General features: G+C 31.4%; 6 protein-coding genes, 133 non-coding genes and 1 pseudogene across 140 annotated transcripts; 47 read left to right on the top strand and 93 right to left on the bottom strand.

Moving 5' to 3' along the window:
- Positions 1-1,186: 1,186 nt before the first annotated feature.
- On the bottom strand, positions 1,187-1,259 carry Trnak-cuu (transfer RNA lysine (anticodon CUU)). The gene has a single exon. It is a non-coding gene; the product is annotated as a tRNA-Lys (tRNA).
- A 352-nt stretch (positions 1,260-1,611) lies between these two features.
- Trnal-caa (transfer RNA leucine (anticodon CAA)) lies at positions 1,612-1,728 on the top strand. Its single transcript has 2 exons — positions 1,612-1,649; positions 1,683-1,728. It is a non-coding gene; the product is annotated as a tRNA-Leu (tRNA).
- Positions 1,729-4,454: 2,726 nt separating this feature from the next.
- Positions 4,455-4,527, bottom strand: Trnak-cuu (transfer RNA lysine (anticodon CUU)). Its single transcript has one exon. It is a non-coding gene; the product is annotated as a tRNA-Lys (tRNA).
- A 1,279-nt stretch (positions 4,528-5,806) lies between these two features.
- On the top strand, positions 5,807-5,922 carry Trnal-caa (transfer RNA leucine (anticodon CAA)). The gene is made up of 2 exons: positions 5,807-5,844; positions 5,877-5,922. It is a non-coding gene; the product is annotated as a tRNA-Leu (tRNA).
- A 4,951-nt stretch (positions 5,923-10,873) lies between these two features.
- Trnav-cac (transfer RNA valine (anticodon CAC)) lies at positions 10,874-10,946 on the top strand. The gene has a single exon. It is a non-coding gene; the product is annotated as a tRNA-Val (tRNA).
- Positions 10,947-11,641: 695 nt separating this feature from the next.
- Positions 11,642-11,713, top strand: Trnae-cuc (transfer RNA glutamic acid (anticodon CUC)). Its single transcript has one exon. It is a non-coding gene; the product is annotated as a tRNA-Glu (tRNA).
- Positions 11,714-12,060: 347 nt separating this feature from the next.
- Trnae-cuc (transfer RNA glutamic acid (anticodon CUC)) lies at positions 12,061-12,132 on the bottom strand. The gene has a single exon. It is a non-coding gene; the product is annotated as a tRNA-Glu (tRNA).
- Positions 12,133-53,167: 41,035 nt separating this feature from the next.
- Positions 53,168-53,238, top strand: Trnag-gcc (transfer RNA glycine (anticodon GCC)). Its single transcript has one exon. It is a non-coding gene; the product is annotated as a tRNA-Gly (tRNA).
- Positions 53,239-53,469: 231 nt separating this feature from the next.
- Trnai-aau (transfer RNA isoleucine (anticodon AAU)) lies at positions 53,470-53,543 on the top strand. The gene has a single exon. It is a non-coding gene; the product is annotated as a tRNA-Ile (tRNA).
- A 490-nt stretch (positions 53,544-54,033) lies between these two features.
- Positions 54,034-54,106, bottom strand: Trnav-aac (transfer RNA valine (anticodon AAC)). The gene has a single exon. It is a non-coding gene; the product is annotated as a tRNA-Val (tRNA).
- Positions 54,107-55,483: 1,377 nt separating this feature from the next.
- Positions 55,484-55,556, bottom strand: Trnak-cuu (transfer RNA lysine (anticodon CUU)). The gene has a single exon. It is a non-coding gene; the product is annotated as a tRNA-Lys (tRNA).
- Positions 55,557-55,907: 351 nt separating this feature from the next.
- Positions 55,908-56,023, top strand: Trnal-caa (transfer RNA leucine (anticodon CAA)). Its single transcript has 2 exons — positions 55,908-55,945; positions 55,978-56,023. It is a non-coding gene; the product is annotated as a tRNA-Leu (tRNA).
- A 1,406-nt stretch (positions 56,024-57,429) lies between these two features.
- On the bottom strand, positions 57,430-57,545 carry Trnal-caa (transfer RNA leucine (anticodon CAA)). The gene is made up of 2 exons: positions 57,508-57,545; positions 57,430-57,475 (listed from the first exon to the last, which is right to left on the bottom strand). It is a non-coding gene; the product is annotated as a tRNA-Leu (tRNA).
- A 348-nt stretch (positions 57,546-57,893) lies between these two features.
- Positions 57,894-57,966, top strand: Trnak-cuu (transfer RNA lysine (anticodon CUU)). The gene has a single exon. It is a non-coding gene; the product is annotated as a tRNA-Lys (tRNA).
- Positions 57,967-58,371: 405 nt separating this feature from the next.
- Positions 58,372-58,444, top strand: Trnav-aac (transfer RNA valine (anticodon AAC)). Its single transcript has one exon. It is a non-coding gene; the product is annotated as a tRNA-Val (tRNA).
- Positions 58,445-58,908: 464 nt separating this feature from the next.
- On the bottom strand, positions 58,909-58,982 carry Trnai-aau (transfer RNA isoleucine (anticodon AAU)). Its single transcript has one exon. It is a non-coding gene; the product is annotated as a tRNA-Ile (tRNA).
- A 231-nt stretch (positions 58,983-59,213) lies between these two features.
- Positions 59,214-59,284, bottom strand: Trnag-gcc (transfer RNA glycine (anticodon GCC)). Its single transcript has one exon. It is a non-coding gene; the product is annotated as a tRNA-Gly (tRNA).
- A 17,757-nt stretch (positions 59,285-77,041) lies between these two features.
- Positions 77,042-80,749, top strand: LOC129987705 (uncharacterized). The gene has a single exon (XM_056095654.1). It carries the CDS (start codon positions 77,042-77,044, stop codon positions 80,747-80,749), a length of 3,708 nt encoding a protein of 1,235 aa, XP_055951629.1.
- A 1,039-nt stretch (positions 80,750-81,788) lies between these two features.
- On the top strand, positions 81,789-88,840 carry LOC129989472 (gastrula zinc finger protein XlCGF7.1-like). The gene is made up of 4 exons (XM_056098035.1): positions 81,789-81,874; positions 83,848-83,958; positions 87,066-87,210; positions 87,395-88,840. The coding sequence occupies exon 4, from the start codon at positions 87,421-87,423 to the stop codon at positions 88,414-88,416; it is 996 nt and encodes a 331-aa protein (XP_055954010.1). The 5' UTR covers positions 81,789-81,874; positions 83,848-83,958; positions 87,066-87,210; positions 87,395-87,420; the 3' UTR covers positions 88,417-88,840.
- Positions 88,841-95,318: 6,478 nt separating this feature from the next.
- Trnal-caa (transfer RNA leucine (anticodon CAA)) lies at positions 95,319-95,434 on the bottom strand. Its single transcript has 2 exons — positions 95,397-95,434; positions 95,319-95,364 (listed from the first exon to the last, which is right to left on the bottom strand). It is a non-coding gene; the product is annotated as a tRNA-Leu (tRNA).
- A 782-nt stretch (positions 95,435-96,216) lies between these two features.
- Positions 96,217-96,289, top strand: Trnav-aac (transfer RNA valine (anticodon AAC)). Its single transcript has one exon. It is a non-coding gene; the product is annotated as a tRNA-Val (tRNA).
- An 812-nt stretch (positions 96,290-97,101) lies between these two features.
- Trnag-gcc (transfer RNA glycine (anticodon GCC)) lies at positions 97,102-97,172 on the bottom strand. Its single transcript has one exon. It is a non-coding gene; the product is annotated as a tRNA-Gly (tRNA).
- A 1,040-nt stretch (positions 97,173-98,212) lies between these two features.
- On the bottom strand, positions 98,213-98,328 carry Trnal-caa (transfer RNA leucine (anticodon CAA)). Its single transcript has 2 exons — positions 98,291-98,328; positions 98,213-98,258 (listed from the first exon to the last, which is right to left on the bottom strand). It is a non-coding gene; the product is annotated as a tRNA-Leu (tRNA).
- Positions 98,329-99,110: 782 nt separating this feature from the next.
- On the top strand, positions 99,111-99,183 carry Trnav-aac (transfer RNA valine (anticodon AAC)). The gene has a single exon. It is a non-coding gene; the product is annotated as a tRNA-Val (tRNA).
- An 812-nt stretch (positions 99,184-99,995) lies between these two features.
- On the bottom strand, positions 99,996-100,066 carry Trnag-gcc (transfer RNA glycine (anticodon GCC)). Its single transcript has one exon. It is a non-coding gene; the product is annotated as a tRNA-Gly (tRNA).
- Positions 100,067-101,106: 1,040 nt separating this feature from the next.
- On the bottom strand, positions 101,107-101,222 carry Trnal-caa (transfer RNA leucine (anticodon CAA)). Its single transcript has 2 exons — positions 101,185-101,222; positions 101,107-101,152 (listed from the first exon to the last, which is right to left on the bottom strand). It is a non-coding gene; the product is annotated as a tRNA-Leu (tRNA).
- A 782-nt stretch (positions 101,223-102,004) lies between these two features.
- Trnav-aac (transfer RNA valine (anticodon AAC)) lies at positions 102,005-102,077 on the top strand. Its single transcript has one exon. It is a non-coding gene; the product is annotated as a tRNA-Val (tRNA).
- An 812-nt stretch (positions 102,078-102,889) lies between these two features.
- Positions 102,890-102,960, bottom strand: Trnag-gcc (transfer RNA glycine (anticodon GCC)). Its single transcript has one exon. It is a non-coding gene; the product is annotated as a tRNA-Gly (tRNA).
- A 1,040-nt stretch (positions 102,961-104,000) lies between these two features.
- On the bottom strand, positions 104,001-104,116 carry Trnal-caa (transfer RNA leucine (anticodon CAA)). Its single transcript has 2 exons — positions 104,079-104,116; positions 104,001-104,046 (listed from the first exon to the last, which is right to left on the bottom strand). It is a non-coding gene; the product is annotated as a tRNA-Leu (tRNA).
- A 782-nt stretch (positions 104,117-104,898) lies between these two features.
- On the top strand, positions 104,899-104,971 carry Trnav-aac (transfer RNA valine (anticodon AAC)). The gene has a single exon. It is a non-coding gene; the product is annotated as a tRNA-Val (tRNA).
- Positions 104,972-105,783: 812 nt separating this feature from the next.
- On the bottom strand, positions 105,784-105,854 carry Trnag-gcc (transfer RNA glycine (anticodon GCC)). Its single transcript has one exon. It is a non-coding gene; the product is annotated as a tRNA-Gly (tRNA).
- Positions 105,855-106,894: 1,040 nt separating this feature from the next.
- On the bottom strand, positions 106,895-107,010 carry Trnal-caa (transfer RNA leucine (anticodon CAA)). The gene is made up of 2 exons: positions 106,973-107,010; positions 106,895-106,940 (listed from the first exon to the last, which is right to left on the bottom strand). It is a non-coding gene; the product is annotated as a tRNA-Leu (tRNA).
- Positions 107,011-107,790: 780 nt separating this feature from the next.
- On the top strand, positions 107,791-107,863 carry Trnav-aac (transfer RNA valine (anticodon AAC)). The gene has a single exon. It is a non-coding gene; the product is annotated as a tRNA-Val (tRNA).
- An 812-nt stretch (positions 107,864-108,675) lies between these two features.
- Positions 108,676-108,746, bottom strand: Trnag-gcc (transfer RNA glycine (anticodon GCC)). Its single transcript has one exon. It is a non-coding gene; the product is annotated as a tRNA-Gly (tRNA).
- Positions 108,747-109,786: 1,040 nt separating this feature from the next.
- Trnal-caa (transfer RNA leucine (anticodon CAA)) lies at positions 109,787-109,902 on the bottom strand. The gene is made up of 2 exons: positions 109,865-109,902; positions 109,787-109,832 (listed from the first exon to the last, which is right to left on the bottom strand). It is a non-coding gene; the product is annotated as a tRNA-Leu (tRNA).
- Positions 109,903-110,683: 781 nt separating this feature from the next.
- Trnav-aac (transfer RNA valine (anticodon AAC)) lies at positions 110,684-110,756 on the top strand. The gene has a single exon. It is a non-coding gene; the product is annotated as a tRNA-Val (tRNA).
- Positions 110,757-111,568: 812 nt separating this feature from the next.
- Trnag-gcc (transfer RNA glycine (anticodon GCC)) lies at positions 111,569-111,639 on the bottom strand. Its single transcript has one exon. It is a non-coding gene; the product is annotated as a tRNA-Gly (tRNA).
- Positions 111,640-112,679: 1,040 nt separating this feature from the next.
- Positions 112,680-112,795, bottom strand: Trnal-caa (transfer RNA leucine (anticodon CAA)). The gene is made up of 2 exons: positions 112,758-112,795; positions 112,680-112,725 (listed from the first exon to the last, which is right to left on the bottom strand). It is a non-coding gene; the product is annotated as a tRNA-Leu (tRNA).
- Positions 112,796-113,575: 780 nt separating this feature from the next.
- Trnav-aac (transfer RNA valine (anticodon AAC)) lies at positions 113,576-113,648 on the top strand. Its single transcript has one exon. It is a non-coding gene; the product is annotated as a tRNA-Val (tRNA).
- Positions 113,649-114,462: 814 nt separating this feature from the next.
- Trnag-gcc (transfer RNA glycine (anticodon GCC)) lies at positions 114,463-114,533 on the bottom strand. Its single transcript has one exon. It is a non-coding gene; the product is annotated as a tRNA-Gly (tRNA).
- A 1,040-nt stretch (positions 114,534-115,573) lies between these two features.
- Trnal-caa (transfer RNA leucine (anticodon CAA)) lies at positions 115,574-115,689 on the bottom strand. Its single transcript has 2 exons — positions 115,652-115,689; positions 115,574-115,619 (listed from the first exon to the last, which is right to left on the bottom strand). It is a non-coding gene; the product is annotated as a tRNA-Leu (tRNA).
- Positions 115,690-116,468: 779 nt separating this feature from the next.
- Trnav-aac (transfer RNA valine (anticodon AAC)) lies at positions 116,469-116,541 on the top strand. The gene has a single exon. It is a non-coding gene; the product is annotated as a tRNA-Val (tRNA).
- Positions 116,542-117,355: 814 nt separating this feature from the next.
- Positions 117,356-117,426, bottom strand: Trnag-gcc (transfer RNA glycine (anticodon GCC)). The gene has a single exon. It is a non-coding gene; the product is annotated as a tRNA-Gly (tRNA).
- A 1,040-nt stretch (positions 117,427-118,466) lies between these two features.
- On the bottom strand, positions 118,467-118,582 carry Trnal-caa (transfer RNA leucine (anticodon CAA)). The gene is made up of 2 exons: positions 118,545-118,582; positions 118,467-118,512 (listed from the first exon to the last, which is right to left on the bottom strand). It is a non-coding gene; the product is annotated as a tRNA-Leu (tRNA).
- A 779-nt stretch (positions 118,583-119,361) lies between these two features.
- Positions 119,362-119,434, top strand: Trnav-aac (transfer RNA valine (anticodon AAC)). Its single transcript has one exon. It is a non-coding gene; the product is annotated as a tRNA-Val (tRNA).
- Positions 119,435-120,248: 814 nt separating this feature from the next.
- Positions 120,249-120,319, bottom strand: Trnag-gcc (transfer RNA glycine (anticodon GCC)). Its single transcript has one exon. It is a non-coding gene; the product is annotated as a tRNA-Gly (tRNA).
- A 1,040-nt stretch (positions 120,320-121,359) lies between these two features.
- On the bottom strand, positions 121,360-121,475 carry Trnal-caa (transfer RNA leucine (anticodon CAA)). Its single transcript has 2 exons — positions 121,438-121,475; positions 121,360-121,405 (listed from the first exon to the last, which is right to left on the bottom strand). It is a non-coding gene; the product is annotated as a tRNA-Leu (tRNA).
- A 781-nt stretch (positions 121,476-122,256) lies between these two features.
- Positions 122,257-122,329, top strand: Trnav-aac (transfer RNA valine (anticodon AAC)). The gene has a single exon. It is a non-coding gene; the product is annotated as a tRNA-Val (tRNA).
- Positions 122,330-123,142: 813 nt separating this feature from the next.
- Trnag-gcc (transfer RNA glycine (anticodon GCC)) lies at positions 123,143-123,213 on the bottom strand. Its single transcript has one exon. It is a non-coding gene; the product is annotated as a tRNA-Gly (tRNA).
- A 1,040-nt stretch (positions 123,214-124,253) lies between these two features.
- Trnal-caa (transfer RNA leucine (anticodon CAA)) lies at positions 124,254-124,369 on the bottom strand. The gene is made up of 2 exons: positions 124,332-124,369; positions 124,254-124,299 (listed from the first exon to the last, which is right to left on the bottom strand). It is a non-coding gene; the product is annotated as a tRNA-Leu (tRNA).
- Positions 124,370-126,039: 1,670 nt separating this feature from the next.
- On the bottom strand, positions 126,040-126,110 carry Trnag-gcc (transfer RNA glycine (anticodon GCC)). The gene has a single exon. It is a non-coding gene; the product is annotated as a tRNA-Gly (tRNA).
- A 1,040-nt stretch (positions 126,111-127,150) lies between these two features.
- Positions 127,151-127,266, bottom strand: Trnal-caa (transfer RNA leucine (anticodon CAA)). Its single transcript has 2 exons — positions 127,229-127,266; positions 127,151-127,196 (listed from the first exon to the last, which is right to left on the bottom strand). It is a non-coding gene; the product is annotated as a tRNA-Leu (tRNA).
- A 1,670-nt stretch (positions 127,267-128,936) lies between these two features.
- Trnag-gcc (transfer RNA glycine (anticodon GCC)) lies at positions 128,937-129,007 on the bottom strand. The gene has a single exon. It is a non-coding gene; the product is annotated as a tRNA-Gly (tRNA).
- Positions 129,008-130,047: 1,040 nt separating this feature from the next.
- Trnal-caa (transfer RNA leucine (anticodon CAA)) lies at positions 130,048-130,163 on the bottom strand. The gene is made up of 2 exons: positions 130,126-130,163; positions 130,048-130,093 (listed from the first exon to the last, which is right to left on the bottom strand). It is a non-coding gene; the product is annotated as a tRNA-Leu (tRNA).
- A 1,670-nt stretch (positions 130,164-131,833) lies between these two features.
- Trnag-gcc (transfer RNA glycine (anticodon GCC)) lies at positions 131,834-131,904 on the bottom strand. Its single transcript has one exon. It is a non-coding gene; the product is annotated as a tRNA-Gly (tRNA).
- A 1,040-nt stretch (positions 131,905-132,944) lies between these two features.
- Positions 132,945-133,060, bottom strand: Trnal-caa (transfer RNA leucine (anticodon CAA)). The gene is made up of 2 exons: positions 133,023-133,060; positions 132,945-132,990 (listed from the first exon to the last, which is right to left on the bottom strand). It is a non-coding gene; the product is annotated as a tRNA-Leu (tRNA).
- A 1,670-nt stretch (positions 133,061-134,730) lies between these two features.
- Positions 134,731-134,801, bottom strand: Trnag-gcc (transfer RNA glycine (anticodon GCC)). Its single transcript has one exon. It is a non-coding gene; the product is annotated as a tRNA-Gly (tRNA).
- Positions 134,802-135,841: 1,040 nt separating this feature from the next.
- Trnal-caa (transfer RNA leucine (anticodon CAA)) lies at positions 135,842-135,957 on the bottom strand. Its single transcript has 2 exons — positions 135,920-135,957; positions 135,842-135,887 (listed from the first exon to the last, which is right to left on the bottom strand). It is a non-coding gene; the product is annotated as a tRNA-Leu (tRNA).
- Positions 135,958-137,627: 1,670 nt separating this feature from the next.
- Trnag-gcc (transfer RNA glycine (anticodon GCC)) lies at positions 137,628-137,698 on the bottom strand. The gene has a single exon. It is a non-coding gene; the product is annotated as a tRNA-Gly (tRNA).
- A 1,040-nt stretch (positions 137,699-138,738) lies between these two features.
- Positions 138,739-138,854, bottom strand: Trnal-caa (transfer RNA leucine (anticodon CAA)). Its single transcript has 2 exons — positions 138,817-138,854; positions 138,739-138,784 (listed from the first exon to the last, which is right to left on the bottom strand). It is a non-coding gene; the product is annotated as a tRNA-Leu (tRNA).
- Positions 138,855-139,635: 781 nt separating this feature from the next.
- On the top strand, positions 139,636-139,708 carry Trnav-aac (transfer RNA valine (anticodon AAC)). The gene has a single exon. It is a non-coding gene; the product is annotated as a tRNA-Val (tRNA).
- An 812-nt stretch (positions 139,709-140,520) lies between these two features.
- Positions 140,521-140,591, bottom strand: Trnag-gcc (transfer RNA glycine (anticodon GCC)). Its single transcript has one exon. It is a non-coding gene; the product is annotated as a tRNA-Gly (tRNA).
- A 1,040-nt stretch (positions 140,592-141,631) lies between these two features.
- Trnal-caa (transfer RNA leucine (anticodon CAA)) lies at positions 141,632-141,747 on the bottom strand. Its single transcript has 2 exons — positions 141,710-141,747; positions 141,632-141,677 (listed from the first exon to the last, which is right to left on the bottom strand). It is a non-coding gene; the product is annotated as a tRNA-Leu (tRNA).
- Positions 141,748-142,530: 783 nt separating this feature from the next.
- On the top strand, positions 142,531-142,603 carry Trnav-aac (transfer RNA valine (anticodon AAC)). Its single transcript has one exon. It is a non-coding gene; the product is annotated as a tRNA-Val (tRNA).
- A 787-nt stretch (positions 142,604-143,390) lies between these two features.
- Positions 143,391-143,461, bottom strand: Trnag-gcc (transfer RNA glycine (anticodon GCC)). The gene has a single exon. It is a non-coding gene; the product is annotated as a tRNA-Gly (tRNA).
- A 1,040-nt stretch (positions 143,462-144,501) lies between these two features.
- Positions 144,502-144,617, bottom strand: Trnal-caa (transfer RNA leucine (anticodon CAA)). The gene is made up of 2 exons: positions 144,580-144,617; positions 144,502-144,547 (listed from the first exon to the last, which is right to left on the bottom strand). It is a non-coding gene; the product is annotated as a tRNA-Leu (tRNA).
- Positions 144,618-145,400: 783 nt separating this feature from the next.
- Positions 145,401-145,473, top strand: Trnav-aac (transfer RNA valine (anticodon AAC)). Its single transcript has one exon. It is a non-coding gene; the product is annotated as a tRNA-Val (tRNA).
- An 812-nt stretch (positions 145,474-146,285) lies between these two features.
- Trnag-gcc (transfer RNA glycine (anticodon GCC)) lies at positions 146,286-146,356 on the bottom strand. The gene has a single exon. It is a non-coding gene; the product is annotated as a tRNA-Gly (tRNA).
- Positions 146,357-147,396: 1,040 nt separating this feature from the next.
- On the bottom strand, positions 147,397-147,512 carry Trnal-caa (transfer RNA leucine (anticodon CAA)). The gene is made up of 2 exons: positions 147,475-147,512; positions 147,397-147,442 (listed from the first exon to the last, which is right to left on the bottom strand). It is a non-coding gene; the product is annotated as a tRNA-Leu (tRNA).
- Positions 147,513-148,296: 784 nt separating this feature from the next.
- Trnav-aac (transfer RNA valine (anticodon AAC)) lies at positions 148,297-148,369 on the top strand. Its single transcript has one exon. It is a non-coding gene; the product is annotated as a tRNA-Val (tRNA).
- A 787-nt stretch (positions 148,370-149,156) lies between these two features.
- On the bottom strand, positions 149,157-149,227 carry Trnag-gcc (transfer RNA glycine (anticodon GCC)). The gene has a single exon. It is a non-coding gene; the product is annotated as a tRNA-Gly (tRNA).
- A 1,040-nt stretch (positions 149,228-150,267) lies between these two features.
- On the bottom strand, positions 150,268-150,383 carry Trnal-caa (transfer RNA leucine (anticodon CAA)). Its single transcript has 2 exons — positions 150,346-150,383; positions 150,268-150,313 (listed from the first exon to the last, which is right to left on the bottom strand). It is a non-coding gene; the product is annotated as a tRNA-Leu (tRNA).
- Positions 150,384-151,166: 783 nt separating this feature from the next.
- Trnav-aac (transfer RNA valine (anticodon AAC)) lies at positions 151,167-151,239 on the top strand. The gene has a single exon. It is a non-coding gene; the product is annotated as a tRNA-Val (tRNA).
- A 787-nt stretch (positions 151,240-152,026) lies between these two features.
- Trnag-gcc (transfer RNA glycine (anticodon GCC)) lies at positions 152,027-152,097 on the bottom strand. Its single transcript has one exon. It is a non-coding gene; the product is annotated as a tRNA-Gly (tRNA).
- A 1,040-nt stretch (positions 152,098-153,137) lies between these two features.
- Positions 153,138-153,253, bottom strand: Trnal-caa (transfer RNA leucine (anticodon CAA)). Its single transcript has 2 exons — positions 153,216-153,253; positions 153,138-153,183 (listed from the first exon to the last, which is right to left on the bottom strand). It is a non-coding gene; the product is annotated as a tRNA-Leu (tRNA).
- Positions 153,254-154,036: 783 nt separating this feature from the next.
- Positions 154,037-154,109, top strand: Trnav-aac (transfer RNA valine (anticodon AAC)). Its single transcript has one exon. It is a non-coding gene; the product is annotated as a tRNA-Val (tRNA).
- A 787-nt stretch (positions 154,110-154,896) lies between these two features.
- Positions 154,897-154,967, bottom strand: Trnag-gcc (transfer RNA glycine (anticodon GCC)). Its single transcript has one exon. It is a non-coding gene; the product is annotated as a tRNA-Gly (tRNA).
- Positions 154,968-156,007: 1,040 nt separating this feature from the next.
- On the bottom strand, positions 156,008-156,123 carry Trnal-caa (transfer RNA leucine (anticodon CAA)). The gene is made up of 2 exons: positions 156,086-156,123; positions 156,008-156,053 (listed from the first exon to the last, which is right to left on the bottom strand). It is a non-coding gene; the product is annotated as a tRNA-Leu (tRNA).
- Positions 156,124-156,905: 782 nt separating this feature from the next.
- On the top strand, positions 156,906-156,978 carry Trnav-aac (transfer RNA valine (anticodon AAC)). Its single transcript has one exon. It is a non-coding gene; the product is annotated as a tRNA-Val (tRNA).
- Positions 156,979-157,765: 787 nt separating this feature from the next.
- Positions 157,766-157,836, bottom strand: Trnag-gcc (transfer RNA glycine (anticodon GCC)). The gene has a single exon. It is a non-coding gene; the product is annotated as a tRNA-Gly (tRNA).
- A 1,040-nt stretch (positions 157,837-158,876) lies between these two features.
- Positions 158,877-158,992, bottom strand: Trnal-caa (transfer RNA leucine (anticodon CAA)). The gene is made up of 2 exons: positions 158,955-158,992; positions 158,877-158,922 (listed from the first exon to the last, which is right to left on the bottom strand). It is a non-coding gene; the product is annotated as a tRNA-Leu (tRNA).
- Positions 158,993-159,772: 780 nt separating this feature from the next.
- On the top strand, positions 159,773-159,845 carry Trnav-aac (transfer RNA valine (anticodon AAC)). The gene has a single exon. It is a non-coding gene; the product is annotated as a tRNA-Val (tRNA).
- A 787-nt stretch (positions 159,846-160,632) lies between these two features.
- On the bottom strand, positions 160,633-160,703 carry Trnag-gcc (transfer RNA glycine (anticodon GCC)). Its single transcript has one exon. It is a non-coding gene; the product is annotated as a tRNA-Gly (tRNA).
- A 1,039-nt stretch (positions 160,704-161,742) lies between these two features.
- Trnal-caa (transfer RNA leucine (anticodon CAA)) lies at positions 161,743-161,858 on the bottom strand. The gene is made up of 2 exons: positions 161,821-161,858; positions 161,743-161,788 (listed from the first exon to the last, which is right to left on the bottom strand). It is a non-coding gene; the product is annotated as a tRNA-Leu (tRNA).
- Positions 161,859-162,640: 782 nt separating this feature from the next.
- On the top strand, positions 162,641-162,713 carry Trnav-aac (transfer RNA valine (anticodon AAC)). Its single transcript has one exon. It is a non-coding gene; the product is annotated as a tRNA-Val (tRNA).
- An 812-nt stretch (positions 162,714-163,525) lies between these two features.
- On the bottom strand, positions 163,526-163,596 carry Trnag-gcc (transfer RNA glycine (anticodon GCC)). The gene has a single exon. It is a non-coding gene; the product is annotated as a tRNA-Gly (tRNA).
- A 1,040-nt stretch (positions 163,597-164,636) lies between these two features.
- Trnal-caa (transfer RNA leucine (anticodon CAA)) lies at positions 164,637-164,752 on the bottom strand. Its single transcript has 2 exons — positions 164,715-164,752; positions 164,637-164,682 (listed from the first exon to the last, which is right to left on the bottom strand). It is a non-coding gene; the product is annotated as a tRNA-Leu (tRNA).
- Positions 164,753-165,531: 779 nt separating this feature from the next.
- On the top strand, positions 165,532-165,604 carry Trnav-aac (transfer RNA valine (anticodon AAC)). The gene has a single exon. It is a non-coding gene; the product is annotated as a tRNA-Val (tRNA).
- Positions 165,605-166,391: 787 nt separating this feature from the next.
- On the bottom strand, positions 166,392-166,462 carry Trnag-gcc (transfer RNA glycine (anticodon GCC)). The gene has a single exon. It is a non-coding gene; the product is annotated as a tRNA-Gly (tRNA).
- A 1,040-nt stretch (positions 166,463-167,502) lies between these two features.
- Positions 167,503-167,618, bottom strand: Trnal-caa (transfer RNA leucine (anticodon CAA)). The gene is made up of 2 exons: positions 167,581-167,618; positions 167,503-167,548 (listed from the first exon to the last, which is right to left on the bottom strand). It is a non-coding gene; the product is annotated as a tRNA-Leu (tRNA).
- A 782-nt stretch (positions 167,619-168,400) lies between these two features.
- On the top strand, positions 168,401-168,473 carry Trnav-aac (transfer RNA valine (anticodon AAC)). Its single transcript has one exon. It is a non-coding gene; the product is annotated as a tRNA-Val (tRNA).
- An 812-nt stretch (positions 168,474-169,285) lies between these two features.
- Positions 169,286-169,356, bottom strand: Trnag-gcc (transfer RNA glycine (anticodon GCC)). The gene has a single exon. It is a non-coding gene; the product is annotated as a tRNA-Gly (tRNA).
- Positions 169,357-170,396: 1,040 nt separating this feature from the next.
- Positions 170,397-170,512, bottom strand: Trnal-caa (transfer RNA leucine (anticodon CAA)). The gene is made up of 2 exons: positions 170,475-170,512; positions 170,397-170,442 (listed from the first exon to the last, which is right to left on the bottom strand). It is a non-coding gene; the product is annotated as a tRNA-Leu (tRNA).
- A 770-nt stretch (positions 170,513-171,282) lies between these two features.
- On the top strand, positions 171,283-171,355 carry Trnav-aac (transfer RNA valine (anticodon AAC)). The gene has a single exon. It is a non-coding gene; the product is annotated as a tRNA-Val (tRNA).
- Positions 171,356-172,167: 812 nt separating this feature from the next.
- Trnag-gcc (transfer RNA glycine (anticodon GCC)) lies at positions 172,168-172,238 on the bottom strand. The gene has a single exon. It is a non-coding gene; the product is annotated as a tRNA-Gly (tRNA).
- A 1,040-nt stretch (positions 172,239-173,278) lies between these two features.
- Trnal-caa (transfer RNA leucine (anticodon CAA)) lies at positions 173,279-173,394 on the bottom strand. The gene is made up of 2 exons: positions 173,357-173,394; positions 173,279-173,324 (listed from the first exon to the last, which is right to left on the bottom strand). It is a non-coding gene; the product is annotated as a tRNA-Leu (tRNA).
- A 770-nt stretch (positions 173,395-174,164) lies between these two features.
- Trnav-aac (transfer RNA valine (anticodon AAC)) lies at positions 174,165-174,237 on the top strand. Its single transcript has one exon. It is a non-coding gene; the product is annotated as a tRNA-Val (tRNA).
- Positions 174,238-175,049: 812 nt separating this feature from the next.
- On the bottom strand, positions 175,050-175,120 carry Trnag-gcc (transfer RNA glycine (anticodon GCC)). Its single transcript has one exon. It is a non-coding gene; the product is annotated as a tRNA-Gly (tRNA).
- Positions 175,121-176,160: 1,040 nt separating this feature from the next.
- Trnal-caa (transfer RNA leucine (anticodon CAA)) lies at positions 176,161-176,276 on the bottom strand. Its single transcript has 2 exons — positions 176,239-176,276; positions 176,161-176,206 (listed from the first exon to the last, which is right to left on the bottom strand). It is a non-coding gene; the product is annotated as a tRNA-Leu (tRNA).
- Positions 176,277-177,046: 770 nt separating this feature from the next.
- Positions 177,047-177,119, top strand: Trnav-aac (transfer RNA valine (anticodon AAC)). The gene has a single exon. It is a non-coding gene; the product is annotated as a tRNA-Val (tRNA).
- An 812-nt stretch (positions 177,120-177,931) lies between these two features.
- On the bottom strand, positions 177,932-178,002 carry Trnag-gcc (transfer RNA glycine (anticodon GCC)). The gene has a single exon. It is a non-coding gene; the product is annotated as a tRNA-Gly (tRNA).
- Positions 178,003-179,042: 1,040 nt separating this feature from the next.
- On the bottom strand, positions 179,043-179,158 carry Trnal-caa (transfer RNA leucine (anticodon CAA)). The gene is made up of 2 exons: positions 179,121-179,158; positions 179,043-179,088 (listed from the first exon to the last, which is right to left on the bottom strand). It is a non-coding gene; the product is annotated as a tRNA-Leu (tRNA).
- Positions 179,159-179,938: 780 nt separating this feature from the next.
- Trnav-aac (transfer RNA valine (anticodon AAC)) lies at positions 179,939-180,011 on the top strand. The gene has a single exon. It is a non-coding gene; the product is annotated as a tRNA-Val (tRNA).
- Positions 180,012-180,823: 812 nt separating this feature from the next.
- Trnag-gcc (transfer RNA glycine (anticodon GCC)) lies at positions 180,824-180,894 on the bottom strand. The gene has a single exon. It is a non-coding gene; the product is annotated as a tRNA-Gly (tRNA).
- A 1,040-nt stretch (positions 180,895-181,934) lies between these two features.
- On the bottom strand, positions 181,935-182,050 carry Trnal-caa (transfer RNA leucine (anticodon CAA)). The gene is made up of 2 exons: positions 182,013-182,050; positions 181,935-181,980 (listed from the first exon to the last, which is right to left on the bottom strand). It is a non-coding gene; the product is annotated as a tRNA-Leu (tRNA).
- A 1,668-nt stretch (positions 182,051-183,718) lies between these two features.
- On the bottom strand, positions 183,719-183,789 carry Trnag-gcc (transfer RNA glycine (anticodon GCC)). The gene has a single exon. It is a non-coding gene; the product is annotated as a tRNA-Gly (tRNA).
- A 1,040-nt stretch (positions 183,790-184,829) lies between these two features.
- Trnal-caa (transfer RNA leucine (anticodon CAA)) lies at positions 184,830-184,945 on the bottom strand. The gene is made up of 2 exons: positions 184,908-184,945; positions 184,830-184,875 (listed from the first exon to the last, which is right to left on the bottom strand). It is a non-coding gene; the product is annotated as a tRNA-Leu (tRNA).
- A 786-nt stretch (positions 184,946-185,731) lies between these two features.
- Positions 185,732-185,804, top strand: Trnav-aac (transfer RNA valine (anticodon AAC)). The gene has a single exon. It is a non-coding gene; the product is annotated as a tRNA-Val (tRNA).
- Positions 185,805-186,616: 812 nt separating this feature from the next.
- Positions 186,617-186,687, bottom strand: Trnag-gcc (transfer RNA glycine (anticodon GCC)). The gene has a single exon. It is a non-coding gene; the product is annotated as a tRNA-Gly (tRNA).
- A 1,040-nt stretch (positions 186,688-187,727) lies between these two features.
- Positions 187,728-187,843, bottom strand: Trnal-caa (transfer RNA leucine (anticodon CAA)). Its single transcript has 2 exons — positions 187,806-187,843; positions 187,728-187,773 (listed from the first exon to the last, which is right to left on the bottom strand). It is a non-coding gene; the product is annotated as a tRNA-Leu (tRNA).
- A 1,658-nt stretch (positions 187,844-189,501) lies between these two features.
- Positions 189,502-189,572, bottom strand: Trnag-gcc (transfer RNA glycine (anticodon GCC)). Its single transcript has one exon. It is a non-coding gene; the product is annotated as a tRNA-Gly (tRNA).
- Positions 189,573-190,612: 1,040 nt separating this feature from the next.
- Positions 190,613-190,728, bottom strand: Trnal-caa (transfer RNA leucine (anticodon CAA)). Its single transcript has 2 exons — positions 190,691-190,728; positions 190,613-190,658 (listed from the first exon to the last, which is right to left on the bottom strand). It is a non-coding gene; the product is annotated as a tRNA-Leu (tRNA).
- A 773-nt stretch (positions 190,729-191,501) lies between these two features.
- On the top strand, positions 191,502-191,574 carry Trnav-aac (transfer RNA valine (anticodon AAC)). Its single transcript has one exon. It is a non-coding gene; the product is annotated as a tRNA-Val (tRNA).
- Positions 191,575-192,386: 812 nt separating this feature from the next.
- On the bottom strand, positions 192,387-192,457 carry Trnag-gcc (transfer RNA glycine (anticodon GCC)). Its single transcript has one exon. It is a non-coding gene; the product is annotated as a tRNA-Gly (tRNA).
- A 1,040-nt stretch (positions 192,458-193,497) lies between these two features.
- Trnal-caa (transfer RNA leucine (anticodon CAA)) lies at positions 193,498-193,613 on the bottom strand. The gene is made up of 2 exons: positions 193,576-193,613; positions 193,498-193,543 (listed from the first exon to the last, which is right to left on the bottom strand). It is a non-coding gene; the product is annotated as a tRNA-Leu (tRNA).
- A 773-nt stretch (positions 193,614-194,386) lies between these two features.
- On the top strand, positions 194,387-194,459 carry Trnav-aac (transfer RNA valine (anticodon AAC)). Its single transcript has one exon. It is a non-coding gene; the product is annotated as a tRNA-Val (tRNA).
- An 812-nt stretch (positions 194,460-195,271) lies between these two features.
- Positions 195,272-195,342, bottom strand: Trnag-gcc (transfer RNA glycine (anticodon GCC)). Its single transcript has one exon. It is a non-coding gene; the product is annotated as a tRNA-Gly (tRNA).
- Positions 195,343-196,382: 1,040 nt separating this feature from the next.
- Positions 196,383-196,498, bottom strand: Trnal-caa (transfer RNA leucine (anticodon CAA)). The gene is made up of 2 exons: positions 196,461-196,498; positions 196,383-196,428 (listed from the first exon to the last, which is right to left on the bottom strand). It is a non-coding gene; the product is annotated as a tRNA-Leu (tRNA).
- A 772-nt stretch (positions 196,499-197,270) lies between these two features.
- On the top strand, positions 197,271-197,343 carry Trnav-aac (transfer RNA valine (anticodon AAC)). The gene has a single exon. It is a non-coding gene; the product is annotated as a tRNA-Val (tRNA).
- An 812-nt stretch (positions 197,344-198,155) lies between these two features.
- Trnag-gcc (transfer RNA glycine (anticodon GCC)) lies at positions 198,156-198,226 on the bottom strand. The gene has a single exon. It is a non-coding gene; the product is annotated as a tRNA-Gly (tRNA).
- Positions 198,227-199,266: 1,040 nt separating this feature from the next.
- Positions 199,267-199,382, bottom strand: Trnal-caa (transfer RNA leucine (anticodon CAA)). The gene is made up of 2 exons: positions 199,345-199,382; positions 199,267-199,312 (listed from the first exon to the last, which is right to left on the bottom strand). It is a non-coding gene; the product is annotated as a tRNA-Leu (tRNA).
- A 772-nt stretch (positions 199,383-200,154) lies between these two features.
- Positions 200,155-200,227, top strand: Trnav-aac (transfer RNA valine (anticodon AAC)). Its single transcript has one exon. It is a non-coding gene; the product is annotated as a tRNA-Val (tRNA).
- An 813-nt stretch (positions 200,228-201,040) lies between these two features.
- Trnag-gcc (transfer RNA glycine (anticodon GCC)) lies at positions 201,041-201,111 on the bottom strand. The gene has a single exon. It is a non-coding gene; the product is annotated as a tRNA-Gly (tRNA).
- A 1,040-nt stretch (positions 201,112-202,151) lies between these two features.
- Trnal-caa (transfer RNA leucine (anticodon CAA)) lies at positions 202,152-202,267 on the bottom strand. The gene is made up of 2 exons: positions 202,230-202,267; positions 202,152-202,197 (listed from the first exon to the last, which is right to left on the bottom strand). It is a non-coding gene; the product is annotated as a tRNA-Leu (tRNA).
- Positions 202,268-203,053: 786 nt separating this feature from the next.
- On the top strand, positions 203,054-203,126 carry Trnav-aac (transfer RNA valine (anticodon AAC)). Its single transcript has one exon. It is a non-coding gene; the product is annotated as a tRNA-Val (tRNA).
- An 812-nt stretch (positions 203,127-203,938) lies between these two features.
- Positions 203,939-204,009, bottom strand: Trnag-gcc (transfer RNA glycine (anticodon GCC)). Its single transcript has one exon. It is a non-coding gene; the product is annotated as a tRNA-Gly (tRNA).
- Positions 204,010-205,049: 1,040 nt separating this feature from the next.
- On the bottom strand, positions 205,050-205,165 carry Trnal-caa (transfer RNA leucine (anticodon CAA)). The gene is made up of 2 exons: positions 205,128-205,165; positions 205,050-205,095 (listed from the first exon to the last, which is right to left on the bottom strand). It is a non-coding gene; the product is annotated as a tRNA-Leu (tRNA).
- A 783-nt stretch (positions 205,166-205,948) lies between these two features.
- On the top strand, positions 205,949-206,021 carry Trnav-aac (transfer RNA valine (anticodon AAC)). Its single transcript has one exon. It is a non-coding gene; the product is annotated as a tRNA-Val (tRNA).
- An 813-nt stretch (positions 206,022-206,834) lies between these two features.
- On the bottom strand, positions 206,835-206,905 carry Trnag-gcc (transfer RNA glycine (anticodon GCC)). The gene has a single exon. It is a non-coding gene; the product is annotated as a tRNA-Gly (tRNA).
- Positions 206,906-207,945: 1,040 nt separating this feature from the next.
- On the bottom strand, positions 207,946-208,061 carry Trnal-caa (transfer RNA leucine (anticodon CAA)). Its single transcript has 2 exons — positions 208,024-208,061; positions 207,946-207,978 (listed from the first exon to the last, which is right to left on the bottom strand). It is a non-coding gene; the product is annotated as a tRNA-Leu (tRNA).
- A 772-nt stretch (positions 208,062-208,833) lies between these two features.
- On the top strand, positions 208,834-208,906 carry Trnav-aac (transfer RNA valine (anticodon AAC)). The gene has a single exon. It is a non-coding gene; the product is annotated as a tRNA-Val (tRNA).
- Positions 208,907-209,718: 812 nt separating this feature from the next.
- On the bottom strand, positions 209,719-209,789 carry Trnag-gcc (transfer RNA glycine (anticodon GCC)). The gene has a single exon. It is a non-coding gene; the product is annotated as a tRNA-Gly (tRNA).
- A 1,040-nt stretch (positions 209,790-210,829) lies between these two features.
- Positions 210,830-210,945, bottom strand: Trnal-caa (transfer RNA leucine (anticodon CAA)). Its single transcript has 2 exons — positions 210,908-210,945; positions 210,830-210,875 (listed from the first exon to the last, which is right to left on the bottom strand). It is a non-coding gene; the product is annotated as a tRNA-Leu (tRNA).
- A 781-nt stretch (positions 210,946-211,726) lies between these two features.
- Positions 211,727-211,799, top strand: Trnav-aac (transfer RNA valine (anticodon AAC)). The gene has a single exon. It is a non-coding gene; the product is annotated as a tRNA-Val (tRNA).
- Positions 211,800-212,612: 813 nt separating this feature from the next.
- On the bottom strand, positions 212,613-212,683 carry Trnad-auc (transfer RNA aspartic acid (anticodon AUC)). Its single transcript has one exon. It is a non-coding gene; the product is annotated as a tRNA-Asp (tRNA).
- Positions 212,684-215,369: 2,686 nt separating this feature from the next.
- LOC129988660 (gastrula zinc finger protein XlCGF26.1-like) lies at positions 215,370-218,270 on the bottom strand. The gene has a single exon (XM_056096930.1). It carries the CDS (start codon positions 218,238-218,240, stop codon positions 216,567-216,569), a length of 1,674 nt encoding a protein of 557 aa, XP_055952905.1. The 5' UTR covers positions 218,241-218,270; the 3' UTR covers positions 215,370-216,566.
- A 14-nt stretch (positions 218,271-218,284) lies between these two features.
- On the bottom strand, positions 218,285-220,442 carry LOC129987704 (protein PFC0760c-like). The gene is made up of 2 exons (XM_056095653.1): positions 218,381-220,442; positions 218,285-218,331 (listed from the first exon to the last, which is right to left on the bottom strand). The coding sequence occupies exons 1-2, from the start codon at positions 220,440-220,442 to the stop codon at positions 218,285-218,287; spliced, it is 2,109 nt and encodes a 702-aa protein (XP_055951628.1).
- A 14,047-nt stretch (positions 220,443-234,489) lies between these two features.
- Positions 234,490-235,887, top strand: LOC129987702 (zinc finger protein OZF-like). Its single transcript, XM_056095652.1, has one exon. The coding sequence runs from the start codon at positions 234,490-234,492 to the stop codon at positions 235,885-235,887; it is 1,398 nt and encodes a 465-aa protein (XP_055951627.1).
- Positions 235,888-255,200: 19,313 nt separating this feature from the next.
- On the top strand, positions 255,201-260,876 carry LOC129988804 (zinc finger protein 62 homolog). 2 transcript variants are annotated; one of them, XM_056097076.1, is made up of 3 exons: positions 255,201-255,448; positions 257,650-257,729; positions 258,410-260,876. In XM_056097076.1, the coding sequence occupies exon 3, from the start codon at positions 258,939-258,941 to the stop codon at positions 260,478-260,480; it is 1,542 nt and encodes a 513-aa protein (XP_055953051.1). In that variant the 5' UTR covers positions 255,201-255,448; positions 257,650-257,729; positions 258,410-258,938; the 3' UTR covers positions 260,481-260,876. The 2 variants fall into 2 exon arrangements, with proteins under 2 accessions (XP_055953051.1, XP_055953052.1); XM_056097077.1 differs by having other exon boundaries at positions 255,201-255,452.
- A 9,768-nt stretch (positions 260,877-270,644) lies between these two features.
- Positions 270,645-270,719, bottom strand: LOC129989526 (U4 spliceosomal RNA; annotated as a pseudogene).
- Between the last annotated feature and the right edge of the window lie 11,233 nt (positions 270,720-281,952).

Genomic DNA, 281,952 nt, shown 5'->3' with positions numbered 1-281,952 from the left:
CATGTTGGCAGATAGGCGTTTTTACTATTTCGTGCCGATCAAAAATGCATTCAAATTGAAAATTAATATATGAAAATACTGTTAGCTTTAATACCTACCTAAATATATAAAACCCTAACGTACGGGGCATAGAAATCGAACTTATTACTAATTGTTAAATGGCACTGTCAAATATAAATAAAACATAATGCGAATTTCAAACTGCTTCATTCATTGAATATTTTTACAACTGTATTGAACTAAATGCTTCGCTTAGTAATCAACGAGGCTACAAAATATTATTAGAAGTGTCCTGGAGATAGTTCCTCATGTCGCTAAAGAAGACATTCAGTCAGAAGAAAGAAGATGTAAAAAAATCAATAAATATGCTTTAAATAAAAAGTTCAGTTAAGTGCAAAAATAGATTTAACCATTAATTATTTAACCATAAGAAATCGTGATAAGACTTAAGATTAATATAAATGCAAAATCAAAAATGTAATTGGCGTTTCAGAAGGATGGTTTATTAAATTGGCTATTACCAAGAAAAACCTACAACTTTAGGGCGCTCGCATCTCAAAATATCCCGACGACTTTGCGGTATTTAAAAAATTATTTAATTTTGTACTCTTACTTAATTCTAAAAGCTGTGCAGTCGGACACATTCAAATTAAAATCAAGTATTATTCAAATTAATTTTGGGACATTATCTTAGTAACATTCATAACTCATTACTATCCGCAAGTTTTATGTTATGTTATTTTAGAACTTTAGAATGGGGTGTTTAATAATTTTCTTTTTTAAAAAAAACTTGTTCTATTATTAAGTATTATTTAGGCTGCAGTACGAAAAGCTTTGTTATTATTTTTTTAACGTTTCAAATAAAATTATTTTTAAATTTCAAAAGTGAATTTTTTTTTTATATCCGATGTACTTACTGAAACCAACTTTTTAGAATGTGATATGTAACCAAGCAGTGTGTTTAAGTTTGCTACTTAAAACTACTTGTATAAAGAGTAAATTAAATTGGATTTAAAAAAAGAAACAAACTTTGCTTTTGAAAGGAATAGGGTCAGCGGGTTTTGGAATGTTGAAGGCTCAGTAGAATACATAATTTAACCCTCTATATAGAAAGGCGAGAATTATTTTAAAGTGTTATAGTGACTCAAATAAATAATCGGCGATGCACTGAATTAAAAAACTTAACCGCCCAACGTGGGGCTCGAACCCACGACCCCGAGATTAAGAGTCTCGTGCTCTACCGACTGAGCTAGCCGGGCTGCAAAATTCCCTTCCACCCAAAGGAAAAAAAAGTGCGCAACCAATCATTTTATCAGTTATTGGCATGATTATTGATAACTAATTGCCGACATCATTACTTTATTCTTAAGAAAATATAGCAAGTAATCTCAGTTGTAACCCCGTTTCTTCGGTGCTTTTATTGAAAAGTTGAAAATAAATGAATGGGAATCGTTAGTTTGGGGCAAGCAATCTCTTAACTTTGTGAAAAGAAAATGGTTGGCGAAATGTGCTTCGCAATTTCACCTTCAAACAGAAGTTTCCTATCAGAAACAATTTAGGCCTCTTATCACATTCTCAGCTGATAAACGCTTTAAGCGAAATCATCGGTGTGTCAGGATGGCCGAGCGGTCTAAGGCGCCAGACTCAAGAGGAATCTTGCTCTGTTGCAGAGTGTTTGAGGGTTCTGGTCCACGAATGTGGGCGTGGGTTCGAATCCCACTTCTGACAGCGATTATTTTGCGCTCTCATTGTTTCTCATGCGGAAATAAATGCACATTGATTTGGTGGTAGAGAAGATTTTTTTAAATAAAGAATTACATTTTTTAAATATATATTTTGAGTAACTTTCAATTGTATTTTGCATATTGGATTCGACTAAATGAAAGAATAATGTGCATGACGTAATATGACATTTTTCTACCCACCCTACCCCTTTGAATAATTTAATATGAAAAAGAATGTTATTTTGACAATTATTATTATGGTATTCATCGCGAAATTATTTTTTTTGAAACACTCGTTCCGTACCATTTTTTGAAAACGTTTTAATAAAGTTTTTGAAGAATTTGATATTTATTGGCAGTAGAGATATAACATTTAAAAATAAAACCATAGGAATGAAATGTTTGTACTCTATAGTTATTGTAAATACCAAATAGAGTTTCTTCAAATTTTTCTGAGAAATACTATACTAAACAAAAGCAAAGTTTTAGTGAAGATTAAATAAACGATTATATTATCTTTAATTATAAGCTATTAGCTTAATATTTAGATAAAAATTAAGTTAAATTCTATAAAAAATTTAAAAAATTGTTTTTGAATGTTCAGTGGGAAATAGGGGCATCGCGTTTTGCATTGTCTTATCCCTTCCTAGGTATCAAGTGAGAATAATTTGAATCTCCTCTGGCAACTTTAATCGCCGATATTTAATATATAAAAATGAATTCTTATTTGTTCGTATTTTTTGCGTTGCTTACAATTCATCCGATTGCGATAAAACTTTGTCCATTTATTGCTTGCACTTGTGCAAGGTTATAGGCATAGGCCAATTATGGTATTTAATATATAAAAATGAATTTTTATTTGTTCGTATTTTCTACGCTGCATTACCGTTCATCCGATTGCGATAAAACTTTGTCCATTTATTGCTTGCACTTGTGCAAGGTTATAGGCATAGGCCAATTATGGTATTTAATATATAAAAATGAATTTTTATTTGTTCGTATTTTCTACGCTGCATTACCGTTCATCCGATTGCGATAAAACTTTGCCCTTTTATTGCTTGCACTTGTGCAAGGTTATAGGCATAGTACAATTATGGTATTTAATATATAAAAATGAATTTTTATTTGTTCGTATTTTCTACGCTGCATTACCGTTCATCCGATTGCGATAAAACTTTGTCAATTTATTGCTTGCACTTGTGCAAGGTTATAGGCATAGTACAATTATGGTATTTAATATATAAAAATGGATGTTTGTTTGTTCGTATTTTATGCGCCGCCGTACCGTTCATCCGATTGTGATAAAACTTTGCCCTTTTATTGCTTGCACTTGTGCAAGGTTATAGGCATAGTACAATTATGGTATTTAATATATAAAAATGAATTTTTGTTTGTTCGTATTTTCTACGCTGCATTACCGTTCATCCGATTGCGATAAAACTTTGTCAATTTATTGCTTGCACTTGTGCAAGGTTATAGGCATAGTACAATTATGGTATTTAATATATAAAAATTAATTTTTATTTGTTCGTATTTTCTACGCTGCATTACCGTTCATCCGATTGCGATAAAACTTTGTCAATTTATTGCTTGCACTTGTGCAAGGTTATAGGCATAGTACAATTATGGTATTTAATATATAAAAATGGATGTTTGTTTGTTCGTATTTTATGCGCCGCCGTACCGTTCATCCGATTGTGATAAAACTTTGCCCTTTTATTGCTTGCACTTGTGCAAGGTTATAGGCATAGTACAATTATGGTATTTAATATATAAAAATGAATTTTTGTTTGTTCGTATTTTCTACGCTGCATTACCGTTCATCCGATTGCGATAAAACTTTGGTAACTTATTGCTTTGAACCTAGAAAAATCCATGTTTTTCACATTTGGATGCTCACAAGTCAGACAGCTCAAGAAATTTATTTGTTTTTGCTGAAGATGGAAAACAAACATTATTGTCTATCCTAAAGTATACTTGAATAATAAAGTCCAAATACAGTACACTCCCGATTATCCGCGGAATTGGGTGGCGCGGCCGCCGCGGATAACAAAAATCGCGGATAATCCGAAAAAAGCTAAAAACGGGTATAGCAAAAGAGAAAACAGTCATTCCAACTTTGAAAAATCGTTTTATGTACAATAAAACGTAAAATAAACAGCAGGAAATGTTTCACTAACGCTTAATATTTTAGTATATCACTCAAAACTAACCTAAAATGCATTTTGTTAATGAAAACAGAAAAGTGCTTTGTACTTACGAGAGGCGTCAAGGATACACAGAAAAATTACATAATACATTACAGTATTAAAACATAAGTACTGTTTTAATACTGTAATGTATTATGTAATTACAAAAGCATAAATGCACCTTTTTGAAGAAACCAGTCAAAAAAACTTTGTGCGGCAGGCGCGGATAATCCGCTTCGCGAATAACCCGCCCGCGGATAATCGGGAGTCTACTGTATAGAATAAATATTATTTATATTTTTCCTTTATATTATCCTTTATATTTCCTTGATATTATTTTTCCTATATCAATATTTCTCCTTTATATTGAGTTTCAATTAATGTATTCATTGTCGACAAGAAAATAAATATCATTCTTTCTATCATTTCTAATTAAACAAGATGGCTATTTTAAATTTCAAAAGATATTTCCAAACTTATTTCTTCTGCTGCAGCAACGTGCTGAGTACCAGGTAATATAGAATTTTAAAAAATGAGCAACCGCCCAACGTGGGGCTCGAACCCACGACCCCGAGATTAAGAGTATCGTGCTCTACCGACTGAGCTAGCCGGGCGACATTTTCCATTCCAAAAAAAGCAATTAAAAAGACATCATTTGAATTTCTGCTGTGATATAAAAAAGAACGATATATTTTTCAAGGAAATTTTGATTATTCGATATTTTGCATTTAAAATATTACTTCAAATAAATTTGGTCCAAACAAAAATTGTACCTATTACTTTTAAATATCTTTTAATTTAGAAATTATAAGATGTGATGTAAATGTGAAGTAAGAAAAAAAAATCATTGGAAATGCTTTACAAGGAAGACCACCGAAGCTGGAACTTCCATATTTGGTAGAAAGTAAATTTTTGGGTAGTAGGGGATCCCTAACGAAGAGTTTTCCATTTCATTTTTAATTAAAAATTAGTCGAAATATTGAGGACTTTTTTTTCCCGTTTTCGAAATATGCTATGGCACATAAATCTTATTTTTAAATTCCATTTTAAAATTAAAAAAAAATGTCCTCCTAAAAAAGAAGTAAAAAAGTAGTCCTAAAAAAAAGTAAAAAGATACTAATTTTATTTTCATATAATTTTTTTTTCTAATCTTAATACAAATTTCAAAATAAATAAAATAAAATTTTACAACTATATTTTTCTTTGTTTTAGTAATAACGTTTAACTTATGCACATTGTGTCAATTTTAAATAAATTTTTATGTGCATATTATCACTACTTTATGATTAAAAGTAAATTTTTAAGAAAAGGTAAATATACAAGAAGCAAGCCGACATTTATTATGCTATGATGTTTAGAGAAGACAAAGGTCCAAACTAGTAATTTAAACCCCTTTAAAAAAATTTTTCAAACATTTCTGTAAAAAAAAAAAAAAAAAAAGAACAAGCATATGAAAGCACAGAAATAGAAAGCGATATCCTGAGGAAAAAAAGAAAGTGCAGTGTATGAAGAAACATTCTTTCTGAAAAATTTTCCTTTCCATTGTATTATTTTTACTTTACAGAGATCCTCAAATAGTCATTGATGTGTAAACGTAGTCAGCAAATCACATTCATATTACAAATACTAATTTTAATGATCTAAAATTAGCTTTTCCTTGTTCTTCCTCTACGTTTCTGCTAATTAGCTGTTCATAAAGCATCATTTTCTTTCACTATAGCCAGTTCAAAATCAATCAAGTATTCAGTCAAGTCAAAATAAATTCTTCAGTTTTTTTTTATTTTTTATCTCGTTTTAAAAAAATCGTCTGAAATTTTATTAACGAAAATAAATTCTAAACACTTATTTTCTATTTAAGCTCCTGATAAGCGTTTTAAGCCAGCTGTTGCATGTGTCAGGATGGCCGAGCGGTCTAAGGCGCCAGACTCAAGAGGAATCTTGCTCTGTTGCAGAGTGCTGAGGGTTCTGGTCCACGAATGTGGGCGTGGGTTCGAATCCCACTTCTGACAGCGGTTTATTTTAAATTTAATTTTTAATTTTGTTTCGATAAATTAATACGTATAATTTCAAAAATATATATATAATTCACTATACGATTATAATTCCTTTCTTTTTATAATTATAATTTCATGGCTCATTTTGAATACAGCTTTTTAAATTATCATCACAGTTTTTGGTTATCATTACTTTGACAGATAAACTTAATGTTTGAGTTTTATGAGTTCTGAATTATCATAACGTATTATTGAAAGATAAGGAATATTTTAATTTATTAAACCTGCATATTTTTTTTATAGTACTAACTGTCTTTGGCAATCAGTTTGTTGATCCGGAATATTTAGTTTTCTTGCTGTTAAAACTTAAACTACTAATAATGAAATTTTTTAATTAAAATTTCATTTTCTTATATGATAGAATTGAATTTAACGGAGTCTGCCTGCAACAAATTGCTATGTGTGTAAAATAATATGTGTATGTATTATGGAATGAAAGTTGAGATAAAAATCCTGCTATATTATCAAATTAATTTTTTTAAAAAAACCAATAGAATTAGAGCAATATACAGGAAAAAAATTAATGCAATTAAAAAGAAAATTTTTTGATTTTCATGTTAATTTTAATCATGTTTGAGTGACAACATTTCTAGAAGATATAGCTGAAAAATATACAAATTTCGTTAATTTGTAATTAACTGGTATTTTAAATATTTTTTTTAAAATAAGTTTCAAAATGAGCATAATTTTAGTTCCTTCAGTTTTAAACTATAAAAAAAAAATATGCAGTGAAATTTTTTTTTTATCAACAATGATAACGGTTTGTATTTTATTACATAAATGACGAGACATTTTTTAATCGAATCGAAAAAATAATTTAATGTCAAAATTTTTTATTCTTTTTTAATTTTGCCTTCTAATTTATTAATTAATTTTATTCAAATTATGCATAAAAATATTTTTATTTTTAGAAATTATTTTTTTAAATTTAAAAATTATATATAAAAATATTTTATTATCAATATTATTTTTTACAAATTATACATATTTATTTTTTTAATGTTGCAAAAAAATTACGGAAAAAATTGTCGACAATCGTTTGGTAGTTTTCTACATTTTAATGTGATATAAAAAAATTTTTGTGTCTTACTATTTTTAAAAATTATCGACATAATGTTGTTTAGTGTTTGATTAATAAAAATTTGAATAAAAATATCATAAAAATCTCTCTGATGTGTGTATTCCAAATGTGTGCATTTTGTCCGGTGAATATGTGTGATCTTTCCAACAGATGAACGATCTTTCCAACAGATTATCAGCACACATTTACATACATAGACATAAACAGACATTCGCATTTATTATTAGTAATTTCTGATGAAAGCTCAGTAAAAGTTTGATTTTGGTTTCTAAAAAAAGTATGTCCTTATATTTTTCATTCTACTTTCGTACTTGTGGCCAGATTTCAAAGGATATATTTGCTAACAAATCCTTAAAAACTTTATATTTCTAAAAAAATCAGGAACATTAGCTAGATCCATATTGCATCATTATAATACTGTAATAAGTAATAAAACTTCTATGCATTAAAATAAAAGAGAAATAACAAGTATAAATAAAGTAAATGTACTAAATAAGCACTTAAGTTTATATAAATATTTAAATTTAATTGCTTATATATACAGATAGATAATTTGAATTATGCTCAATTTTTTTCTGAAAAAAAAAAATATGCAACAAAAAAGTAATTTTTATTTTGAAAATTCTATTTATCGTCTGTTTTTCTGGAATAAAATATTTAAAATAAAACAGCAATTTTGTTTAGGAAAAAAATAGATATGTTACTAACATGCCTAAAAGTTCAGATATCTAATACTATATAAAAATGAATTATTGTTGTTCGTATTTTATGGCTGTCTACCGTTAATCCGATTACGATAAAACTTTGCCAACTTATTGCTTGCACTTGCGCAAAGGTTATAGGCATAGTACAATTATTATATCTAAAGTAAAAAGAAAAAAAAAAGATTAAATAGTTTTTATACTTCTACGTTATATATCATTCAATTTCAATGACTGTATTCATTGTCGACAAGAAAATAAATATCATTCTTTTTATTATTCCCAATTAAACAAGACAGCTATTTCAAATTATCAAACGATATTTCCAAAATTTTTACGTGAGCAACGTGTACTCAATATTAAACAGAATGACGCAAAAGTTAATAAGTATGAAACAGATAAATAAGAGAAATGCAGTTATATATGAACAGCAAAATATTTCCACTAAGTTAATGCGCAAAACGTGTTCTATTTTTACTTTCTTCGCTTATCCCAGAAAATCCGTATATCAAATATTTTTCTGTAAATATAGAAAAATTCTTGGGAGTTTTCTTGGAATATGTCGTGCCGTTTGGATTTCGACTGTGGAAATCGACCCACAGGTGTTAGGACCCTAAAAGGGTGTCTTCTTATTGACACACAAAAGCTCTGGAGTTTCTCTGTCAGCCTGGGGACCGTCAACTAGAAAATATTTCTTACTTGTAGGACTGTTCCACTTTTGTTTAAGGTATATAGTTTTATAATGGTAATTGTACTTAATTTTAAATGGATTCAACAGGAAACTCATGGATTTTATTCAATTTCGTCACCTCAAAAATAAATAAATAAAATTCTATTTGTTATATAAGAAATTTTAAAATTTAGCAGTGAAAACTGCACTATGTTGAAAGCATTTTTTTTAAGATAAGAAAATGTAAAGAAAAGAAAACTTATATTACATATCTTTTCAGAATCAATTAGTGCTTATTATATGCAGGAAACTTAAAAAGACCACAATAACGCTTCGGTTCAACCAAAAATTCGAAAAAGCATTATATAGTCTAAATATAGTAAAGCAAGCGGAGACGAAAATTTTTAAGCTAAAAATGGCAATAAAGATATATTTTTAATATTTAGTAATTTTAGTAATAAATTCATAATTAGTAAATTCACATCTAAATTTTGTTATTGTACTAAAGTAATGATAATTATTTTAAATGTTTTTAATTATTTAAAAAAATACTTGATTTTTAAAAAAGTAATTTTAAGACATAAACACACTTGTAACATTTTAATAAAACATAATAAACTGCAGAATATACATCTAACGTCTTAAAGCTTTTTAGAAAAGTGAAAAATTCTTTATTACGTTTTTATCGAATATATATTGATATGTATACTTAAAAAAAAGATATGATAGACAAAATTTAAAAATATATTTAACAAAAGAAAAAGCATTTCAGAAATAAAATTCAAATGTTGCATTTTTTAACTTTATAATTGATATTAGTTAATTAGAATTATAAAGGAGATTTTAAAATAATATTAATAAAAAATTCAAGGGACAAAAAAAATTACCGATAATTTCTATTCAAAAACGTTCGAATTAGACAAGATTTAAAGTATATTAAAAAATATTTTTAAAAGCTAAAACATCTGTATAGTCAAATGCAGCACAAAAATACATTACATCTGTAAAAAGTATTAAATTTAATATTAAAATAGTTACTAAAACTGAGTTATGAAAAGTTACTAGAAAAATAATCTGCAATAAATAAAAATTAAGCTTACACATATCCTTGTTGAATGTAACATACATGACAGTTATGAAACTGAACTGCATTGTTTGGAGACAAAATTATCTATACAGATTTCAATCACAGATTTAAAATCTTTAAGGTTTCATAAAATAATAGTTGATTTATGCTTTGTAAAAGAAATTTCTAAAATTACATAAAATCGTCTGCATTATGAGTTCATCTTTAAATTTCATTTTATTAAAATAGCTTTAAACATTATGATTTTAATTTTAAATAATTCATTTAAGATGGCAACTTTAAATGATGATTTTTAAGTGGCAATTAATTAACAAATACTTCTGTCGCAGTGATTATGTATGAATACATTGAGAGTGAAAAATATATACATTAGAGAGAGAATTATTTCAATCCAAAATTATTCCTATGGAAATTGATAGATTTTTTCATACAGATTTAAAAAAGAAAATTTAGAATTAAGTTTCTTTACTCTTTAAACAAATCTTTTTGAAATACTCATTTTGTTCTTTCATTGCATCTAAAAAGCTCAAAACTCACACAAAATTAAAAAAAAAAAAAAAAAAAAAAAATGCTTCGAATTTGATAAACAAGTTATTTAAATCCCATGCAAGTAACTGAATAACTGTATTGCAGTATCAGTCGAAATATATAGCCAACAAATCTTTCTTTTTCATTTATTTAATTTTTTTTTTTTTTTTCATTTTTCATTTTTCCTATTATGTACTTTCATTTTTGAAGACACCAAGTTCTTAATCACATTTGATTTTTTTTATTACTTTCATTTTGGGTTTATTATTTTGTTAATTATCATCGTCATATTATTTGCTTTATCATTATATATTATTTACATTTTATTAATTCAAAACAAAACTAATTGTGTAAGCGAACATTTCTTAATACATATAAATGTACGGATTTTAATTTCACAGCTTTTCCCCTACTCGCATATTAGGCATTATCGGTAAAATTAAACTTAAATGGCTGCTGCATTATTTGCTGACATTAGAGTTTTTATTTTCCTAAAACAATTTAGTTGTTATTATTACAGTTCCAACTCGAAATTATTAGATTTTTTTTCTCTTTAAATGCTCCGTCCGTGACTTTATTTTCTCGTTTTTCACCCAACGTGTTTCATCGTAGCGCCATCTAGTGACTCATTTGAGCTTACTTGATTTCGATCAGGAGAAATGTCTCAACATTGTGAAGTTAAAAAATTCTGTTCTTTTCCAACAGTAGAATGAAGCACTATATGATTGGAAAACAAAATTCTTATAAAATATATATTTCAAAAATTCAAAATTAACTTTAAACAAGAATGTATTTGTTTACTTTTCAGTCATATAGCAATGTAAGCTCCATTCTGACGTGTTTCCGTAGTGTAGTGGTTATCACGTGCGCTTCACACGCGCAAGGTCCCCGGTTCGAACCCGGGCGGAAACAGTTGTTTTGCTTCTTCCCTTTAGAAAATTATACTTGATACTTAAACATAGGAACAATAAATGTTTTGAAAATATGACATTTTATATATAAGTAATATTAAACTTTTCTGAATTATTAAAAAATAAAATATTGAAGATAATAAGAAAAAATAACTTACTCTTAGCATAATTTATTCCATTTCATGTATTGCTTTAATACGCATTTAAAAACAATGATTTGAAAATGCAATAATAACAAATTCAAAGATCCTAAAAATTAGTTTTCGTAACTAAATTACTCAAATCAGCTATTTAGTTTAGTTAAAATATCAGCAAAATTGCATTCAGTGAATTTCAGTAACAAAATTTAAATTTAATAGCGCTTTTATATTTAAATATAAAATGAAAATATGTATGCATTCTTCGGTAGTAAAATCTGGTCGATGGAAGTAAGCCTAAATACATTAGAAAATCTACATAAGTAATGTATATAAAAATTTAATTTTTACTATAATATTTAATGTATACACATATCAGTAGTTACAAAGTAATTAAAACTTCAAAATTTTGTGAAATATATTTTTGTTTCCGGTAGCATCTTGTTTAATGTAATAAACTACGTAATTCTAAATTTTTTTACTATATACTTCAAAACACTTTCATATTACAGTCGTTGATGATTTCTTAATATTTTCTCATTGTTGACTGTGATTTGTCTCCCACATGGTCTAGTGGTTAGGATACCTGGCTCTCACCCAGGAGGCCCGGGTTCAATTCCCGGTGTGGGAAGGTATTTTTTTCAATTAATCTTTTATGGAATACAGAGTTTTCTTCAGTATTCGTGAGAATATTTGTACTATTAATAAAATAATGTCTTCCTTATTGATATAACTAGAAAAACGATTTTTATTTAAAAGTCTAGTTGATTATTATTAAATTAAGTCCTCGAGTTAATTAGTTACCTCGAGCTAAGTATACGTATATATGCATTTTTTTTTCAAAAAAAAAGTATTTAAAGATATGATGCAGAATCTTCAGAGTACAAGTTTCATTAATTTCATTTGTAATAACATTTTAGAATATTGTAATGTATGTATGAGTGAAATTTTTTCTGCTACGAATATGAAAAAATAAACTTCCCACACCGGGAATCGAACCCGGGCCTCCTGGGTGAGAGCCAGGTATCCTAACCACTAGACCATGTGGGAGACACAGCTTCAGTTAACGAAGATAAATAAATTGAAATCATATATTGACTACTTTCTTGCTGAAATGGAATATTTAATTATAATATTCCGGCAGCAGAACTTCAGTTATTCCAATTATTTTAAACCAAATTCAATCCAGATTAGACAAAGAAAAAAAAAAGAAAAGAAAAGAAACTAATTCTTTGGGGGGGGGATGCATTTTGTTTCTAATGTATCCGTTTAATGACTACAAAAACAATGTTGCTTACATTTTTTAGTCATTAATCTCTCTATAATCCGGCTCTTCATCAATCCGGTTACTTCTGTATTTTGGCACTTTCAGAAGGATTACTAAGAAGGGAAATCATAAGAAATACAAAAAAAGAAATGTGGGTGTCAATCGCCTTTACGTGACATAAATACAGTGGTGGAGCAAGTGTAAGCGGCGCCTGTGTAGAATATGAATCTTTTCGCCCTCAATCGTCATCAGCGGCTTTGCGAAGGACATGACGCTCGGAGCAGGGTATTATTTTTTTTTTTTTTTTGTCCCTTCATCATATTTTATTTCAAAATATGGAATGAACGCACTAATGTTTTGTCTTTATGGCACCCGGGTATCTATCTATACCCTCCCCACCCCCACCCCCCTGCTCTTAGGTCATTAGGTAACTGCATAAACAATAAGCTATTGTTTATATTTTATAATATCTAAAAAATTAAATAATTTGGAATATTTAAAAAAATAATTATAAATACTTCAAATAAATAAGAAAAGTTAAAGAATCATTGCTCCAAAGCCAATCACTAGTCCGATTTTGTCAATTTTTATTTCATATGAAAGCTCATAAAAGTTCTGCTAAGGATTACAGTACATTCACAATACTCAAAGTTTAAATAAATTCAAAAGTTAATCTCCTCAAAAATATATGTTTGTAGTTTTTCTTTATTTCATCTTATTTTACACTGGATATTCATTTACTTCTGCACATATTCTAAGAAATTAGGCTTATATTTCATCCACGATCGGGAAAGAAAAATGTCACAACCATACAAAAGTATCTAATTTCAAGTTACTGAGCTATGCTTTCAAATGATCTTTTCTCCATGTAAAACGCGCGATGAAATTGAAAACTCATATAACTGGCACCTTTAATGTGCCTCACGGGAGCATAAATTGATTCAATCTAATAAATTTTTTATTTTGATTATTTGTTAAAATTATGATTTTTAATGAAAAATTGAGGTTAATTATTTGATATGTAAGCTTATACATTCTAAACGACACTTTTATTTTGATATTTTCTAATCTTATAACATTAAGCGAGCAATTCTTGTATGTATAAAAAATTATTTCGTGTATCTTGGAAACGACTCCAACAATATGGATCAAATTCTATATTTAGATAAGGTTTTGCTTTTTATGTTTATCTATATAGATGTCTTTCCAGAAAAAACGCAGTTTTGCGCAAGCACACACACACACACACACACAAATTTTTTTTATAACTATTAGAATAAGTATATTCAACTTCCACTTCGAAGTAAAGGCTGTGCATTTCAGCTGTGAGACCAGCATGAATGACGCGTGTGCCGCAGGTCTTTGGTTCGAGTCGCGCCTTACGTTTTGTATTTTTACTTATGTATTTATATTTAATATTTTTGCTTTTGAAGTTTATCTACATAGATGTCTTTCCTGAAAAAACTCGAATTTTACAATACCCCCCCCCATTTTTTAATAATTAACTTCGAGAGCCTTTTTCCATCTACTCTCATGCTTACAATGTCATATACAGTACACTCCCGATTATCCGCGGAATTGGGTGGCGCGGCCGCCGCGGATAACAAAAATCGCGGATAATCCGAAAAAAGCTAAAAACGGGTATAGCAAAAAAGAAAACAGTCATTCCAACTTTGAAAAATCGTTTTATGTACAACAAAACGTAAAATAAACAGCAGGAAATGTGCAACTAACGCTTAATATTTTAGTATATCACTCAAAACTAACCTAAAATGCATTTTGTTAATGAAAACAGAAAGGTGCTTTGCACTTACGAGAGGCGTCAAGGATACACAGAAAAATTAATACATATGTACTGTTTTAATACTGTCATGTATTATATAATTACAAAAACATAACTGTAAAACTACACCGTTTTGAAGAAATCACTCATTTGTGTTTGCTTCTTGCTTTGGAAGCATTTTCTCTTGATCCGAGATTGCATTTTTCTAGCATAAGTTTCTCGGCCAACTCCGCGTTGCATAAATAAGCACGATGTTAGCAAATTTAACGTTTCGCTCAGTTTTGTGAACATTTTTATTTTCTTTGCTTTACGCTTGTACAAAAAAAAAAAAAAAAAAAAAAAAAAAAAATTCTTTGTGCGGCAGGCTCGGATAATCCAATCCGCGGATAATCGGGAGTCTACTGTAATGCTATCTTGGGCCCGATTTTACCATGGTAAAAGCGAGTGCAAGTTCAAAAATATAAGTAATAATATATAAACTGTAAAATGAATACTGTAATATAGCATATTGTTTCGAATAACTTGTTAAACCTAAGTGCATTCATGAATTTTTTTTTTATTTAAAATACCATTTCATATGTAGGTAAAATTGAAAAATATTCATATGTAATCACTAGGTGATTCGTATCTAAAAATTTTCTCCAAAAAAACAAAATTTTATGAAACAAAGCAAAACTTACAAGCTAAGCACGGTTTTCTAGATTTTATTTCTAAAATAGAAAAAACAAAGTAGGCGCTAACTTAAAGGAACAATAATAGCTTATAAGTAAGATTCTAGTTATTAAATGAGTGGAAATAAAGCTACGCGAAGAGTCAAAATAATATTTTTCAGTTTTCTGCAAGAAGAAAGAACACATAAGGGAACCGTGGCCTTGAAAATCGTTTTATTATCTCCTAACGGCGTCAACCTCAATAGAACCGAGAAATAAGTTTTGTCGAAGCCATAATACGCCCCTCATTCTATCCCCCTTTTTTCCCACATTCAATTTTTTTTTTTTTTTTTTTTATATAATCTGCAGGTGTGGAACGGGTGCGCCCGTTTATAGACAAATGAGCAGAATACCAAATTGTCTGCGACGCCATTTCTGAAAAGAAAACATTCGTTTTCGCCTAGAACATCAATTCTTTTTCTTTTTTAGAAGATCAGAATTAACTCTTATTTTTTCTTCTTTGTTTTGTTACTGTGCAAAGAAGGCACTACTTGTTTTGATTTGCACATTTTCTCATAGATGTAATATTATGATTAATAGTTGAATGTTTTTGAAGATTAATGACATTTAAGAGCGAATTTATCGAATTACTAGAGATAGCAGCTGTACGCACAAAGGATATTTGAATATATATTTTGGCGTGGCCGGAGTAACTATGTTAATTCCAATAATGATCTAAATAATGGAAGCAAAATAAATATTTGCAACTATTCTTTTATAACAAGAAATTCGCTTGTTTTGTTGAGAGAATACGAATTGTGGTTGCAGTCAAAGAATAATAGCTCTGCAATTTTGATGAAAAAGAAATATTTATTCTGATTTCCTCTTTTCTAGTATCAATATCATTCAAAATAAAATAATACTCTGACCGTTCCCCATTATTTAAACAAAATTTCAAGGGAAAAAAATCATTTCCATTATTCCTACCAAAGTTTCACATTTTTAAAAAAGAAAAATATTTTAACATAATATTTTAAATACGCTGATATAAACTAGAAAAAATGCTCGATATATATGGCATGATTTTTTAAAGCATTTTCTTTAATACATGAGATAATGTTAAATAGATGTTTATGCTTAAATAGAGCATTGAAAGCATGCTTGAATCAGAGCATAGCAACCTTCTTTGTTGAATATTATTATATATAATTGCAATTACCATTTCAAATTGCATGTTTTCAGTAATATTGATATTATACGATATATTTCGAATGCATAAAATTTTACTAATAAATATTATTGAAAATATGGATTGGACTAACGCTTATTAATAATACAATGTGACATTATTTACAATTCCCAAATTCTGAAAAAAGAAATTAGTCTACTTATATTTTTTATAAGCCATTAGCAAATTTGAATTAGCACTGGCAATCGAAAAGTCATTAGTGTACAAATACAGGCTTGGTTTGATTGCATATTTAAGAGTTGTTTGTGAATCAGACATATATTATTCCAGAAGCAATAAATAATTAACTGTAGGCTTGGTTTGCATTGCAGACATTTTTATTTTACCTCTGCATATAAAATTATATACCAAAAGAATCGAAGCTTTTTATTGTTCATTTATTAATGATGCCAAAAGAAATTTATTTAGCTTGAAAGGACAACTAATTAAAATTGAAGAAATATTCCGTCAATAATTGCAGACGATTTTTTAATGCAAGCATTGTAAAGCGTTTAAGCATTGATCACTATATGAAGTTATTGGTTCTTGAGTCGTTAAGAAACGAAAAGAGGCGTCATAAAATTTGTGCATCAAATTTTATTGTGAATATCATCAATAGATATTTGTTGCGACAAAATTTTTGTTTTTCAAATCATTAGAAATTTAAAGTCAAATGATTTTAGTATGGTGTTTGACTGATACATGTTACGATGTTCTCATAGAATAAATATACTAATTGGGCATGTACTCTAGGAGTCATATATCTTCTTGTTACTTATCTATGTCTGAAAAGTTTACTAATGAGGCACGTCTTTTCAATTTGATTTTAATAGTTGAATTCATTTTTTAAATCTAGAAATGATGTTTTCGCGTTTCTTTTTTTGTTTCATACATTACTGTATCTCAAAGTAAATATATTGGCAATGCTTTTTTTGTTTGTTATATTCCAGAAAAAAGTTTTTTAATTGAAAAAGCAAACAGGGAACAAGATTTTCAAAAAAATAAAAAAATAAAACAAGAATAGTTTTTGTTATAAAATTTAGATAAGAAAGGAATTAATATTATTATATATGATAAGGTAAATGACGCTGATTTTGTCTTGTAAAAAACGCATCGAAACAAAAGTTTAAATAGTAATCCCATTATTAAATTATGAAAATGGACGTGTGGAGCCATTTGGGAGCGCAGCGATCTGTTTGAAAATCTCTTGAGTTATAATCCAATCAAAAGGATTCCAGACATTCAGTGCAAAACTCGACAAATCAAAATCAACAACGAAGAAATATTTCAATGTCATAGTTACATGGACAAACTTGTTCGATGGCTAGAATTTTACTTTGGATCAAACTTCATGTAAAATATAATCTTCTTTTTTATAGAAATGCAATTTGATGGACGAATGTCGATTAAATAGAGAAAGAATTTTCAAAACGATCGCTTTTGGAATTATAAGAATCTGTTCTTCGTATAATAGATTTATCATCAATAATAATTTTTAATAAATAATGTGACATTTTTAGAAATTTGTTGATAAATTCCAATTTTGTTCAAAAGTATTTAAATAGTTACTGATATATTCAGTTAATTTTAATTAGAATTATGCCTAAACAAAAAGGTGAATTGCCTTTGGCTGTACATTCTTTGAGGATCTTTACCGAAAAATTCTAAAAGGCTGTCTTTATGTCACAAGTGATGAAATGGTTCGTATATACACAAGTTATTCTTTAAACACTGCAACTTTGAATAAATATCGAAAAAAAAATGAGTTAATATTTTCAGATTCTTTCCTTTTTATGACCTGTTGGGATATGCATTTGAGATATACCTTAGAAAATTACAACAAATTACCCGTTGGAGGTATCGAAAAAAAAATGGTCTAAATCAATAAATTTATTTTTTAATATTTTAGAAAATTTTACAGAGAGAAGCATGAAACTTTGCATTACATATGAATATAAGAAAAGCATTTTGCTCATTGACACTTTTCGTTGTATGGGCTCCAAAAAATACGATTTTTTTTTTTAACTTTCTAATATCACACTTTATAGATTTCAAAATATCACCATACCCTTATTAGTATTAGGTACCTTATTTGATGAAACTTTGCTACCAGAAATATATGATTTAATTGTAATAAGAAAGGAAATAAATGATTGTACAATCTTCTTATGGCATACTGTATATGTAAGTATACGTCTTCCACATTTATTACAAAAACAACTGAGCTGAATTCAATAAAACTTTGCACGCTTCTTATTTAGGACAAAAGAAAAAAAAATACTATTAATTTTCAAAGTGTGCAAGTTAATTAAATATTTAATAAATTAAAAATTAACCAATATTTTACTGTTTTTCCGCTGCAAACTATGCAATAAGAAATATTTTTATACCATCTTAAAAATCAAAATGTGACATTTACAATAATATCAATTTTCGTGCAATTTTCCTTCAACTTTAAAAAGTTTTCAATATTTAATAAATAATTGAACAGATGCGGACGATTTTGATAAAATGAAATTTATAAATGCTCCAATGTTAGGCAAAGGTAAGACTTCGAATTATTCTAACTTTATTTTTTAATATTTTTGTTTTATTTTTTTAAATATTTTTGGTACTATTTTTATTGGTCCTAAAAAACAATTTATACAATAATTGAAATAATATTTTTGCTGCTGAAGAACAAGAATATCTACGAAGAAATGATATCTGTATTTATTATAACTCTAAATGAGAAGTGAAAGATAAATCTAAAACCAGACGATTAGCAGTTTATATCCGGAACAGCCGTTGACTTGGTTTATCGATATGGAGGAAATTATTTATCTGCGATTTTAAAAATCGTCTGATTCGATTGATATTCTGCTTTTTAATTACAAAACGCTTTAACTGGTAAAAGGGTTTTATCTATTATATTTTATGCAAAAGCAGTTTTAACAATAAAAATATTATGCATGAAAATGGATTAATCCTGTGCAATGGTGTGTATATTAGCTAATCTAACATATAAGAATGAAAAAACGGCACATGTCATTCGGAGGTAATCGCAAATATATCAAACAAAATTAAATTATTATCAACGATGCCAATCAATTCTGAGTGAAAAAAAAATCGAAAATATTTAATGCAACGTTAATTTTTTTTTCGTTAACCCTTTGACTACCAACGGAACATATACATCTCACTAACGTTTTAAAATCAGCTTAAATATTTCAAGCAAATGTAGTTTTCTTAGGGTGGGGGAGAGGGTGTATTTAGCCATAATGTCCTAGCCACGGGAGTTTAAAGACATTTGAAAAAAAAAAAAATCGAATAGATTCGTCTAATACAGAAGCTTTATCTTCATTTTCTACGCGATTGCAGAAAAAAAGATTTTAAAAATTGGTAGTCAAAGGGTTAATGAATAGTCATTTACACAAGATATTGCAATCCAGCTTTCAATATTTTAGCTGTGGTAAACCGCACATATTATTAATAGTTTATCTCACATACAAAATAGAATTGTTATTATCGATGCCGATCGAGGTATGTTATTTATAATGGAAATTTTCCAGTGCAAACAGTAATTTTTCTATTTATTCAGTGAATCGACTAACGATATTTCGGTTACACAACATTCGTCACTTAGTAGATCTACTAGAGAAGCGAATTCAAGCTTCTCAAATAAACGAGGAACGACAAGCGAGCAACGAAGCAGATTGTTTACGAATCGCAAATTCGCGTGCTTCAAAATTGTAAGATCAACATGCGACAAGAATCGAAAGACAAATTTTTGTGCTAACTGATCACAGGTATTAGAATCAGAAGATTAACATGCGGCAAGAATCGAGATAACTACTCTTAACGGAAAGTCGAATGGAAATGTGTTCATTCCACGCTTTCCCATTATTCCCACCAACATGCCTTTTGATTTCAAACGACTGCAGTTCCCCATTCGACTTGCATTCTCGATGACCATCAACAAGGCGCAAAGTCAGTCACTTCAAGTGTGCGAATGGAACCTAGAAAATCCATGTTTTTTACATGGCCAATTGTAAGCTGGATGCTCAGTAGTCAGATAGCCAAGAAATTAATTTATTTATTTTTTCTGAAGACGGGAAAACAAACAAAAAAAATATTGTCAACCTTAAAGCCCCTGAATAATAAAATCAAAAAATAGAATAAATATTATTTATACTTCTCCTTTATATATCGTTCAATTTCAATGAATGTATTCATTGTCGACAAGAAAATATATATAATTCTTTCTATCATTCCTGATTTAAAAAGATTCCTAATTAAAGCTATTTTAAATTTCAAACGATATTTCCAAAATTATTTCTTCTACGACTGTAACGTACCGGGTACTATCTAATATAGAATAAAAGTCAAATCACTGATTAAGTTCATGGTAATTGGTAACTAATCCTCAGGTCTTTACAAAGATCTTAACTTTTCATAACATACATAAACGTTTCATTACCGTATCTTCATATTGTGACACAGTACAGCTATTTAAAGTTAAAATGTTTATTTTACTTATATTTTAAATGAAAAACTTTATAATGAAAAGAAAAACAGAAGTTTTTTACAACAAAAAATTTTTGATGCTTTAAATTGGCTTATTTTATTTATTTATTTCCACAATACTCATAAATCTCAATTTTTTTTATTAGGGTTATCTATCTCATTCTTTTAAAACGTCTAGTTTAAATAACTTGATGCTAGATAATGAAAGATTGCCATAAAAATACTTCGCCTTTATTTATAGCCCATGCAATTTAGAATGAATAAATAAAACAAAAATCTATTTATAATAATTACAGAGAGCTAAAAAGCGTAAATTAAACTTTCAAAAAAAAAAACAGCATTTAAATCAAGCAGAATAATTTTCACGTGGCACGTGCGAACATTTGAGGTCATTTAACGTTAGTAAAGAATGAGTTAGAGACACCTGCATCCGCCTCCCTCCCCCAACTCTCAGGTGTTTTGCAGGTGTGTTTGACAAACAACGCCTCTGACTAGGATTCACTGAAGATAAATACACTATATTCTAAGAAACTCCGCCAGATTTTATCGTCTGCAAGTTTTATTGTGTCGATTATGTTTTATTGATTTTCGTTCCTTTATACGATAAGATGCCTATTCTTTTTAGATAAGATCTCTGTTCTTTTTTCAGAATTTTAGTTCATTTTTCAGGATTTTAAGATACGATCACTGATAGATTTACAAACAAACTAAATGCATTACATTTGAATTCAGAGACTGTTTTATATTAGCAATTTAAAGGCTAATTATTTCTTTTTCTCCCGATATAATCTTTTTTTGAAAATGTAGAAAGAAGTGTTTCAGATTTTTCATTGCCTCTTTATAGGCAAACGATTTTCATCATCTTTTAAACTTTTCATGCCGATTTTTTTTTATTTTTTAGAATAAATTATTGTTTATACTGAGAAGAAATCTTTTTGCATTTGAATAAATATCTTTCAAACTAATTTTGTTTATCTCTCTTTTCAAGCTGCGTTTATTAACAGACGATTATGTTGGTTCTTTCTAGTAGGAGTTTAAATTATAATTGTCTTTTTTTCCAATATTAAATTATTCTTATTTTCAGAACAACTTTGGAAGAAAAATGAATACTTAGAAGATAAAAAGACATTTAGATTTCTAATAATTATTCATTCACAAATTATTATCATTATCCTTTAAATTTCTAGACTAAGATGACAAATTATTATTTACACTAAGATGAATTTTTTTTAGTTTGTACATGTTGCATGCTTTAGATAGCATTCGTGAACTCGCAAAGTTTTAAACTTTTCGTTTTTCTAGTGCTGTAAAAATAGTTTAGCAAAATAGGACATCAATAATACTTGAATATTACTTTACCTATAAATAATAAGAAAGGCAATAACAAATTTTCTTTTGCGGTTGCATTTTATAAACAGCGATTGTATTGTTTCGTTCTAATCAAAATATTTTTTTAAAAAAATATTTCTCTACATAAACATCTTTTTCGATTTTTTTTTTCCATTTAACTTTACCAAAATCGTAATCTGTTTAATAACAATTTTTTTAGGGCAGAACGCATTAGATTTTTCTTGTCTTTAGTAATTTGAAGTCAGTTATTAATGTTAATGAAAAAATAGCGTTTTCATTCGGAATATATAAGGTAAACTTAGTATAGAGAGAAAGATGAATGTCAAAGAGACGACAACATGACTTATACCAGGGATGGCGAACTAATGGCAAGCATGCCATTTATGGCACGTGACACAATATTTTGGGCACGCCACCGATCAAAACGGTTTGCATTTTAGTTCAAAATAATAAAGCTCACTATAAAGTATTACGAACGAACACGAGTGATTGGTCACACTATTTTAGGAATTTAATCTATAAATCCACAATCTGCATTACATCATCTATTTGATCGAAGTGTATCAATTCCAAAATTTAACTTCGAATCTTTTCAGAGGGAATTAACCTGGAATCATCACTGGAAACCCAATCATTTGTTAATGTCTTGCCTTAGTTATATCGTAAGACTTGGCTTAGTTACGTTACGTTTTCAGAGAGATTTTCTCAGTTCAAAGAATTATCGGAAACGCTCAAGTTTATTATGTACCCTGATGTGACTTCATTTGATAAACTGAACTTTTCCTAATTCGTTTGGATTAGGAAAAGTTAGGAAGAAAGTTAGGAATTGAAGAATTTGAAATTCAACTGATTGATTTCCAGTCTAGTTCAATATGGATTCAAAACTTCATTGAAACAAGGAAATCATTGGAATTGATTGAAACAGAAAGATTGACAAGCAATATAAGTAAAAATGTCAGCAACGAAATTTTGGAAGCATGGAATTCAATTTCAGACACATTTAACTGTTTTAAGAAGCTGGCTTATGCCATTTTAACGTTTTCATCTACTTATACCTGCGAGTCATTGTTTTCAGAGATGAATAACATTAAAAACTCGCTTAGAAATCGTTTGGCGGATGACACCAATTCAGCACGCATTCTGCTAAAAGTAACATCTTACAACCCTAATATAGATTATTTGTCATCTAATCCGCAACAACAGAAGTCACACTAATGTTACTTTAGTTTGAATTACACGTATAATTAAAACATTTACCACTTTGTAATGCAAAATGTATTTTTTCGTAATAAATAAAGAGTTTTGAGTTGTTAGTACTTAGTTTATTTTATTATTTTTCCAATAATCACAAGTCAAAATTATCTGACGTCACGTTTATACCTCATTAAACATTTCTTTAGAAAAAATGGCACGTTGATCCATAAAGCTTTGCCACCCCTGACTTATACTTAAATAGCTGCAACAGCTATAAAATATATTATCTAATGTAATATAAATTAGAATTTCGATTTCTTATTATTGCTATATTGTGGCAACTCAAAATAAGACAGATTTAGTTCAAAATTTGTCAAAATATTCCTTTTTTTAAAAAAATTACTGAGTTCCAAACAGGCTATCATCATGATAATAATAATAACGTTTTTTTTTTTTTATTATTATTTTTTTAATTTAAGGAGGTCGAAAACTCATGAAAATCTCAAAATCGAATTTTTCATCGGTTCCAATACTTTCTCTTGGTATATTTCGTGTATAAGAAAATAAAAATACGAATTAATTCTTAGCGAATAAAATAAGTAAAAAAAACATAAAATGCTGTCCCGCAAATTTTATTTAAATTGTAAACTAATTTTGCTATTAATTATTTAAAACTATTTTTGAATGCAACTATAGAAGAATTTATACATATATTGTTTCAAACATTATTGTCCATATCTCCATTGTTATATATTAGTGAACATTTTCCGGGGAATATCGGATATATGGATGTTTTCATTTGTTTGTTCCGCTTCAGAAATTTAGAATTTTTTGTTTGATCTGAAGTTTGCAATTATATTTAAAATATTTATACCTTTTGACAACAAAGCGTGAAACGTGGTTTACCTAACGACACAGGATGGTGAATAGGCTTGGCCCACGAATCATGAATTTCACCACGAGATTGCAATCTCGACGCTGACAGCTGGTTTACATGTATCACGATCACCGTTGTCATGACGACAGAATAACACGATCGCTCATTTGTGAAATGATGGCATCGCAGATAGGGAGAAATAGTGTGATCAAACGATACCAACATATTAGTTTGGGATTCGGTTATCACGTCAAAGGGTGGGGCTTGGTTGATAGTGTAGACAGAAGTTTTTAATTATCGTCTGCGTGAATAAAAAAAAATGACTCCATTGTGTAAGTTTTTTATATTCCAGAAATGCTGTTATTACAAGTATCATGTTGAAAGAACTCAAGCAAATATTAAGTTTCATAAACTGTGAATTGTGAAAAATAAAATTGATTGCTAAAAAAATTCTAGAAAGAGCGTTTATATATAAAACAATGCTATCTACGATAGAAATTTCTTTTAAAAAAAATTAAGTAAGAATTTTCTTAAATAAAGGTTTTAGATAAGGAAAGCGTTGCAGTCACGTTTAATTCTAACTTCACATTTTTTTTTTTTTTTTGAGTCTTCATATATTTTTAAAAGATTATTATTTCAAAAATAATATGTTGGTATAATTCGAAATTAATATAGGGTTTTATATACATACAAAGATGGGGAAGAGGTGAATATATATATATATATATATATTAGCACTTTTAAGGATTAACTTTAGCACTATTAAAAATTTATACGACAACCTAAAAAAAATCTTGAAATAAGGGTAAAATGATTTTACATGTTTCCATCATAATATTGAAAATATTATTTTTACACTATCTTAAAATTTCATTTTTGGACGATTATTTTTTCTTTAATTTTAAACAAATTTTCATTTTTTTAACAATGATTTGATTCAAATTAGGGTTGTGGACTCTAAAACATCTTAAGAAATTGAATGTAAGAATTCAAAAACTATGCGACATAAAATTATATGCATTTGTTTTTTCTTATATTTATATAATATAAATCAAATTAACGCCGGCAAAATGTAACGGATGCAATGGCTAATATCTTATATTTCTCAAAATTTTCTTTATAATACTCGCATTTTATTGAAATTTTTACAGGAATCTCAATAAATTTCATCCTACAATTCTGTGTACCAGATATTTTATTATAATATGAAGTATTGTATTTTATTATAATTTATATTAAGATAAATGGGCTATCATGCATATGTAATTAAAATTTACGAGTTTGATTTTTTTTAAAGGAAAATGCCCCCCAAAAAAATATTAATTTCAAAAGATGCTTAAATTATCGTTTATTAATCGTATGTGTAATAAAAATGCGAACAAAAATTTTGAAGCGAAGTTTTTAAGCCTATTTCTTGCTGTTCTTTTAAACGGTAAGCTTTTTCTGAAAATTAGTAAACATATTCATTACTTTTTTGAAAATAAAGATAAATCAGGCTATGTGAATAAATCAGATAATTTAAGTAAATAAATCAGGCAATGTGAATAAATCAGATAATTTACGTAAATAAATCAGGCAATGTGAATAAATCAGATAATTTAAGTAAATAAATCAGGCTATGTGAATAAATCAGATAATTTAAGTAAATAAATCAGGCTATGTGAATAAATCAGATAATTTACGTAAATAAATCAGGCTATGTGAATAAATCAGATAATTTAAGTAAATAAATCAGGCTATGTGAATAAATCAGATAATTTACGTAAATAAATCAGGCTATGTGAATAAATCAGATAATTTAAGTAAATAAATCAGGCAATGTGAATAAATCAGATAATTTAAGTAAATAAATCAGGCTATGTGAATAAATCAGATAATTTACGTAAATAAATCAGGCAATGTGAATAAATCAGATAATTTACGTAAATAAATCAGGCTATGTGAATAAATCAGATAATTTAAGTAAATAAATCAGGCTATGTGAATAAATCAGATAATTTACGTAAATAAATCAGGCTATGTGAATAAATCAGATAATTTAAGTAAATAAATCAGGCTATGTGAATAAATCAGATAATTCACGTAAATAAATCAGGCAATGTAAATAAATCAGATAATTTACGTAAATAAATCAGGCAATGTGAATAAATCAGATAATTTACGTAAATAAATCAGGCTATGTGAATAAATCAGATAATTTAAGTAAATAAATCAGGCAATGTGAATAAATCAGATAATTTACGTAAATAAATCAGGCAATGTGAATAAATCAGATAATTTAAGTAAATAAATCAGGCTATGTGAATAAATCAGATAATTCACGTAAATAAATCAGGCAATGTGAATAAATCAGATAATTTACGTAAATAAATCATTCAATGTGAATTACAAATAAAAAGGTTTCAAAACAGATTGGACTGGAATAGACATAAAAAAGTTAAATTGAACAGAACAAATTTAAGTGAAATTATATCAGAATAGAACAGCTTTGATTAGAATTAATAAAAGATCTAATTGCTGTACATTAGATATAATTAGAAGATTAAAAAAAAGAACAGAGATTTATTTAAAATAACTTTAAAGATTCTAATGAACAGAAATTTCTAATATTTCTCAAAATTTATTTTTTTATATGATTAGGGAGCCACACCCCTATTCGCTTTCGCTCACCAACCCCGATGTTGTCATCGAATCGTGAATGATCTCAGTTTAGTGGAGTTTCCTAAGGGATTGAGTCCCCTCTGTTACGTAAGCATGTTGCCCCGCCTCTCACTTGTAACGCCGTCTAGCGGTATATGTAAAAAACCATCAGTCTTTGTAACATCATCGACGTAGCAGCACGCCGAAAGGCAAAGCTCAAACCAACTCCCGAAAGCGGAGAAACAATAAAAATCTTTAAATTACAAAAAAGGTCCTCTCCACCCTCCTCCAGACAACAAAAATTTTAAAAAGTTTTGTTTATTTGACATTTTAAAAATATCATTAGTTAAAATCCAGAAGAAATCTCATCATAATTTTAATTTTTTACGCAGTAATGAAGAATGAAAACATGGATTTAGAATACTTTAAACAAATTAAATAAAAAAAAAAGGTTGAAGGATATTTACTAATTTAAAATGTCATGTTACTTCATTTTTGCTAACCAAGAGCATCTTTAAAAACAATATTTTTAATGCTGCCTACTTTAGCTTAGATTCTAATTCCAACTCTAGATTTCGCTCTGGACAATGCTACAAACAATTGGCCATGTGAAAATATTATACAGGGTGTTTATAAAATCCCGGACCCATTTTGATGTTTAATAACTCATAAAATAATAAAGATAGATTTAAATTAATAACAATAAATGGTTAAATAGACTCAAAAAGTTTCATGGCCCTTGTCAATGAACTTCCACGTGTGCCCCCTTCGTCGCACGGAGAATATCAAGTCGATAGTCAATTTCACGCCAGGTAGCGACAAGCATGTCGGCATCCACAGAGCCATTTGCGCACATTATGGCGATTAACAATGCCAGAAACATGAAAGGATGCTTCATCGGAGAACATTATGCTCTTCAGAAAATCAGCAGCATCTTCTATCCTCCTTAGCATATCTGTTGCAAAGGCCATCCTCCTAGGTCTATCGTTCGGTTCCAAAACTTGAACAATTTGAACTTTGTATGCATGCAGTCTTAATTTTTTCTTAATAACCTTGTACACCGTCGAAATTTGAATATCCATTTCTGTTGCCGCTGATTTCACAGATATTCTAGGATTGTGTAAAAATGTCTCTCTGACACGCTCAACATCAAAATCACTTGTGCAAGGACGTCTGGAACGTTTTTTATCTTCGATACTTTCAATTTCTAGAAAATTCTTTTTCCACCGCAAGATGCTGTTTTTGGATGGAGGATCTTTTTGGTAAATTCTTCTGAAATTTCTCTGTGCTTGCCCTATCGATTTCATTTCTATGAACCACCATAAAATCTGTGCTTTCTCTTGTGGTGTATGCATTCTTCTTAATATCCGCTCGAATAAAACATCACATACAAAAGTACTACATGGAACAAACACATCAAAAGTAAACATAACATTGCAATAGTTGACAAAAACAAAAGAGAGAAAAATGCAATTAATAAGCAGACAATATTTAGAAAAGTACAGATATTTAGACTGGAAAATGAAATTATCTGAAATTAACTACACGCGCAGACGATATTTACAAAAGTAAAAATATTCAAACCTGAAAAGGAAAATATATGAGTTATTCCATCAATAAATGTCATAAGTGTGTTTATATCTTTATTATTTTATGAGTTATTAAACATCAAAATGGGTCCGGGACTTTATAAACACCCTGTACTTTGATCATTAGTAATCAGACCAACTATGTCAAAATTCTGACCTTGTAACTTATTGATGATCATGGTGAAAGCCAGTCTCATTGGAAATTGCAACCTTTTTCAATATAAATGGTATATTTGCGTCATTTTTTGAAGCAGTAGTAATACATGGTATAGGAACAATTGTACCTTTGTTGTGACCCGTTAACATCTCAGCATGCAAAATGTAGAGCTCGTTTTTCTGACCACAAACCGAGAACCATTGCAAAACTTATCACTCATGCACAAATTTTTTAACAGGCATTAACACTTAACACCACACCACACCTCCGTTTCTAGAGCTCATGTGGCCCCTTTCCAGTTTGGTATAGATGTGGATGGACTTTATTAAAGAAAAGAAAAATTACACAACAGTTAAAAGGAAAGAAACAAACAAATGACAAGAAACATAAACAAACAACATAACTAGAAATTATAAAAACTAGAACGAAAAATATCTTGAGTACAAAAAACTGGATGAATGAGCATTATAATGTACAGTATGAGTGAAAATATAAAGGAATTATAAGTATGAGTAACTTGGTGGAGGTTAAAGAATAAATTATGAATAAAATGCGAGGTGAATTAAATGGTGTTCTAAGAAATTAATAGGATTAATCTAATTGAAGCAGTTCTCCTTGATCAATTCAGAATCTAATCATGTTTATGATTTTTTTTAAAGATGAATTATTAAAGACTCTTTTGTACCAGAGACTTTCTAGCGAGGCTGAGGGTTTTTGGAATTCCCATGAAAGAGTATGTGGTGGATTGGTATGAACGAGGATAGAACCTGGGACCTTGTGGTTCGCAGTCCAGAAACCTGACCACGATACAAAAGCAATTGCTCAGGTTGTGTAGCTGTTAACTGGCTTATAAGCTTTTCACTACAGACTCTCCCTCCAGTGAGTCGGAGGTGAGACGAACGACATGACTGTTGAGTCTATTGCACCTGTACCCATTTGAGTAGCGTCAAGCGTTATGGCGAACGTGTGTGGTTGTTATGTCAAATGAATATGACGACTTTTTGGTTTACTGTGGGTAGATGGAGCCACAACAGCTGTACGAAGGTTGAAGGTTCATCGTCCGAGGTCACCAATGTGGCGGATTGTGATGCGCGAGGATAGAACCTGGGACCTTGTGGTTCGCAGACCAGTAACTTAACCACGATACAAAAGCAATTACTCGGATAGCGTAGCTTTTAACTGGCTTATGAGCTTTTCATTACAAGTAAAAGGACAAGATGTCGCAAAGTGGATGGGATCGCCGACTTCTCCACAAGAACAAAGTCATCTTCTGATAAACGGAAACGGTGAAGAAAAGAAGGGAATGGACCATGTCCTGTTACAAACAGGATTTCTTCATGAGTCCAGGAGAGTGGCTACAATTTTACTATTTTGATGACTTCATAAACAGAGCGACCAGTATTTCCATTATCCCAAAGATTTTGCCATTTTCTTATAAATGTTTTCTGAAGTCGCTGTTTAAGATGACGCCGGGGAGTTCCATTGTGGTTTGTTCCAATGGAACACTTTCTATAACGGCTGCTTTTGCTAGAATATCAGCTTCTTTATTACCTCGATAACTAGCATCTTAGCAGACATAATATTACAACCTAGTTTTAAACATAGCTCTGCAATTGGAAAGCCAAAAGGAATTGAAGGAAATGCTGACAATATACATTTGCCGCCCAGTCTACTTCCGGTTTAAAAATTAAAGCTTGTGGTGAAAGCTTATAAGTCAGTTAACAACTATGCTGCACGAGCAATTGCTTTTCCATCGGGGTCATGTTACTGGGCTGCGAACCATAAGGTCCCAGATTCTATCCTCACTCAATCCAATTCGCCCCATTGGTGACCTTGGACGATGAACCTTTAACCTTCGTACAGCTGTTGTGGCGCCATCTACCCGCAACCTAAGTGTCAGACTCACTTGACGCAGCAACCCAAACACGCTCGCCAGAACGCTTGGCGCTACTCAAATGTGTACATTCGCCTTAGAATCAACAGTCAATACATCACCACTCAACAGCCATATCGTTCGTCTCACCTCCGACTCTCTGGAGGGAGAGTCTGTGGTGAAAGCTTATAAGCCAGTTAACAACTTCGCTACCCGAGCAATTGCTTTTGTATCATGGTCATGTTACTGGGCTGCGAACCACAAGGTTCCAGGTTCTATCCTCGCTCCTACCAATCCACTACAAGCTCTACAATGAGAAATATATATTGATTCAAATTTTCCCGTTTTGCCGCCAGCTTAGCAGCTTCATGATCTGTTCTTCTAAATTTGCAGATTCTTGCTCGGTTTTTTCTTCGCATTTTTTTTCCATCTCGTATCGCTGACACCCCATTACTATTTAAAAACCGACGCAGAATTAATACATGTTACTTAGGTATTCAGAACGATAGCTAGTCGAGTGATGAAAAAATCTCCGTTACTCGAAAAAGGTAAACAATCCAGAAAGTTATTCATTAGTGTTGCCACAAACGGTATGTCTAAAAGTAGAATTAACAATAAGATAATATAGTTTTAAACTCATTTGCTACTAATTTGGTGTTAATCACAACTTTGATTTCCCTTTTTTACCTCACCGTCAAGTGCAATATAAATATTTATTACGCCTTAATAATAATTTTAATTCAATATTTCAAACAATACTGGCAAAACAAACTTCAAATGTCATGGGTTAGGTGACTCGCTATCTCCCAATCACAAAGCGAATAAAACGCAATGTTTATATAAATTTTTTTATATGTATAATAGAAAGAAACAGATAATTGGAAGAAGCTTAAAAATCGTCAAGAAACCAAAAATTTAATTGAAGTTCTGCTTGTAAAATCAGAAAAACATTTCAAACAGCATAATAATTTTTCTTAATGTTATGATTAACAAATACAAAATGCGAGGGGGATTTCAGATTTAAGCCTGTTAGACGCACTTTAATTGTATTATAGGAACAAAGATTGACTTCTTTTTTGTCACCATCAAGTGCAATATAAATATTTATTACGACGTAATAATAATTTTAATTCAATATTTCAAAGAATACTGGCAAAGCAAACTTCAAATGTCATGGGTCAGGTGACTCGCTATCTACCAATCACAAAGCAAATAAAACGGTTACATAAACCAATCACAAAACAAATAAGCAAATTACATTAAAAAATTTATATAATAGAAGGAAATAAATAATAAGACAAAAGCTTAAAAATTGATAACAAACCAAAAATTTAATTACAGTTTTGCTGAAAGAATCAGAAAAACATTTTAAACAGCACAATAATTTTTCATAATGTTACGATCAGCAAATACAAAATGCGCAGGAGATGTAAGATTTAAACAGATTAGAGGCACTTTAATTGTATTATATGGACACAGATTGATTCCATCGAAAAAGTAAAAAAGTAATTTTAGTTTCGAAAGGTTATTTACTGGGAATGGACTCCAGTAGGAGTAAACTAATTTAAAACAAAATATAGTGTCTGGGCTTATCTGCACAAACGACCCACATATCTTCATATAAACAAGCTAGGTGGTGAAACCAGACGATTTTAGTGACTCTTTCAATAGCTACACATTGAAAATGTGCTACGAAAGAAATATAGTTTTAGGGAAAAAAAAAAAAAATCTAGAAAAGGAAATGCATAAATGTCAGTGCGACGAACGATAAATTCTGGCGTCCACCCTTTATAAACGCCTTCTCCCCCGCAAGTTGATGTCATTCAACTAGTTGCCAAGGCTGAAAAGTAAACATTCTCTAAACGTGTCGTTTGGAAACTGCGATTGCGACGTGGGGATAGAGACTGGGTGGGCATGTTTTTTCTATTGTTCTTCCTGCTTTTACATCGTTAGGTGGATGTGTGGTTAACCTCACAATTGCTTGTAACAAAAAAAAAAAAAAAAAAAAAGAACCCGTAAGTAGTAAATAAGTTATGAATGATACACCTTCATACAACTGAAGTGATTGATAAAATTTTGCCGCCTTGTTTATAGTTAAAAAAGAAAATTATTCTTCCCTATGATAGAGCTACAAAGCAGTTCCTTTTCTTAAAAATTAAAAGAAAAAACATGAAAGAATTTTAAAATTGCTTCTAAAAATTTGACATATATTTAGAAATGTTTTAACAGAAAATTAAACATTGGAAGAAAAAGAAAAAATTACATTTTTGCTAACAATACACAATTTTCGTTTTGTTCTATTTCAAATTGAATACAACTCCATGTTTATACATAATAATTTGGTTAAATTATATTAAAGAGATAAACGAATTGATTTTATTTGTTAGCGGAAAGTGAAATAAATAAAAATATCTTTAAACAAATGGCAATTGCTTTTAAAATTCTACTGGAATAGAGTAATACATTGACAAATTTATTGCTAGATAGTTTCAGTTTCATAGAATTCGATTGTAGTCTCTTTTTTAAATCTAAGAATACAACAACGATCAACGTAAGGAAAAATGTTATTAATAAGCCATATATATTATTATAAACATAATTAATAAATGTTATTAATTATGTTATGTATTAATGCATCATTTTAATTTCATTAAAAAATAATTCGCGTTCTCTCTCAATTTTTAATTTAATTTTACAAAAGGATACCTCTTGAGAAATGAAAGTCAAACCTCGCTGAACGACACTTCTTTTAATGAATATGCAAGATAATGCATAATTATGTACATGATACAACTGTATGCAGTTATACGCAAAATAATCTTCTGTTATAATAGTTTATAGGCTCAGCATAACAGAGTTTTTAGATGTGAATGGATATACCATTATTCTTTCATCTATAAGACAACAATCCCCCCCCCCCAATTCTTTCAATAATTTTTATGTGTTCTCTAAAGATTCGTCTTTTGATTTTTTTTTTTTTTTTTTTTTTTTGCAATAATAAATTATCGTTATGTCCATATTGAAATCATTATCAAATATATAAAATTTTATCGTTATTTTCTTATTGAATCTTTTAAAGTGTAAACATAGTTAATTTGTCGCGGTATTATAAGATTTGAATAAATTGGAAATCCACATAAAGAAATTTCAGTTAGTTTCTGATTATGAAACTTGATTATATTAATGCATTTTTAGTGTTCTTAGTTATTTATTAAAAGAATTGTTCTTTTACATGTTTCTTCAGTAATGTATTTTTTTTTTGTTTCAGAATTGTCTCTTTTTAATCAATTAAACAATGGAACAGTTGATTCTTCCGATTTCATTTACGGTGTTCAGCGCACATTGCTTTTGACTCAACGCACACTGAACTTCTTCACATCGATTGCCTGGGACCAAATTTTAAACAGAATTACAATTTTGCTGTCAAGACCAACATGACAAATTCCATTTATCTAATTTTTGCCTCTAATTTATGATGTTTACATTCATATAGAAAGAAGATGTACCCGTTGACAGAGTCAGTCCAAAATTAAACACAGTTATAAAATTTAGGTGTAATGACCATTTAACAAAATTCAACCATCTAACTTATTATGTATTCGAACTATCGCATTCACAAATGTGCGAATAAATTGAATATCAAAGAGCCCATTGACGAATTTTCTTCAAATTTGATAAAATACTTCTACAATTATAGTGACAAAATGATATGCCAAATTTCATTTATCTACCTCGTTGTGGTTTCGAGGGTATTCGCATGACGAAGACGGGAGACCTCTAATGGTTGATATATTTATAAAATTTATTAAAAATCTACAATTTCAATACAAAGACTGCATATCAAATTTTGTTCTCCTAACTAGATTCGTTTTTGAATTATCACAGATTGAGTGACAGACAGACATTCTTACCTCCAAAATTATTTTTTAATCTTGCAGATTTATTAAAAAATGGACGTCTCTTTGTATATGAGGGGGGGGGGGGAGAACGATAAATTTGATTTAGAAACCAAAACCAATTGCATTTCAGAATATAACAGAAATATAAAACAAATTATCTATATTTGGAATAAAATCCGCTTACTCACCTGGGCGATACGTGCGAATCCACTTTTGACGTTTAGAACGATTTGCGACAAAGCTCAGACAACCACCCTCTTTCATCAGTCATCATACCTCAGAATGGGATCGTTTGGTGTTCGCTCCCGCACTTCCTGACCGTGTTTATTGAAACTGGGAACGTTTTAACAAAGCTGGACCCCTCTCTCCTCCCCTCAGATGCCAACTGCGTTTTTCGTCTAATACCAGACGACAAAAGGTGCGAATGAAAGGGTCGTCCGGTGAGGGTCCATGGCACCGAACAGGTAATATTTGCACTTGGGGTAATCCGGTAAATCTGGAATGCCACACAGGTGATGCCTGAGTGTTTACAGCTGTTTATTGATTGAAATGCTGAGCTGTTCGACGGAAATTTGTTGTAAAATATATTAAATATATCTGCAAATATGAGTTGACTTAAAATATAAACTCAAACACATTACGGAATGTGTTTTTTTCAGAAAACTGCATCTGTAAGTTCAGGTTCCGTAAACGTATTTTTAAATAAAATAAATTATTACAGCAAAAATCTGTTTCGCATACCGTTCAAGGAATCGGTTCGAAATGGCAAACGATCGAATTTTGTTTTAAAATATAATAATTAAATTGTTTAGTTATATAATATGATGTTCCAAGACTACTTTTTAATAAGAATTCATAATTATTTTAGTATATTATTGTATTTATAATTTTTGACGATATTAATAAAATTAAAAATATTTTAAATTTCTAAATTATATAATTTAGCAAAATGCAATGGCAGTTATACCGCCATTATTGCAATAATCCATGTTCAGCAGTCGTATACACGGTATTCTTTCTTGCATTTTTATCGGAGAATATATGACAAAACATAATCTAATAATTGGATATACTACGATAGTTTAACGGAATAAATTAGAATTAAAATATTAGAATTATAAATTAGAATGACATATATTCAGTCAAGCTTTTTTAAAAGGAAGTTTGCAAGAGAGATTTAATTTGTTACTTTTTCTGTTAGTTTTATTTTCTGCGATATTTGATTTTATATTCTAAACTTTTATGAATTGAATTTATAGCTTTAAATTTTTTTTCAGGATAAATGCTAATGTTTTTAAATAAGTAGTTGCTAATGTTTTTAAGAGATATACTTTTTAAAATATATGTGTGATATTAAAAACACATTTTTAATATAGAAATGAAATAAAATAAATTACAATTCAATTCAATCAATTTACAAAAATACAATTAATTAATTAATTTACAAAATTACAATTCAATTAATTTACAAAAATAAATTACAATTGAAATAAAACAAATTCAATAAAATTAATTCAATTCAATTGACCCTGGTTTTAATATTAATGAGAATGATGTATTAACGAGCTAAGTACAAAAAAAGTTTCGTTGTTCGTTGTACTAACAAATAGACAGATTATAATAATAAAAATAAAAAAATAAATAATATTTATTTAAATAGAACAAGTTTCATATAATGGTTAAAAGTTTGAAAATACAAATGCATAAAGAAAAATATCGCATCCTAAAATCGTCACACAGTTATCCAATGGCAAAATATATTAAAAAATGCCAAAAATAAATTAAGAAACTAAACCACATATTGCAAATGAATGACAGATAGCATATTCGAATTTATTCCAAATTCTGAAGAATATCAAATATAAATTGCAGAATATTCTGACGAATGAGAATAACAACTGAAAGATCTTGCCTTTCCAAACAGAATTGATCTTTTTTTTTTTTTAATTCTGGAAGACTTTCTGATAATGAAATGAAAGTGAAACAAAAATCGGATTTCTAAAAGATTATTTTTGTGAGTCGATGGATTGCCTTTGTACTGAATGTTGAGAAAGAAAGAGATTTCCCAAATGGATTCGAGGAATATCCAGCATTCAAGTAAGCTTCTTTTAAAATCGAGGACAAAGATGCAAATCGCAATGTTATTACATCGAGAATGAAAAAAGAATTCTTTATGAAGAGGTGGAGTTGGGTGTCTACCGAAAATAAGCATTACTTTGAATGAAGATGTCAGAATGATGTATTTGTTCTAAAAGTGTAGGACCTTATAATATCTTCTTTCTTCCTGATTTTTTTGTACTTATTTTTATCACTTGAATACATAAACACGGCGATCGGGCAATTCTGATTTGATTTCCTCTTCTTTTTCAAAGTCGAGGTGGAAGTGTTTTCAAAGAAAATAAGACATCAGATCCTTCACTTTTTTGATGGTGGGTTGGACAAAGGTTTCGAATAACAGTGATTCCGATTCAGGTTTCTTTTTTTCTGTTTCTTCTCTGCCTGTTATCTTTATTTGAAGGACAAGCGAAACTAAAAACATAAAGGAAGCATTTCATCAATACTAATCTTTGCCGAGGACCTGTTTATACAACGCTGATGCAATCCGGATGAAATTCAAAACCTTTGCGGGTGAATTCTGATTTGATCTATTTATCTTCAATTTTATTTTACATGAATAAAAATAAGCTGAAATCATTATAAAGTAACAGGAGTTACAGTTACAGCTAGACCTTAGCTAATTATAGCATATATGGACCTAGTGCGCGTATGAGAAGCTATAAAATTTCTAGATAGAAATGCCATGTTTTACATTTTCTATAAGTGCTTAAAAAAAAATCGAGTTTTAAACCATTTTGTAAAATATTAACGTGTTGAAATTAAATTTCGTAATTTAAAATTCCAAACAAATTTCAACATTGAAATAGGCTTTAAAAATATTTCTAATACTGAATATTCACTCTACAAAAATTTGTAGTTGATTAATGAGTTTTCAATGAAATTCGTTTTGAAAAATACAAAACATTTTACAACCCCTATAAGATATATTATGATGAAGCATTAAATATTTTCAAATTTCGAGGGTTAATCCACTTTATTTCATTCAGAACTTGGAATAGTTATTTATTTATTAAATAGGTTAAGTTAATTTTTTAGAGGCTAACTTGTGCAACAAAATAAAATATCACAAAACGAGAACTCTTTTTTAAAAAATTCTTAATACTATTTGTTTTTTTATAAGCTTTTTATTCCATGTAAGAAGTAATCTATACTTATAATAAAGCTCAATGTGTGTGTGTGTGTGTGTGTGTGTGTTGGCGCTCTACAGGCCAGGTCATTTGACACAAAGCTACCAAATTTGGTACATGTATACCTTAGAGGTCGGGAATGTGCACCTGGGGTCCCTTTTTTTGAAATTTTAATTAGAATTTTAATTATTAATTAAAAACTAACTTTCCCGCCAAAAAAATCTTCCATTTTCCCCACCGCCAACTTTTTCGCCAAAAAAATCTTCCATTTTCCGAACCGCCAAATGAGGAAGGCAATTTTTTTTTTTCTCCCAACAGTAATAAGGCTAGGGTTAACATTTTACGGCGGATTATTTCAAACGATTCTGTTTATTTTCTTAATGTTTTATGCATTTAAAATTAAACATTGTTAATTAATCCATGTTTCAGATTCATTCTGAAGTACTTTTGAATTAAAATAACAGAGAATAAAGGAAATTAAAAATGTATAATCTGCATAGCGTTACCCCAACTGGCGTAGAAATATTCACGCATTTGCGTTACCGGAGCTGGCGAAGAAAATTCACGCATGCGCATTCTGATTCTTGGCATGGCAACCATTATCAACGGACGATTTAAATTACTTTTTGGTTAGTTGTATGCTTTTGTAAGTAAATTGTATTTATGTTAGTTATATATTTTTGTATATGCTTATAGTTTTAAGTACATCGTTTTTTAAGTAGTTTTTTTTAACCTGTTTTCAATGATTTAAATTATTTTTAGGTTAGTTGCATGCTTTTGTAATTAAATTGTATTTATGTTAGTTATATATTTTTTTATATATGCTTATAGTTTTAAGTACATCGTTTTTTAAGTAGTTTTTTTAAACCTGTTTTCGACCGATTATTTTAAACGATTCATTTTATTTTCTTAGTGTTTGATGCATTTAAAATGAAACATTATTAATGAATCGATCCGTTCATGATGAATCTGAGAAAATTTTGTTGACAAATTCTTGAGATATTACATAAATTAAGAAAGATATTCTTTAGTGCCCATAAAGTTTAAACGCTCAGTGACTCTATTATCAGTAATCATATTATTAAAAAAATGCTTTGTTTCAGTAAAAAATATTATTATATTAATTGCAGATTAATCATTTACACTTTAATTTAAAGCATAAATTCTACGAGGGGTAACAGAAAATGAGAGAGATACATATCACGTTATGACTGAAGGCCTTTATAATATTATGAGTGAATTATATGACTATCAAAATTTGAAGTTTTAAAATATTTTGCTGAAGAATCTATTAAAGTTGGAATTGCATAAAATATTTAATTATTAAAATTTTAACGAACATTAAGATTGGCGAACCGGCTGGTCGCCAAAGGCGGCTAGTATTAAATAAAACACATTAAGCAATATGAAACTTCAAGAAATAGTTCATTTCAATTCATTTTTAAGTTGAAATAAAAATGTATTTTACTGTTCTAAATTTAAAACTCTTAATATTTTATTTCCTATTTGTATCAAAATGAAAACTCAAATATATGAAATGAACTTTTCGATTTAGTAATTGATTCCGTTTATGTTCTGCTAGAAACTTTTCATAATTTTTATCTTGCTGCTTAACTATTGATACAGATTTCATCATGTTATATTATTTTTTGTTCACTCTAAACATTTTATATTATTTATATTCATGTTAAAGTTTAGAAATATTTAAATTTTAAAAAATGACATGATTCCTTTCTTTTTGATTAAAATCGTCTGTTGGAAAAATTATTTTGCAAATCTTCTGTTTATAAACGGGACAAAATAATGTTCTTACTAGAATCGTCTGCAGCTAGATCTAAAAAAAATACTTATATTACTCTGGAAACTGGAACTATCAAATGTTATGTTAATTCCATGTCGCTTTTTCAGCAATTTTATGTCAAACTGGCGTCAGTAACGAATCTCAATCTCACATTTACGTTCGAAACTCCTTAGAATTGGACGTGTTTATCATATTAAGCATGCATAAAACTTGGCATTAAATTTTTCGTCCCTGAAGTTGGGTTCATAACAGTTCAGATAATAATGAAGAAAAGCAAGAACTGCGTAAAACCGTACTTAACCTTCGGAATAAATGATGATGAATTAATACTTTTTCGATAATAAAGTGCGCAGTGATATACAGCTCAGAACTAAAGGCTCCCGAGAAATTTATGAAACAAAATTATCATTCTTGTTCTTTTCGTATCTACATGCGGAAAATTAGGTACGTTAAGAAAAAAATGTTCTTTTCTAAAGGGTATTAAAAAGTTAAATAATTAAAATTCTTCCTGCAAATTTTAAAACTTATAGAAATGCTGTATCTTTTTTTTTATTTTAATCTCGCAAATGTTTTCACAAAGTAAATATTTATAGCGACTAATGTTTTAATTACAATTGTAAATTTTACATTTTATAATTTCAATGAAAACTACAGCATGGAAAAAGAAAGGTCATACATTTTTAAAAGCATTTTTATGTAACTAGATTTGTTTCATGTTCTTAAAGATGGAATTTTAATTGATTATTCATTCGTTTCTTGATATGTCCAGAGCTTAAAATCAGTCAAACTAGTTTCAAACTGGTACTTGCCCTTGGTATTAAGTTTGTGGAAAATGTAAACACATAATTTTTGTAACAAAAAATTACAAATAAAAAATCTTAAATTCTTTTTGAAAAATTACTGTTTTATGCATTAATAAAAGTTGTTTTTCTTGTTATAAAAATCTGCTTTTATTAAATATATTTATATTGAAAAGACAGTTTTTAAATAAAAAAAATAATTTTAATTAAAAATCTTTTTAAAACATCTATTGTTCATTGCCTCCTAAGATTCATATATAGTATTATTAAATGTCTTGAAATTTACATAAAAAAAAAACTGTCTATTAACAAAATTTTATATTCCATAATTAAATTTTTTAAAATAATATATGTATTATATTACGAAAATTATACGAACAATTTTATGAAAGAGCTAAAAATTGGGGGAAAAAAAATTTGAATACTTGTTTTGCTCTAGAATATTTGAAGTCTAATAGTTTATGTACAGAATTCATCAACTTCGTTACAATTTTATATATATTCTTATACCGGATTTACACTCGGTCAGAAGGCAGCGCATGTGTAGAAAGGATGAAAAGTCCTGTTCGGTCCATGGCAAGTACTTGTCCCGACGGGGCAACAACATGCCGTTGTATTGCATTATTTTGTTACTGCGCATGCGTTTATAGAATTTGGCGGTCTTTTTTGGCTAGAAAAAAATTGATCACTTGTCATAGATTAATTCCAACATATTTTGCTCTTTGTTCTTTCTGATGCGAGGTTGCATTTTTTTTTTTTTCCATTTTATTTGCCATTCCTTTTCTACAGTTTTCCAAATTTAAGTATGTCGATCGTTTTTTTTTTTATTTTACCATGTTTCTTTGTGTAAATATCCACCATTTTAAGGAACTAATATAGATAATTTCTGTGATATGAAAAATTAAGAGACGCCAAAACGGCAATTTATAGCCAAACATGGAATGCCTGAACCCATCTTATGAAATTGTGGCAAACATAAATCAGTCCCTTTCTACGCATGCGCTGCCTACTTGCCGTCTTATAACTGGCCGAGTGTAAACCCAGCATTAGTGTTAGCCAGATGAAGAGTAAATAAATCAGTTACAGATATGGCACTCATTATGGATAGATATAAAAGTTTAATAATATAAAAAATAAAATAGTAACTTCTCTTTTTCAAAATCATGAAGTTTTGAATCTGGCTTTGGTAGGAAATATGTTTACATCTTTTCTTTAAAAAAATATCGTTTGCAATAATTTTTTCGCCAATGTTCTGACATAGTATATAGACATTTTTGAGATTTTTTATTAATGGTTCTCCTTTCGGCGTCTTATTAAGTCTAACATTTTTCCAAGTAGGCGGGGCGCCGTGGTCAGTGTTAATTTTTGGGCTGTTGTAATGCCATGTTGCCTAGCAACAATGTTTAGTATTAAACCGCTAACAATTTGTCTCATGAAGTTTATCCTTACTTCAGGAACCTGATGAAGTATATCTATTCCATTTCGTCTGATTAGTCAAAACACTGTAATTACCAACAGGAAAAGACACCCGGGGTTTAGTCCTCCAAGGTAGGAAGGGAAAAATATATAGATTTTCATACTATACTGAAAGTTTTATTTTTAAATTAGAAGCCTTTGGCGACCAATCGTTTCGCCAATCTTAATGTTCCTTAAAATTTTAATAATTAGATATTTTATGCAATTCCTACTTTAATAGCTTCTTCATCAAGATATTTTAAAACTTCAAATTTTGATAGTCATATAATATTATAAAGGCCTTCAGTTAAAACGTAATATGTATCTCTCTCATTTTCTGTTAGTTCCCGTAGAATTTATACTTTAAATTAAAGTGCAAAGGATTAATCTACAATTAATATAATAATATTTTTTACCGAAACAAAGTATTTTTTTGTAATATGATTACTGAAAACAGTCACTGAGCGTTTAAACTTTATGGGCACTAAAGAATATCTTTCTTAATTTATGCAATATTTCAAGAATTTGTCAACAAAATTTTCTCAGATTCATCATGAGCAGATCGATTAATTAACAATGTTTAATTTTAAATGCATCAAACATTAAGAAAATAAACAGAATCGTTTGAAATAATCAGCCGAAAAATGTTAAGCCTAGCCTCATTACTGTTGGAAAAAAACTGAAGCCTTACTCATTTGGCGGTGGGGAAAATGAAAACATTTTTTTTGGCGGGAAAGTTTGTTTTTAATTAATAATTAAAATTCTAAATAAAAATTCAAAAAAAGGGACCCCAGGTGCACATTCCCGGCCTCCAAGGTATACATGTACCAAATTTGGTAGCTGTAGGTCAAACGGTCTGGCCTGTTGAGCGCCAACACACACACACGCACACACACACACATTGAGCTTTATATAAGTATAGAAGAACAACTGAAAAACATAAAAGTGATAAAGTACTATAAACATAAACATCTCCCTTCAAACTTCCTCGCATATTTCCTAAGAAAGACAATATCATCCCCTCAAAATTATGGAGCTCAGGGAAGGCTATGATAACCACGAGTTTATAGTTTCTTATTTTCAAAATTTTGCACATGAGATTTGTACTGTGAGTCATAGTAAATAAATAAATAAATATGCATTTTGAACAACGTTTTTTTTTAAAACAGTAACCAAAACTTTACATATAATTATGATTTTAATAACTTGATCGCATACCAAATTTCATTTATTGTCATTGAATTTTTGAATTATCATATTTACATGCATGCAAATATAAAAACTGACAAATTTAGAAGATAAGAATTAAAATTTAATAAAAATCTGTGCTTTGGGTGCCAAATCTTGAATTAAAATTTATCCGCCATAGTTCTTAACATTTTATGATTATCAAGTTCATATAATTCATTTAATAGTCATCATTTTACGTTTTATAGTTATCATATCTTGTACTCAGATAGACAGTCAAACTTCTTTTGGATTTCGAATTAAATTTGAAAGAAATCTGCAAATTTGGTGCAAAGACCACATACCAAATTTCATCCGTCTAGCTCAAAGAGTTTCTGAGTTATCGTGCCCACAAACATAATCCCAAAAATAAATGTGTCGAACTCAGAGAGGTCTGGAATGTTGATATTCGACAAAATCTAGATTTCAAATTTTTTTAATGATTGAAATATTTTGTTTTTGTATAATATCGTATAAGAGAAAGTAAAGAGCAGGAGTGGTCTCACTAAAACTTTCTCGTGTACTCTCTTTGGCGTGAATTTTGCATTTTTACTGAATATTGTGTCATCGTTGGCGAGTTATTTGGCGATTAATCCTTAGCATCCGTTAATAATATCCAAAAATTGAATTTGCGTTTTAGACACTTTTTTTCAACCGATTGAAACAAAAATGTGACACCAAACTCCATTTGTAGTCACAAAATCCCATATCAAATTTGATATATTTAAGCCATTGCGTTTTTGAACAACCGCGTTTAAATGTTTCTGAAAGTAACGACCGACAGATGGTCAACCCGTCGTTGGTTTTGTCGATGTTAAATCTGTGAACCGAATCTTATCTATCTAGCTCTCTCCGTTTTATAATTATCGTGTTAATTTACATCCAAACAGCTGAACAGACAGACTTCCTCTGAACAGATTTCATTCAAAATTTGAAAGATATCTGCAAATTGGGTGTAAAGACTGTGTACCAAATTTCACCCGTCTAGCTCAAAGCATTTTTGAGTTATCCTTATCTCAGACAGACAGACGGACATTTTCCAAAAAATTTGCTTTTTGGACTTAAGGAGGTCTGAAATGTTGAGATTCGGCAAAATTTCGTTCGAATTTTTTGAAACTGCTAAACTTTCTCTATATTACGTATACGATAATGTAAAATGCAGTGTCTTCCATTTATGTCCGAATTTTCATTGCACCACCACAGAACTTAATTTCAAAATAATTTCATTTTTCTAAAAAAATTTGTAAGCTTTAATCCAATTTTAAAATATAATGAGCAGAGTTCTTCCCATTATGGTTTCCCAACCCATTTCATTTCACGCGCGAATGAAGCACGTGCTTCAATCCTTTTATGTGCTGGAGAGGTTCTCAAAAGGCTGGTTTGCGGTTCCCATAAAAACTCTTGTTTTGAGTGCCTACCTGAGAGAGAGTTGAACGCAAATAATTTTTTTCCCGCAAAAGCTTCCGCGGTTGATGAATGGGAGTTTTTGTAAGCGATTCATCTCAAAGGGACCTCCTGTTCCTCTTCCCAGCGCATGATCTCATCCGCATCTTCCTATCTGCATCGTTTACCTGGCGGGAAAACGGCAGCTGGGGGGGGGAGAAGATGATTCATGCTGCAGACGATATTTTGTAACGAAACAGTTTCTGTAAATGATGTTGTTTCGAACAATGATAGTTATTCATCTTATAGACTTCTCTCTCTCTCTTTCTATTTATCTTCATTCATTTATTTACTATTTTTGTTATTTATATATTTATTGTTTTTGTTTATTATTTATTAATTTTTTTAACTTTTTGTTATTCATTTCTTTGTTTTTGTTGATATTCATTTGTTTTACCAACCTTAAAATTGGTGAAATTTGCTGGAAAAATTAGTCGAAGTGATCCCCTCAAAACTTTCTCGCCTACTCTCTAATAAATGTGCTATGCTAGAGAATGCCTTGCATGGCGTTGACACACAAGAGTTACGAAATATTAACTTTTGGCGTGAATCTAGCATTTTCACCGAATCTATCGTGTCATCCTTGGCGAGTTTTTTGGCGATTAAACTCTAGCATGCCTTTAATAACATCCGAATATCGAATTTGTGCTTTTTTTCAACCGATTGAATCAGGTTAGGAATCTAAAATATAGATCCGAATACATTTGAAACAAATCCGTCAAGGGGTTCACCATCTCCTGTATGTTATTTTGTTACTAAAATTAAAATTCCGTGTCAAATGTTGGTTTCAAATGGACGATAAGATGGCGTCCAAAATACGTAATATTTCAATAAATTCAGTAAAAAGACTAGACTCACGCTAAAAATCTATACTTCGTTACTATCGTTCACCAATGCCATGCGAGGTATTCGCGGTCTTACCTAAGGTCTCCAATTTTAAGCAAAGGAAGGGAAATAAGATCTTTACTGGACAGTTGGCTAGAAAGTTTCCAGAAACCATTCCCGCTGAATTTATTTATATCCAAATTTTAGATTCACGAAAGTATTTTCTGAAACAGAAAATTTTTTTAAATGCCAATTCTACCATTTCTAGAAGCAAAAGAAGTAGGGAAAAAGCCTTCCAAAAATTCCTGCTCATTTCTGGTACTTGTGTATTAACCGTATGCCGGCGATTAATCATCGAAAAAAATCGCCAAATCGCTAGGTAGATTTAGAATAAACGCTAAATTCAACTCAAATATCGATTTTTTTTTGTAATTATTGTTCGCCAATGCTAGGCAGTTAATACAAAAGTACTTTTTTTATACTACGAAATACACAAATTTTCATTTGCAGAACTCTGAAAATTAAACTCTGAGTATTCTTATCGTTTATGGCCCCTGTCCAGGATTCACAGTGTTAAGCAGGATGGTGGGGTGTGGAGAAAATAATTCTTTCTTTAGAGTTTGGAAGAAAATTTTCGGGAAATCATTCAAGCTGCAAGTAAGCAAGCAAACAATACTGTATAATTACTTTTAGCTTGAGTGGCATCACCTTGTTTTGTTGTTATTCTAAAACTGCTTATACAGTACACTCCCGATTATCCGTGGAATTGGGTGGCGCGGCCGCAGCGGATAACAAAAATCGCGGATAATCCAAAAAAAGCTAAAAACGGGTATAGCAAAAAAGAAAACAGTCATTCCAACTTTGAAAAATCGTTTTATGTACAATAAAACGTAAAATAAACAGCAGGAAATGTTTCACTAACGCTTAATATTTTAGTATATCACTCAAAACGAACCTAAAATGCATTTTGTTAATGAAAACAGAAAAGTGCTTAGTATTTACGAGAGGCGTCCAGAATACAGAGAAAAATTAATACATATGTACTGTTTTAATACTGTAATGTATTATGTAATTGCAAAAGCATAACTGTAAAACTGCACCTTTTTAAAAAAATCAGACAAAAAAAAAAAAAAAAAAACTTTGTGCGGCAGGCGCGGATAACCCGCCCGCGGATAATCGGGAGACTACTGTAAATGTTTTATATGCTTAAATATATGTTTTACTAACGCCGTCGTCTTTAAAACTGCTTTCAAAACTTAAAATCTTACTTCTTTTCCTCCACATAAAACAGTGGACCATTGCTAAGAGCGCGAATCCTTGCATAACATTAATGAATGATAGTTAAGAAATATAGATTTTTTTCACAAATTTAACTTTTTTATTGCATCTATCTCGAGATTACGTATTTTGGACGCCTTTTCCCGGCCATTTGAAACCAAAATTTGACACTTAACTATAGTAGAAACAACAAGATAACATACCGAATTTCGTCGATTTAAGTCATTATGTTTATGAATTACTGTGTTTACATGCATGTAGAAGTATAGACATATAGACGGTTAAAAGTTTGATAGATTTTGCTCAAAATTTTATATTTATATTTTAGATGCTAAACCAGCTTATTAAATTTTAGTTACCTAACTCTTTGAGTTTTGCATTTTTACTCGAATAACTGGACAGATTTTATGTGAATTTAATTGGTTCAAAATTTAATAGAAATCTACATATGTAGTTGTAATTTTATATAATTTTCAGCTATCTACCTCAAAGCTTTCGAGCCTAAACAGACTGACTGACAGACGGATAGACATAATGCCCAAAATGGTTTTTTTTTTTTTTTTTTTTTCGTGTTCAGGAAAACCTGAAACATGGAGATTCGTCAAAATCTCGAGTTCGAATTTTTTGACAATTTCAGTTCCAATCTCTATACTTCGAGAAAATAAAATAAGAGAAATACGATAAAATAAAAATAAACGTCAATTATTAATAAAAGATTAATTAAAAATGTGTCACTCAGTAAATGAATTACGAATAAAATATTCTGAAAAGGAAAATTTTTTAAAATCGTTTGTTTTCAAGATTTTTTTTTAAATATTATTCAGTTGGAGTTGAGAAAATCTTTAAATAGAAAAAATGGAAAGTGAGAAAAATAACCTAAAATATTAATTAAATTTTTTTAGTTTTAATTAAAATTTATTAAAAATTAGAAATTATCAATTTTTTGAATTAATTAATTTTATGGAGATGAATTTTTAATTTTAAGAACTTACCTACATGAAAGCAAAAATTGTATTATTACTTTTCATATTAACTGACTAATATTAATTAAACAGAAAGATAAAAAATTAAGTTGCTCCGCAAAGTAAGATAGCTTCCAGTTTTCCAGCGACTACATGGCACAATCCTCCATTGTCTGAAATAACATGCAAAAACACCTGAGTCTACTATAGTTACAGCAGATTGTTATCAACCAAAGTCTAGACTGAGTTGAAAGATACCGCTAAAAACAATAAGATACAATGTAAAGTCATCGCTTTCTCTCAACATCATCTTCCTTTTTAAATCGGGCGAGTGAGATGTCCAAATCGTTCCAGAGAACACGTCACTCTCATCACTTTCAACTCCCATCGAAATGTTTCCAGGAGACAGATTTTTGGAACAGTGCCACGCTGATTTGTCAGAATATCTGAAGTAAACTGTTGAGCACGGGAATTATTCTATGGAAATTCTCACTTTTGGAACTTGTTCAAATTCGTGCTTCCAGCTTTCTGGTCATTCTGTGAAAATGAAGTCGTTATCAAATGACTAATCATTTTTTGATAGACATCATTGGTCTTTGGCTTGAACACGTCAAAATTTACAAATATAGTGATTTGTTAAACCTTCTGAAGCAAACTGTTGAGCTTGAGAATTATTTAATGGAAATTCTCACTTTTGGAACTTGTTCAAATTCGTGCTTCCAGCTTTCTGGTCATTCTGTGAAAATGAAGTCGTTATCAAATGACTAATCATTTTTTGATAGACATCATTGGTCTTTGGCTTGAACACGTCAAAATTTACAAATATAGTGATTTGTTAAACCTTCTGAAGCAAACTGTTGAGCTTGAGAATTATTTAATGGAAATTCTCACTTTTGGAACTTGTTCAAATTCGTGCTTCCAGCTTTCTGGTCATTCTGTGAAAATGAAGTCGTTATCAAATGACTAATCATTTTTTGATAGACATCATTGGCCTTTGGCTTGAACACGTCAAAATTTACAAATATAGTGATTTGTTAAACCTTCTGAAGCAAACTGTTGAGCTTGAGAATTATTTAATGGAAATTCTCATTTTTGGAACTTGTTCAAATTCGTGCTTCCAGCTTTCTGGTCATTCTGTGAAAATGAAGTCGTTATCAAATGACTAATCATTTTTTGATAGACATCATTGGCCTTTGGCTTGAACACGTCAAAATTTACAAATATAGTGATTTGTTAAACCTTCTGAAGCAAACTGTTGAGCTTGAGAATTATTTAATGGAAATTCTCACTTTCGGAACTTGTTGAAATTCGTGCTTCCAGCTTTCTGGTCATTCTGTGAAAATGAAGTCGTTATCAAATGACTAATCATTTTTTGATAGACATCATTGGCCTTTGGCTTGAACACGTCAAAATTTACAAATATAGTGATTTGTTAAACCTTCTGAAGCAAACTGTTGAGCTTGAGAATTATTTAATGGAAATTCTCATTTTTGGAACTTGTTCAAATTCGTGCTTCCAGCTTTCTGGTCATTCTGTGAAAATGAAGTCGTTATCAAATGACTAATCATTTTTTGATAGACATCATTGTCCTTTGGCTTGAACACGTCAAAATTTACAAATATAGTGATTTGTTAAACCTTCTGAAGCAAACTGTTGAGCTTGAGAATTATTTAATGGAAATTCTCACTTTCGGAACTTGTTGAAATTCGTGCTTCCAGCTTTCTGGTCATTCTGTGAAAATGAAGTCGTTATCAAATGACTAATCATTTTTTGATAGACATCATTGGCCTTTGGCTTGAACACGTCAAAATTTACAAATATAGTGATTTGTTAAACCTTCTGAAGCAAACTGTTGAGCTTGAGAATTATTTAATGGAAATTCTCACTTTCGGAACTTGTTCAAATTCGTGCTTCCAGCTTTCTGGTCATTCTGTGAAAATGAAGTCGTTATCAAATGACTAATCATTTTTTGATAGACATCATTGGCCTTTGGCTTGAACACGTCAAAATTTACAAATATAGTGATTTGTTAAACCTTCTGAAGCAAACTGTTGAGCTTGAGAATTATTTAATGGAAATTCTCACTTTCGGAACTTGTTCAAATTCGTGCTTCCAGCTTTCTGGTCATTCTGTGAAAATGAAGTCGTTATCAAATGACTAATCATTTTTTGATAGACATCATTGGTCTTTGGCTTGAACACGTCAAAATTTACAAATATAGTGATTTGTTAAACCTTCTGAAGCAAACTGTTGAGCTTGAGAATTATTTAATGGAAATTCTCACTTTTGGAACTTGTTCAAATTCGTGCTTCCAGCTTTCTGGTCATTCTGTGAAAATGAAGTCGTTATCAAATGACTAATAATCTTTTGGATATTGATTATATGTTTTTGGAACAAATACATCCTAGTTTAAAGATATAGTGGAACATGGCTAATTCGAAGATGATGGGATCTCATAAATATTCTATTTATTCAAATTTAAATAAATTGGACTCAAAAATGAGTTCAGCAGGATAGAATGTGAATTTTTAAACTAAAGAAAGCTGTAAAGATCTATTTTCAATATTCAATAATTTTATTGTATAATGCATTATCTGTATTGTATAATGCATTATCTGCATTATCTGTATTGTATAACGCTCAATGTGCGTGTGTGTGTGTGTGTTTGCTCTCTACAGGCCAGACTGTTTGACCTACACTTACAAAATTTGGTAAATGTATACCTTGGAGATCAGGAATGTACACCTGGGATCCCTTTTTATGAATTTTTAATTAGAGTTTAAATTATTAATTAAAAACTAACTTTCCCACCGCTAAATGAGCAAGGCTCCAGTTTTTTCCCCCACTGTAATGAGGTTAGGCGTAACATTTTTCGACCGATTATTTCAAACGATTCTGTTTATTTTCTTAATGTTTGATGCATTTAAAATTAAACATTGTTATTAATCGATATTTCAGATAATTCATTCGGAAGTACTTTTGAATTAAAATAAAACAGAATAAAGGAAATTAAAAATTTCTAATCTGCATAGCGTTACCCCAACTGTCGTAGAAAAATTCCCGCATTTGCGTTACCATAACTGGCGTTGAAAATTCACGCATGCGCATTGTATTCTGATTGTTGACAACTATTTTCAACGGATGCGGACTTGATTTAAATTATTTTTAGGTTAGTTGTATGCTTGTGTAATTAAGTTGTATTTATGTTAGTTATATATTTTTTGTATATGATTACAGTTTTAAATACATCGTTTTTTAAGTAGTTTTTTTAAACCTATTTTCGACCGATTATTTTAAACGATTCATTTTATTTTCTTAGTGTTTGATGCATTTAAAATTAAACATTGTTAATGAATCAATCTGCTCATGAGGAATCTGAAAAAATTTATTTGACAAATTCTTGAGATATTACATAAATTAAGAAAGATATTCTTTAGTGCCCATAAAGTTTAAACGCTCAGTGACTCTATTATCAGTAATCATATTATTAAAAGAAATGCTTTGTTTCAGTAAAAAATATTATTATATTAATTGCAGATTAATCCTTTGCACCTTAATTTAAAACATACATTCTATGGGTGCTTACAGAAAATTAGAGAGATACATGTTACATTATGACTGAAATATGAAGTCTTAAAATATTTTGATGAAGAAGCTATTAAAGTAGGAATTACATAAAATATTTAATTATTAAAATTTTAACGTGCATTAAGATTGGCGATCTGGCTGGTCGCCAAAGGCGGCTAGTTAATAAATAAACTATAAACATGATTAATAAAGAAAATGGCAGGTTTATAAATATAAATAATTAATGATGTGAAAATGAAAAATAATAATAAATAAAAGTATAGTTTTGGCAGTTATACAACTTTCAGAATGTAATAATTGTAGATTAAAAAGTATTGAAAGTTTTAAGATTTACTGAAATAAATACGAATTATTAGCGATCTTTTAAAAAACTAAGAAATCCAAATGCAAAAATTTTTTTTGTTGAATTGTCAATTAATTTGAATTAAAATCATTCAAAATAATCAAATATTTTTTGTACTTTTATTTGGATTCGTTTAGAGAAATCTATTTCATTGGTAAGACAGAGATTGTAGTTACTAAAATCAATATTTCATTAGACAATTAAAGTTTGGGTCTTTATCTGACCTTATTCTTAACGGAATTTGACCTTATTCCGTCTTTCTGATCCAACAACCGCGTTGCCAGCATTCTTTTTTTATTTGTTATGCATTACTCCGATTCCATCTGCAATCCATCCTCAGAATCTTCCATCAATAGAATTTCCAAGAATCTTTTCATTTGGCGATTTTTTCTTTTTCTTTTTTCTTTTTTTTTTTCTTTTTCCCTCTCGCCTTTCGGAAACAGATTGGAAAAAGGCGCTAAAAATAAAAGCCAGGTTTCGTCGCCATCATCACCGAGATAAGAGATGGCTGCCTGAGATTTCCAAGTACCTGACATAGAACTCGATGTCTCGGTACATACGCCTGCGGTTTCTGCGGTTGCTTTTCTCCACCGTTCTGCCAGAACCCAAAAGTCCATTAGCAAAGAAAGGATTTGCCAACAAAAAGAGACAAATGCCTCGCTCCACCTGTGTTTTGTTCGCTGAAAGAAGAGGCGTGTTCTATCTCAGGTGTAATGAGCTTGTTCATTAATAAAACGTTGTAATTAAGAGACAATAATTACTTGAAAGAACCACGTGTCTCTTTGCATGTTTCATTCATAAATTTTCTGAGAATTTTCGTCACTGTATGGGCGATTGGTTATGTAACCAGACAAAGTCATTCAGTGGCATAAGGAAGTAAGTCCATCTTGTTTTGTTCGCTGAAAGAAGAGGCGGATTCTGTGTGAGTGTAATGAGATTGTTCATTTATAAAATGCCGTAATTTGGAAGCAATAATTACTTAAAAGAATTATACACCTCTTTTCTTGTTTCATTCAGAAATTCCTGATAATTTTTTGCTATTGAATTTAGACTGATTTTGCTATGTAGTGTGCAAAATACTACTTCTGATAGGTTGATACTGATACTCGATTGTACCTGATACTTTTGTACCGATACAAGCGATAACCAATTCTCCTCCAGTCGAAATGTAATTCAATGGCATCAGTAATCAATGGGTGACACTTGCTTTGAGATTGTGGTTGATTTGATGCCCGCTTTTGCAGTATCAGGAACAGACTGATACCGGTACTCGAGCATATCTGATATATTAACCTGATAATTTTACTTGATTCTACCTGATACTTTTATGCCTGATACAGCCGATAACCAATTCTTTTCCAGACGTAATTTAAACTCGATGGCATCAGAAATCAATAGGTGTCAATTTTCACACTTGCGTCGAGATTATCATTGAACCGATACCCGTATTTGCAGTATCAGGAGAAGACTGATACCGATAATCGATCGTATCTGACTTTATAATTTTATATTTGATGCAGCTTGTATACGATATCTTGACCATTAAAACTATTATTGACTATTACTATTATTGACTTAAAGACTTTACTTTTGCTTCATGTGCTCAATCAAAAACTACTAAAAATTTCTCACTTAAAAAGTTAGTTTTCAAAGTAACGTTACAGTTTGAACATAGATACTTAACATTTCCATTATTTAAACAGTGACAAATAAAATATAATTGCATTATAATTAAAGCAAAAAATATAATTTTTCATTGTTCTAGAAAATTGCTTTTATATGTATTCAGATATTTAAAAAATAAAATTTAATGAATAGATTATCGTGGCGTGTGCCTCATGGGTGTTAAGAGTGCATGTGGTTAGAGTTTTTTTTTTTTTTTAACTATTAAACAGTAAACACAGGGGAAAAGGAGATGGTAGAAAGACGCAGATGACTAAGATAAAGGATGGAAATGATAATTCCACATAAAACCGATGAAAGCGCCTCGTGTTTACTTGACACATTCTACAATCGAATAGAAAAAGAGAAACCCCCAAACCCCCCCGAGAGCATTTTTGACTTCTTCATCCAGTTGCAATCGGTCAGCTGACAAACGTTTTCGAGCATCGGTGGTTCAGTGGTAGAATGCTCGCCTGCCACGCGGGCGGCCCGGGTTCGATTCCCGGCCGATGCAAAGACCTTTCTCTTTTTATTCGTCTTCCCAAGAATATATTTCGTCTTGCAACACATTCAGTGAAAGAAAATCACAAAGCTACGAAATATTATTTTTCCCCAACTGAAGGAAATTAAAATAAGAATCTGTACTTGATTTCCGCTACCAATTGATCGAATGCAAAACAAACTAATAAAAGACACGATGGACACGATTTCCTTTCTTCTTTACATGCAACAATTAGTCGTCGACGGCCCATTAGCTCAGTTGGTTAGAGCGTCGTGCTAATAACGCGAAGGTCGTGGGTTCGATCCCCCCATGGGCCAGTATATTAAATTTTTTTTCCAAAATATTGAATATTTCACATATCGATGTATTTTATGAGCTTTCAATTAAAAGAAGAAAATAATTTCGTTTTCTAGTTTAAATAGGTCTTGGGTGCATGTTCTTTTTTAATATATTTGCAGCCCTTGCCTTTCATTCATCTCAGATTTTGAATATTTGAAATTTTTTGATATTTGAAATTTTGAATTGACAAAGTTTGTTCAATTGAATATTTTTGTCTTATTGTTTTCTGCTGTTGAAGTCACCGAATTGGCGTCATTATATCAATTCATTTATTTTTCTCATCGAATCTTTTATAATGAAATTTTTTATTAATGTAGAAATATACCTTTCTTTTGGAAGTATGTTTAAAAAGAAACAGCATACATGTTTTTTTTTCTTCCTTTCGTTGTTGAATCTGAAAATTAAGAATATTAATACGAAAACGGACAAGATTTCTCATGAAATAAAAACAAATAATAAAAGTACATATGTACCCACCAGGTTTCGAACCTGGGACCTTCCGCGTGTTAGGCGGATGTGATAACCACTACACCATGGGTACACGAGCCCGTTTGGATAGTTACGGCTTACCACAGAGCAGCTTACTTTCATCTCTTCTGATTATTAATACTTTATTGCTTCCTTCATTTTTAACATAGCTCAATTGTTTTACTTCAATAAACTTTTATTTAACCCTTAACTGGGAAGGTGCGGTCTACGAGACCGCATTTCATTTACAGTCAAATTAAATTTTCTAATGAATGTATTAGTATGAAAAACTGCCAATATATTTTGCATATATTTTTCTTGATATATAGATATGTTTTAGAAATTTTTCAAAATATATTATCATTGAAAAAAGTAAATGCGTTGGAACATATATTTTCTTCTCAAATTACATGTTACAATTAATAATATTCTTGAAAAATCATATTACTTTTTACTTTTTAAATCATATTTATTTTTACAGTATATGAAGGCATATAGAAGACAATATAATGTAAAATTCAACAATTATATGAAAAATAAAAAAAAATTGACAATGAGTAAAATTGGCCCTTTTTTTATCGGTTTGTGTGACTTTCATGGCCCGGTTTTCTAGGGCATTTTAAACATACAGGTTAAGAACTAGTATAAAAATCAACCTATAAATTCTATATATATATATATCACTTGGTATATTAATATATTTTATAAATTTTTCAAAATACATTATCACTAGTAAAATTAATTATGTTTGAACATACATATCAAAATCAATTGAATGCGAACTTTCATCGAAAAACTTTTTTTTTATAATTATCCTTATCACTAAAATCATTTTATGCTTCATTTAAAAGTGTCTGGAACACTGCTTCATAATAGGATCAGTAAACTGGATGATATTTCGGGGCCGAAGTTTTAGCGCCATCTGCTAAGCTTTGTTTAGCACTGGGACATTAACAGGGAGATGCGGTCTTAGAGACCGCGCTCGAAGAGATAACTGAATTATTTTAAAAAGCATCTGCTGAAATCGGTTGAAAAAATGCACGTGTATTGAAGGTCACAAAGGAGGAAGCTACAGGGTCAATCCATTCAATTGAGCTAAAAGTAGAATAGGGGTGACAGAAAATCCTTCGCTAGCGGTCTCACAGACCACACGCCTCCCAGTTAAAGGTTAAAACGAATTGTGCTTTTTCTTTAAAATTTAGAATTATTTAAAGAGGTGGTATGCATGAGTCAAAAGAGAAATTCATCGTTTTTTTTCAAGCAGGTTAAAAAATTACGGTGACAGTAGTAAGGAAAGGGGTATCATAGAAACACATATTTGATACAGTACATAGAAATATCAAACGAAAGTCAGGAAATCCCTCAACTCGTTTTATAGCATTCTTTCATCTTGCAGAAATCACGATCGGATTGATAATCCATATTCTGCCATAGTAAAAAAATTAACATTCGCCCAACGTGGGGCTCGAACCCACGACCCCGAGAATAAGAGTTTCGTGCTCTACCGACTGAGCTAGCCGGGCGACGTGAGACAACCCCACCCGAAAGAAGAAATGGTGTGTCCAATTATTTCGCCAGCTTTTGACGTGAGTGACGATAAGTAATTGTCTTCATTATTGACTTTACTTTTAAGAAGATATAGCATTAATGACAGTGGTAGTCCGGCTCTTTCATTGAAACGCAGAAAACAAATCAATGGAAATTGTTATTTTGAGGAAAACAATCAAAAAAAATCTTTTAACTATTTGAAAAGAAAATGGTTGAAGAAATATGCTTCGCACTTTCACCTACAAAAAGAAGTTTCTTATCAGAAACAATTTAGGCCTCCTATCACATTCGCAGCTGATAAACGCTTTTAGCGAAAACATCGATGTGTCAGGATGGCCGAGCGGTCTAAGGCGCCAGACTCAAGAGGTATCTTGCTCTGTTGCAGAGTGTTGAGGGTTCTGGTCCACGAATGTGGGCTTGGGTTCGAATCCCACTTCTGACAGCGCTTATTTTGCACTCTCGTTGTTTTTTATGCGGAAATAAAGGTCCATTAACTCGATGACAGTGAAAAATTACTAAGTTAAATTTGCATTTTGAGTAACTTTTAATTTAATTTGCTGCGATGGATAGTGTCGCCAACGGTGTAATGTATGACATTTCCATTCCATTCATCATCACTCGTTTAACAGAAGTAGCAATATTATTTTGAAAACTACTATTATCATGTGAGAATATTGTTTTGATACTATTTTCGCTTGAGGTTTTTGGAGCCTAAAAATGTGAAGGCAACAAATTGTTGAAGCCTCAAAATGTGAAGGCAACAAATTGGCTATTTATCTTCCCCTTTTCTCTCTCTCTCTCTCTCTCTTTTTTTTTTTTTTTTTTTTTTTTTTGGAGTTGGCTTTGACATTATAGCTTTTGAAATATCTATCGTCTGTATATATATATATATATAATTTTTTTTTTTTTTTAACTTTCACATTCAATTTTTCTAGCTGGGAAACAAAGTTTTGGAGCTCGACTGATATTGAGATGAAAAAAACACATCGTTTTTTGGAATATAGACGCGTGCGTAATCTGATAGTCTTATGATTGTTTCAAACCGGTTTAAACTGGTTCATGACTTAAATTAATTAAGACAATTCGTAAGAATTCAGAGATTGTAGAATTTGGAAATTAAGTTGTAACTTTCGTTGGCGAAAAATCGCCAAATGTGACAACCTTCTGCATAACTTTCTAATAACCCTATTTTAATTAGTTGAAATTATCTCTGAAACAACAATCTTTATCTATTAAACAAACAATATTTTAAGTTGCTTGGTTTATTTTTAAAAAACGTTGCTCTAGTTAGTCAATAACACTGTGATTTTCAAGGGAAATACTACAATTGCAGAAGATAGATAATGCAGTAAGATAAATAATGGAAAAACTATACTGTGAAAGATGACTCTAAAATAAAACTACATTAGCAGACGATAGATATTTCAAAAGCTATAATGTCAAAGCCAACTCCAAAAAAAAAAAAAAAAAAAAAAAAAAAAAGAGAGAGAGAGAGAGAAAAGGGGAAGATAAATAGCCAGTTTGTTGCCTTCACATTTTGAGGCTTCAACAATTTGTTGCCTTCACATTTTTAGGCTCCAAAAACCTCAAGCGAAAATAGTATCAAAACAATATTCTCACATGATAATAGTAGTTTTCAAAATAATATTGCTACTTCTGTTAAACGAGTGATGATGAATGGAATGGAATGGAAATGTCATACATTACACCTTTGGCGACACTATCCATCGCAGCAAATTAAATTAAAAGTTACTAAAAATGCAAATTTAACTTAGTAATTTTTCACTGTCATCGAGTTAATGGACATTTATTTCCGCATAAAAAACAACGAGAGTGCAAAATAAGCGCTGTCAGAAGTGGGATTCGAACCCACGCCCACATTCGTGGACCAGAATGCTCAACACTCTGCAACAGAGCAAGATACCTCTTGAGTCTGGCGCCTTAGACCGCTCGGCCATCCTGACACGACAATGTTTGCGTTTAAAGCGTTTATCAGCTGCGAATGTGATAAGAGGCCTAAATTGTTTCTGATAAGAAACTTCTTTTTGTAGGTGAAAATGCGAAGCATATTTCGTCAACCATTTTCTTTTCAAATAGTTAAAAGATTTTTTTGATTGTTTTCTCAAAATAACGATTTCCATTGATTTGTTTTCTGCGTTTCAATGAAAGGGGCCGGACTACCACTGAGATGAATGCTATATTTTCTTAAAAGTAAAGTCAATATTGAAGACAATTACTTATCGACACTCACGTCAAAAGCTGGCGAAATAATTGGACACCATTTCTTCTTTTGGGTGGGGTTGTCTCACGTCGCCCGGCTAGCTCAGTCGGTAGAGCACGAGACTCTTAATCTGGGGGTCGTGGGTTCGAGCCCCACGTTGGGCGAATGTTAATGTTTTTACTGGGCAGAATATGGATTATCGATCAGATCGTGATTTCTTCACGCTGAAAAAATGCTATAAAACGAGTTGAGGGATTTCCTGACTTTCGTTCGTTATTTGATATTTCTATGCACTGTATCTAATATGATACACCTTTCCTTGCTACTGTTACCTTAATGTTTTAACCTGCTTGAAAAGAAACGACGAATTTCTCTTTTGACTCATTCATATCACCTCTTTAAACAATTCTAAATTTTGAAGAAAAAGCACGATCCGTTTTAAATAAGAGTTTATTGAAGTAAAACAATTGAGTTATGTTAAAAATGAAGGAATCAATTAAGTATTGATAATCAGAAGAGATGAAAGTAAGCAGCTCTGCCATAAGCCGTAGCTATCAAGACGGTCTCGTGTACCCATGGTGTAGTGGTTATCACATCCGCCTAACACGCGGAAGGTCCCAGGTTCGAAACCTGGTGGGTACATGTATGTTTTTACTATTTGTTTTTATTTCATGAGAAATCTTGTCCGTTTTCGTATTAATATTCTTAATATTCAGATTCAACAACGAAAGGAAGAGAAAAAACATGTATGCTGTTTTTTTTTAAACATACTTCCTAAAGAAAGATATATTTCGACATTAATAAAAAATTTCATTATAAAAGAGGCGATGAGAAAAATAAATGAATTGATTTAATGGCGCCAATTCGGTGACTTCAACAGCAGAAAACAATAAGGCAAAAATATTCAAATGAACAAACTTTGTCAATTCAAAATTTCAAATATAATTATCTGGGATGAATGAAGGTCAAGGGCTGCAAATACATTAAAAAAGAACATTCATCCATGACCTATTTAAACTAGAAAATGAAATTATTTTCTTCTTTTAATTGAAAGCTCATAAAATAATGTTAAGTATCCGACATTTTGAAAAAAGAATTCAATATACTGGCCCATGGGGGGATCGAACCCACGACCTTCGCGTTATTAGCACGACGCTCTAACCAACTGAGCTAATGGGCCGTCGACGACTAATTGTTGCATGTAAAGAAGAAAGGAAATCGTGTCCATCGTGTCTTTTATTAGTTTGTTTTGCATTCGATCAATTGGTAGCGGAAATCAAGTACAGATTCTTATTTTAATTTCCTTCAGTTGGGGAAAAATAATATTTCGTAGCTTTGTGATTTTCTTTCACTGAATGTGTTGCAAGACGAAATATATTCTTGGGAAGACGAATAAAAAGAGAAAGGTCTTTGCATCGGCCGGGAATCGAACCCGGGCCGCCCGCGTGGCAGGCGAGCATTCTACCACTGAACCACCGATGCTCGGAACCGTTCGTAAGCTGACCGATTGCAACTGGATGACGAAGTCAAAAATGCTCTGTTTTTTTTCTCTTTTTCTATTCGACTGAAGAATGTGTCAAGTAAACAGGAGGCGCTTTCATCGGTTTTATGTGGAATTATCATTTCCAACCTTTATTTTAGTCATCTGCGTCTTTCTGCCATCTCCTCTCCCACTCTATTTATAGTTTGATAGTTAAAAAAAAAGAACTAACCACATATACTCACAACAACCACAAGACCGAAGCCACGGTAATCTATTCATTAAATTTTATTTTTTAAATATATGAATACATATAAAAGCAATTTTCTAGAATAATTAAAATTTATATTTTTTGCTTTTATTATAATACAATTATATTTTACTTGTCACTGTTAAATAATGGAAATATTAAGTATATATTTTCAAACTGTAACGTTGGTTCGAAAACTAACTTTTAAAGTGAGAAATTTGTAGTACTTTTTGATTGAGCACATTAAGCAAATGTAAAGTCTTCAAGTGAAATAAAAGCCCTAAAAAGTTTTTAGTGTAAGTTTTGCGTTTTAGTAAGTTTTGTTCCCCGACTAAAAGAAATTTAAGAAAACCAAGGGTAAGAAAAAAAATGGAATTCTGACAGAATATTTTCTATTAAAAAATTCTAATTAATCAAATTCACTTATATATTTATTTTTAATTTTTATATCAAATTTCACATCTTAACGAATTTTTATATTTAATGTCAAAGTTGTTAATGCTTTCACGACCGCAAAAAAAAAAAAAAAAAAAAAGAGATTATTGCTATCTTAATTGGGGTTGTGACCCACTGTTGACCTTGAATTAAACCATTCTTTTCCAAGTGAATCGATTTGCATTTGAATATGTAACATCCTCCTCTTCTGCCGTAACAGGAATTTTTTAAATAATATTGCGGTTTTTTTCATATCATTCAATACCAAGCTGTCTATTCTTTGATAGTGGAAACCTAAACATAATGAGCTTTAACCTTCACTTAATTGGAAAAGCAGTGAGAAATATGTTTAGATTGTGGAATTTCCTCGATACTAATTTCACATTCCTAATCATAATTAATTTTGATTTCGATAATTACTATTAAAATTACTTCATTTAGATTATTGTTTTATGAGCTATCCAACAACAGCAACCCCCCCCCCCCCATTTTTTTAAATTTTGTTGTTCGAAAACTCGTGAAACTTGCATTTTTTGTTAACACTTTCCATACAAATAAGGAAAAATTCTATAAAAGTTATCTCCGTTTTGAACATTTCATTAAACTTTTGATGGAAAAAATTTCATGTGTTGAGAACTATTAGCTAATTTTGGCTTCTAGCGAACCTAGTCACATTATGATCCCATTTGGTTTATAATCTGGTCGATTTTGTTTCACATTTAGATACTCCTTTACTTTCTCGTATATATATAAGCAATATCTTCGGATCCTTCTCCTGAAGTTTTTTAACATCTATAGAATGAACTTGTGGTGAAAGCTTATAAGCCGGTCAACAGCTACGCTACCCGAGCAATTGCTTTTGTATCATAGTCATGTTACTGGACTGCGAACCACAAGGTCCCATGTTTTATTCTCACTCATACCAATCCGCCACATTGGTGACCTCGGCCGATGACCTTTCAACCTTCGTACATCTTTAGTGGTGCCATCTACCCGAAATCAAAGTCGTCAGACTCACTTGACGCAGCAAACACTCACCCACACACGCTCGCCATAACGCTTGGCGCTACTCAAATGGGTACAGGTGCATTAGAATCAGCAGCTAATACATCACCACTCAACACCCATATCGTTCGTCTCACCTCCGACTCTCTGGAGGGAGAGTCTGTGGTGAAAGCTTATAAGCCAGTTAACAATTACACTATCCGAATAGTTTCTTTTGTATCATGGTCATGTTACTGGACTGCGAACCACAATTTCCCAGGTTCTATCCTCGCTCCTACCAATCCGCTACAAACTCTTTTGGCATTAGGGGATAACGGTCTTTGTTGCCGAAAATCCCATTCTCATTCCTTTTCAATCAATCATTTCTCGTATATGTAGTATAAAAAAATATAATCCGCGAAAAATCCGAGCGAGATTTTGACGAATTTTTTCTTTAAGTTCGAAAAACACATTTTCGGAAAATGTCCGCCAGTCTTCCTGTGACAAAGATAACTCAAAAACGTTTTCAGTTAGACGAATGAAATTTGGTATACGGTGTTTATACCAAGCTTGCTGATTTCTATCAAATTTTGAATAAAATTTGTTCAGAGGAAGTCCTCTTGTTCAACTGTTCGAATACAAATTAATACGATAACTACAAATTGAAGACAGCTACATAGATAAGATTTCGTACTCAGATTTAATAGATTGTTCGCTCTCAGATACATAGATAAGATTTCGTACACTCTCACATACACACACATGCCTTTATTAGTGGAGATAGAAATAGTCATAAAAATTGACAGAACCGCATTCGTAATTGTACCCAATATTATTTAAACAGACGCTCGATAATTAATTTTGGTAATAATTGACTGTACGTAATGGAACGGATAGGATTCTGACTAATTATATTTGGAAAATTGCTAATATTGTTCTAATCTTTTTTTAATTCGTTGATTGTGTCTTTCTTTATACAAATTTGTTTATATGACAAATAAATATCTAACGCTTTTTAATCAACTTACCTAAGCGATCTTAGGTTTAAATTTAATCAGAAATCCATTATTATTGAGAATTAGAATGCACCAACCACAATTATTACTAAATTGAAAGAGGCATCTTGTCTTATAAATCTGTAAATGAATCATTTGGGAAGTGTTATTATTATAGTACAGTACAATACTGAATATTACAGCACAGCTAAAATTATTTTATCTCTCTTTTAATTTTAGAAGAAGAGTTTCCAGTTTTATTTGATGTTTAGCTCAGTTGAACAAAAATTGTGATTTGATCTACTCTTAATTCTCATGCCCCACATTTAATTAAATATCTTGTTACTTCCTCATATACCAAGTATACACAAAGAAAGTACTGCAATCGCTAAAAAATTCAAACTCGGAGGTTTTGATAAAATCGCCATTTTTCAATCTTTTTCCTGAATTCAGAGTTATGTCTATCTGTCTATGCACGCGAAAACTCAAAAACGCCTTGAACTAGACGGATAAAATTTAGTTAGTCACCTTTAAAGTAGATTTGTAGATTTCTATTTCTATATTTGTATATTTCTATATTCTTATCCGAAATCCATTCGCATAAAGTCTGTCTGTCTTGAGTATAAGTGTTTCCGCTAATATAAACTATACAGAGCTAGATGTATAAAAATTGGTACGCTGATATAGCGTCTAAACTATAGATTCTTATCAAATTTTAAATCAAGTCCATTCAAAAGTTGACCGTCTATTGCCTGTACTAAAAAAAAAAAAAAAAACAAAAAAAAAAACTTGTACTTATGTATGCAGATAAACGTGATAACTGAAAAATTCAAGGATTTAAATGAATGAAATATTTGATCTTGTGTCAAATTTTGAGTCCAATTGATCTAAAAAAAAATATAATCTAAAATGCACAGCGATTTAAAAAGTGTAGGAAAAAAAAGCGACCCGACTTCAGAGGGGGGGTGCGTGGTGGCCTGGTGGTAAGGTCTCAGCTTGTGAGCCGTAGGGTTTCAAGTTCGAGACCCCATTCCACCGAAGAACTGCCGTGTAAGGGGGTCTGTTGCACGAATAAATCCATCAGGGCCGAACGTCCCCCCGTTGGTGTGGTGTGGTGTGGAGAGGGAGGGTGCCAGCTTAGGTGTCGTTTTCGTCATCTGACCGAGGTTCAAAATTACGAGGTCCGTTCCAAGATAGCCATTGTGTTGATTTAAATGGGACGTTAATATAACTAAACTAAACCGGCTTGAGAGCTTTATATTGTATGAAGAAGCATAAAACTCTCAAATTCGATCCGAAAATAAAAAACTGAGCACTTCTAGCGTTCAAGGCGTACAAAAAGTCCACAATTTTATCTGCAAGCGAATAAGTTTTTACAAAGGAATATGTCGCGAATAAACTCTTGCTGGTTATTTATTAGGAATAAACGATTCCTTATCATATCGTTTTACTTATTAATATATATATTTAACAAAGCAAAAAAAAAATTTTTTTTTTTTTTAGATGGATTGCGGAATATTTTTGTGGTCGAAATTTGGTGAGGATTCTTTTAAAACTCTTGATGTAGAAGAAAGAAATAGTAAGAAGAATAGTGCATTATACTTGATGAAATGGTTTGAAATTATTCCAATGAAAGACTCAACGGAAAAAAAAAAAGCCGAAAGAATTTCCGTTAAGTCATTGTGAATTCTATGAATAAAGAATAATATATAACTGGGGTGCAATTCGTTTGTTCAAAAGAAGATGAAGTGTTATGAATCTAACCACATCTTTTATTTTATTATTATTGTATTTTATTGAATACTTTTATTTAGTTTGAATTGTTTGAAATTTGTGAAGATGGATTTTGTAATCGATTTTTCCCTCATTTTTTTGATGTGCTGAAATTTTGAAATTTTACATACATTTGTGAATGACTAATGATAAAACAATATACTAATATTTTCTGTAGTTAATTAACAGTTAATATATTTATGCAATTAAATTTTGATCCTTGAGAATGGTGCCACCTGCTGGTGAATTGCAGAAAAATAGATTTCAAGAATGCATAAAAAATTGAAGATGGACTAAATTAAAGATTAAAAAGTAGGAAACAATTAATTGTTTTTTAAAATCAACATTTTAGTTTATTAATAAAAAATGTTTTTAAAAATTGTTTTTATTAAATTTATTATAAATGGATTTAGGAGAAATAAAATCCGTTTATTCTTTTATGATAGGCGTAAAGTGATCCTCGCCTTTTCAAATGCTGAATATACTTACTGCCCATTGTACAATTCCTACTCTTGACAATAAGAACATTTATTTTCTTTTAGAAATAGTTACTTGTTTATTTTTTTCTTATTTCATACCTGATGGAATTTGAGCAACAAAAATATTACCTAGTGTTGCGAAAAAAAAAAAAAAAAAAATATCTAGTTTGACAGCTGAGCTTGAAGCTCTTCAATAGTGAAACTGGACTGGAATATAAAGTAAGTACAGAGCCATCTGGTAGTACAAAAAGGAACTATGCAAAAATAAATTTTGTTTCTAGGGGTGGGGGGTGGGAAACACGCACACACACATATAAATTATTTTTTCTGTGCAATAGACATATTTTTTCATTTCATTCATTTGTGAATTAAAGATTTATGCTACCACTATTACTATGAAATGCAGGAAATATTTGTACTAATTCACATAATTTTCTGTTTATTTTTTTAAAATTCGACATAGCTTTCAAAAAAACTTATGAACAAAACTTATTATAATCTGAAATTCCAATTAATTAAGCTGATTTAGTTCTAATTCAGATAAAAGGAAGAATTCAAATGTTTATTTAAAAAAAGAGTACAAAATAATATAAGTGTCGGATTATTCAATTCTAATGCTCATTTCATTTCTTTAAAAGCAAAGAAAAATTAAAAATACCAAATTCAATGCCAGGTGATTCAAAGAATAAGCTATCTGATTTAAACAATCTGCAGTTTTTGAAATGGAAATTATTTTAAAGGAAAGCATAATATTTTCGTTAAAATGAAATGCCTGAAAATAAACAGCTTGTATTTGGGAAATTAAAAAAAAAAAAGAAAAAAAAAATTAAAGGCTTTAAGAAGACAAAAAGTTTCTTTTACAACAAAACTTTTATCAGACGTTATTTATTTATTCATAAATAGCATCAGACAGAATTTAAAAGAAATAAACTTCGCGCTTTGAAAAAAAAAATTACAAAAAATCGTTTGGAGGTATTATTGTTTTGATTTTTGCACAAGCAATGCTCTGACAATTGGACAAAAGAGTTGAAATACAAAGGAATTAGGTTTTATCAAAAAAATTGACAGCAACACTTCATTTTACGCGCAAACAATGGCTAAATTGATTTCTCTTGTCGAACGTTTTAACTGGGTGACATAGGGGTGGGGCTTCTTTGAAAACAAATTACGAAACAATCTAAAGTTCCAATGGTTATTGTTCATCGTTTCTTTCCAAAATGTTTATCTATTTTTTTTAAAATTATTTTTGAAACTATAAATTTATTTGTGTTTAACCTTATGGAGATTGTGATTGTTTTCCAAACTAATTTTTATTTTATCATCTACCAAACAATTTTTTAAACTACAGATTCTATTAAACTTGTATTTTATTGAACTACAAACTGAATGTTTTTGCAATCAAGAAATTGAGCCTCGAAATTATGATGCATCATCAGCAAGATTCTTTTTTTAAAAATGCGTTTGTGTTTGTTTGTCTCTGTGTATGTGAACACAAAAATACAACATTCCAAATGAATGAAGTTTTACATTAAATTTATGTTCCAAAATTGTAGAATTATGACGAATTTAAACTAATTTGTAAATTGGGAGAAGTGTTTATCTACTTGATTGTGTTTGGGTAAACAATATAATTGTAAAATAAGGTGAATTAGATGACTGATGATGGCATGTGATCTTTGCGCCACAATTACAGAGCTTTTACAAATTTTGGGAAAAAATCTCTCAACAACAACAGATATTTTTTGCCGATTTTTTCTTTCTCTATATATTTTGAAGTTATATATACAGTTTCCTGATGATACTTCCAATTTTTTCCTCTTCTTCTATTTAGTTTATTTTTATTCATTCAGATCTCTATATATGAGATTTAAACTTATCACTGCAGTTTATGTTTTCAATGTATTCTGAACAAATTAAAAAATAATGAACAAAGTGTTAGGAGATTTTACAAATAAAAAATAATAAAACAAATACATTTTATGTGAAAATATTTTAAAATTTGAAACGATGAAATCTTCATTTTATAGAACGATGATTTTTTTCAAACATTTTTCTACGATATTTCGTTTAAATCATGCAAGTTTTTAGTACAATATTTTTATATTATCAAACAATTAAAAAATGATTTAAAATTGCATAAAATTTCTCATTATTTCAGCAAAGCTTCCTTCTTTCATTTTTGTACACTTTTATTTAATTTCATTTGTTTCATGTTGAGATCGAATTTGGCAATTTTTTTCCCATTCATTTCTTAATGTGTTAAGAGTTTTAAAATTTTGTACACTTATGCATTATTGACTATTTTCAATATTTAATTATCAGTTACTTAATTAATTAAAATTTTGATTTCATGCAAATAGAAAGAACTTTGAAAATTAAGATAAACATTTAAAGAATTATAAATTGAAGACTAAAAATTAGAAAATAAGTAAAATCAAATTATTTTATATTAAGTATAATCAAAATAATTTATAATAGGTAAAATCAAAGTAATTTATATTAAGTAAAATCAAAATAGTTAATAGGTAAAATCAAAACAATTTATAATTTTTAGTATAATATATTAATAAAAATGTGTTTTAAAAAGTTACTTTTCTTTTTCCTATGTATGATATCAAAAAAATGTTATGAATTCCAATAATTTTAATTTTTTAAATAAATAATTAAATTTCTTGATAATAAATATCACAAGATAATGTTGCCATTTTCTAAAAAAAAATATTACGAATTTTTAAAACATCCAGATGTGTAAAATAAACACTAAAAAGCAAATGAGTAAGGAAAAAAAAAGGGGAAAAAAAAAAGAATATAAGCCAAATCGAATTCAACATGGGGAACAGATGGCCCGAACAGAAGTTCTCGAGAGCGTGTTCAAGCATTTTTAAATCGTTAACTGCAACGGTAGTGATATTGTGCTTGATCGAATACAATAAACGCAGTTACAGGGTCGGTCATTTGCGGGTGGGGAGTTCTTTCCAGCAAAACGTGTACTCGCATTTCATCAGGATAAACATTACACAAAAAGAAAATTATGACTCATGAGGCGAGTTCATTGGCTTCCTCTGGAAATAAAGAAAAATTGGTTAAAACGAACGGTTAACGAAATCTGTATATTAAAAATCGATGCAGCGGTTGCTCGCGTGTTAAAAAGACGAGTTCCTTTAGAATTCTTTTAGAATTATTTCTTCTGAAATAAAACCAAACGATTTGGAAATTTGACAAAAAATTAGTTTGTTTTATCTGTAAAGTTAATCGATGATTAATTTAGAATATTTTATGCTGAAAACGATTTAAACACAATTCTCGGATAGTTATTGCCATTTTTTTTTTTGTAAAAAATATTATACCAATGATTTAAACCAGCTATTTATGTTTAAAGATTTAGAATCCACATTTCCCACACTATTTTATTTACATATTCTTTTAAATATTCTTGCTGAATTTGCTTTTTTTTAAAAGTATTTTTGGAATTTTTAATAATTAAAACTAAGACGTTTTTTTTCGTAACATACATATATTGATCTACTTTTAATAATTCTTTGTTCTTGTTGTTTCTTATTTTGGTTTCAATTTTTTTCAAAATTAATGTCTTTTTCAGGTTTTTGCAACCCATTTACAAGATGAGAATAAATAATTTTAGTGATTGAAATTCGAATTATGTTTAAACTTCAGAATGTTTTATACCATGTTATTTAAAAAAACTTAAAAAACAAAACAAAATGCATATTTTTATTTAATAAAAAGAAAGTTATTAAATTGGCTACAAGAATTTCTTTAAGATTAATAAATATTATTTTTCCATATATTAATAACAATAAGCCAGAATTAATATGAAATAGGTTTATTGAACTTATTTTGTACATACAACTTCTATCTCGAATAATTGTTTTCTTAAAAAAATAAGTTTTTAATTTGAATCAAAAAACAGTGTTATCTTTAACTTTTTATAGTTTTTGAAAAATTTGGGCAGTACTTTATCTAATCATATATTTCAAATTCTTTGATCTTTTCTGGTTTTATTTAGAAAATAAAAATTTAACCAGATTATTCACAAACGATTGTAAAGAAAAATAAAACAAAAGAACTCAGTTTAATTTTAACTGTCTTTTTCGTCTTAAATATATACGGAATAGTTAAAAAAGGCTGCAGCATGTAAAACACATGCTTTACTGCTACATGTTCTGACTCAATATATATTTTTTTAAAACTTTTTAGTTTAAAAGGTAATTGAACTTTTAATCCTGATTTCTGCGTCTCTTAATTCTCTCCGACCCAAATTGAGAGCAGAAATGCATAAGAAAGCAGATTATTTCGAAAATGTTTGTACAAGCATTAAAAAAAAAAAAAAAAAAAGGGGGGGAAAGAAAGCTGCATATTTTTATACGGTGAAACTAGTTCCTTTATTAAATGGAGAAGACTATTTTTGAAAACGATTCTTAATCTTCTCAATTTAAATGCAATTCAATGAAACAGAAATTTGTTAACCAAAAACAAAATTTAAAAAAAATGTTGAAAGTTAGAATTTAAAAATGCGTTTATTGAATAAAACGACATTTCGGTCTTATGAATTTAAATATATTCTGCACTTAGATAAAAAACAATATTAATTTGCAAGTCTTATTTTGAAAGTTACGTCGGTTGAGAATCGATAAAAGAAAGAAATTAAATAAAATATTTTTTGTATATTATTTTAGAAGTTGTAAGTTTGAGAATTAATTTCTTGTTTAAAGATCAAAATAATGTTGAATTATCAAAATATTTTAGAAAATTGCATTGTATTGATAATTAATAATAAAAAAGTCCAACTGAATAATCTGGAAGCATGGAATGACATTGAATTAAACTATTTTTGTAAAGGAATTTCAATCTTGCCGATTTATATGTTAACTCCATTACTTGAATCAAAATACTGTTTAACTGCAAATCCTTTTCAAAAAAATAATGTATTAGGGAAAAAAAAAACCCAATTGAGTATTGTTTGAAAGTTAATATCTGGAAATATAAAATCATGTTAAATAAAACTACTTTCGTATATATAATTTTTTTAATTCCTTTAATTTTTTTCTTAAATTTTGGTGATTTTCACATATTAATTATAACATTGTTCTCATTTTTTTAAAGATTATATTCTCTAAAAAAATGATTGTATGAATATTATTCTACTACGAATAGAAGTCATGGTGGATAAAGTTATTTTTACAAAATATTTTTAGTCTGTTCAATTAAATGTTATTATTATTTTTTTACGTAATTCAAATCAATATCAATTTTCACAAAGAATTCAAAGAATTATTTTTGCGAAAAATACTAATTATTATTAATTAAAATGCTTTTTTGTTGTGGATCAAAATAATTTTCAATTTGAAACGAATTTTAAAGAGTTACTTTTTAAATGTAGTCAGTAAGTTTGCATCTGGAAATGTAGATTTAAATTGTCTAAAACTGCTTCTGCAAACGATTTTCAGTCCTCTCGTTTTAAATACTTATTTCCTCTAATGTGTCAAAACAACGTTTAACAGCAAATCTACTTCACAGGATTACATCGTAATAATAGCAAACGTCTCTGAATGTTGTTCCAAAGCTAAGATGAGTCAGAGTGGGGGATTTGAAATTGAAATTGAAGAGGCCCAATCTCTGGAAATGGAACGGCAGCCGAGTAATCGGTGCTGGAGCCCTCCTAAAAAGTAACTTCCTTTTCAGGCACGCAGGAAAACATCTATTTACTCAATTGAGAGAGAAGACAGGATGCCAGACCCGCTCTCCCACGACAGTTTTGCTTGTTATTTTTTTTACAGCCGATAGGACAGACGATTTCTCACTAAACCACGTGTTCTTTCAAATAATCGTTTGATTGTCCCGCTCAAATGAATCCGGTCGGATGAAATCACTGTTCTGTTATTCTTTCTTTTTAATTTCACTCTTACAACGCCTAAACCGTTCTTTCCTTCTTTTTTTTTCTTTTCTTTTTTGGCGGGTACTAAAGAGGATGCTTAAAGGGGTTATAGAACCTTTACGATAGACACGTGCAGATCCAAACTTGGGTCTATTCTCTGAAAGAAAAAGATACCAAGTTTTATAAGATATACGAGAAAATTCTCTATTAAAAGAGTACAGATTAATGTTTGTCTTTTTCCAAAAATGCTTATTTTCTGGTATTATGTAATCTCAAATTTTTCATTAAATTAATGTATATATTGATGGTACATATACATTAAAGGCCTAAGTATTTTATTCGAAGTATGAAACATTTATTATTTCAAGCATTTTTTAGATATTCTGTGCAATGCTAAATCGCCAACGTACGATTCTTTCTTTTATGAAAAATAAAATTAAGTGCAAATTCGAAATAAAATTATTTCCTTTCTTGATGCAACAAGTTAATGTTTTATTTTGTTTTCTTTAATAAACCTGTTAGAATGGTCTCCCCCAAACTTTCTCGCATACTCTCTAATAAAAGTGTTGTCCCAAAGAACACCTTTCATAAATTTGGCGTAAGATAGTTACAAAATATTGACTTTTGGCATGAATTTCACATTTTTAATAAATTCATCGTGTCAAACTTGGCGAGTGTTTTGGTTTTGGTCCCTGTCATAAAGTTAATAATACCCGAAAATCGAATTTTTGTTTCAGACAAGTTTTTCTCAACCGAATGGAGCAAAGATTTGACGCAAAACTTTACTTGTAGTCACAAAATTTCATATCAAATTTGATATATTTAACACACTGCGTTTTTGAATTATCGCCCTCGCATATTTCTGAAAGTACAGACCGACAGACAACCAACCCGTAATTGGATTTGGCTCAAAATTTGACAAGCTATAGATGGTAAATCAATCTGTTTACCGAATTTTATCTACTTAGCGGTCTCCGTTTTGTAATTACCGTGTTAAGTTCCGCATACACATTCATGGTTTTGTATTTATGCAAGTCGTAATGCAATGATGAAAATCCAGGAGACATTTTACACTTTTATCTGCTGATCAATTCGGTTTAATTTTTGCTGAAAATCCATAATGCTGATTATAGGATTGCACTTCGAATTGGATATTCCAAGTTTATTCCATTTTTGAGTTATTATGTTCAAATGTATAAATAGATCGATCAATAGATGATCAACACTTTGATGGATTGTGTCAGACATTTGATATAGATATACAGTTCTAATAATAAAATCACATATCTAATTTATCTAACTCAAGGATTCAAATTCGTAAGCCAAAAAGAATACTGTTTTTTAAATATTTTTAACTTTTGAAGATATTTAAAACCCGGAAGAAATGCCTTCTTTCATTATCTTTCTTATTATTATCTAGTATTTTCTATTAAATGTTTTGTTCAATTTGGTATTTTCTACTAAATGTTTTGTTCAATTTGATTTTCAAGTGACCGCGACAAATCGTCATATCATGTAATAAATAAATAAATAATAATAATAAATTTAAAAAAACCCAGCCAAAAGCAGCCAAATTAAGAGCAACCATAGACACTTTCACATACAAACAAAATGCGAGTAATTCCACCGTGGCGTTGTTTTAATAACGTCGTAGTGGAATTAAGATGTACAAAATGCTTTTGTTTTTTAAGGAAATGAATAAATAATAACTGCGGTTATTTATTATAAATTTATCCAGTTTTTTTTATTGTAATTTAATATATAATGTTAAGAATATTTAACAAACGATAATATAATTTATATAATTCATCCAGTTTTTTTTATGGCTTAAAAAACAGCGAAAAGTAGCCAAATTAAGAGGAACCATACACACCTTCACACACAAACAAAATGCGAGAAATTCTAGCTAGGCGTCATTTTAATAACGGTCGCTGTGGAAATTAAGATGTACCATATGCTTTTGTTTTTAAGGAAATTAATAAATAATAATTGTGGTTAGTTATTATTTATTATAAATTTATCCAGAATTTTATTCTTTTAGTTCTGTTTCCGTGATATACATATTAAAAAAATAAACTTATAAAAACATATAATTTCACAAAATTATCAAAATAAATCATTAATATGTTGATTAAGTTAAAAATGTGCTGAAATTTGAAATTAAATTGGTTATTTTTTTTTAAAAAAAAAGAACAACAATTAATTCCTCGTCAGTTTTGCAATATTATGAAAGTCAATGCAACTTTCTTTTTTTTTGCACAGGAAATGAAGTTATATCTTTTCTTTTGCATTTTTCTCAAAAACTATGCGTCTGAATGATGTGGTTCTTTGTATTACTTTTATCTACTGAGGCGAGGATTTTCGTTCTGCATAATCGATCCGGAGATATCCGTACAATTTATACATCGATATGCATTATTTTTTGTACTACAGAAAGGACACTTTAAAATAAAAGCATATTAACTCATTTTCCCTTTACTTTTGCTTTGGTCACTTTTTATATTTTGTATACTGGTAATATAAATATATTGAATTTATATTTTCTAATTTATTTTTGTTATTTTAATTTATTTTTGTTTATATTTACATTTGGCAAGTAATTTTAAAGTTAATTTTAAAAGGATTAAATAATTCTTTTTTTTTTGATTAATCTATTGCTAAATACAGTTAAATTTCATCATGAAAAAATGAAATTAAAAATTGCAAACTGATAATTTCGTTGTAATATAATACTTTGGATTTTTTTATTGCAAGTTATCTTTACTTCTTTTAAAAGGGAAAAAAAAAAGTGGAAAGAAACCGCATTTATTTATAATTCAACATATACAATCAAGCACTTTTAGATTAAAAAATACAGCACTATTATCAATTAAAGGACAAAATTATTTTACATTGCAATAATGAAATAAACAGATATCAAATAAATAGATTGAAATAACAAATAAGTATGATGGTATTAATTTTGAATTTAACTCAGCTTCTATCTATAATACTACAGAAATCTTGGATATGATACATATAATATATATAATTATATATATATATATATATTATAGCATAGAACTATGATAAAAATACGTAACAGAAAATCTTGTTAGGCTAGATTGATATTAACACTGCACACTTGATTATGAGCGGGAAAGTTAATCTTAATCTGGAAAGACTGAATAATAAGAGTAAACTTCTAAGCAAAACTGCGAACAAATGTTTTTTTTTTGTCAGTAAATTAAACCAGTAAACAACACCATAATGCAGTTTTTTTTTGGCAGTAAATTAAACCAGTAAACAACACCATATTGCAGGGGTTTTTTTTTTTATTATTTTTTTTTCCTTAAATGACAGAAATTTGAATATTTGCACAAACATTACATTCAACCGCAAACTGTTATTAGGAAAATCTTTAAGAAAATGGAGAAAAATTATTTATTTATTATTTTAGTTCCAAACAGCACGTTTTTGTTCCTTGATTCTGTGCATCATCAGACAAGTAGATTCTATATATTCAAAACAGTCAGAATACATCAATTTCTGATACAAGATAAAAACATTAACATTTTTGCACCTTTAAAAATATACTTATTTCTATGAATTATTTTTTATTGTGGAGATTAAAAAGAAATTCTGAGAATTTTTAAATCAAATGTGAAAAAAACAACATGTATCAGCGAATAGCTGAGATATGTTGCAAGTGTGATGTAGCTGTTGGTCGTGTCGCCATCTATCGTTCATTTTATAAAAAATATTTCAAAAACATTTTTGCGATTATTTGTATAGATTCAGTTTGAATTAAAATGATTATGAAACAAAATTAAATGTGTAAAAGCATTGAAAATATTTTTTCAAGATTTAAAAAAGTTCAGGAAATGTTGATTCCAATTCTTCTATTCATTCCGAAGAAAAGTTTGATTTCATAGGCTAAATACGCCATATTTTCTTACGAATTATTGATTTGAAAATAAATAAATTAAGCATAAATTAAAAGAATAAATTATTTTTAATAAAACATTTCCATTTAGTTTGGTTCTGGTTCAATATACCGTGAATTATCTGTCTTATAAGGGAGCAGGATGTAATGCAATCTATGATATAAAAGAAATAATTACCACTGATGAAGAGAATTAAAAGCAGCGAATTAGTATTCACTCTTATTTTTTGAAGCGATAAGAATGAGCAACGATTCAAAATGAAACAATTCACAATTTAACCCTTGAAAGCTTAATCTGGCCCTGTTTCTCTCATATGCAAAAAGAAAGTATTATGAACGACATAAATCCACATTTTCTGAATATTCATAGAATCTATTGACAGATCTAATCATTTTGCAGCCCTAGACCGTGTACGTTATGAGGTACCTTTTTTAATAATTGGTCAATTTAGTTTCATTTTCAAATGATCAGTTAGTTTCACAGGGGATATTTATCAAGTTTATTTAATTTAATCAACATGTGGATAACTTAATACCATATTATTATTTTAATTTTAGTAATTTTGTAAAAATATTTATGCTTTTATTTAATTTTTTAAGGTTATATTATATAAAAAGTAATAGTTTTTAAAAAAATTAACCATAATTATTTGTTGACATGAAAACATTTAATTATTAAGAAAAAATTTAAGGAAATGATTAACTTAAACAAATACAACATAAAAAAATTACTACTTTATAAGACCTAACAAGTAGGATATAACGAAAAGAATTAAAGGGATCATTTTTATTTCAAATATACTATAAATAAGTAGCTTTGCTTTATGAGGATTTTAATAAATAATAGTGACATTTTACACACACATGTTCACATTGTAGTTCCTTGTATTTCATATTCTTAGAATTTATTCTTTTACAAACTTCTTTATTTGGCAATTACGCTGATAGTTATAATCCATTTGTCTGCAGTCACTTCTTCAATGCGGTAGTCCTAGGCAGCTGTAAGAAATCAGTCTGACAAACTATCTATATTTTAGACGCCCATGAAGCGGAGAAAAACATTTATGGAATTATATTTGTGTGTGAATACGGTAATTCGAAATCAAATTTGGAATAAAAACTCTTAAATCGATCTTCTTGTCTCATGTGTTTAAGAACACGATAACTCAAAAATGTATTAGATAGTTAAGTGAAATTTGGCATATTTTTTATTATTGCAATTGGAGGCCTGTGATATTAAATTCTGGACCAAATCCATTTTGTGACGTAGCGAGAGTAAGTGGCACCTAAGACATGGCATTATTTTTTCTTTAAAAAAGAGACATAAACGGCGAGTAAACATTCTATCCCTGTGGGGCTCAGCTAAAGAAAAAAAAAAAAAAATTTAGTGTTGGAAGAAGCAGAAGGTTTAACTTATAAGTGAGGAGAATTTTAAATTATTTTATAAGGAGGAAATGCTTTTTCTGCAGTAACTACAAACTTTAAAAAGAGTTTTTATCAAAATAATTCTTTTGAAATAAATTATCACACATTAACATAATATCTCGAACATTAATTAACATTTTTTAAGGAAATTTTCAGGGAATTATATATCATTTTTAGTAAATTGCATAAAAAGTTTCGAAGGACATTGCATCCCTTTTTTTATAGCCCTTTATTTAATTAGAAAATAAGTAGAAAATTTAGTCTTTATTGTAACATATAAACCTTTTATTTTTTCATCTTAATCTATCTACGATTTTTGTTCATTTTGAAAATAACTGTGTTTTGTATCTAACGTGCGAAAAAATTTGCGATTATCCCATTAGAGTTTTGTGTAGAATGTTAGCCGTTTTTGTCAAATTGTGATGAAAATTACATCAAATTTTTCAATTAAAAAGTCGAATTTGTATATATTTTTAAAGGTTTTTGTTATTTTTATCTTTTATTTATTTAACCCCCCCCTGAAAAAAAAAAGCTTTTTAAAAAAAATGGCCTCGAATGTAGGTAGTCATCTTAAATGCGAAAAACCGGCGTGAAAGCCTGTCCAAGAACATATCCGGATGTAAATTTAGATGTTTGTTTTGCCAGTTAAATAACTTCCCCGTATAAAATTGTTATTATGTATTTTTTTTTCATACTTTCTATTTTTCATGACAATTTGACTTGCCTACGACACCATAATATGTAGGATCTGTGAACATCACTACTCAGATTCATATCCATAGTTAGGGATGATGAATATTTTCAGAGCGGTTATTAAGTAACCAATATCAAAAAGTCACAAATACAAGTGATCAATACTTTTCAAAGAGGGATGTGATTCAAATCCTTGATACGATTTTACTGATGATATTTCGATTACAGGTTTTGGATCACGATAGAAAGTAACAATCGATACGATATCACTGAAATTTGCCGGAGCGGGGACTTCACTGGAAAGTAACTGTAGCGTGAATCCGCAATCTTCGACGAAGCGAGTAACAACTCAACTCCGTATCAAAAACAACAACAACTTGGAAAAACTTGAAAAACGGAACAGCGTTGTGATCAGCAGCTGAAAAGATACTGAACTGTTTACTTTCGGAAATGCAGTCATTTAAACTTAATATGTTTATAGAATAGCTTGTCTTGTCGTAGAAATAAATGTTATAGTTATTTATTCAATTAGAGTAGTTTTTTTCAATCACAGTAAAAGAACCCGTGTACCATAGGCGAGTACACGACATGGCGTCCGCGACAGGACTGTGATTTGAAATCAACGATTCGAAAGGCAAGTGAATTTTTTTGACGATAAATTATTTGTTATTAGAAATTTATCGATACTTTGAAGAATAACTATTTCAGAAAAATTATGGAAGCTTTAAAGCTTAAACGAAAAACAGTTAGATCTGCATTTACTAGATTGTTTAATCATTTAGATGAGTCAGCGAAAACGGAAGTAAACATTGCAGATGATTTAGATTGTTTGGCAACCTTCCAGCTGCTTGGCGAGAAAAATAATGAACTTTTGCAATTAAATGAAGATATTTTGAATCTTTTGTTGATGTCTGAAGACATAAATGAAGACGATATTGAAAAAGAATCTCGTTCAGCAGATGAGTATTCACTCAATTTTAAAAGGATGAGTTTATTAGTGGATCGAAAAACTAATCCCACTGTTAACGCTGATACATTATTTTCAGTTGGCGGTGAAAAGCGGAAATTCAAGCTGCCTCGTTTGGAACTGAAGAAATTTGGCGGGGAAATTAAAGATTGGCTGCCGTTTTGGGGACAATTCGTAAAAATTGATGAAGACAACGATATCGATGAAACCGACAAGTTTCAATACTTAGTCCAAGCAACTATCCCGAATTCCAGAGTGAGGGAATTAGTTGAAAGTTTTCCCCCTACCTCCGGAAATTATTGCAAGGCGATTGATTGTCTGAAATCTAGATTCGGCAGAGATGATTTATTGGTTGAATATTACGTTAGAGAATTGTTAAAATTGACACTCGCATTTAATCTAAAAGAGAAACATGTTGAATTATCAACTGTTTATGATCGACTTGAAACCCAGCTGAGATCATTAGAAACTCTTGGAGTTACTACAGCAAAGTATGCGGCCATGTTGTTTCCCTTGGTTGAGTCTTGTTTAAGTGAAGAAGTTTTAAGAGCCTGGCGGAGAAATGATAGAGGATTGGATGAAAAAGATGACACAAAAGAATCTCGATTGGAAAGTTTGATGAAATTTTTGAAGAACGAAGTTGAAAATGAGGACAGGATAGCTCTTGCTATGGAAGGCTTCTCTTTGAAAGAAAATAACAAAAATATCAAGATTAAAAGAGACTTGCCGACAGCTGCGGGACTTTTTTCAGGAAACAAAAAATCTGTTTTGAAGTGTGTATTTTGTGACAAGAACAATCATGAATCCAAAGAATGTCATGTTGCTCGAAATTTGGATTTAAATGAGAAAATGAAACGATTGAAGAAAAGAGGTTGCTGTTTCAGATGTCTAAGTAACGGTCACGTGTCAAAGCTATGCAGGGTCCAAGTGAATTGTGGAATTTGTGGTCAAAGACATCATGCTGTGATGTGCCCTGATAGAAAGAACGTTGAGTCTTCTAACTCTCAAGAAGCAACGGAAAGTTCAATCAATTTTGGACAGTTCAATACATTGACCAATCCCACATGTTCTACAAGTGTGTTTCTACAAACCCTGGTCGTGGTTCTTCGAGGAGAAACACAGGATTTTGCTGTGAGGGCCCTCATAGACACTGGAAGCCAGAAATCTTATATTACGAAAGAAGCTGCTAAGAAAATGCAGTATCATGCATTAAAAGAAACAACTCTTGTTCATACTTTGTTTGGAGGGATGCAAAATCTCCAGAAACATTCAGAATACAAGATTTTTGTAAGTGATTTTAACAAAAATTATCATTGCACTTTTAACGCATTTGATCAAGAGAAAATCTGTGCCGAAATTTGTCAGATACCAACCGGATTCTGGTCAAAGGAATTAGAGGGTAATAAAATTCAACTAACAGACCAAGAATGTTTTGCATCTTGTTCGTCATCCGCTATCCATTTGCTTATTGGTGCTGACATAGCAGGAAAATTGATGACTGGAAAAATCCTCAATTTAACTTGTGGATTAACTGCCACTGAGACTTTGCTTGGTTGGACACTTATGGGAAGAGCACCAAGCAGTTCAGACTCTATAAGCATGACAGTGACAAACTTGCTTATAAAAGATTGCAATATAAGTGACTTATGGAAGTTAGAAGCCATTGGAATTACTGATCCTGCTGAATCTAAAAGGAAGACTGAAATGCATCAAAGTACTTTAGATTATTTTCGAAACACTCTGACGATTAATGAGGAAGGGAGGTACGAAGTCGCCTTACCTTGGGTGTTAGAATCTTCCCGGCTCCCTGACAACAGACAAATGGCCGAGAAACGACTTTCTTCTGTTTATAAAAAACTTGTAGAATCCGAGAAGGTTGGAGTATATGCAGATGTTTTTAAAAAATGGATTGCTGACGGTGTCATTGAAGAAATTGAAGATAAAAAAGAGTTAAATGCATACTATCTTCCGCACAGGCCTGTTTTTAAAGAGAACAGCATTACTATGAAAGTGAGGCCAGTTTTCGATGCATCCTCATATATAAAGGGTACACCCTCACTGAATGCCTGCTCAGAAAGCGGTCCTAATTTAATTGAACTTGTTCCTTCCCTACTGAATCGTTTCCGGAAATTTCCTGTTGGAATAACATCAGACATTGAGAAGGCATTTCTTCAGATCGGAATCAGAGAGAGGGACAGGGATTATCTGCGATTTTTATGGAAAACCAAAGACAAGGGAATGAAAATCTACAGGCATCGTAGAGTTGTGTTTGGTGTCACCTGCAGTCCATTCCTTTTAGCGGCAACTTTGAATTACCATCTGGAAAAAGCCCCTGAAGAGCTCTTGAATACTGCGGAAATCTTGAAGAATTCATTTTATGTGGATAATTGTGTCTGCAGTTTGAAGAATACAGATGAAGCAAATAAATTTGTAGTTGAATCGCAAGCCTTGATGTCTTTAGGAAAATTCAATCTACGAGGCTGGCAATCAAATGCTTCGCTTGAAATTATCGATCAACCCGACAAATACCAAACTGTATCCTTATTGGGCCTAAACTGGGACCTAAAACAAGATACTCTATCTTGCATCATAGACTGTCCGAAAGATGAAAATCTGGTTCTTACTAAAAGAGGTCTGCTTTCTTTGGCTCAGAGTATATTTGACCCTTTGGGTATATCTTCTCCCGTAACCATCATTCCAAAGTTTATGCTTCAAGAATCCTGGAATCTTGGACTGAAATGGGATGATGCCCTGCCAGAAGGTCTATCTAAACGATTTTGGAACTGGCTGAAGGGTATAAAGAATCTTTCAGAGGTCAAAATACCTCGATGGATGAAGCTGAGTCAAAATGAAGAAGGGAAAAAGAAGGAAAATATTTGGAAATTTATACCACCATCAGCTCCATGGTGGGGAGGATGGTGGGAGCGCCTTATTGCCCTAGTAAAAGACCTTCTGAAGAAAGTTCTAAGCCGAGCACGCCTGAGTTACGAAGAATTAAATATGATTCTATGCTATTGCGAAGACATCGTAAATTCAAGACCCATTACCTACGTTTCTGAACACCATGATTTGGAACCTATAACACCATCTTCATTCCTCAGAAAACGTAGAGAAAATGGAATTCCAGATCTTGACCACTTGGAACTATCTCCTGAGTATTTTCGCAAGCGGCGACTGTATAGGTGTAAACTGCAAGAAGATTCCAGAAATCGATTCCGACTGGAATACTTGTGGCAGCTGAGGCAACAAACTAAGAAAATGATAAAAACCCACGATTTCAAGTTGGGAGAAGTGGTTATTGTCGAAGTAACCAATCAAAAACGTCTGAATTGGCCTCTGGGGAAAATAACAGAAATATTCCCTGGTAAGGACGGTTCAGTTCGTCTTGTGAAAGTAAAAACAAAGAAAGGCGAATTTCTGAGACCTGTACAGCGTCTCTACGCACTTGAAGTTCAAACGCCTTCAGTAAAGAATCTACTAGAGAAGAGAGCATGTGGAGTTGAAGATGAGAAAGAAGAGGCAGTACAACAGCAATATGTTGAACATCTTGAGCTTCCAGAATCGGACAAAACGTCTCTACCAAATCTAAATACCATGAAAACCCGTTTCGGCCGAAAGATTCAAGTTCCCAAACGACTGGACCTGTGAACTGTTTGGATTAAAGAACATTTTGAGTTTTCTTGAAAAGAAAAACCCAAAAGGTGGGAGTGTAGCGTGAATCCGCAATCTTCGACGAAGCGAGTAACAACTCAACTCCGTATCAAAAACAACAACAACTTGGAAAAACTTGAAAAACGGAACAGCGTTGTGATCAGCAGCTGAAAAGATACTGAACTGTTTACTTTCGGAAATGCAGTCATTTAAACTTAATATGTTTATAGAATAGCTTGTCTTGTCGTAGAAATAAATGTTATAGTTATTTTTTCAAGGAGAGTAGTTTCTTTCAATCACAGTAAAAGAACCCGTGTACCATAGGCGAGTACACGACAGTAATAATCGATACGATCTGTCCAATGGAAGCTCTCGAAAGAAATCTGTGATTGGATTGAAAAGTGAACGGATCGGTTATTGGAATTATTGTATCGTATCATTGAATTGCATATCACTGAAATTTATCGGAGCGGTGATTTCACCGGAAAGTGCGAAGTCACCGCTCCACTTTACGGGAGTGGCCGATATTCGTATTTGATGATGCACTATTCCATACAGATCATTTTTAATTGTTCGTGACATGATTGACTTTGATTACATGTACTCTGTTTACTGCGGGCGCCATCTATGGGTAGAATATAGGACTAAAGTAAACATTTTAAAGAAATGACATATTTTTAACTCATCTTTTCCAGAAAATGGTTCACTCTAATAAATAAATTAAATAAATAGTTTTGAGAAAAAAAATAAAATTTAAGAAGTAAGCTGAAACAGATAAATTAATTCAATCACACTTTAATTAAATTACTAAATTAAGTATTAATTACAATTAATAAATTTTATATTTAATATTAAGTAATAATTTTTAATTAATAATATAATTGAAATAACAGATATTTGGAACGCATATTTAAAAATAACAATAGCAATATTATTCGTTATTCAAAAAATCGTGGATTATGCATCTCTATCTATAGTTCGTTTTGAGAATCCGGATCCTCTAAGTCCGCTTGAACGATAATGAACTATGTGCTTGCGTTGGCTCACCTGAATATTAAACATCAATACACACAAAGAGATATAAAATCAGTAATTAACCGAAATTAATACTGAAGAATTAATGTAGGTTCTTCAGTTTAAAGATTTTATTTCGATAGTTATTAAGAAATATTCCTGTATTAGTTTATAAAAAGCAACCCCAAAAATGTTGAAGTATTTGAATTATCTTGCTTGCATTATTATTCCTGATGCAGCTCTTGTCATCATTACTATTACAATTTTACAATTTATTTTTTGCTTTTGTGCCATATTGTTGTTTTTTTGGTGTGAAATGCATCGTTTGACTGATTTATATTAGTTCGTTTTGTTTATTTGCTGCTATGCATTTTCTAATTATTTTTCTTTCATTTAGTATATGAAGAAAGCATTTTCCACCCATTTTTATTTCGTTTATGAAGCTAGTGAAACATTAGAAAATTGGGAAATTTGTGCAAATTTTTTTCCATATGTGTAGTAATATTATGATCTGTAATAATTAATGTTCAGTATTTGAAGAATATGAATTTTTTAATGAAAATGCACAGGTACAAATAATGATAAATTTTATTTTGCACATAAGTCATAAATTATTATATCATAATTTTTCACAAATAGAAACATTTTTGCACTGATGAGATATATTTTTGATATGAAAATGAATCTCTAGCACTGCATTCAGTTTTCTTGTTATTCCTGAAGCATGTTATTAAAGCATGTTGATGATGTTTAAAAAATATTGTAGTAAGTAAAGTTGTTTCTATGCTAACAATAAAATTTCTACTACATGTAAAACATTTAATAGGCATAAAATGTTTAAATGAAATTAATTTATTTTTAATTAGTTAATTGGAGTTTATTTTTTTATGATTTGAAAATTAATTTGATATATTTGTTTATACTATGCCTGCTGGCTTCCTGTTCCTTGCTATCCTTCCTATTTTTAGTTTTTCTGTATAGCTTTTTTTTTTGCTGTATTTTCTGTAGACTGCAACTATTGTTTTCCATATAAAAACTTTGAAGATAATGGGATGTTATTTTGAATGCCATTCTTCCTGTTATTTGAAATAACAATGCAAATTATGTGGATTTTATGTATTTAGTTTCTGAATTTCTTTGCATTTGATAGTTTTAATCTTAAGACAATATTTAATAATTTAAAATATTTTTCATTTTCTGAAAATTATCTTTCATTTGAAGTTTTGATTAATATTTATGAATGTTAGTTTAAAGTATATATATATGATGGCATTTTTCATAATTTGGGGTTAAATTAATTAAAAAAAATCAATACAATGATAATATGCTGTTATATTTATATTGGATTATAAACCAAGTTTTCAAACCTGAGAAAATATTTATTAAGTTTTGGTATACCACTTGCAATTTCTTTTTTTACAATCTGCTCATAAGATTGCTATACATGACTCTGTGGGTAATAACTTTATTTGTGGAGAGTGACATTACTATTGGTAGCTGTTCCTGATGAACTTATGAAAAAATATCTAATTAGAATACTTTATTTCAAATATGAAGTGTTATTAAATGCAAACAATATTGCATTTAGAATAATTTAAGGAACAAAGAAAACAGAGAATTCTTTTTATTTTTCCCATTACAATAGTTGTTATCTAACATAAATGTTAATGTAAAAAACAGTTTTTCTATTTATGCACCATTTTAACTGCAGTATTTTTTATGTCTTGTATTTTAATTGAAATATTTAAAAATTTCTAAAATTCTCAAAATGTTGCTTCTAAAATTCTCAAATTGTTATCAAATTTTAGCTACGAAAGAGATAAAATGTACTTTTATTATTTGCTCGTATATAATTTCTTTTTAGTTTTGCCTTAAATATTTGAATGCTGAATTAAAATTATATTATTATTTAAATTGCTTTATTAAACAATTGAAGTTATGAGAAATAAATAAAAATTTACTACTTAAGATTATTATAAAAGTTTTTTTATTATTTTCTTGTACATTTTCATGAGTTTTATGTGTTTTATTTATTACTATTTATCATTATTGTTTATTAATTTTATAATATTTTTTTTTAGTGATATCATCTGAAATATTCCTGAAACAGAAATAATAAATATATTTGTGCCATAAATAGTAGTTGTATGCTAACAAGCAGATAGATCCTGTCATTATTGTTGAAAAACTGGGTAAACAATTTTTTGACTTTTTTTATGACTGTTTTATTTTGTCATTCACACATAATCATTACATCAGATTAAAAAAAAATTATCTGCTGATTGCTTATGATTACATATGTTTAATGTCTTGTGAATCTTAAAGGTTTAAAAAATATGTTCATTTATTTATTTAAAAATATTTTAAATATGAAGATGTGTGAAAACAATTGGCTTCTATTTAAATTATTTAAAAATGCTAAATTTTTATTCATAATTGTTTTTTAAAATGTAACACTCTGAATATAATAGGTGAAATTTTTTTAAAATTATACATTCTAGAGCTCGCTATTTATGGGCTAAGTGATTTTCATTTACTATTTATTGAGATTTATGATTTTTAAGTATTACTGGATATAACAGTATTAATGCTTTTGTGAGGAAATTTTCCAATTATCTAATCCAATGGTTCTCAACTTTATTTCCTCTTTTACCTTTTGATTAGTCTTTTTTTTTTCTTTGTTCTTTGATTATCCTAGTATTTTTGTCTTTCTTCCTTAATCATTCTTATACTCGAAGAAGTTCTTATTGATAAATTTGAAAACTTATGTTAGCTTAAATATTAAAATTGGAAAACTTATATTAGCATAGAGCTTAGTATTAAATAGCTGCATTAATATTTGTAAGATTTATTTTTGATTTTAAATCTGACTATCTTCCTTTTTTTTTTATAACAATAATAGTTCCATGCCCTAACGAAATAAAATAACATTAAAATTAGGTTGTGCCAACTTATAATAATTAATAATGTTCATCAAGATAACAGCTAATCTAATGGAAAAACAATTTAATGTAATAAATAGCATCAAATTAACAATTTTAAAGCTAAATATGATATTGATTGTATCAAGCAATATTTATGATTAATATAATATAAATATGTTCTTTTTACCAGTTCTGTGTTCCTTAAATATTGCATTGTTTTAATTCTGAATTTGTTGTTCTTATCATTTTTCACTACAATCCAGTACATTTATGGATTGGCCTAACTTTCATTTTTAATATAAACTTGAAAGAAACGAGATTTTATTCCATTTTAATACCTTGTATCAACATTACTTTCTTGTATCTCTAATTAGTTCGACATGTATTCTTAGGGAGTATGCATACAACAAATTTGGAAATTCCCATCTAATTTGAAAATCTTTTGTAATTTTAGTTAAAGTGTCAAATTTAAAATTAAAAACTTCAGAAATTTCGGAGGATTTCTTATGAGGTCAGGTTAGTAATTAAAAAAAACAACAACATTATTTTTAAGTTAATTTTTTCATTTCTTTATTTCCTTGTTTTTTAAAAAGTTTTTCTAGTGCTGTACTCTTTCATACCTCACATGATGTTTGTCAAGATTCTTTTTGTTATAGTAAAAGTGCTGAATTGTTTTTTAGTGTGATAAAATGTGTAAACAGCTATATTTAAAGAAATTAAATAATCAGTTTTTCATGAAATGCAAAATTAGAAAATTTAATCACGGTGGTATTTTAATGGAATATACACATAATCATCATTTTTAACATGTTATCTTTACAGAATTAATTATTGTCCTTTTATAACATTACTGATGTTTTAGATTCCATTTCTTTGGATATTATCAATTCTTTAAATTATAGCATAATAATTGTATGGGTAATATTAACAGCCATCTTTAATGTTTTTTTTTTTTTTTCCTTTTTATAAGTCTTATGAATTATATATTCATGTTCATGAACTATATACATATTTATACAGGTTTAAAAGTTCTGATTTTCCCAGTAATGATTCAAATTTGCTATTAATTTTAATATTTTTGCTTGAAAAGAATGTTTTTTTGCTTGTGGGTAATATATATTTCAAAATATAATAATATATTTTGTTATTTTTAATATATGATTTAAGTGAATAGTTAAACAGTAAAGTTATATTGTCTTGCACATTTTTTGGTACAGAAGAGTAATATGCACGATCTTGCAATATATTCATATTTCAAATTCTGACTTCATTCAAATGGCCTGTGAAATGTTAAGATTCTGATAGATAGTTCAAAATAGTCAAGACTGATTGTGACTCAGAATTAAAATGAGAAGTAAATGATGCTTGATAGAAAGATGTTGGCATATTGCAACCTTTGATTAATATATTAAAGCATATTAAACTTTTTAATACAATCATCTGCTACAGAATCAAACATCTGCTACAGAATCAAACATCTGCTACAGATGAGAATTAGAAATTTAATCAGGTGATGACAGCTTAATTGTTTTCCTTGTCTAATCGTGTTTTAAAATCATGGGGCCAATTTAAAAATAGCTCTTATACCTCTGAATGATGGAACTGGATTTTTTCATCTTTCATGCTTAGTTCATAAATAAAGAACACTTTTTTTACATGTATATTTCTTAAATATTCATGAATAAAGTAGTCTACATATTTTAGAGATATGATTAAATGCTACAAAGTTGGTTAATTCATTTTAAAAGCTAATTTTTTAAAATTGAAACATATAAGACCTAAATAAGGGTATGCCCAGAAAGCCATGCATCTTTAAAATTGTTTGTTGATTTAAATTGGAAAAAAATAAAGGAAATTATAAAAAAATTACAGGTTTCCTCAGTATCACAAGATTTAACTTCAAATAAAATTCTGTTGAATTATTAATCAAGATATAAATCTGAGAAATTGATCAAAATAGTTGTGTGATTGTTTGAAGTTGTAATGCCCCCCCCCCTCCCACCGAAGTCTTACATGAGAATTTATATCAAACCTTTAATTTTAAAAGAATTCGTGGCTTTCATTTTGCTTGTGAGTATTTTTTGTGAGAATTTATAAAATTCATTCCTTGGTTAATCTCTTGAATTACATTTTCTTGTGAATCTGTTCCTTACTTTTTAAAAAATGTTGCCACACAATGTTATATATATTTTTGTTGTGCACCCTTTTCTGTAAAGTATTGATATGCAATTATTTAAAAAATTTGTGTAATCAAGTAGGAACTATTTATTTTGAAAAACTATGATTCAATAAGAAATGTATACATTTCTGTTTCAAAATTATAATAAAGATTCTGTATGTAAAGAATGCTAATGTTGGAAAAATTCTTTTTATAGGTTTTATTTTTGTCTAATTGTTAGACAGCACAAGCGAAAAGAAATTATATTCTTGAAGATCAAGCTAGGTTTTATAAAAATTTATTATAATATCATCACTTATAATTTTCAAGGAGGAAAAGTGGTAAAAGGAGAACATAAACAAGTAAGATTTTCAGCTCTGTTTGAGACAAATCATTAATATATATATATATATTTGTGACAATTTTCTCTTTTTGAATATAACAATTATTTTTTTATATGTATACATATTCTTAATAAAAAATAATTGTAAAAATTATTGTAATGCGTCACTTTTGATGATTTCACCTTAGTGTTTTTTTTTTCAGCTGAATTATCCAAGACCATATTTATCATGGAAGATCAGTTAGAAGCAGATAAAAAGTGTGTGTGTGATGTATGTGGTAAGGCATATTCTCAGAAAAGCCATTTAAGGGAACATAAGAGATCTCACACAAATGAAAAACCTTTTGAGTGTAATATGTGTGATAAAAAATTTTCAAATAAGCGTCGTTTTGATTTACATTACCGTACCCATACAAATGAAAAGCCTTTCATATGTGATGTGTGTAATAAGTCGTTTATTGATAAGAGCCATTTAAATGTTCATTATCGTTCTCATACAAAAGAAAGGCCATTTTCCTGTGAGCAGTGTGGTAAGGCATTTTCATTTAAAACTCATTTAAAGGGACATTATCTTACTCATTCAAATGAGAAACCGTTTTCATGTGATGTATGTCAAAAGACTTTTGCTCGGAAAAGTAATCTAACTGAGCATTATCTTGTTCATACTAATGAAAAACCTCATAATTGTTGTATTTGTGGTAAAGCCTTCTCTCGAAAAAATAATTTAAATGAACATTATCGTACTCATACAAATGAGAAACCATACTTTTGTGATGTATGTGGTAAAGCATTTTCCCATAAAACTCATTTAAATGAACATCGGCAGCTTCATACGAATGAGAAACCTTATTTTTGTGATGTTTGTGGCAAAAGTTTTCCTCTGAAGAGCTACTTTAATAGACATTATCGTACTCACAAAAAGGAAAAACCTTATGTTTGTGAATTCTGTGGTAAAGGTTTTTTCCAAAATAGCAATTTAAAAAGACACATGCTTACTCATAAGGATCTAAAAGATCAAATTCTTTTAGATGAAAAACCATTTATGTGTGATATTTGTGGTAAAAGTTTTCCTCTTAAGATTATTTTCAGCAGACATTACCGTGCTCACAAAACTGGAAAACCATGGAAATGCGAATTATGTGGTAAAGGATTTTGCCAGAGCAATAATCTGAAAAGACATCTTCTTATTCATGAAAGACAAAAATCTTCAACATGTGACTCATGAAGCTACTAATGTTCTGATGAAGTTAATTAATGTTTCATTATATATTTTTTATATGTAATATACCAATACATCGTAGGAGAACATTTTCAATTGTCACAATAATAAGAGAACTTTCCACAATTAATATTTTTAATGCAGAATCAGTGGCTGCGGCTTTACATAAATGGATGAAGGCTTGGTATTCCATCTGTAAATAAAACTTTAGAACTTTTGCAACCATCATAGAAATATCTTAGTGCTTTCCCAAATAATCAGTTTATAGTTTACAATATTGTTCAAGAGGTCAGATATTTTTCATAAATTAAAATAAAGTTTCACTATAATAATTGTTTATAACATATTATATATGATAAAAAGCAATACTTTCAATGATTATATTAACATTTAATCTTAGATTAGATAAGTGGACTCATATAATGAGCTTAATAACCCTTTATTTTCTTTATTCACAAAAAGAAATCATATTATTTCATTTTTACAATATTATTTAAATTAATATAAAATATTTTTCTTATTAATTTGCCTTATTTATGCATTTATGAATTTAAAACTGAAAACAAATGCATATAAAATCAATGTAAGAGTTATCCCAGTTGCTTTAATAGTTGTCTTCTGTAAATATTAAAAACTTAGCATTCTTGTTTAATCATAATATTATCAAAGTGTATTATTTGTAAATCATACCATTTTAAGATACATTCTTAAAAATGTCTTACTAAAATTAGAAATGATATATGTGAGATTTAAAACTAGTTGACATGCTAAGTTACTGTGTGTAGAAAACTATGAATGACCATATTAACAGTTTAAGAGATATAGTAGAACTTGATTATTTTGAAGCACATAAAACTGCAATGAAAATTAGAATGAAGAGAAGCGGGATCTAAAAATAATAAATTAAGTATAATAAATTAAAATAATAATTTAAAAACTGAAAATACAGTTAAAATATATCATTAATATTTAACAGTTTAAAAAATAACACATAATTGATGAATGGAGAGTTACTAATACTAATTAATGAAGTATAATGGTTATTAAATTTTAATAAAGAAGCAGTTTTAACCTAAGGATTTATTGATGGATGCTTTTTTGTCTCTACAATTTCTGTTTTGTTAAAGAAAAAAATCTTGAAAATTCTTAAAACTTGAATTTGTTGTTCCCTTCATTTTCTGTAATGATTTAGAATAAATGAAATAGGGCAACAGATAGAGGAAAAATGTGAACTCAAAAATATACTGGTTTCTTTTTTGTACTGGGGTTTGCTGTCCATTGTAGATAGCTGTGATATTACTGGTTATGATTATCGAATCTTACTATGGAATACTGAAATGAATACTCTCAGTGATCCTGTGGAAATGCAGTGCCATCTGCTGTGTCTGGTTAGCATTTCCAACCTGGCATTCCTATTTGATTCTTAGCCCTAACCCTTCCTAGAAGTTTCTAACCCAGGTGCTAAAATGCCCTGTATGTACAAATAATATTAAAATAATGAACATTTTTTTAAAAAATCTTAAATATTGAAATAGATTAACAATTTTTCAACTATTTGAGGTCAGAAGGACCCCATTTTGTGCTTTAATGTTTTAAAAATGTGTTCTTGTTTTAAAAAGTGATAAAGAAACTGTATAAAACATTTTGAATGTAATGGTTATGGAATAACACTTTAAAATAAACATTACAATGTGCATTTAACATATTTTCAGAATATTTGGGAAAAATAAGAAAAGAAATTATTGCATTTTTAAAAATTGGTTTTTGCTTTGAAAGCAGTAGTCGCAAGTAAAATTAAGGCCTTAAAATATTTACTGATTAGTCACCAAAGCTACACATTTCAGATGTATTTAACTTACTAAATTTTTTTTCTGCACAATGTTATTTTTACTTTGAATTAATCATAATCCTTTTATATTATAAATGATATTTCAACATTGTTCTTATGAGAAATTCAAACAACTTAAAGAAAAACTAGAATTTGAATGATAAATATTCATATTAATCCATGTTTATTATATTATTTCTAGATGCCTTCAAGTTGTAAAAAGAATTCAGTAATATTGAAGAACTTTCTTTTTAAATGTAGAGTTTCATTTCATGATTTATTAATTGTTGATATTTAAAATTATACTCTTTCAAATGTAACGATTACTTTGAAATATATTAAGATCAATTATCTTGATCAGTTTCAATTATCTTACCTATAACAAAATTGGTATATATCATTAGGAATTCACATTGCTGCAGAGTTGAGGGAACACAATTAGTAGATACTGCACTTAAATATTAGTGAATTTTTATTCATTGTAATAACAAATTATCTGATATTTCTGTATTTATATTAGATTCAAGATATTTTTAAATGCAAGTCTGCAAGTAATTATTTATAAAAATATTATTAATTAGAATGACTGTATAAATGTTATATGAATTCTTAATGATTGTTGTGAATTTATTTTATTTTCAATTATAAAATTTGATTTTTGTATGAATGAATTTGTATTTACATTATGATCATTTGATATTAAAACATTTAAGAATTGTTTGCTTCTTTTACATATTGTAAATAAATACTAAAAGTGTTTAACAGTGAAAATGCATAATTGTTATTTATTGTATTTATTTTATGTAAATATCAGGATTTTCTTAAAATGTGTGTATTTTACAATTCATTTTTCATAATTTCATTATGAAGTTATTTAATAAATTTTTTTTCCTTAATTAGACTAGACTTTTAATTATTTCCATAAAATATTTAAAACTTTAAAAAAGTTTTAATAAAATGTTTTATAAACATATTTCCCTATTTAATTAATTTGAGGAATATGAATTATTTATAAATGTATTAGAACTGAAAATATTTTATCAGTATTTGTCAAGTATTATCTTTTTTTTTTTAAGAATAAACTAAATAAATAATTCTCCATGTGGAGTTAAATACAACCATTGATTAGAAGTGACTGTGCAGTTAAGAATCAACTGCTATATTATTAATTTCAGATTCCTTGTTGAAAATTACCTGAGCACATGCAGTGTGTTCTCATTAATTAAAATAATGGTAGTCAGGCACTTAGCTATGGCTTTAGTAGTTAAAAAAAAATACATGACTGAAGAAGTTAAATTGTAGAATTAAGGACCTTGAATTCTGTCTGGGCCTTTAATTGGCATCAATCAAAAATTTCTTGAACACTTTAGTAATTAACTGCTTTCTGAAGTTAGGCTGCCTACTGAAAGTTTTCTTCCATGTGAAACACAAATGTGGCCCATCTTTCTCAGAAAGTTCTCTAGAAAGGCAGCCTAGCCTTGTATATGGGTGTTAAATTTCACTTTTATTAATTGCTAATTAGTTTCTGCATAATCACTTTGACTTGCAGAAATGAAAAAATTTTTAAGGACTTAATCATGAGTTTTTTACTCATGGACTTCACTTGCTTCACTTCATTTTTTCTAATCTTTAGCAAAATCAACTAAAGCTCAAATTTGTTTCGGGGTCCCTTATTTGTTGATTGTAACAGTTTTTCATCCTTGAATGTTAATTTATTAGTATAGTATATTTTATTGTTTTGGATTGGTTGGTATGCATATTCATAGTTACACATATCTTATTCCCATTTGCTAAAATTGTGTATTTTATAAATTTACCTTATATTATGAAATGTTATATTATATGCAGGCTGATTCAGCATACAAATTGTTGGTAGAAGAAGAGAGCATAGAAACAAGCATATAGGATTGAATGAATGGAAATATTATTATTTTAAAGAAATAGCAACACTTAATGCCTGAAGATTCTTAATTTTGCTGTATTTGACATTTGGACATGTTTTGTAAAATTTGCATTATTTGTCTAAATTTAAATGCAGTTCTTAAGCATTTTATAATGTGGTACAGGTCTAGTTTTGTGCCATTTTGTACACAATCATGTCAAGGTCCCTTTGTTACTATACACTATTCTATATGCAATCTGCATACTCTTGACACTTTTAACTTGTATAATGTTTTCTATACTTAGTTCAGTTTTAAATGAATAGTTTAAAAATCAAAATACAGCACCTTGTTTCTGCTCTGGTTGGTTTCTTTCTGATATGGTTATGGTTTGCATTTTGGGTTTTCTATCTTCTCTAATAATTTGTACATTGATTTTTGAATCTTCCTGTATAGACTATAAAAGTTGGTTTCTTTAAATTGTAAAAGATTGTGGATATATTATTCTTTAAATATATTTTAATTGTTGGTATATTATTTGATTTAGTATTCTTTTAAGTATATTTTATCTGTTGAGTTCAAATTGAATTGGAATTTACGTGGTGTGATTATATGAAGACCTCTGATTCAGTATGCTCACCATGTTTGTGAAATTTAAAAACTCACCATTTATTATTTTCCACTATTATGATCTGTCATTGGCAGTATATGCCCCCCCCCAAGAAAATCATATGTCATATTCTATCTTTACATTCATTCATTGTTAATTTATAAACATATGTTCACTATAACAGTTTTTTCTAAGTGTCACTGTATATTCTATTGCACAATTTATTATGAAAACTACTTTTAAGTAGTTTTCATAATAAATACATTTCATCAATGTACAAATTATTTTAAGTACATCATTTATTTGTGATCTAAAAATGTTTTAAGTATTATTTATAATCTGCATGTTCTGAACTACTTTATAATTTTGTTTATTATTATTATGTAAAATTTTTATTAATAAAATTTTTTTTTGTTCTTAAATTATAAAATCTGTATTTTTACAATGCTAATCACATGGCATAGAAATCGTTCTTATTACTTATTGGCACATAAATCAGTAAATATATTTGACTGTTGCTGAATGGCAGCAGTCAAATGTAAAAAAAGTGTCATATGAACATTTTATACTGCTTGATTGAAAGTTTTTATAGTTGAACTTAATTCAACAATTCGTTTAACAAATTAATGGGGCTTCAAAATAATATTAGATTTTCTCATATATGGGTTTTCTATTTCAAAACTTCATTCAGTCATAGGCAAGAATATGTAAAATAAGTCCAAGATGTTAGAAACAAGCACCTAATAAAATTTAATACCCCCCCCCCCCAAAGAAAAAGGGCTTAACTGTAACCCAATTTACTATGCCTTGCCAATGAAAATTGCTCTTTATATCTTAAAAACTAATATTATCCTAAAAATGGTTTTTGCATTATCTTAAAATTCAGGACATTATCTTTTTAAAGATATCTATTAAATTTCTACATAATAATTATTTTTTATTTTTGATATATATATAAACAATATATATTTTAATTTACTGTGGTTTCAAATAAAAACAATGAAATTCAAATTCATCCATCAAAAAATTCAATTGTCTACTTTTACCAACATTAATATTAATACTAAAAAATTTCCTTCTTTAGACTTTAACTTCAAAGTAGAATTTTTATTTTATAGTATATACATTCTTTAATTTGCAACCCTGTATTTTTGTTAAATCCATGATTGATTTAATTGAATCCATGCCTATCGGTCATATCAAATGATAAATAGAAATTTTTTAAAAAATACATTTCATATTAATGGTTTTCCCGTTTAAAATGTCAGTAATTTGGATGAACAAGCTGGTCACCAAAGAAAGCTAATTATGAAATAGTTCATATTTATATTAAACACCTTGACTCCTTTTTTTTTTTAATGAAATTGGTTCAGATTTATTGTAAAAGACTCTATATAATAAATGGAAATTATTTCTTAGTATTTTTTTCTCATGTATACAAAGTATACTGAAAGAAAATAAAATAAAACTCAAAAATGCAATTTAAAGATTCTGATGAATTTCCAGGTTTTTAGATTTCTTATAGTCCTAATTTTTAAAAATTTTTCTTGAATAATTTTTCTTAGTATGTTTGTGATTATGATAATTCAAAAACGAAACAGATTAGATGATGAAATATAACGTATGATCTCAGCATTAAAATTCTAATTTTTTGCAAAATTTAAAGAGATCTGTGTACAGAAAGTATCTATCAATGTGGACATGAACATGGTAATTTAAAAATACAATCAAATAAATAGATGAACCTTAGCATGTGATTTTATTGCTACAGTTATTGATCTGTATCAAAACTGAATTGGATTGAAGAAAATGTGGTCCAAATACGTCTACTAAATAACCGTTTGTTGATTTGTGTGTTGGCATACATGTGAGTGCATTAATGCAAGAAATTGGGTGCATGAATTTTTAATTGAAGATATATATTAAATCCATCAACGTACAAATTGATAGATTTAGGCATTTTTTTTTTTGCTCCAGACAATGTACATTACGAAACTGTCTTTTAATAACTGGTAAATTTAGTTTCATGTTTTAATTAAACTAAAATAAATCATTAATATATTGATTATATATAATATGTTTTTATTTACATTTTATGTACAAAAATAATGTATTTATTTAACGTTATATAGGATGTTTTTATTTATTTTAGAATTTTTTCATGAGATAACAATGTCATAACAGTCTTGAGAAATTAGCATATTTATTAGACTTTGATGCTTGCAAATAAAATCATTTACTTTCAAACAATCAATAAATTTCAAGCAATTGTAAATTACTATTTTATTTTATCTACCAATTGGAATATAATATAAGCATTAAATAAATAGCTAATGTTCCAATATATTATAAATAAGTAAGTAATTGCATTTCGATGTATTTAAGGTATGTTATTTTAATAATTCAATATAAACATGTATTATAACCCTAATATTTTGTAATACATATAATTCGTATTTTTTTAAAAACAAATTTCCCAGTAACATTTTATAATAGTTTCATATCAATTCTCATTATATCACCTTAAGGCATTTCCTACAAGGCAGATGTTTTATTTCCTATTCCAGAAGTGGGATTTCAGAAGTGGGAATTCCAGAAGTGGGATTCGAACCCACGCCTACATTCGTGGACCAGAACTCTCGGCACTCTGCTACAGAGCAAGATTCCTCTTGAGTCTGGCGCCTTAAACCGCTCGGCCATCCTGACACATCGATGTTTTCGCTTAAAGCGTTTATCAGCTGCGAATGTGATAAGGAAACTAAGTCATAGCTGTCAAGATAAAATGTTTTTGTAGGTTAGATTGCAAAGCACATTTCGTCAACTATTGATTGCTTTCCCCAAAGTAGCGAGTTCCATTAATTTGTATTCTGCTTTTCACTTAAAGCACCGGGATATCGGATTGCAAGTACGATTACTTGTCATGTTTTTTTTTAAAAAGTAAAGTAATGATGACGACGATTATTCACCAACATTCACATGAATGGCTAAGAAAATGATTGGCAATATATTTTCCTCTTTCGATTGGGAGTTTCCGTCTTCCGCCTCGTTATGTCGGAAGACTCTTTAATGTCGGGGTTGTGAGTCCGAGTTTCACGTTCAGCGAATGCAAAACTTTGTAATAGCCATAATATGAGTTATTGAATCAAGAGTATTTCTATCACTTTGAGAACAATATTATAAAAAACGTTCAGAGACATTCTGAAAAACGTCTACTATTTGGAATTTCAATGAAGGATTTTCGCCTTTTCTTAATAGGTTTAAAGTAATTTTTCTGTCTGCTTGAAAGGAAACAATTTTCACTTTTGGCTCATCCATATTGACTGCTTAAACACTTATTACTTAAAAAAAAAAATGTGTTATTAGATTTGAATGGAAGCGTATTGAAGCAGGACAGTTAAACTATTACAAGAATAGAAGGAATTACTAAAGAGCAGGTCATTTGAACTCACCAGCTTTGCTCTGAGTCTGATTTATTAAAAGGTGCATGTGTACCCATGGTGTAGTGGTTATCACATCCGCCTAACACGCGGAAGGTCCCAGGTTCGAAACCTGGTGGGTACATGTTTCGTTCCGTTGTCTTTTCATTTCACTTTTTATTTTTCGAGAATTGCTACCGTTAGTGTTGTTTTATTTTAACATTCTTAACAGTTGTATTTAAAAATGGGGAGAAGAAAAAAAATAGAATAAACCTTTTAAAAAATGATTATGCTTCCGAAAGAAAAATATCTTTAAATAACTATTTTATATTTAAAAAATTCCGTTATAAATGATAAATATTCAATAGATGGAATAAAAATAATTGAATTCATGCAACGATGCTAATTAAGTGTCTTAAACAGCTGAAAACAATAGTTATTCAAATGGACATTCTTTGTCAATTCGAAATTTGAAATAAAATTCTCTGACATGAATCAATGTCAATGTCGAACGATGTATAAAAAAACTGACATAAACCTCATATTATCTGATAGAAAAACTGAAATTAATTTCCTTTTAATTGAAGGCACATAAAATATAACGACAAGAGAAACATCCACGAAAAGGTAAAAATAATGTCACGCAATGTTCTACGGTGGTTCCGAACTCGCGACATTCGCGTTATTAGAACGACTCTAATGCCAACTGAGATAATGGGCCTTCGAACGGCATTTTCTGGATTGCATACAAAAAGGAAGTAAAAACCTGCTCTTAATACTTTCTTGTACCCATTTTTGTTTGCTTGTAGTATGTTAAATCAAGCGGAGATTCTTATTCTAATTTCAGACAGTTGGAAAAAAGCACATTTCATATCTTTGCAATGCTTTATATTTGGGTGTTTGGCAAGACGAAACAAATTCATGTGAAAATGAATAATGATAAGAAAAACGAGTCCTTGCATCGGCCGGGAATCGAACCCGGGCCGCCCGCGTGGCAGGCGAGCATTCTACCACTGAACCACCGATGCTCACGAAACGCCGCCATCTCACCGATTGCAAGTGGATGACGAAGTCTAAAATGCCCTCATTTTTTCTGTTTTGTAATTCGACCGAAGTATGCGTCGACTGCAGATATTGTCAAATAAGCACGAGTCACCTTCACCAGGATTATGTGAAACTATTAATTTCATTCTCTAACTTAGTCGTATTTCGTGTCTCTAAAAGCTCTTTATTCCCTCTCGCTTTGATAGTTTGATTGTTTATAAGCAGAAACTATCCACACACACTCACAACAATCTTTCTTTTGACCGTTTGAGCACAGTGTCATAGACAACAATGTAGATAGAAATCCACCTTTACGCAAAGCAATCTATGCACGAGCAATTAATGTATAGGGAACACTTTTTTATTAAAATATAAACGAAACGTTTTATATTGCTATAAGAAGATATGACATATAATAATAATATAACTTCCGCAACTTTATTTCTTTAACTAAAAGGAGAAAAACAAAAACTATCGTAGAATCCAAAAGGATTTTGAAAACACTAAATGGAAATAATACCAAAATTTTCAAGACTTCTAGGAATAACTACAATATCGTAAACGAATTTTAAGATTGCAGAAAACTGATGTTTTTCATAAGATTCTGATAATTTTCAAATACTCATGTAAAATATAATTAAAGGTCTTGTGTGGAAGAATAAATTTTCTATATTGCACTTCTATAGTCAGAAATTCTAGATAATACCAAAAGTTTAGCCGTCGCGATTCATTTATATAGATTGCATTGTCAATCGCAATAATTATTAAATATTTCAAAAACTTTAATAGAATGTTTCCGAAGGAACTGAAACATGATGCTAAGTGGTTGTTTCGAAAAATTAGTTTCCAGGAGCAAAAAACAATTATTATTGTTTTCAAAATACTATTGATAGACCATTGATGATGAATGGGGTTGAAATTGGCACTGCTTTTCCACGGTGGCAAATGAAAATTGTAATTTCTCACTGCCACCGAGTCAATGTACCGTTATTTCCGAAAGAAAAAACAGCATTAAAAATGTCGCTGTCAGAAGTGGGATTCGAACCCACGCCCACATTCGTGGACCAGAACTCTCGGCACTCTGCTACAGAGCAAGATTCCTCTTGAGTCTGGCGCCTTAGCCCGCTCGGCCATCCTGACATATCGATGTTTTCGCTTAAAGCGTTTATCAGCTGCGAATGTGATAAGGAAACTAAGTCATAGCTGTCAAGATAAAATGTTTTTGTAGGTTAGATTGCAAAGCACATTTCGTCAACTATTGATTGCTTTCCCCAAAGTAGCGAGTTCCATTAATTTGTATTCTGCTTTTCACTTAAAGCACCGGGATATCGGATTGCAAGTACGATTACTTGTCATGTTTTTTTTTAAAAAGTAAAGTAATGATGACGACGATTATTCACCAACATTCACATGAATGGCTAAGAAAATGATTGGCAATATATTTTCCTCTTTCGATTGGGAGTTTCCGTCTTCCGCCTCGTTATGTCGGAAGACTCTTTAATGTCGGGGTTGTGAGTCCGAGTTTCACGTTCAGCGAATGCAAAACTTTGTAATAGCCATAATATGAGTTATTGAATCAAGAGTATTTCTATCACTTTGAGAACAATATTATAAAAAACGTTCAGAGACATTCTGAAAAACGTCTACTATTTGGAATTTCAATGAAGGATTTTCGCCTTTTCTTAATAGGTTTAAAGTAATTTTTCTGTCTGCTTGAAAGGAAACAATTTTCACTTTTGGCTCATCCATATTGACTGCTTAAACACTTATTACTTAAAAAAAAAAATGTGTTATTAGATTTGAATGGAAGCGTATTGAAGCAGGACAGTTAAACTATTACAAGAATAGAAGGAATTACTAAAGAGCAGGTCATTTGAACTCACCAGCTTTGCTCTGAGTCTGATTTATTAAAAGGTGCATGTGTACCCATGGTGTAGTGGTTATCACATCCGCCTAACACGCGGAAGGTCCCAGGTTCGAAACCTGGTGGGTACATGTTTCGTTCCGTTGTCTTTTCATTTCACTTTTTATTTTTCGAGAATTGCTACCGTTAGTGTTGTTTTATTTTAACATTCTTAACAGTTGTATTTAAAAATGGGGAGAAGAAAAAAAATAGAATAAACCTTTTAAAAAATGATTATGCTTCCGAAAGAAAAATATCTTTAAATAACTATTTTATATTTAAAAAATTCCGTTATAAATGATAAATATTCAATAGATGGAATAAAAATAATTGAATTCATGCAACGATGCTAATTAAGTGTCTTAAACAGCTGAAAACAATAGTTATTCAAATGGACATTCTTTGTCAATTCGAAATTTGAAATAAAATTCTCTGACATGAATCAATGTCAATGTCGAACGATGTATAAAAAAACTGACATAAACCTCATATTATCTGATAGAAAAACTGAAATTAATTTCCTTTTAATTGAAGGCACATAAAATATAACGACAAGAGAAACATCCACGAAAAGGTAAAAATAATGTCACGCAATGTTCTACGGTGGTTCCGAACTCGCGACATTCGCGTTATTAGAACGACTCTAATGCCAACTGAGATAATGGGCCTTCGAACGGCATTTTCTGGATTGCATACAAAAAGGAAGTAAAAACCTGCTCTTAATACTTTCTTGTACCCATTTTTGTTTGCTTGTAGTATGTTAAATCAAGCGGAGATTCTTATTCTAATTTCAGACAGTTGGAAAAAAGCACATTTCATATCTTTGCAATGCTTTATATCTGGGTGTTTGGCAAGACGAAACAAATTCATGTGAAAATGAATAATGATAAGAAAAACGAGTCCTTGCATCGGCCGGGAATCGAACCCGGGCCGCCCGCGTGGCAGGCGAGCATTCTACCACTGAACCACCGATGCTCACGAAACGCCGCCATCTCACCGATTGCAAGTGGATGACGAAGTCTAAAATGCCCTCATTTTTTCTGTTTTGTAATTCGACCGAAGTATGCGTCGACTGCAGATATTGTCAAATAAGCACGAGTCACCTTCACCAGGATTATGTGAAACTATTAATTTCATTCTCTAACTTAGTCGTATTTCGTGTCTCTAAAAGCTCTTTATTCCCTCTCGCTTTGATAGTTTGATTGTTTATAAGCAGAAACTATCCACACACACTCACAACAATCTTTCTTTTGACCGTTTGAGCACAGTGTCATAGACAACAATGTAGATAGAAATCCACCTTTACGCAAAGCAATCTATGCACGAGCAATTAATGTATAGGGAACACTTTTTTATTAAAATATAAACGAAACGTTTTATATTGCTATAAGAAGATATGACATATAATAATAATATAACTTCCGCAACTTTATTTCTTTAACTAAAAGGAGAAAAACAAAAACTATCGTAGAATCCAAAAGGATTTTGAAAACACTAAATGGAAATAATACCAAAATTTTCAAGACTTCTAGGAATAACTACAATATCGTAAACGAATTTTAAGATTGCAGAAAACTGATGTTTTTCATAAGATTCTGATAATTTTCAAATACTCATGTAAAATATAATTAAAGGTCTTGTGTGGAAGAATAAATTTTCTATATTGCACTTCTATAGTCAGAAATTCTAGATAATACCAAAAGTTTAGCCGTCGCGATTCATTTATATAGATTGCATTGTCAATCGCAATAATTATTAAATATTTCAAAAACTTTAATAGAATGTTTCCGAAGGAACTGAAACATGATGCTAAGTGGTTGTTTCGAAAAATTAGTTTCCAGGAGCAAAAAACAATTATTATTGTTTTCAAAATACTATTGATAGACCATTGATGATGAATGGGGTTGAAATTGGCACTGCTTTTCCACGGTGGCAAATGAAAATTGTAATTTCTCACTGCCACCGAGTCAATGTACCGTTATTTCCGAAAGAAAAAACAGCATTAAAAATGTCGCTGTCAGAAGTGGGATTCGAACCCAGGCCCACATTCGTGGACCAGAACTCTCGGCACTCTGCTACAGAGCAAGATTCCTCTTGAGTCTGGCGCCTTAGACCGCTCGGCCATCCTGACACATCGATGTTTTCGCTTAAAGCGTTTATCAGCTGCGAATGTGATAAGGAAACTAAGTCATAGCTGTCAAGATAAAATGTTTTTGTAGGTTAGATTGCAAAGCACATTTCGTCAACTATTGATTGCTTTCCCCAAAGTAGCGAGTTCCATTAATTTGTATTCTGCTTTTCACTTAAAGCACCGGGATATCGGATTGCAAGTACGATTACTTGTCATGTTTTTTTTTAAAAAGTATAGTAATGATGACGACGATTATTCACCAACATTCACATGAATGGCTAAGAAAATGATTGGCAATATATTTTCCTCTTTCGATTGGGAGTTTCCGTCTTCCGCCTCGTTATGTCGGAAGACTCTTTAATGTCGGGGTTGTGAGTCCGAGTTTCACGTTCAGCGAATGCAAAACTTTGTAATAGCCATAATATGAGTTATTGAATCAAGAGTATTTCTATCACTTTGAGAACAATATTATAAAAAACGTTCAGAGACATTCTGAAAAACGTCTACTATTTGGAATTTCAATGAAGGATTTTCGCCTTTTCTTAATAGGTTTAAAGTAATTTTTCTGTCTGCTTGAAAGGAAACAATTTTCACTTTTGGCTCATCCATATTGACTGCTTAAACACTTATTACTTAAAAAAAAAAATGTGTTATTAGATTTGAATGGAAGCGTATTGAAGCAGGACAGTTAAACTATTACAAGAATAGAAGGAATTACTAAAGAGCAGGTCATTTGAACTCACCAGCTTTGCTCTGAGTCTGATTTATTAAAAGGTGCATGTGTACCCATGGTGTAGTGGTTATCACATCCGCCTAACACGCGGAAGGTCCCAGGTTCGAAACCTGGTGGGTACATGTTTCGTTCCGTTGTCTTTTCATTTCACTTTTTATTTTTCGAGAATTGCTACCGTTAGTGTTGTTTTATTTTAACATTCTTAACAGTTGTATTTAAAAATGGGGAGAAGAAAAAAAATAGAATAAACCTTTTAAAAAATGATTATGCTTCCGAAAGAAAAATATCTTTAAATAACTATTTTATATTTAAAAAATTCCGTTATAAATGATAAATATTCAATAGATGGAATAAAAATAATTGAATTCATGCAACGATGCTAATTAAGTGTCTTAAACAGCTGAAAACAATAGTTATTCAAATGGACATTCTTTGTCAATTCGAAATTTGAAATAAAATTCTCTGACATGAATCAATGTCAATGTCGAACGATGTATAAAAAAACTGACATAAACCTCATATTATCTGATAGAAAAACTGAAATTAATTTCCTTTTAATTGAAGGCACATAAAATATAACGACAAGAGAAACATCCACGAAAAGGTAAAAATAATGTCACGCAATGTTCTACGGTGGTTCCGAACTCGCGACATTCGCGTTATTAGAACGACTCTAATGCCAACTGAGATAATGGGCCTTCGAACGGCATTTTCTGGATTGCATACAAAAAGGAAGTAAAAACCTGCTCTTAATACTTTCTTGTACCCATTTTTGTTTGCTTGTAGTATGTTAAATCAAGCGGAGATTCTTATTCTAATTTCAGACAGTTGGAAAAAAGCACATTTCATATCTTTGCAATGCTTTATATCTGGGTGTTTGGCAAGACGAAACAAATTCATGTGAAAATGAATAATGATAAGAAAAACGAGTCCTTGCATCGGCCGGGAATCGAACGCGGGCCGCCCGCGTGGCAGGCGAGCATTCTACCACTGAACCACCGATGCTCACGAAACGCCGCCATCTCACCGATTGCAAGTGGATGACGAAGTCTAAAATGCCCTCATTTTTTCTGTTTTGTAATTCGACCGAAGTATGCGTCGACTGCAGATATTGTCAAATAAGCACGAGTCACCTTCACCAGGATTATGTGAAACTATTAATTTCATTCTCTAACTTAGTCGTATTTCGTGTCTCTAAAAGCTCTTTATTCCCTCTCGCTTTGATAGTTTGATTGTTTATAAGCAGAAACTATCCACACACACTCACAACAATCTTTCTTTTGACCGTTTGAGCACAGTGTCATAGACAACAATGTAGATAGAAATCCACCTTTACGCAAAGCAATCTATGCACGAGCAATTAATGTATAGGGAACACTTTTTTATTAAAATATAAACGAAACGTTTTATATTGCTATAAGAAGATATGACATATAATAATAATATAACTTCCGCAACTTTATTTCTTTAACTAAAAGGAGAAAAACAAAAACTATCGTAGAATCCAAAAGGATTTTGAAAACACTAAATGGAAATAATACCAAAATTTTCAAGACTTCTAGGAATAACTACAATATCGTAAACGAATTTTAAGATTGCAGAAAACTGATGTTTTTCATAAGATTCTGATAATTTTCAAATACTCATGTAAAATATAATTAAAGGTCTTGTGTGGAAGAATAAATTTTCTATATTGCACTTCTATAGTCAGAAATTCTAGATAATACCAAAAGTTTAGCCGTCGCGATTCATTTATATAGATTGCATTGTCAATCGCAATAATTATTAAATATTTCAAAAACTTTAATAGAATGTTTCCGAAGGAACTGAAACATGATGCTAAGTGGTTGTTTCGAAAAATTAGTTTCCAGGAGCAAAAAACAATTATTATTGTTTTCAAAATACTATTGATAGACCATTGATGATGAATGGGGTTGAAATTGGCACTGCTTTTCCACGGTGGCAAATGAAAATTGTAATTTCTCACTGCCACCGAGTCAATGTACCGTTATTTCCGAAAGAAAAAACAGCATTAAAAATGTCGCTGTCAGAAGTGGGATTCGAACCCACGCCCACATTCGTGGACCAGAACTCTCGGCACTCTGCTACAGAGCAAGATTCCTCTTGAGTCTGGCGCCTTAGACCGCTCGGCCATCCTGACACATCGATGTTTTCGCTTAAAGCGTTTATCAGCTGCGAATGTGATAAGGAAACTAAGTCATAGCTGTCAAGATAAAATGTTTTTGTAGGTTAGATTGCAAAGCACATTTCGTCAACTATTGATTGCTTTCCCCAAAGTAGCGAGTTCCATTAATTTGTATTCTGCTTTTCACTTAAAGCACCGGGATATCGGATTGCAAGTACGATTACTTGTCATGTTTTTTTTTAAAAAGTAAAGTAATGATGACGACGATTATTCACCAACATTCACATGAATGGCTAAGAAAATGATTGGCAATATATTTTCCTCTTTCGATTGGGAGTTTCCGTCTTCCGCCTCGTTATGTCGGAAGACTCTTTAATGTCGGGGTTGTGAGTCCGAGTTTCACGTTCAGCGAATGCAAAACTTTGTAATAGCCATAATATGAGTTATTGAATCAAGAGTATTTCTATCACTTTGAGAACAATATTATAAAAAACGTTCAGAGACATTCTGAAAAACGTCTACTATTTGGAATTTCAATGAAGGATTTTCGCCTTTTCTTAATAGGTTTAAAGTAATTTTTCTGTCTGCTTGAAAGGAAACAATTTTCACTTTTGGCTCATCCATATTGACTGCTTAAACACTTATTACTTAAAAAAAAAAATGTGTTATTAGATTTGAATGGAAGCGTATTGAAGCAGGACAGTTAAACTATTACAAGAATAGAAGGAATTACTAAAGAGCAGGTCATTTGAACTCACCAGCTTTGCTCTGAGTCTGATTTATTAAAAGGTGCATGTGTACCCATGGTGTAGTGGTTATCACATCCGCCTAACACGCGGAAGGTCCCAGGTTCGAAACCTGGTGGGTACATGTTTCGTTCCGTTGTCTTTTCATTTCACTTTTTATTTTTCGAGAATTGCTACCGTTAGTGTTGTTTTATTTTAACATTCTTAACAGTTGTATTTAAAAATGGGGAGAAGAAAAAAAATAGAATAAACCTTTTAAAAAATGATTATGCTTCCGAAAGAAAAATATCTTTAAATAACTATTTTATATTTAAAAAATTCCGTTATAAATGATAAATATTCAATAGATGGAATAAAAATAATTGAATTCATGCAACGATGCTAATTAAGTGTCTTAAACAGCTGAAAACAATAGTTATTCAAATGGACATTCTTTGTCAATTCGAAATTTGAAATAAAATTCTCTGACATGAATCAATGTCAATGTCGAACGATGTATAAAAAAACTGACATAAACCTCATATTATCTGATAGAAAAACTGAAATTAATTTCCTTTTAATTGAAGGCACATAAAATATAACGACAAGAGAAACATCCACGAAAAGGTAAAAATAATGTCACGCAATGTTCTACGGTGGTTCCGAACTCGCGACATTCGCGTTATTAGAACGACTCTAATGCCAACTGAGATAATGGGCCTTCGAACGGCATTTTCTGGATTGCATACAAAAAGGAAGTAAAAACCTGCTCTTAATACTTTCTTGTACCCATTTTTGTTTGCTTGTAGTATGTTAAATCAAGCGGAGATTCTTATTCTAATTTCAGACAGTTGGAAAAAAGCACATTTCATATCTTTGCAATGCTTTATATCTGGGTGTTTGGCAAGACGAAACAAATTCATGTGAAAATGAATAATGATAAGAAAAACGAGTCCTTGCATCGGCCGGGAATCGAACCCGGGCCGCCCGCGTGGCAGGCGAGCATTCTACCACTGAACCACCGATGCTCACGAAACGCCGCCATCTCACCGATTGCAAGTGGATGACGAAGTCTAAAATGCCCTCATTTTTTCTGTTTTGTAATTCGACCGAAGTATGCGTCGACTGCAGATATTGTCAAATAAGCACGAGTCACCTTCACCAGGATTATGTGAAACTATTAATTTCATTCTCTAACTTAGTCGTATTTCGTGTCTCTAAAAGCTCTTTATTCCCTCTCGCTTTGATAGTTTGATTGTTTATAAGCAGAAACTATCCACACACACTCACAACAATCTTTCTTTTGACCGTTTGAGCACAGTGTCATAGACAACAATGTAGATAGAAATCCACCTTTACGCAAAGCAATCTATGCACGAGCAATTAATGTATAGGGAACACTTTTTTATTAAAATATAAACGAAACGTTTTATATTGCTATAAGAAGATATGACATATAATAATAATATAACTTCCGCAACTTTATTTCTTTAACTAAAAGGAGAAAAACAAAAACTATCGTAGAATCCAAAAGGATTTTGAAAACACTAAATGGAAATAATACCAAAATTTTCAAGACTTCTAGGAATAACTACAATATCGTAAACGAATTTTAAGATTGCAGAAAACTGATGTTTTTCATAAGATTCTGATAATTTTCAAATACTCATGTAAAATATAATTAAAGGTCTTGTGTGGAAGAATAAATTTTCTATATTGCACTTCTATAGTCAGAAATTCTAGATAATACCAAAAGTTTAGCCGTCGCGATTCATTTATATAGATTGCATTGTCAATCGCAATAATTATTAAATATTTCAAAAACTTTAATAGAATGTTTCCGAAGGAACTGAAACATGATGCTAAGTGGTTGTTTCGAAAAATTAGTTTCCAGGAGCAAAAAACAATTATTATTGTTTTCAAAATACTATTGATAGACCATTGATGATGAATGGGGTTGAAATTGGCACTGCTTTTCCACGGTGGCAAATGAAAATTGTAATTTCTCACTGCCACCGAGTCAATGTACCGTTATTTCCGAAAGAAAAAACAGCATTAAAAATGTCGCTGTCAGAAGTGGGATTCGAACCCACGCCCACATTCGTGGACCAGAACTCTCGGCACTCTGCTACAGAGCAAGATTCCTCTTGAGTCTGGCGCCTTAGACCGCTCGGCCATCCTGACACATCGATGTTTTCGCTTAAAGCGTTTATCAGCTGCGAATGTGATAAGGAAACTAAGTCATAGCTGTCAAGATAAAATGTTTTTGTAGGTTAGATTGCAAAGCACATTTCGTCAACTATTGATTGCTTTCCCCAAAGTAGCGAGTTCCATTAATTTGTATTCTGCTTTTCACTTAAAGCACCGGGATATCGGATTGCAAGTACGATTACTTGTCATGTTTTTTTTAAAAAGTAAAGTAATGATGACGACGATTATTCACCAACATTCACATGAATGGCTAAGAAAATGATTGGCAATATATTTTCCTCTTTCGATTGGGAGTTTCCGTCTTCCGCCTCGTTATGTCGGAAGACTCTTTAATGTCGGGGTTGTGAGTCCGAGTTTCACGTTCAGCGAATGCAAAACTTTGTAATAGCCATAATATGGGTTATTGAATCAAGAGTATTTCTATCACTTTGAGAACAATATTATAAAAAACGTTCAGAGACATTCTGAAAAACGTCTACTATTTGGAATTTCAATGAAGGATTTTCGCCTTTTCTTAATAGGTTTAAAGTAATTTTTCTGTCTGCTTGAAAGGAAACAATTTTCACTTTTGGCTCATCCATATTGACTGCTTAAACACTTATCACTTAAAAAAAAAATGTGTTATTAGATTTGAATGTAAGCGTATTGAAGCAGGACAGTTAAACTATTACAAGAATAGAAGGAATTACTAAAGAGCAGGTCATTTGAACTCACCAGCTTTGCTCTGAGTCTGATTTATTAAAAGGTGCATGTGTACCCATGGTGTAGTGGTTATCACATCCGCCTAACACGCGGAAGGTCCCAGGTTCGAAACCTGGTGGGTACATGTTTCGTTCCGTTGTCTTTTCATTTCACTTTTTATTTTTCGAGAATTGCTACCGTTAGTGTTGTTTTATTTTAACATTCTTAACAGTTGTATTTAAAAATGGGGAGAAGAAAAAAAATAGAATAAACCTTTTAAAAAATGATTATGCTTCCGAAAGAAAAATATCTTTAAATAACTATTTTATATTTAAAAAATTCCGTTATAAATGATAAATATTCAATAGATGGAATAAAAATAATTGAATTCATGCAACGATGCTAATTAAGTGTCTTAAACAGCTGAAAACAATAGTTATTCAAATGGACATTCTTTGTCAATTCGAAATTTGAAATAAAATTCTCTGACATGAATCAATGTCAATGTCGAACGATGTATAAAAAAACTGACATAAACCTCATATTATCTGATAGAAAAACTGAAATTAATTTCCTTTTAATTGAAGGCACATAAAATATAACGACAAGAGAAACATCCACGAAAAGGTAAAAATAATGTCACGCAATGTTCTACGGTGGTTCCGAACTCGCGACATTCGCGTTATTAGAACGACTCTAATGCCAACTGAGATAATGGGCCTTCGAACGGCATTTTCTGGATTGCATACAAAAAGGAAGTAAAAACCTGCTCTTAATACTTTCTTGTACCCATTTTTGTTTGCTTGTAGTATGTTAAATCAAGCGGAGATTCTTATTCTAATTTCAGACAGTTGGAAAAAAGCACATTTCATATCTTTGCAATGCTTTATATCTGGGTGTTTGGCAAGACGAAACAAATTCATGTGAAAATGAATAATGATAAGAAAAACGAGTCCTTGCATCGGCCGGGAATCGAACCCGGGCCGCCCGCGTGGCAGGCGAGCATTCTACCACTGAACCACCGATGCTCACGAAACGCCGCCATCTCACCGATTGCAAGTGGATGACGAAGTCTAAAATGCCCTCATTTTTTCTGTTTTGTAATTCGACCGAAGTATGCGTCGACTGCAGATATTGTCAAATAAGCACGAGTCACCTTCACCAGGATTATGTGAAACTATTAATTTCATTCTCTAACTTAGTCGTATTTCGTGTCTCTAAAAGCTCTTTATTCCCTCTCGCTTTGATAGTTTGATTGTTTATAAGCAGAAACTATCCACACACACTCACAACAATCTTTCTTTTGACCGTTTGAGCACAGTGTCATAGACAACAATGTAGATAGAAATCCACCTTTACGCAAAGCAATCTATGCACGAGCAATTAATGTATAGGGAACACTTTTTTATTAAAATATAAACGAAACGTTTTATATTGCTATAAGAAGATATGACATATAATAATAATATAACTTCCGCAACTTTATTTCTTTAACTAAAAGGAGAAAAACAAAAACTATCGTAGAATCCAAAAGGATTTTGAAAACACTAAATGGAAATAATACCAAAATTTTCAAGACTTCTAGGAATAACTACAATATCGTAAACGAATTTTAAGATTGCAGAAAACTGATGTTTTTCATAAGATTCTGATAATTTTCAAATACTCATGTAAAATATAATTAAAGGTCTTGTGTGGAAGAATAAATTTTCTATATTGCACTTCTATAGTCAGAAATTCTAGATAATACCAAAAGTTTAGCCGTCGCGATTCATTTATATAGATTGCATTGTCAATCGCAATAATTATTAAATATTTCAAAAACTTTAATAGAATGTTTCCGAAGGAACTGAAACATGATGCTAAGTGGTTGTTTCGAAAAATTAGTTTCCAGGAGCAAAAAACAATTATTATTGTTTTCAAAATACTATTGATAGACCATTGATGATGAATGGGGTTGAAATTGGCACTGCTTTTCCACGGTGGCAAATGAAAATTGTAATTTCTCACTGCCACCGAGTCAATGTACCGTTATTTCCGAAAGAAAAAACAGCATTAAAAATGTCGCTGTCAGAAGTGGGATTCGAACCCACGCCCACATTCGTGGACCAGAACTCTCGGCACTCTGCTACAGAGCAAGATTCCTCTTGAGTCTGGCGCCTTAGACCGCTCGGCCATCCTGACACATCGATGTTTTCGCTTAAAGCGTTTATCAGCTGCGAATGTGATAAGGAAACTAAGTCATAGCTGTCAAGATAAAATGTTTTTGTAGGTTAGATTGCAAAGCACATTTCGTCAACTATTGATTGCTTTCCCCAAAGTAGCGAGTTCCATTAATTTGTATTCTGCTTTTCACTTAAAGCACCGGGATATCGGATTGCAAGTACGATTACTTGTCATGTTTTTTTTTAAAAAGTAAAGTAATGATGACGACGATTATTCACCAACATTCACATGAATGGCTAAGAAAATGATTGGCAATATATTTTCCTCTTTCGATTGGGAGTTTCCGTCTTCCGCCTCGTTATGTCGGAAGACTCTTTAATGTCGGGGTTGTGAGTCCGAGTTTCACGTTCAGCGAATGCAAAACTTTGTAATAGCCATAATATGGGTTATTGAATCAAGAGTATTTCTATCACTTTGAGAACAATATTATAAAAAACGTTCAGAGACATTCTGAAAAACGTCTACTATTTGGAATTTCAATGAAGGATTTTCGCCTTTTCTTAATAGGTTTAAAGTAATTTTTCTGTCTGCTTGAAAGGAAACAATTTTCACTTTTGGCTCATCCATATTGACTGCTTAAACACTTATCACTTAAAAAAAAAATGTGTTATTAGATTTGAATGTAAGCGTATTGAAGCAGGACAGTTAAACTATTACAAGAATAGAAGGAATTACTAAAGAGCAGGTCATTTGAACTCACCAGCTTTGCTCTGAGTCTGATTTATTAAAAGGTGCATGTGTACCCATGGTGTAGTGGTTATCACATCCGCCTAACACGCGGAAGGTCCCAGGTTCGAAACCTGGTGGGTACATGTTTCGTTCCGTTGTCTTTTCATTTCACTTTTTATTTTTCGAGAATTGCTACCGTTAGTGTTGTTTTATTTTAACATTCTTAACAGTTGTATTTAAAAATGGGGAGAAGAAAAAAAATAGAATAAACCTTTTAAAAAATGATTATGCTTCCGAAAGAAAAATATCTTTAAATAACTATTTTATATTTAAAAAATTCCGTTATAAATGATAAATATTCAATAGATGGAATAAAAATAATTGAATTCATGCAACGATGCTAATTAAGTGTCTTAAACAGCTGAAAACAATAGTTATTCAAATGGACATTCTTTGTCAATTCGAAATTTGAAATAAAATTCTCTGACATGAATCAATGTCAATGTCGAACGATGTATAAAAAAACTGACATAAACCTCATATTATCTGATAGAAAAACTGAAATTAATTTCCTTTTAATTGAAGGCACATAAAATATAACGACAAGAGAAACATCCACGAAAAGGTAAAAATAATGTCACGCAATGTTCTACGGTGGTTCCGAACTCGCGACATTCGCGTTATTAGAACGACTCTAATGCCAACTGAGATAATGGGCCTTCGAACGGCATTTTCTGGATTGCATACAAAAAGGAAGTAAAAACCTGCTCTTAATACTTTCTTGTACCCATTTTTGTTTGCTTGTAGTATGTTAAATCAAGCGGAGATTCTTATTCTAATTTCAGACAGTTGGAAAAAAGCACATTTCATATCTTTGCAATGCTTTATATCTGGGTGTTTGGCAAGACGAAACAAATTCATGTGAAAATGAATAATGATAAGAAAAACGAGTCCTTGCATCGGCCGGGAATCGAACCCGGGCCGCCCGCGTGGCAGGCGAGCATTCTACCACTGAACCACCGATGCTCACGAAACGCCGCCATCTCACCGATTGCAAGTGGATGACGAAGTCTAAAATGCCCTCATTTTTTCTGTTTTGTAATTCGACCGAAGTATGCGTCGACTGCAGATATTGTCAAATAAGCACGAGTCACCTTCACCAGGATTATGTGAAACTATTAATTTCATTCTCTAACTTAGTCGTATTTCGTGTCTCTAAAAGCTCTTTATTCCCTCTCGCTTTGATAGTTTGATTGTTTATAAGCAGAAACTATCCACACACACTCACAACAATCTTTCTTTTGACCGTTTGAGCACAGTGTCATAGACAACAATGTAGATAGAAATCCACCTTTACGCAAAGCAATCTATGCACGAGCAATTAATGTATAGGGAACACTTTTTTATTAAAATATAAACGAAACGTTTTATATTGCTATAAGAAGATATGACATATAATAATAATATAACTTCCGCAACTTTATTTCTTTAACTAAAAGGAGAAAAACAAAAACTATCGTAGAATCCAAAAGGATTTTGAAAACACTAAATGGAAATAATACCAAAATTTTCAAGACTTCTAGGAATAACTACAATATCGTAAACGAATTTTAAGATTGCAGAAAACTGATGTTTTTCATAAGATTCTGATAATTTTCAAATACTCATGTAAAATATAATTAAAGGTCTTGTGTGGAAGAATAAATTTTCTATATTGCACTTCTATAGTCAGAAATTCTAGATAATACCAAAAGTTTAGCCGTCGCGATTCATTTATATAGATTGCATTGTCAATCGCAATAATTATTAAATATTTCAAAAACTTTAATAGAATGTTTCCGAAGGAACTGAAACATGATGCTAAGTGGTTGTTTCGAAAAATTAGTTTCCAGGAGCAAAAAACAATTATTATTGTTTTCAAAATACTATTGATAGACCATTGATGATGAATGGGGTTGAAATTGGCACTGCTTTTCCACGGTGGCAAATGAAAAGTGTAATTTCTCACTGCCACCGAGTCAATGTACCGTTATTTCCGAAAGAAAAAACAGCATTAAAAATGTCGCTGTCAGAAGTGGGATTCGAACCCACTCCCACATTCGTGGACCAGAACTCTCGGCACTCTGCTACAGAGCAAGATTCCTCTTGAGTCTGGCGCCTTAGACCGCTCGGCCATCCTGACACATCGATGTTTTCGCTTAAAGCGTTTATCAGCTGCGAATGTGATAAGGAAACTAAGTCATAGCTGTCAAGATAAAATGTTTTTGTAGGTTAGATTGCAAAGCACATTTCGTCAACTATTGATTGCTTTCCCCAAAGTAGCGAGTTCCATTAATTTGTATTCTGCTTTTCACTTAAAGCACCGGGATATCGGATTGCAAGTACGATTACTTGTCATGTTTTTTTTAAAAAGTAAAGTAATGATGACGACGATTATTCACCAACATTCACATGAATGGCTAAGAAAATGATTGGCAATATATTTTCCTCTTTCGATTGGGAGTTTCCGTCTTCCGCCTCGTTATGTCGGAAGACTCTTTAATGTCGGGGTTGTGAGTCCGAGTTTCACGTTCAGCGAATGCAAAACTTTGTAATAGCCATAATATGGGTTATTGAATCAAGAGTATTTCTATCACTTTGAGAACAATATTATAAAAAACGTTCAGAGACATTCTGAAAAACGTCTACTATTTGGAATTTCAATGAAGGATTTTCGCCTTTTCTTAATAGGTTTAAAGTAATTTTTCTGTCTGCTTGAAAGGAAACAATTTTCACTTTTGGCTCATCCATATTGACTGCTTAAACACTTATCACTTAAAAAAAAAATGTGTTATTAGATTTGAATGTAAGCGTATTGAAGCAGGACAGTTAAACTATTACAAGAATAGAAGGAATTACTAAAGAGCAGGTCATTTGAACTCACCAGCTTTGCTCTGAGTCTGATTTATTAAAAGGTGCATGTGTACCCATGGTGTAGTGGTTATCACATCCGCCTAACACGCGGAAGGTCCCAGGTTCGAAACCTGGTGGGTACATGTTTCGTTGCGTTGTCTTTTCATTTCACTTTTTATTTTTCGAGAATTGCTACCGTTAGTGTTGCTTTATTTTAACATTCTTAACAGTTTTATTTAAAAATGATGAGAAGAAAAAAAAAATAGAATAAACCTTTTAAAAAATGATTATGCTTCCGAAAGAAAAATATCTTTAAATAACTATTTTATATTTAAAAAATTCCGTTATAAATGATAAATATTCAATAGATGGAATAAAAATAATTGAATTCATGCAACGATGCTAATTAAGTGTCTTAAACAGCTGAAAACAATAGTTATTCAAATGGACATTCTTTGTCAATTCGAAATTTGAAATAAAATTCTCTGACATGAATCAATGTCAATGTCGAACGATGTATAAAAAAACTGACATAAACCTCATATTATCTGATAGAAAAACTGAAATTAATTTCCTTTTAATTGAAGGCACATAAAATATAACGACAAGAGAAACATCCACGAAAAGGTAAAAATAATGTCACGCAATGTTCTACGGTGGTTCCGAACTCGCGACATTCGCGTTATTAGAACGACTCTAATGCCAACTGAGATAATGGGCCTTCGAACGGCATTTTCTGGATTGCATACAAAAAGGAAGTAAAAACCTGCTCTTAATACTTTCTTGTACCCATTTTTGTTTGCTTGTAGTATGTTAAATCAAGCGGAGATTCTTATTCTAATTTCAGACAGTTGGAAAAAAGCACATTTCATATCTTTGCAATGCTTTATATCTGGGTGTTTGGCAAGACGAAACAAATTCATGTGAAAATGAATAATGATAAGAAAAACGAGTCCTTGCATCGGCCGGGAATCGAACCCGGGCCGCCCGCGTGGCAGGCGAGCATTCTACCACTGAACCACCGATGCTCACGAAACGCCGCCATCTCACCGATTGCAAGTGGATGACGAAGTCTAAAATGCCCTCATTTTTTCTGTTTTGTAATTCGACCGAAGTATGCGTCGACTGCAGATATTGTCAAATAAGCACGAGTCACCTTCACCAGGATTATGTGAAACTATTAATTTCATTCTCTAACTTAGTCGTATTTCGTGTCTCTAAAAGCTCTTTATTCCCTCTCGCTTTGATAGTTTGATTGTTTATAAGCAGAAACTATCCACACACACTCACAACAATCTTTCTTTTGACCGTTTGAGCACAGTGTCATAGACAACAATGTAGATAGAAATCCACCTTTACGCAAAGCAATCTATGCACGAGCAATTAATGTATAGGGAACACTTTTTTATTAAAATATAAACGAAACGTTTTATATTGCTATAAGAAGATATGACATATAATAATAATATAACTTCCGCAACTTTATTTCTTTAACTAAAAGGAGAAAAACAAAAACTATCGTAGAATCCAAAAGGATTTTGAAAACACTAAATGGAAATAATACCAAAATTTTCAAGACTTCTAGGAATAACTACAATATCGTAAACGAATTTTAAGATTGCAGAAAACTGATGTTTTTCATAAGATTCTGATAATTTTCAAATACTCATGTAAAATATAATTAAAGGTCTTGTGTGGAAGAATAAATTTTCTATATTGCACTTCTATAGTCAGAAATTCTAGATAATACCAAAAGTTTAGCCGTCGCGATTCATTTATATAGATTGCATTGTCAATCGCAATAATTATTAAATATTTCAAAAACTTTAATAGAATGTTTCCGAAGGAACTGAAACATGATGCTAAGTGGTTGTTTCGAAAAATTAGTTTCCAGGAGCAAAAAACAATTATTATTGTTTTCAAAATACTATTGATAGACCATTGATGATGAATGGGGTTGAAATTGGCACTGCTTTTCCACGGTGGCAAATGAAAATTGTAATTTCTCACTGCCACCGAGTCAATGTACCGTTATTTCCGAAAGAAAAAACAGCATTAAAAATGTCGCTGTCAGAAGTGGGATTCGAACCCACTCCCACATTCGTGGACCAGAACTCTCGGCACTCTGCTACAGAGCAAGATTCCTCTTGAGTCTGGCGCCTTAGACCGCTCGGCCATCCTGACACATCAATGTTTTCGCTTAAAGCGTTTATCAGCTGCGAATGTGATAAGGAAACTAAGTCATAGCTGTCAAGATAAAATGTTTTTGTAGGTTAGATTGCAAAGCACATTTCGTCAACTATTGATTGCTTTCCCCAAAGTAGCGAGTTCCATTAATTTGTATTCTGCTTTTCACTTAAAGCACCGGGATATCGGATTGCAAGTACGATTACTTGTCATGTTTTCTTAAAAAGTAAAGTAATGATGACGACGATTATTCACCAACATTCACATGAATGGCTAAGAAAATGATTGGCAATATATTTTCCTCTTTCGATTGGGAGTTTCCGTCTTCCGCCTCGTTATGTCGGAAGACTCTTTAATGTCGGGGTTGTGAGTCCGAGTTTCACGTTCAGCGAATGCAAAACTTTGTAATAGCCATAATATGGGTTATTGAATCAAGAGTATTTCTATCACTTTGAGAACAATATTATAAAAAACGTTCAGAGACATTCTGAAAAACGTCTACTATTTGAAATTTCAATGAAGGATTTTCGCCTTTTCTTAATAGGTTTAAAGTAATTTTTCTGTCTGCTTGAAAGGAAACAATTTTCACTTTTGGCTCATCCATATTGACTGCTTAAACACTTATCACTTAAAAAAAAAATGTGTTATTAGATTTGAATGTAAGCGTATTGAAGCAGGACAGTTAAACTATTACAAGAATAGAAGGAATTACTAAAGAGCAGGTCATTTGAACTCACCAGCTTTGCTCTGAGTCTGATTTATTAAAAGGTGCATGTGTACCCATGGTGTAGTGGTTATCACATCCGCCTAACACGCGGAAGGTCCCAGGTTCGAAACCTGGTGGGTACATGTTTCGTTGCGTTGTCTTTTCATTTCACTTTTTATTTTTCGAGAATTGCTACCGTTAGTGTTGCTTTATTTTAACATTCTTAACAGTTTTATTTAAAAATGATGAGAAGAAAAAAAAAATAGAATAAACCTTTTAAAAAATGATTATGCTTCCGAAAGAAAAATATCTTTAAATAACTATTTTATATTTAAAAAATTCCGTTATAAATGATAAATATTCAATAGATGGAATAAAAATAATTGAATTCATGCAACGATGCTAATTAAGTGTCTTAAACAGCTGAAAACAATAGTTATTCAAATGGACATTCTTTGTCAATTCGAAATTTGAAATAAAATTCTCTGACATGAATCAATGTCAATGTCGAACGATGTATAAAAAAACTGACATAAACCTCATATTATCTGATAGAAAAACTGAAATTAATTTCCTTTTAATTGAAGGCACATAAAATATAACGACAAGAGAAACATCCACGAAAAGGTAAAAATAATGTCACGCAATGTTCTACGGTGGTTCCGAACTCGCGACATTCGCGTTATTAGAACGACTCTAATGCCAACTGAGATAATGGGCCTTCGAACGGCATTTTCTGGATTGCATACAAAAAGGAAGTAAAAACCTGCTCTTAATACTTTCTTGTACCCATTTTTGTTTGCTTGTAGTATGTTAAATCAAGCGGAGATTCTTATTCTAATTTCAGACAGTTGGAAAAAAGCACATTTCATATCTTTGCAATGCTTTATATCTGGGTGTTTGGCAAGACGAAACAAATTCATGTGAAAATGAATAATGATAAGAAAAACGAGTCCTTGCATCGGCCGGGAATCGAACCCGGGCCGCCCGCGTGGCAGGCGAGCATTCTACCACTGAACCACCGATGCTCACGAAACGCCGCCATCTCACCGATTGCAAGTGGATGACGAAGTCTAAAATGCCCTCATTTTTTCTGTTTTGTAATTCGACCGAAGTATGCGTCGACTGCAGATATTGTCAAATAAGCACGAGTCACCTTCACCAGGATTATGTGAAACTATTAATTTCATTCTCTAACTTAGTCGTATTTCGTGTCTCTAAAAGCTCTTTATTCCCTCTCGCTTTGATAGTTTGATTGTTTATAAGCAGAAACTATCCACACACACTCACAACAATCTTTCTTTTGACCGTTTGAGCACAGTGTCATAGACAACAATGTAGATAGAAATCCACCTTTACGCAAAGCAATCTATGCACGAGCAATTAATGTATAGGGAACACTTTTTTATTAAAATATAAACGAAACGTTTTATATTGCTATAAGAAGATATGACATATAATAATAATATAACTTCCGCAACTTTATTTCTTTAACTAAAAGGAGAAAAACAAAAACTATCGTAGAATCCAAAAGGATTTTGAAAACACTAAATGGAAATAATACCAAAATTTTCAAGACTTCTAGGAATAACTACAATATCGTAAACGAATTTTAAGATTGCAGAAAACTGATGTTTTTCATAAGATTCTGATAATTTTCAAATACTCATGTAAAATATAATTAAAGGTCTTGTGTGGAAGAATAAATTTTCTATATTGCACTTCTATAGTCAGAAATTCTAGATAATACCAAAAGTTTAGCCGTCGCGATTCATTTATATAGATTGCATTGTCAATCGCAATAATTATTAAATATTTCAAAAACTTTAATAGAATGTTTCCGAAGGAACTGAAACATGATGCTAAGTGGTTGTTTCGAAAAATTAGTTTCCAGGAGCAAAAAACAATTATTATTGTTTTCAAAATACTATTGATAGACCATTGATGATGAATGGGGTTGAAATTGGCACTGCTTTTCCACGGTGGCAAATGAAAATTGTAATTTCTCACTGCCACCGAGTCAATGTACCGTTATTTCCGAAAGAAAAAACAGCATTAAAAATGTCGCTGTCAGAAGTGGGATTCGAACCCACTCCCACATTCGTGGACCAGAACTCTCGGCACTCTGCTACAGAGCAAGATTCCTCTTGAGTCTGGCGCCTTAGACCGCTCGGCCATCCTGACACATCAATGTTTTCGCTTAAAGCGTTTATCAGCTGCGAATGTGATAAGGAAACTAAGTCATAGCTGTCAAGATAAAATGTTTTTGTAGGTTAGATTGCAAAGCACATTTCGTCAACTATTGATTGCTTTCCCCAAAGTAGCGAGTTCCATTAATTTGTATTCTGCTTTTCACTTAAAGCACCGGGATATCGGATTGCAAGTACGATTACTTGTCATGTTTTTTTTAAAAAGTAAAGTAATGATGACGACGATTATTCACCAACATTCACATGAATGGCTAAGAAAATGATTGGCAATATATTTTCCTCTTTCGATTGGGAGTTTCCGTCTTCCGCCTCGTTATGTCGGAAGACTCTTTAATGTCGGGGTTGTGAGTCCGAGTTTCACGTTCAGCGAATGCAAAACTTTGTAATAGCCATAATATGGGTTATTGAATCAAGAGTATTTCTATCACTTTGAGAACAATATTATAAAAAACGTTCAGAGACATTCTGAAAAACGTCTACTATTTGGAATTTCAATGAAGGATTTTCGCCTTTTCTTAATAGGTTTAAAGTAATTTTTCTGTCTGCTTGAAAGGAAACAATTTTCACTTTTGGCTCATCCATATTGACTGCTTAAACACTTATCACTTAAAAAAAAATGTGTTATTAGATTTGAATGTAAGCGTATTGAAGCAGGACAGTTAAACTATTACAAGAATAGAAGGAATTACTAAAGAGCAGGTCATTTGAACTCACCAGCTTTGCTCTGAGTCTGATTTATTAAAAGGTGCATGTGTACCCATGGTGTAGTGGTTATCACATCCGCCTAACACGCGGAAGGTCCCAGGTTCGAAACCTGGTGGGTACATGTTTCGTTGCGTTGTCTTTTCATTTCACTTTTTATTTTTCGAGAATTGCTACCGTTAGTGTTGCTTTATTTTAACATTCTTAACAGTTTTATTTAAAAATGATGAGAAGAAAAAAAAAATAGAATAAACCTTTTAAAAAATGATTATGCTTCCGAAAGAAAAATATCTTTAAATAACTATTTTATATTTAAAAAATTCCGTTATAAATGATAAATATTCAATAGATGGAATAAAAATAATTGAATTCATGCAACGATGCTAATTAAGTGTCTTAAACAGCTGAAAACAATAGTTATTCAAATGGACATTCTTTGTCAATTCGAAATTTGAAATAAAATTCTCTGACATGAATCAATGTCAATGTCGAACGATGTATAAAAAAACTGACATAAACCTCATATTATCTGATAGAAAAACTGAAATTAATTTCCTTTTAATTGAAGGCACATAAAATATAACGACAAGAGAAACATACACGAAAAGGTAAAAATAATGTCACGCAATGTTCTACGGTGGTTCCGAACTCGCGACATTCGCGTTATTAGAACGACTCTAATGCCAACTGAGATAATGGGCCTTCGAACGGCATTTTCTGGATTGCATACAAAAAGGAAGTAAAAACCTGCTCTTAATACTTTCTTGTACCCATTTTTGTTTGCTTGTAGTATGTTAAATCAAGCGGAGATTCTTATTCTAATTTCAGACAGTTGGAAAAAAGCACATTTCATATCTTTGCAATGCTTTATATCTGGGTGTTTGGCAAGACGAAACAAATTCATGTGAAAATGAATAATGATAAGAAAAACGAGTCCTTGCATCGGCCGGGAATCGAACCCGGGCCGCCCGCGTGGCAGGCGAGCATTCTACCACTGAACCACCGATGCTCACGAAACGCCGCCATCTCACCGATTGCAAGTGGATGACGAAGTCTAAAATGCCCTCATTTTTTCTGTTTTGTAATTCGACCGAAGTATGCGTCGACTGCAGATATTGTCAAATAAGCACGAGTCACCTTCACCAGGATTATGTGAAACTATTAATTTCATTCTCTAACTTAGTCGTATTTCGTGTCTCTAAAAGCTCTTTATTCCCTCTCGCTTTGATAGTTTGATTGTTTATAAGCAGAAACTATCCACACACACTCACAACAATCTTTCTTTTGACCGTTTGAGCACAGTGTCATAGACAACAATGTAGATAGAAATCCACCTTTACGCAAAGCAATCTATGCACGAGCAATTAATGTATAGGGAACACTTTTTTATTAAAATATAAACGAAACGTTTTATATTGCTATAAGAAGATATGACATATAATAATAATATAACTTCCGCAACTTTATTTCTTTAACTAAAAGGAGAAAAACAAAAACTATCGTAGAATCCAAAAGGATTTTGAAAACACTAAATGGAAATAATACCAAAATTTTCAAGACTTCTAGGAATAACTACAATATCGTAAACGAATTTTAAGATTGCAGAAAACTGATGTTTTTCATAAGATTCTGATAATTTTCAAATACTCATGTAAAATATAATTAAAGGTCTTGTGTGGAAGAATAAATTTTCTATATTGCACTTCTATAGTCAGAAATTCTAGATAATACCAAAAGTTTAGCCGTCGCGATTCATTTATATAGATTGCATTGTCAATCGCAATAATTATTAAATATTTCAAAAACTTTAATAGAATGTTTCCGAAGGAACTGAAACATGATGCTAAGTGGTTGTTTCGAAAAATTAGTTTCCAGGAGCAAAAAACAATTATTATTGTTTTCAAAATACTATTGATAGACCATTGATGATGAATGGGGTTGAAATTGGCACTGCTTTTCCACGGTGGCAAATGAAAATTGTAATTTCTCACTGCCACCGAGTCAATGTACCGTTATTTCCGAAAGAAAAAACAGCATCAAAAATGTCGCTGTCAGAAGTGGGATTCGAACCCACTCCCACATTCGTGGACCAGAACTCTCGGCACTCTGCTACAGAGCAAGATTCCTCTTGAGTCTGGCGCCTTAGACCGCTCGGCCATCCTGACACATCAATGTTTTCGCTTAAAGCGTTTATCAGCTGCGAATGTGATAAGGAAACTAAGTCATAGCTGTCAAGATAAAATGTTTTTGTAGGTTAGATTGCAAAGCACATTTCGTCAACTATTGATTGCTTTCCCCAAAGTAGCGAGTTCCATTAATTTGTATTCTGCTTTTCACTTAAAGCACCGGGATATCGGATTGCAAGTACGATTACTTGTCATGTTTTTTTTTAAAAAGTATAGTAATGATGACGACGATTATTCACCAACATTCACATGAATGGCTAAGAAAATGATTGGCAATATATTTTCCTCTTTCGATTGGGAGTTTCCGTCTTCCGCCTCGTTATGTCGGAAGACTCTTTAATGTCGGGGTTGTGAGTCCGAGTTTCACGTTCAGCGAATGCAAAACTTTGTAATAGCCATAATATGAGTTATTGAATCAAGAGTATTTCTATCACTTTGAGAACAATATTATAAAAAACGTTCAGAGACATTCTGAAAAACGTCTACTATTTGGAATTTCAATGAAGGATTTTCTCCTTTTCTTAATAGGTTTAAAGTAATTTTTCTGTCTGCTTGAAAGGAAACAATTTTCACTTTTGGCTCATCCATATTGACTGCTTAAACACTTATCACTTAAAAAAAAAATGTGTTATTAGATTTGAATGTAAGCGTATTGAAGCAGGACAGTTAAACTATTACAAGAATAGAAGGAATTACTAAAGAGCAGGTCATTTGAACTCACCAGCTTTGCTCTGAGTCTGATTTATTAAAAGGTGCATGTGTACCCATGGTGTAGTGGTTATCACATCCGCCTAACACGCGGAAGGTCCCAGGTTCGAAACCTGGTGGGTACATGTTTCGTTGCGTTGTCTTTTCATTTCACTTTTTATTTTTCGAGAATTGCTACCGTTAGTGTTGCTTTATTTTAACATTCTTAACAGTTTTATTTAAAAATGATGAGAAAAAAAAAAAATAGAATAAACCTTTTAAAAAATGATTATGCTTCCGAAAGAAAAATATCTTTAAATAACTATTTTATATTTAAAAAATTCCGTTATAAATGATAAATATTCAATAGATGGAATAAAAATAATTGAATTCATGCAACGATGCTAATTAAGTGTCTTAAACAGCTGAAAACAATAGTTATTCAAATGGACATTCTTTGTCAATTCGAAATTTGAAATAAAATTCTCCGACATGAATCAATGTCAATGTCGAACGATGTATAAAAAAACTGACATAAACCTCATATTATCTGATAGAAAAACTGAAATTAATTTCCTTTTAATTGAAGGCACATAAAATATAACGACAAGAGAAACATACACGAAAAGGTAAAAATAATGTCACGCAATGTTCTACGGTGGTTCCGAACTCGCGACATTCGCGTTATTAGAACGACTCTAATGCCAACTGAGATAATGGGCCTTCGAACGGCATTTTCTGGATTGCATACAAAAAGGAAGTAAAAACCTGCTCTTAATACTTTCTTGTACCCATTTTTGTTTGCTTGTAGTATGTTAAATCAAGCGGAGATTCTTATTCTAATTTCAGACAGTTGGAAAAAAGCACATTTCATATCTTTGCAATGCTTTATATCTGGGTGTTTGGCAAGACGAAACAAATTCATGTGAAAATGAATAATGATAAGAAAAACGAGTCCTTGCATCGGCCGGGAATCGAACCCGGGCCGCCCGCGTGGCAGGCGAGCATTCTACCACTGAACCACCGATGCTCACGAAACGCCGCCATCTCACCGATTGCAAGTGGATGACGAAGTCTAAAATGCCCTCATTTTTTCTGTTTTGTAATTCGACCGAAGTATGCGTCGACTGCAGATATTGTCAAATAAGCACGAGTCACCTTCACCAGGATTATGTGAAACTATTAATTTCATTCTCTAACTTAGTCGTATTTCGTGTCTCTAAAAGCTCTTTATTCCCTCTCGCTTTGATAGTTTGATTGTTTATAAGCAGAAACTATCCACACACACTCACAACAATCTTTCTTTTGACCGTTTGAGCACAGTGTCATAGACAACAATGTAGATAGAAATCCACCTTTACGCAAAGCAATCTATGCACGAGCAATTAATGTATAGGGAACACTTTTTTATTAAAATATAAACGAAACGTTTTATATTGCTATAAGAAGATATGACATATAATAATAATATAACTTCCGCAACTTTATTTCTTTAACTAAAAGGAGAAAAACAAAAACTATCGTAGAATCCAAAAGGATTTTGAAAACACTAAATGGAAATAATACCAAAATTTTCAAGACTTCTAGGAATAACTACAATATCGTAAACGAATTTTAAGATTGCAGAAAACTGATGTTTTTCATAAGATTCTGATAATTTTCAAATACTCATGTAAAATATAATTAAAGGTCTTGTGTGGAAGAATAAATTTTCTATATTGCACTTCTATAGTCAGAAATTCTAGATAATACCAAAAGTTTAGCCGTCGCGATTCATTTATATAGATTGCATTGTCAATCGCAATAATTATTAAATATTTCAAAAACTTTAATAGAATGTTTCCGAAGGAACTGAAACATGATGCTAAGTGGTTGTTTCGAAAAATTAGTTTCCAGGAGCAAAAAACAATTATTATTGTTTTCAAAATACTATTGATAGACCATTGATGATGAATGGGGTTGAAATTGGCACTGCTTTTCCACGGTGGCAAATGAAAATTGTAATTTCTCACTGCCACCGAGTCAATGTACCGTTATTTCCGAAAGAAAAAACAGCATTAAAAATGTCGCTGTCAGAAGTGGGATTCGAACCCACTCCCACATTCGTGGACCAGAACTCTCGGCACTCTGCTACAGAGCAAGATTCCTCTTGAGTCTGGCGCCTTAGACCGCTCGGCCATCCTGACACATCGATGTTTTCGCTTAAAGCGTTTATCAGCTGCGAATGTGATAAGGAAACTAAGTCATAGCTGTCAAGATAAAATGTTTTTGTAGGTTAGATTGCAAAGCACATTTCGTCAACTATTGATTGCTTTCCCCAAAGTAGCGAGTTCCATTAATTTGTATTCTGCTTTTCACTTAAAGCACCGGGATATCGGATTGCAAGTACGATTACTTGTCATGTTTTTTTTAAAAAAGTAAAGTAATGATGACGACGATTATTCACCAACATTCACATGAATGGCTAAGAAAATGATTGGCAATATATTTTCCTCTTTCGATTGGGAGTTTCCGTCTTCCGCCTCGTTATGTCGGAAGACTCTTTAATGTCGGGGTTGTGAGTCCGAGTTTCACGTTCAGCGAATGCAAAACTTTGTAATAGCCATAATATGAGTTATTGAATCAAGAGTATTTCTATCACTTTGAGAACAATATTATAAAAAACGTTCAGAGACATTCTGAAAAACGTCTACTATTTGGAATTTCAATGAAGGATTTTCTCCTTTTCTTAATAGGTTTAAAGTAATTTTTCTGTCTGCTTGAAAGGAAACAATTTTCACTTTTGGCTCATCCATATTGACTGCTTAAACACTTATCACTTAAAAAAAAAATGTGTTATTAGATTTGAATGTAAGCGTATTGAAGCAGGACAGTTAAACTATTACAAGAATAGAAGGAATTACTAAAGAGCAGGTCATTTGAACTCACCAGCTTTGCTCTGAGTCTGATTTATTAAAAGGTGTATGTGTACCCATGGTGTAGTGGTTATCACATCCGCCTAACAGGCGTAAGGTCCCAGGTTCGAAACCTTTTGGGTACATGTTTCGTTGCGTTGTCTTTTCATTTCACTTTTTATTTTTCGAGAATTGCTACCGTTAGTGTTGCTTTATTTTAACATTCTTAACAGTTTTATTTAAAAATGATGAGAAGAAAGAAAAAAAATAGAATAAACCTTTTAAAAAATGATTATGCTTCCGAAAGAAAAATATCTTTAAATAACTATTTTATATTTAAAAAATTCCGTGATAAATGATAAATATTCAATAGATGGAATAAAAATAATTGAATTCATGCAACAATGCTAATTAAGTGTTTTAAACAGCTGAAAACAATAGTTATTCAAATGGACATTCTTTGTCAATTCGAAATTTGAAATAAAATTCTCTGACATGAATCAATGTCAATGTCGAACGATGTATAAAAAAACTGACATAAACCTCATATTATCTGATAGAAAAACTGAAATTAATTTCCTTTTAATTGAAGGCACATAAAATATAACGACAAGAGAAACATCCACGAAAAGGTAAAAATAATGTCACGCAATGTTCTACGGTGGTTCCGAACTCGCGACATTCGCGTTATTAGAACGACTCTAATGCCAACTGAGATAATGGGCCTTCGAACGGCATTTTCTGGATTGCATACAAAAAGGAAGTAAAAACCTGCTCTTAATACTTTCTTGTACCCATTTTTGTTTGCTTGTAGTATGTTAAATCAAGCGGAGATTCTTATTCTAATTTCAGACAGTTGGAAAAAAGCACATTTCATATCTTTGCAATGCTTTATATCTGGGTGTTTGGCAAGACGAAACAAATTCATGTGAAAATGAATAATGATAAGAAAAACGAGTCCTTGCATCGGCCGGGAATCGAACCCGGGCCGCCCGCGTGGCAGGCGAGCATTCTACCACTGAACCACCGATGCTCACGAAACGCCGCCATCTCACCGATTGCAAGTGGATGACGAAGTCTAAAATGCCCTCATTTTTTCTGTTTTGTAATTCGACCGAAGTATGCGTCGACTGCAGATATTGTCAAATAAGCACGAGTCACCTTCACCAGGATTATGTGAAACTATTAATTTCATTCTCTAACTTAGTCGTATTTCGTGTCTCTAAAAGCTCTTTATTCCCTCTCGCTTTGATAGTTTGATTGTTTATAAGCAGAAACTATCCACACACACTCACAACAATCTTTCTTTTGACCGTTTGAGCACAGTGTCATAGACAACAATGTAGATAGAAATCCACCTTTACGCAAAGCAATCTATGCACGAGCAATTAATGTATAGGGAACACTTTTTTATTAAAATATAAACGAAACGTTTTATATTGCTATAAGAAGATATGACATATAATAATAATATAACTTCCGCAACTTTATTTCTTTAACTAAAAGGAGAAAAACAAAAACTATCGTAGAATCCAAAAGGATTTTGAAAACACTAAATGGAAATAATACCAAAATTTTCAAGACTTCTAGGAATAACTACAATATCGTAAACGAATTTTAAGATTGCAGAAAACTGATGTTTTTCATAAGATTCTGATAATTTTCAAATACTCATGTAAAATATAATTAAAGGTCTTGTGTGGAAGAATAAATTTTCTATATTGCACTTCTATAGTCAGAAATTCTAGATAATACCAAAAGTTTAGCCGTCGCGATTCATTTATATAGATTGCATTGTCAATCGCAATAATTATTAAATATTTCAAAAACTTTAATAGAATGTTTCCGAAGGAACTGAAACATGATGCTAAGTGGTTGTTTCGAAAAATTAGTTTCCAGGAGCAAAAAACAATTATTATTGTTTTCAAAATACTATTGATAGACCATTGATGATGAATGGGGTTGAAATTGGCACTGCTTTTCCACGGTGGCAAATGAAAATTGTAATTTCTCACTGCCACCGAGTCAATGTACCGTTATTTCCGAAAGAAAAAACAGCATTAAAAATGTCGCTGTCAGAAGTGGGATTCGAACCCACGCCCACATTCGTGGACCAGAACTCTCGGCACTCTGCTACAGAGCAAGATTCCTCTTGAGTCTGGCGCCTTAGACCGCTCGGCCATCCTGACACATCGATGTTTTCGCTTAAAGCGTTTATCAGCTGCGAATGTGATAAGGAAACTAAGTCATAGCTGTCAAGATAAAATGTTTTTGTAGGTTAGATTGCAAAGCACATTTCGTCAACTATTGATTGCTTTCCCCAAAGTAGCGAGTTCCATTAATTTGTATTCTGCTTTTCACTTAAAGCACCGGGATATCGGATTGCAAGTACGATTACTTGTCATGTTTTTTTTTAAAAAGTAAAGTAATGATGACGACGATTATTCACCAACATTCACATGAATGGCTAAGAAAATGATTGGCAATATATTTTCCTCTTTCGATTGGGAGTTTCCGTCTTCCGCCTCGTTATGTCGGAAGACTCTTTAATGTCGGGGTTGTGAGTCCGAGTTTCACGTTCAGCGAATGCAAAACTTTGTAATAGCCATAATATGAGTTATTGAATCAAGAGTATTTCTATCACTTTGAGAACAATATTATAAAAAACGTTCAGAGACATTCTGAAAAACGTCTACTATTTGGAATTTCAATGAAGGATTTTCTCCTTTTCTTAATAGGTTTAAAGTAATTTTTCTGTCTGCTTGAAAGGAAACAATTTTCACTTTTGGCTCATCCATATTGACTGCTTAAACACTTATCACTTAAAAAAAAAATGTGTTATTAGATTTGAATGTAAGCGTATTGAAGCAGGACAGTTAAACTATTACAAGAATAGAAGGAATTACTAAAGAGAAGGTCATTTGAACTCACCAGCTTTGCTCTGAGTCTGATTTATTAAAAGGTGCATGTGTACCCATGGTGTAGTGGTTATCACATCCGCCTAACAGGCGTAAGGTCCCAGGTTCGAAACCTTTTGGGTACATGTTTCGTTGCGTTGTCTTTTCATTTCACTTTTTATTTTTCGAGAATTGCTACCGTTAGTGTTGCTTTATTTTAACATTCTTAACAGTTTTATTTAAAAATGATGAGAAGAAAGAAAAAAAATAGAATAAACCTTTTAAAAAATGATTATGCTTCCGAAAGAAAAATATCTTTAAATAACTATTTTATATTTAAAAAATTCCGTGATAAATGATAAATATTCAATAGATGGAATAAAAATAATTGAATTCATGCAACAATGCTAATTAAGTGTTTTAAACAGCTGAAAACAATAGTTATTCAAATGGACATTCTTTGTCAATTCGAAATTTGAAATAAAATTCTCTGACATGAATCAATGTCAATGTGGAACGATGTATAAAAAAACTGACATAAACCTCATATTATCTGATAGAAAAACTGAAATTAATTTCCTTTTAATTGAAGGCACATAAAATATAACGACAAGAGAAACATCCACGAAAAGGTAAAAATAATGTCACGCAATGTTCTACGGTGGTTCCGAACTCGCGACATTCGCGTTATTAGAACGACTCTAATGCCAACTGAGATAATGGGCATTCGAACGGCATTTTCTGGATTGCATATAAAAAGGAAGTAAAAACCTGCTCTTAATACTTTCTTGTACACATTTTTGTTTGCTTGTAGTATGTTAAATCAAGCGGAGATTCTTATTCTAATTTCAGACAGTTGGAAAAAAGCACATTTCATATCTTTGCAATGCTTTATATCTGGGTGTTTGGCAAGACGAAACAAATTCATGTGAAAATGAATAATGATAAGAAAAACGAGTCCTTGCATCGGCCGGGAATCGAACCCGGGCCGCCCGCGTGGCAGGCGAGCATTCTACCACTGAACCACCGATGCTCACGAAACGCCGCCATCTCACCGATTGCAAGTGGATGACGAAGTCTAAAATGCCCTCATTTTTTCTGTTTTGTAATTCGACCGAAGTATGCGTCGACTGCAGATATTGTCAAATAAGCACGAGTCACCTTCACCAGGATTATGTGAAACTATTAATTTCATTCTCTAACTTAGTCGTATTTCGTGTCTCTAAAAGCTCTTTATTCCCTCTCGCTTTGATAGTTTGATTGTTTATAAGCAGAAACTATCCACACACACTCACAACAATCTTTCTTTTGACCGTTTGAGCACAGTGTCATAGACAACAATGTAGATAGAAATCCACCTTTACGCAAAGCAATCTATGCACGAGCAATTAATGTATAGGGAACACTTTTTTATTAAAATATAAACGAAACGTTTTATATTGCTATAAGAAGATATGACATATAATAATAATATAACTTCCGCAACTTTATTTCTTTAACTAAAAGGAGAAAAACAAAAACTATCGTAGAATCCAAAAGGATTTTGAAAACACTAAATGGAAATAATACCAAAATTTTCAAGACTTCTAGGAATAACTACAATATCGTAAACGAATTTTAAGATTGCAGAAAACTGATGTTTTTCATAAGATTCTGATAATTTTCAAATACTCATGTAAAATATAATTAAAGGTCTTGTGTGGAAGAATAAATTTTCTATATTGCACTTCTATAGTCAGAAATTCTAGATAATACCAAAAGTTTAGCCGTCGCGATTCATTTATATAGATTGCATTGTCAATCGCAATAATTATTAAATATTTCAAAAACTTTAATAGAATGTTTCCGAAGGAACTGAAACATGATGCTAAGTGGTTGTTTCGAAAAATTAGTTTCCAGGAGCAAAAATCAATTATTATTGTTTTCAAAATACTATTGATAGACCATTGATGATGAATGGGGTTGAAATTGGCACTGTTTTTCCTCGGTGGCAAATGAAAATTGTAATTTCTCACTGCCACCGAGTCAATGTACCGTTATTTCCGAAAGAAATAACAGCATTAAAAATGTCGCTGTCAGAAGTGGGATTCGAACCCACGCCCACATTCGTGGACCAGAACTCTCGGCACTCTGCTACAGAGCAAGATTCCTCTTGAGTCTGGCGCCTTAGACCGCTCGGCCATCCTGACACATCGATGTTTTCGCTTAAAGCGTTTATCAGCTGCGAATGTGATAAGGAAACTAAGTCATAGCTGTCAAGATAAAATGTTTTTGTAGGTTAGATTGCAAAGCACATTTCGTCAACTATTGATTGCTTTCCCCAAAGTAGCGAGTTCCATTAATTTGTATTCTGCTTTTCACTTAAAGCACCGGGATATCGGATTGCAAGTACGATTACTTGTCATGTTTTTTTTTAAAAAGTAAAGTAATGATGACGACGATTATTCACCAACATTCACATGAATGGCTAAGAAAATGATTGGCAATATATTTTCCTCTTTCGATTGGGAGTTTCCGTCTTCCGCCTCGTTATGTCGGAAGACTCTTTAATGTCGGGGTTGTGAGTCCGAGTTTCACGTTCAGCGAATGCAAAACTTTGTAATAGCCATAATATGAGTTATTGAATCAAGAGTATTTCTATCACTTTGAGAACAATATTATAAAAAACGTTCAGAGACATTCTGAAAAACGTCTACTATTTGGAATTTCAATGAAGGATTTTCTCCTTTTCTTAATAGGTTTAAAGTAATTTTTCTGTCTGCTTGAAAGGAAACAATTTTCACTTTTGGCTCATCCATATTGACTGCTTAAACACTTATCACTTAAAAAAAAAATGTGTTATTAGATTTGAATGTAAGCGTATTGAAGCAGGACAGTTAAACTATTACAAGAATAGAAGGAATTACTAAAGAGAAGGTCATTTGAACTCACCAGCTTTGCTCTGAGTCTGATTTATTAAAAGGTGCATGTGTACCCATGGTGTAGTGGTTATCACATCCGCCTAACAGGCGTAAGGTCCCAGGTTCGAAACCTTTTGGGTACATGTTTCGTTGCGTTGTCTTTTCATTTCACTTTTTATTTTTCGAGAATTGCTACCGTTAGTGTTGCTTTATTTTAACATTCTTAACAGTTTTATTTAAAAATGATGAGAAGAAAGAAAAAAAATAGAATAAACCTTTTAAAAAATGATTATGCTTCCGAAAGAAAAATATCTTTAAATAACTATTTTATATTTAAAAAATTCCGTGATAAATGATAAATATTCAATAGATGGAATAAAAATAATTGAATTCATGCAACAATGCTAATTAAGTGTTTTAAACAGCTGAAAACAATAGTTATTCAAATGGACATTCTTTGTCAATTCGAAATTTGAAATAAAATTCTCTGACATGAATCAATGTCAATGTGGAACGATGTATAAAAAAACTGACATAAACCTCATATTATCTGATAGAAAAACTGAAATTAATTTCCTTTTAATTGAAGGCACATAAAATATAACGACAAGAGAAACATCCACGAAAAGGTAAAAATAATGTCACGCAATGTTCTACGGTGGTTCCGAACTCGCGACATTCGCGTTATTAGAACGACTCTAATGCCAACTGAGATAATGGGCCTTCGAACGGCATTTTCTGGATTGCATACAAAAAGGAAGTAAAAACCTGCTCTTAATACTTTCTTGTACCCATTTTTGTTTGCTTGTAGTATGTTAAATCAAGCGGAGATTCTTATTCTAATTTCAGACAGTTGGAAAAAAGCACATTTCATATCTTTGCAATGCTTTATATCTGGGTGTTTGGCAAGACGAAACAAATTCATGTGAAAATGAATAATGATAAGAAAAACGAGTCCTTGCATCGGCCGGGAATCGAACCCGGGCCGCCCGCGTGGCAGGCGAGCATTCTACCACTGAACCACCGATGCTCACGAAACGCCGCCATCTCACCGATTGCAAGTGGATGACGAAGTCTAAAATGCCCTCATTTTTTCTGTTTTGTAATTCGACCGAAGTATGCGTCGACTGCAGATATTGTCAAATAAGCACGAGTCACCTTCACCAGGATTATGTGAAACTATTAATTTCATTCTCTAACTTAGTCGTATTTCGTGTCTCTAAAAGCTCTTTATTCCCTCTCGCTTTGATAGTTTGATTGTTTATAAGCAGAAACTATCCACACACACTCACAACAATCTTTCTTTTGACCGTTTGAGCACAGTGTCATAGACAACAATGTAGATAGAAATCCACCTTTACGCAAAGCAATCTATGCACGAGCAATTAATGTATAGGGAACACTTTTTTATTAAAATATAAACGAAACGTTTTATATTGCTATAAGAAGATATGACATATAATAATAATATAACTTCCGCAACTTTATTTCTTTAACTAAAAGGAGAAAAACAAAAACTATCGTAGAATCCAAAAGGATTTTGAAAACACTAAATGGAAATAATACCAAAATTTTCAAGACTTCTAGGAATAACTACAATATCGTAAACGAATTTTAAGATTGCAGAAAACTGATGTTTTTCATAAGATTCTGATAATTTTCAAATACTCATGTAAAATATAATTAAAGGTCTTGTGTGGAAGAATAAATTTTCTATATTGCACTTCTATAGTCAGAAATTCTAGATAATACCAAAAGTTTAGCCGTCGCGATTCATTTATATAGATTGCATTGTCAATCGCAATAATTATTAAATATTTCAAAAACTTTAATAGAATGTTTCCGAAGGAACTGAAACATGATGCTAAGTGGTTGTTTCGAAAAATTAGTTTCCAGGAGCAAAAATCAATTATTATTGTTTTCAAAATACTATTGATAGACCATTGATGATGAATGGGGTTGAAATTGGCACTGTTTTTCCTCGGTGGCAAATGAAAATTGTAATTTCTCACTGCCACCGAGTCAATGTACCGTTATTTCCGAAAGAAATAACAGCATTAAAAATGTCGCTGTCAGAAGTGGGATTCGAACCCACGCCCACATTCGTGGACCAGAACTCTCGGCACTCTGCTACAGAGCAAGATTCCTCTTGAGTCTGGCGCCTTAGACCGCTCGGCCATCCTGACACATCGATGTTTTCGGTTAAAGCGTTTATCAGCTGCGAATGTGATAAGGAAACTAAGTCATAGCTGTCAAGATAAAATGTTTTTGTAGGTTAGATTGCAAAGCACATTTCGTCAACTATTGATTGCTTTCCCCAAAGTAGCGAGTTCCATTAATTTGTATTCTGCTTTTCACTTAAAGCACCGGGATATCGGATTGCAAGTACGATTACTTGTCATGTTTTTTTTAAAAAAGTAAAGTAATGATGACGACGATTATTCACCAACATTCACATGAATGGCTAAGAAAATGATTGGCAATATATTTTCCTCTTTCGATTGGGAGTTTCCGTCTTCCGCCTCGTTATGTCGGAAGACTCTTTAATGTCGGGGTTGTGAGTCCGAGTTTCACGTTCAGCGAATGCAAAACTTTGTAATAGCCATAATATGAGTTATTGAATCAAGAGTATTTCTATCACTTTGAGAACAATATTATAAAAAACGTTCAGAGACATTCTGAAAAACGTCTACTATTTGGAATTTCAATGAAGGATTTTCTCCTTTTCTTAATAGGTTTAAAGTAATTTTTCTGTCTGCTTGAAAGGAAACAATTTTCACTTTTGGCTCATCCATATTGACTGCTTAAACACTTATCACTTAAAAAAAAAATGTGTTATTAGATTTGAATGTAAGCGTATTGAAGCAGGACAGTTAAACTATTACAAGAATAGAAGGAATTACTAAAGAGCAGGTCATTTGAACTCACCAGCTTTGCTCTGAGTCTGATTTATTAAAAGGTGTATGTGTACCCATGGTGTAGTGGTTATCACATCCGCCTAACACGCGTAAGGTCCCAGGTTCGAAACCTTTTGGGTACATGTTTCGTTGCGTTGTCTTTTCATTTCACTTTTTATTTTTCGAGAATTGCTACCGTTAGTGTTGCTTTATTTTAACATTCTTAACAGTTTTATTTAAAAATGATGAGAAGAAAGAAAAAAAATAGAATAAACCTTTTAAAAAATGATTATGCTTCCGAAAGAAAAATATCTTTAAATAACTATTTTATATTTAAAAAATTCCGTGATAAATGATAAATATTCAATAGATGGAATAAAAATAATTGAATTCATGCAACAATGCTAATTAAGTGTTTTAAACAGCTGAAAACAATAGTTATTCAAATGGACATTCTTTGTCAATTCGAAATTTGAAATAAAATTCTCTGACATGAATCAATGTCAATGTGGAACGATGTATAAAAAAACTGACATAAACCTCATATTATCTGATAGAAAAACTGAAATTAATTTCCTTTTAATTGAAGGCACATAAAATATAACGACAAGAGAAACATCCACGAAAAGGTAAAAATAATGTCACGCAATGTTCTACGGTGGTTCCGAACTCGCGACATTCGCGTTATTAGAACGACTCTAATGCCAACTGAGATAATGGGCCTTCGAACGGCATTTTCTGGATTGCATACAAAAAGGAAGTAAAAACCTGCTCTTAATACTTTCTTGTACCCATTTTTGTTTGCTTGTAGTATGTTAAATCAAGCGGAGATTCTTATTCTAATTTCAGACAGTTGGAAAAAAGCACATTTCATATCTTTGCAATGCTTTATATCTGGGTGTTTGGCAAGACGAAACAAATTCATGTGAAAATGAATAATGATAAGAAAAACGAGTCCTTGCATCGGCCGGGAATCGAACCCGGGCCGCCCGCGTGGCAGGCGAGCATTCTACCACTGAACCACCGATGCTCACGAAACGCCGCCATCTCACCGATTGCAAGTGGATGACGAAGTCTAAAATGCCCTCATTTTTTCTGTTTTGTAATTCGACCGAAGTATGCGTCGACTGCAGATATTGTCAAATAAGCACGAGTCACCTTCACCAGGATTATGTGAAACTATTAATTTCATTCTCTAACTTAGTCGTATTTCGTGTCTCTAAAAGCTCTTTATTCCCTCTCGCTTTGATAGTTTGATTGTTTATAAGCAGAAACTATCCACACACACTCACAACAATCTTTCTTTTGACCGTTTGAGCACAGTGTCATAGACAACAATGTAGATAGAAATCCACCTTTACGCAAAGCAATCTATGCACGAGCAATTAATGTATAGGGAACACTTTTTTATTAAAATATAAACGAAACGTTTTATATTGCTATAAGAAGATATGACATATAATAATAATATAACTTCCGCAACTTTATTTCTTTAACTAAAAGGAGAAAAACAAAAACTATCGTAGAATCCAAAAGGATTTTGAAAACACTAAATGGAAATAATACCAAAATTTTCAAGACTTCTAGGAATAACTACAATATCGTAAACGAATTTTAAGATTGCAGAAAACTGATGTTTTTCATAAGATTCTGATAATTTTCAAATACTCATGTAAAATATAATTAAAGGTCTTGTGTGGAAGAATAAATTTTCTATATTGCACTTCTATAGTCAGAAATTCTAGATAATACCAAAAGTTTAGCCGTCGCGATTCATTTATATAGATTGCATTGTCAATCGCAATAATTATTAAATATTTCAAAAACTTTAATAGAATGTTTCCGAAGGAACTGAAACATGATGCTAAGTGGTTGTTTCGAAAAATTAGTTTCCAGGAGCAAAAATCAATTATTATTGTTTTCAAAATACTATTGATAGACCATTGATGATGAATGGGGTTGAAATTGGCACTGTTTTTCCTCGGTGGCAAATGAAAATTGTAATTTCTCACTGCCACCGAGTCAATGTACCGTTATTTCCGAAAGAAATAACAGCATTAAAAATGTCGCTGTCAGAAGTGGGATTCGAACCCACGCCCACATTCGTGGACCAGAACTCTCGGCACTCTGCTACAGAGCAAGATTCCTCTTGAGTCTGGCGCCTTAGACCGCTCGGCCATCCTGACACATCGATGTTTTCGCTTAAAGCGTTTATCAGCTGCGAATGTGATAAGGAAACTAAGTCATAGCTGTCAAGATAAAATGTTTTTGTAGGTTAGATTGCAAAGCACATTTCGTCAACTATTGATTGCTTTCCCCAAAGTAGCGAGTTCCATTAATTTGTATTCTGCTTTTCACTTAAAGCACCGGGATATCGGATTGCAAGTACGATTACTTGTCATGTTTTTTTTTAAAAAGTAAAGTAATGATGACGACGATTATTCACCAACATTCACATGAATGGCTAAGAAAATGATTGGCAATATATTTTCCTCTTTCGATTGGGAGTTTCCGTCTTCCGCCTCGTTATGTCGGAAGACTCTTTAATGTCGGGGTTGTGAGTCCGAGTTTCACGTTCAGCGAATGCAAAACTTTGTAATAGCCATAATATGAGTTATTGAATCAAGAGTATTTCTATCACTTTGAGAACAATATTATAAAAAACGTTCAGAGACATTCTGAAAAACGTCTACTATTTGGAATTTCAATGAAGGATTTTCTCCTTTTCTTAATAGGTTTAAAGTAATTTTTCTGTCTGCTTGAAAGGAAACAATTTTCACTTTTGGCTCATCCATATTGACTGCTTAAACACTTATCACTTAAAAAAAAAATGTGTTATTAGATTTGAATGTAAGCGTATTGAAGCAGGACAGTTAAACTATTACAAGAATAGAAGGAATTACTAAAGAGAAGGTCATTTGAACTCACCAGCTTTGCTCTGAGTCTGATTTATTAAAAGGTGCATGTGTACCCATGGTGTAGTGGTTATCACATCCGCCTAACAGGCGTAAGGTCCCAGGTTCGAAACCTTTTGGGTACATGTTTCGTTGCGTTGTCTTTTCATTTCACTTTTTATTTTTCGAGAATTGCTACCGTTAGTGTTGCTTTATTTTAACATTCTTAACAGTTTTATTTAAAAATGATGAGAAGAAAGAAAAAAAATAGAATAAACCTTTTAAAAAATGATTATGCTTCCGAAAGAAAAATATCTTTAAATAACTATTTTATATTTAAAAAATTCCGTGATAAATGATAAATATTCAATAGATGGAATAAAAATAATTGAATTCATGCAACAATGCTAATTAAGTGTTTTAAACAGCTGAAAACAATAGTTATTCAAATGGACATTCTTTGTCAATTCGAAATTTGAAATAAAATTCTCTGACATGAATCAATGTCAATGTGGAACGATGTATAAAAAAACTGACATAAACCTCATATTATCTGATAGAAAAACTGAAATTAATTTCCTTTTAATTGAAGGCACATAAAATATAACGACAAGAGAAACATCCACGAAAAGGTAAAAATAATGTCACGCAATGTTCTACGGTGGTTCCGAACTCGCGACATTCGCGTTATTAGAACGACTCTAATGCCAACTGAGATAATGGGCATTCGAACGGCATTTTCTGGATTGCATACAAAAAGGAAGTAAAAACCTGCTCTTAATACTTTCTTGTACACATTTTTGTTTGCTTGTAGTATGTTAAATCAAGCGGAGATTCTTATTCTAATTTCAGACAGTTGGAAAAAAGCACATTTCATATCTTTGCAATGCTTTATATCTGGGTGTTTGGCAAGACGAAACAAATTCATGTGAAAATGAATAATGATAAGAAAAACGAGTCCTTGCATCGGCCGGGAATCGAACCCGGGCCGCCCGCGTGGCAGGCGAGCATTCTACCACTGAACCACCGATGCTCACGAAACGCCGCCATCTCACCGATTGCAAGTGGATGACGAAGTCTAAAATGCCCTCATTTTTTCTGTTTTGTAATTCGACCGAAGTATGCGTCGACTGCAGATATTGTCAAATAAGCACGAGTCACCTTCACCAGGATTATGTGAAACTATTAATTTCATTCTCTAACTTAGTCGTATTTCGTGTCTCTAAAAGCTCTTTATTCCCTCTCGCTTTGATAGTTTGATTGTTTATAAGCAGAAACTATCCACACACACTCACAACAATCTTTCTTTTGACCGTTTGAGCACAGTGTCATAGACAACAATGTAGATAGAAATCCACCTTTACGCAAAGCAATCTATGCACGAGCAATTAATGTATAGGGAACACTTTTTTATTAAAATATAAACGAAACGTTTTATATTGCTATAAGAAGATATGACATATAATAATAATATAACTTCCGCAACTTTATTTCTTTAACTAAAAGGAGAAAAACAAAAACTATCGTAGAATCCAAAAGGATTTTGAAAACACTAAATGGAAATAATACCAAAATTTTCAAGACTTCTAGGAATAACTACAATATCGTAAACGAATTTTAAGATTGCAGAAAACTGATGTTTTTCATAAGATTCTGATAATTTTCAAATACTCATGTAAAATATAATTAAAGGTCTTGTGTGGAAGAATAAATTTTCTATATTGCACTTCTATAGTCAGAAATTCTAGATAATACCAAAAGTTTAGCCGTCGCGATTCATTTATATAGATTGCATTGTCAATCGCAATAATTATTAAATATTTCAAAAACTTTAATAGAATGTTTCCGAAGGAACTGAAACATGATGCTAAGTGGTTGTTTCGAAAAATTAGTTTCCAGGAGCAAAAATCAATTATTATTGTTTTCAAAATACTATTGATAGACCATTGATGATGAATGGGGTTGAAATTGGCACTGTTTTTCCTCGGTGGCAAATGAAAATTGTAATTTCTCACTGCCACCGAGTCAATGTACCGTTATTTCCGAAAGAAATAACAGCATTAAAAATGTCGCTGTCAGAAGTGGGATTCGAACCCACGCCCACATTCGTGGACCAGAACTCTCGGCACTCTGCTACAGAGCAAGATTCCTCTTGAGTCTGGCGCCTTAGACCGCTCGGCCATCCTGACACATCGATGTTTTCGGTTAAAGCGTTTATCAGCTGCGAATGTGATAAGGAAACTAAGTCATAGCTGTCAAGATAAAATGTTTTTGTAGGTTAGATTGCAAAGCACATTTCGTCAACTATTGATTGCTTTCCCCAAAGTAGCGAGTTCCATTAATTTGTATTCTGCTTTTCACTTAAAGCACCGGGATATCGGATTGCAAGTACGATTACTTGTCATGTTTTTTTTTAAAAAGTAAAGTAATGATGACGACGATTATTCACCAACATTCACATGAATGGCTAAGAAAATGATTGGCAATATATTTTCATCTTTCGATTGGGAGTTTCCGTCTTCCGCCTCGTTATGTCGGAAGACTCTTTAATGTCGGGGTTGTGAGTCCGAGTTTCACGTTCAGCGAATGCAAAACTTTGTAATAGCCATAATATGAGTTATTGAATCAAGAGTATTTCTATCACTTTGAGAACAATATTATAAAAAACGTTCAGAGACATTCTGAAAAACGTCTACTATTTGGAATTTCAATGAAGGATTTTCGCCTTTTCTTAATAGGTTTAAAGTAATTTTTCTGTCTGCTTGAAAGGAAACAATTTTCACTTTTGGCTCATCCATATTGACTGCTTAAACACTTATTACTTAAAAAAAAAATGTGTTATTAGATTTGAATGGAAGCGTATTGAAGCAGGACAGTTAAACTATTACAAGAATAGAAGGAATTACTATAGAGCAGGTCATTTGAACTCACCAGCTTTGCTCTGAGTCTGATTTATTAAAAGGTGCATGTGTACCCATGGTGTAGTGGTTATCACATCCGCCTAACACGCGGAAGGTCCCAGGTTCGAAACCTGGTGGGTACATGTTTCGTTCCGTTGTCTTTTCATTTCACTTTTTATTTTTCGAGAATTGCTACCGTTAGTGTTGTTTTATTTTAACATTCTTAACAGTTGTATTTAAAAATGGGGAGAAGAAAAAAAATAGAATAAACCTTTTAAAAAATGATTATGCTTCCGAAAGAAAAATATCTTTAAATAACTATTTTATATTTAAAAAATTCCGTTATAAATGATAAATATTCAATAGATGGAATAAAAATAATTGAATTCATGCAACGATGCTAATTAAGTGTCTTAAACAGCTGAAAACAATAGTTATTCAAATGGACATTCTTTGTCAATTCGAAATTTGAAATAAAATTCTCTGACATGAATCAATGTCAATGTCGAACGATGTATAAAAAAACTGACATAAACCTCATATTATCTGATAGAAAAACTGAAATTAATTTCCTTTTAATTGAAGGCACATAAAATATAACGACAAGAGAAACATCCACGAAAAGGTAAAAATAATGTCACGCAATGTTCTACGGTGGTTCCGAACTCGCGACATTCGCGTTATTAGAACGACTCTAATGCCAACTGAGATAATGGGCCTTCGAACGGCATTTTCTGGATTGCATACAAAAAGGAAGTAAAAACCTGCTCTTAATACTTTCTTGTACCCATTTTTGTTTGCTTGTAGTATGTTAAATCAAGCGGAGATTCTTATTCTAATTTCAGACAGTTGGAAAAAAGCACATTTCATATCTTTGCAATGCTTTATATCTGGGTGTTTGGCAAGACGAAACAAATTCATGTGAAAATGAATAATGATAAGAAAAACGAGTCCTTGCATCGGCCGGGAATCGAACCCGGGCCGCCCGCGTGGCAGGCGAGCATTCTACCACTGAACCACCGATGCTCACGAAACGCCGCCATCTCACCGATTGCAAGTGGATGACGAAGTCTAAAATGCCCTCATTTTTTCTGTTTTGTAATTCGACCGAAGTATGCGTCGACTGCAGATATTGTCAAATAAGCACGAGTCACCTTCACCAGGATTATGTGAAACTATTAATTTCCTTCTCTAACTTAGTTGTATTTCGTGTCTCTAAAAGCTCTTTATTCCCTCTCGCTTTGATAGTTTGATTGTTTATAAGCAGGAACTATCCACACACACTCACAACAATCTTTCTTTTGACCGTTTGAGCACAGTGTCATAGACAACAATGTAGTTAGAAATCCACCTTTACGCAAAGCAATCTATGCACGAGCAATTAATGTATAGGGAACACTTTTTTATTAAAATATAAACGAAACGTTTTATATTGCTATAAGAAGATATGACATATAATAATAATATAACTTCCGCAACTTTATTTCTTTAACTAAAAGGAGAAAAACAAAAACTATCGTAGAATCCAAAAGGATTTTGAAAACACTAAATGGAAATAATACCCAAATTTTCAAGACTTCTAGGAATAACTACAATATCGTAAACGAATTTTAAGATTGCAGAAAACTGATGTTTTTCATAAGATTCTGATAATTTTCAAATACTCATGTAAAATATAATTAAAGGTCTTGTGTGGAAGAATAAATTTTCTATATTGCACTTCTATAGTCAGAAATTCTAGATAATACCAAAAGTTTAGCCGTCGCGATTCATTTATATAGATTGCATTGTCAATCGCAATAATTATTAAATATTTCAAAAACTTTAATAGAATGTTTCCGAAGGAACTGAAACATGATGCTAAGTGGTTGTTTCGAAAAATTAGTTTCCAGGAGCAAAAAACAATTATTATTGTTTTCAAAATACTATTGATAGACCATTGATGATGAATGGGGTTGAAATTGGCACTGCTTTTCCACGGTGGCAAATGAAAATTGTAATTTCTCACTGCCACCGAGTCAATGTACCGTTATTTCCGAAAGAAAAAACAGCATTAAAAAAATCGCTGTCAGAAGTGGGATTCGAACCCACGCCCACATTCGTGGACCAGAACTCTCGGCACTCTGCTACAGAGCAAGATTCCTCTTGAGTCTGGCGCCTTAGACCGCTCGGCCATCCTGACACATCGATGTTTTCGCTTAAAGCGTTTATCAGCTGCGAATGTGATAAGGAAACTAAGTCATAGCTGTCAAGATAAAATGTTTTTGTAGGTTAGATTGCAAAGCACATTTCGTCAACTATTGATTGCTTTCCCCAAAGTAGCGAGTTCCATTAATTTGTATTCTGCTTTTCACTTAAAGCACCGGGATATCGGATTGCAAGTACGATTACTTGTCATGTTTTTTTTAAAAAAGTAAAGTAATGATGACGACGATTATTCACCAACATTCACATGAATGGCTAAGAAAATGATTGGCAATATATTTTCCTCTTTCGATTGGGAGTTTCCGTCTTCCGCCTCGTTATGTCGGAAGACTCTTTAATGTCGGGGTTGTGAGTCCGAGTTTCACGTTCAGCGAATGCAAAACTTTGTAATAGCCATAATATGGGTTATTGAATCAAGAGTATTTCTATCACTTTGAGAACAATATTATAAAAAACGTTCAGAGACATTCTGAAAAACGTCTACTATTTGGAATTTCAATGAAGGATTTTCGCCTTTTCTTAATAGGTTTAAAGTAATTTTTCTGTCTGCTTGAAAGGAAACAATTTTCACTTTTGGCTCATCCATATTGACTGCTTAAACACTTATTACTTAAAAAAAAAAAATGTGTTATTAGATTTGAATGGAAGCGTATTGAAGCAGGACAGTTAAACTATTACAAGAATAGAAGGAATTACTATAGAGCAGGTCATTTGAACTCACCAGCTTTGCTCTGAGTCTGATTTATTAAAAGGTGCATGTGTACCCATGGTGTAGTGGTTATCACATCCGCCTAACACGCGGAAGGTCCCAGGTTCGAAACCTGGTGGGTACATGTTTCGTTCCGTTGTCTTTTCATTTCACTTTTTATTTTTCGAGAATTGCTACCGTTAGTGTTGTTTTATTTTAACATTCTTAACAGTTGTATTTAAAAATGGGGAGAAGAAAAAAAATAGAATAAACCTTTTAAAAAATGATTATGCTTCCGAAAGAAAAATATCTTTAAATAACTATTTTATATTTAAAAAATTCCGTTATAAATGATAAATATTCAATAGATGGAATAAAAATAATTGAATTCATGCAACGATGCTAATTAAGTGTCTTAAACAGCTGAAAACAATAGTTATTCAAATGGGCATTCTTTGTCAATTCGAAATTTGAAATAAAATTCTCTGACATGAATCAATGTCAATGTCGAACGATGTATAAAAAAACTGACATAAACCTCATATTATCTGATAGAAAAACTGAAATTAATTTCCTTTTAATTGAAGGCACATAAAATATAACGACAAGAGAAACATCCACGAAAAGGTAAAAATAATGTCACGCAATGTTCTACGGTGGTTCCGAAGTCGCGACATTCGCGTTATTAGAACGACTCTAATGCCAACTGAGATAATGGGCCCTCGAACGGCATTTTCTGGATTTCATACAAAAAGGAAGTAAAAACCTGCTCTTAATACTTTCTTGTACCCATTTTTGTTTGCTTGTAGTATGTTAAATCAAGCGGAGATTCTTATTCTAATTTCATATCTTTGCAATGCTTTATATCTGGGTGTTTGGCAAGACGAAACAAATTCATGTGAAAATGAATAATGATAAGAAAAACGAGTCCTTGCATCGGCCGGGAATCGAACCCGGGCCGCCCGCGTGGCAGGCGAGCATTCTACCACTGAACCACCGATGCTCACGAAACGCCGCCATCTCACCGATTGCAAGTGGATGACGAAGTCTAAAATGCCCTCATTTTTTCTGTTTTGTAATTCGACCGAAGTATGCGTCGACTGCAGATATTGTCAAATAAGCACGAGTCACCTTCACCAGGATTATGTGAAACTATTAATTTCATTCTCTAACTTAGTCGTATTTCGTGTCTCTAAAAGCTCTTTATTCCCTCTCGCTTTGATAGTTTGATTGTTTATAAGCAGGAACTATCCACACACACTCACAACAATCTTTCTTTTGACCGTTTGAGCACAGTGTCATAGACAACAATGTAGTTAGAAATCCACCTTTACGCAAAGCAATCTATGCACGAGCAATCAATGTATAGGGAACACTTTTTTATTAAAATATAAACGAAACGTTTTATATTGCTATAAGAAGATATGACATATAATAATAGTATAACTTCCGCAACTTTATTTCTTTAACTAAAAGGAGAAAAACAAAAACTATCGTAGAATCCAAAAGGATTTTGAAAACACTAAATGGAAATAATACCAAAATTTTCAAGACTTCTAGGAATAACTACAATATCGTAAACGAATTTTAAGATTGCAGAAAACTGATGTTTTTCATAAGATTCTGATAATTTTCAAATACTCATGTAAAATATAATTAAAGGTCTTGTGTGGAAGAATAAATTTTCTATATTGCACTTCTATAGTCAGAAATTCTAGATAATACCAAAAGTTTAGCCGTTGCGATTCATTTATATAGATTGCATTGTCAATCGCAATAATTATTAAATATTTCAAAAACTTTAATAGAATGTTTCCGAAGGAACTGAAACATGATGCTAAGTGGTTGTTTCGAAAAATTAGTTTCCAGGAGCAAAAAACAATTATTATTGTTTTCAAAATACTATTGATAGACCATTGATGATGAATGGGGTTGAAATTGGCACTGCTTTTCCACGGTGGCAAATGAAAATTGTAATTTCTCACTGCCACCGAGTCAATGTACCGTTATTTCCGAAAGAAAAAACAGCATTAAAAAAATCGCTGTCAGAAGTGGGATTCGAACCCACGCCCACATTCGTGGACCAGAACTCTCGGCACTCTGCTACAGAGCAAGATTCCTCTTGAGTCTGGCGCCTTAGACCGCTCGGCCATCCTGACACATCGATGTTTTCGCTTAAAGCGTTTATCAGCTGCGAATGTGATAAGGAAACTAAGTCATAGCTGTCAAGATAAAATGTTTTTGTAGGTTAGATTGCAAAGCACATTTCGTCAACTATTGATTGCTTTCCCCAAAGTAGCGAGTTCCATTAATTTGTATTCTGCTTTTCACTTAAAGCACCGGGATATCGGATTGCAAGTACGATTACTTGTCATGTTTTTTTTAAAAAAGTAAAGTAATGATGACGACGATTATTCACCAACATTCACATGAATGGCTAAGAAAATGATTGGCAATATATTTTCCTCTTTCGATTGGGAGTTTCCGTCTTCCGCCTCGTTATGTCGGAAGACTCTTTAATGTCGGGGTTGTGAGTCCGAGTTTCACGTTCAGCGAATGCAAAACTTTGTAATAGCCATAATATGGGTTATTGAATCAAGAGTATTTCTATCACTTTGAGAACAATATTATAAAAAACGTTCAGAGACATTCTGAAAAACGTCTACTATTTGGAATTTCAATGAAGGATTTTCGCCTTTTCTTAATAGGTTTAAAGTAATTTTTCTGTCTGCTTGAAAGGAAACAATTTTCACTTTTGGCTCATCCATATTGACTGCTTAAACACTTATTACTTAAAAAAAAAAAATGTGTTATTAGATTTGAATGGAAGCGTATTGAAGCAGGACAGTTAAACTATTACAAGAATAGAAGGAGTTACTATAGAGCAGGTCATTTGAACTCACCAGCTTTGCTCTGAGTCTGATTTATTAAAAGGTGCATGTGTACCCATGGTGTAGTGGTTATCACATCCGCCTAACACGCGGAAGGTCCCAGGTTCGAAACCTGGTGGGTACATGTTTCGTTCCGTTGTCTTTTCATTTCACTTTTTATTTTTCGAGAATTGCTACCGTTAGTGTTGTTTTATTTTAACATTCTTAACAGTTGTATTTAAAAATGGGGAGAAGAAAAAAAATAGAATAAACCTTTTAAAAAATGATTATGCTTCCGAAAGAAAAATATCTTTAAATAACTATTTTATATTTAAAAAATTCCGTTATAAATGATAAATATTCAATAGATGGAATAAAAATAATTGAATTCATGCAACGATGCTAATTAAGTGTCTTAAACAGCTGAAAACAATAGTTATTCAAATGGACATTCTTTGTCAATTCGAAATTTGAAATAAAATTCTCTGACATGAATCAATGTCAATGTCGAACGATGTATAAAAAAACTGACATAAACCTCATATTATCTGATAGAAAAACTGAAATTAATTTCCTTTTAATTGAAGGCACATAAAATATAACGACAAGAGAAACATCCACGAAAAGGTAAAAATAATGTCACGCAATGTTCTACGGTGGTTCCGAACTCGCGACATTCGCGTTATTAGAACGACTCTAATGCCAACTGAGATAATGGGCCTTCGAACGGCATTTTCTGGATTGCATACAAAAAGGAAGTAAAAACCTGCTCTTAATACTTTCTTGTACCCATTTTTGTTTGCTTGTAGTATGTTAAATCAAGCGGAGATTCTTATTCTAATTTCAGACAGTTGGAAAAAAGCACATTTCATATCTTTGCAATGCTTTATATCTGGGTGTTTGGCAAGACGAAACAAATTCATGTGAAAATGAATAATGATAAGAAAAACGAGTCCTTGCATCGGCCGGGAATCGAACCCGGGCCGCCCGCGTGGCAGGCGAGCATTCTACCACTGAACCACCGATGCTCACGAAACGCCGCCATCTCACCGATTGCAAGTGGATGACGAAGTCTAAAATGCCCTCATTTTTTCTGTTTTGTAATTCGACCGAAGTATGCGTCGACTGCAGATATTGTCAAATAAGCACGAGTCACCTTCACCAGGATTATGTGAAACTATTAATTTCCTTCTCTAACTTAGTTGTATTTCGTGTCTCTAAAAGCTCTTTATTCCCTCTCGCTTTGATAGTTTGATTGTTTATAAGCAGGAACTATCCACACACACTCACAACAATCTTTCTTTTGACCGTTTGAGCACAGTGTCATAGACAACAATGTAGTTAGAAATCCACCTTTACGCAAAGCAATCTATGCACGAGCAATTAATGTATAGGGAACACTTTTTTATTAAAATATAAACGAAACGTTTTATATTGCTATAAGAAGATATGACATATAATAATAATATAACTTCCGCAACTTTATTTCTTTAACTAAAAGGAGAAAAACAAAAACTATCGTAGAATCCAAAAGGATTTTGAAAACACTAAATGGAAATAATACCCAAATTTTCAAGACTTCTAGGAATAACTACAATATCGTAAACGAATTTTAAGATTGCAGAAAACTGATGTTTTTCATAAGATTCTGATAATTTTCAAATACTCATGTAAAATATAATTAAAGGTCTTGTGTGGAAGAATAAATTTTCTATATTGCACTTCTATAGTCAGAAATTCTAGATAATACCAAAAGTTTAGCCGTCGCGATTCATTTATATAGATTGCATTGTCAATCGCAATAATTATTAAATATTTCAAAAACTTTAATAGAATGTTTCCGAAGGAACTGAAACATGATGCTAAGTGGTTGTTTCGAAAAATTAGTTTCCAGGAGCAAAAAACAATTATTATTGTTTTCAAAATACTATTGATAGACCATTGATGATGAATGGGGTTGAAATTGGCACTGCTTTTCCACGGTGGCAAATGAAAATTGTAATTTCTCACTGCCACCGAGTCAATGTACCGTTATTTCCGAAAGAAAAAACAGCATTAAAAAAATCGCTGTCAGAAGTGGGATTCGAACCCACGCCCACATTCGTGGACCAGAACTCTCGGCACTCTGCTACAGAGCAAGATTCCTCTTGAGTCTGGCGCCTTAGACCGCTCGGCCATCCTGACACATCGATGTTTTCGCTTAAAGCGTTTATCAGCTGCGAATGTGATAAGGAAACTAAGTCATAGCTGTCAAGATAAAATGTTTTTGTAGGTTAGATTGCAAAGCACATTTCGTCAACTATTGATTGCTTTCCCCAAAGTAGCGAGTTCCATTAATTTGTATTCTGCTTTTCACTTAAAGCACCGGGATATCGGATTGCAAGTACGATTACTTGTCATGTTTTTTTTAAAAAAGTAAAGTAATGATGACGACGATTATTCACCAACATTCACATGAATGGCTAAGAAAATGATTGGCAATATATTTTCCTCTTTCGATTGGGAGTTTCCGTCTTCCGCCTCGTTATGTCGGAAGACTCTTTAATGTCGGGGTTGTGAGTCCGAGTTTCACGTTCAGCGAATGCAAAACTTTGTAATAGCCATAATATGGGTTATTGAATCAAGAGTATTTCTATCACTTTGAGAACAATATTATAAAAAACGTTCAGAGACATTCTGAAAAACGTCTACTATTTGGAATTTCAATGAAGGATTTTCGCCTTTTCTTAATAGGTTTAAAGTAATTTTTCTGTCTGCTTGAAAGGAAACAATTTTCACTTTTGGCTCATCCATATTGACTGCTTAAACACTTATTACTTAAAAAAAAAAAAATGTGTTATTAGATTTGAATGGAAGCGTATTGAAGCAGGACAGTTAAACTATTACAAGAATAGAAGGAATTACTATAGAGCAGGTCATTTGAACTCACCAGCTTTGCTCTGAGTCTGATTTATTAAAAGGTGCATGTGTACCCATGGTGTAGTGGTTATCACATCCGCCTAACACGCGGAAGGTCCCAGGTTCGAAACCTGGTGGGTACATGTTTCGTTCCGTTGTCTTTTCATTTCACTTTTTATTTTTCGAGAATTGCTACCGTTAGTGTTGTTTTATTTTAACATTCTTAACAGTTGTATTTAAAAATGGGGAGAAGAAAAAAAATAGAATAAACCTTTTAAAAAATGATTATGCTTCCGAAAGAAAAATATCTTTAAATAACTATTTTATATTTAAAAAATTCCGTTATAAATGATAAATATTCAATAGATGGAATAAAAATAATTGAATTCATGCAACGATGCTAATTAAGTGTCTTAAACAGCTGAAAACAATAGTTATTCAAATGGGCATTCTTTGTCAATTCGAAATTTGAAATAAAATTCTCTGACATGAATCAATGTCAATGTCGAACGATGTATAAAAAAACTGACATAAACCTCATATTATCTGATAGAAAAACTGAAATTAATTTCCTTTTAATTGAAGGCACATAAAATATAACGACAAGAGAAACATCCACGAAAAGGTAAAAATAATGTCACGCAATGTTCTACGGTGGTTCCGAAGTCGCGACATTCGCGTTATTAGAACGACTCTAATGCCAACTGAGATAATGGGCCCTCGAACGGCATTTTCTGGATTTCATACAAAAAGGAAGTAAAAACCTGCTCTTAATACTTTCTTGTACCCATTTTTGTTTGCTTGTAGTATGTTAAATCAAGCGGAGATTCTTATTCTAATTTCATATCTTTGCAATGCTTTATATCTGGGTGTTTGGCAAGACGAAACAAATTCATGTGAAAATGAATAATGATAAGAAAAACGAGTCCTTGCATCGGCCGGGAATCGAACCCGGGCCGCCCGCGTGGCAGGCGAGCATTCTACCACTGAACCACCGATGCTCACGAAACGCCGCCATCTCACCGATTGCAAGTGGATGACGAAGTCTAAAATGCCCTCATTTTTTCTGTTTTGTAATTCGACCGAAGTATGCGTCGACTGCAGATATTGTCAAATAAGCACGAGTCACCTTCACCAGGATTATGTGAAACTATTAATTTCATTCTCTAACTTAGTCGTATTTCGTGTCTCTAAAAGCTCTTTATTCCCTCTCGCTTTGATAGTTTGATTGTTTATAAGCAGGAACTATCCACACACACTCACAACAATCTTTCTTTTGACCGTTTGAGCACAGTGTCATAGACAACAATGTAGTTAGAAATCCACCTTTACGCAAAGCAATCTATGCACGAGCAATCAATGTATAGGGAACACTTTTTTATTAAAATATAAACGAAACGTTTTATATTGCTATAAGAAGATATGACATATAATAATAGTATAACTTCCGCAACTTTATTTCTTTAACTAAAAGGAGAAAAACAAAAACTATCGTAGAATCCAAAAGGATTTTGAAAACACTAAATGGAAATAATACCAAAATTTTCAAGACTTCTAGGAATAACTACAATATCGTAAACGAATTTTAAGATTGCAGAAAACTGATGTTTTTCATAAGATTCTGATAATTTTCAAATACTCATGTAAAATATAATTAAAGGTCTTGTGTGGAAGAATAAATTTTCTATATTGCACTTCTATAGTCAGAAATTCTAGATAATACCAAAAGTTTAGCCGTTGCGATTCATTTATATAGATTGCATTGTCAATCGCAATAATTATTAAATATTTCAAAAACTTTAATAGAATGTTTCCGAAGGAACTGAAACATGATGCTAAGTGGTTGTTTCGAAAAATTAGTTTCCAGGAGCAAAAAACAATTATTATTGTTTTCAAAATACTATTGATAGACCATTGATGATGAATGGGGTTGAAATTGGCACTGCTTTTCCACGGTGGCAAATGAAAATTGTAATTTCTCACTGCCACCGAGTCAATGTACCGTTATTTCCGAAAGAAAAAACAGCATTAAAAAAATCGCTGTCAGAAGTGGGATTCGAACCCACGCCCACATTCGTGGACCAGAACTCTCGGCACTCTGCTACAGAGCAAGATTCCTCTTGAGTCTGGCGCCTTAGACCGCTCGGCCATCCTGACACATCGATGTTTTCGCTTAAAGCGTTTATCAGCTGCGAATGTGATAAGGAAACTAAGTCATAGCTGTCAAGATAAAATGTTTTTGTAGGTTAGATTGCAAAGCACATTTCGTCAACTATTGATTGCTTTCCCCAAAGTAGCGAGTTCCATTAATTTGTATTCTGCTTTTCACTTAAAGCACCGGGATATCGGATTGCAAGTACGATTACTTGTCATGTTTTTTTTAAAAAAGTAAAGTAATGATGACGACGATTATTCACCAACATTCACATGAATGGCTAAGAAAATGATTGGCAATATATTTTCCTCTTTCGATTGGGAGTTTCCGTCTTCCGCCTCGTTATGTCGGAAGACTCTTTAATGTCGGGGTTGTGAGTCCGAGTTTCACGTTCAGCGAATGCAAAACTTTGTAATAGCCATAATATGGGTTATTGAATCAAGAGTATTTCTATCACTTTGAGAACAATATTATAAAAAACGTTCAGAGACATTCTGAAAAACGTCTACTATTTGGAATTTCAATGAAGGATTTTCGCCTTTTCTTAATAGGTTTAAAGTAATTTTTCTGTCTGCTTGAAAGGAAACAATTTTCACTTTTGGCTCATCCATATTGACTGCTTAAACACTTATTACTTAAAAAAAAAAAATGTGTTATTAGATTTGAATGGAAGCGTATTGAAGCAGGACAGTTAAACTATTACAAGAATAGAAGGAGTTACTATAGAGCAGGTCATTTGAACTCACCAGCTTTGCTCTGAGTCTGATTTATTAAAAGGTGCATGTGTACCCATGGTGTAGTGGTTATCACATCCGCCTAACACGCGGAAGGTCCCAGGTTCGAAACCTGGTGGGTACATGTTTCGTTCCGTTGTCTTTTCATTTCACTTTTTATTTTTCGAGAATTGCTACCGTTAGTGTTGTTTTATTTTAACATTCTTAACAGTTGTATTTAAAAATGGGGAGAAGAAAAAAAATAGAATAAACCTTTTAAAAAATGATTATGCTTCCGAAAGAAAAATATCTTTAAATAACTATTTTATATTTAAAAAATTCCGTTATAAATGATAAATATTCAATAGATGGAATAAAAATAATTGAATTCATGCAACGATGCTAATTAAGTGTCTTAAACAGCTGAAAACAATAGTTATTCAAATGGGCATTCTTTGTCAATTCGAAATTTGAAATAAAATTCTCTGACATGAATCAATGTCAATGTCGAACGATGTATAAAAAAACTGACATAAACCTCATATTATCTGATAGAAAAACTGAAATTAATTTCCTTTTAATTGAAGGCACATAAAATATAACGACAAGAGAAACATCCACGAAAAGGTAAAAATAATGTCACGCAATGTTCTACGGTGGTTCCGAAGTCGCGACATTCGCGTTATTAGAACGACTCTAATGCCAACTGAGATAATGGGCCCTCGAACGGCATTTTCTGGATTTCATACAAAAAGGAAGTAAAAACCTGCTCTTAATACTTTCTTGTACCCATTTTTGTTTGCTTGTAGTATGTTAAATCAAGCGGAGATTCTTATTCTAATTTCATATCTTTGCAATGCTTTATATCTGGGTGTTTGGCAAGACGAAACAAATTCATGTGAAAATGAATAATGATAAGAAAAACGAGTCCTTGCATCGGCCGGGAATCGAACCCGGGCCGCCCGCGTGGCAGGCGAGCATTCTACCACTGAACCACCGATGCTCACGAAACGCCGCCATCTCACCGATTGCAAGTGGATGACGAAGTCTAAAATGCCCTCATTTTTTCTGTTTTGTAATTCGACCGAAGTATGCGTCGACTGCAGATATTGTCAAATAAGCACGAGTCACCTTCACCAGGATTATGTGAAACTATTAATTTCATTCTCTAACTTAGTCGTATTTCGTGTCTCTAAAAGCTCTTTATTCCCTCTCGCTTTGATAGTTTGATTGTTTATAAGCAGGAACTATCCACACACACTCACAACAATCTTTCTTTTGACCGTTTGAGCACAGTGTCATAGACAACAATGTAGTTAGAAATCCACCTTTACGCAAAGCAATCTATGCACGAGCAATCAATGTATAGGGAACACTTTTTTATTAAAATATAAACGAAACGTTTTATATTGCTATAAGAAGATATGACATATAATAATAATATAACTTCCGCAACTTTATTTCTTTAACTAAAAGGAGAAAAACAAAAACTATCGTAGAATCCAAAAGGATTTTGAAAACACTAAATGGAAATAATACCAAAATTTTCAAGACTTCTAGGAATAACTACAATATCGTAAACGAATTTTAAGATTGCAGAAAACTGATGTTTTTCATAAGATTCTGATAATTTTCAAATACTCATGTAAAATATAATTAAAGGTCTTGTGTGGAAGAATAAATTTTCTATATTGCACTTCTATAGTCAGAAATTCAAGATAATACCAAAAGTTTAGCCGTTGCGATTCATTTATATAGATTGCATTGTCAATCGCAATAATTATTAAATATTTCAAAAACTTTAATAGAATGTTTCCGAAGGAACTGAAACATGATGCTAAGTGGTTGTTTCGAAAAATTAGTTTCCAGGAGCAAAAAACAATTATTATTGTTTTCAAAATACTATTGATAGACCATTGATGATGAATGGGGTTGAAATTGGCACTGCTTTTCCACGGTGGCAAATGAAAATTGTAATTTCTCACTGCCACCGAGTCAATGTACCGTTATTTCCGAAAGAAAAAACAGCATTAAAAAAATCGCTGTCAGAAGTGGGATTCGAACCCACGCCGACATTCGTGGACCAGAGCTCTCGGCACTCTGCTACAGAGCAAGATTCCTCTTGAGTCTGGCGCCTTAGACCGCTCGGCCATCCTGACACATCGATGTTTTCGCTTAAAGCGTTTATCAGCTGCGAATGTGATAAGGAAACTAAGTCATAGCTGTCAAGATAAAATGTTTTTGTAGGTTAGATTGCAAAGCACATTTCGTCAACTATTGATTGCTTTCCCCAAAGTAGCGAGTTCCATTAATTTGTATTCTGCTTTTCACTTAAAGCACCGGGATATCGGATTGCAAGTACGATTTCTTGTCATGTTTTTTTTAAAAAAGTAAAGTAATGATGACGACGATTATTCACCAACATTCACATGAATGGCTAAGAAAATGATTGGCAATATATTTTCCTCTTTCGATTGGGAGTTTCCGTCTTCCGCCTCGTTATGTCGGAAGACTCTTTAATGTCGGGGTTGTGAGTCCGAGTTTCACGTTCAGCGAATGCAAAACTTTGTAATAGCCATAATATGGGTTATTGAATCAAGAGTATTTCTATCACTTTGAGAACAATATTATAAAAAACGTTCAGAGACATTCTGAAAAACGTCTACTATTTGGAATTTCAATGAAGGATTTTCGCCTTTTCTTAATAGGTTTAAAGTAATTTTTCTGTCTGCTTGAAAGGAAACAATTTTCACTTTTGGCTCATCCATATTGACTGCTTAAACACTTATTACTTAAAAAAAAAAAATGTGTTATTAGATTTGAATGGAAGCGTATTGAAGCAGGACAGTTAAACTATTACAAGAATAGAAGGAGTTACTATAGAGCAGGTCATTTGAACTCACCAGCTTTGCTCTGAGTCTGATTTATTAAAAGGTGCATGTGTACCCATGGTGTAGTGGTTATCACATCCGCCTAACACGCGGAAGGTCCCAGGTTCGAAACCTGGTGGGTACATGTTTCGTTCCGTTGTCTTTTCATTTCACTTTTTATTTTTCGAGAATTGCTACCGTTAGTGTTGTTTTATTTTAACATTCTTAACAGTTGTATTTAAAAATGGGGAGAAGAAAAAAAATAGAATAAACCTTTTAAAAAATGATTATGCTTCCGAAAGAAAAATATCTTTAAATAACTATTTTATATTTAAAAAATTCCGTTATAAATGATAAATATTCAATAGATGGAATAAAAATAATTGAATTCATGCAACGATGCTAATTAAGTGTCTTAAACAGCTGAAAACAATAGTTATTCAAATGGGCATTCTTTGTCAATTCGAAATTTGAAATAAAATTCTCTGACATGAATCAATGTCAATGTCGAACGATGTATAAAAAAACTGACATAAACCTCATATTATCTGATAGAAAAACTGAAATTAATTTCCTTTTAATTGAAGGCACATAAAATATAACGACAAGAGAAACATCCACGAAAAGGTAAAAATAATGTCACGCAATGTTCTACGGTGGTTCCGAAGTCGCGACATTCGCATTATTAGAACGACTCTAATGCCAACTGAGATAATGGGCCCTCGAACGGCATTTTCTGGATTTCATACAAAAAGGAAGTAAAAACCTGCTCTTAATACTTTCTTGTACCCATTTTTGTTTGCTTGTAGTATGTTAAATCAAGCGGAGATTCTTATTCTAATTTCATATCTTTGCAATGCTTTATATCTGGGTGTTTGGCAAGACGAAACAAATTCATGTGAAAATGAATAATGATAAGAAAAACGAGTCCTTGCATCGGCCGGGAATCGAACCCGGGCCGCCCGCGTGGCAGGCGAGCATTCTACCACTGAACCACCGATGCTCACGAAACGCCGCCATCTCACCGATTGCAAGTGGATGACGAAGTCTAAAATGCCCTCATTTTTTCTGTTTTGTAATTCGACCGAAGTATGCGTCGACTGCAGATATTGTCAAATAAGCACGAGTCACCTTCACCAGGATTATGTGAAACTATTAATTTCATTCTCTAACTTAGTCGTATTTCGTGTCTCTAAAAGCTCTTTATTCCCTCTCGCTTTGATAGTTTGATTGTTTATAAGCAGGAACTATCCACACACACTCACAACAATCTTTCTTTTGACCGTTTGAGCACAGTGTCATAGACAACAATGTAGTTAGAAATCCACCTTTACGCAAAGCAATCTATGCACGAGCAATCAATGTATAGGGAACACTTTTTTATTAAAATATAAACGAAACGTTTTATATTGCTATAAGAAGATATGACATATAATAATAGTATAACTTCCGCAACTTTATTTCTTTAACTAAAAGGAGAAAAACAAAAACTATCGTAGAATCCAAAAGGATTTTGAAAACACTAAATGGAAATAATACCAAAATTTTCAAGACTTCTAGGAATAACTACAATATCGTAAACGAATTTTAAGATTGCAGAAAACTGATGTTTTTCATAAGATTCTGATAATTTTCAAATACTCATGTAAAATATAATTAAAGGTCTTGTGTGGAAGAATAAATTTTCTATATTGCACTTCTATAGTCAGAAATTCTAGATAATACCAAAAGTTTAGCCGTTGCGATTCATTTATATAGATTGCATTGTCAATCGCAATAATTATTAAATATTTCAAAAACTTTAATAGAATGTTTCCGAAGGAACTGAAACATGATGCTAAGTGGTTGTTTCGAAAAATTAGTTTCCAGGAGCAAAAAACAATTATTATTGTTTTCAAAATACTATTGATAGACCATTGATGATGAATGGGGTTGAAATTGGCACTGCTTTTCCACGGTGGCAAATGAAAATTGTAATTTCTCACTGCCACCGAGTCAATGTACCGTTATTTCCGAAAGAAAAAACAGCATTAAAAAAATCGCTGTCAGAAGTGGGATTCGAACCCACGCCCACATTCGTGGACCAGAACTCTCGGCACTCTGCTACAGAGCAAGATTCCTCTTGAGTCTGGCGCCTTAGACCGCTCGGCCATCCTGACACATCGATGTTTTCGCTTAAAGCGTTTATCAGCTGCGAATGTGATAAGGAAACTAAGTCATAGCTGTCAAGATAAAATGTTTTTGTAGGTTAGATTGCAAAGCACATTTCGTCAACTATTGATTGCTTTCCCCAAAGTAGCGAGTTCCATTAATTTGTATTCTGCTTTTCACTTAAAGCACCGGGATATCGGATTGCAAGTACGATTACTTGTCATGTTTTTTTAAAAAAAGTAAAGTAATGATGACGACGATTATTCACCAACATTCACATGAATGGCTAAGAAAATGATTGGCAATATATTTTCCTCTTTCGATTGGGAGTTTCCGTCTTCCGCCTCGTTATGTCGGAAGACTCTTTAATGTCGGGGTTGTGAGTCCGAGTTTCACGTTCAGCGAATGCAAAACTTTGTAATAGCCATAATATGGGTTATTGAATCAAGAGTATTTCTATCACTTTGAGAACAATATTATAAAAAACGTTCAGAGACATTCTGAAAAACGTCTACTATTTGGAATTTCAATGAAGGATTTTCGCCTTTTCTTAATAGGTTTAAAGTAATTTTTCTGTCTGCTTGAAAGGAAACAATTTTCACTTTTGGCTCATCCATATTGACTGCTTAAACACTTATTACTTAAAAAAAAAAATGTGTTATTAGATTTGAATGGAAGCGTATTGAAGCAGGACAGTTAAACTATTACAAGAATAGAAGGAATTACTATAGAGCAGGTCATTTGAACTCACCAGCTTTGCTCTGAGTCTGATTTATTAAAAGGTGCATGTGTACCCATGGTGTAGTGGTTATCACATCCGCCTAACACGCGGAAGGTCCCAGGTTCGAAACCTGGTGGGTACATGTTTCGTTCCGTTGTCTTTTCATTTCACTTTTTATTTTTCGAGAATTGCTACCGTTAGTGTTGTTTTATTTTAACATTCTTAACAGTTGTATTTAAAAATGGGGAGAAGAAAAAAAATAGAATAAACCTTTTAAAAAATGATTATGCTTCCGAAAGAAAAATATCTTTAAATAACTATTTTATATTTAAAAAATTCCGTTATAAATGATAAATATTCAATAGATGGAATAAAAATAATTGAATTCATGCAACGATGCTAATTAAGTGTCTTAAACAACTGAAAACAATAGTTATTCAAATGGGCATTCTTTGTCAATTCGAAATTTGAAATAAAATTCTCTGACATGAATCAATGTCAATGTCGAACGATGTATAAAAAAACTGACATAAACCTCATATTATCTGATAGAAAAACTGAAATTAATTTCCTTTTAATTGAAGGCACATAAAATATAACGACAAGAGAAACATCCACGAAAAGGTAAAAATAATGTCACGCAATGTTCTACGGTGGTTCCGAACTCGCGACATTCGCGTTATTAGAACGACTCTAATGCCAACTGAGATAATGGGCCCTCGAACGGCATTTTCTGGATTTCATACAAAAAGGAAGTAAAAACCTGCTCTTAATACTTTCTTGTACCCATTTTTGTTTGCTTGTAGTATGTTAAATCAAGCGAAGATTCTTATTCTAATTTCATATCTTTGCAATGCTTTATATCTGGGTGTTTGGCAAGACGAAACAAATTCATGTGAAAATGAATAATGATAAGAAAAACGAGTCCTTGCATCGGCCGGGAATCGAACCCGGGCCGCCCGCGTGGCAGGCGAGCATTCTACCACTGAACCACCGATGCTCACGAAACGCCGCCATCTCACCGATTGCAAGTGGATGACGAAGTCTAAAATGCCCTCTTTTTTTCTGTTTTGTAATTCGACCGAAGTATGCGTCGACTGCAGATATTGTCAAATAAGCACGAGTCACCTTCACCAGGATTATGTGAAACTATTAATTTCATTCTCTAACTTAGTCGTATTTCGTGTCTCTAAAAGCTCTTTATTCCCTCTCGCTTTGATAGTTTGATTGTTTATAAGCAGGAACTATCCACACACACTCACAACAATCTTTCTTTTGACCGTTTGAGCACAGTGTCATAGACAACAATGTAGTTAGAAATCCACCTTTACGCAAAGCAATCTATGCACGAGCAATTAATGTATAGGGAACACTTTTTTATTAAAATATAAACGAAACGTTTTATATTGCTATAAGAAGATATGACATATAATAATAATATAACTTCCGCAACTTTATTTCTTTAACTAAAAGGAGAAAAACAAAAACTATCGTAGAATCCAAAAGGATTTTGAAAACACTAAATGGAAATAATACCAAAATTTTCAAGACTTCTAGGAATAACTACAATATCGTAAACGAATTTTAAGATTGCAGAAAACTGATGTTTTTCATAAGATTCTGATAATTTTCAAATACTCATGTAAAATATAATTAAAGGTCTTGTGTGGAAGAATAAATTTTCTATATTGCACTTCTATAGTCAGAAATTCTAGATAATACCAAAAGTTTAGCCGTTGCGATTCATTTATATAGATTGCATTGTCAATCGCAATAATTATTAAATATTTCAAAAACTTTAATAGAATGTTTCCGAAGGAACTGAAACATGATGCTAAGTGGTTGTTTCGAAAAATTAGTTTCCAGGAGCAAAAAACAATTATTATTGTTTTCAAAATACTATTGATAGACCATTGATGATGAATGGGGTTGAAATTGGCACTGCTTTTCCACGGTGGCAAATGAAAATTGTAATTTCTCACTGCCACCGAGTCAATGTACCGTTATTTCCGAAAGAAAAAACAGCATTAAAAAAATCGCTGTCAGAAGTGGGATTCGAACCCACGCCCACATTCGTGGACCAGAACTCTCGGCACTCTGCTACAGAGCAAGATTCCTCTTGAGTCTGGCGCCTTAGACCGCTCGGCCATCCTGACACATCGATGTTTTCGCTTAAAGCGTTTATCAGCTGCGAATGTGATAAGGAAACTAAGTCATAGCTGTCAAGATAAAATGTTTTTGTAGGTTAGATTGCAAAGCACATTTCGTCAACTATTGATTGCTTTCCCCAAAGTAGCGAGTTCCATTAATTTGTATTCTGCTTTTCACTTAAAGCACCGGGATATCGGATTGCAAGTACGATTACTTGTCATGTTTTTTTTAAAAAAGTAAAGTAATGATGACGACGATTATTCACCAACATTCACATGAATGGCTAAGAAAATGATTGGCAATATATTTTCCTCTTTCGATTGGGAGTTTCCGTCTTCCGCCTCGTTATGTCGGAAGACTCTTTAATGTCGGGGTTGTGAGTCCGAGTTTCACGTTCAGCGAATGCAAAACTTTGTAATAGCCATAATATGGATTATTAAATCAAGAATATTTCTATCACTTTGAGAACAATATTATAAAAAACGTTCAGAGACATTCTGAAAAACGTCTACTATTTGGAATTTCAATGAAGGATTTTCGCCTTTTCTTAATAGGTTTAAAGTAATTTTTCTGTCTGCTTGAAAGGAAACAATTTTCACTTTTGGCTCATCCATATTGACTGCTTAAACACTTATTACTTAAAAAAAAATGTGTTATTAGATTTGAATGGAAGCGTATTGAAGCAGGACAGTTAAACTATTACAAGAATAGAAGGAATTACTAAAGAGCAGGTCATTTGAACTCACCAGCTTTGCTCTGAGTCTGATTTATTAAAAGGTGCATGTGTACCCATGGTGTAGTGGTTATCACATCCGCCTAACACGCGGAAGGTCCCAGGTTCGAAACCTGGTGGGTACATGTTTCGTTCCGTTGTCTTTTCATTTCACTTTTTATTTTTCGAGAATTGCTACCGTTAGTGTTGTTTTATTTTAACATTCTTAACAGTTGTATTTAAAAATGGGGAGAAGAAAAAAAATAGAATAAACCTTTTAAAAAATGATTATGCTTCCGAAAGAAAAATATCTTTAAATAACTATTTTATATTTAAAAAATTCCGTTATAAATGATAAATATTCAATAGATGGAATAAAAATAATTGAATTCATGCAACGATGCTAATTAAGTGTCTTAAACAGCTGAAAACAATAGTTATTCAAATGGACATTCTTTGTCAATTCGAAATTTGAAATAAAATTCTCTGACATGAATCAATGTCAATGTCGAACGATGTATAAAAAAACTGACATAAACCTCATATTATCTGATAGAAAAACTGAAATTAATTTCCTTTTAATTGAAGGCACATAAAATATAACGACAAGAGAAACATCCACGAAAAGGTAAAAATAATGTCACGCAATGTTCTACGGTGGTTCCGAACTCGCGACATTCGCGTTATTAGAACGACTCTAATGCCAACTGAGATAATGGGCCCTCGAACGGCATTTTCTGGATTTCATACAAAAAGGAAGTAAAAACCTGCTCTTAATACTTTCTTGTACCCATTTTTGTTTGCTTGTAGTATGTTAAATCAAGCGGAGATTCTTATTCTAATTTCATATCTTTGCAATGCTTTATATCTGGGTGTTTGGCAAGACGAAACAAATTCATGTGAAAATGAATAATGATAAGAAAAACGAGTCCTTGCATCGGCCGGGAATCGAACCCGGGCCGCCCGCGTGGCAGGCGAGCATTCTACCACTGAACCACCGATGCTCACGAAACGCCGCCATCTCACCGATTGCACTGGATGACGAAGTCTAAAATGCCCTCATTTTTTCTGTTTTGTAATTCGACCGAAGTATGCGTCGACTGCAGATATTGTCAAATAAGCACGAGTCACCTTCACCAGGATTATGTGAAACTATTAATTTCATTCTCTAACTCAGTCGTATTTCGTGTCTCTAAAAGCTCTTTATTCCCTCTCGCTTTGATAGTTTGATTGTTAATAAGCAGGAACTATCCACACACACTCACAACAATCTTTCTTTTGACCGTTTGAGCACAGTGTCATAGACAACAATGTAGTTAGAAATCCACCTTTACGCAAAGCAATTTATGCACGAGCAATTAATGTATAGGGAACACTTTTTTATTAAAATATAAACGAAACGTTTTATATTGCTATAAGAAGATATGACATATAATAATAATATAACTTCCGCAACTTTATTTCTTTAACTAAAAGGAGAAAAACAAAAACTATCGTAGAATCCAAAAGGATTTTGAAAACACTAAATGGAAATAATACCCAAATTTTCAAGACTTCTAGGAATAACTACAATATCGTAAACGAATTTTAAGATTGCAGAAAACTGATGTTTTTCATAAGATTCTGATAATTTTCAAATACTCATGTAAAATATAATTAAAGGTCTTGTGTGGAAGAATAAATTTTCTATATTGCACTTCTATAGTCAGAAATTCTAGATAATACCAAAAGTTTAGCCGTCGCGATTCATTTATATAGATTGCATTGTCAATCGCAATAATTATTAAATATTTCAAAAACTTTAATAGAATGTTTCCGAAGGAACTGAAACATGATGCTAAGTGGTTGTTTCGAAAAATTAGTTTCCAGGAGCAAAAAACAATTATTATTGTTTTCAAAATACTATTGATAGACCATTGATGATGAATGGGGTTGAAATTGGCACTGCTTTTCCACGGTGGCAAATGAAAATTGTAATTTCTCACTGCCACCGAGTCAATGTACCGTTATTTCCGAAAGAAAAAACAGCATTAAAAAAATCGCTGTCAGAAGTGGGATTCGAACCCACGCCCACATTCGTGGACCAGAACTCTCGGCACTCTGCTTCAGAGCAAGATTCCTCTTGAGTCTGGCGCCTTAGACCGCTCGGCCATCCTGACACATCGATGTTTTCGCTTAAAGCGTTTATCAGCTGCGAATGTGATAAGGAAACTAAGTCATAGCTGTCAAGATAAAATGTTTTTGTAGGTTAGATTGCAAAGCACATTTCGTCAACTATTGATTGCTTTCCCCAAAGTAGCGAGTTCCATTAATTTGTATTCTGCTTTTCACTTAAAGCACCGGGATATCGGATTGCAAGTACGATTACTTGTCATGTTTTTTTTTAAAAAGTAAAGTAATGATGACGACGATTATTCACCAACATTCACATGAATGGCTAAGAAAATGATTGGCAATATATTTTCCTCTTTCGATTGGGAGTTTCCGTCTTCCGCCTCGTTATGTCGGAAGACTCTTTAATGTCGGGGTTGTGAGTCCGAGTTTCACGTTCAGCGAATGCAAAACTTTGTAATAGCCATAATATGGGTTATTGAATCAAGAGTATTTCTATCACTTTGAGAACAATATTATAAAAAACGTTCAGAGACATTCTGAAAAACGTCTACTATTTGGAATTTCAATGAAGGATTTTCGCCTTTTCTTAATAGGTTTAAAGTAATTTTTCTGTCTGCTTGAAAGGAAACAATTTTCACTTTTGGCTCATCCATATTGACTGCTTAAACACTTATTACTTAAAAAAAAAAATGTGTTATTAGATTTGAATGGAAGCGTATTGAAGCAGGACAGTTAAACTATTACAAGAATAGAAGGAATTACTAAAGAGCAGGTCATTTGAACTCACCAGCTTTGCTCTGAGTCTGATTTATTAAAAGTTGCATGTGTACCCATGGTGTAGTGGTTATCACATCCGCCTAACACGCGGAAGGTCCCAGGTTCGAAACCTGGTGGGTACATGTTTCGTTCCGTTGTCTTTTCATATCACTTTTTATTTTTCGAGAATTGCTACCGTTAGTGTTGCTTTATTTTAACATTCTTAACAGTTGTATTTAAAAATGGGGAGAAGAAAAAAAATAGAATAAACCTTTTAAAAAATGATTATGCTTCCGAAAGAAAAATATCTTTAAATAACTATTTTATATTTAAAAAATTCCGTTATAAATGATAAATATTCAATAGATGGAATAAAAATAATTGAATTCATGCAACGATGCTAATTAAGTGTCTTAAACAGCTGAAAACAATAGATATTCAAATGGACATTCTTTGTCAATTCGAAATTTGAAATAAAATTCTCTGACATAAATCAATGTCAATGTCGAACGATGTATAAAAAAACTGACATAAACCTCATATTATCTGATAGAAAAACTGAAATTAATTTCCTTTTAATTGAAGGCACATAAAATATAACGACAAGAGAAACATCCACGAAAAGGTAAAAATAATGTCACGCAATGTTCTACGGTGGTTCCGAAGTCGCGACATTCGCGTTATTAGAACGACTCTAATGCCAACTGAGATAATGGGCCCTCGAACGGCATTTTCTGGATTGCATACAAAAAGGAAGTAAAAACCTGCTCTTAATACTTTCTTGTACCCATTTTTGTTTGCTTGTAGTATGTTAAATCAAGCGGAGATTCTTATTCTAATTTCAGACAGTTGGAAAAAAGCACATTTCATATCTTTGCAATGCTTTATATCTGGGTGTTTGGCAAGACGAAACAAATTCATGTGAAAATGAATAATGATAAGAAAAACGAGTCCTTCCATCGGCCGGGAATCGAACGCGGGCCGCCCGCGTGGCAGGCGAGCATTCTACCACTGAACCACCGATGCTCACGAAACGCCGCCATCTCACCGATTGCAAGTGGATGACGAAGTCTAAAATGCCCTCATTTTTTCTGTTTTGTAATTCGACCGAAGTATGCGTCGACTGCAGATATTGTCAAATAAGCACGAGTCACCTTCACCAGGATTATGTGAAACTATTAATTTCATTCTCTAACTCAGTCGTATTTCGTGTCTCTAAAAGCTCTTTATTCCCTCTCGCTTTGATAGTTTGATTGTTTATAAGCTGGAACTATCCACACACACTCACAACAATCTTTCTTTTGACCGTTTGAGCACAGTGTCATAGACAACAATGTAGTTAGAAATCCACCTTTACGCAAAGCAATCTATGCACGAGCAATTAATGTATAGGGAACACTTTTTTATTAAAATATAAACGAAACGTTTTATATTGCTATAAGAAGATATGACATATAATAATAATATAACTTCCGCAACTTTATTTCTTTAACTAAAAGGAGAAAAACAAAAACTATCGTAGAATCCAAAAGGATTTTGAAAACACTAAATGGAAATAATACCAAAATTTTCAAGACTTCTAGGAATAACTACAATATCGTAAACGAATTTTAAGATTGCAGAAAACTGATGTTTTTCATAAGATTCTGATAATTTTCAAATACTCATGTAAAATATAATTAAAGGTCTTGTGTGGAAGAATAAATTTTCTATATTGCACTTCTATAGTCAGAAATTCTAGATAATACCAAAAGTTTAGCCGTCGCGATTCATTTATATAGATTGCATTGTCAATCGCAATAATTATTAAATATTTCAAAAACTTTAATAGAATGTTTCCGAAGGAACTGAAACATGATGCTAAGTGGTTGTTTCGAAAAATTAGTTTCCAGGAGCAAAAAACAATTATTATTGTTTTCAAAATACTATTGATAGACCATTGATGATGAATGGGGTTGAAATTGGCACTGCTTTTCCACGGTGGCAAATGAAAATTGTAATTTCTCACTGCCACCGAGTCAATGTACCGTTATTTCCGAAAGAAAAAACAGCATTAAAAAAACCGCTGTCAGAAGTGGGATTCGAACCCACGCCCACATTCGTGGACCAGAACTCTCGGCACTCTGCTACAGAGCAAGATTCCTCTTGAGTCTGGCGCCTTAGACCGCTCGGCCATCCTGACACATCGATGTTTTCGCTTAAAGCGGTTATCAGCTGCGAATGTGATAAGGAAACTAAGTCATAGCTGTCAAGATAAAATGTTTTTGTAGGTTAGATTGCAAAGCACATTTCGTCAACTATTGATTGCTTTCCCCAAAGTAGCGAGTTCCATTAATTTGTATTCTGCTTTTCACTTAAAGCACCGGGATATCGGATTGCAAGTACGATTACTTGTCATGTTTTTTTTAAAAAGTAAAGTAATGATGACGACGATTATTCACCAACATTCACATGAATGGCTAAGAAAATGATTGGCAATATATTTTTCTCTTTCGATTGGGAGTTTCCGTCTTCCGCCTCGTTATGTCGGAAGACTCTTTAATGTCGGGGTTGTGAGTCCGAGTTTCACGTTCAGCGAATGCAAAACTTTGTAATAGCCATAATATGGGTTATTGAATCAAGAGTATTTCTATCACTTTGAGAACAATATTATAAAAAACGTTCAGAGACATTCTGAAAAACGTCTACTATTTGGAATTTCAATGAAGGATTTTCGCCTTTTCTTACTAGGTTTAAAGTAATTTTTCTGTCTGCTTGAAAGGAAACAATTTTCACTTTTGGCTCATCCATATTGACTGCTTAAACACTTATTACTTAAAAAAAAATGTGTTATTAGATTTGAATGGAAGCGTATTGAAGCAGGACAGTTAAACTATTACAAGAATAGAAGGAATTACTAAAGAGCAGGTCATTTGAACTCACCAGCTTTGCTCTGAGTCTGATTTATTAAAAGGTGCATGTGTACCCATGGTGTAGTGGTTATCACATCCGCCTAACACGCGGAAGGTCCCAGGTTCGAAACCTGGTGGGTACATGTTTCGTTCGGTTGTCTTTTCATTTCACTTTTTATTTTTCGAGAATTGCTACCGTTAGTGTTGCTTTATTTTAACATTCTTAACAGTTGTATTTAAAAATGGGGAGAAGAAAAAAAATAGAATAAACCTTTTAAAAAATGATTATGCTTCCGAAAAAAAAATATCTTTAAATAACTATTTTATATTTAAAAAATTCCGTTATAAATGATAAATATTCAATAGATGGAATAAAAATAATTGAATTCATGCAACGATGCTAATTAAGTGTCTTAAACAGCTGAAAACAATAGATATTCAAATGGACATTCTTTGTCAATTCGAAATTTGAAATAAAATTCTCTGACATGAATCAATGTCAATGTCGAACGATGTATAAAAAAACTGACATAAACCTCATATTATCTGATAGAAAAACTGAAATTAATTTCCTTTTAATTGAAGGCACATAAAATATAACGACAAGAGAAACATCCACGAAAAGGTAAAAATAATGTCACGCAATGTTCTACGGTGGTTCCGAACTCGCGACATTCGCGTTATTAGAACGACTCTAATGCCAACTGAGATAATGGGCCCTCGAACGGCATTTTCTGGATTGCATACAAAAAGGAAGTAAAAACCTGCTCTTAATGCTTTCTTGTACCCATTTTTGTTTGCTTGTAGTATGTTAAATCAAGCGGAGATTCTTATTCTAATTTCATATCTTTGCAATGCTTTATATCTGGGTGTTTGGCAAGACGAAACAAATTCATGTGAAAATGAATAATGATAAGAAAAACGAGTCCTTGCATCGGCCGGGAATCGAACCCGGGCCGCCCGCGTGGCAGGCGAGCATTCTACCACTGAACCACCGATGCTCACGAAACGCCGCCATCTCACCGATTGCAAGTGGATGACGAAGTCTAAAATGCCCTCATTTTTTCTGTTTTGTAATTCGACCGAAGTATGCGTCGACTGCAGATATTGTCAAATAAGCACGAGTCACCTTCACCAGGATTATGTGAAACTATTAATTTCATTCTCTAACTTAGTCGTATTTCGTGTCTCTAAAAGCTCTTTATTCCCTCTCGCTTTGATAGTTTGATTGTTTATAAGCAGGAACTATCCACACACACTCACAACAATCTTTCTTTTGACCGTTTGAGCACAGTGTCATAGACAACAATGTAGTTAGAAATCCACCTTTACGCAAAGCAATCTATGCACGAGCAATTAATGTATAGGGAACACTTTTTTATTAAAATATAAACGAAACGTTTTATATTGCTATAAGAAGATATGACATATAATAATAATATAACTTCCGCAACTTTATTTCTTTAACTAAAAGGAGAAAAACAAAAACTATCGTAGAATCCAAAAGGATTTTGAAAACACTAAATGGAAATAATACCCAAATTTTCAAGACTTCTAGGAATAACTACAATATCGTAAACGAATTTTAAGATTGCAGAAAACTGATGTTTTTCATAAGATTCTGATAATTTTCAAATACTCATGTAAAATATAATTAAAGGTCTTGTGTGGAAGAATAAATTTTCTATATTGCACTTCTATAGTCAGAAACTCTAGATAATACCAAAAGTTTAGCCGTCGCGATTCATTTATATAGATTGCATTGTCAATCGCAATAATTATTAAATATTTCAAAAACTTTAATAGAATGTTTCCGAAGGAACTGAAACATGATGCTAAGTGGTTGTTTCGAAAAATTAGTTTCCAGGAGCAAAAAATAATTATTATTGTTTTCAAAATACTGTTGTTAGACCATTGATGATGAATGGGGTTGAAATTGGCACTGCTTTTCCACGGTGGCAAATGAAAATTGTAATTTCTCACTGCCACCGAGTCAATGTACCGTTATTTCCGAAAGAAAAAACAGCATTAAAAAAATCGCTGTCAGAAGTGGGATTCGAACCCACGCCCACATTCGTGGACCAGAACTCTCGGCACTCTGCTACAGAGCAAGATTCCTCTTGAGTCTGGCGCCTTAGACCGCTCGGCCATCCTGACACATCGATGTTTTCGCTTAAAGCGTTTATCAGCTGCGAATGTGATAAGAAAACTAAGTCATAGCTGTCAAGATAAAATGTTTTTGTAGGTTAGATTGCAAAGCACATTTCGTCAACTATTGATTGCTTTCCCCAAAGTAGCGAGTTCCATTAATTTGTATTCTGCTTTTCACTTAAAGCACCGGGATATCGGATTGCAAGTACGATTACTTGTCATGTTTTTTTTTAAAAAAGTAAAGTAATGATGACGACGATTATTCACCAACATTCACATGAATGGCTAAGAAAATGATTGGCAATATATTTTCCTCTTTCGATTGGGAGTTTCCGTCTTCCGCCTCGTTATGTCGGAAGACTCTTTAATGTCGGGGTTGTGAGTCCGAGTTTCACGTTCAGCGAATGCAAAACTTTGTAATAGCCATAATATGGGTTATTGAATCAAGAGTATTTCTATCACTTTGAGAACAATATTATAAAAAACGTTCAGAGACATTCTGAAAAACGTCTACTATTTGGAATTTCAATGAAGGATTTTCGCCTTTTCTTAATAGGTTTAAAGTAATTTTTCTGTCTGCTTGAAAGGAAACAATTTTCACTTTTGGCTCATCCATATTGACTGCTTAAACACTTATTACTTAAAAAAAAAATGTGTTATTAGATTTGAATGGAAGCGTATTGAAGCAGGACAGTTAAACTATTACAAGAATAGAAGGAATTACTATAGAGCAGGTCATTTGAACTCACCAGCTTTTCTCTGAGTCTGATTTATTAACATGTGCATGTGTACCCATGGTGTAGTGGTTATCACATCCGCCTAACACGCGGAAGGTCCCAGGTTCGAAACCTGGTGGGTACATGTTTCGTTCCGTTGTCTTTTCATTTCACTTTTTATTTTTCGAGAATTGCTACCGTTAGTGTTGCTTTATTTTAACATTCTTAACAGTTGTATTTAAAAATGGGGAGAAGAAAAAAAATAGAATAAACCTTTTAAAAAATGATTATGCTTCCGAAAGAAAAATATCTTTAAATAACTATTTTATATTTAAAAAATTCCGTTATAAATGATAAATATTCAATAGATGGAATAAAAATAATTGAATTCATGCAACGATGCTAATTAAGTGTCTTAAACAGCTGAAAACAATAGATATTCAAATGGACATTCTTTGTCAATTCGAAATTTGAAATAAAATTCTCTGACATGAATCAATGTCAATGTCGAACGATGTATAAAAAAACTGACATAAACCTCATATTATCTGATAGAAAAACTGAAATTAATTTCCTTTTAATTGAAGGCACATAAAATATAACGACAAGAGAAACATCCACGAAAAGGTAAAAATAATGTCACGCAATGTTCTACGGTGGTTCCGAAGTCGCGACATTCGCGTTATTAGAACGACTCTAATGCCAACTGAGATAATGGGCCCTCGAACGGCATTTTCTGGATTGCATACAAAAAGGAAGTAAAAACCTGCTCTTAATACTTTCTTGTACCCATTTTTGTTTGCTTGTAGTATGTTAAATCAAGCGGAGATTCTTATTCTAATTTCAGACAGTTGGAAAAAAGCACATTTCATATCTTTGCAATGCTTTATATCTGGGTGTTTGGCAAGACGAAACAAATTCATGTGAAAATGACTAATGATAAGAAAAACGAGTCCTTGCATCGGCCGGGAATCGAACGCGGGCCGCCCGCGTGGCAGGCGAGCATTCTACCACTGAACCACCGATGCTCACGAAACGCCGCCATCTCACCGATTGCAAGTGGATGACGAAGTCTAAAATGCCCTCATTTTTTCTGTTTTGTAATTCGACCGAAGTATGCGTCGACTGCAGATATTGTCAAATAAGCACGAGTCACCTTCACCAGGATTATGTGAAACTATTAATTTCATTCTCTAACTTAGTCGTATTTCGTGTCTCTAAAAGCTCTTTATTCCCTCTCGCTTTGATAGTTTGATTGTTTATAAGCTGGAACTATCCACACACACTCACAACAATCTTTCTTTTGACCGTTTGAGCACAGTGTCATAGACAACAATGTAGTTAGAAATCCACCTTTACGCAAAGCAATCTATGCACGAGCAATTAATGTATAGGGAACACTTTTTTATTAAAATATAAACGAAACGTTTTATATTGCTATAAGAAGATATGACATATAATAATAATATAACTTCCGCAACTTTATTTCTTTAACTAAAAGGAGAAAAACAAAAACTATCGTAGAATCCAAAAGGATTTTGAAAACACTAAATGGAAATAATACCCAAATTTTCAAGACTTCTAGGAATAACTACAATATCGTAAACGAATTTTAAGATTGCAGAAAACTGATGTTTTTCATAAGATTCTGATAATTTTCAAATACTCATGTAAAATATAATTAAAGGTCTTGTGTGGAAGAATAAATTTTCTATATTGCACTTCTATAGTCAGAAACTCTAGATAATACCAAAAGTTTAGCCGTCGCGATTCATTTATATAGATTGCATTGTCAATCGCAATAATTATTAAATATTTCAAAAACTTTAATAGAATGTTTCCGAAGGAACTGAAACATGATGCTAAGTGGTTGTTTCGAAAAATTAGTTTCCAGGAGCAAAAAATAATTATTATTGTTTTCAAAATACTATTGATAGACCATTGATGATGAATGGGGTTGAAATTGGCACTGCTTTTCCACGGTGGCAAATGAAAATTGTAATTTCTCACTGCCACCGAGTCAATGTACCGTTATTTCCGAAAGAAAAAACAGCATTAAAAAAATCGCTGTCAGAAGTGGGATTCGAACCCACGCCCACATTCGTGGACCAGAACTCTCGGCACTCTGCTACAGAGCAAGATTCCTCTTGAGTCTGGCGCCTTAGACCGCTCGGCCATCCTGACACATCGATGTTTTCGCTTAAAGCGTTTATCAGCTGCGAATGTGATAAGAAAACTAAGTCATAGCTGTCAAGATAAAATGTTTTTGTAGGTTAGATTGCAAAGCACATTTCGTCAACTATTGATTGCTTTCCCCAAAGTAGCGAGTTCCATTAATTTGTATTCTGCTTTTCACTTAAAGCACCGGGATATCGGATTGCAAGTGCGATTACTTGTCATGTTTTTTTTTAAATAGTAAACTAATGATGACGACGATTATTCACATGAATGGCTAAGAAAATGATTGGCAATATATTTTCCTCTTTCGATTGGGAGTTTCCGTCTTCCGCCTCGTTATGTCGGAAGACTCTTTAATGTCGGGGTTGTGAGTCCGAGTTTCACGTTCAGCGAATGCAAAACTTTGTAATAGCCATAATATGGGTTATTGAATCAAGAGTATTTCTATCACTTTGAGAACAATATTATAAAAAACGTTCAGAGACATTCTGAAAAACGTCTACTATTTGGAATTTCAATGAAGGATTTTCGCCTTTTCTTAATAGGTTTAAAGTAATTTTTCTGTCTGCTTGAAAGGAAACAATTTTCAGTTTTGGCTCATCCATATTGACTGCTTAAACACTTATTACTTAAAAAAAAATGTGTTATTAGATTTGAATGGAAGCGTATTGAAGCAGGACAGTTAAACTATTACAAGAATAGAAGGAATTACTATAGAGCAGGTCATTTGAACTCACCAGCTTTGCTCTGAGTCTGATTTATTAAAAGGTGCATGTGTACCCATGGTGTAGTGGTTATCACATCCGCCTAACACGCGGAAGGTCCCAGGTTCGAAACCTGGTGGGTACATGTTTCGTTCCGTTGTCTTTTCATTTCACTTTTTATTTTTCGAGAATTGCTACCGTTAGTGTTGCTTTATTTTAACATTCTTAACAGTTGTATTTAAAAATGGGGAGAAGAAAAAAAATAGAATAAACCTTTTAAAAAATGATTATGCTTCCGAAAGAAAAATATCTTTAAATAACTTTTTTATATTTAAAAAATTCCGTTATAAATGATAAATATTCAATAGATGGAATAAAAATAATTGAATTCATGCAACGATGCTAATTAAGTGTCTTAAACAGCTGAAAACAATAGATATTCAAATGGACATTCTTTGTCAATTCGAAATTTGAAATAAAATTCTCTGACATGAATCAATGTCAATGTCGAACGATGTATAAAAAAACTGACATAAACCTCATATTATCTGATAGAAAAACTGAAATTAATTTCCTTTTAATTGAAGGCACATAAAATATAACGACAAGAGAAACATCCACGAAAAGGTAAAAATAATGTCACGCCATGTTCTACGGTGGTTCCGAACTCGCGACATTCGCGTTATTAGAACGACGCTAATGCCAACTGAGATAATGGGCCCTCGAACGGCTTTTTCTGGATTGCATACAAAAAGGAAGTAAAAACCTGCTGTTAATACTTTCTTGTACCCATTTTTGTTTGCTTGTAGTATGTTAAATCAAACGGAGATTCTTATTCTAATTTCAGACAGTTGCGAAAAAGCACATTTCATATCTTTGCAATGCTTTATATCTGGGTGTTTGGCAAGACGAAACAAATTCATGTGAAAATGAATAATGATAAGAAAAACGAGTCCTTGCATCGGCCGGGAATCGAACGCGGGCCGCCCGCGTGGCAGGCGAGCATTCTACCACTGAACCACCGATGCTCACGAAACGCCGCCATCTCACCGATTGCAAGTGGATGACGAAGTCTAAAATGCCCTCATTTTTTCTGTTTTGTAATTCGACCGAAGTATGCGTCGACTGCAGATATTGTCAAATAAGCACGAGTCACCTTCACCAGGATTATGTGAAACTATTAATTTCATTCTCTAACTTAGTCGTATTTCGTGTCTCTAAAAGCTCTTTATTCCCTCTCGCTTTGATAGTTTGATTGTTTATAAGCTGGAACTATCCACACACACTCACAACAATCTTTCTTTTGACCGTTTGAGCACAGTGTCATAGACAACAATGTAGTTAGAAATCCACCTTTACGCAAAGCAATCTATGCACGAGCAATTAATGTATAGGGAACACTTTTTTATTAAAATATAAACGAAACGTTTTATATTGCTATAAGAAGATATGACATATAATAATAATATAACTTCCGCAACTTTATTTCTTTAACTAAAAGGAGAAAAACAAAAACTATCGTAGAATCCAAAAGGATTTTGAAAACACTAAATGGAAATAATACCCAAATTTTCAAGACTTCTAGGAATAACTACAATATCGTAAACGAATTTTAAGATTGCAGAAAACTGATGTTTTTCATAAGATTCTGATAATTTTCAAATACTCATGTAAAATATAATTAAAGGTCTTGTGTGGAAGAATAAATTTTCTATATTGCACTTCTATAGTCAGAAACTCTAGATAATACCAAAAGTTTAGCCGTCGCGATTCATTTATATAGATTGCATTGTCAATCGCAATAATTATTAAATATTTCAAAAACTTTAATAGAATGTTTCCGAAGGAACTGAAACATGATGCTAAGTGGTTGTTTCGAAAAATTAGTTTCCAGGAGCAAAAAATAATTATTATTGTTTTCAAAATACTATTGATAGACCATTGATGATGAATGGGGTTGAAATTGGCACTGCTTTTCCACGGTGGCAAATGAAAATTGTAATTTCTCACTGCCACCGAGTCAATGTACCGTTATTTCCGAAAGAAAAAACAGCATTAAAAAAATCGCTGTCAGAAGTGGGATTCGAACCCACGCCCACATTCGTGGACCAGAACTCTCGGCACTCTGCTACAGAGCAAGATTCCTCTTGAGTCTGGCGCCTTAGACCGCTCGGCCATCCTGACACATCGATGTTTTCGCTTAAAGCGTTTATCAGCTGCGAATGTGATAAGAAAACTAAGTCATAGCTGTCAAGATAAAATGTTTTTGTAGGTTAGATTGCAAAGCACATTTCGTCAACTATTGATTGCTTTCCCCAAAGTAGCGAGTTCCATTAATTTGTATTCTGCTTTTCACTTAAAGCACCGGGATATCGGATTGCAAGTGCGATTACTTGTCATGTTTTTTTTTAAAAAGTAAACTAATGATGACGACGATTATTCACATGAATGGCTAAGAAAATGATTGGCAATATATTTTCCTCTTTCGATTGGGAGTTTCCGTCTTCCGCCTCGTTATGTCGGAAGACTCTTTAATGTCGGGGTTGTGAGTCCGAGTTTCACGTTCAGCGAATGCAAAACTTTGTAATAGCCATAATATGGGTTATTGAATCAAGAGTATTTCTATCACTTTGAGAACAATATTATAAAAAACGTTCAGAGACATTCTGAAAAACGTCTACTATTTGGAATTTCAATGAAGGATTTTCGCCTTTTCTTAATAGGTTTAAAGTAATTTTTCTGTCTGCTTGAAAGGAAACAATTTTCAGTTTTGGCTCATCCATATTGACTGCTTAAACACTTATTACTTAAAAAAAAATGTGTTATTAGATTTGAATGGAAGCGTATTGAAGCAGGACAGTTAAACTATTACAAGAATAGAAGGAATTACTATAGAGCAGGTCATTTGAACTCACCAGCTTTGCTCTGAGTCTGATTTATTAAAAGGTGCATGTGTACCCATGGTGTAGTGGTTATCACATCCGCCTAACACGCGGAAGGTCCCAGGTTCGAAACCTGGTGGGTACATGTTTCGTTCCGTTGTCTTTTCATTTCACTTTTTATTTTTCGAGAATTGCTACCGTTAGTGTTGCTTTATTTTAACATTCTTAACAGTTGTATTTAAAAATGGGGAGAAGAAAAAAAATAGAATAAACCTTTTAAAAAATGATTATGCTTCCGAAAGAAAAATATCTTTAAATAACTTTTTTATATTTAAAAAATTCCGTTATAAATGATAAATATTCAATAGATGGAATAAAAATAATTGAATTCATGCAACGATGCTAATTAAGTGTCTTAAACAGCTGAAAACAATAGATATTCAAATGGACATTCTTTGTCAATTCGAAATTTGAAATAAAATTCTCTGACATGAATCAATGTCAATGTCGAACGATGTATAAAAAAACTGACATAAACCTCATATTATCTGATAGAAAAACTGAAATTAATTTCCTTTTAATTGAAGGCACATAAAATATAACGACAAGAGAAACATCCACGAAAAGGTAAAAATAATGTCACGCCATGTTCTACGGTGGTTCCGAACTCGCGACATTCGCGTTATTAGAACGACGCTAATGCCAACTGAGATAATGGGCCCTCGAACGGCTTTTTCTGGATTGCATACAAAAAGGAAGTAAAAACCTGCTGTTAATACTTTCTTGTACCCATTTTTGTTTGCTTGTAGTATGTTAAATCAAACGGAGATTCTTATTCTAATTTCAGACAGTTGCGAAAAAGCACATTTCATATCTTTGCAATGCTTTATATCTGGGTGTTTGGCAAGACGAAATAAATTCATGTGAAAGTGAATAATGATAAGAAAAACGAGTCCTTGCATCGGCCGGGAATCGAACCCGGGCCGCCCGCGTGGCAGGCGAGCATTCTACCACTGAACCACCGATGCTCACGAAACGCCGCCATCTCACCGATTGCAAGTGGATGACGAAGTCTAAAATGCCCTCATTTTTTCTGTTTTGTAATTCGACCGAAGTATGCGTCGACTGCAGATATTGTCAAATAAGCACGAGTCACCTTCACCAGGATTATGTGAAACTATTAATTTCATTCTCTAACTTAGTCGTATTTCGTGTCTCTAAAAGCTCTTTATTCCCTCTCGCTTTGATAGTTTGATTGTTTATAAGCAGGAACTATCCACACACACTCACAACAATCTTTCTTTTGACCGTTTGAGCACAGTGTCATAGACAACAATGTAGTTAGAAATCCACCTTTACGCAAAGCAATCTATGCACGAGCAATTAATGTATAGGGAACACTTTTTTATTAAAATATAAACGAAACGTTTTATATTGCTATAAGAAGATATGACATATAATAATAATATAACTTCCGCAACTTTATTTCTTTAACTAAAAGGAGAAAAACAAAAACTATCGTAGAATCCAAAAGGATTTTGAAAACACTAAATGGAAATAATACCAAAATTTTCAAGACTTCTAGGAATAACTACAATATCGTAAACGAATTTTAAGATTGCAGAAAACTGATGTTTTTCATAAGATTCTGATAATTTTCAAATACTCATGTAAAATATAATTAAAGGTCTTGTGTGAAAGAATAAATTTTCTATATTGCACTTCAATAGTCAGAAACTCTAGATAATACCAAAAGTTTAGCCGTCGCGATTCATTTATATAGATTGCATTGTCAATCGCAATAATTATTAAATATTTCAAAAACTTTAATAGAATGTTTCCGAAGGAACTGAAACATGATGCTAAGTGGTTGTTTCGAAAAATTAGTTTCCAGGAGCAAAAAATAATTATTATTGTTTTCAAAATACTATTGATAGACCATTGATGATGAATGGGGTTGAAATTGGCACTGCTTTTCCACGGTGGCAAATGAAAATTGTAATTTCTCACTGCCACCGAGTCAATGTACCGTTATTTCCGAAAGAAAAAACAGCATTAAAAAAATCGCTGTCAGAAGTGGGATTCGAACCCACGCCCACATTCGTGGACCAGAACTCTCGGCACTCTGCTACAGAGCAAGATTCCTCTTGAGTCTGGCGCCTTAGACCGCTCGGCCATCCTGACACATCGATGTTTTCGCTTAAAGCGTTTATCAGCTGCGAATGTGATAAGAAAACTAAGTCATAGCTGTCAAGATAAAATGTTTTTGTAGGTTAGATTGCAAAGCACATTTCGTCAACTATTGATTGCTTTCCCCAAAGTAGCGAGTTCCATTAATTTGTATTCTGCTTTTCACTTAAAGCACCGGGATATCGGATTGCAAGTGCGATTACTTGTCATGTTTTTTTTTAAAAAGTAAACTAATGATGACGACGATTATTCACATGAATGGCTAAGAAAATGATTGGCAATATATTTTCCTCTTTCGATTGGGAGTTTCCGTCTTCCGCCTCGTTATGTCGGAAGACTCTTTAATGTCGGGGTTGTGAGTCCGAGTTTCACGTTCAGCGAATGCAAAACTTTGTAATAGCCATAATATGGGTTATTGAATCAAGAGTATTTCTATCACTTTGAGAACAATATTATAAAAAACGTTCAGAGACATTCTGAAAAACGTCTACTATTTGGAATTTCAATGAAGGATTTTCGCCTTTTCTTAATAGGTTTAAAGTAATTTTTCTGTCTGCTTGAAAGGAAACAATTTTCAGTTTTGGCTCATCCATATTGACTGCTTAAACACTTATTACTTAAAAAAAAATGTGTTATTAGATTTGAATGGAAGCGTATTGAAGCAGGACAGTTAAACTATTACAAGAATAGAAGGAATTACTATAGAGCAGGTCATTTGAACTCACCAGCTTTGCTCTGAGTCTGATTTATTAAAAGGTGCATGTGTACCCATGGTGTAGTGGTTATCACATCCGCCTAACACGCGGAAGGTCCCAGGTTCGAAACCTGGTGGGTACATGTTTCGTTCCGTTGTCTTTTCATTTCACTTTTTATTTTTCGAGAATTGCTACCGTTAGTGTTGCTTTATTTTAACATTCTTAACAGTTGTATTTAAAAATGGGGAGAAGAAAAAAAATAGAATAAACCTTTTAAAAAATGATTATGCTTCCGAAAGAAAAATATCTTTAAATAACTTTTTTATATTTAAAAAATTCCGTTATAAATGATAAATATTCAATAGATGGAATAAAAATAATTGAATTCATGCAACGATGCTAATTAAGTGTCTTAAACAGCTGAAAACAATAGATATTCAAATGGACATTCTTTGTCAATTCGAAATTTGAAATAAAATTCTCTGACATGAATCAATGTCAATGTCGAACGATGTATAAAAAAACTGACATAAACCTCATATTATCTGATAGAAAAACTGAAATTAATTTCCTTTTAATTGAAGGCACATAAAATATAACGACAAGAGAAACATCCACGAAAAGGTAAAAATAATGTCACGCCATGTTCTACGGTGGTTCCGAACTCGCGACATTCGCGTTATTAGAACGACGCTAATGCCAACTGAGATAATGGGCCCTCGAACGGCTTTTTCTGGATTGCATACAAAAAGGAAGTAAAAACCTGCTGTTAATACTTTCTTGTACCCATTTTTGTTTGCTTGTAGTATGTTAAATCAAACGGAGATTCTTATTCTAATTTCAGACAGTTGCGAAAAAGCACATTTCATATCTTTGCAATGCTTTATATCTGGGTGTTTGGCAAGACGAAATAAATTCATGTGAAAGTGAATAATGATAAGAAAAACGAGTCCTTGCATCGGCCGGGAATCGAACCCGGGCCGCCCGCGTGGCAGGCGAGCATTCTACCACTGAACCACCGATGCTCACGAAACGCCGCCATCTCACCGATTGCAAGTGGATGACGAAGTCTAAAATGCCCTCATTTTTTCTGTTTTGTAATTCGACCGAAGTATGCGTCGACTGCAGATATTGTCAAATAAGCACGAGTCACCTTCACCAGGATTATGTGAAACTATTAATTTCATTCTCTAACTTAGTCGTATTTCGTGTCTCTAAAAGCTCTTTATTCCCTCTCGCTTTGATAGTTTGATTGTTTATAAGCAGGAACTATCCACACACACTCACAACAATCTTTCTTTTGACCGTTTGAGCACAGTGTCATAGACAACAATGTAGTTAGAAATCCACCTTTACGCAAAGCAATCTATGCACGAGCAATTAATGTATAGGGAACACTTTTTTATTAAAATATAAACGAAACGTTTTATATTGCTATAAGAAGATATGACATATAATAATAATATAACTTCCGCAACTTTATTTCTTTAACTAAAAGGAGAAAAACAAAAACTATCGTAGAATCCAAAAGGATTTTGAAAACACTAAATGGAAATAATACCAAAATTTTCAAGACTTCTAGGAATAACTACAATATCGTAAACGAATTTTAAGATTGCAGAAAACTGATGTTTTTCATAAGATTCTGATAATTTTCAAATACTCATGTAAAATATAATTAAAGGTCTTGTGTGAAAGAATAAATTTTCTATATTGCACTTCAATAGTCAGAAACTCTAGATAATACCAAAAGTTTAGCCGTCGCGATTCATTTATATAGATTGCATTGTCAATCGCAATAATTATTAAATATTTCAAAAACTTTAATAGAATGTTTCCGAAGGAACTGAAACATGATGCTAAGTGGTTGTTTCGAAAAATTAGTTTCCAGGAGCAAAAAATAATTATTATTGTTTTCAAAATACTATTGATAGACCATTGATGATGAATGGGGTTGAAATTGGCACTGCTTTTCCACGGTGGCAAATGAAAATTGTAATTTCTCACTGCCACCGAGTCAATGTACCGTTATTTCCGAAAGAAAAAACAGCATTAAAAAAATCGCTGTCAGGAGTGGGATTCGAACCCACGCCCACATTCGTGGACCAGAACTCTCGGCACTCTGCTACAGAGCAAGATTCCTCTTGAGTCTGGCGCCTTAGACCGCTCGGCCATCCTGACACATCGATGTTTTCGCTTAAAGCGTTTATCAGCTGCGAATGTGATAAGGAAACTAAGTCATAGCTGTCAAGATAAAATGTTTTTGTAGGTTAGATTGCAAAGCACATTTCGTCAACTATTGATTGCTTTCCCCAAAGTAGCGAGTTCCATTAATTTGTATTCTGCTTTTCACTTAAAGCACCGGGATATCGGATTGCAAGTGCGATTACTTGTCATGTTTTTTTTTAAAAAGTAAACTAATGATGACGACGATTATTCACCAACATTCACATGAATGGCTAAGAAAATGATTGGCAATATATTTTCCTCTTTCGATTGGGAGTTTCCGTCTTCCGCCTCGTTATGTCGGAAGACTCTTTAATGTCGGGGTTGTGAGTCCGAGTTTCACGTTCAGCGAATGCAAAACTTTGTAATAGCCATAATATGGGTTATTGAATCAAGAGTATTTCTATCACTTTGAGAACAATATTATAAAAAACGTTCAGAGACATTCTGAAAAACGTCTACTATTTGGAATTTCAATGAAGGATTTTCGCCTTTTCTTAATAGGTTTAAAGTAATTTTTCTGTCTGCTTGAAAGGAAACAATTTTCACTTTTGGCTCATCCATATTGACTGCTTAAACACTTATTACTTAAAAAAAAATGTGTTATTAGATTTGAATGGAAGCGTATTGAAGCAGGACAGTTAAACTATTACAAGAATAGAAGGAATTACTAAAGAGCAGGTCATTTGAACTCACCAGCTTTGCTCTGAGTCTGATTTATTAAAAGGTGCATGTGTACCCATGGTGTAGTGGTTATCACATCCGCCTAACACGCGGAAGGTCCCAGGTTCGAAACCTGGTGGGTACATGTTTCGTTCCGTTGTCTTTTCATTTCACTTTTTATTTTTCGAGAATTGCTACCGTTAGTGTTGCTTTATTTTAACATTCTTAACAGTTGTATTTAAAAATGGGGAGAAGAAAAAAAATAGAATAAACCTTTTAAAAAATGATTATGCTTCCGAAAGAAAAATATCTTTAAATAACTTTTTTATATTTAAAAAATTCCGTTATAAATGATAAATATTCAATGGATGGAATAAAAATAATTGAATTCATGCAACGATGCTAATTAAGTGTCTTAAACAGCTGAAAACAATAGATATTCAAATGGACATTCTTTGTCAATTCGAAATTTGAAATAAAATTCTCTGACATGAATCAATGTCAATGTCGAACGATGTATAAAAAAACTGACATAAACCTCATATTATCTGATAGAAAAACTGAAATTAATTTCCTTTTAATTGAAGGCACATAAAATATAACGACAAGAGAAACATCCACGAAAAGGTAAAAATAATGTCACGCCATGTTCTACGGTGGTTCCGAACTCGCGACATTCGCGTTATTAGAACGACGCTAATGCCAACTGAGATAATGGGCCCTCGAACGGCTTTTTCTGGATTGCATACAAAAAGGAAGTAAAAACCTGCTGTTAATACTTTCTTGTACCCATTTTTGTTTGCTTGTAGTATGTTAAATCAAACGGAGATTCTTATTCTAATTTCAGACAGTTGCGAAAAAGCACATTTCATATCTTTGCAATGCTTTATATCTGGGTGTTTGGCAAGACGAAATAAATTCATGTGAAAGTGAATAATGATAAGAAAAACGAGTCCTTGCATCGGCCGGGAATCGAACCCGGGCCGCCCGCGTGGCAGGCGAGCATTCTACCACTGAACCACCGATGCTCACGAAACGCCGCCATCTCACCGATTGCAAGTGGATGACGAAGTCTAAAATGCCCTCATTTTTTCTGTTTTGTAATTCGACCGAAGTATGCGTCGACTGCAGATATTGTCAAATAAGCACGAGTCACCTTCACCAGGATTATGTGAAACTATTAATTTCATTCTCTAACTTAGTCGTATTTCGTGTCTCTAAAAGCTCTTTATTCCCTCTCGCTTTGATAGTTTGATTGTTTATAAGCAGGAACTATCCACACACACTCACAACAATCTTTCTTTTGACCGTTTGAGCACAGTGTCATAGACAACAATGTAGTTAGAAATCCACCTTTACGCAAAGCAATCTATGCACGAGCAATTAATGTATAGGGAACACTTTTTTATTAAAATATAAACGAAACGTTTTATATTGCTATAAGAAGATATGACATATAATAATAATATAACTTCCGCAACTTTATTTCTTTAACTAAAAGGAGAAAAACAAAAACTATCGTAGAATCCAAAAGGATTTTGAAAACACTAAATGGAAATAATACCAAAATTTTCAAGACTTCTAGGAATAACTACAATATCGTAAACGAATTTTAAGATTGCAGAAAACTGATGTTTTTCATAAGATTCTGATAATTTTCAAATACTCATGTAAAATATAATTAAAGGTCTTGTGTGAAAGAATAAATTTTCTATATTGCACTTCAATAGTCAGAAACTCTAGATAATACCAAAAGTTTAGCCGTCGCGATTCATTTATATAGATTGCATTGTCAATCGCAATAATTATTAAATATTTCAAAAACTTTAATAGAATGTTTCCGAAGGAACTGAAACATGATGCTAAGTGGTTGTTTCGAAAAATTAGTTTCCAGGAGCAAAAAACAATTATTATTGTTTTCAAAATACTATTGATAGACCATTGATGATGAATGGGGTTGAAATTGGCACTGCTTTTCCACGGTGGCAAATGAAAATTGTAATTTCTCACTGCCACCGAGTCAATGTACCGTTATTTCCGAAAGAAAAAACAGCATTAAAAAAATCGCTGTCAGAAGTGGGATTCGAACCCACGCCCACATTCGTAGACCAGAACTCTCGGCACTCTGCTACAGAGCAAGATTCCTCTTGAGTCTGGCGCCTTAGACCGCTCGGCCATCCTGACACATTGATGTTTTCGTTTAAAGCGTTTATCAGCTGCGAATGTGATAAGGAAACTAAGTCATAGCTGTCAAGATAAAATGTTTTTGTAGGTTAGATTGCAAAGCACATTTCGTCAACTATTGATTGCTTTCCCCAAAGTAGCGAGTTCCATTAATTTGTATTCTGCTTTTCACTTAAAGCACCGGGATATCGGATTGCAAGTACGATTACTTGTCATGTTTTTTTTTTAAAGTAAACTAATGATGACGACGATTATTCACCAACATTCACATGAATGGCTAAGAAAATGATTGGCAATATATTTTCCTCTTTCGATTGGGAGTTTCCGTCTTCCGCCTCGTTATGTCGGAAGACTCTTTAATGTCGGGGTTGTGAGTCCGAGTTTCATGTTCAGCGAATGCAAAACTTTGTAATAGCCATAATATGGGTTATTGAATCAAGAGTATTTCTATCACTTTGAGAACAATATTATAAAAAACGTTCAGAGACATTCTGAAAAACGTCTACTATTTGGAATTTCAATGAAGGATTTTCGCCTTTTCTTAATAGGTTTAAAGTAATTTTTCTGTCTGCTTGAAAGGAAACAATTTTCACTTTTGGCTCATCCATATTGACTGCTAAAACACTTATCACTTAAAAAAAAAATGTGTTATTAGATTTGAATGGAAGCGTATTGAAGCAGGACAGTTAAACTATTACAATAATAGAAGGAATTACTAAAGAGCAGGTCATTTGAACTCACCAGCTTTGCTCTGAGTCTGATTTATTAAAAGGTGCATGTGTACCCATGGTGTAGTGGTTATCACATCCGCCTAACACGCTTAAGGTCCCAGGTTCGAAACCTGGTGGGTACATGTTTCGTTCCGTTGTCTTTTCATTTCACTTTTTATTTTTCGAGAATTGCTACCGTTAGTGTTGCTTTATTTTAACATTCTTAACAGTTGTATTTAAAAATGGGGAGAAGAAAAAAAAAAATAGAATAAACCTTTTAAAAACTGATTATGCTTCCGAAAGAAAAATATCTTTAAATGACTATTTTATATTTAAAAAATTCCGTTATAAATGATAAATATTCAATAGATGGAATAAAAATAATTGAATTCATGCAACGATGCTAATTAAGTGTCTTAAACAGCTGAAAACAATAGATATTCAAATGGACATTCTTTTTCAATTCGAAATTTGAAATAAAATTCTCTGACATGAATCAATGTCAATGTCGAACGATGTATAAAAAAACTGACATAAACCTCATATTATCTTATAGAAAAACTGAAATTAATTTCCTATTAATTGAAGGCACATAAAATATAACGACAAGAGAAACATCCATGAAAAGGTAAAAATAATGTCACGCAATGTTCTACGGTGGTTCCGAACTCGCGACATTCGCGTTATTAGAACGACGCTAATGCCAACTGAGATAATGGGCCCTCGAACGGCAGTTTCTGGATTGCATACATAAAGGAAGTAAAAGCCTGCTCTTAATACTTTCTTGTACCCATTTTTGTTTGCTTGTAGTATGTTAAATCAAGCGGAGATTCTTATTCTAATTTCAGACAGTTGGAAAAAAGCACATTTCATATCTTTGCAATACTTTATATCTGGGTGTTTGGCAAGACGAAATAAATTCATGTGAAAGTGAATAATGATAAGAAAAACGAGTCCTTGCATCGGCCGGGAATCGAACCCGGGCCGCCCGCGTGGCAGGCGAGCATTCTACCACTGAACCACCGATGCTCACGAAACGCCGCCATCTCACCGATTGCAAGTGGATGACGAAGTCTAAAATGCCCTCATTTTTTCTGTTTTGTAATTCGACCGAAGTATGCGTCGACTGCAGATATTGTCAAATAAGCACGAGTCACCTTCACCAGGATTATGTGAAACTATTAATTTCATTCTCTAACTTAGTCGTATTTCGTGTCTCTAAAAGCTCTTTATTCCCTCTCGCTTTGATAGTTTGATTGTTTATAAGCAGGAACTATCCACACACACTCACAACAATCTTTCTTTTGACCGTTTGAGCACAGTGTCATAGACAACAATGTAGTTAGAAATCCACCTTTACGCAAAGCAATCTATGCACGAGCAATTAATGTATAGGGAACACTTTTTTATTAAAATATAAACGAAACGTTTTATATTGCTATAAGAAGATATGACATATAATAATAATATAACTTCCGCAACTTTATTTCTTTAACTAAAAGGAGAAAAACAAAAACTATCGTAGAATCCAAAAGGATTTTGAAAACACTAAATGGAAATAATACCAAAATTTTCAAGACTTCTAGGAATAACTACAATATCGTAAACGAATTTTAAGATTGCAGAAAACTGATGTTTTTCATAAGATTCTGATAATTTTCAAATACTCATGTAAAATATAATTAAAGGTCTTGTGTGGAAGAATAAATTTTCTATATTGCACTTCTATAGTCAGAAATTCTAGATAATACCAAAAGTTTAGCCGTTGCGATTCATTTATATAGATTGCATTGTCAATCGCAATAATTATTAAATATTTCAAAAACTTTAATAGAATGTTTCCGAAGGAACTGAAACATGATGCTAAGTGGTTGTTTCGAAAAATTAGTTTCCAGGAGCAAAAAACAATTATTATTGTTTTCAAAATACTATTGATAGACCATTGATGATGAATGGGGTTGAAATTGGCACTGCTTTTCCACGGTGGCAAATGAAAATTGTAATTTCTCACTGCCACCGAGTCAATGTACCGTTATTTCCGAAAGAAAAAACAGCATTAAAAAAATCGCTGTCAGAAGTGGGATTCGAACCCACGCCCACATTCGTGGACCAGAACTCTCGGCACTCTGCTACAGAGCAAGATTCCTCTTGAGTCTGGCGCCTTAGACCGCTCGGCCATCCTGACACATCGATGTTTTCGCTTAAAGCGTTTATCAGCTGCGAATGTGATAAGAAAACTAAGTCATAGCTGTCAAGATAAAATGTTTTTGTAGGTTAGATTGCAAAGCACATTTCGTCAACTATTGATTGCTTTCCCCAAAGTAGCGAGTTCCATTAATTTGTATTCTGCTTTTCACTTAAAGCACCGGGATATCGGATTGCAAGTACGATTAGTTGTCATGTTTTTTTTTTTTTTTAAAGTAAACTAATGATGACGACGATTATTCACCAACATTCACATGAATGGCTAAGAAAATGATTGGCACTATATTTTCCTCTTTCGATTGGGAGTTTCCGTCTTCCGCCTCGTTATGTCGGAAGACTCTTTAATGTCGGGGTTGTGAGTCCGAGTTTCACGTTCAGCGAATGCAAAACTTTGTAATAGCCATAATATGGGTTATTGAATCAAGAGTATTTCTATCACTTTGAGAACAATATTATAAAAAACGTTCAGAGACATTCTGAAAAACGTCTACTATTTGGAATTTCAATGAAGGATTTTCGCCTTTTCTTAATAGGTTTAAAGTAATTTTTCTGTCTGCTTGAAAGGAAACAATTTTCACTTTTGGCTCATCCATATTGACTGCTTAAACACTTGTCACTTTAAAAAAAAAATGTGTTATTAGATTTGAATGGAAGCGTATTGAAGCAGGACAGTTAAACTATTACAAGAATAGAAGAAATTACTAAAGAGCAGGTCATTTGAACTCACCAGCTTTGCTCTGAGTCTGATTTATTAAAAGGTGCATGTGTACCCATGGTGTAGTGGTTATCACATCCGCCTAACACGCGTAAGGTCCCAGGTTCGAAACCTGGTGGGTACATGTTTCGTTCCGTTGTCTTTTCATTTCACTTTTTATTTTTCGAGAATTGCTACCGTTAGTGTTGCTTTATTTTAACATTCTTAACAGTTGTATTTAAAAATGGGGAGAAGAAAAAAAATAGAATAAACCTTTTAAAAAATGATTATGCTTCCGAAAGAAAAATATCTTTAAATAACTATTTTATATTTAAAAAATTCCGTTATAAATGATAAATATTCAATAGATGGAATAAAAATAATTGAATTCATGCAACGATGCTAATTAAGTGTCTTAAACAGCTGAAAACAATAGATATTCAAATGGACATTCTTTGTCAATTCGAAATTTGAAATAAAATTCTCTGACATGAATCAATGTCAATGTCGAACGATGTATAAAAAAACTGACATAAACCTCATATTATCTGATAGAAAAACTGAAATTAATTTCCTTTTAATTGAAGGCACATAAAATATAACGACAAGAGAAACATCCACGAAAAGGTAAAAATAATGTCACGCAATGTTCTACGGTGGTTCCGAAGTCGCGACATTCGCGTTATTAGAACGACTCTAATGCCACATGAGATAATGGGCCCTCGAACGGCATTTTCTGGATTGCATACAAAAAGGAAGTAAAAACCTGCTCTTAATACTTTCTTGTACCCTTTTTTGTTTGCTTGTAGTATGTTAAATCAAGCGGAGATTCTTATTCTAATTTCAGACAGTTGCGAAAAAGCACATTTCATATCTTTGCAATGCTTTATATCTGGGTGTTTGGCAAGACGAAATAAATTCATGTGAAAATGAATAATGATAAGAAAAACGAGTCCTTGCATCGGCCGGGAATCGAACCCGGGCCGCCCGCGTGGCAGGCGAGCATTCTACCACTGAACCACCGATGCTCACGAAACGCCGCCATCTCACCGATTGCAAGTGGATGACGAAGTCTAAAATGCCCTCATTTTTTCTGTTTTGTAATTCGACCGAAGTATGCGTCGACTGCAGATATTGTCAAATAAGCACGAGTCACCTTCACCAGGATTATGTGAAACTATTAATTTCATTCTCTAACTTAGTCGTATTTCGTGTCTCTAAAAGCTCTTTATTCCCTCTCGCTTTGATAGTTTGATTGTTTATAAGCAGGAACTATCCACACACACTCACAACAATCTTTCTTTTGACCGTTTGAGCACAGTGTCATAGACAACAATGTAGTTAGAAATCCACCTTTACGCAAAGCAATCTATGCACGAGCAATTAATGTATAGGGAACACTTTTTTATTAAAATATAAACGAAACGTTTTATATTGCTATAAGAAGATATGACATATAATAATAATATAACTTCCGCAACTTTATTTCTTTAACTAAAAGGAGAAAAACAAAAACTATCGTAGAATCCAAAAGGATTTTGAAAACACTAAATGGAAATAATACCAAAATTTTCAAGACTTCTAGGAATAACTACAATATCGTAAACGAATTTTAAGATTGCAGAAAACTGATGTTTTTCATAAGATTCTGATAATTTTCAAATACTCATGTAAAATATAATTAAAGGTCTTGTGTGGAAGAATAAATTTTCTATATTGCACTTCTATAGTCAGAAACTCTAGATAATACCAAAAGTTTAGCTGTCGCGATTCATTTATATAGATTGCATTGTCAATCGCAATAATCATTAAATATTTCAAAAACTTTAATAGAATGTTTCCGAAGGAACTGAAACATGATGCTAAGTGGTTGTTTCGAAAAATTAGTTTCCAGGAGCAAAAAATAATTATTATTGTTTTCAAAATACTATTGATAGACCATTGATGATGAATGGGGTTGAAATTGGCACTGCTTTTCCACGGTGGCAAATGAAAATTGTAATTTCTCACTGCCACCGAGTCAATGTACCGTTATTTCCGAAAGAAAAAACAGCATTAAAAAAATCGCTGTCAGAAGTGGGATTCGAACCCACGCCCACATTCGTGGACCAGAACTCTCGGCACTCTGCTACAGAGCAAGATTCCTCTTGAGTCTGGCGCCTTAGACCGCTCGGGCATCCTGACACATCGATGTTTTCGCTTAAAGCGTTTATCAGCTGCGAATGTGATAAGAAAACTAAGTCATAGCTGTCAAGATAAAATGTTTTTGTAGGTTAGATTGCAAAGCACATTTCGTCAACTATTGATTGCTTTTCCCAAAGTAGCGAGTTCCATTAATTTGTATTCTGCTTTTCACTTAAAGCACCGGGATATCGGATTGCAAGTGCGATTACTTGTCATGTTTTTTTTTAAAAAGTGAACTAATGATGACGACGATTATTCACATGAATGGCTAAGAAAATGATTGGCAATATATTTTCCTCTTTCGATTGGGAGTTTCCGTCTTCCGCCTCGTTATGTCGGAAGACTCTTTAATGTCGGGGTTGTGAGTCCGAGTTTCACGTTCAGCGAATGCAAAACTTTGTAATAGCCATAATATGGGTTATTGAATCAAGAGTATTTCTATCACTTTGAGAACAATATTATAAAAAACGTTCAGAGACATTCTGAAAAACGTCTACTATTTGGAATTTCAATGAAGGATTTTCGCCTTTTCTTAATAGGTTTAAAGTAATTTTTCTGTCTGCTTGAAAGGAAACAATTTTCACTTTTGGCTCATCCATATTGACTGCTTAAACACTTGTCACTTTAAAAAAAAAAATGTGTTATTAGATTTGAATGGAAGCGTATTGAAGCAGGACAGTTAAACTATTACAAGAATAGAAGAAATTACTAAAGAGCAGGTCATTTGAACTCACCAGCTTTGCTCTGAGTCTGATTTATTAAAAGGTGCATGTGTACCCTTGGTGTAGTGGTTATCACATCCGCCTAACACGCGGAAGGTCCCAGGTTCGGAACCTGGTGGGTACATGTTTCGTTACGTTGTCTTTTCATTTCACTTTTTATTTTTCGAGAATTGCTACCGTTAGTGTTGCTTTATTTTAACATTCTTAACAGTTGTATTTAAAAATGGGGAGAAGAAAAAAAATAGAATAAACCTTTTAAAAAATGATTATGCTTCCGAAAGAAAAATATCTTTAAATAACTATTTTATATTTAAAAAATTCCGTTATAAATGATAAATATTCAATAGATGGAATAAAAATAATTGAATTCATGCAACGATGCTAATTAAGTGTCTTAAACAGCTGAAAACAATAGATATTCAAATGGACATTCTTTGTCAATTCGAAATTTGAAATAAAATTCTCTGACATGAATCAATGTCAATGTCGAACGATGTATAAAAAAACTGACATAAACCTCATATTATCTGATAGAAAAACTGAAATTAATTTCCTTTTAATTGAAGGCACATAAAATATAACGACAAGAGAAACATCCACGAAAAGGTAAAAATAATGTCACGCAATGTTCTACGGTGGTTCCGAAGTCGCGACATTCGCGTTATTAGAACGACTCTAATGCCAACTGAGATAATTGGCCCTCGAACGGCATTTTCTGGATTGCATACAAAAAGGAAGTAAAAACCTGCTCTTAATACTTTCTTGTACCCTTTTTTGTTTGCTTGTAGTATGTTAAATCAAGCGGAGATTCTTATTCTAATTTCAGACAGTTGCGAAAAAGCACATTTCATATCTTTGCAATGCTTTATATCTGGGTGTTTGGCAAGACGAAATAAATTCATGTGAAAATGAATAATGATAAGAAAAAAGAGTCCTTGCATCGGCCGGGAATCGAACCCGGGCCGCCCGCGTGGCAGGCGAGCATTCTACCACTGAACCACCGATGCTCACGAAACGCCGCCATCTCACCGATTGCAAGTGGATGACGAAGTCTAAAATGCCCTCATTTTTTCTGTTTTGTAATTCGACCGAAGTATGCGTCGACTGCAGATATTGTCAAATAAGCACGAGTCACCTTCACCAGGATTATGTGAAACTATTAATTTCATTCTCTAACTTAGTCGTATTTCGTGTCTCTAAAAGCTCTTTATTCCCTCTCGCTTTGATAGTTTGATTGTTTATAAGCAGGAACTATCCACACACACTCACAACAATCTTTCTTTTGACCGTTTGAGCACAGTGTCATAGACAACAATGTAGTTAGAAATCCACCTTTACGCAAAGCAATCTATGCACGAGCAATTAATGTATAGGGAACACTTTTTTATTAAAATATAAACGAAACGTTTTATATTGCTATAAGAAGATATGACATATAATAATAATATAACTTCCGCAACTTTATTTCTTTAACTAAAAGGAGAAAAACAAAAACTATCGTAGAATCCAAAAGGATTTTGAAAACACTAAATGGAAATAATACCAAAATTTTCAAGACTTCTAGGAATAACTACAATATCGTAAACGAATTTTAAGATTGCAGAAAACTGATGTTTTTCATAAGATTCTGATAATTTTCAAATACTCATGTAAAATATAATTAAAGGTCTTGTGTGGAAGAATAAATTTTCTATATTGCACTTCTATAGTCAGAAACTCTAGATAATGCCAAAAGTTTAGCCGTCGCGATTCATTTATATAGATTGCATTGTCAATCGCAATAATTATTAAATATTTCAAAAACTTTAATAGAATGTTTCCGAAGGAACTGAAACATGATGCTAAGTGGTTGTTTCGAAAAATTAGTTTCCAGGAGCAAAAAATAATTATTATTGTTTTCAAAATACTATTGATAGACCATTGATGATGAATGGGGTTGAAATTGGCACTGCTTTTCCACGGTGGCAAATGAAAATTGTAATTTCTCACTGCCACCGAGTCAATGTACCGTTATTTCCGAAAGAAAAAACAGGATTAAAAAAATCGCTGTCAGAAGTGGGATTCGAACCCACGCCCACATTCGTGGACCAGAACTCTCGGCACTCTGCTACAGAGCAAGATTCCTCTTGAGTCTGGCGCCTTAGACCGCTCGGCCATCCTGACACATCGATGTTTTCGCTTAAAGCGTTTATCAGCTGCGAATGTGATAAGAAAACTAAGTCATAGCTGTCAAGATAAAATGTTTTTGTAGGTTAGATTGCAAAGCACATTTCGTCAACTATTGATTGCTTTTCCCAAAGTAGCGAGTTCCATTAATTTGTATTCTGCTTTTCACTTAAAGCACCGGGATATCGGATTGCAAGTGCGATTACTTGTCATGTTTTTTTTTAAAAAGTGAACTAATGATGACGACGATTATTCACATGAATGGCTAAGAAAATGATTGGCAATATATTTTCCTCTTTCGATTGGGAGTTTCCGTCTTCCGCCTCGTTATGTCGGAAGACTCTTTAATGTCGGGGTTGTGAGTCCGAGTTTCACGTTCAGCGAATGCAAAACTTTGTAATAGCCATAATATGGGTTATTGAATCAAGAGTATTTCTATCACTTTGAGAACAATATTATAAAAAACGTTCAGAGACATTCTGAAAAACGTCTACTATTTGGAATTTCAATGAAGGATTTTCGCCTTTTCTTAATAGGTTTAAAGTAATTTTTCTGTCTGCTTGAAAGGAAACAATTTTCACTTTTGGCTCATCCATATTGACTGCTTAAACACTTGTCACTTTAAAAAAAAAAATGTGTTATTAGATTTGAATGGAAGCGTATTGAAGCAGGACAGTTAAACTATTACAAGAATAGAAGAAATTACTAAAGAGCAGGTCATTTGAACTCACCAGCTTTGCTCTGAGTCTGATTTATTAAAAGGTGCATGTGTACCCATGGTGTAGTGGTTATCACATCCGCCTAACACGCGGAATTTCCCAGGTTCGAAACCTGGTGGGTACATGTTTCGTTCCGTTGTCTTTTCATTTCACTTTTTATTTTTCGAGAATTGCTACCGTTAGTGTTGCTTTATTTTAACATTCTTAACAGTTGTATTTAAAAATGGGGAGAAGAAAAAAAATAGAATAAACCTTTTAAAAAATGATTATGCTTCCGAAAGAAAAATATCTTTAAATAACTATTTTATATTTAAAAAATTCCGTTATAAATGATAAATATTCAATAGATGGAATAAAAATAATTGAATTCATGCAACGATGCTAATTAAGTGTCTTAAACAGCTGAAAACAATAGATATTCAAATGGACATTCTTTGTCAATTCGAAATTTGAAATAAAATTCTCTGACATGAATCAATGTCAATGTCGAACGATGTATAAAAAAACTGACATAAACCTCATATTATCTGATAGAAAAACTGAAATTAATTTCCTTTTAATTGAAGGCCCATAAAATATAACGACAAGAGAAACATCCACGAAAAGGTAAAAATAATGTCACTCCATGTTCTACGGTGGTTCCGAACTCGCGACATTCGCGTTATTAGAACGACGCTAATGCCAACTGAGATAATGGGCCCTCGAACGGCTTTTTCTGGATTGCATACAAAAAGGAAGTAAAAACCTGCTCTTAATACTTTCTTGTACCCATTTTTGTTTGCTTGTAGTATGTTAAATCAAACGGAGATTCTTATTCTAATTTCAGACAGTTGCGAAAAAGCACATTTCATATCTTTGCAATGCTTTATATCTGGGTGTTTGGCAAGACGAAATAAATTCATGTGAAAATGAATAATGATAAGAAAAACGAGTCCTTGCATCGGCCGGGAATCGAACCCGGGCCGCCCGCGTGGCAGGCGAGCATTCTACCACTGAACCACCGATGCTCACGAAACGCCGCCATCTCACCGATTGCAAGTGGATGACGAAGTCTAAAATGCCCTCATTTTTTCTGTTTTGTAATTCGACCGAAGTATGCGTCGACTGCAGATATTGTCAAATAAGCACGAGTCACCTTCACCAGGATTATGTGAAACTATTAATTTCATTCTCTAACTTAGTCGTATTTCGTGTCTCTAAAAGCTCTTTATTCCCTCTCGCTTTGATAGTTTGATTGTTTATAAGCAGGAACTATCCACACACACTCACAACAATCTTTCTTTTGACCGTTTGAGCACAGTGTCATAGACAACAATGTAGTTAGAAATCCACCTTTACGCAAAGCAATCTATGCACGAGCAATTAATGTATAGGGAACACTTTTTTATTAAAATATAAACGAAACGTTTTATATTGCTATAAGAAGATATGACATATAATAATAATATAACTTCCGCAACTTTATTTCTTTAACTAAAAGGAGAAAAACAAAAACTATCGTAGAATCCAAAAGGATTTTGAAAACACTAAATGGAAATAATACCAAAATTTTCAAGACTTCTAGGAATAACTACAATATCGTAAACGAATTTTAAGATTGCAGAAAACTGATGTTTTTCATAAGATTCTGATAATTTTCAAATACTCATGTAAAATATAATTAAAGGTCTTGTGTGGAAGAATAAATTTTCTATATTGCACTTCTATAGTCAGAAACTCTAGATAATGCCAAAAGTTTAGCCGTCGCGATTCATTTATATAGATTGCATTGTCAATCGCAATAATTATTAAATATTTCAAAAACTTTAATAGAATGTTTCCGAAGGAACTGAAACATGATGCTAAGTGGTTGTTTCGAAAAATTAGTTTCCAGGAGCAAAAAATAATTATTATTGTTTTCAAAATACTATTGATAGACCATTGATGATGAATGGGGTTGAAATTGGCACTGCTTTTCCACGGTGGCAAATGAAAATTGTAATTTCTCACTGCCACCGAGTCAATGTACCGTTATTTCCGAAAGAAAAAACAGGATTAAAAAAATCGCTGTCAGAAGTGGGATTCGAACCCACGCCCACATTCGTGGACCAGAACTCTCGGCACTCTGCTACAGAGCAAGATTCCTCTTGAGTCTGGCGCCTTAGACCGCTCGGCCATCCTGACACATCGATGTTTTCGCTTAAAGCGTTTATCAGCTGCGAATGTGATAAGAAAACTAAGTCATAGCTGTCAAGATAAAATGTTTTTGTAGGTTAGATTGCAAAGCACATTTCGTCAACTATTGATTGCTTTTCCCAAAGTAGCGAGTTCCATTAATTTGTATTCTGCTTTTCACTTAAAGCACCGGGATATCGGATTGCAAGTGCGATTACTTGTCATGTTTTTTTTTAAAAAGTGAACTAATGATGACGACGATTATTCACATGAATGGCTAAGAAAATGATTGGCAATATATTTTCCTCTTTCGATTGGGAGTTTCCGTCTTCCGCCTCGTTATGTCGGAAGACTCTTTAATGTCGGGGTTGTGAGTCCGAGTTTCACGTTCAGCGAATGCAAAACTTTGTAATAGCCATAATATGGGTTATTGAATCAAGAGTATTTCTATCACTTTGAGAACAATATTATAAAAAACGTTCAGAGACATTCTGAAAAACGTCTACTATTTGGAATTTCAATGAAGGATTTTCGCCTTTTCTTAATAGGTTTAAAGTAATTTTTCTGTCTGCTTGAAAGGAAACAATTTTCACTTTTGGCTCATCCATATTGACTGCTTAAACACTTGTCACTTTAAAAAAAAAAATGTGTTATTAGATTTGAATGGAAGCGTATTGAAGCAGGACAGTTAAACTATTACAAGAATAGAAGAAATTACTAAAGAGCAGGTCATTTGAACTCACCAGCTTTGCTCTGAGTCTGATTTATTAAAAGGTGCATGTGTACCCTTGGTGTAGTGGTTATCACATCCGCCTAACACGCGGAAGGTCCCAGGTTCGAAACCTGGTGGGTACATGTTTCGTTCCGTTGTCTTTTCATTTCACTTTTTATTTTTCGAGAATTGCTACCGTTAGTGTTGCTTTATTTTAACATTCTTAACAGTTGTATTTAAAAATGGGGAGAAGAAAAAAAATAGAATAAACCTTTTAAAAAATGATTATGCTTCCGAAAGAAAAATATCTTTAAATAACTATTTTATATTTAAAAAATTCCGTTATAAATGATAAATATTCAATAGATGGAATAAAAATAATTGAATTCATGCAACGATGCTAATTAAGTGTCTTAAACAGCTGAAAACAATAGATATTCAAATGGACATTCTTTGTCAATTCGAAATTTGAAATAAAATTCTCTGACATGAATCAATGTCAATGTCGAACGATGTATAAAAAAACTGACATAAACCTCATATTATCTGATAGAAAAACTGAAATTAATTTCCTTTTAATTGAAGGCACATAAAATATAACGACAAGAGAAACATCCACGAAAAGGTAAAAATAATGTCACGCAATGTTCTACGGTGGTTCCGAAGTCGCGACATTCGCGTTATTAGAACGACTCTAATGCCAACTGAGATAATTGGCCCTCGAACGGCATTTTCTGGATTGCATACAAAAAGGAAGTAAAAACCTGCTCTTAATACTTTCTTGTACCCTTTTTTGTTTGCTTGTAGTATGTTAAATCAAGCGGAGATTCTTATTCTAATTTCAGACAGTTGCGAAAAAGCACATTTCATATCTTTGCAATGCTTTATATCTGGGTGTTTGGCAAGACGAAATAAATTCATGTGAAAATGAATAATGATAAGAAAAAAGAGTCCTTGCATCGGCCGGGAATCGAACCCGGGCCGCCCGCGTGGCAGGCGAGCATTCTACCACTGAACCACCGATGCTCACGAAACGCCGCCATCTCACCGATTGCAAGTGGATGACGAAGTCTAAAATGCCCTCATTTTTTCTGTTTTGTAATTCGACCGAAGTATGCGTCGACTGCAGATATTGTCAAATAAGCACGAGTCACCTTCACCAGGATTATGTGAAACTATTAATTTCATTCTCTAACTTAGTCGTATTTCGTGTCTCTAAAAGCTCTTTATTCCCTCTCGCTTTGATAGTTTGATTGTTTATAAGCAGGAACTATCCACACACACTCACAACAATCTTTCTTTTGACCGTTTGAGCACAGTGTCATAGACAACAATGTAGTTAGAAATCCACCTTTACGCAAAGCAATCTATGCACGAGCAATTAATGTATAGGGAACACTTTTTTATTAAAATATAAACGAAACGTTTTATATTGCTATAAGAAGATATGACATATAATAATAATATAACTTCCGCAACTTTATTTCTTTAACTAAAAGGAGAAAAACAAAAACTATCGTAGAATCCAAAAGGATTTTGAAAACACTAAATGGAAATAATACCAAAATTTTCAAGACTTCTAGGAATAACTACAATATCGTAAACGAATTTTAAGATTGCAGAAAACTGATGTTTTTCATAAGATTCTGATAATTTTCAAATACTCATGTAAAATATAATTAAAGGTCTTGTGTGGAAGAATAAATTTTCTATATTGCACTTCTATAGTCAGAAACTCTAGATAATGCCAAAAGTTTAGCCGTCGCGATTCATTTATATAGATTGCATTGTCAATCGCAATAATTATTAAATATTTCAAAAACTTTAATAGAATGTTTCCGAAGGAACTGAAACATGATGCTAAGTGGTTGTTTCGAAAAATTAGTTTCCAGGAGCAAAAAATAATTATTATTGTTTTCAAAATACTATTGATAGACCATTGATGATGAATGGGGTTGAAATTGGCACTGCTTTTCCACGGTGGCAAATGAAAATTGTAATTTCTCACTGCCACCGAGTCAATGTACCGTTATTTCCGAAAGAAAAAACAGGATTAAAAAAATCGCTGTCAGAAGTGGGATTCGAACCCACGCCCACATTCGTGGACCAGAACTCTCGGCACTCTGCTACAGAGCAAGATTCCTCTTGAGTCTGGCGCCTTAGACCGCTCGGCCATCCTGACACATCGATGTTTTCGCTTAAAGCGTTTATCAGCTGCGAATGTGATAAGAAAACTAAGTCATAGCTGTCAAGATAAAATGTTTTTGTAGGTTAGATTGCAAAGCACATTTCGTCAACTATTGATTGCTTTTCCCAAAGTAGCGAGTTCCATTAATTTGTATTCTGCTTTTCACTTAAAGCACCGGGATATCGGATTGCAAGTGCGATTACTTGTCATGTTTTTTTTTAAAAAGTGAACTAATGATGACGACGATTATTCACATGAATGGCTAAGAAAATGATTGGCAATATATTTTCCTCTTTCGATTGGGAGTTTCCGTCTTCCGCCTCGTTATGTCGGAAGACTCTTTAATGTCGGGGTTGTGAGTCCGAGTTTCACGTTCAGCGAATGCAAAACTTTGTAATAGCCATAATATGGGTTATTGAATCAAGAGTATTTCTATCACTTTGAGAACAATATTATAAAAAACGTTCAGAGACATTCTGAAAAACGTCTACTATTTGGAATTTCAATGAAGGATTTTCGCCTTTTCTTAATAGGTTTAAAGTAATTTTTCTGTCTGCTTGAAAGGAAACAATTTTCACTTTTGGCTCATCCATATTGACTGCTTAAACACTTATCACTTTAAAAAAAAAATGTGTTATTAGATTTGAATGGAAGCGTATTGAAGCAGGACAGTTAAACTATTACAAGAATAGAAGAAATTACTAAAGAGCAGGTCATTTGAACTCACCAGCTTTGCTCTGAGTCTGATTTATTAAAAGGTGCATGTGTACCCATGGTGTAGTGGTTATCACATCCGCCTAACACGCGGAAGGTCCCAGGTTCGAAACCTGGTGGGTACATGTTTCGTTCCGTTGTCTTTTCATTTCACTTTTTATTTTTCGAGAATTGCTACCGTTAGTGTTGCTTTATTTTAACATTCTTAACAGTTGTATTTAAAAATGGGGAGAAGAAAAAAAATAGAATAAACCTTTTAAAAAATGATTATGCCTCCGAAAGAAAAATATCTTTAAATAACTTTTTTATATTTAAAAAATTCCGTTATAAATGATAAATATTCAATAGATGGAATAAAAATAATTGAATTCATGCAACGATGCTAATTAAGTGTCTTAAACAGCTGAAAACAATAGATATTCAAATGGACATTCCTTGTCAATTCGAAATTTGAAATAAAATTCTCTGACATGAATCAATGTCAATGTCGAACGATGTATAAAAAAACTGACATAAACCTCATATTATCTGATAGAAAAACTGAAATTAATTTCCTTTTAATTGAAGGCACATAAAATATAACGACAAGAGAAACATCCACGAAAAGGTAAAAATAATGTCACGCAATGTTCTACGGTGGTTCCGAAGTCGCGACATTCGCGTTATTAGAACGACTCTAATGCCAACTGAGATAATTGGCCCTCGAACGGCATTTTCTGGATTGCATACAAAAAGGAAGTAAAAACCTGCTCTTAATACTTTCTTGTACCCTTTTTTGTTTGCTTGTAGTATGTTAAATCAAGCGGAGATTCTTATTCTAATTTCAGACAGTTGCGAAAAAGCACATTTCATATCTTTGCAATGCTTTATATCTGGGTGTTTGGCAAGACGAAATAAATTCATGTGAAAATGAATAATGATAAGAAAAAAGAGTCCTTGCATCGGCCGGGAATCGAACCCGGGCCGCCCGCGTGGCAGGCGAGCATTCTACCACTGAACCACCGATGCTCACGAAACGCCGCCATCTCAACGATTGCAAGTGGATGACGAAGTCTAAAATGCCCTCATTTTTTCTGTTTTGTAATTCGACCGAAGTATGCGTCGACTGCAGATATTGTCAAATAAGCACGAGTCACCTTCACCAGGATTATGTGAAACTATTAATTTCATTCTCTAACTTAGTCGTATTTCGTGTCTCTAAAAGCTCTTTATTCCCTCTCGCTTTGATAGTTTGATTGTTTATAAGCAGGAACTATCCACACACACTCACAACAATCTTTCTTTTGACCGTTTGAGCACAGTGTCATAGACAACAATGTAGTTAGAAATCCACCTTTACGCAAAGCAATCTATGCACGAGCAATTAATGTATAGGGAACACTTTTTTATTAAAATATAAACGAAACGTTTTATATTGCTATAAGAAGATATGACATATAATAATAATATAACTTCCGCAACTTTATTTCTTTAACTAAAAGGAGAAAAACAAAAACTATCGTAGAATCCAAAAGGATTTTGAAAACACTAAATGGAAATAATACCAAAATTTTCAAGACTTCTAGGAATAACTACAATATCGTAAACGAATTTTAAGATTGCAGAAAACTGATGTTTTTCATAAGATTCTGATAATTTTCAAATACTCATGTAAAATATAATTAAAGGTCTTGTGTGGAAGAATAAATTTTCTATATTGCACTTCTATAGTCAGAAACTCTAGATAATGCCAAAAGTTTAGCCGTCGCGATTCATTTATATAGATTGCATTGTCAATCGCAATAATTATTAAATATTTCAAAAACTTTAATAGAATGTTTCCGAAGGAACTGAAACATGATGCTAAGTGGTTGTTTCGAAAAATTAGTTTCCAGGAGCAAAAAATAATTATTATTGTTTTCAAAATACTATTGATAGACCATTGATGATGAATGGGGTTGAAATTGGCACTGCTTTTCCACGGTGGCAAATGAAAATTGTAATTTCTCACTGCCACCGAGTCAATGTACCGTTATTTCCGAAAGAAAAAACAGGATTAAAAAAATCGCTGTCAGAAGTGGGATTCGAACCCACGCCCACATTCGTGGACCAGAACTCTCGGCACTCTGCTACAGAGCAAGATTCCTCTTGAGTCTGGCGCCTTAGACCGCTCGGCCATCCTGACACATCGATGTTTTCGCTTAAAGCGTTTATCAGCTGCGAATGTGATAAGAAAACTAAGTCATAGCTGTCAAGATAAAATGTTTTTGTAGGTTAGATTGCAAAGCACATTTCGTCAACTATTGATTGCTTTTCCCAAAGTAGCGAGTTCCATTAATTTGTATTCTGCTTTTCACTTAAAGCACCGGGATATCGGATTGCAAGTGCGATTACTTGTCATGTTTTTTTTTAAAAAGTGAACTAATGATGACGACGATTATTCACATGAATGGCTAAGAAAATGATTGGCAATATATTTTCCTCTTTCGATTGGGAGTTTCCGTCTTCCGCCTCGTTATGTCGGAAGACTCTTTAATGTCGGGGTTGTGAGTCCGAGTTTCACGTTCAGCGAATGCAAAACTTTGTAATAGCCATAATATGGGTTATTGAATCAAGAGTATTTCTATCACTTTGAGAACAATATTATAAAAAACGTTCAGAGACATTCTGAAAAACGTCTACTATTTGGAATTTCAATGAAGGATTTTCGCCTTTTCTTAATAGGTTTAAAGTAATTTTTCTGTCTGCTTGAAAGGAAACAATTTTCACTTTTGGCTCATCCATATTGACTGCTTAAACACTTATCACTTTAAAAAAAAAATGTGTTATTAGATTTGAATGGAAGCGTATTGAAGCAGGACAGTTAAACTATTACAAGAATAGAAGAAATTACTAAAGAGCAGGTCATTTGAACTCACCAGCTTTGCTCTGAGTCTGATTTATTAAAAGGTGCATGTGTACCCATGGTGTAGTGGTTATCACATCCGCCTAACACGCGGAAGGTCCCAGGTTCGAAACCTGGTGGGTACATGTTTCGTTCCGTTGTCTTTTCATTTCACTTTTTATTTTTCGAGAATTGCTACCGTTAGTGTTGCTTTATTTTAACATTCTTAACAGTTGTATTTAAAAATGGGGAGAAGAAAAAAAATAGAATAAACCTTTTAAAAAATGATTATGCCTCCGAAAGAAAAATATCTTTAAATAACTTTTTTATATTTAAAAAATTCCGTTATAAATGATAAATATTCAATAGATGGAATAAAAATAATTGAATTCATGCAACGATGCTAATTAAGTGTCTTAAACAGCTGAAAACAATAGATATTCAAATGGACATTCCTTGTCAATTCGAAATTTGAAATAAAATTCTCTGACATGAATCAATGTCAATGTCGAACGATGTATAAAAAAACTGACATAAACCTCATATTATCTGATAGAAAAACTGAAATTAATTTCCTTTTAATTGAAGGCACATAAAATATAACGACAAGAGAAACATCCACGAAAAGGTAAAAATAATGTCACGCCATGTTCTACGGTGGTTCCGAACTCGCGACATTCGCGTTATTAGAACGACGCTAATGCCAACTGAGATAATGGGCCCTCGAACGGCTTTTTCTGGATTGCATACAAAAAGGAAGTAAAAACCTGCTCTTAATACTTTCTTGTACCCATTTTTGTTTGCTTGTAGTATGTTAAATCAAACGGAGATTCTTATTCTAATTTCAGACAGTAGCGAAAAAGCACATTTCATATCTTTGCAATGCTTTATATCTGGGTGTTTGGCAAGACGAAACAAATTCATGTGAAAGTGAATAATGATAAGTAAAAACGAGTCCTTGCATCGGCCGGGAATTGAACCCGGGCCGCCCGCGTGGCAGGCGAGCATTCTACCACTGAACCACCGATGCTCACGAAACGCCGCCATCTCAACGATTGCAAGTGGATGACGAAGTCTAAAATGCCCTCATTTTTTCTGTTTTGTAATTCGACCGAAGTATGCGTCGACTGCAGATATTGTCAAATAAGCACGAGTCACCTTCACCAGGATTATGTGAAACTATTAATTTCATTCTCTAACTTAGTCGTATTTCGTGTCTCTAAAAGCTCTTTATTCCCTCTCGCTTTGATAGTTTGATTGTTTATAAGCAGGAACTATCCACACACACTCACAACAATCTTTCTTTTGACCGTTTGAGCACAGTGTCATAGACAACAATGTAGTTAGAAATCCACCTTTACGCAAAGCAATCTATGCACGAGCAATTAATGTATAGGGAACACTTTTTTATTAAAATATAAACGAAACGTTTTATATTGCTATAAGAAGATATGACATATAATAATAATATAACTTCCGCAACTTTATTTCTTTAACTAAAAGGAGAAAAACAAAAACTATCGTAGAATCCAAAAGGATTTTGAAAACACTAAATGGAAATAATACCAAAATTTTCAAGACTTCTAGGAATAACTACAATATCGTAAACGAATTTTAAGATTGCAGAAAACTGATGTTTTTCATAAGATTCTGATAATTTTCAAATACTCATGTAAAATATAATTAAAGGTCTTGTGTGGAAGAATAAATTTTCTATATTGCACTTCTATAGTCAGAAACTCTAGATAATACCAAAAGTTTAGCCGTCGCGATTCATTTATATAGATTGAATTGTCAATCGCAATAATTATTAAATATTTCAAAAACTTTAATAGAATGTTTCCGAAGGAACTGAAACATGATGCTAAGTGGTTGTTTCGAAAAATTAGTTTCCAGGAGCAAAAAATAATTATTATTGTTTTCAAAATACTATTGATAGACCATTGATGATGAATGGGGTTGAAATTGGCACTGCTTTTCCACGGTGGCAAATGAAAATTGTAATTTCTCACTGCCACCGAGTCAATGTACCGTTATTTCCGAAAGAAAAAACAGCATTAAAAAAATCGCTGTCAGAAGTGGGATTCGAACCCACGCCCACATTCGTGGACCAGAACTCTCGGCACTCTGCTACAGAGCAAGAATCCTCTTGAGTCTGGCGCCTTAGACCGCTCGGCCATCCTGACACATCGATGTTTTCGCTTAAAGCGTTTATCAGCTGCGAATGTGATAAGAAAACTAAGTCATAGCTGTCAAGATAAAATGTTTTTGTAGGTTAGATTGCAAAGCACATTTCGTCAACTATTGATTGCTTTCCCCAAAGTAGCGAGTTCCATTAATTTGTATTCTGCTTTTCACTTAAAGCACCGGGATATCGGATTGCAAGTACGATTACTTGTCATGTTTTTTTTTTTTTTAAAGTAAACTAATGATGACGACGATTATTCACCAACATTCACATGAATGGCTAAGAAAATGATTGGCAATATATTTTCCTCTTTCGATTGGGAGTTTCCGTCTTCCGCCTCGTTATGTCGGAAGACTCTTTAATGTCGGGGTTGTGAGTCCGAGTTTCACGTTCAGCGAATGCAAAACTTTGTAATAGCCATAATATGGGTTATTGAATCAAGAGTATTTCTATCACTTTGAGAACAATATTATAAAAAACGTTCAGAGACATTCTGAAAAACGTCTACTATTTGGAATTTCAATGAAGGATTTTCGCCTTTTCTTAATAGGTTTAAAGTAATTTTTCTGTCTGCTTGAAAGGAAACAATTTTCACTTTTGGCTCATCCATATTGACTGCTTAAACACTTGTCACTTTAAAAAAAAAAATGTGTTATTAGATTTGAATGGAAGCGTATTGAAGCAGGACAGTTAAACTATTACAAGAATAGAAGAAATTACTAAAGAGCAGGTCATTTGAACTCACCAGCTTTGCTCTGAGTCTGATTTATTAAAAGGTGCATGTGTACCCATGGTGTAGTGGTTATCACATCCGCCTAACACGCGGAAGGTCCCAGGTTCGAAACCTGGTGGGTACATGTTTCGTTCCGTTGTCTTTTCATTTCACTTTTTATTTTTCGAGAATTGCTACCGTTAGTGTTGCTTTATTTTAACATTCTTAACAGTTGTATTTAAAAATGGGGAGAAGAAAAAAAATAGAATAAACCTTTTAAAAAATGATTATGCTTCCGAAAGAAAAATATCTTTAAATAACTATTTTATATTTAAAAAATTCCGTTATAAATGATAAATATTCAATAGATGGAATAAAAATAATTGAATTCATGCAACGATGCTAATTAAGTGTCTTAAACAGCTGAAAACAATAGATATTCAAATGGACATTCTTTGTCAATTCGAAATTTGAAATAAAATTCTCTGACATGAATCAATGTCAATGTCGAACGATGTATAAAAAAACTGACATAAACCTCATATTATCTGATAGAAAAACTGAAATTAATTTCCTTTTAATTGAAGGCACATAAAATATAACGACAAGAGAAACATCCACGAAAAGGTAAAAATAATGTCACGCAATGTTCTACGGTGGTTCCGAAGTCGCGACATTCGCGTTATTAGAACGACTCTAATGCCAACTGAGATAATTGGCCCTCGAACGGCATTTTCTGGATTGCATACAAAAAGGAAGTAAAAACCTGCTCTTAATACTTTCTTGTACCCTTTTTTGTTTGCTTGTAGTATGTTAAATCAAGCGGAGATTCTTATTCTAATTTCAGACAGTTGCGAAAAAGCACATTTCATATCTTTGCAATGCTTTATATCTGGGTGTTTGGCAAGACGAAATAAATTCATGTGAAAATGAATAATGATAAGAAAAAAGAGTCCTTGCATCGGCCGGGAATCGAACCCGGGCCGCCCGCGTGGCAGGCGAGCATTCTACCACTGAACCACCGATGCTCACGAAACGCCGCCATCTCACCGATTGCAAGTGGATGACGAAGTCTAAAATGCCCTCATTTTTTCTGTTTTGTAATTCGACCGAAGTATGCGTCGACTGCAGATATTGTCAAATAAGCACGAGTCACCTTCACCAGGATTATGTGAAACTATTAATTTCATTCTCTAACTTAGTCGTATTTCGTGTCTCTAAAAGCTCTTTATTCCCTCTCGCTTTGATAGTTTGATTGTTTATAAGCAGGAACTATCCACACACACTCACAACAATCTTTCTTTTGACCGTTTGAGCACAGTGTCATAGACAACAATGTAGTTAGAAATCCACCTTTACGCAAAGCAATCTATGCACGAGCAATTAATGTATAGGGAACACTTTTTTATTAAAATATAAACGAAACGTTTTATATTGCTATAAGAAGATATGACATATAATAATAATATAACTTCCGCAACTTTATTTCTTTAACTAAAAGGAGAAAAACAAAAACTATCGTAGAATCCAAAAGGATTTTGAAAACACTAAATGGAAATAATACCAAAATTTTCAAGACTTCTAGGAATAACTACAATATCGTAAACGAATTTTAAGATTGCAGAAAACTGATGTTTTTCATAAGATTCTGATAATTTTCAAATACTCATGTAAAATATAATTAAAGGTCTTGTGTGGAAGAATAAATTTTCTATATTGCACTTCTATAGTCAGAAACTCTAGATAATACCAAAAGTTTAGCCGTCGCGATTCATTTATATAGATTGCATTGTCAATCGCAATAATTATTAAATATTTCAAAAACTTTAATAGAATGTTTCCGAAGGAACTGAAACATGATGCTAAGTGGTTGTTTCGAAAAATTAGTTTCCAGGAGCAAAAAATAATTATTATTGTTTTCAAAATACTATTGATAGACCATTGATGATGAATGGGGTTGAAATTGGCACTGCTTTTCCACGGTGGCAAATGAAAATTGTAATTTCTCACTGCCACCGAGTCAATGTACCGTTATTTCCGAAAGAAAAAACAGCATTAAAAAAATCGCTGTCAGAAGTGGGATTCGAACCCACGCCCACATTCGTGGACCAGAACTCTCGGCACTCTGCTACAGAGCAAGATTCCTCTTGAGTCTGGCGCCTTAGACCGCTCGGCCATCCTGACACATCGATGTTTTCGCTTAAAGCGTTTATCAGCTGCGAATGTGATAAGAAAACTAAGTCATAGCTGTCAAGATAAAATGTTTTTGTAGGTTAGATTGCAAAGCACATTTCGTCAACTATTGATTGCTTTTCCCAAAGTAGCGAGTTCCATTAATTTGTATTCTGCTTTTCACTTAAAGCACCGGGATATCGGATTGCAAGTACGATTACTTGTCATGTTTTTTTTTTTTAAAGTAAACTAATGATGACGACGATTATTCACCAACATTCACATGAATGGCTAAGAAAATGATTGGCAATATATTTTCCTCTTTCGATTGGGAGTTTCCGTCTTCCGCCTCGTTATGTCGGAAGACTCTTTAATGTCGGGGTTGTGAGTCCGAGTTTCACGTTCAGCGAATGCAAAACTTTGTAATAGCCATAATATGGGTTATTGAATCAAGAGTATTTCTATCACTTTGAGAACAATATTATAAAAAACGTTCAGAGACATTCTGAAAAACGTCTACTATTTGGAATTTCAATGAAGGATTTTCGCCTTTTCTTAATAGGTTTAAAGTAATTTTTCTGTCTGCTTGAAAGGAAACAATTTTCACTTTTGGCTCATCCATATTGACTGCTTAAACACTTATCACTTTAAAAAAAAAATGTGTTATTAGATTTGAATGGAAGCGTATTGAAGCAGGACAGTTAAACTATTACAAGAATAGAAGAAATTACTAAAGAGCAGGTCATTTGAACTCACCAGCTTTGCTCTGAGTCTGATTTATTAAAAGGTGCATGTGTACCCATGGTGTAGTGGTTATCACATCCGCCTAACACGCGGAAGGTCCCAGGTTCGAAACCTGGTGGGTACATGTTTCGTTCCGTTGTCTTTTCATTTCACTGTTTATTTTTCGAGAATTGCTACCGTTAGTGTTGCTTTATTTTAACATTCTTAACAGGGTTATTTAAAAATGGGGAGAAGAAAAAAAATAGAATAAACCTTTTAAAAAATGATTATGCTTCCGAAAGAAAAATATCTTTAAATAACTTTTTTATATTTAAAAAATTCCGTTATAAATGATAAATATTCAATAGATGGAATAAAAATAATTGAATTCATGCAACGATGCTAATTAAGTGTCTTAAACAGCTGAAAACAATAGATATTCAAATGGACATTCTTTGTCAATTCGAAATTTGAAATAAAATTCTCTGACATGAATCAATGTCAATGTCGAACGATGTATAAAAAAACTGACATAAACCTCATATTATCTGATAGAAAAACTGAAATTAATTTCCTTTTAATTGAAGGCACATAAAATATAACGACAAGAGAAACATCCACGAAAAGGTAAAAATAATGTCACGCCATGTTCTACGGTGGTTCCGAACTCGCGACATTCGCGTTATTAGAACGACTCTAATGCCAACTGAGATAATGGGCCCTCGAACGGCATTTTCTGGATTGCATACAAAAAGGAAGTAAAAACCTGCTCTTAATACTTTCTTGTACCCATTTTTGTTTGCTTGTAGTATGTTAAATCAAACGGAGATTCTTATTCTAATTTCAGACAGTAGCGAAAAAGCACATTTCATATCTTTGCAATGCTTTATATCTGGGTGTTTGGCAAGACGAAACAAATTCATGTGAAAGTGAATAATGATAAGTAAAAACGAGTCCTTGCATCGGCCGGGAATTGAACCCGGGCCGCCCGCGTGGCAGGCGAGCATTCTACCACTGAACCACCGATGCTCACGAAACGCCGCCATCTCAACGATTGCAAGTGGATGACGAAGTCTAAAATGCCCTCATTTTTTCTGTTTTGTAATTCGACCGAAGTATGCGTCGACTGCAGATATTGTCAAATAAGCACGAGTCACCTTCACCAGGATTATGTGAAACTATTAATTTCATTCTCTAACTTAGTCGTATTTCGTGTCTCTAAAAGCTCTTTATTCCCTCTCGCTTTGATAGTTTGATTGTTTATAAGCAGGAACTATCCACACACACTCACAACAATCTTTCTTTTGACCGTTTGAGCACAGTGTCATAGACAACAATGTAGTTAGAAATCCACCTTTACGCAAAGCAATCTATGCACGAGCAATTAATGTATAGGGAACACTTTTTTATTAAAATATAAACGAAACGTTTTATATTGCTATAAGAAGATATGACATATAATAATAATATAACTTCCGCAACTTTATTTCTTTAACTAAAAGGAGAAAAACAAAAACTATCGTAGAATCCAAAAGGATTTTGAAAACACTAAATGGAAATAATACCAAAATTTTCAAGACTTCTAGGAATAACTACAATATCGTAAACGAATTTTAAGATTGCAGAAAACTGATGTTTTTCATAAGATTCTGATAATTTTCAAATACTCATGTAAAATATAATTAAAGGTCTTGTGTGGAAGAATAAATTTTCTATATTGCACTTCTATAGTCAGAAACTCTAGATAATACCAAAAGTTTAGCCGTCGCGATTCATTTATATAGATTGCATTGTCAATCGCAATAATTATTAAATATTTCAAAAACTTTAATAGAATGTTTCCGAAGGAACTGAAACATGATGCTAAGTGGTTGTTTCGAAAAATTAGTTTCCAGGAGCAAAAAATAATTATTATTGTTTTCAAAATACTATTGATAGACCATTGATGATGAATGGGGTTGAAATTGGCACTGCTTTTCCACGGTGGCAAATGAAAATTGTAATTTCTCACTGCCACCGAGTCAATGTACCGTTATTTCCGAAAGAAAAAACAGCATTAAAAAAATCGCTGTCAGAAGTGGGATTCGAACCCACGCCCAGATTCGTGGACCAGAACTCTCGGCACTCTGCTACAGAGCAAGATTCCTCTTGAGTCTGGCGCCTTAGACCGCTCGGCCATCCTGACACATCCATGTTTTCGCTTAAAGCGTTTATCAGCTGCGAATGTGATAAGGAAACTAAGTCATAGCTGTCAAGATAAAATGTTTTTGTAGGTTAGATTGCAAAGCACATTTCGTCAACTATTGATTGCATTCCCCAAAGTAGCGAGTTCCATTAATTTGTATTCTGCTTTTCACTTAAAGCACCGGGATATCGGATTGCAAGTGCGATTACTTGTCATGTTTTTTTTTAAAAAGTAAACTAATGATGACGACGATTATTCACATGAATGGCTAAGAAAATGATTGGCAATATATTTTCCTCTTTCGATTGGGAGTTTCCGTCTTCCGCCTCGTTATGTCGGAAGACTCTTTAATGTCGGGGTTGTGAGTCCGAGTTTCACGTTCAGCGAATGCAAAACTTTGTAATAGCCATAATATGGGTTATTGAATCAAGAGTATTTCTATCACTTTGAGAACAATATTATAAAAAACGTTCAGAGACATTCTGAAAAACGTCTACTATTTGGAATTTCAATGAAGGATTTTCGCCTTTTCTTAATAGGTTTAAAGTAATTTTTCTGTCTGCTTGAAAGGAAACAATTTTCACTTTTGGCTCATCCATATTGACTGCTTAAACACTTATCACTTTAAAAAAAAAATGTGTTATTAGATTTGAATGGAAGCGTATTGAAGCAGGACAGTTAAACCATTACAAGAATAGAAGAAATTACTAAAGAGCAGGTCATTTGAACTCACCAGCTTTGCTCTGAGTCTGATTTATTAAAAGGTGCATGTGTACCCATGGTGTAGTGGTTATCACATCCGCCTAACACGCGGAAGGTCCCAGGTTCGAAACCTGGTGGGTACATGTTTCGTTCCGTTGTCTTTTCATTTCACTGTTTATTTTTCGAGAATTGCTACCGTTAGTGTTGCTTTATTTTAACATTCTTAACAGGGTTATTTAAAAATGGGGAGAAGAAAAAAAATAGAATAAACCTTTTAAAAAATGATTATGCTTCCGAAAGAAAAATATCTTTAAATAACTTTTTTATATTTAAAAAATTCCGTTATAAATGATAAATATTCAATAGATGGAATAAAAATAATTGAATTCATGCAACGATGCTAATTAAGTGTCTTAAACAGCTGAAAACAATAGATATTCAAATGGACATTCTTTGTCAATTCGAAATTTGAAATAAAATTCTCTGACATGAATCAATGTCAATGTCGAACGATGTATAAAAAAACTGACATAAACCTCATATTATCTGATAGAAAAACTGAAATTAATTTCCTTTTAATTGAAGGCCCATAAAATATAACGACAAGAGAAACATCCACGAAAAGGTAAAAATAATGTCACGCCATGTTCTACGGTGGTTCCGAACTCGCGACATTCGCGTTATTAGAACGACGCTAATGCCAACTGAGATAATGGGCCCTCGAACGGCTTTTTCTGGATTGCATACAAAAAGGAAGTAAAAACCTGCTCTTAATACTTTCTTGTACCCATTTTTGTTTGCTTGTAGTATGTTAAATCAAACGGAGATTCTTATTCTAGATTCAGACAGTTGCGAAAAAGCACATTTCATATCTTTGCAATGCTTTATATCTGGGTGTTTGGCAAGACGAAATAAATTCATGTGAAAATGAATAATGATAAGAAAAACGAGTCCTTGCATCGGCCGGGAATCGAACCCGGGCCGCCCGCGTGGCAGGCGAGCATTCTACCACTGAACCACCGATGCTCACGAAACGCCGCCATCTCACCGATTGCAAGTGGATGACGAAGTCTAAAATGCCCTCATTTTTTCTGTTTTGTAATTCGACCGAAGTATGCGTCGACTGCAGATATTGTCAAATAAGCACGAGTCACCTTCACCAGGATTATGTGAAACTATTAATTTCATTCTCTAACTTAGTCGTATTTCGTGTCTCTAAAAGCTCTTTATTCCCTCTCGCTTTGATAGTTTGATTGTTTATAAGCAGGAACTATCCACACACACTCACAACAATCTTTCTTTTGACCGTTTGAGCACAGTGTCATAGACAACAATGTAGTTAGAAATCCACCTTTACGCAAAGCAATCTATGCACGAGCAATTAATGTATAGGGAACACTTTTTTATTAAAATATAAACGAAACGTTTTATATTGCTATAAGAAGATATGACATATAATAATAATATAACTTCCGCAACTTTATTTCTTTAACTAAAAGGAGAAAAACAAAAACTATCGTAGAATCCAAAAGGATTTTGAAAACACTAAATGGAAATAATACCAAAATTTTCAAGACTTCTAGGAATAACTACAATATCGTAAACGAATTTTAAGATTGCAGAAAACTGATGTTTTTCATAAGATTCTGATAATTTTCAAATACTCATGTAAAATATAATTAAAGGTCTTGTGTGGAAGAATAAATTTTCTATATTGCACTTCAATAGTCAGAAACTCTAGATAATACCAAAAGTTTAGCCGTCGCGATTCATTTATATAGATTGCATTGTCAATCGCAATAATTATTAAATATTTCAAAAACTTTAATAGAATGTTTCCGAAGGAACTGAAACATGATGCTAAGTGGTTGTTTCGAAAAATTAGTTTCCAGGAGCAAAAAATAATTATTATTGTTTTCAAAATACTATTGATAGACCATTGATGATGAATGGGGTTGAAATTGGCACTGCTTTTCCACGGTGGCAAATGAAAATTGTAATTTCTCACTGCCACCGAGTCAATGTACCGTTATTTCCGAAAGAAAAAACAGCATTAAAAAAATCGCTGTCAGAAGTGGGATTCGAACCCACGCCCACATTCGTGGACCAGAACTCTCGGCACTCTGCTACAGAGCAAGATTCCTCTTGAGTCTGGCGCCTTAGACCGCTCGGCCATCCTGACACATCCATGTTTTCGCTTAAAGCGTTTATCAGCTGCGAATGTGATAAGGAAACTAAGTCATAGCTGTCAAGATAAAATGTTTTTGTAGGTTAGATTGCAAAGCACATTTCGTCAACTATTGATTGCTTTCCCCAAAGTAGCGAGTTCCATTAATTTGTATTCTGCTTTTCACTTAAAGCACCGGGATATCGGATTGCAAGTACGATTACTTGTCATGTTTTTTTTTTTTAAAGTAAAGTAATGATGACGACGATTATTCACCAACATTCACATGAATGGCTAAGAAAATGATTGGCAATATATTTTCCTCTTTCGATTGGGAGTTTCCGTCTTCCGCCTCGTTATGTCGGAAGACTCTTTAATGTCGGGGTTGTGAGTCCGAGTTTCACGTTCAGCGAATGCAAAACTTTGTAATAGCCATAATATGGGTTATTGAATCAAGAGTATTTCTATCACTTCGAGAACAATATTATAAAAAACGTTCAGAGACATTCTGAAAAACGTCTACTATTTGGAATTTCAATGAAGGATTTTCGCCTTTTCTTAATAGGTTTAAAGTAATTTTTCTGTCTGCTTGAAAGGAAACAATTTTCACTTTTGGCTCATCCATATTGACTGCTTAAACACTTATTACTTAAAAAAAAATGTGTTATTAGATTTGAATGGAAGCGTATTGAAGCAGGACAGTTAAACTATTACAAGAATAGAAGGAATTACTAAAGAGCAGGTCATTTGAACTCACCAGCTTTGCTCTGAGTCTGATTTATTAAAAGGTGCATGTGTACCCATGGTGTAGTGGTTATCACATCCGCCTAACACGCGGAAGGTCCCAGGTTCGGAACCTGGTGGGTACATGTTTCGTTACGTTGTCTTTTCATTTCACTTTTTATTTTTCGAGAATTGCTACCGTTAGTGTTGCTTTATTTTAACATTCTTAACAGTTGTATTTAAAAATGGGGAGAAGAAAAAAAAATAGAATAAACCTTTTAAAAACTGATTATGCTTCCGAAAGAAAAATATCTTTAAATGACTATTTTATATTTAAAAAATTCCGTTATAAATGATAAATATTCAATAGATGGAATAAAAATAATTGAATTCATGCAACGATGCTAATTAAGTGTCTTAAACAGCTGAAAACAATAGATATTCAAATGGACATTCTTTGTCAATTCGAAATTTGAAATAAAATTCTCTGACATGAATCAATGTCAATGTCGAACGATGTATAAAAAAACTGACATAAACCTCATATTATCTGATAGAAAAACTGAAATTAATTTCCTTTTAATTGAAGGCACATAAAATATAACGACAAGAGAAACATCCATGAAAAGGTAAAAATAATGTCACGCAATGTTCTACGGTGGTTCCGAACTCGCGACATTCGCGTTATTAGAACGACTCTAATGCCAACTGAGATAATGGGCCCTCGAACGGCATTTTCTGGATTGCATACAAAAAGGAAGTAAAAACCTGCTCTTAATACTTTCTTGTACCCATTTTTGTTTGCTTGTAGTATGTTAAATCAAGCGGAGATTCTTATTCTAATTTCAGACAGTTGGAAAAAAGCACATTTCATATCTTTGCAATGCTTTATATCTGGGTGTTTGGCAAGACGAAATAAATTCATGTGAAAATGAATAATGATAAGAAAAACGAGTCCTTGCATCGGCCGGGAATCGAACTCGGGCCACCCGCGTGATGGGCGAGCATTCTAGCACTGAACCACCAATGCTCGCGAAACGCCGCCTAGACAGGTTAGACAGGCATCATAGCACCCCAGAAAACAGCGAAAGAGGGGTCGAAAGGGGAGCGCGTGGCCAGTCTGAAGATTCTCTGGTCGTGGGACCGCTGCTTAAAGAAGTATGTCCCGTCTTCGATTGGAGGAGCCAGACCCCCTATCTATTAGTGTACCCACCAGGTTGATGAGAACCATTCTCCATACCGGAAGCTTCTCATCCTCATTTCGAGGTGCCTTCGGGGGAAACCCGAAAAGGGAAAATGATCTTTACAACGCAAGATCCAGTTTGTGCTGCATAACTGTTAAACTTAGAAAAAACTATGAATATACATATCACAGCGGAAGCAATATGGGAGAATATAACGTCTTATTTTCGTTTATTTGATATGCCTAACAAAATACCAGTTGAACGAATAGCAGAAGAATTGATCGAACATAATTGAATATAAATCATGGTTTAGTTTAGTTATATTAACGTCCCGTTGTAAAGCAACACTAGAGCTATTTTGGGACGGACCTCGTAATTCTGAACCAGGGTCAGATGACGAGGACGACACCTGATGTGGCACCCCCCTCTCCACACCAGCGGGTGGACGTTTGGCATGACGGATTTAACGTGCAACAGACCCCCTTACACGACGGTTCTTCGGTGGAATCGGGTCTCGAATCGGAAATATAGATCATGGAAATGCGTTGATTTTTGAAACAAAATGAGACGCGGATAATTTGACCACTCCCTGCCATTATTCTTGAAACTTTCTTGCCATATTAATGAAAATTTGTTTCACAAATGAAAAAAAAAATCAAATCATCTATCGACCGTCCAAGGCAATGTGCAAAATGTTTTAGTTTTATACACCCGATAAACGCTTGAGAAATAACCAGCAGAAGTGGTGTCATCAAAACTTTCTCGCATACTCTGTAATAAACGTGTCATGACAGAGAACCCCTTACATGGGATTGGCTTACAATTATGAAATATTAACCTCTGGCGTGAATTTAGTATTTTGACTGACTGTCGTGTCGTCCACCGCGAGTTATTTGGCGATTAATCCTTGGTATATGTTAATAGTCATGCCAAGGATGTTTAGACACATTTTTCTAAACCGATTGAGACAAAAATGTGACACAAAACTGCACTTGTAGTCACAAAATCCCATACCAAATTTGATGTATTTAAGTCATTATTGAGTTTTGGATTTTCGCGTGTACATGTTTTCGAAAGTACAGACCGATAAACAGAGAACTTGGTGTTGGATTTGGAACAAAATTTGACATATGTCTACACTATAGATGTTAAATCCATGTACTGAATTTTATCTATTTTGCTCTGTTCATTTTATTAACTGATTTTTCGAACTCAGTGTGGAGATTCGAATCTTTTGATGATTATTATACTTCTTTATACTACGTATATGAGAGCGTAAAAAGCAAAAGTTTGTTCACTTGTGAGTCACATTTCATGATGGAGAATGTCAGAGTCACCAAAAATGTGTCAATTGTCGGGATGCGCATCCAGCTACGCCGAAGGCTTGTCTCTGATACATTAAAGAGCAACAGCAAAGTGTCAAAATCGCATAAAAACAAGAGAGGCATGTAGAATTTTAAATCAATCAACACCCACAAAATATTTTGCAGCCAGCAAAACAAATGTACCTATTATCGAGATTGAAAAAAGTACTTAATGTCAAAATAGACTTTATTATTCAAACTATAATTGAAAAAATGCCACAGCAGTCAAGAACATCAAGTCTCTTCTAAGAAACAGTTGGGACAACCGTAGAAAAGTTTTCTAATATATTTAATTAGGGTAAAAAAGCCGAGTCGCCGATCAGAAGAAAGCTGTTTGAGTTTTCAACTCAAAGAACAAACTTCTAGAGCAAACTCACTTTTAATCAACTAAATTTTGATCACATTTAAAATTTTTGATCTCAAAAACTGTTTTTCATAAGTGCTTTCTTCAAATTTTTCTTCGTTCACCGAATTGTTTTGATATTTATTAACGCTTGATTCTCTGGTATCAGGGAGTGAAAGCCTTCACTGCTAAAACCCCCAATTCAACCTATTTCAATAATAATAATAGCGAGGCATTTTGAGATAACTCAACACAATTGTATCTGTAAGCGGAATAATGTGGTTTGGTTTGGTTATATTAACGTCCCGTTTGAAGCAACACTAGGGCTATTTTGGGACGGACCTCGTAATTTTGAACCGATTAATAAGATGACGAGGACGACACCTGAGCTGGCATCCCCCTCTCCACACCACACCAGCGGGAGGACGTTTGGTCATGACGGATTTAACGTGCAACAGACCCCCTTACACGACGGTTCTTCGGTGGAATCGGGTCACGAACCTGAAATCCTCCGGTTCCGAAGCCGAGACCTTACCTCCAGGCCATCGCGGCCTGCGGAATAATGTGGAGACGACCGTACAATAACATGCTCGCGGGGATATTCTCACATGACCAATTGCAAAATAAATCTGAATATGATTCCTCTTTTGACAAATGCCAATTGACAAATGCCAATTGCTTTTGACAAATGCCAATTGCTATTTTGCTTATAGGTGTAAATGAGTTAAAAGTGAGTCACAAACAAAAGAAAAATAACAGCAATAAAAATAATTTAATTTGAATACAAACAAACATTTGATATTTTCGTATCATACATCCGTCAGCGTAAAATTTATTAATAGAAGGAAACAATCTTTTAAAGATTTTTTCCCCTTTGCACGAGTGAGATGATCTCTATTTAAGTTGCTTTATTATACACCTCACATATATAATTTCAATGGCTTTTTAGATTACTCTCTTGTATGAGTACGAATATTCTTTTTCAAACTGGTTCTTTTGATGAAAGACTTGTCATAAGCATGGCATACGCGAGATTTCTCCTTTACATGATAATGAAAAATATTCAATACAATATTTTATTTGCATGAGTGAGATAATGTCTATTTAAAATGCATAAGCAGAAAATGCTTTACTACATACTTCAGAGAAATAGATATTTTCTTTAGAATGATTAAGATAATATTGTCTTAGCGATCTTTTTTGAACAAATTCTTTATTATAAAGGGATCCCCAAAATTAACGCAAGATTTGAATTTGTCACCATTCGTACAGTAAAGTGTTGGCAACCCTATATATATAAAAAAAACCCGATTGACAGCTGATAGTTTCGTTTTAGTAAAAATGGAGCATTACACGATAGAACAACGTGTTTTCATTGTTCAATAATATTTTTAAAATAATGAAAGTCTGACGGACACAGTTCGAAAATCTGAGTATTGCCCCCCTAGAACGTGTGATTTAACACAATTGAATTTCTTTTTATGGGGTTATTTAAAGTCAAAGGTCTATGCCAACAAGCATGCATGCATTGAAGAAGGAAATTCAACGCTGCATCAACGAAATTCAGGGAAATTTAAGCAAATGTCTGAAAATTTCAACAAAAGAGTGGATATGTACCAGCAAAGCCGCGGAGGCCATTTTTCCTATGTGTTATTCCATACATAACGCTATCCTGCGTACTTTACTCGATTCAATAAGAATATAACAATTTAAAGAAAAAAATTTAATTTAAAGCTTGTATTAACACGTTGTTCTATCGTGTAACTCTCCATTTTTACTAACCCTAAATATTAGCTGTCATATGGTTTTTTTTAATATGGTTGCCAACACTTTACTGCAAGAATGATGGCGAATTCAAATTCTGCGTTAATTTTGGGACACCCTTTATTATGTTTTCCGTATGTATAAGATTATACTTTTGGATGAGATTGTATATGTTCTTTCACACAGGTTCTTTTGATGCATCCCATTCATGACCCCTTGATTCGATAATAGACATGCATGATAACAAAGAAGTTTAATTCATTGATTTTTAGCTGCATGAGTGAGATAATGTCTATTTAAGTTACATAAGGCAGAAAACGCTTTACTACATATTTCACAAATATAAGGTTTTTCTTTAGTATGACTAAGATAATGTCTCTTGAGTGAATAGCTTTGGATAAATCCTTTATTACACACATCGCATATGTAAGGTTTCTCTTTTGTATGAGTGCGTATATGCTCTTTTAAAGAGGTTTTTTTCATGAATGATTTTCCACACTCATGACACACGTGCGACTTCTCGCTCGTATGATTAAGAAGATGCGCGCTCAGACTTTCTTGTTGATAAAATGCCTTGCCACAAAAATCGCATTTGAAAGATTTCTCAATATTATGAGAACGAAAATGTGTGTTTAATTTGAACCTTTTAGCAAACGTTTTACCACATATGTGACACACATGAGATTTTTCATCCGTATGTGACTGACTGTGTTTATCTAGACCATCTTTACGAGTAAATGATTTCCCGCAGGTATTACACAGGTATGGTTTCTCATTCGTATGAATCCGATAGTGCTTCCGTAGATTAACTTTGTAAGTAAATGCCTTCCCACACAATTCACAGTTATGGTTTTTTTTATTAGTATGAGAAAGCATATGTTGTGCTAAGCTATATTTCTGAGCAAAAGTTTTATGGCATATATCGCATTTATAAGGTTTTTCATTTGTGTGAGTACGACGATGCTCAGTTAAGTGGCCCCTCTGTTTAAATCTTTTGTCACACATTTCACACACATAGGGTTTTTCATTTACATGAATAAAACGATGTTGGCTTAAAACATCATTCGTGGAAAATGCACAGTCACACACATCGCAGACATAAAGTTTCTCATTCGCATGAGTACGACAATGTTTATTTAAATGAAGGGCACATACAAAAGATTTTCCACATATATGACAAACAAAAGACCTCTCATTTGAATGGAACAGGAGATGTTTTTTTAAGTAAGTTCTAGTAGAAAAAGCTTTGCCACAAACATCACACACGCACGATTTGTCATCAGTGTGATTACTGCGATAATGATTATTTAAATAAATTTTCAGATGAAATCCTTTGCCACATTTATCACATTTAAACGGTTTTTCCTCTGTGTGAAGTTTACGATGTCTATTTAGAGAGAAATTATCACAAAATGTTTTATGACACATATCACATGTAAAGAATTTCCGATTTGAATTATGTGTTAGGCGACGATGCCTACTTAAATTATTTGGAGATGAGTAACTTTTGCCACATAGACCGCATACAAAACGCTTTCCTATATTAATAGTATCTTGCGAGCTAACTTGTTGGTTTGAAAAAGATTCTTCACAATCATTTTCCACAAATTCCGTATCATAATGTGAAAATACTTCACCATTTGTACCAAGTTCGGGCGGTTCATCATCATGAGGAAGTAGTTCACTACTCATATTACGTTCAAAATTTTCTTCATCGTGAGGAAGTAGTTCACTGCTCATATTATGTTCAAAAGTTTCTTCATCATGAGGAAGCAGTTCACTGCTCATATTATGTTCAAAAGTTTCTTCATCATGAGGAAGCAGTTCATTACTCATATTATGTTCAAAAGTTTCTTCATCATGAGGAAGTAGTTCACTACTCATATTACGTTCAAAATTTTCTTCATCGTGAGGAAGTAGTTCACTGCTCATATTATGTTCAAAAGTTTCTTCATCATGAGGAAGCAGTTCACTGCTCATATTATGTTCAAAAGTTTCTTCATCATGAGGAAGCAGTTCATTACTCATATTATGTTCAAAAGTTTCTTCATCATGAGGAAGCAGTTCATTACTCATATTATGTTCAAAAGTTTCTTCATCATGAGGAAGTAGTTCACTACTCATATTACGTTCAAAATTTTCTTCATCGTGAGGAAGTAGTTCACTGCTCATATTACGTTCAAAATTTTCTTCATCGTGAGGAAGTAGTTCACTGCTCATATTACGTTCAAAATTTTCTTCATCGTGAGGAAGTAGTTCACTGCTCATATTATGTTCAAAAGTTTCTTCATCATGAGGAAGCAGTTCACTGCTCATATTATGTTCAAAAGTTTCTTCATCATGAGGAAGCAGTTCACTACTCATATTACGTTCAAAATTTTCTTCATCGTGAGGAAGTAGTTCACTGCTCATATTACGTTCAAAAGTTTCTTCATCATGAGGAAGCAGTTCACTGCTCATATTATGTTCAAAAGTTTCTTCATCATGAGGAAGCAGTTCATTACTCATATTATGTTCAAAAGTTTCTTCATCATGAGGAAGTAGTTCACTACTCATATTACGTTCAAAATTTTCTTCATCGTGAGGAAGTAGTTCACTGCTCATATTATGTTCAAAAGTTTCTTCATCATGAGGAAGCAGTTCACTGCTCATATTATGTTCAAAAGTTTCTTCATCATGAGGAAGCAGTTCATTACTCATATTATGTTCAAAAGTTTCTTCATCATGAGGAAGCAGTTCATTACTCATATTATGTTCAAAAGTTTCTTCATCGTGAGGAAGTAGTTCACTGCTCATATTACGTTCAAAATTTTCTTCATCGTGAGGAAGTAGTTCACTGCTCATATTACGTTCAAAATTTTCTTCATCGTGAGGAAGTAGTTCACTGCTCATATTATGTTCAAAAGTTTCTTCATCATGAGGAAGCAGTTCACTGCTCATATTATGTTCAAAAGTTTCTTCATCATGAGGAAGCAGTTCATTACTCATATTATGTTCAAAAGTTTCTTCATCGTGAGGAAGTAGTTCACTGCTCATATTACGTTCAAAAGTTTCTTCATCATGAGGAAGCAGTTCACTGCTCATATTATGTTCAAAAGTTTCTTCATCATGAGGAAGCAGTTCACTGCTCATATTATGTTCAAAAGTTTCTTCATCATGAGGAAGTAGTTCACTACTCATATTACGTTCAAAATTTTCTTCATCGTGAGGAAGTAGTTCACTGCTCATATTACGTTCAAAATTTTCTTCATCGTGAGGAAGCAGTTCACTGCTCATATTATGTTCAAAAGTTTCTTCATCATGAGGAAGCAGTTCATTACTCATATTATGTTCAAAAGTTTCTTCATCATGAGGAAGCAGTTCATTACTCATATTATGTTCAAAAGTTTCTTCATCATGAGGAAGTAGTTCACTACTCATATTACGTTCAAAATTTTCTTCATCGTGAGGAAGTAGTTCACTGCTCATATTACGTTCAAAATTTTCTTCATCGTGAGGAAGTAGTTCACTGCTCATATTACGTTCAAAATTTTCTTCATCGTGAGGAAGTAGTTCACTGCTCATATTATGTTCAAAAGTTTCTTCATCATGAGGAAGCAGTTCACTGCTCATATTATGTTCAAAACTTTCTTCATCATGAGGAAGCAGTTCATTACTCATATTATGTTCAAAATTTTCTTCATCATGAGGAAGCAGTTCATTACTCATATTATGTTCAAAAGTTCCTTCATTATGGGAAAGTAGTTCACTACACATATCATATTCAAAAGTTTCTTTTTCGTGAGAAAGTGTTTCACTATCTGTATCACTTCTCATATTACGTTCAACTGTTTTTTCATATTGAGGAAATACTTCATTTTCTGTATTATGCTCGAATATGTTTTCATAGGGAGAAAATATTTTATTTTCTACATCACATATTTCTGTGTCGTGAGAAAATAATTTAATGTTTAAATCAGGCTCGAAACTTTTTTCATCGTGAAAATATACTTCACTTTTTGAATCACTTTCGAATGTTTCTTCATCGCAAGAAAATATTTTCTCGTTCGAATGGAGTCCAAATGATTCTTCGTCGGGGGAAACTGCTTCATTTCTGATGCCATATCGAAATACTTTAACATCGTTCGAAGACATTTCATTTTTTTAAATGAGGTTCGAAAGTTTTCTTTTTATAGAAAGAAAATATCTCCTTATTCATAGCACCTTCCAATATTTCATCATATCAAAGAAATATTAACAACTTTATTAGAAAAACAAAGTCCTTATGTTATTGTTATTTAACGAATTTATTATCATGCAAATATTTTCGGAAGTGAACATAAATCTTATTCATAAGTAAGTAACTTATGAAACAATCTTTTTTGACAAATAATTAAATTTTAATTTCAACTATCAATATACGTAAGCTCTCTCTACTCAGTTGAAAGATTTAAAGAGTGAGAAATTTAACAAGTAGGTGAAATTAATAGATTCAAGATGTTTTCCAACAATCCTATTCTAAAATCCAGCAATAAGACGAAGTGACTTCCTCAAATCAGAAAAGTAACAACTTAATGACAGAACCGGAGTAAATTTCCAAGAAAGATATATTTTTCTTCCTCTCAGAAGTTATTTCATCTGAAAAAAAAAGAAAAAAAATTATAATATGAAATATTCTCATCTTGATAATATCATTTAGTATAGAACAACTGAAAATTCTGAATAAACCAAAGCGAGAAAAATTTCAAGCAAAACATTTCATCTGAAACAATAAAAAGAAAGGAAGTGTTCTTCATAGACTCCCTTCAATATTTACATAATTTGTGTGAAGTCTGTAATATGAACCAGTGGGAGTAGTCGCCCAAAACTTTCAACCATACTCATGCCAGAGAACGCCTAACATGGCACTGGCATACAACAGTTACGATATATTAACTTTTAGCGTGAGTTTAGCATTTATACTGAATCTGTCGAGTCCACCTTGGCGAGTGTTTTGGCGATAAATTCCTGGCATGCGTTAATAGTATCAAAAAATCGAAATTCCGTTTCAGACACGATCTTCTCAATCGATTTAAACAAAACTTTTACACAAAATTGCATTTGTAGTCACAAAATCTCATACCAAATTTGATATATTTAACACATTGCGTTTTTGAATTATGGAATTTACATGTTTCTGAAAGTACAGACCGATAGACAATCAACCATAACTGGATTTGGGTAAAAATTCGACAAGTGTGTATTCTATAAATGCTAAATCTGTTAATCGATTTTTTTTTTACCTAGCTGTCTTCGTTTTATAATTAAATGTTAACATATACTGGAACATGTTAACATATGCTGGATGTTAATATATACTGGAACATGTTAACATATGCTGGATGTTAACATATACTGGAACATGTTAACATATGCTGGATGTTAACATATACTGGAACATGTTAACATATGCTGGATGTTAACATATACTGGAACATGTTAACATATACTGGAACATGTTAACATATGCCGGATGTTAACATATACTGGAACATGTTAACATATACTGGAACATATTAACACATGCCGGATGTTAACATATACTGGAACATGTTAACATATGTTAACCATGTTAACATATACTGGAACATGTTAACATATGTTAACCATGTTAACATATATTGGAACAGCCGGATTTCCTCCAAACAGATATTACTCAAAATTTAATAGAAAGCTACAAATTTGGCGTAATGACCGTATACCGAATTTCAACAATTTAACTCAAGATATTTTTTAGTGATCTTTAGTCATAGACAGTCAGACGGATGGACATTTTCCAAAAATGTGTTTTTCGAACTCAGTGAGGTCTAAACGTGGAGATTCGTCAGAATCTCGAATTCGAATTTTTTTTGGAGATTACGATACTTTCTTTCTACTATGTGTGCGAGAAAGTAAAAGAAAAAAAAAAAGTATCGCATACGGTTCGGTGATTGCATTGAATTTCTTACCATTACATAAATTCCGTTTCATAATTTTTTGCATGAGAGTCAGGCATCCATTTTACCTATCAATTTCATTTATACTTTGAATAATTGTGTTTATATGTACCGAAACAGACAGTTTACCGACTGAGAGTAATTAAAAAAAATTGATGCAGTCCAAAAATGATGTAGATATCATCTCGTTACATAAACCTTATGCTTGACATACACTAAGGAGCATTCAAGATTATCATCAGTTATTAGTTTTACAGTTCTCTTTTAGTAAGTTTAATTTCATTATAAAGAACAAAGATTGCTAAGTGATTATGTGGATTCTAAGGCAAGCTGTTGATAGTAAAAAAGTAGAAGAGAGAAACCCTACTTTAAGAAGTTCAAGCCTAAGATGTGAACTGCTTCCTTCAACTCGCATGGTATGCTACATGAAATTAGATACCAGAGAGCAATTTTAACAAGTTGAATGAATTTCAAAATGATTTTTAATTTTTAAATACTATGAGGGTGGTTCAAATATGATCGAAGCAGATCTGTGTGTGAACAATCCACACAGTGAAGCGGATACAGTGCGCGATCTATAGAAAGTGGTTTAATTTTTAATTAGTTTTAAATGAACAGTTTGATTTGCTTCATCTTACTTGCCATTATATCATTCATGCTGCATACAGCTTTTAATGATATTTTTAATGCAAATGTGTTATTTGTGCTATTCCCAATTAATATTCCATTAAATTAGAGTCACTTAACACTTTATATAACGCGCCAGTTTCTAACCAGCTTCTATTCATTAACAAAAAGCTCTCAATAAAAATCACCATATTCCATCGTGAAATTGACTTGTTTCTGTATATTGTAAATATTTATATTTAACGTTATAAGATTCAAAACTAAATATAGATTGATATAACTGTTATATCAGCCCATTCCAACGCAGAACGTTCCCTCCTTTTCTTCACAGAGAATTGATAAGCAGCAACAGCAAACATAGGTTATCAGATGCTTTAAATGATACTTAAGCTATAAGTTGAGAAATAAATTTACCTCATATGAAAAGCCCTATTCCAGTTAACAACCCTTTCAACAGTTAGTCACTACTTTCGGTAACTACAATTTAAATGAGCCCGGGATAGCCTGGTTGGTAGAGCGTTGGCAAGCCCTTACTCTCGCCCCTTTGGTTGCGAGTTCCAACCCCGCCGGCCGAAGATTCCCCACGTGCTTGGTGGCTGACGCGCGTATAAATCTGTCGTGGTCACAAAGTTATGTGACCACGACATGTCGAGAGTAATACCACTGGGGTACTGGATCAGGGGTGATCGTTCTCTGATTCAGGTCTAAATTACGATCTGTGGATGATTGAATGAAATCCGCACCGTAAAAAGGGTTATGACATGTGTGTAGCCAAGTCGTTCTCTTGGCCCTAGATGGCGCTACTATAAAAACAAGAGACGCTCCTCCACCAGCTTAAAATTGCTGTCTTAGTAACAGCGGGCTTGTCCATGGCAAGTGCCATAAGAAACAACAACATAATTTAACATGTAAACGTGATAATTCAAAGATACATGTAAACGTGATAATTCAAAAATGCAATGACTTAAATATATCAAATTTGATACGATATTTTGTGATTGCAAGGGTAGTTTCGTGTCATATTTTTGTTTCAACTGTTTGAGAAATACGTGTATGAAACATACATTCAAATTTTGGATACTATTAACGCATGCCAGGGATTAATCGCCAAAAAACTCGCCAAAGATGACATGAAAGATTCAGTCAAAATGCTACATTCACGTCTAAAGTAAATATTTTGTAACTATTGTACGCCAGTGCCATGTAAAGTGATCTCTGGTATGATAAGTTTATTAAAGAACACGTGGGAGACCACTGCCGTTGGTTACAGTTACTATCTACTCTAGCTAGCCTATCTAGCCCAGCTAGTGTATGGGAGAAGGAAGTCAATCAGTATATGCTTATTTATTTCTGGAAACCTGCTTTTATATTCGGTTTAGCTTTATTAAATTACGCTTGATTACTATTTAATTTTAAATTCTAAATAAATTATATTTAATTTCATAATTCTACAACAGCTCTAATAATCAGAAAGTAACTTATATCTCTCAAAACTTCTTTACAAATAAAACATTGCTGTCCCATGAAGAACAATGGGGCAGCAAAATCTTTTAATAAAAAATGTTTTATCTCCATATAAAACATATAAAGTACTCTATTGTATCAGTACAATAAATAATATAATTTCATAAAGAAAAGAAACACATTGCCACATGTTATCGCCGATTAAAAATGGATGTATAGTAGTAGAAAATACGGATGACGTTATAGTTATTAAGGCTTTATTTTGTGAAGCATTCGAATGCACAAGAGCATTAAGGCTTTGTTTTGTACAGCATTCGAATGTACCAGATCATAATGGGATCAATTCATGTGACGTAAAAGTCACCTGTCATGTACGTCTTGTGCATGGCATTTAAGTTTCATCCGCACCGCTTTCGTCGAGCAGTCTGCCATTAACGTTCTCCACCAAGTATGAAGCGGATTTTTTGTTTACATTTGAAGTTATAATTTTTGAGTCATTTTCTTTCCTTTTATTATGTGTTAACAGAGGAAATACTGGTGTGCTGATGGATGCATGCTTTAATGCGAAACACAAGAGTGACTGCCATGATAAAATGCTTTCTTACTTTCCTTTCAACAATCCTGACTTGGGTTGATAGCTTTGGCATAGATTTTTTCAAGCTTTCGAAGTCGGTGATATGTCCCGATCATTTTGAAGAATTCATTCGGTGTGTGTCCATTTATTAAATATAGTTGTTCCAGTAATTTGTTAGAAAAACTCTTCGAAGAAAAAGAAATCGGTAAGCGATTTGCCATCAAAAACAATCAAACAAAAACATGAGTGCATTTCTAATTTACTTTATTCACATTTGATGAAATTTTTGATAATTTTGAATATGCTTAGAAAGTTTTAAAATTTTTACATGAATATTATATTGCATTTTTCTAAAAATTTTTATCTAAATTTAATTAATGTAAGTAAACAAATTCCTGTTGCAAAAATAACAACTGCTATAATGCTAAAGTTAGGTGGAAGTCAATAAATTTCTTAAAGATTTATTAGTAAGTGAATCCTTTACTAACTACTGAAAATCCAATTTTCTTATTGACTGTTATAATGTATATATAACTGATGTATTTTATTAAAAGTGCTCTTAATTTGATAAATTGAATGCTATATATAAGAAATATATACATATATTTAAGTTTTGAAAACACATGTCATTTAGTTAAGTATATAAATGCAAGAGAATTGATTACTAAGCAAAATTATATGAATTCTGATTTCAGTAGAATGTACTCTGCTTCTTCCCAGACTATTACTTTTTCTGAAATAATCGACAGGATCAGCAATTTGCAAAATGAGCTACAAGAACTTCAGGATTCTGTAAGAAAGAAAGAGATTCATTCCAGAAAATATTGGACTCTTTTTTCTTTTCTATTTCTTTAACATATCAATCTTGAATTATAAAATTCTGTAAAAGCATAAAAATGTTTCTTTCAACTACTCTTTATATCCTATTTTAATTCTCTCTCTCTATATATATATGTATATTTATCATGATCTTATTCCTGTTAATTAAATTTACTGTATTATATGTTTTTGTTTTATTTTATGATATTCATTCAAGGTAATGTTTATCAATGTAACTTTAGCATTAAAAAAATTCATAAATGTTCTGCTTTAAAAATATATTGTTCAACATTATGTTTTTATTGGTGATAAAAAAATGTTGTTTAGTATCTAGGATGTTTCTTTTGAATAAAACTTTCATCATTTACATTGACATTTTTGTCATATTGTGTATATATTATTTCTAAGTGTCTAGAAAAATAATTGTTGATAAATAGTAAATAGTTTTTTTTAAATTAGTGAGTACATTAAAACATCCATTTGATCCTATTTTTCCAAATAATTATCATATATATTTTATTTATATTTTTTTGTAATGTGTAAATAAAAATTATGAAAGTGTGATTTTGTTTGTTTTCCTTTAATGATTTCTACAAATTAAAATGAAATAACTGATTCATAAGTTGCATATATTCAAAAAAATTTATCTATGCCTTTTATATTTCATAATTTGAAATTGTAAACATATTTTATTCAATATATACTAATTTGAGGTTCATGTTCTTTCCTCTGAGCAAACTGAAAACATCAAAGTCTCAATATTAATAAAAATAATTACATAAGAAAAAAATGTAATAATTTTATAAGTAAGCTTTAAAATATTAACTTATCTAAGAGTAATAATTATTTTTAAAAAGAACTATATTCATAAGATTTAACATTCAATAATATGTAAAAAAGAACATATGTAAGTTTTCAAAAACACTGCCATAGTCATTTGTCAAAATGTATCCTTTGGATAAAAAAGGAAGGGATATAGGAAAGGAAAGGAAAGAATAAAGTGGCACCAAACGAATTAAAAAGCGATGTTATTATGCAAAAACAATAATTCCATTGAAAATACTAATTAAAATTTTAATATAAGAAATAAAATTGTATAACTACGAAAATTTGGATTAAATAATTCAAAATAATATGTTTTTAAAAAAAATCAGAAGTTTTTAATAATAGATCGGCTAGCGTAATATTTACTAAACGATGGTTTCATCAACGTTATCGGCAGACATCACGACATGCGCAGAACGGTAGAAAATTGAACAGAAACGGTTTGTTTGGTACATGACACGTGACCGTGAATTGACCCAATTGTTATAGGTAGCGCTCTTGCATGCCATGACGTAACACCACACACATATATCGTTTTGCACTATTAAAAGAATATAAATGACAATGTTCTTTTTAAGAAAATACCTTGTAAAGTCTAAATTTTTTAAAAATTTCTTGGAAATTTTCATATATATTAAAAAAAAGTTTTATTTGAAAATATTTTTCCGTACTAATTACAAACATATATACTTGCCTGGTGTCCCGATAATGATTGATAAATTTGGAAAATCAATTAAAGTGAAAAAAAAAAAAACAGAATGCGATAGAAATGTATCGTTTACGGCTTACATTTGGGAAAGCAGGGAATTTTACAACACGAAATTTCAAATTTAGTTAGCACTGCGAAAGTCAGATGGCGCTGCAGGTTATCTGCAACAGGTACAGATAAAACGAAATACTTCAAATCGCCATTAACTCATTTTTGCCTTAAATTGCCCCACATGTTGCTGCAAATGAGAGTAACATTAAAAAAATAGTTGTTTAATTTTTTTAAGGCAGTCCTTGCAACATTTTCATACCTGTTTTTATTTTTCCAATTTTGCAGCACCAGTTGTCAGAAGTAATGCTGATTAAATTTGCATAAAATTCCTTGATTTTCCATGCTTAAGGCCGCAAACAATACATTTATATAGCATTCCGTCTTTTTTTTAAATAATTATTTTCAAAATCCATCAGTTATTTTTGGGACACCTGGTATATATACTTTTCAATTGAAATATGTGTGCATACTAAACTTCCTCAAGTTGATATTCTGATAGAATGATTTACTACACTTACTACATATATGTAGATTTTACTTTAGGAATAAGACAAATGTCTTTATTGCAGTTGTATTTGAACATTTCATAAATATGATGTCACAATGGCTATTTAGAGCATTATTATCAGGACATATTTCATTATCCATACCCGATGCTTATCAGAAATAATTATTCATAAATATGGCCATGTTGATTCAATTAAAATTTAAGTGAAAAGAAATTTCTACCATACTGCAACAGAAATATTTTTCATTTGCTGAAATGCAACATCATATATATATGTAACAAATGTGATTGTGCATGTTATTTAAGCATCTACCAAAATATAATGTACACTATGTTTTGCTGTCATATCTCATTTCACTGCAAAACACAAAACAGATTCCAAAATGAAATTGATGTGACACAATATCTTTGACAAGCACCACAACACAGGGACATAAATAATATTTATTAAAAATATACTTTTAGATCAAATATTATTTGTTTAAACATTGTAAATTAAGACTTAATTTGATTACAATAATTCTCATTTTACAAATCTTTTCCATCTATATGACATATACTTTTTTAAATGTGAAAGAAATATTTTCCCATTAACATTATATTCAACTTGTTTGTGAAATCTAATACTAACTGTTAAAAGCCTTGAATGATTAAAATTTTTCTTCCCCTAATTATCTGCCATCTGAGCAAGATTTGAAAATTCTTTTAACTCAAGTACAGGCAGCATCAGAAAATCCTGTGTTGAATATGAGAATTCCTTTTTTTGAAAAATATATTTTTAAACAATTTATACAATATAGATTTCATTTGAAGATTTTTACAGGATACTGTTTCTATGGAAGGAGTACAACTTTTACTTCACAAACATCATTTTGCTTTCAGAAGTAATAACATAAGCGAAGAAACTATTCTTTTAACTATTTTTTTTTAAATATGATATTCACATGCTTCTTTTTTTTTTCTGACTAAAATAGTTGTATAGCTATACAAATACACCAAAAATTAAATTAACACCACTGTAGGAAAAAAGTTTCTTCCATTCTATTTCTTGCTTACTTCATAAAATTAATCTTTAATATTGATAAATATATTTCAAAAAAGGGAAAGTCATCTCTTGAGATGAATAATAAGGATATTCTTTACACATAAGTTAAATGTTAATCTTCATAGCAATGCGTAGAAATAAAATTTAATATCTAGATGTTATTCAAATGTATAAAATTTGTGAAGTGTTTGTGATATTCTAATCACTCACAACATTAAGTATAACTGTAACTTTAAGCATACAAGCCCATCTTGATATTAAATGCATTAAGAAATTTATATGGTAAGCTAAATATCATAATTGGTAAACCATAAATTCTTTTTATGACATGTTTTATGTTATAAAATGAATTTATTTATGTAATATAGATTCATTTAACATGTATATTATACCATATCATTAAAATATTAGAATCAAATGATATTTTGTTAGGGGAATAAAAAAGTAAATTGTCAGCAACAACATAAATTTAGATGGTACATATTGCACAAGTTTTTTTTTTTTTTTAATGTAATGCTAGATGTAGCACAAATGTTTTTGCGAAAAGTAGCTTGAAACTATCTGGGATATTTATAGACATAATGAACAGAATAAGTGTAAAGTTATTAAAAATATACATGAATTAATATTTATCACAGTTTGAAGTTTAAAATTATTATGTTTATGAATCCATGAATGCCAAAGTACATATAAAAGATTAAATTGAGTTGAAACACAAATCAATTTTTGGATGACATAGCCGACTGTCAGATCTTGACAATTTGAAATCATTCAGAATGGTAGTTTCAAATAATGACATAACTTTAATTAAAAATTATTAACCAAATTTAAAGATTAACATAATCAGGAGTTAACTGTAAAAAACTAAGCAGACCGAATTCAAGCTCTAATACCAAAGAGTTAAGTTACAATAACAAATGATACAAAAATTAAAATTAGAGATGAGGTAAAAGCAAAAATAAAAGAAGGGATCGAAAAATTAAAGGTAAATTAAGCTTAGAATAGAATCACACAGTCAAGGTGACCCAACTTCTAAAAATTCTGGTCCTGAAGGAAAGGAAAAAAATCTCTCTTAACCATACAATCTACAAACTATAAGCCAGACGAAGACTAAGCGCCCGTTCGTATACGATAAAATATTGTTTTTTTATCCATCTCAACATTAAAATTTGTTTTACGAATTAGTTCAGCCAAATATTAATAATCCAAAATTTCATTTAAACTTATTTTTAATATCTACAAAATTCGCTTATTTTTAAAGGTAATACATCAAAACAACTGATGAAAGGCTGCTTTCAAAAATCATTTGGAGCGAAACATTAATTTTAAACAGATACTCACAAAATGAACAGAAATATCACAGTTCCATACAGATTGCGATTACTTGAAGTTTCTATTATACTACCGATGGTTATAAATATAATTTACTAAAGAAACGTAATAAATTTTAGCTACAGTATAGTAACTAATAGTATTTAGCATGCCATTCAAAAGCAATATGTCTTTTGTATTATTACATTTTGTATTTCTGGCGATGTAACTTCTGTAAGCAAACTTTACAATTTCCCTTAGCAACGTTTCCTGCTTTCACCATACATGCGGGATGAACACAAGCTTTTTTTTCAACTATCAACAGATTTTAATTGAACTGAATTTCAACTATGCAACTATTACATGTTTTAAAACAATATGGGCGGATATTATTTTTCAAGTTTACAAAAGTGTTTTTCAATAAGTTATAATAATTTAATTAAAAAATATTTAAAAAAAAAATCTTGTGGTATAATTGATGAAAGCAGGAAATTTAGCTGCCGAAATTCTGCTTGCAGAAACTATCGGATTTTTTGATATTATGATTCTAATATAAAAATTTAAAAAAAAATCAATCTAGAATATAATCCTTTCTAAGACAAATTTATGAACATGAATTATCATTGACATTTATTGTAATTAAGTAGGTTGCTTTTTAGATAATGAGCTGTGAAAAATGATATTGCTATTAAAAGTTAGAATGGTATGTAGGAATCTAGTTATTATGATTCTTAATTATTGTTGCAAATTATATTCTGACGTTCATTATGATTTTCATTTTTATGTTTAAAGAATAATATTTGTTCAATGCATTTTTTCCTTTCATTTGAATAAAATAAAAAGGATCCTTATTTCATTTAAATTTCTTTATACCTATTTGAATTTAAATAAAAATGCATGTGTTTGGACAAAATCTTTCAGTATTTGAAATTTGTCTTTATTGAACTTCCTTTGTTTTGGGAGGCATTCCTACTAAATCATTAATCATAGATAAATTGTCGGAAGGGATTAAAGGTTATCATTTGAAGATAGAGGTGGGTTTGAAAATCACTAGTTAATTTCAGATTTGGTTACATTATGAATATTTTGCCTTCTGTTACTAACTTCAGTTAAGGAAGAAAAATCGCTTTAAGATTGCATTTAAATGAATGATTATTATTCGATTTTGCATTGCATATAAAACATTTAGAACAGCTATATTTTCATTTGTGTTTCTGATGTTAATTGAAATGTTCTGTGGTATGCTTAAAAAAGAATTGCTATTTAAAGAACAAATTGACAGATTATGAAACTTTGATTTAATTACTTATTTTGAGAATGCTGCTCTTTTCCCATAAGAATATTAATATTCAGTTTAAAAAATGTATTATTTTTATTAATTGCTTTGTTAATAAAATGAAAAATTCTTTCATTTATTAAAGCAAAATTTACACCTAATAGCTAATTGTTACTTAACTGTTTGTTAGAAACTTTTAACAGAAATTCTAAAAAAGTTTCTGTTTTGGCTTTTCTGCTTACTTGTTTGTGCTGTGTGCTATGATATTTATGAAATGATAGTTTTCGGAAGTGCTTCTTAAACAATTTTGTGTAAATCTTTGTATTTTACAATCATTCCTTTATTTCTTTAATTATTTATCAACTTTTTTAGTTTTTAATTTATGATCAATCCAAAGCTTTAGTCTGGTCTAATTTATCTAAAGGTTTAGTTTAATCTAATCATTCTAATTAATCTAACTGTGTATTGCATAGAAAAAAGTTTGAAATATTGCAGACTCTCATAACATTTGTTCTTTTTGATTTCTCAATTTTAAAAAGAATATAAATAATTCATCAAATTGTTTTTTCTTTTGATGTTTTTATTTAATTTGTCTGAATAATTATTTAAATAAAATATACATATATTTTCTATTTATTATTTTCTTTTCCTTTTTATTTGCACATTTTAGAATCATGACACACTGAAAATGTTTTACATAAACTTTTCTTGCACCAAAAGATTAGTGAGTGAAAAAAGTACATTTTACCTTACTATAAAAAATTCTGGAGATATTGAATAATGGATAAATTAATATTTCCAAACAAGTACAATTTGTTAAACTAACTCATTGCCACAGAATTGTTTTTTAAAAGATACATTTAATTGATAGCTTTAGATGCTGAAAACAATTAGCTTATACATCTGCATTGGTATCATATTTTTCCAAAAAATAACAGCAATGAGTATGATAATATTTGTATTCTTAAAAATATTTTGTATTTTATAAATTTAAATTAAATGTAAAATATATTTTTCATTAATTAAAATATATGGTAGGGCACATTTTTGCAAAAAGATATGCTACTAAAAAATTTATATTGGTGGAAAAATAAAATAATTTATTTTTTTGAAAAGATTATTAACAAAATGTCAACTATTTATCTATTTAGCATCATCTTGTCACTTTAAATAACTGTTTTTTACAATTTCTTTTTCAACAGATTTATTGTTATTTTCTTACATTGGCTCATACTTAAAAATATTTGTAAGATATATACTTACAATATTATCTTTGCAGCTATATCAAACGATTGTATGTCAAAAATTATATATATATATATATATATATATATATATATATATATATATATATAATATTTTTGATCTATATTATATAGCATTATATTGGATATTATGATAATGTCCAACAATCATTTAGCATATACAATCATTTAAAAGTAGAGGTAGCTAATGTCTGAAATGCTTCACATGAATAAAATGTTTTAACAAATTTAATATATGTCTAAAATGCAGAAGTATTAATTTTTTATGTATAGGTAATAATATAATACTGATAGTATCTGAATCTATGTAAATAATAAATTGCTAATATATATATTTTTTAATCTTTCATTTTTTAAAAAAGTTTATACTTTTTTGAAGAGAGAGGGAGTACTTTTTTCTTATTTATTTTCCAATATTGAGGATACAGCCAAAAGTTTGAAGCAAAATTGGAATTGCTAAAAATGTTTCTGCCCCAACATGTATTTTTAATGGAAGAAATTGAGATATGTTTAAAATGCTTTGTCTTTTATAATACTTCATTATAAAAGACAAGATTAGATCATTATAAAGACTAGATTATGAAATTGGCAAAGTAAGTAATTGCTTAAATCCCTGAGAAATTTTCTGGGACCTCATAACAGTTTTTTTTTTTTTTTTTTTTTTTGTGCAGTATTTGGTATGGGGGATTTAATTTTGTGTTTTCATTTTTCTTTGCAAATGCTGTGTACTTGAACTTATTCCAATTTAAGTATTGTATTATTTGAATTTTAGATGTTTGCAAACCAGTGTGACTCAGTAGTTTTTTTTTTTCCCATTTATCTGTCAATGAGTCAATATTCCATATAAATTTTCTGCTAAAGTGCTAGAATTGATTAAATTATTTTATAATTTGTGTATCATTTTGCTCAAAATGGCTTTTAAATTTAAATTTTTATATTTAAGATATTAAAACTAGTTGTCATCAAGGCCACTTGCTATCACACATTTTGTTACTTAAATTTTTCCCAACAATTGTTTCTTAAAATATAGAATAAATATTTATTTGAAATCAGTAAAGTATATATGGTTTGGAAATTGGGAAAAGAAAAAGAGACTCTGATACTTTCATTACCTGAGACTTTCACTTTTATAAAACAGTGTTAATAAGATTTTTTTTTTCTTCTTCTAGATGGCAGAGATGGAGAACAAGGACAGATGTGAATGAAAGAAAAGTATTTCTTTCAAGGAGGTTTGCATTGTTTTACATTAACTGTAGCTTAAATTAAAGTTTTTCCCAAACAGAAGAATATATTTCTGATTTATGAAATTATTTTAAACATGTAAGGACAAATTCATTTTAATGACTGATTGAAATTAGTTTGTTTTCTTAAGTGCCAGTGCTTGTGCACTTCTACTCAGTACGGGAATAATTGTGGAACTTGAGTAGAGAGATCTGGGGAAAAGTGCTTTCTGCGAATTAGATTTGGTCATAAGACTGAATGAAGTAAATTCACTTTAATCAAATGAAATATTGTTCATAAATGAAATATTGCTCATAAATGAATTATTGTTTAGTAAATGAAATGTTGTTTAATAAATGAAATATTATAAAAATGAATAATAATATTGTTCTATAAAAATATTATTTACAAAATTTAATTTTCCTTAAATATGGTGACTTCATTTTTGAAAGTATTTCTGTGTATTTTAGAAACATACTGATAACATTTTTCTTTAGCTTTTCTAAGATATGATATAAAAAGTGTTTTTATCATGCAGAATTCTTTCGATACTAATGAAAAAACATTATCTTGTAATGCTACTTGTGAAGAATTTCCTCACATTGAAAATGAAAAAGAAATTGCCTGCAATTCCATTGAGGAATATTTTCAAAACAAAGATTCTATTTCCAAGAAGCTTAAATCTTATACATGTGAAGTATGTAATAAGTTATTTACGTCTGTAGAGGGTTTAAAAAGGCATTGTTCTACTCACACAAATGAGAAGCCCTTTTTGTGTGATATATGTGGTAAAGCCTTTTCTCATAAAAGCAAGTTAAATATACATCACAATGTGCATACAAAGGAAAAACAATTCAAGTGTGATGAGTGTGGCAAAGGTTTTTCTCATAAAACTGGTTTGCATGAACATTTTGTGAGTATACATACCAATACATCATATATGTGTGATGTTTGTGACAAAAGTTTTTCACTGAAAAGTAACTTAAAAAGACACAAGATAATGCATACAGGCGTGAAGTCTTTCATTTGTAATATTTGTGAAAAGTCATTTTCTTGTCGGAATTATTTGCATAGACATTATCGCACCCACACTGGGGAAAAACCTTATGCCTGTGATTTTTGTGACAAAACATTTTTTGACAGACCTGGTTTAAATAGACATCGTTATGTCCATATGAATGAAAGACCACATACATGCAATGTATGTGGTAAAGGCTTTATTCAGAAAAGAGACCTAACTGAACACCTGAATTCTCATACAAACGAAAGACCTTTTAAATGTGTTACCTGTGATAAAGCATTTGCTAATAAGGGTAGTTTACATAAACATGTTCATACTCATTTAGATGTAAAATATTATACTTGTGATGTTTGCGATAAAGGCTTTCTACAAAGAAGCAAATTAGATAAGCATTATCTTATTCATACAAATCCTTTCTCTTGTAAGATGTGTGAAAAGTCATTTTCATGCAAAGATTCTTTGTATGAACATTACCGAACTCACTCAGTTGAAAAACCTTACATATGTGATGTATGTGACAGAGCATTTTCAGACAAATATAATTTAAAACGACATTATTATGTTCATACAAAAGAAAAACCACATATGTGTGATATATGTGGTAAAAGTTTTATTCAGAAAAGAGACCTGACTGAACACCAGTATTCTCATACAAATGAAAAGCCATATCAATGTGATACATGCAATAAAGGATTTGCAAGTAAAGTTCGTTTACAGGAACACAGTCAAATTCATGCCGATGTGAAACCTTACATATGTGATGTCTGTAATAAAGGGTTTGCTCAAAGAAAAATATTAAATAAGCATTACTGCATGCATACCAAACCTTTTTCATGTAATGTCTGTGATAAAACTTTTTCACAAAAAATTCTTTTGCAAAAGCATTATAAAACTCATACAAATGAATAATTATCATATTACATAATATTTGTAAATGTTATTTAAGTGAAAATTGAATTAAGTGTTGTTATTCTTTTAGTATTTTACTTTTTGTTGATTTTTAAGGGAATTCTTCTTCTTGAAGTCCTCTGAAAGTATTATACAAGTATTATATTGCATATTTCAATTAGATTATAATTATTTTTTCAAACTAATATTCATTAGTCTATATACTTTTAATTATTATATCTATTTTTATCAATAAAAAATTTTTCTTTTAAAGATGAATGTAATTGAAAAATATATATAAATGAGAAGTGAATGATTCTCCATTTCCAATATATCTATGGTCCAAAATAGTTAATTGAATGCAGGAAATTGATTGATCTTATATAATGAATTGATTCATCAATACTAATGATTTCAAAAGTGTTTGATAATTCTTAAAGAATAATAATTCATCATTCAATCAAATGATTGAAAGGATAGCTTCATAAAAACGTGTAAACTGGAAATGAATTTGAAGACTTAAAAAAAAAAAAAAAAAAAAAAAACTAAATTTATTATTATATATTTATTAAAAAAAATCATCATTTCAAAAGAAATCTGGTACACATCTAATTTGTTGTGCATTTTATCCACTCTTGGATTTAATTCTAAATCATGAATACTAAATTCAATTCAATTATTTTTTTATTAATTCAATTATTTCTTTTTATAAAGCCACTTTATAGATATATTTTATTATTATATTAAAATATATTTAATAACATTAGCTGCATATTATTTAATAGCAAAGGCTTTAAATTGATCTGCTTAGTACTTTTATAGAAATCTGAGTACTTTTAAATTTGTACAAAAAATAAATAGAAGAGAGAAATAGTTTTGTAATTTATAAATTTTGTGAAGGATAGTTATTTAAAAAAAATATGTTGCTAATTACAGAAATATATGTTGATTATTGTAAGTTGTTCATTTGTTCGTATAATTGTTTTTATTTAAATTAAAAATGATTAAATTAAAAAAGTGTTGAAACATTGTATATAATGTGCATTGTTATGATTCATTTTTACTCTCTTTGTATTTTCTAAGAATAGTTTTGCATCAAATAAAAATTTCCTGCTATTTATTTTTGCTTCATCTAAGACAGGGATCGACTTTTTACGATGTTATGATCGATATTTAATGTGACTTTTTTTTGAGTTAGTAAATAATGTGCCTGTACTGAAGTATAATTTTAAGTAAAAATAAATAAATAAATAAAAAAGGTGAGAGGGAAATTTTAATGCCATTTCATGGAAAATGTTTTTACACCTTACTGCAGATTTCGAAACTTGTAAATCTTAACAATTGATTGGAAAGTTTGGAAATACAGAAACTTATTTTTATTGCACAACAGAAATAGTTTAAGATAGGAAATCTTAAGTTAAGATCAAATTATTTTTGATTTTTAGAAAAATTTATTTAATACTTATATTCAACTAAAATTCTTTGCATTTGGACTTTTGTAGATTTTTGGTTGAACATATTTTTGCAAACAGACATTTTTGAAGCCTGCTGTCTAATTTGAACATGAAAGTATTATCGAAATTCGATAAACTTTTTTAGGAAATTCAGAAAATACAGTAGAAACATATTTATCTATTTAATACATATTTTAATTTTATTAGTATTAAAAACGAAGTATATTACGAAATATTGGAAATATCAATTTACTGATTAGTGAAAGAAACATGATAATTTATGTATAAGAATATTTAAATTCTCTTACTTTTTATGATAATTGTCATAATAGCTATTGTAACATTGACAATAAAAATAATTGTTTATCTATTAGTTTGTAAACACTATGATTGAAAAATGCAACAAGGTAGAAAGAAAGAGTTAAAAAAAAAAAAAAAACCTAAATTGTTGATTTCTTTAAATTTAGGGGGATATCCGCCAGCAGAGAGGCAGTTTTTCCATTCGTCCTTGTAGTATGAGCACCATAACTCAAAAACTCAAAGAGCTATATGAATGAAATTTGGTGCATGGTTTTATCATTAGGTTTGAAGATTTCTTTATTTTCTGATTAAATCTACTTAACTGCTGTCATTCTGTCTATTTATGTACATTTGAACTTAATAATTCAAAATCGCAACAAACGATTTAGTGAATTAAATATGATATTTCAAATCTTTGAGATACATGAAAGTTAACTTATGCTCTTGATACAAAAATTGTAGACCCGTTTCTAATTTTCATCGCATTTGATCAAAGGAAAGAAGTGTGTAATATATACTCGTTTTTTTTTCTTTCATTATGCTAAGAAAATTAAAACAGTCTCTATATTTACGTATATTATATAAGTTTGAAGGATTCGGAGGGGAGTATATTCCCATTGGTATATAAAAATTAAATAACAAGTATGAAACTTATTATATCTGGAATGATAATCAGTTTCCCTTATTATAAAATTTGGAACACACAATTGGCATGTGTATACCCACTGAGACTCTACTATTAAAATGAGTACAGTTATATAAGTGTGGCGGTATGGTATGAGTGAGAATAAAACCTGGGACCTTGTGGTTCGCAGCCCAGTAACATGACCACAATATAAAAGCAATTGCTCGGGTAGCTTAGCTCTTAACTGGCTTATAAGCTTTCATCACATAAGAATACAGTAACACATTAATAATAAAATAGCATAATAAAAAGGAATAAAATTTAAATGATTCGAATGTGATGAAAATTGGCACAAACGTGAACCTAATATTTTTAGAAGTACCTAGATAATAATGAGGGTGGCAACCCGCTCAGCTCCATAATTTTTTCAGTTAATCACCTTGCTGAAAATGAAGTCGCTGATCAGCGCTTTTTAGCAACAAATCTCTTTCTACTGGCTACGAGGATTTTAAATCTAAAGAATCCTTGAAGAAGGACTGAAGGCGTACAAAGAAGGCTTTGCACGCCTTGTTTTATAGGGAAAGGCTCTTTCTAGAGCATTCGAATCCAGTGATCTGGCTATCTACTTAATTCGGGAAATACATTCTTTCTCTGCACAGACACGCACGTAACACAGAAGCAATTATAAGAAGAACTTTATTACCATTCGTATAAGTAAAATTGTCGCTATGCAGAGGTGTACGGGCGTCCATTATAACTCTTTGTGCACACAGATTTCACTTCCACCGAAGTTATCGATTTCCCATAAGTGGGAAGGATTTAGTGGGTACCTAGTTTATGGTGTGGGGATGCATAGTTCATTGATGCCTAGGAAATCGTGATTTTTGACCCAACCAATTTGTGTGGATTGGTGTATTTTTCAAATACCCATTTTATCATATTTGGTTCTAAAAATGACATAAACTCACTAATATTTTTGTCTTCATGACTCCCCTCCCCATATGTCCCCTGCTTCACTGTAGGCATCACGCTGTCTCCGGATCAACATTCATACTTAATGTTAGATCTCAATTCATCAATAAAAAGAACATGGTTCTGTTATTGCTGTCTTTATCAATCTTTGTATGGATTTATGTAGGTTGGCATAAGTTCTGACAATTTTTTTACAAAGACAGAAATCTAGATGCTTTCCCAAGCAGCAAAGAGAAGTCGCTAAACGATTGGCCAAGCATCGCATCCATCTGATATACGCCGCCCATATTTTGCCAATGTCACCTTTGCATTGGCGCGACATCGGATTCTGACCATATTTTTTTCTGTCGCCTCTGAAGATCGCTTTTTCATCGGGGCGAACTCCTACGGCGACTTAGTGAAAAAGACCGGCTCAAAGCAATCGGCCCATAGTCGCCTCGATGTCGGGAAAGTTGCTTTTCCTAGGCGGCGCTATGCGAACATATTTTAGAAATTTCCCATGAATCACCTGGCGTGTATTGGATTTTGAAATTCAACCAGCAACGCATACTGTCATTTAAAGAAACTTGGTAAGTGTAAAGTTTTTATTATTATATATTTGTAAATAATATATTATTTATTCTAAATAGTGAATAAAAAAGGTTATTTTTGTTGAAGCCGTTCGAACTCGTTGCTTACCTGAAACATGGAGTTGCACGTGATATTATTAGCGTTAGGCTTAAGCGACCATTATCATTTCTTTTCTTGTTTGTATTCTTTTCAAGTGATTTTATTTCTTATCTTTTTTTGTGTGTGTGTTCTTAAATTATTGCAGATATTTTTCCATTTCATTTACAATGCCTTTCCTTTTGTTAACAACAATTTCTAATGAAAAAAGTTTTTAAAAAATATTAAATTGCGTTCTTATGTTTTGGTTTTGCAATAACATTTGTGTTATTATTTTTATTTCGACATAAGGCTAAAAAAATAGATTAGCAGAATATATTTATTGTAAATTTCAAAAAAAAAAAAAAAAAAAATCTTTAAAACTTGCAATTATGTAGTTATATTTTAATACTCTTATGTGAATAGTTTATAATTATTTCACCTTTCATAAAATAGTAACATAAATTTTACACCCATTAGTTTATATTATTTTTCTCTATTGTCCTAAACATTATTATAATATTTGCCTATGTAGTTCATTATCAGTTTGAAAACATTATTAAGCTTATGAAGTTCTATAAGACTTTTACTCCTTAATTACATATCTCCAATTGCCAACAAATATTTTATTTGTACTTTTAAAAGAAATGAAAGCTCAATCATTATTCTAATTAAGGAATATGTTTTTTAGGTTCATCAAATCTGCAAAAAGAAGAGTGAACTTGAAGAAAAAGTATATGTATAATTCTTTATATGTATTACCAGCAAAATATGAAATCCAGTATTCTATAGAATGCCCAAGCATTGTATATAATGCCTAAAACAAGCCAGTAATGTATGAAACAATTTGTATTTCATACATTTTCTAAGCATTCTATAGAATGCCAAATGACAACCTGGCAAAGTATGAAATACATCTCTCATTTAATAAAATAAAAATTTTGTGCAACCTTTGTTTCAAAACTGAAAATGCAATTAAAGATAAAATACATTTTAAAATTGATCTATAAATATAAACAAAAAAAAAATTCTCACTATTTGTTTGGAAACTACTGTGCAAGTTTCTATTCCTGACTTCAAAAAAGAGCAAAATATTGGAAGTTACAATTAATGTGACGGAATATGGTTTCTACCAACTTGGAACATCAGAAGGAAATTTAAAACAATTATATGCGAGACAATTATATGTCCCAATTCACTTTATATCCTAAGAACTTGTTTAGAATTGAAGTTATTCCAAATCACAAAATTTCTCTCTGGTCAGTTGCAATTACTCAGATCAGTGGAAGCAATCAAGGATTTATCAGATGTATGTGTTAAAGTGCTAAAATATGTAATGTCTTTTCGTGAAAAATGTAGTAAAACTTCAAAATGTTGTAATGTGATAGGCTTGAATGACAAGTAGGTCGATTTTAATTTCTGATTTTTTTATCTGAAAACTTATTTGCCTTAATTAGAAAGGCATAAATTTTGTTTTGTACAAATTTTATTTTTCTATATAATTTGAATAAATTTTTTTTAATGGCAACCTCATTATTTTTGCAGACTGACAATTCAAGTGATTTTAATTCTATTTAGCTTAGTTAATTTTCCTTTTCATTTACAATTTTTCTATGAAAGAAGTTTAATAAAATATTAAATAACATTTTTATATTTTGGTATTGAAATAACATTTGTGTAATTATTTTTATTTTGACATGAGGCTAAAAAAAGTTTAGCAGAATATATTTATTTTAAACTTTTTTTAAAATTTGAGATTATGCAGGCACTTTTGAGTACTCTTATATGAATAATTTCAAATTATTTCACATTTCATAAAACAGTAACATAAATTTTACTCCCATTAGTTTGAGTTTTTTTTTTTTTTTTCTTTATTATCCTAAACATTATTATAAAGTTTGCTTACACAGTCCAGTATCAGAACAAAAATATTATGCTTATGAAGTTCTATAATACTTTCGCTTGTTAATTACTCATCTCCAATTGTCAACAAATGTTTTATTTGTACTTTTAAATGAAGCGGAATCTCAATTACTATTATAATTGTTTTCTAGGTTCATCAAATGTAATCAAAAAGGAAAAATGAAATGTATAAATAAATGTATAATTCTCTTTATATGTAGCTGAAGATTCAGTTATACATATATATAATATTTATATAAATGTGTGTGGATTTTTAGAAATTTCAAACTCTTCAAGTATTACATAATAAATAAAGTTTAAATAAATTTTTTATAAATGACTTTGTGTCAATATTATTTATTCTTGTAAATTATAAGTCATAGTTTCAGGATTTTGCTTGGGTGTATAAGTCATTACAGAAAATTCAGTAAAAAATTTCAATTAAATTATTATTTTACTTTGTATTTCTAAAATATTATTTAATGAAGGTCTTTGTAAATAAATTGTTTTGCATAGTTGTTTTTCTTTTCTCCTAAAAATAAAGAGGGGAAAATAATAATTAAAAAAATATGTATCTAAAGAAATTTTGTATAATTGAAAGTAGTGTTTATATTTTTAGGTATGGAGTTTTTGTGAAATATTCAGAGTTAATCATAGATCAAATTTGCTTCTTGTGCCATGAAACAAAACCAAACTAATAGATTTAAAAAAATTAGAAATTTGAAGTAAATTGTTAATTTGTGCTTGTAAAATGTTATCAATTGGACATTAGCTAACACTAACATTTGTAATGAGGTATAAAATTTCTACACTATAAAGTAACTTTGTAAGTTAATAATAAATAAGATTTCGTATAAGTGAAAGAAGTGTTGTATTTTTGTGCATGGAATTTTTGTGAAACATATTTTTCAAATATTCAGAGTTAATCATAGATCAAATTTGGTTATTTTGCCACAAATCTAAACCTCACTAAACATAAATTATAAAAACATTAGAAATTTGAAGTAAGTTATTAAATAAGAAGTAAGTTTGTGCTTGTAAATTGTTGTTTATTGAATATTAGCTAACACTAACATTTATAATGAGGTTTAAAATTAATGCAATATGAAGTAACTCTGTAAATTAATAGTAAATAAAATTTCCTATAATTGGAAGAAGTGTTCCATGTTTGGGTATGGAATTTTTGTGAAATATTCAGTGTTAATCATTAATTAAATTTGGTTCTTGTGCTACAAAACCAAACAACTAAATATAGATCAAGAAAATATTAGAAATTTGAAGTAAATTATTAATTTGTGCTTGTAAAATGTTGTATGTTGGACATCAACTGACACTAACATTTATAATGTGTAAAATTTCTACAACTTGAAGTAACTTTGCATGTTAATAGTAAATATAAGGAATTTTGTAGAATTGAAAGAAGTGCTGCATTTTTGTGTATGGAATTTTTGAGAAATATTCAGTGTTAATCAAAGATCAAATTTAATTCTTGTGCCATAAAACCAAACTAATCATAGATAATAAAAAAAATATTAGAAATTTGAAGTAAATTATTATTTTGTGCTTGTAAAATGTTATCTATTGGACATTAGCTAACACTAAAATTTATAATGAGGTATAAAATTTCTTGATGAAGTAATTTTGTAAAGTCAATAGTAAATAGAATCAGTAAAATTGAAAGAAGCATTACATTTTTGTATATGGAATTTTTATGAAACATATTTGTGAAATATTCGGGGTTTAACATAGATCAAATTTGGTTATTTTGCTAAGAATCTAAACCTCACTAAACATAAATTATGAAAATATTAGAAATTTGAAGTAACTTAATAATTTGTGCTTGTAAAATATTTTCTATTGAAGAAACATATAATAGGAATTATATAATTTAGTGTTTTAAACTATTTTTAATCAATGCATTAAATTTTAGGGTGTTAAAATAGGAATTTGTGTTTTATTCATTATTCTTTAGGAATTATTTGTTGATTACTCACATTAAGCAATATAAAAGTGTGTATAGTAAAAAAAAAAAATATTTTTTTAATAAGAATTATATATTTTTCTATTTCGAATTTAAAATAGCTTTTAAAAACAGATGATATAGGCAATATATGTAATACACCTACTTTTAAATTTCTAATATCAGTTAAAATCATTCTGATTAATTATGTAATTGAAACTATGATTATGTTAACATTTCTTCCCATGCATTAAACAATGAAAATAAACAGGAAATATCAATGAAGGAAATAAATCTTATATGTAGATAGATGTTCAGGGGATCAAATTTAAAATTATTTCAGATAATTTTAACATTTGTTTATTTTTTTAAAGAGCAGTAAAAAAATGTCATTTAAACATTTTATAGGGTAAGGTTGTGGTAAAATCTATGCTATAATAATAGTTAAAAAAAGTTGGAAGAATTATTAGAATGACATTTTCCATGAATTTTTATCAAAAGCAAGTATTTTATGGAATTTTAAATTTATCAAAATAAATAACAAACACTATTATTAATAGGTAAAAAAGAAAAGCAAACTATACAAAATTTTGAAAGTATGATAGTTTTAAATATTATGACACTTGTTTCTAGAGTTTGAGAAAATTGAATAACCATTAAACTAATATTTCAATTTGACACCAGCAAGTGTTCAGAAATAAATTGCCTATTGATTGGCATTTGGTTGCCCATTGCTAAAATACATGGGGAAATGATTGGTATTGGGTCGCCGATTGTTAAAACACATGGGGAAATGATTGGTATTGGGTCGCCGATTGTTAAAACACATGGGGAAATGATTGGTATTGGGTCGCCGATTGTTAAAACACATCGGGAAATGATTGGTATTGGGTCGCCCATTGATAAAACAGGTCGCGAAATGCTTGGTATAACGTCGCCCGTGATAATAACAAGTCGCCAAAGGATCGGCAAATTCGTCGAAAACAAGTCGGGGCGGCCATCGCGCGGCGAACCGCCGGGGGACATGACCAATGTCGATCTCGCCCCAATCTCGCTCGTTCCGTGGGGCGATGGTTGGCCAACGATCTTTTGCTGCTTGGGTTAGTTCTTTATTTTACACAAAATTATGTGTCTTGATTTGTTACTTAATTATTAATTAACCAAATAAATTAATTAATCAAATTAAATTTATCTAATAAGCTAAATGAATCCCTTTTCTTATTCTAATTTCAAGCCTAAAAATATTTTAACATAATATGATTAGAAAAAAATGGCCCTTTAAAGGGTTAAACAACAGCAAAACTATTCATATTCTCCTGGTCTCTCCAGCGTCTCTATGCCACTGTGGTAGCCATATTCGCAACAGATCATTATTCACACTGTGTACTGTGTCTTGGTTCATTACTAAAGAGGACGTAGTCCTGATATTGCTGTGTTGAAGATTTCAGTTCTTGCTCGATAACAGCAAAAGGGAACCAGCGGCAGTGTTCTCGCCAAAATTTTCATGCATACTATTTAATAAAGGTATTATCCCAGAGAACACCTTGGATGACACTGGCGTACAATAGTTATAAATATTAACTGTTGCTGAGAATTTAGCATTTTTACCGAATCGGACGTTTCATCCTTGCAAGTTTTTTGGCGATTGATCCCTGGTATGCTTTAATAGTATCCGAAAATTGAATTTGTGTTCTAGGAGAGTTTTTCTCTCTCGATCGAAACTAAGATTTCACACAAAACTGCACTTGTAGTCTCAAAATCCCATACCAAATTGGATATATTTAACTTACTGCGTTTCTGAATTATCGCGTTTACATATATAGGGTGTTCATTAATTATTGTCGGGGTTTCCGTAACTCATAACTTTCGAAAAAAAAAAAAAAATATTACGCAAAAACCGATTACGTATTCGTAAATTACAACTCAAAGAATTTTATTAATGATATTAAAGTGTACAGCTTGCACAATTTGCACTTTGTAGGCATTCAGCTGAAGGCGATTATGTATTCGTGAATTCTCTGAACAAATTTTGACTCGAATTGAGGATGATGAAAATTATCTTCGGAAATTGTTCTTCAGTGACGAATCCACTTTTCATGTGTCAGAAAAAGTGAATAAACATAACTGTAGAATATGGGGCTCGGAGAACCCGCACGATTATCAAAAGTCAAAATTTGTTCAGCGAATTTACGAATATATAATCGCCATCAGCTGAATGCCTACAAAGTGCAAATTGTGCAAGCTTTACACTTTAATATCCTTAATAAAATTCTTTGAGTTGCAATTTACGAATACGTAATCGGTTTTTGCGTAATATTTTTTATTCGAAAGTTATGAGGTACGGAAACCCCGACAATAATTAATGAACACCCTATATTTCTGAAAGTACAGACTGACATATAATCAATCTGTTGTTGGATTTGGCTCAAAATTTGACAGGTGTCTACACTATAGATGTCAAGTCTGTCTACCGAATCTTATCTATCTAGTTATCTTCATTTTGTAGTTATTGTGTTAATTTATATTGATTTTACACAAAATTTGATAGAAATCTGCAAATTTGGTGTCAAGACCATGTACCAAATTTCAATCGTCTAGTTCAAAACGTTTCGAGTTATTTTTGTCGCAGACAGACAGATGGTCGTTTTCCAAAATGCAATTTTGAACTCAGTGATGTCAAAAACGTGAAAATTCGCGAAAATTTCGTGTTCTATTTTTTTTTTTTTTTTGAGGATTACTATCTTTATATTACGTATATGAAAAAAAAAAAAAAATTAAATAAGTTAAACCAGAGTTCTTTACAGGATGTATTCAAGTGAAGATGTATTTCGTCAGTTATTGGGCATACAGTACACTCCCGATTATCCGCGGAATTGGGTGGCTCGGCCGCCGTGGATAACAGAAATCGCGGATAATCCGAAAAAAGCTAAAAACGGGTATAGCAAAAGAGAAAAGAGTCATTCCAACTTTGAAAAATCGTTTTATGTACAATAAAACGTAAAATAAACAGCAGGAAATGTTTAACTAAGGCTTAATATTTTAGTATATCACTCAAAACTCACCTAAAATTCATTTTCTTAATGAAAACAGAAAAGTGCTTTGTATTTACGAGAGGCGTCAAGGATACAAGAGTATTATTATTACAGTAAAAAAATTGATACATATATGCTGTTTTAATACTGTAATGTATTATGTAATTACAAAAGCATAACTGTAAAACTGCACCTTTTTGAAAAAATCAGTCAAAAAAAAAAAAAAAAAAAAACTTTGTGTGGCAGGCGCGGATAATCCGCACCGCGGATAACCCGCCCGCGGATAATCGGGAGTCTACTGTAGTTTGCTCAGAAATTTCCATTCCGATCGTAGAACTGGGATTCTTAAAGAAATCTTCAATCATTATATATCTATAATGTCTTGCCTTTAATGACTCTATCAATCATCTAAATTAAACTTATTTTTTGAGTGACCGTGGACAGTTGCCTTGGTGATAGTTCTGCAATTTGGGACTGGTTCGATAGTCTGGATACTTCTATTCAAGACAATCGTAGCTCCCTATTCTAATTCCAAACAAATAAGCCGCCTAAACAAGCTTGGAAATTAATTTTTACTATAATCAATAGAAAGTGGGATTTTTTTTTTGTGCCAAGTATTACATCTTTATAAATGAAAAATCTGTCTATCTTTAAAACTAAAGTGCAAGCATCTTCATATCTATGATGAGGTGATTATAAATTCGTACCGTATCTCAGGCGTCATTTACACTTTCTAAGTTACTGAATGATTAGGAGAGGTGAAAGCAATCGTCATATAACACATACACCTCTTACTCTTTACATGTTACTGAGAATGACGAAGTTTTCCGTACTTCCAATGTTTAATGAATTGCCAAATGAAAAAAAATCAATCTCTTGGAATTAGACATTTTTCAAGTTCAACTGTAAGAGATTTGATGAAAGCAAATGTATTCTTCAGTTTTTTAAAAGAAATATTTTAAGAATTTTGGTTCTTTTACCGATTTCCCAACAAATATCGGTAGATGAATACATAAATTCTTGATGAGTGTTAAATGTGATGAAAGATTCTTTTTCTTTAATAACTAAAGCATGATTTATAGTAACCATAGGTAGTAATAAAACAGTAAAAAGTATAAGTCATAGAACTGCAATTCATTTATCTTTCAAACAATGTCAAAATTTGTAATTTTATGATAATTCTTTTAATCTGGAATGAAAGCGTTTTTACTGAAATCTTTTAATGGATATATTGAATCAGTTCTTAAAACAGCTAATTTTGAAAATATTGGAATGTTTTATGCACACAAAAAGAAAATGGTATTTTTTTTTATTTATAAAATACAAACAAGAAGTAAAATTTATTGATCAACTATAAAAAAAAAGAACAATAACTGAGAATTTTATTTTAATTCAATAACGAAAGTGGGCGCAAATATTCACGAAAATAGACCTGGTTTGCAGAAGAAGAAGTGACGGTGGAAACATTGAAGGATTGTTTTATCAAGACTCGGATCACCCATCTTGTTCTCCAGATTTAGCTCCCTCGGACTTTCATCTTCTAAAAATCTTCCTCAGGGTTCAATGTTTTTCATCCGATCAAGAATCTATTATTGCTGCGGCGTGTACTTTGCAATAGTTTTGTAGGAAAACTACAAGGCACTGGAACACCGCTAAGCGAAATGTATTAATATTAAAGGAGATTAAGTTGGAAAAAAAAGGTTTTAAAAATATAAACTGTCATTTTCACTATCAAGCGGAGAACTTTTCATGCCATCTTTTTAGAGGACAAGAGTGCACAGGAATGTTTCGAAGCAACGATACATAAAACAATGAACCAATTCACAACAGAGTTCCCATTTGTAAGATTTCTATAATATCTACTTAAACTTCTTTTCTGCAAGAAAACCTTACCCCATACATCGGATACATGAGGTTTCTTATTTGCTTGAGTTTGATAATAAACGCTTATACCAAATTTTGTAGAAAAGGGCTTACAGTAAAAATAACATAAGTGAGGGTTTTCTTTTTTGTATGCTTACTGCAATGGACTCCTAGTTTACTTTTTCTTCGAAACGAAATACTGCGCATATGGCAAACCTGGAGTTTTATATTAATGTGAACTAACGATTGTTGCATTAATTGATTTTCTTAAGGCTATATTTTCTCATATAATTTACAAACAGGATTTTAAAAAAAATCTCATGTACAACGATTGTTAAAAAAAAAAAAAAAAAAAAAAAAAAAAATCGAACTCGAGATTTTGACGCATCTCTAAAATGAACCTGAGAAACATATTTTTAGGGTTACATTTCCCTGAACCCGACCTCTCTAAACACGAGATCTCCATGAATCTTCAGATCTCCCTGAACCCGAGAAACAGATTTTTGAATTACATTTGCTTGTCCACGAACAGGACAATTTAAAAAACGTTTTGAGCTGGACAGATGGCATTTGCGTAAGATTTGTATATTTTTATCGAAATTCCAACAAAGTGCGATGTCATGAAATCTGTCTATTCGGCTGTTCGAAATGAACATTATAATTGCAAAACGTAGAAAAATAGTAAAGGAAAAAAATAATCGTGCACTGATTTAACATCGTAAATATAGATTCGTGTCAAATTTGAAATCAAATCTGGCAAAGGGGATAGACCATCTATGTAACTGCACTTTTGCATGTATGTAATCGCGATAATTAAAAGACGCTGAGACTTGAGGTAGATTGGTGAGGACCGAACTCGCATCGGGGTTTGTAGCCGAGTAACAAGACCACTAGACAAAAGTGCACACTGCATTCCGGAAGTTGTTATCTGGCTTATAAGCTTGCGTGTTCCAATCACGTCCGGGTCACCAATGTTGCGAATTGAATTGAGTGAGGATAGAACTTGGGACCTTGTGGTTCGCAGTCCAGTAACATGGCCATGATACAAAAGCAATTGCTCGGGTAGCGTAGTTGTTAACTGGCTTATAAGCTTTTCACTACAGACTCTCCCTCCAGTGAGTCGAACGATATGGCTGTTGAGTGGTGATGTATTAGCTGTTGATTCTAATGCGCCTGTACCCATTTGAGTAGCGCCAAGTGTTATGGCGAGCGTGTGTGAGTGAGTCGTTGCTGCATCAAGTGAGTCTGACGACTTTGGTTTGCTGTGGGTAGATGGCACCACAACAGCTGCACGAAAGTTGAAGGTTCATCGTCCGTGGTCGCCAATGTGACGGATTGGAATGAGCGAGGATAGAACCTGGGACCTTATGGTTCGCAGCTCAGTAACATGACCATGGTACAAAAGCAATTGCTAGTGCAGCGTAGTTGTTAACTGGCTTATAAGCTTTCACCACAGACTCTCCTCCAGTGAATCGGAGGTGAGACGAACGATATGGCTGTTGAGTGGTGATGTATTAGCTTTTGATACTAATGCGCCTGTACCCATTTGAGTAGCGCCAAGCTTTATGGCGAGCGTGTGTGGGTGAGTGGTTGCTGCGTCAAGTAAGTCTGACGACTTTGGTTTTACATATTTGATTTTCTGGCGCTTGTGCACTAACCACATGCCAGCGGTCTCCCCCCTCCCCCACAAAATCACCAATGTTCCGTCGCTACTATGCTCTTTCTTATTGTACTACTGTGGGCCAATATCTTGTAGTTTTACAAGTGTAGGTTTTCTTTATTATTCCACGAAGCACAAAAACTCTTTTCTGAGAGACTCTGAAAATAAAAATCTGAGCATTCGTGATGTTCACGACCTTTCTCAATGATTTTATGTAGGGAGAGAGGGATAATACTTTTATTAGTGAGTATGCAAAAAAGTCTCTGGAAGATCGTTACTGTTTGTTTCTTCTAGTGAATAGAATAATGTTCAAAAGGGGATTTTTGTTTTGAGTAAAACATTTATCAAACCTGTTACATTCTTAAGATTTTTCTTTTTTCATGGACGATAATGAGTCATTAAAACATTTCTTTGGGAAAAAGCTTTTCTACACAGTTCACAAACACAAGATATTACATCTGTATGAATATGTTTATATATGATTAAAGTGATTTTTCTGAAAAAAATGCTTTCAATACGTACATACACATGAGAGTTTTCATTTTATGAGTAGATCTTATATTTTTATGAAAAATTTTATGCAAGGTTAAATTAAATTTTTGATCAAATAACTTCCGTATTCGTCACATTTATGTCTTTCACTTTTATAAATATGTTGATAAATCATTAATAACTTTTTCCCCACAAATGCTTTGTTGACCTCATACAAATGCTTTGTATGAGGCCTATCTCTAATACGAGTACGAAAATGTCTATCTAAATTTTTTTAAAGGAAAAGCGCGTTATCACATCTACCATACGCTTTAGGTTTTTTTTTTTATTTCTTTGAAATTTTTTTATTTTTTTTTTGAAATTTTTTATTTTTTTTGAAATTTTTTATTTTTTTGAAATTTTTTATTTTTTTTGAAATTTTTTATTTCTTTGAAATTTTTTATTTTTTTTGAAATTCTTTATTTTTTTGACATTTTTTATTTTTTTTGAAATTTTTTATTTTTTTTGAAATTTTTTATTTTTTTGCAATTTTTTTATTTTTTTGAAATTTTTTTATTTTTTTGAAATTTTTTTTATTTTTTCAAAATAATAGATTTATTGAAATGGCTTTCTTGAAAGGGTATTTCACTGCACTTAACTGAATTTAAAGCATTTCCTCCATTATCAGTATTGTTTTGCATGGTAGAAGTATACTGCACACAAATTTCTCGGGCTTTCCTGAAAAGGTATTCTCTGCTTTCGATCGAAATCGAAATGTTTTCTTTATAAGAACCATTCTACATTGTAGAAACTTATGCTACATAGATTTTCTCACTTTTTTGAAAAGTCATTTTATCGAATTCGTCCGGAATAAAATCATCAGAGCTATAGTGCATGGCAGAAATAGGCTGTACAAAAATTTCGCTATTTTCTCATATGATGCATCACTATGTTCTTGCGCAATTTTAAACAATTATAATAATGAAATGTTTTCTTCATTATTATAATTTTTTTGGTAGAAACATGCTCTAATAAATTTTCTGATATTCTTGAGAAAATAATTTATTTTGCTTGTTCAGAATTGAATAATCAGAAGTGTTCTGGATAGTAGAAATATGCTATATATAAATTTCCTGGCTTTCTTAAGAGAATAATTTATATTTCTTGTTCAAAATTCAATAATCAGAAGTGTCCTGGATAGTAGAAATATGCTATATAGTTTTCTGGCTTTCTTGAGAAGATAATTCGTTATATTTGTTCCTAAATATTGTGTTTTCTTCATTACCAGTTGCACGGTAGATACGTGCGTTTCATTAATTTTCTGTCTTTTCTGAGGAAATAATTCACTTTATTTGTCCGAAATAATAGGGTTTTTTATCACTAAAATTGTTCTATGTAGTAAAAATAAAATGCAAATTTTCGTACAATTAATTATTTTTTTAAAACAATAAATTCAAATTTGATAATTGAAAATGTCTATGAAGGAATAATGTTTTACTACTCTATAATGTCTTAAACATCCAAAATTAGTTATAAATTTTTACTTTTTTACATACGAAGTATAGAGGAAGTTTAATAATTGAATTCGAATCGGAAGTTTTATAATTAATTCGAACTTCAGATTTTGACGAATTTCCACGTTTTAGACCTCCTAGAGTCCGAAAAGCATATTTTTGGCATTATATCTATTTGAATGTGAACATGATAACTGAAAAGCGCTTTGAGCTATACATCTGAAATTTGGTGCTTGATTTTAGAACACATATGTAGATTTCTATCTATTTTGAGCGATTTCCGATTACAACTCTGTGATAATAACGTCATTAAATTAAGTCATAATATGAGTTATTGATGCATCATTTAGTTGATTTTTAGTAAATTACTCGCTGATAAATGCTTTTACAAATACTCATGTTTTCACTAAAGCAAAAAAAAAAAAAAAAAAAAGGCAGGCGTGTAAGCTGAGGCTATCTTATCAGTTTAAAAAAATAATATTTTCATCTTATTTGCTATACTTTTAATTAATAAAAGAAAATAATTGATTTTTATCCTGATAATTATTATTTTTGAAGGGAAAGAAGATATTTGATAGTATAGTTGATTGAGTGAATGAAAAATAAACCAGGAAATTAATAGACTATATTTTGCTCAAATTTATTCAAAATAACTGTGTTATTACCTTAAACAATTTTCATGTACTTATAAAGTTATTTTTTAAAAAATAATTATGTCTGGTGGTCAATTGCACGAATAAGTGCTTTACAACTATATAAACTATAGCAGATTAAAAATCTTCAAGTTTATCCTGTATTCTATACCAGTACCGCTTTTTGGAGACCAGCCAGTTCGGTAAATCTAATGTTTACTAAAAACTACAATTAAATGGTTTTAATGGCTTCCATAGTAAACTATTTCTTCATTTCAAATTTTGATAGACATTGTACTTGTATTTACATTTACCATGTCTGACCATTGTGCTAAATAAGAGATAAAGCATTATCTCTAATTTTCTGACATCTCACCTAAAATTTGCTTTTCAATTTAGAATTTAACTTTATTTTATTTGTAAGTATAATAAAATTACACAAATTTTACACTGAAGAGAATGCACGCCCACTTACTAAAGATATTTCAAATCCTACTGCGTATAGCTTTATATCATTAGAGAAATATAATATTTATAAGCTTAATAAAATACTACTAATACTTTATTAAAATATTAAATGCTTTACCAGAAAACGATAAATATTACATCATCTTAAAGTGGATTTTATGAATGATCCTAATTGCATTACAAGAAAACAATAAATATTACATTACCTAACTTGGATTTTATGAATGAGTCTTATGCTTTATCCAGAAAACAATAAATATTACATTATTTTAACTTGGATTTAATGAATAATCCTAATGCTTTACCAGAAAACAATAAATATTACATTACCTTCACTTTGATTTAATGAGTGATCCTAATACTTTACCATAAAATAATAAATATTACATTATCTTAACTTGGATTTTATGAATGACCCAAAGCTTTACCAGAAAACATAAATATATCATTACCTTAATTTGGATTTTATGAATGATCCTAAAGGTTTACCAGAAAACAATAAGCATTGCCTTAATTCTACTAATAATAAGTATAGGTCTATTGACGCTTTAAAGAACAAACTTTTTGCCCTAAAACTTTTAAATTTAGCATAAACCCCTTTAAAAGAGGGAGTGTGAAGCAATCTCTTTTTAATTATTAATTAGAAGTTAAAAGAGATTTTGGCTTTTTTCCCGAGATAGCTTCCTAAAATATTACACAAACATAATATTTATACTAATTTAATATTCAAAAAATTATACTTTAAATTATATCAGTTTATTTTATTTCCTGAATTTTCGTAATTTTTTCATTTTTTTTCATTATTTCCAATGATGCTTTTTAATAGTGCAATGAAATCAAATCATTTTCATTGTTTTATCAATATTACTTTATCATATGATTTTCTCGAAAGATAAGGAAAATAGTTCCTGTTTATTATTATCTGCCCAGTATAAATAAGAAATTAAAGTTATAATGTCATGAAAAACACCTTAAAATTAAGAGCATGATTAGCTGTTTTAATAGAAGTTTTTAATAGAAGTACATTTTTAATAGAAGTACATTTTTAATAGAAGTATAATATCATTGGATATGACTTCATTAGAAAGATTCATGTATATAATAAATGGAAAAAGTGTAAGGCAATTAAAATAATACAGCTTTAAGGTCTGTTAAAATTTGATACTTAAAATTACGTTGGCGAAGCATTCAAGGACATCAAATGCATCCATGATTTAATTGAAATCAAACGCAATCGATATTTCTGCAAAATAGCTGGTCGCCAAAGACGACTAATCTGAAATAAATTGGAGTAAATTATAAAAATTATTCCATTTTTTTGCTCCCTTATAGTAAAATTAAAAAAAATTAAATGATATATTTCATTACTGTAGCAATTAAACATGAATAATAACCAGAACATTTAAGTTAAAACAATTTTATCCATGTTACTTTACCTTTTATTTTTGTATTTTTCTGGTTTATAGTGAGGCACCAAAATTATATTCAACCACTTGCCGTAATGTTAGAATAAAAATTATTAAAATATTTCTATTCCCACATTTTTAAAAAAACTTAACAAAACACTTTGGAAATCAATAAAAGAGCCAGTTCTCTACTTCATACTTCAGTGAAAACAATCATTCGATTTTCATGTCTATACTACTGACTGACTTTTACTTTTAGAGATACCGTTAACTGCGCATACCTCAGTGCGCCTACATGAATGAGACTTGGGATACGTAACCACAGTTTGATCAAAATATAAATATAAACAAAGCGTGTTTACGAGGAATGAGAACCGGTATTGCCGGCGGGCAAAAGGCTACTTTTTTTCGTAATTCATCAAGTGTGACTTAGCGTTGCTCTTTTCGAATGTGGTGAAGCATTGTCATAAATGGAAACAAGAATTTTATTTTAAAAATATGTAAACCAATTATTGTTTTATTTTTCATTATTGTATTCTGAAAAGGAGATATTTATGACTGGGGTACTTACGAAGATCTGGATGGTCGCCAAGGGTTATCGCCAAGTAGTAAACAAAGCGACCTAAGAGTATTGGATGGTGAATCTTCTGAAAATAAATTCAGAAATCAAAACCTAAAGTAGGTAAAGTGTATTGGTAAATTAATAATTCTGAACAAAATTTTTTAGTTAATTATATTAATGCCTTTATATTACAAACAATTTAAATGCCTTTATATTACAAATAATAATAAAAATGTTTTATTTATATTTAATGTAATGTAATGTAGCATCTTCAGTTAAAAAAGAATGTAATATTATAAATGGGAATTAAAACACGATGAGGTAATTGGTATCATCTTTGTATTATGATTAGTAATTAAATAATTTCTGTTAAAAAAAGATATTTTGTGATTAAATAATAATACCTGAATTAAACTGGTTTATATTTTATTCAAACATTGTTATTGTTAGCTGCCGTTTTATATATTTAAAAATTTGCTTTATTTTTAAATATATAAAACTACCAAAAATGACAAACTATTTATCAGAATTTCACTAATATTTTAAAGCATAATTTTTTGTGTTAATTTTTTTTATGCTTATTAACAGTAAATAATGCAAAACCTTGTTAGAATTAAAATTAAATGATCAATCATTCAAATTTTAAAATTTGAATAATTGAAAAAAATAGAAAAATAACTGTGTTTTCTTTAACTATAATTGAAGAATTCTATACAGTTTTACTGTCATGTATCTTTATACATAAGATTACAAATGGATGCATCTCATATAGAATTTTTGAAACTTTTTCCAGCTGCTATCACTCTTTAGATGGTGAAAATTTGTATACCCTTTCTGTTGGAAAAGAAAACAATTATGGTATTGTTAAAATATAAATATTCTAACAGTACCAGTAACAATAACATAAAATGAAGTATAAATTTATTATAATTATTTGAATTTCTAATTAAATATATTTGATATTATTCTATTTTGGGTCATTCTCTAATTTCAAACATTCTGTTTTAGTATTCTTAATATCTTTTGTAATTAAATAACCTAATCTTTTATATCTTCCATTGCATTTTTTTTTTGTTTAAAATATATGTATATTTTTTGAAATAATATTTTGGATTATATTTAAAAATATAAGCTCTACTAAACCTTAGATACCCAATCTTTTTTAAGTTAAAAGCTGAGAATGATTTTCCATTAATAAAAACCAATTATTGTGAATTTGAAATGTTCTTGTTTTTCTGTTTTGGCATCAACATTCAACATCAAGAAAGCTTTGCTAAGATTTGATAATCTACCACTAGAATTTGATAGGTTTTCCTTAGAGTTCTGTTGATATAATAATACTAAACTTAATTATAAATTTATTTAATTTTACTCATACTATTTTAATCTATAAACATTGTAATTTAATTTAACAGTTCTTTAATTCTTTATAAGATTTACTAAAAAATAGTATGCTTTTCTTCATTTCATAAAAGAAAAAAAAAAAAATCAAAGGACTGTGTGTTCCTTCGTCTTGTCTTCATTCTTCTGCACTTTTGCAGTAACAATGCATAATTTTTCTTTGCTACATGATTAGAAATAAAGGACTTTGTAAAATACCATCCCAGACATCTTAGGAACAAGATTTTAAATGGTTTTTAATGGAACAAACTTCAACATGCCAAAAATTTGAAAATAAGTTATAATATGAAGTCTAATTAGTGGTAAAAATAATTAAACATTATTATTAAAATTAATTAATAATTATTTATTTAAAATTTATTTATTGAAATCAAATTAAACAACTGAGATGACTATCTGATATCAGATACCAAAAATGCATTTTTTTTTTCAATAAATCATCTAGGTGCTGGCTTTAATTTTAACTATGGCTCTTGTATAATTAAATTCTGATCAAAAATAAATCTGGAAAGGGGGAAAAAAACTTTGTTTAAAATTTTAAAATATAATAAGTATTGCACCTGAAAGGTTTATATTTACTAACATCAAATTAAAAATCTAACTATTAATTTTCAATTAATTATTACATTTTCCAAAATCAGTTTTAAATGGCCCAATTTAAATTACGAGAAATGCATTCGTGGATTGTTTAACATTCTTAGTTACAGCAATGCTTGAGCTGCCATTGATAGTGTTTATAACTTTTTCATCATTTATGATGTCGTTTTATTTAATGTCATTGCAATTAACTTGCCTATTTTTTTATTAAAAGCATTGATATGGAAGAGAAACTCATTTAGATTTTAAAAGTTTATTTATAAGACTTATTGTGCTGAAAAAAAAAAAAAAAACACTGAAATTTTTTTTTTCTTTTTAGGCATTTTTTCTTCTAGTGTTATTACAAGAAAAATGTTTACTATGTTGGAAAGCAGTGTTTGGAAAGCAATTTGGAAAAAAGTAATTCTTTAAATTTATTTATTTATTTAGAATAATATTGAGATTGTTTTTCATATTAATATTTTAGAGATATTTACAAAGGAGTCATGTTAAAAATTCATGATTTATTTCAAGCTAAATAAATTTCTTCGGTTGTCTTTCTAAAAAAATATGTTATGCCAAATTTGATGGTATTTGGTTAATAGTTTAAATAGACGAGTGCAAATAGTAATTTACTCATCTGCATGTGTATCATTCTTTTGTGATTAGATTATCTGATAATTTATTAAATATATGGTATTATATTTTTTAATATATTATCTAAAATATTAGTAATGCTTTATTAATTCCATTGTATATCATATAACTAAAGCTAAGTTTGAAGTGTTATTAATATTCCTGTAATGTATTAACTAGGAGTGAAAAAAGAATAAGTGAAAATAAAATCAAGTAAAATATTACGAATTAACTCTATTTTGTAAGTAAGCATTTTTAATATTCAAATTTCATTAATTTCACTGTGTATTATATAATTAAAGCTAAGTTTGAAGTGCTGTTGGTATTTCTGTAGTGTATTAACTAGTTGTGAAAAAGAAATAATTAAAAAAAAATCATTTCAAATCCTTTCTGGATAGTAGTAATCAGTTTTTTTGTTTTTGTTTATTTCATTATCTGTATTGAACAGATATTTTTTTCTCCAGGTAACACAGCCTCATACATTAATGATAGATGTTTTATGACCTTGGAAACCAATCTGGATTTGCTGAAATATCTCTTAAAAAATGAAAATGTATTTAAAAAGTTTATGTGAATTCTGGTTCAATGTGGCAGTATTTTTGAATTTCCGATTTGTTTGTAAAATATTTTTTTGATCAGTTTCATTTTGTACAAACAATTCTGTAAAATATTCTTTTTCCTGAATTGATTTGAAATTTATGCAAATTTGGATTCATTAAAAGCTATCTATGCAAATCCCCTTTTTAATTGAAACAGCTCATTTTCTACAATAATGAGAAGCATTTCTTTGTTAATGTTATTTTTATTGTATGGAATCTTTCAACTGAAGGCACAAAGGAATTTTTTCTAGAAAATCTAAGTATATGCTTTTGTGAAAAACCAGTTGCAAAATTATTATTATTAATATGCAAATTATTATTTATATGCAATAGTTAAAAAAATTTTCCTCAAAAAGAAATATTTTATATCAACAAAGGAATTTCTGTCTATGAGATGGATAACCAAATATATTTCAAAAAAAGATGGTTGAAAGAACATTATCAGTTTTCCATTAATGAAAAATCTTATATATGTGAAGCACATGGAGATTCACCTGCTTGTAAAAATTTTGAGATTACTTATATTCATAATGATGATAAGTGGTTCAAATGTAAACTTTGTGAAAAGTTATTTTGTACAGAGTTCACTTTAAAAGCTCATTCATGCATTCGGTCAAATTCTAAAGCTTACACAAACAATGTATGCAACAAAACATCTTCTCAGGAAAATGGTTCAAAGGTTCACAAAAAAATTCACTCAAATAATAAACCTTATTCTTGTGATGTATGTGGTAAGACATTTATTTGGATGCCCAGTTTAATTAGTCATAAACATACTCATACAAATGAAAAACCTTATACATGTGATGAATGTAACAAGGATTATCCAACTAAGGATGCTTTGAATAAGCATTATCGTTTTCATCATAAAGCCGAAAAACCTTACTCTTGCGATGTGTGTGAAAAGTCATTTTCAACTAAAAGTCTTCTGAATGAACATTTTCGTATTCATACAAAGGAAAAACCTTACTCATGTGATGTGTGTAAGAAGGCATATCCAGTTAAGAGTATGCTGGATACACATTATCGTATTCATGCAAATGAAAGACCTTACTCATGTGATAATTGCCATAAACTATTCAATCTTAAAGGTTTAAATGACCATTATTGTCCTGGTCATAAAAATGAAGAATCTTATTCTTGTAATGTGTGTGAAAAGCCATTTTCATCCAAGCAAATACTGCATAAACATTATCAAACTATTCATGAAAATAAAAGACCTTATTCTTGTGATGTGTGTAAAAAAACATTTGCTACTAAGGAAGTACTGAATACACATAATCTTATTCATACTAATGAAAAACCCTTTTCATGTGATTTATGTAAAAGGGCATTTAGAGCAAAACGTTTATTAAATAGACATAATCAAATAATTCATAAAAATGAAAAACCATATTCTTGTGATGTTTGTAAAAAGGCATTTTCAACTAAGTATTTATTGAGTGTTCATAATTATGTTCACACAAACGAAGGGCCTTACTTTTGTGATGTGTGTAATAAGGAATTTTCATGTAAACAAAACCGGAATAAGCATCAAAATATTCATAAAAATGAAAAATCTTATTCTTGTGATGTGTGTGAAAAGGCATTTTTATTTAAGCATGATTTGAATACACATAAACGCATTCACACAAATGAAAGACCTTTCTCATGTGATGCATGTGACAAGTCATTCGTTCAGAGAGGTCATTTAATTACTCATTATCGCAGTATTCATGAAAAGGAAAGACCTTACTCTTGTGATGTATGTAAAAAAGCATATTCATCTAAGCAAATATTGAATAAACATAATCAAATTGTTCATAAACATGAAAGACCTTACTCTTGTGATGTATGTAAAAAAACATTTACTGCAAAGAATGTACTGAAAAAACATTATCGTGCTCTTCATACAGAAGAAGACCCTGATGACCCAACAAAACAGCGCAGTCCATAAGAACTCTAAAAAATGATCCAGATTCAAAATTTGAAGAATATTAAAAATTATATTTAAGAAATATATATTTTATTAATAATTAAAATATGAAAAAACTTGCTTTTCAAAGTTATATGAAATTCCACAGAGATAGTGTTTCAGGTTTATGTAATTTTCCTGCAGTGCTTTTAAGTATTGCTTAACTTGCACATAATTTAATTTTGTTTGCATTTGAAGAGCTGTCCTTCTATGACTCATTATGAAAAAAATCAAAAATAAACTGACTTTGAAAAGAAATTTTTTTTCTGTGTTAGGAAAGAGGGTTTGTTTTGAACTTCCTAGAATTTCTGTTACAGTAAGAATTGGTTAAATAGTTTTTTTTTTGTTATTTAATTTATATTCTGTCCAATCAATGAAACCATGATCACGTCTTGATTGTAATACATCATATTTTTTATGTGAAAACTTTTTTGATATAAAAACATTTATTCAATATACAAAAATTACATTCCTATTGCCCATTATATATATATATATATATATATATATATATATATATATATATATATATATATATATATATATATATAAATTTTGCTGTGATACAATTTTTTTTAAAAGAAAGCATTAAAAAATAAGGTGCTTTTGCAAGATAAAAAGTTTATTTTCTATAAACTTCAGTTTTTTGTTAAGTGTTTTATATATGTGTGTGTCTATTGATTTATGAAGGTATGTTGAATAAAGAATATGGATTTGAATCCCCCCCCCCCAGTTTCAGAATATTTGATACCCCATAATCATTCAAAACATCACATTGTATTTGATATCTTTTATATTTTATAATCTATGTAATGATATATTTTGTAAGTTATTTATCTGGTAGACTTTTTTTATTAAACTAGATCTAATGGAAAATGAATATCATTTAGTAAGTGTTATAGTTTATACCATATTTTAGTATCAAATATAGAAGTTAGATTACTTTTTCAGTTTTATACTATTTTAATGCTTAATATGTTTAATAAATGGATTGTATTAAACATATTAAGTTGAATATTTCTGATCAAAAGTATTTATATGTGTATTTAATTTTATAAGCCTGTTTTTTTATTTCTTTATTTTTATTTTATTAAATTAATTTGTTTCCTTTTGATTGATGTATTTAATAAAATATTACAGTGTTAGAAAAGGAAATAAAAAGTTTAATAGAAAAATAAAAATGGATTTTTTTAAACTAACTGAAATAGGCCATGAATGAGATATTTTGAAGTATTAAATGAGCCAAATATAATGTAAACAAACATAATAATTAAAAAGAAATTTTTAAATTTATTTTTGAAATTTAGATTTTTTTGCAGCAACTTTTTTTGTGGGTTAATAATTACATGTCACAAAGGTGTAATTTTGTTTTAAATAAATTGAAAAAAAATTAAGTAATTATACTTTTTCATTATTCCAGAATATTTTTGCTGAATGTAGTGCAATAAAATAATAATTGCCCTTGTTAATTCAAAGGGTATATATTATTATTTCAGAGTAAATAAAACAACAGGAATTTTACTTTATCACAATGTTAATTGTAAATATAAATCTGATTTTTAAGACAATTAGTAAGTTGTCTTTGATTTCTTTTGTTTTTTATTCTACTAATTCCTCCTTTTTTTTCAAGTTAAACTCATGTAATGCAATTTAAATGGCAATAATCGAAAAAAAAAAATTAAGTGATTTCTGAAACATACTTTTATTTAAAAAGCAACAACAAATATTGTGTTTCAATTTATTTGTTGCAGATTTTTTTTTTCTTTACTTAATCTATACTTATTGCATCTTAATTTTGTTTTTTGAGAGTGCATTTTTATATTTGCATTACTTTACATTATTCTTTTTGAAAAAGCCAAAATGTAAAGTGCTGTGGCAAGATAACACAATTTTTGCTAGCTGTAGCAAAAAACAAAATATTACAATTAGTCTTTTGTTAAGTGTTTTATTAGTGTAGTCACTGGTGTTGGTGTGTTATAAGAAATGCGGGTTTAAGTGTTTTTTGCATATGTTCATTTTTAACATAAATTAATTATTCCCATAAATGCAAGTTACATGATAATTGTCACATTAACTTCCAAAAGAATTTTTGATGTAAAATATTTTTAGTAAAATACATATATCAATATAATTATTTTATTTAGCATTGAAAATATTTCTCAACTTTTAAGCATTTATTAATGTTTATTTTCTTTTGCATTTGTAATATTTATTCTTATATTTTCATTAAGCATACTTAAGCAGTAAATTTCCTAAAATTAATAAATAATTTCATGTTTTTTTTTTTTTTTTTTTTTTTTTTTTGCACAGCAAACATGGTTGACAATGGTTTAGACATTATAATAATCACAAAACTTTAACCTGTTTAAGTCCATATTATTTCTTGGGGTTGTTTTTCTCTGATATTAATATATATTTTTAAAAAAGCCAAAATGTAAAGTGCTGTGGCAAGATAATGCAATTTTTGCTAGCTGTAGCAAAAAACACAAACATTACAATTAGTCTTTTGTTAAGTGTTTCTTTAGTGTAGTCACTGGTGTTGGTGTGTTATAAGAAATACGGGTTTAAGTGTTTTTTGCATACATTCATGATATTCAGTATCTCAGCAACATTGAAATCAATGAACATTTTATAATTGTTATAATTTATAAGTTTTGTTGTGTTATATTTTATGTTATGTTTTATTTTGTTAACTTTTTATAAGCCATTAAATTTGATGTGTTCAAAATATCTAGTACCTCAGGTCTTATGATTGCTATAATCATACATTTTATTTTGTTTTATTTTTTAAGTTAATCGACTTTGTAAATTTTTTAATGAGCTATTATATTTGATGTGTTCAAAATATTCATTACCTCAGTAATATTGAAAAGATTGTACATTTTTAATTTTTATGAATTTTGTTATGTTTTATTTGGTTGAGACATTAAAGTGATCATGACATTAACCTATAAAAGTTTATATCATTTCTCTGGACTATTTTGCTGTGATGTTAATATATTTTTATGAAAAAAATGAAGTGCAAATTGTTTTAGCAAATAACATAAAAGCACACAATTGAAATCTTTTGCTAAGTATTTCATTAATGTAATGACTGGTGATGGTGTGTTGTTAGCAATACAGACTTAAATGCTCCTTGCTTGAGAAACTGAATATTTTGTTCAGAATATTCAGTTTCTGGACAGCATTAAAAACAACGTACATTTTATAATTTTTATTATCTATAAGTTTTGTTGTGTTATATTTTGTATTAATCTTGTAAAATTTTTATAAGGTATTTAATATGATGTGTTCAGAATATCCAGTGCCTCAGTTACATTGAAAACGATGCACATTTTATTATTGATATATTTTTTTAAGTTTTGTTTTGTAAGTTATCAACCTTATAAACTTTTTATAAGTCTATTAAATTTGATGTGTTCAAAATACTCACTACCTCAGTCGCATTGAAAAACAATGTGCATTTTATAATTGTTAAAAGTTTTGTTGTGTTTTATTTTATAAATGATCAACTTTGTATACTTTTTCTGTTATTTTTTGCATTATTGAAAAATTTTGTCTTGTAATTGTTATGTTTTTGTTATATTTTATGACATACTAAAATAAGTTACCTAATTAAGTACAAAATTAATGGTTATTCAGTGGCACCAAATATTGAATTTTGGAGAAATATTCAACATTTTTTTACTTTTTAATTCAATACAAATGTTTAATATATATAATATTAAACACTGATTTTTCATTTTTTTAAAAAATCTAAATGAATTTTCCCCCATCTTTGAACTGTTTGACAATAATTATTAAAATATTGTTTTGTCAAAAAAAAAAAAAAAAAAAAAAAAAAAATGCCAATCAAAACTTAGTCAAACATATTCATTTTGAATACATTTTGTCAGTATTTTTCTTTTAGAAACACAGTGTGTCAAGTGCCGAAATTTTGGGATTCTATAAGAAAAACAACTATTGGGGGTGGACTTCCTAAAATACTCTCACATACTTACTATTGCGTATTATTAATCATCTGGTCATTAAAGCCTATTAGATTGAGATCTTTGGTGCTGTTAGTACAAAAGTATCGAAAATAGTCAACCCTTTGACGGATTTTATTTTAAATTTAATACATTTTTAAACTTTAGATATGTACCAAATTTATACATCTTATTCGTTTTGTTTTGTTGTTGTTAACTTATATTCGGACAACCTGTCTGACCGGTTTTCTCTGAATGGATCGCTTTCGAAATTTAATAGAAATATACAAATTTAGAGTCGAGACCATGTACCAAATTTCATCCATCTAGCTCAAAGCGCTTTTGAGTTATCGTATTCATAGATAGAGGGATATAATTCCAAAAATGTATTTATTGGACGTGGGAAAATCTGAAACAGGAAGTTAGCGAACATTTTGAATTTTCTAGATAGTTATAATACTTTCTCTTTGTATACGAAAAAGTAAAAAAATAAGCGAAATTCATAATAAGCCATTTTGAAACGAATTTTTTTGACTGTTGTGCTAGATAAGTGTAATTCTGCTTGTTTCCTTTTCAAAATATAGAAGAAATATTTTAGTAAATATAAAATAAGATTTTTTTTCTCTAACTATTATAAACATTTTAGAAGAAATAAGATCTCAGTGTTAAGAATCAATTCAGTTTTCCCCTTTGTCTTTTTTTTCTTTAAATTCTTATCAATGTTCTTTGAAAAATGAAATTGAGATTATGTTTAAAGCAATGGCTCTCTGCTTTTCTTAAATTTGGCCTTGTGTCTATTTTTTAAATTTTCATTTATTAATTGTAGCTTTAAATTTACTAAAGTTAGCTGATAAAGCCTTAATCTCATCAAAAAAAAACAAAAAACTTTTAATTATTATTGTATTGTGCAGCTACTGAAGCATGACTGTGGATGGTTGGAACTGTAAAGTACTCTTCGTTCAAATGATAGAAGACTATATTTTTTCTCAGAGAAATAGCACATTAATGAGGAAGTTTGAATATTCTTAAGTTTTTTTGTGATATTTATAATATTTTTGTGAAAATGAGGGGAAAAAAAGATGATTTAGCAATATAATGCATGTTTCTCTTTGATATAAAAAGTCATTTTTTTTTTTTCATTATCTGGTGATGTTATGTTGTATTAAGAGTATGGGTTTAGAACTCTCACCTGTGTTCAGAATATTTGCAATATTGTTACCATTTTAAACACTGCATTCTATTGTATGCTTGCTATATTTTATCAGTAATGCAATGTCGCATTTTATATGTTATTAAATGTAACTTTTTGAGTTATCAGATTTGTTGTAACTTATATTTCTATGTTATGAAATAAATGTCATTTTTTTTTGCAACTGTTGTATTTCATAAGGAAAATTAGACACATATGTAAAATATCGAATGATACTTATAGACATTTTGTACGGAATCAAATGTTCAACATTTAATATAGTTTTAAAATGAAAATAGTAATAAAAAGTATTTGAAACGTTTAAATTATCCAATAAAAAGTTCTAATTAATATTAAAAGACTCATCCTTTACTCTGCTATTGTCTTTTTCTTACACTGCAAAATTTTATCCTGTCAAAAAGGAAGTTAGTACTGCTAATAGAAAAATAAGAAAAATACTTATAGAATTTACCAATTCGTTTCTATCAAAACAGTATTCAAATTGTACCCAATATAGAAAACTTTAATTTGCTACATTTGCCAAACATAATAATAAAAACATCAAAGGTTTTCAAAAGTTGCTACTTCTTTGATTGAAAGTTTATTTTATAGAAACTTTTATAGTTAGAAACAACTTTCGTCTCAATAATAGAAAAGGCCATTTCTTTTTATTTGTATGTTTAACTGCATCAATACTGAAAAGCCCCGAACGTCCGTTTTATGAAACTGTGGTGGGTGCCCGAGTTGCCAGGATATCACTGCTAAATTTCGTCCTCTGTCGTTCAGTGTGATTGATTGAATACTCGAGGTGCATGCTTTTTTTTTTGTTAGATAAACTAGGCCACATGTTTTTGGGGAAAGGGAACTTTTCTAAGAATTCTAAAAAAAATGTCAGTTCATGCATCTGCTTAATAGCCATTGGTGGAGTTTACGAGAAGAATAAGACTTAAGAATACGACTGTCATTACAGTGTTCGAGGTGGAGGTGAAAACCTTTCTTATGAGAGGGTTAAAATAAATGGCAAAACCAAGAATCAACTGATTATCGCTTTTGCTTATATATGAGATTACAAATCGACAGATTGTCAACTAAGTTATCGCTGTATCAGATACAGGTTGATACTGATACTTGATTGCTCCTGATATTTTTGTACCAATCAGTTACCAATTCTTTTTCGGTCCGAATGAAACTGGATACTCAACAGATTTGCTTATCGCACTTGCGCCTAAATTGAGGTTGATTTGATATCAGGACTTGCAGCATCAGGCGCAGATTGATACTGATACTTGAGAGTGCCTGCCAATTTATTCCGATAATTTTATATTTGATGCACTCAGAAAACCGACCATTTTGCTTTCAAAAGGTATTAAAACACTATCGGTTAATATACATTGGCTTTAAAGACTCGTAATTTTATTGCTACCTCGTTTCTCCTCGTTAAAATTGCTCGTTACCTATAACTTTGGTTGTTCATTTGAATTTTTAAAATTTTATGTTTTTTAAAGTATTATTAAAAAGTAAAGACTTTTATAAAACTTAAAAGTCTGATAGCAAGAGTAATTTTCTTTTTATTTTTAAGCATTTTTTTCGTACATTTATTATAAAAATATTAGTTTTGAACAAAATTTGGTTTTAAAGGTATGCATACTTTCTTTTTCAGTATATTTCTTTAAATAGTAATATTCTGAAAATTCTGTTCATGTTCAACGCTTAGTTGTTATTTGCTTTTAATTAATTAACTGATAATAATTCTATTATTTGAATTACTTTTTTGTTTCAAATAAAAGTATTTAAAAAACTAATTACTTTTATTTGTTCATTAAAAAATCTCGTCTGTCTTTGTGTAGTTCTTATACCAGATAAAAAAATAATACTATGTGAGAAATTATATTTCCAGTCAGGTGTCAATTCTATGTGCCAGTGACAGAGAAGTCTGTTTTTAAAAACTTTTATAATTACCATAACCAAATCGGACTTTTAATATTTGAACTATTAGCATTTAACATTGATATAATAGTTGAATAAGATGAGAATCTTCAATTTGAGATTAATTTCGATTATGAGAATATTTATATTAATGATCTTTCAGAAATGAGACTGAAATATGCAAAGCCAGCTACTGTGTATTTAGAAACTCAAATAGAAGGAAATACATTATTCAGATTGAAGTACGTTTATCATTTCGGACATATGTCATATTAAAGTATTTTAAATCATAAATGTCCATGGTAAAGGCGATCCATCAGTAACAACTAATTAGCATTTAGATTTTGGTAACCTTTCGGCCCTTTGTTTAATTTAATTTGCCTTATGTTTCTGTTTAGTTTAGTTAAAATTATTCTAATTTTATGCAGGAACATGTTTTCGCCAAATACAGGCGAGTTATGGTTTGAAAAGATGAATTCAAATTCTTGTGATGTTTAATTTTATTCAGAGCTTTTAAAAATATCAAATCAAAGTTATTATTAGTTTTTTTTTTTTTTTTTTTTTTTTTTACTTTTTGGTATACGTAGTTTAGAGAAAATGCAATAATCGTCAAAAAAAAAAAAAAAAAAAAATCAAATTCGAGATTTTGACGAATCTGCACATTTTAGACCACCTTGAGTTTGGAAAACATATTTTTGGAGAATGTCCGTCTGTTTGTCTGTGACATAGATGTCTTAAAAACGCACTGAGTTAGACAGTTGAAATTTGTTATACGGTCTTCACACCAAATTTGCAGATTTTAATCTAATTTTGAGTAAAATCTGTTCAGAGGAAGTCTGTCTGTCCGGCTAATCGTAAGATAAGTTAACACGATAATTACAAAATGAAGAAAGCTCGATAGATAAAATTCAGTACACAGATTTGTGGTGAAGCTTTATAAGCCAGATAACAGCTCCTGGAAAGTAGTATTTACTTTTGTCTAGTGGTCATGTTACTCGACTACGAACACAAACGTTGCGAGTTCGGTTCTCGCTACTACCAAATAGCTACAGATTTAGCATTTATAGAGTAGGCTCATGTCAAATTTTGAGCCAAATCCATCTATTCGTTGACTGTCTGTCTGTACTTTCAGAAATATGTAGATGCGATAGTTCAAAAATGCTACTGATTTCTATGCTATTGCTTTCTCAAATATTTCGGATAATTAGAATTGCAATGTTTGACTTGTTGATGATGATATCGTGCCCGCGTTACCACGGAAAGGGGCTGTAGTAGCTTCTGAGGGTAAAGACCCCTGAGCACCCGAGGGCAGAAGTCTGACTTCTAGCTCATATGAAGATAAAACACACACATTCGCTTACACAACCCATTTTTACATGGGGGCACATTCACACACTTCACAGATAGAACACAGAAAAACAGCCATGCCCGAACCGGGATTCGAACCCGGGACGCCTAGATCGCGGGGAAGATGCGCTACCCCTATGCCAGGACGACGGCAATGCTTGACTTAAATATATCAACTTAACTTAATATAAAACTTATTGACTTAAATATATCAAATTTGATATAGGATTTTGGGATTACAAGTGCAGTTTTATGTTAAATTTTGGTTTTAATTGGTCGAGAAAAACGTGTCTAAAATACAAATTCGATTTTCGGATACTATTAACGCATGCCAGGATTAATCGCCAAATAACTCTCCAAGGATGAAACAATTCAGTGAAAATGCTAAATTAACGCCAAAAATTAATATTTCGTAGCTATTGTACGCCAATGCCATATAATGTGTTCTCTAGCGTGACAAGTTTATTAGAGAGTATGCGAGAAAGTTTTAGGGAGACAACTCCCATTGATTTCACAAATATTTGGGATAATTTTAATTGCAATGTTTTATACATTAGATAAGATAAATTTAATAAAAATGGTTTAAAAATATGCTTTTATTTGTGAACTGATTGTAACAATAGTTTTTATTTTGATTGGTTTTCATTTTGTAATATTTGGCTTTCAAATATTATGAAAGTTTTCAGTTTTATTTTTCTCTTCCCTTAAATGCGCTACTAGGTTACTAATAGTTTGATTAACATTTAAGTCTGAAAACTTAAAACAATTTTTAATCAAAATGGTTTTTTGTTTAATATTAATTAAAATTATTGTTTAAAAATTTTTTTATCTATAATTTATAATTCATTATTAGAATATTAGGGAAATTTCAAATCAATCTTTTTCTCAAACTCATTATCAAGTTCCGCCGTTTGTGTCGAAATATATTTATTATATTTATCAAAAATTAATTATCAAACTTAAAATTTAATTAATCAAAAGTTAATTATATTTATCGTTTGATTTATTGATAAGTTTTGAAAAATTAAAATATGACATTGTCAATGGAAATGCACAAGTTATAAAAGTTCACTATTCTAGCTGATCAGGAAATCAATAAAAAATTTATTACAAAATTCTTTACTCATTTAAAATACCTTAAATATAAATGTGCAAAAAACAATGCTGATTTTTAACTATATCTGGATATGAAAAGTTTAGATTTGAAATCTAGAATAATTTTACGACTATGCTTCAAAAAAATGTATTGTATATTGTGTTATTCAAAGAGAGTGGAAAAAGGATCAAAAGAAAGAAAATATAATAGTAAGACATGTGATGCAAGAATATTAAAAATAATCAAAACTTTCGGGTCTAATTTTATTATAAACCAGTCTTCTTTTGCTACCAGTTGGTTCGCCGGGGATATCGGTTGTATTGAATTTCAAGTAGCCGTACTTCATGTGGATTCCGTTAAATTGTCAAATATTAAAATCGTCTGACATATGTTTTATTTATTGTGTATATGACCTTCGACCTGAAAACCTGTCAAATGACATCATATTGTTAAGGAAATTTCGGGGATTCTTTTGCGATTTGTTGATTGATGAAAGAAACAGTCCTTTAGTAACAAACGACGATGTTTATTGAACACGAAGACACTAATACAAGAACAGCAACTATACGACCGAGACGAACACAGGCAACACATAGCAGCACGTTACAACAAACAGTAGCCGACAAGTTTTGAACTAGCAATATTCACGCCTCGGTAGAACCTCATTGGCTATGACACTGCCTCTGCGCAGAGCTAGTAGCCGACAAGTAGTAATCGGTAGTACTAACAACCACAGCACACAAAACGGTCAGTCAGAATTCAGCAGAAAGAGAGTATCTACATAGCTTCACTTTACGGCCTTTCCAAACGTCCATTGTCTCCTCGCTATAGCTGTATCCAACTGCCGGCTCACTACTACACGACTGGCTACTCCACACACGACTCGATGCTGCTTCCACAATAAACACCAGGGCTCGGCACATAACTCAGTTCAGCAATGACTTAAGATCCCCACAATTGTTCTTCGCTGGACTGATCCAACTATTCTGCCATTGCTTCGCTATTCTCTCGATGACTCGATACTCCTACTGACAGACTTCACGACTCTGCACAAGACTGCCGGCCTTTTATAGTTTCCGGGAGACGGGCAGAAAAGATTCTGGACCAATTATGCGTATCTCGGTTCCTATTGGTTCAATTTCTAAAATTCTGGAAGTTCTATTCTGGAATATCTATTTTGTTACCAAACTCGCCAAGTCGCCAAATGGTTGCCGAGTTTGTCGTCAAGCTCTGAGATCACTGAAGCGGCACCCGATCAGCACCCAACAGAGTTGATCGTAAAACGGTCTTTCCAGTGATTGAACTAACAGTGCTGGGAAGCAACATTACAGGTTTGTAACAATATACTTGAAAAAAAAAAACGTAATGATTTATCTGTCTTCTTACTTTCGCTATACTGTAACTGTAATTTTTAACTGTGTATACTTTTCGCTATACTGTAACTGTAACTTTTTAAAATTATTATGTAAACTACACAGATATTCACTTACATTAAACAGAATACTTCTTTAGCTGTCAGCAACGAAAGAAAAGCACGCGAAAAATCGTTTGAATCTCAGGACAATAACGTAATCAATTTTTGGAAATTAGGCTGAAAAATTATTTTAAAAAAATTGTCAAAATTTAGAAAAAATTTAGACAATTATTGAATTGGCATAGAATAAATGAAGCTTAATGTGATCACTTCGGCATTTGCGAATTTTGATAAAATTAACCGATTGATAAAATTAGTCTGACTAAATGAAAGCAACTATATTTATGTTACACCAAAGGAAATAACTTTCTCCCACTTTTTTCAGGGTTATCTGTGATTTTATTCGAAAATAAACGAAACCGATTAAAATTCATTACTTGTAAATTATCGGCAATTATTCCTTGACAACTCCTTTTTGTATTGTTTTTTTTATAAATATCATTATATGCTTGATTCCTTTCGGTTTTCGTTAAATTTTTTTTCAACACATTCATCCTCATTTAAATCATTAACATTTATTGCTTCGTTAAATTCATTCAACAATGAAGAGGTTGCGAAATTTGCAACAACGTTGCGTTGACTCATTTTAGAGAAACTTTTAAACTTGCTTTAACACTCAGATCAGTTCTTTTTTTAAAATCCATTATGATTTTTTAACACAGACACAAAGGTTTATGTCTATTCAATACATTTCAAGCAATATCTGGTGACGTGTAGCCCATTTAAGAGAATCCAGATCACTGTGGTGCATACAAAAGAAAGTGTATCTGTTTATTGAAAAAATAACAGCCAAATGTTCTCTTACAAGTGCAGGAAGAAATTCCGTATACGTCAATGGTTATTTCTGTTTGAAAATGAATGGTGTATTCTCTACTTCAAAACTGATAATGTTAAACGATACAATGACCACATTAAACAAATACTTTTGCTTATATTTGAATACGTCAGTTTGAGTCGGAAGATTTTGAGAATATAAAATAAAAGATAACATTACAGGCGATCTCATTAAGTGGTATCTACTGTAATTAAAAAGACATATTTTTTTTTAAAAAAATTTGAAACTGTGTAATATTTTCGGAAACTAGGAAACTTATTGAGGTTTTAACTAATTAAATGCTTTTAACAAGTACACTCGTCATGGAAAAAGTATAACATTTTGCGTTATAAGTTTATTCGTCAGGAGTAATAAGCAGAGACATCACTGAGTTTTTGCGACACATTTTCCGAAGAGATCAAAACAGTTTATTAGTTAATTTGTCTATATTTTATTTTTGCAATGTTATAATGATTACTACCAGAACCTATAAAGTTCCACGAAATTTCTGATTTTAGTCGACGTGAAAAAAAAAGAGGGGAAGAAGAGGATATTTTTGTATTCAAGTAATTTTATTTTGATTCTTAGTTTCTTTGTCTCTTAACTAGAATATAAATTTTTCGAGCTGAGTGTTTTCAATAAATCGTGAGATGTATTATTACATTACATTATGCTGCCAGGTAGGGAACCATTTTTCCAGATTTTTTACTCAAAGATACTATTGCTCAAAATTATTTTTCCCAATAAGTGAATACTATTCAAAAGCGCAGTTTTAATTAAAAAGTTTTAACTATTAAGATCAGTTAAAAATGAATAGCAAGATGCTTCTGGTTTTTTAACATCCCATTGATTTCGAATATCTTGACTTTTTATATTACCATCGAATTTGCCAAACGTCGCCAAACGAGAATAAAAAAAGATTTCAAGATGTTTGTTGAATCCGTTAGGTTATTTTTGGAATTGTCTGTCTGTGAATATGCTAACTTAAACACAACAAGCTAGATAGATGAAATTTGGCATGCAATTTATTGACGCCAATAATTGTAGATTTCTATAAAATTTTGAACGAAATTCGTCTAAGGGAAGTTTAAAAATTCACTTCGTTCTGCTTTCCCTTCAATAAACCAACGAATTTTTTTTCTTAAGTATATGAAATATTCTCATTACTTTGGCAACATTGTAGCAAATGTTTTTATGAGATTTTATAAAAAAATGATGGAAGCAAAATAATTCTTTTGGTTTAATCAGCTTTTTTAATCACACAGAACTTATTCTGTGTGGGGCCTAAAGTCTTTTTTCCTTTTCTCTATACCAAAATGAGCAAAGTATACTTTTCTCACAGAATCTGAAATGTTTCGTTTTATTATTTTTATTGTATAGTTACCATAATGGATCTCAGGTGAATTAACTCATCCTTTATAATAATTTCTCCCCAACGCAGTACAAACTAAAATCAAAAAGCAGTTTGTGGTGGAATGAAAAATTTTTTGAACCGTGCAATGGAAGCAAGAGAACATATGTTTTAGGAAATATTTCTTTAATGATCCCATTTCACTCGAAACAAACATAAACATGAAAGACAAGACAAGGTATTAACGCGCACATCTCTCTTACAGAACAGCATCTGATCTCATTATAATTACAATCGCAATGCACTTTGAGATGTAAGTACCTAATCAGGCATCGCCATCTATTATCCAAAAGAGAGGATAGAGTAATGCAACCGCTACAAGTTCTTGAAGATCGGAATTATATGCACTGAACTAAAAATGTTATTGAAGAGAAGTAGGAAAATGCTAAGAAGTCGAATAGTAATGATGAAGATAAAGGAGCACAGACATGTACCAACAGGCTTATGATCCTGCTTTGACTTATTTGTCTGTTCTACTGTGTGGCACAGATAATTTACCAGTTTAGAAGAAAATCTTAACGAATAGAATTAAATGCCCTGTAAATAATATAACTTACTTGCTCTTATATATGTAATATTATTTGAATCCTGTCGCCTAAATAATATGTAACATATTTTGGTTGAAGCAGAAGGCAGGTTTGAAGACATAGATGAGACTTCGTGTTTTTAATTTCGTTTTATTCTCTTTCGAGTGGTAAGCATGATTATTTACAAGAAGGCGCTGTGCGGCACAAAAGCAGAAGTATGAAAGAAGCGAAAAGGGACGAAACAAATGATCACTAGTCTTATATAACATAGGATTTCCGGCTACGTGCAGATGAAATACATATTTTGACCTCTGATGAGGGCAAAAGTATCACTTTCATTTGATACGTAGCACTGATGGCGCATTATTTTTACAAAGGGATTAATTAAACCGAAAGTGGAACTGGATCACGAAATAAATGAATATTTTAGAATGAAGTTAAGATGGCTAAATTAAGATAAAGTTTTGGAAATTAATTTGGATTAAATTAAGAGTTTAAAATATCATTACATATATATTTCGTACACTTTACAGCTATGATTTGTGATAAAATTGGGCGTGATGTTTCTTCAATTATTTTTCCAGTAGTCATCCGCCGAAAAAAAAACCACTTATTATTTTTAATACATTGCTTTTCGTTAGACACTGCGTTATTATAAGTATTATAGATTTTTGAAGTAAGATTTCTATGAAATACTGTATCGGGTGGCAACAAAAATATGGAATCAAAATTTAATCGAGTTAATCGATTAACTGACAAGTTTTGAAGCCATTAAAATAATAAATTGTCATTGAGAATATATAGCTTTATAACCTCAATCACATCAAGATGTGAAAGAAATACGGTAGTCTATGCACAAGCATGGAAACAGTCATGACAAATAGAAATGTGTGTATATATAAATAACCTATCTTTATCGTAGTTTTTATTTTAGACAAAAGGGAGTTTCCAAATATATATTTTGCCAAACGACAATGTGTATTTTTAGAATTTCTGAAGGCAGTTATTTTCCAATGAAAGCTGAATATGTCAGCTTTAATGAAGCTTTATATTCGAATATAAAGAAGCATTTATCAGATTAACGATTCCCATACTCGTTTTCTATTGTGAAGCAATTACTTGCAGATTTTATTGGCATCTCTACTTTGCAATCTGAATTATTTATTGAGTCAATAAAATCCTTTTGAAATTCTAGGATCATAAATGCGAAGCATCGGCTTTGATTATATTGAAAAACTAATTAATGTAGAAAGTTATAGCATTATTGGAATAAAATAAAGCTAGCGTAGATTGGGGGAAAAAAATTGTTTTGTTAAATCTGCAATATGGGCGTTGAGTATTTCTTCGGTCATTTTTTCTGAAAACTAACTGATAACTAACTCAAAAGTTTCAGCATTTTTTTTTTCTTTTTTTCTGAAAGGTTGATACTGACAATAAACATTTTGTTTTTACTCTTTTTTTTAAAAAAAGGGATCATTTCCTGAAATGAAAATAATTTCTCATGTTGAAACAAGTGTAATAGGAATTTTTGTTTAATTCCATGGTTTGGACATAATGTCTTTAGCTGATATAATAATAATAGATACGATTAAAAATTGGTTTTGCAAAGAAAAATGAAATTAAAATAAAAAGCATATTAAAAAGGTTTATTAAGATTTATTGAAAATAAATGTAATGAATACAAACTTTAAAAGTTTTATTGTTGCAGAAATATAATATTTTGACAAAAAAAAAAAAAAAAAAAATTGTCCTCTTCTTTGTAATTTCTATTTTTTATCTATACTTATAATAAAGCTCAATGTGTGTGTGTGTGTGTGTGTGTGTGTGTGTTGGCGCTCTACAGGCCAGGTCATTTGACATACAGCTATCAAATTTGGTACATGTATACCTTAGAGGTCGGGAATGTGCACCTGGGGTCCCTTTTTTTGAAATTTTAATTAGAATTTTAATTATTAATTAAAAACTAACTTTCCCGCCAAAAGAATCTTCCATTTTCCCCACCGCCAACTTTTCCGCCAAAAAAATCTTCCATTATCCCCAGTGCCAAACGAGAAAGGCTTCCGTTGTTTTTTTCTCCCAACAGTAATGAGGCTAGGGTTAAAATTTTTCGGCGGATTATTTCAATCGGTTCTGCTTATTTTCTTAATGTTTGATGCATTTAAAATTAAACATTGTTAATGAATCAATCTTTCAGATTCATTCTGAAGTACTTTTGAATTAAAATAAAACAGAATAAAGGAAATTAAAAATTTCTAATCCGCATAGCGTTACCCCAACTGGTGTAGAAAAAATCACGTATTTGCGTTACGTAACCGGCGAAGAAAATTCACGCATGCGCATTCTGTTCTGATTGTTGCCATGACAACATGTATATGCTTATAGTTTTAAGTACAACGTTTTTTAAGTAGTTTTTTTAAAACCTGTTTTCAACCGTTTATTTTAAACGATTCGTTTTATTTTCTTAGTGTTTGATGCATTTAAATTTAAACATTGTTAATGAATCGATCTGCTCATAATGAATCTAAGAAAATTTTGTTGACCAACTCTTGAGATATTACATAAATTTAAAAAAATATTCTTTAGTGCCCATAAAGTTTAAACGCTGAGTGACTCTATTTTCAGTAATCAGATTATAAAAAAATGCTTTGTTTCAGTAAAAAATATTATTATATTAATTGAAGATAAATTCTTTCCACTTTAATTTAAAGCATAAATTCTACGGGTGCTAACAGAAAATGAGAGAGATACATATTACGTTATGACTGAAGGCCTTTATAATATTATGAATGAATTATATGATAATCAAAATTTGAAGTTTTAAAATATTTTGATGAAGAAGCTATTAAAGTAGAAATTGCATAAAATATTTAATTATTAAAATTTTAACGAACATTAAGATTGGCGAACCGGCTGGTCGACAAATTCTTGAGATATTACATAAATTAAGAAAGATATTTTTTAGTTAACATAAGGTTTAAATGCTCAGTGACTCTGTTTTCGTTAATCATGTTATTAAAAAAATTAACATTTATTGACGAACACGAACACACTGATATTCTCTGATTAGATATTATAAAATCTGAATAGATAAACATAAACGTGTAAACAGCTGTGCGCCGGTTTCTATGGCAACACAGCTGGAAAGGGAAAAGAAGTTTCCGAAGAAAATTCACGCATGCGCATTGTTCCGATTGTTGTCATGACAACCACTTTCAACAGACGATTTAAATTATTTTTAGGTGAGTTACATGCTTTTGTAAGTAAATTGTATTTATGTTAGTTATATATTTTTTGTATATGCTTATAGTTTTAAGTACATCGTTTTTTAAGTAGTTTTTTTTTAAACCTGTTTTCAATGATTTAAATTATTTTTAGGTTAGTTGCATGCTTTTGTAATTAAATTGTATTTATGTTAGTTATATATTTTTTTGTATATGCTTATAGTTTTAAGTACATCGTTTTTTAAGTAGTTTTTTTAAACCTGTTTTAGACCGATTATTTTAAACGATTCATTTTATTTTCTTAGTGTTTGATGCATTTAAAAGTAAACATTGTTCATTAATCGATCTGTTCATGATGAATCTGCAAAAACTTTGTTGACAAATTCTTGAGATATTACATAAATTAAGAAAGATATTCTTTAGTGCCCATAAAGTTTAAACGCTCAGTGACTCTATTATCAGTAATCATATTATTAAAAAAAAATGCTTTGTTTCAGTAAAAAATATTATTATATTAATTGCAGATGAATCATTTACACTTTAATTTAAAGCATAAATTCTACAAGGGGTAACAGAAAATTTGAGAGATACATATCACGTTATGACTGAAGACCTTTATAATATTATGAGTGAATTATATGACTATCAAAATGTGAAGTTTAAAAATATTTTGCTGAAGAATCTATTAAAGTTGGAATTGCATAAAAATATTTAATTATTAAAATTTTAACGAACATTAAGATTGGCGAACCGGCTGGTCGCCAAAGGCGGCTAGTTATAAATATTACAGAACTTTGAAATAATTTTTTTACAAATGCACTAATAGATGGAGCCACAGGTATAAGATTAAATATTTTTTTTTTTTTAATAATCAATCGGATTAGATATTAAAAACCCGTACTGTCATTGAGGATATAAGGGTGGACAAAAATTCAAAATTTCTAGCATATTAAGAAGTGAGTAAAATATTAATTAGGACTAATTTAAAAAATTTCGTTTTATTTGCATCAAAATTTAAAAAAAGAGATAAAAAAAATCGATTATTGCTAAATGCATGCATTTATGAAACAAATAATTAAACACTACATAAACTTAAAAAAAAGATTCTAGGAAATAAAATGCTTTGTGAAATTAAAATTTTTGCAGTCATTAATTATAGTCGCTCTATATTTTTAATATTCATTTAATAAGATTCGCAACAAAAGTATGGCTTATTGCTGTGATTAAGTGTGGATCTGCTTGCTTTACTTTTGAATGGAGGGCATAACATTGAGCATTTGAACAACATGTCCTCCGACAAATATCTCACCATTTGCAAAATCTTGCTCTGACATATGTAAAAGTATCTGACAATTAGATACAATTTAGATTCTTAACTATATTACCCATTCTTTTTGCTTGACCAAATTCTGTTTTCTTCTCGTCCTTTTCATACAACGGTTTCATTTCGTCTTCATTTATTTAATCATTATTAATTTTTAATACTGCTTTAAACTTTTGAATCACCCTGTACATTTGGTTCGCATTCGGCATTATTTAATTAGAAGTAATGAAAGCCCTTTTAATAAGAAGTATGATGCCAACACATCCCCTAAACGGATACAGCATTCAAAATGTCAATAGAGCTTATCTTTTCCTACTAATATCTAAAACGCATTAAGCCTAATTTGTAATGTCCGATGAATTCGATAAATAATTACGATACTGAACTAGTTACCATTCCGAAACAAGACCCTTTCCATGTCGGAACAAATTTTAGACCTCTTAGGTTATAAGGTGAGGTGGTTATTTGCACATGACAAGCAATAATTCTTCTCCCCTCTTCCTTTGTCGGTGTCTTTGATATGTTGTGACATCACATTCGTCCTTCCCATTGTCTCCTCATTTCTCATTGGTGGTAGGACAGTGATGATAATTTCCTCGTGGCGAAACGATGGGCTAGAAGGAAGAAAAATCGATAAAAAGTGGTTGATTATCGATTGTGCAGCATTCGAGTAATCGATGCATCTCTCTTGTTTCCGGTATAATCATCTGTGCATCAACAAAACATAACTAATCTTATTGCGAATATCAGTGATGAAGCATGGAGTAGCAGCGATAAAAATGTACATAAGGGTTAGAATTATGTAGGTTAAAATTTAGCTCAAAGCATAGAATGTTCTCCTCTCGACCTTCACGTACACTTAGACACCTTCTTTTTCTTTCTTTCTTTTTTTGCACCTCATGAGGTCCGCCGTGGCCTAGTGGTAAGATTTCAGGTCCGAGATCTAATTCCACTAAAGAGCCGTCGTGTAATCTGGTGCATGTTAAATTCACCGAGGCCAAACGTCCTTCCGTTGATGTGGTGCGGAAACTTGGAGCCAGCTCAGGTGTCGTTCGCGTTTTCTAACCAAGGCTCAAAATTACGAGGTCCGGCTCAGGGTAGCTCTTGTGTTGCTTTAAAACGAGACATTAATATAACTAAACTAATATGAATAGCATGAGCATTTAGTGTTCCTCTCTCAGACCTCCACGTGGAGCAGTAATGTTGCATTTTGTGCTACGTAGTATAATAAAGAAAATTGTGTACGTATTTTGGATATCTTTTTTCGGTCAACTGAATTTAAAATTGGACGCATATCTACATTATTAGCCACAAGACAGCACACCGAATTTTATTTATCTATGTCCTCGTGTTTTTGAATTATTGTATTCATGTACAAGCTAATATACAAACCAATAGATGGTCATGTTGTTGATGGATTCAGTCCAACATTGAATTATTATTTGCAATTCTGATGATAAATCTGTATACCAGATTTCATTTAGATAGCTTTTTGCTTTTTCAGTTAAGGCTGAGCTGCTATAAATTGCCAAAATCTTCATTGATATGCATTTTAAAAAATGAAGGATGAGGCTCTTTTTTTCTTCCTCTATATATGTTTCAATCAATATGACTAATCGATTATTATTAATCGATTAATAATAAATCGATTAATCTTGCACCGATCATTATCGATAATAATTGATTAACCATATTGACCGAAACACACACACACACACATAAGCACACCAAATGAGGCATAAATATAATTTGGAATTGGAAATATGTTACTGACGGATAATTTTTTTTGAAATTATAATAAACTGTAATTAATTAAAAATTTGGCCGTCGTTCATCTGTAATTTCAGAATGTATATAATATTTTATTTCACTTAAAACATTCTTCCATCAGGATTTCTAAAAATTAGCTCTCGAGGAGTCACTATCAGAGTGGATTCCTCGAATTTTACATACAATATTTTGAAAGAAAAGGGATATCTCAGAAAAATGACTATTTTACTACCTTTGAATTCTTTACTTTATCTATTATTATGGTCGTGTTTGCAGAATCTTAATTTCGAAACAAAAAAATTATTTCCATTAATATATAGAGGCTTAGTGATCGTTAGATTCATTTGATTCGAATATACAGTTTAAATCAACCATTTCTTAAAATTGCTTAAAAAAATTCCTTTCGCTTGTTTAGTGTAGAATTTTGGACAAAAGGTGTCGACTTTGAAGCTATCCTCATCGGAAACTCCTAAAAATAATATCCGGCAAATAGCAGCAATTAATAATTATTGAATAATATTTTTAAAACATTTCAAATAAATACTTTGGTGCTTTTACTTATAAAACTTATATTTAAGTATGTACTATGGCTTGCACTTATGGCTTTAAAATGAGACGATAATTTAATATATAACAAAAATAAATTTAAATTTTAAGATTGAAAACATAATTTAGTGAAGTAACCTAATGACCCGTTTAGCGGAAATTACTTTTACATAGGTATTCACTTTTTCCCTTTTTTTGGATAGGATAATTAATTAGGTAATTAAAAACCCTACCTTTCATCTTTCACTAAGTCAACGAACCAATTTCGAGCTTTTCATGAAATTTCACTTTGCAGAAATCGATAAAAATAGTGGAAACTGAAATGCCAAATGGAAAATATTTGAAAAAATAACGGTAAGCCTGGCAAATTTTAATTAAAGATCCAGCTCTCTCAAGTGTGAATATAGTAATAATTTCTTTTTATAGCCTCCTATACATAGTTTATATGTCTACGCATGAAATAGTTTATTTTTGTGACGAATAAAAATAACGGTATTCATTAATTCAAAATGCGCACGTGCAGAAAATCGTTTGCAAACTTCCTTCAGATGTTATGACTTTCGACGACAGCTGGCATTAATCTTTCTTTTTTTAAAATTAATGTCAGCAATTTAATTACATTTTTGAAATGAGAGCAGACGATTTTATACAATTTTATGCTTGAATAATAATAAAAAAAAATATTTCAATCTAATTTTTCCGATAATATTTGCACTACAAATCTGTTAGAAAATGCTAAAAATGTAGAAAAGAAACGTGAACATTTATGACATTAACTTTTAATATAGGCTCTTTTCAGGAAAAATTTGAAGATCAATGTTTCTAGTTTATTATAGCTGTG

This window comes from Argiope bruennichi, chromosome 10 (genome assembly GCF_947563725.1).
Source record: "Argiope bruennichi chromosome 10, qqArgBrue1.1, whole genome shotgun sequence".
Classification (NCBI taxonomy): Eukaryota; Metazoa; Arthropoda; class Arachnida; order Araneae; family Araneidae; genus Argiope; species Argiope bruennichi.
The sequence above is the reverse complement of the archived record's forward strand: the minus strand, read 5'-3'. Positions and strand labels throughout refer to the sequence as shown.

Coding starts and splice junctions, on each gene's coding strand:
- LOC129989472 (XM_056098035.1), top strand. CDS start 87,421: ATGGAAGATCAGTTAGAAGCAGATAAAAAGTGTGTGTGTGATGTATGT.
- LOC129987702 (XM_056095652.1), top strand. CDS start 234,490: ATGCAGAATTCTTTCGATACTAATGAAAAAACATTATCTTGTAATGCT.
- LOC129988804 (XM_056097076.1), top strand. CDS start 258,939: ATGGATAACCAAATATATTTCAAAAAAAGATGGTTGAAAGAACATTAT.
- LOC129988660 (XM_056096930.1), bottom strand. CDS start 218,240: ATGAGCAGTGAACTACTTCCTCACGATGAAGAAAATTTTGAACGTAAT.
- LOC129987705 (XM_056095654.1), top strand. CDS start 77,042: ATGTCTGAAGACATAAATGAAGACGATATTGAAAAAGAATCTCGTTCA.
- LOC129987704 (XM_056095653.1), bottom strand. CDS start 220,442: ATGTCTTCGAACGATGTTAAAGTATTTCGATATGGCATCAGAAATGAA. Junction 218,332..218,380: donor AACTTTTGAACATAATATGA/GTAATGAACTGC, acceptor ACATAATATGAG/TAATGAACTGCTTCCTCATG.